The 288,358-nt window shown below is 42.9% G+C and overlaps 2 protein-coding genes and 1 long non-coding RNA gene across 10 annotated transcripts; 1 reads left to right on the top strand and 2 right to left on the bottom strand.

Moving 5' to 3' along the window:
• Positions 1 to 28,392: 28,392 nt before the first annotated feature.
• On the bottom strand, positions 28,393 to 33,252 carry LOC144617120 (uncharacterized). The gene is made up of 3 exons (XM_078450849.2): positions 32,455 to 33,252; positions 31,190 to 31,225; positions 28,393 to 29,416 (listed from the first exon to the last, which is right to left on the bottom strand). The coding sequence occupies exons 1-3, from the start codon at positions 33,250 to 33,252 to the stop codon at positions 29,393 to 29,395; spliced, it is 858 nt and encodes a 285-aa protein (XP_078306975.2). The 3' UTR covers positions 28,393 to 29,392.
• Positions 32,982 to 183,571, top strand: EPHA4 (EPH receptor A4). Of its 8 annotated transcripts, XM_060623802.3 has the most exons (19): positions 32,982 to 33,063; positions 33,840 to 33,963; positions 37,028 to 37,095; positions 41,391 to 42,054; positions 102,957 to 103,112; positions 119,662 to 120,000; positions 147,248 to 147,372; positions 148,643 to 148,802; positions 149,995 to 150,106; positions 158,680 to 158,738; positions 160,534 to 160,647; positions 160,909 to 161,094; positions 165,476 to 165,537; positions 165,994 to 166,203; positions 168,076 to 168,225; positions 171,661 to 171,854; positions 175,450 to 175,605; positions 175,950 to 176,879; positions 181,068 to 183,571. In XM_060623802.3, the coding sequence occupies exons 2-18, from the start codon at positions 33,873 to 33,875 to the stop codon at positions 176,062 to 176,064; spliced, it is 2,961 nt and encodes a 986-aa protein (XP_060479785.1). In that variant the 5' UTR covers positions 32,982 to 33,063; positions 33,840 to 33,872; the 3' UTR covers positions 176,065 to 176,879; positions 181,068 to 183,571. The 8 variants fall into 8 exon arrangements, with proteins under 8 accessions (XP_060479785.1, XP_060479784.1, XP_060479786.1 ...); XM_060623801.3 differs by lacking the exon at positions 32,982 to 33,063 and having other exon boundaries at positions 33,856 to 33,963; XM_060623803.3 differs by lacking the exons at positions 32,982 to 33,063; positions 175,950 to 176,879 and having other exon boundaries at positions 33,856 to 33,963.
• Positions 183,572 to 282,150: 98,579 nt separating this feature from the next.
• LOC132673591 (uncharacterized) lies at positions 282,151 to 285,229 on the bottom strand. Its single transcript, XR_009608119.3, has 2 exons — positions 285,110 to 285,229; positions 282,151 to 284,447 (listed from the first exon to the last, which is right to left on the bottom strand). It is a non-coding gene; the product is annotated as an uncharacterized LOC132673591 (long non-coding RNA).
• Positions 285,230 to 288,358: the final 3,129 nt, after the last annotated feature.

Below are 288,358 nucleotides of genomic sequence, written 5' to 3' on the forward strand. Positions count from 1 at the left end.
CCAGCGTGTCGTGTTGCCTAGCCACGCAGCTCGTGACTCGGTGCTCTGGATGTGGCAAGAGGGAAGTGGGCCCCTTTGGCAGGGTCCCACAAGGCTAGGGAAGCCAGGAACTCACTCACATGCCATCCTTTTCCCCCACAGAAGAAATCAAGGCTCTCTTGTCATCAAGCTATCCTTCTCTGGGGGAGGAGGGATGCAGGAAAGTTAAACATTTCCTCTCTCCCTCTCCAAGGCATCCGATCTTATTATTTTTCTTTTCTACAATGGTATGCTAGAACTTTTGTGCTGGGCTCTGGGACTTCCACAAAGCCTCTCTCCTCTGTGAGTGATTATCTCCAGGGAGTGTCAGACCATGGTTGGGAGGGGCGGGAGCCAGTCTTTGGGGCACTTTGGGTCCACAACCAAGACTGAAGTCTATATGCCTATTACCTGATGCATAGGTGGGTGAGAGTTCTCCCAGGTCCCTTGATGTATGGCTGCTGACAGAACTAAAGTAACATGGGGCTGTAGTCAAGTCCTTGGAGGTACAGAACTGTTTGCTGGTCTAGTGCTGGGACCATGGTTGACAAGTCAGCTACCTAAGTGCAGATCTGTCTTCTAAAAACAGCTCTCCTCATTTGTCGACTACACCGGGTTTCCCAGTCTCCTATCTGGATCCCTCAGCTCCCGCAAAAACACTTTTGCCCATGGATCAATGCCAAATTGTTGCTGTTGAGGGCAAGACATGAATGAGGGATATCTTATTTGGCCCATGCCACTCTCTGGAAACTTTAAAAGTTGTCAAAAATGTACAGCCCAGTTGAAAACTGTCAGCCTGAATTCCATGATAAAACTTCCTTTACCTTTGGTTAAGCTTCATCTGTGTAGATTTTTACACTCCAACGGTTAACTAATCTACCTTCCATACCAGTTTGGCCTAAACTACGTCCTCCAAATTCTAATGTCGAAATCTTAATCCCAAGTACCTTAGAATGTGACTATATTTAGAGATAAGATCTCTAAAGGTGTCATTAAGTTAAAATGAGGTCACTAAGGTGGGCTCTAATCAGACATGACTTGTATCCTCATAACAAGAAGAGAAGGACACAGATACACATAGAGGGGAGACGACATAAAGACACACAGAGAAGATGGCCAGCTACAAGCCAAGGAGGGAAGCCTCTAGATAAAAAACAAAACAAAACAAAACAAAACAAAACCAACTCTGCTGTGCTGATCCCTTGATCTCTGGAATTGGGAGAAAACAAATTCTTGTGGTTTAAGCCACTTAGTCCATGGTAGTTATTACAGGAGCCCTTTTAAACGAATACAACACCCTCCTATACACTGTCAGTGGTTTGCAAATGACATGGCCCTAAGTGACAATTTAAATACGTCTAACTTTGTTTCTATGTGAATATTTTGTGCAAACTCTTAATCCATTAGGGAAACACTTTTGAAATGCTTTCTCTGTTGAGGACTGCTACCTAGAAGGGATATCAAGTGCTTTTCAGATCCCATTTTTATAATTTTAAAGACACACACTAGAGGTACCTACCTGAGAAATCTTTCTAATTTCTAAATTCAGGGATTAGAGATCTGTCAATTCTGGCAGTGGCAGAGACTGCTATCATTCTTTCTCCCCTTCTTCCACTATGATAGTGGCTTTAGAGAGGCAAAGCCAGCACCAAAGTAAGAGTGTATATCCCAGTAAGGAAGGTTTGGCCATAGAGCTAAGATCTGGCTAATGAGATGTGACTTGAAGTATATATCCTTTGAGACATATCAAGAGAGTAGAAAGAAAACATGCCCTTCTTTTCCTTCCTTTTACCCTTGAGTCCAAGTGGAGAAATGGTGATGAGTGGAAATGATGACTACCTTGGGGACAAAAGCAATGCCTACAGGATCGCAGATATTGAGATGGAAGAAATTTGGTCCCCAACACAACTGAGCTACTCAACATCCCGAGCTGTTCAGACTGCTACGTGAGAAAGATATAATTTCTACCACCTTTAAGCCACTGCATTTTGGAATTCTTATTATGGTAAACTAGATTGTATCTTGACTAATACTCGAGAACTGTGAAAGAAGAAAGCAGGTAAAGATCTGGAAAAAAGTGCAAGTTCCTCACGTATGTGACTTATCCCTGCATTAATAGTTAAAATCCATACTTTTCTACAAATCAATAAGGAAAAGACAGATGACCAGGTAGGAAAAAGGAGCAAGTTACTTGAAAAGGCGCTTCCCAAAGAAGCTATCCATATGGACCACAAACATGTGCAAGGGTGTTCCGTCTCATTAGTTATGAAAAACAATACTACCTCGCAACCTCTGGAATGGCTAAAATCAAAACCATTGGTGACACCAGGTGTTGGTGAAGATGTGAAGAAACTGGAACTTCCTATGTTGTTTGCTGATGGGAGGGTAAATGGAACAGTCACTCTGAAAACCATTTGGCAGGTGTTTACCGCCAAGAGTTGATCGCGTCCCACCACTTATAACACCTAAAGAAATGTGTACGTGTATTTCCCAAAAGATATCTAGTAGAATGTTCATAACAGCATTGTTCATCCCGGCCCCAAATTGGAAACCTGCGAATGTCTCCCAGTAATAGAGTAGATGAATAAATCATGGAATATGCATACAATGGAATAGCATACGGAAATCATACCAGACAAACCACTGCTACACAAAGCAATATGGATAAATATTGCAAATGCGATGTTGAGTCACAGGAGCCCGTACACACAAGTAGAGAAACTCTCTGACCTAGGGCTTCCGGCCAATGAGAATCCTGGGTTCTAGTAAATCCTGGCCCGTTCTTCTCCGTTTGCTTCCTGATTCCTTCGTGACATCAACACACAAACACAACTTGAATGAGGATATTCAGGACTTAAACAAAGACATATTCTTCTTCCTAATCTAGGCTAGCCAATTAAAATAGAAGGAAAGGCTAACTGATACATGATCATAAAAGGGTAAAACTTCAGAAGTAGGAATTTATAAGACGGGAACGCATGAGTTTTAGATTACAAAGCAAAGGGCATAAATTTCCAGTATCTGAGTGCATTACTTGAAGCTGAGATTCATCAAGGAAGGGTTGTAATTGACTGACAAGAGATGAGATGGGCAGAGAAAAGCGTTGGTAATAGGAATAGAGAAGAAAGCCCTTATTAAAAAGTCATCTGAGGGGCACCTGGGTGGATCAGTCAGTTGAGCATCCGACTTCAGCTCAGGTCATGATCACATGGTTTGTGAGTTTGAGCCCTGCATCTGGCTCGTTGTTGTCAGCACAGAGCCCACTTTGGATCTTCTCTCCCCCGCCCCCCCAATCTCTCTGCCTCTTCCCTGCTTGTTCTCTCTCTCTCTCTCTCTCTCTCAAAAATAAATCTTTTTTTTAAAAAAAGAAGTAATCTGAATATGGAGTACCTGGGTGGCTCAGTCAGCTAAGCGTCCAGCTTCAACTGAGGTCATAATTTCATGGTTCCTGAGTTCAAGCCCCACATCAGGCTCTCTGCCATCAGCACAGAGCATGCTTGGGATCCTCTGTTGCCCTCTCTTACTGTCTCTCCCCTGCTGGCACATGCTTTCTCTCTCTCTCTCTCTCTCTCTCTCTGTCTCAAAAATAAATAAACATTAAAAAAGAAAAGAGATGTAATCTGAATATATGGCAGAAAGAGGCTGTGTTTAGAAAACTAGGCTTTGGAGCCAGACAGCTCTAGGTTCAAATCAGAGCAATTTCCTATGCGTGTAACTTTGGGCAAATTAGCTCTCTAAGCCCCCATTTGCAAAATGGGAGAATGTTTGTTTCCACCTTCCAGTGATTTGGGGAGGATTAATGACTCCACAGAGCACCTGGCATGTACATAATGCTCTGTTAACTTAAGGTCTAATTATTTCTATAATTACTGAAATTTTACTATTATTATTAACACATGCACAGTTTAGGAGGGATATCGTCATTAAACTATATGATTCTTCATAATTCTGGCTTACATGGTTTATAAAGTGCTCCTATGCTCAATATCACTGAACCTTGGGAAGACTTCATATTTAGAAGATTTACTAACCGAGAGTCGTTGTCCTTAAAACATTTTCACAGGCCATATTCTGATTGTCCTTGTCTACACATACGTTGTGAGTGCCCTTTACAGGTCCCCAGTCTTAATATGCAAATATAAAACTGAAAAATGCCATTTAGCCTTTGTTTATCATATCATATGGTTGTTTGAGGCTCCTTATGTCTCTGTGACTCTATGCCACACACACTAATTGAAAAGAAAAGCAAGGATAGTTATCCGCATCATTCAAAGAGCAAACATTTGCTGGAAATAATTAAAAGAAAAACTTTCTTGAATTACGTTTTCTATGATACAGCTCACCAAGGAGCTGTTCAACTTAGCAATTTCTTCTATTCGTGCCCCTTTTCTATGCCTTCTAATTCTGCCTTTACTTGCTTTCATAAAATGATATTTAGCGTTTGCATAAATGGGCCTCTAAAATATGGAAATCTTGTTTATAGACATGGCCTTGTAGAGAAATACCTGAGATAATGCTCCCAGTCAACTGTTATTAGGAACAAAGAACTCTCTGGCTTGCTACAAATTGGAATTCCTAATCTTACCCCCAAAGAAAGGTGTACGTTCTTTATGGCAGTCTGAATTTATAGACTGTTTTGGATTCTCACATTTGTATAGTCATTTGCATAGAACAGAAAACATATTACATAACAAGTCAGTCAAGCTAAATTATAGGCAGTTCTTTTCAATCAGGCCACTGCAGTTCTGCGTTGCTCAGTTCAGCTCCCGTCTCCCACTGTTCAAATGTTGCCATGGTGACCAATTTTTGTCATGTATATTCCCAGATCCCGTGCGGCCTCCTTATTCATAGCACTTTGCCATCGCTACAGCGACCGCTAGCTGCTGTCTTATTATCTAATCTCCCCTTAGTAATACATATCACCTTTAACTACCTGGGTGAATTCTTGAAACCTGAGTATAAATGATATGTTACAGAAACCAGAAAATAAATTCACATTAGATAACGTTATAATGATAATAACAAATAAATAAGACTCCTTAAGCCAGCCATAAGCAGGGGCTTTGTGAATTCACTCCCTTACCATTGCCTCGCTATGTCACCGTCCATGTCACTGGAGGACCCATCTGATTCTTTCACGACAAATGGAATAACAAGATTGCAGAACTGTTGAGCTGAATTTGATCAACCGTGTTGCAATTCGTCTGACTCTTGAGCTTTTTGCTGTTATGACAGCTGAAAAACACAAATTATCAGCATATTGGAAGAAGAAGCCGAGAGGTGCAGAGAGAGTCTAATTTATCCACATGCCTAAAAAGACAAGGTCGTCTGGCTAAACCAAATGTCACCCCTTTTTCCTTTTTAAATATTGTAGGCTGACTGTCTTTCGAGTAAAAACACAACCTTAAAAAGAATCACAAGAAACCAGATCAAAGACATAAATAGAACAAAATATGCACAAGAGATCTCCTCCAAGATCAAAGATGTGAACGGAATTGCCATGAATAAGAAGTGTAGAGCTCACCAGAACAGAATGTCTTCAGCATACATAGAATTCTACCAAAAAGAGAAAGAAGAAGAAGAAGAAGGAGAAGAAGAAGAGGAGGAGGAGGGGAAGGGAGAAAAAAAGTCTCTGGGAAATCAGGCCCTCTGCAAAGCAAGTAAGATGTCTTTATTTTTCCCTTTGCAGTAAGCAAAATTTCTATGTCGTTTCACTGAAATGACCGAATACAGAGCAGTATAATCTGAAGGAAGGAAGCATAAGAGACCCTTTCCTTTCTGGGGGCTAAGCATCTTTCATGTTTTTTTTTTCTTTTTTCTGTCAAAATCCACTCCCAAAACTTCAATCTTTAAATGTGTTTCACTGTAAATCAACCCGGTACAGAGAGTTTTCAAGGGTGTGAAATATTGAGGTAGTAACATTCGAGAGAGCAGCTTTGCTTGTGAAAATGAAGTAATTAATTTAATGCATATGGGAAAAAAGAAAAAAAAAAGTAAAGGGAGTTCCCTTTATTAAATATTTATCACTGGAGCCCTGGTGGATGCCACTCAGAAAAGCAATCATTAGAGATGGGACATTGATTGAAGTGAATATTAAGTAGCACTCTACACTAAATAACGGTTGCTGATTTCTTGGAAGAAAAGTTCTTGGGCTTCTTAGCTACTTCTCTTTGAGTGTCTTACAGCATGTGCTTAATTTTAAGTAATTCAGTCTTTTAAAAACGTGTCTCTGTCCCTGACCTTATAGAACTTTCATCTCATTCAAGTCAATGAACCCAACTCTTTTCTACCCTCTGTAGGCACAGGGTGCAGGAGAAAGAGGGACAGGGAGCTTGAAACAGTGAGGGAGAGCGGCTAGTTATCAGAATGCAAACTCATGCCTGCAGAAGGAGGAAAAATAACAAATTAATAATCCATGATTCTATTTAGCCTACTAGGGGGAGGACAAATTTATGATTCAAGGTAAACTTTGATCAGATATGTTAGCGCTGAAGGTAAATTTTCTGAACTCGATTCTTTAAAGCAAAAAAAATTCACGAGGCAATATATTTCCTAATGATATTTAGTCTTAAATATGTACATTAACATATACATTCTTTTTTACCCTTAGAAGATAAATATAATAATTGCAAATATATTTTTTAAGTAGGCTTTCCACTCAACATGGGGCTTGAACTCACGACCCTGAGATCAAGAGCCACATGCTTTACTGATGGAGCCAGCCCGGTGCCCCCCTTTTTAAAAAACTCATGCGATTTTGGAGCAATCTCTTTCTATGAGGCTCCTGTCCCCAACAAATGTGCCTGAATTCATGTTGAGACAATTTCTTATACTGTAGTATCATTGCAAAGAGCAGGATTTTCATATTATTCTAGATCCTGAGTATCATCGGACTTCTATTCTGACTAAAGTCTTTACATGCTTTGTACTCCTGAAGAAGTAATTCTCTTCCTGCAGTATCTGGAATTTCTTTTTTTTTATTTTATTTAAAAAAAAATTTTTTTTTTAATGTTTATTTACTTTTGAGACAGAGAGAGACAGAGGATGAACGGGGGAGGGTCAGAGAGAGAGAGGGAGACACAGAATCTGAAACAGGCTCCAGGCTCTGAGCTGTCAGCACAGAGCCCGACGCGGGGCTCGAACTCACGAGCCGTGAGATCATGACCTGAGCCGAAGTCGGATGCTTAACCGACTGAGCCACCCAGGCGCCCCAAGGAATTTCTAAGAGAACTCCTTCCTCCCTCCATCTATGCACGTTAACGTGACTATGGGCAGGCTGCTTTGGAGGAATTTGACTCCATGGGCAGGGACGTTAGACATGCCAGGATAAGGTTTTTAAAAAAAATGGACGTTGTCTCGCAGCCAAAAAGTACAATGTTATATTGACAGTTTGGGCCCCTTTTCTTCACAAGCAGCGAAGTGGTCTGGTAAAATGGAATAGCATTCCTTTGAGTGATGCTCACTTTAGAGTAGTGGTTCTTAACCAGAGGCAATCTTCCCTCCCTCGCCAGGGGATACCTGGCAATGCTTGGAAGCATTTTTGATTGTCACAATAGGGTAAGGTGCTCTGGTGGCATCACGGAGGTGGAGACCAGAGACAACGCTTAACGCCCCGCAATGCAGTTCCCATGACTTATCCTTGGATTTCATGGGAACATTTTTACCAAGAGATGAAGTTTATGCTTTCCTTAAGGGCAACCAAATCACAATTTTTCTCAGGTAACCATCATGTATTCATGATCCATTTACAGCAACGGCGCTTATGATGCTTCCAATTCATGTATTGAAATTTTAAACTTTTATTAATATTCAGCTTGAGGTTTGAATTCATAATTTAGCACCCTGGCTTAAGCCTATACGTTTTGTTGGAATGAAGTGATTCTCCACCCTGTTGTTTCTCTTTCGCATCCCTCTCGCGATTAGGGTCTGACGCCCAGAAATGGCTTGGCAGCTTTACAGACAACACTTCCACGCTTTTCCATGCATGGGAACTTTTGGGACATGATACGTGATTGCCTTGGAAATTATTTGATGTTGACGAATTAGGTCCTTTCCAAAAAAGAGAAGTGATTTTCAGCCACCTTGAGACGCCATTTTCTCCTGGTACACAAAGCTAGACTTCTGGCGATCTTCTCAGAAAGCTCAGATAGTTTTCTTGAATGAGGGACTCGCTATGGTGGGGATTCCCGAAAAAAATAATACGCTCTTTTCTAGCCTTTTTGACTCATAGAGTCCTGCTGGTTCAAGTCAGAATTCTAGATGATTTGAAGTTGATAAAGGAGGCTTAGAGCTTATCTGTGCAGCCATTCCGTTAGAATGCAGCACCTTCTTGTAGATGTTTCATACTTCGGTGGAGGAAATGGCCCTGGACGCCATTATGGTGCCAGAAACCAGCACTGATCCACACATTGTGGCCGGATCTGCAGCACAGTAGGTCACCAAGTCGTTTGGTGACGTGCAACGTATTCGTCACTGGTCATTGATTTCTAAGAATTCTAATGAAGAAGTATCAAGCAAGTTGGTTATTTGAAAACTTCCTTTTACCAATTGTGAGGCTGCCCTTGAGCTTTAGGCTACCTTCCTTTAGCAATGTTCTATAATCTCCGGTTTTCATACAATTAGTCAAAGATATGTGTTGGGTATCCACCGCCACATATATATGTAAAGTCTATATTTTTGCTAGGCTTATCTCTGGTTGTCGAAGTATTCTCTTGAAAAGCAAAACGACAAAAAAAACTACACAACTTTTTACTTTTCTCGAAGTCAGTGCTTTCCAAAATGTCCTCAGCATAAAAATGATGTGAATTGCTTATTAAAAGAAAAGACACTTCGTTCCACCCAGACCTCTCTGGGAAGACCCTAAAAATCTATATTTCTGAATAGCACCCAGGGAGCCATATGATTTGGTAATTTGGGAGACAGTGCCATAGGAGAACGCACATATTTGGAAACCACAAAAGACACCATATTAAATTATAAATGGATTGAGTAGCTGCCCTTCAAAAGGTTGTGTGATGCATATGCAATACTTCGGCAAGTGTCTGTATCATTTCACAAGGTGAGCCTTCCAAAGCCATTAGCCCTTTCAGCCACTTGTATTTAGTATATCCTTTCATCTTTTTACTTCGGTGTTTGACCACATTCCTGTCTCTTTTTCACTAACTCTCCTATTTTGGTTCCTTTCTTCCCTCTCCTTTTAACTGAGTGTGCCTCCTGATACTGACTTTCCCAAGAGTCCTTTAATTCTTTATCTGTGCACACAGGAGCCCTTCCTGGGAATTCTAGCATTCCGTTGATAACTATCAAGGTACGCTCCTTGATCCTACTCTCTAGACCCAATTAACCTGGAACCTGGAGCCTGAGACTGATGATTTAAAATTTATCTACAATTTCCAGGCATCCGTGTGGCTTTCACCCTCCAGAACTAATGTCACTTCAATCCACAAATATTTAAATGCCAGTTTGGAGTGTTCCATTTGAGTGGTCTAAACCACCCACACGTTGCACCTGCCGTGGGGGATATGTTGAACCTGAGAGCACCCAGATGACATATTGACTTCTTTCTACGATTCAGAAGGAATCCCTGTGCTCATTCGCTGGCTTATCCATAACTACAGCTTGTATTCTCTTTTATAGAATGCTTGGAACAATTGTAAGAAAAGAACAGGAAAGACTGTGTGCATAACCAATCTGTTCCTTTCTACATTACTCATCCTCGCAGACTCTCTTAAGTAAAAAAAAAAATATTTGCTGCATCAATGAGACATGCAGTCTATGTCATTGAGCTAAAGAAAGAAAGAAGAAGCTATTACTCTGGACTCTATCAACTCATGTACGTTTCACTTCTGCATCTAATATGAATACTGTTGGGCTGAATTTTGCACTGAGAGATCACTCCACCTTTTGTCGGGAGTTCATGCGTGTATACAGATGGCTTTACGCACAAAGAGAATATGTTTGTCTCTCAAACGAAGACGCGAATTCTGAAGTGTGTATTTTGTCTACCGAGTCTCTCCGTCTAGACCTTAATGAGTTCTATCCGCGGCACCTCTGGAAATTCCGAAATGGCCACAGTCGCTACCAGTCCTCTGGTGTTAACAGAGGTCAAAGTGCCCAAAGACATCATTTCAAGTCTTAATTGAATGCTAGCAACTGAACCATGAGCAGGATCCCTGAAGAATGGTCAAGTCCTCTGTGGGCTTCACACAATGGGAATGTGTGGGTAGATGCCATCTGTAGCTCCGGGGTGGGGAAACAAAAGGGCATTTGAGGAAGAGGGGATTGCTTACAGATATGATATAATGGGAAAGATCTGAAAGTCATCCATCATGCCCGTGACACACATCACACCCAACAACAGCCAAAAGCCACGAGATGTCACACACCGCCTGCAGAGTGTCAGGCCTTCTGGCATCAGCACTTTTGTGCACCCTGCCACCTGCCCTCTCTGGCTGCGCTGCGTGGGGAGGCCCAAGAATGCCTCTGCCCGCCCCCCACCCCAACGTTTGCTAACGCGGCTTTAGCCTCACCGGCACCTCCCCCCCCCCCCCCCCCCCAGGCTCTCAGGACACATTCATCCCGTGACAGGGAGTGACAATCAGAGCCGAACAGGGATGCCAACGCTACCAGATGTTGCCGAAGCTCCTAAATTGGGTTAGCCCAACCACGCTGCTCTGAGACGGTCAGAACAAGGTGGCCCAGGCGGGGACACAGGGCCGCTCGGAAGCTCCCATGCGGACAGCAGCTCAGAGGCACGGAGATTAGGCCGAAGCTTCCCTCCGCTTCTTTCCGTTTTCCGTACAGGGCTTGCTTGAAAGTAATCATCTCGGAATATCAAATGCAGATTGGGTTAAGATGAGCAAGAAAAATATATAAGCTATGTTTTCGCATCACTGTGTGACAGCAACCTGTCACATCCAAGGGTTGTTCTTTAATTTTAAAGGAACACATGGCATGCACACACACACACACACACACACGCACACAAAACATCAGAACGAGTTGTAATTAAATTTGTATTATGTTCTCTGGTTTTCACTTCTGTGGACTCTTTTTATCTCATCTTCCCAATGAAATGGCAGGGTCTCCAAGTGCAGGGGCCGTGGGTAATGGTGCCCTTTGGCCCTCACGGGGCCTAAGTCAATATTAAACACACACTAGTTGCTCGATGACTAATCAGTCGGTTTCAAACGGGTTTGTTGTGGCTTTTGTTTGTAATATTTCCAAAGGGTAAAGAAGAACACTGAAGACAGCATGCAGCGTGAAAAAAAAAAAAACAACAAGGTGGGAAATTATTAGCTGGGACCAGGTTAAAGAAATATAAAGCCAAGCAGTTAAATTTTATCACTTGAATGGAGGATATTAGTAGCCTGAAATTCCTAGGCTTGTTCACAATGATTTTACAGGCTAATATCCTAAATATTGTGCCGACATTTCACGTTCTAGGCTTGTTTATGCCCCAGTATAAATAGCCCACTTGCGGTGCATTTAGGTGTCTCTGTTACTAATTCATAGTGACCCATAAAAACTACAATAAAGGACAGTTCTCCAGAGCAATAACTTGTTGGGGTGCAAAATAATTGGGACACTGGGACTCTTGCTGACTGAATGAGTTGTAGTGTTTGGAAACAACCCTAGGAAAATAGCAACCATACCCTGAAGCCAGCCCTTCAACTTTATCTGGGAAAATCCATATAATTTGGGCATCGCGTACTGTTTTCACCCCTATTCCAATATCCTTTGAATATGTCCAGATCTTTCTAGATCTTATCTAATCGTGTTTCTTCTAACATCTTGTGAATCTTTACCATACATGCAAGGAGAGTTCATTTATATTGAGGTCAGGTAATTGTATCCATTCCTTGAATATATTCTCTTGTTTGAGTTCCAGAACTTGGTACCATTTCAATGTTGTATTGCATCCAAAACAACTTATATTTTGGGCACTGATGCGATAAAAATATTGCATATTTATCATGTGTAGTCGTTGTCAAGAGGACCTGATGGCAATGACAGATTCTTACTCTGTTTGATGGCAACTTTCCATTGAGCTCCAATTTATAAATTGTGGACGAAAATGTGGGGTGGGAGAAGTAACAGAACTAAATCAAGCACGTGATTGTCAGTAATTCTTACGAACAAGTTGATGTGTTGAACACACTGAAGGTAGCGTGTCTGACCCAATTCTTAAACTACAGGTCAAACCAAAAATATGAACCTGAGCACAGAAAGGATTTCCTTAATGTATATTTCCTATAAATAATGTTTCCTTGTTAGAGTTAATCTATAATTGAAGTAACTAGATTCACTGTAAACAAGAGGTTGTGGTAAAAGGAATTAATCAGTATTTTAAATATCTGTGCCTTTCTTGTTGGGATGAGCACTGGGTGTTGTATGTGAGCCAATTTGACAATAAATTATATTTAAAAAAAAATCTGTGCCTTTTTGATCAGGCACCTGGAGACTGACATTCCAGGTTTTCTGCATAGAGAAAATGAATAGATTCATATATATATATATATATATATATATGAATATATATATATGAATATATATAATGAATATATATATGAATATATATAATGAATATATATATATGAATATATATATATAATGAATATATATATATATATTCATTACGCATACAACGAGAAGATATTCCATCTAGGCATGTATCATCTAGGCATGTATCACCTTATCTGAATGGCCTTCCCTGATATCTTATTCCTGTAGCAGCCATGGTTCCCCACTTCTGGCTGCGACTCCCCTTATCATTTATGACGTTACGTGATTTGCGCATTTGCCTTGTTCTCCCTCTCCCCCCCACTGGTTTACCTCTAGGGCGACAGAGACTTTGCTACTTTGGTCCCTACAGGATTCCTAGCACTGCACAGTGTCAGTACCTGACCCTCAAAAAGTACGTGCAAACATTTGAATATGTATGAAATACACGTGTTCTTTTAGAAGCAGATGAATGAAGGACACCAAGACGGCTACGCGTGTGTGTAATTAGGATCTTAGAGTGTCAGTTGTAATATAAAATATTTCATTCAAATTGAGCGCTTCACCCAGAATGCTTTAGTAGGCATCGCACAAATAATCTTTTTCAGTAAATCATTTTCAATAAGTGCTTTTTTGGAGAGCAAATGAAAAGGGAGTGTGAAAGAAGGTTAGAGACAAAACATAGCAAAGCTTTATGATTAACATTTCTGAGATCCTTAAGGTAGTAATCCATAACTCAAGAAATGAAGGCCCATAAAATCAGTTAAATGAAACCAAGTTCGGTATGTCGTATTCGATACTTAGATTTTCTGAATTTTAATGTTTATTTATTTTTTGAGAGAGACACAGAGCACAAGTGGGGGAGGGACAGAGAGAGAAGGAGACACAGAATCCGAAGCAGGCTCCAGTCTCCCAGCTGTCAGCACAGAGCCTGATGCGGGGCTTGAACTCATAAGCTGTGAGATCATGACCTGAGCCGAAGTCAGGCACTCAACCGACTGAGCCACCCAGGCGCCCCGATTTTCTGAATTTTATATAATGTTTATGTTTGCCAGAAAGGATGCATTGTTTATGCTTATGTTAGGTGTGCTGATGGTAAGTAACTACAGTGATGAATGGGGAGATTTTCCTAATCACAGAGAGTAGCATATAAACTGTTTTAAAAGTTTCCAAGAATGTGCATAATTTTAGAATAATTTATAATAAATTAAAAACAATGGACAAATCTTGTATGCGGCAAGCACCTTTAATTCTTGTTAGCTCTAAATGTGTGGATAGATGGAAATGTTAATAAAAAAAAGGAAGTAAGTTCCATAATAAAAGATTTAGGCTGTTGAAAAGTTTTTCTTCTAGGAGACTTGAGATGATACTTGGGACAAACTTAACAAAAATGGGGGGGATTCCAAGAACTTAAGAATTTACACTTCTTGCCAATTGTCTAAGATATTTCCCTTCAGCTTATTACTAACCACCATGGGTGCCTGACTTCAAAAACCAAATAACTCAGACATTTGGCAGGAGGCCAAATTTATCAGTACCATACCCAAGGATAATGTGTTTTGAACATTGTGTACAATGTAATTCTAGAATTCTCTCCTTGAGAGAAGACCAAAAAAGCATGATATTTATATTCTAGCTCTTGCCTTTCTGTGAGGAAAATTATTTATTTGTTTTTTGCAAAAATTAATAGACATTTACATGAGTCAAACAGCAAAAAGTCCCAAAGGTATGTTGCCAATAACCCCCTTCCCTTACAAAGTTTTTTGGAGTTGGTTCCCCAGTTTCACCAAGAAGCAAATTTGTATTGTTTTTCATTTTACATCTTGGTCTTGGGAGTTTCGAGGAACAGGTGTTTATAGGCCAATGTTCATCCCAGAAGTTAAGGATCAAACTAAGGCCCCTGATTTTTTCCCCCAATACGTTGACCTTTCCATTGTATTCAATGGCACCTGCCTGCCTGGCTGATGGAAAACTTTTCTCTATGATTTCGTATCTGAAAAAAGGAAATTCTTTCATCAATCTCGCCCTTCTCCCCCACCCCAGGTACATTGGTTCTCCTGTAGTCATCAGCACCAAAGCTCTTTAAAGACTAAGCCAGATTCATCACCACTATCTCTTCTACGCACTCTTTGATTTTGTGAAATCCCATTTCTACACCACGACCATCACCCCCCATACACATACACACACACACACACACACACACAAATTTCAGTGTAATTTCTCTTTCCAGAATCACTGTGACCCGCACGACATCCTAATCAACAGTGTCTAACACGCTGGCAGCTCCCCAGGCTCTCCCTCCCTCCCCCCCCGCCCCCTCCCCCCCCCCCCCCCCCCCCCCGGCCCCCGCCTCCAAGCAGCTAAGCAGCTCCTTCCTTGGGGATTCTCTTCTTGCTCAACCTGGCTTCCTTCTCCTGGCCTTAAGATACTCCTTGTTCCCTTCATTGGTATTCTTTCTTCTTTCCTTTCTTGTTTATTCCAGAGCCTCTGCCTTTTATTTTATTTTGCATGTCTGTCTGCCTGTATTATGTATGTATTGTCTCTTTGTTTTAAACCTTCTCTTCAGATATCCTGTCCACTGTTGCTTCTTTGCAAGATAATACAAACCATCTTCCCTTTGGGCTCTTATCTCTCCCTGGAATTTCAATTAAGGCACTCCCCAGGGCTCCTGGGTATTTTACCTGATTGTCCCACCACTACCTCAAAGTCCACTAACCTCCCGTTCTGTTTCCTAAATCAGTGCAGCTTCCGAACGGAGGGTGATTTCGCTTGCTGCCTCCTTTCTCCCCCAGAACACTGCAGGCAACATTTAGCAATGTCTGCAATCATTGCCACACTGAGCAGGGGTGCTGCGGGCCTCTAAGTGGGTAGAGACCAAGGGTGATGCTAAACATCCTGCAGGGCACAGGACAGTGCCACAGCAAAGAATTTTCTGGCCCCAAAGATGAATAGCATCCAGGCTGAAACTCTGTCCTCATTTATCACAGAAAGGAGGACTTTTCTGTCACCTACTCGCTTTGGCAGAATGAACTGGATTTAATCCTGGGTTGTCCTTCTTTTCTGCTTTCTTCATGCTACTCACTCCATTTAATATCCAGAGTCTCACTTGGGTTTTTTCCTTGGACACTTCTGTCCAGTGATTATTTCCTTGATTCCTACTACTGCTGTCCTTACATGTGTGCACTTGGGTAAAAATATATACGCTTCACTGGTCTCAGTAGCTCAAGTTTCTTCTCCCTCCCATCCTGACATGCTGCTGCTAAATTAAATGCCTTCAGATACTGTTTTCCTCACATCAGCCATGTTCAATGGCACCTTTCTGGAGCCTCGCTCTTTTAGGATTCTTTGGCAGTTGGACCCTTACCACACCTCCCTCCTATAGGCCATATGCGAACCTTCCATTCTGGCCAAGTTGGCCTACCCATTTCATTTCTGTCCTAAATGTCATAACCAAGTCAGTAATTCCACTACGTTAGTAGTTCTTTTCGATAACAAAATAGTTGATTAGTTACCCTCATTAATGAAAATTGGTTTATTGTTTTGAAGTTTCCATGGCAGACATCTTGGAATATATCTAAGGCTTCTGGAACCAAGCTAACTGGGAATCAGGTCTTGTCTCTGTCGCTTGCGAGGTTGGGCCAGTAACCACATTTCCTCACCCGTAAAATGGGCTAGCAAGAATGCCTGGCACATAGGGTTGCTGCATAATTTAGAATAGTCCCCAGTATCTAATAAGCACTAGATAATTATTCACTCTTATTCCAAAAGAAAAGTGTTATATTATTTCCTTCATAAACCCACATTTGAAGACTAAGCTAGACTCATCACCACTATCTCTTCACCACCATTTACCCACTCTGATTTTGTGAAATCTCATTGCTACACCACGACCATCACCCCGCGCGCGCACACACACACACACACACACACTTCAGTGTAATTTCTCTTTCCATCATATTACTGATGCAGCGTGTTAATAATATTGTTGTCACTACTGGTGTGATAGCTAAAGCCACGCACCCTCCAATGCACTAAATTGTTTGATCGGTTGTGGAGAATTTTCCAGAAATACCATCCACCAGATATTTAAGTGTCTTGTTTTTCTGAGAGGCCCTGAAAGATTCTGGAAACATGAAAACGGCTACCAGATGCAAAACCTCAATATACTCACTATTCCCACATCCGAGACGTTCTCCTTGTTGCCAGGGTTATCGAGTTTCTGAAGTTCAGTATTCAACTTGTTCACTATTAATTAATATGGGGCTCTGATCTACTTGGGGAAACTGTAAAAAGCAATTAAGAGCAAACCAGACCCAAGAATAAAGCATCGGCTTTCTTTCTCCTTTTTATCTTTTCCCAGAGTTTCAATGTTTTTCGGGGTAGCTCCCCCTGGGTGGGTTGGGAGGCAGAACAATTCGTAAGAATTTATTTTGAAATGGGTGGGGCTGACGGAATCTGCGTTCCTCCCTAAACCCTGTGCCTGCCTTGTAAAGTTGCTGTTGTCAATCCCGTTCTTTCCTCTCCTTCCCCTGGGTGGTCTCTCTCCCCTGAGTGATGGTAGGAAGCGGGGAAAGCCAAACAAATGGGGCAACGTGGATGTGTAACCACACGACATTATTGCCTGGTGTAGAGGCTCCCGATAGCCATTCTCTTTTGCAACTAGACTCCTTCCCTCTTGCGATCCCTTCCATGCAGTCCCAGGCTCTCCCCAACTCCTCTCTCAACCACCACCCCCTTAAGTGGAGCTCGCAGAACAAGTGAGGATCTGCCTGTAATTACTGCTTAATTCATTTGCATGTGGATGTTCTCATTATAATGTCATTAGCATGGGGAGGGAGTCTGGTTGCCAGAGCAACCAGGAGTGGGGCAGGTGCAGTTCAGCCTCAAATGGATTCTCGGTTCTGTTCGGTCAAACTCCACCTGTATTCCTGGCTCTTATCGCTCTGGTGGTTGCCAGAATGAAAACATTCCACAGCTTTCCCCTCTTTATTTTGGCTGTGTCTCTGGAATTTCTTGGTAACCTGTTCTGCCTGGTTTTTACTGAGAACTCCCTTCATTTTAACTAGCCATGCTCCGGGACTTAAGCTCCTAGTCTTTGCTGCCCCGGGCGGTAGCCGTTCCGCATATAGTTTTGAACCCTTCAAACTGGATCAATCAGAACTGAGGCGTGCTGTAGGCGTCGTATATACAAAGGTCGTCAAAGACAATACAAAAAAAAAAAAAAAGAGTGTAAATTAGCCCCATACATTTCTTAATTTTGAGTACCTGTTGAAATGGAAAGATTTCAGATACGTGGGGTTACATTAAAAATATATATAATTAAAGTTCATTTTACCTAGCTCTTTTTATTTTAAAAGTTCAGCGCCAAAACATTTCAGGTAACAGAGGTGTCTCATATATATGGTCTATATTATATTTGTATGAGCAGCCCTGTCCTTGATCATAGATTCCTCTTCCAGGTCTTTGACAAATACTGCCTCCTTGATCTTTACATAATTTACAATAGCAGTCATCCCATGCAAAACTTCCAGCCCGAATTCTTTCTGGAAGGCCAAGCAATTTGTTTATTTTAGCTATCATTTCACGAATGCTCTTAGAGGTGAAGGAATTCTATTTTCTCAGCAGGATTTTCCTCTTCAAGCCACGCTGATAAATGGTTAACCGGGTTCTGCAGGAGTCTTTCCTTGCAGGTCACTGCTTCACAGAACATCAGATAGAGAAAAACCCCAGTTGTAAGAAAGTTTCCTTTCTCACATTGACAAGAAATCTGTTTCCTTGTAAAAGCTACCCGCTGATCTCATTTCTGCCCTTGGAACAAAATAGAGTAAAGGTTCTCCTCTTCCACATGACAGCCCTCCATTTCCTTGAAGACAGCTGTCATGGTCTGCTAAGCTAAGCTTCTCTTTGTTAAACATGACCCACTCTCCTCAACAATTTCTCACTAGTCATGGCCTCAAGGCTCAAGCATCCTTGCTGCCCTCCTCCGGATTTTGGTCATTTGTCAACGTCCCTGTAAAAATGTGGAATCCAAGAAAGGACAACCAGCTCCAGATGTGGTACACGCTACGTAGAAGACAGTAGGACTGTAGCTTCCATCGCTTCATCTGGACGCGGGAACTTGGTTTATTTAGCCCCAAGATTGCGTTTGTTTTATCACCGCTTCTCCTTCATGGCGGACACGTGTTGAGCTTTCCATCCCCCATACCTAACAGATCTTTTCTTCACATCAACTGGTATGAAGTCATAATTTTTTTTTTATCACAGACTTATAGAATTGATTTTTAAAAATCTAAACCCAAGGCTTCATGTTGATCTCAGTAAATTTCACGTTGGGGCTTTCTTCCACTGTTTCAGTAGACCGAGATCATTTAAAACCCAATTCCTGCTCCGTAAATTAGCTGTTCTCACTTGTGTACCCAAGACATGGTAAGCTGGCTTCCGATTTCATCTTAATCACTGATAAATGTGTTAAATTGGACAGAGCCACTTTGTCCATTACGATATGAGAAATCCTGTGAACTATCTTTCTAAAATAAAGATACGCTGTGGTGTTATCTGATCAAACTATTCCACCAGAAAAGAAGAGTCGTCAACACAATTTATTGTGTACCTACTATGTGCCAGAAGTTTGTGAGGCACTGAGGTGTGACTTGAGTTTAGTGAAACAATTCTAGTTTTTAAAAGTTTTTAAAAGTTACTTATTTAGAGGGGGTGGAAGGGGAGAGAGGGAACCTCAGGCAGGCTCCACACTCTCAGTGCTGAGCCAGATGTGGGGATCAAACTCACTAACTGTGAGATCACGACCTTAGCCGAAATCAAGAGTTGGTTACAAGTCTGTTACAAGAGTTGGATGCTCATCCGACTGAGACACCCAGGCACCCCTAATGAAACAATTCTAATGCCTAGCGATCCTCCCTTCCATCCCTATATGTTCCCAAGCTGTATTTTTAACAACTTGTTAGAACTGTTAGGACATTTTGCCAGAGATCATTGTTAATCTTACTGGTTTTTCATTTTTGTAGTCTAGCCTTTTCACTCTGCAAATAGCAGAATGCCATAGGTCGCTTGCCACTTTTTTCATATCCCATTCATTCTCAGGGTGTCTTAAAGATGATCAACCATGACTCCACAATCATACCTGTAAGTTATTTTGTTTTTCAGGGGAAGGACTGAATGGCACTTGAAGATTTATAGTTACTTGAAGTTGCTCTCTCTTTTCTTTTCCCCCCGTCCTGGGGAGGCTATCTGCTTTCATTATCACTGTAGCCGAGCACCTAACACAAGGCTTAATTGTTGGCTGCTTAAATTTTCAATCTTTGTTCCTTCCTTTTCCATTTTGAAAGCCTATCTCTTCATTTCAGCGAAAAAGAAGGAAAATTAAGCTAACTAGGTCTTTTGTCTTCTCTTTTGTTATGAATATTAAAACATCTTTCCTCAGGCATGACCAACAAATCTGTCTCTTATTCATTTTCCAAAGGCAAAAGGTACACTTCTTCTATTTTTAATGTTTATTTATTTATTTTTGAGAGAGAGAGAGAGAGAGAGAGAGAGTACGTACGTGCGTGTGAGTGGGGGAGGGGCAGAGAGAGAGGGAGACAGAATTCCAAGCAGACTCCTCGCTGTCAGGGCAAAGCCGGACGTGGGCCTGAAACCCAGGCACCTTGAGATCATGACCTGAGATGAAGTCTGACGCTCAAGGACTGAGCCACCCAGACGCCCCACCTCTTTTTTTTTTTTTTTTTTAATGTGGAATTTTCGTGAAGATAATGATGCTAGATTCCAAGAGGCTCTCTTGGTTTCTATTCCTGGGTTTACTAGTGGATCATCCAGAGGTTTTGTAAACTTCTTTTCCCCTTTTGTACTATGTTGCTAACTTACAAAGTTGTGAAAATGTGGTCAATGAAAATGAACCCTTTGTCAAAATCATCAGATTTCTACAGAAACAAATTTCCGATTTAGGGCTGATCCTTTATTTTTTTGTGTTTGTAGCTTCTGAAGATGCTTACAAGCTCTTGACATTAACACACTTTATTGAATGGACCGATAAAATCTAATTAAACTCATGCACTTAATTCCAAGCTCAATGTTTACATCATTACCTGTATTTTGTATATTGTACATGCCGCAGCGGTTGGCAAAAGTTGTATGGCGAGAATGGTCTAATGTCACACGTGGAACTCTTGTAGAGTGACGCTACAGGGTCCCAGAGGAAAAGTTCTAACATAGATGCTTTTGGAGAAGAGGATGATAACTTGTTACTATCTATGTTGCCAAAAGGTAAGTGATTATGTATAATTGGATGAATCTTGAAAGGTACTGTAACCTATGAGTTCAGTGTTCTGCATCTATAAATGTTACATCCACACTTAGATTGTATCTACTCCCGTAATGAGAAGGCAAAGTCTGAAAGAGTAATTTGATTAATTCAGTCAAAATTATCATATCAATCATTGGGGTATTTTAGAAGAAAGTTTTAAGTGCCCGAATTATGGAAATAATTACTTTATTTCTCCATTCCCTTTTACTTTGTGCATATGAAAAGATAATCTGATAGACTACTTTTTTTTTTTTTTCTTTTCTCCTTAGAAAAAGACAGCATTTAAAATTAGGAACCACCCAATATAATCTCTGAAAACCTGGCACAATTTTGCATCTGGCTTCTTTTGATAAAGATTATCTTCTCATTTTTGTAGTAAGTTTTCCAAAGCAGAGAGCATCTTTTTCCACAATTATTTGTCAGTATAATGCAGATTAAAAACTGAAGCATAATATTGTAGATTCTTTCCTTCTAGCATTGCAAAAACGGCCTTGAATTGAATTGGATTATACTGGCTTGCTTAACTCTGTTAAAATCAGTAAACATAAAAGAAACTAGATACTGATGTTAATTTTACTCATGTCTCAGGTTGACAATAACCTCAAATTATTTTGTTTGATTTGTTTCTCCACCAATAATTTAGTTTAATTTATCACTATACAAAATCTGAATAGGTTATCAAAGTATTGAAATATATAGTTCTCTCAGGAAACCTGTGATTCTGAGATTGTCCTTGTTTTTGTACTCAGTGGAAGATTTTGTACAACCTGCAAGAAAATTTTCTAACCAAAAGATAGCAATGGATTGACTAATTAAAAATGCATCCATCTGTTGCCTTGCTTTTTGAAACATGCAGATCTAAGTGGGCTGTTTTATTTATGAAGACCCTCTAACTCTGAGAGTTATGAATTCATAAGTTTGCATTCATAAACACAATAAAAGGTTAACACGATAACAGAAGTTAATTACATGGAACATTTCATATATTTCTCTCACACGCTTGAGTTTTTAAATGTGTCTTTTTGGAAAACGGAGCTTTTTAATGTAAAATCCAAAATAGGTTTTAAGTATTCTCCTTACAGAATTTGTACAGAAATTAAAAGGATTTACACACAGAAACATCAAGTTTCATACAACCCACTCGATGTTTGCTTTGTTCATGAATAGTAGATAATTGTTTGGAAGTGATTGAATATGAAGCTTTATTCTTCCCCAAGGAAAAAGTGTGGAAGTTGCTAGAACTGAGATCATATTATTTTAGAGTTGAAAGGAACCATCTTGATGATCTAGATTGGAAACCGAGGCTCACAGGGAGGCAACACTTCTCCAACATCCAACAGTCCAGGACTTTTGCTTTCTAATATGGCATTCCTTTTATTGTTTGACATGTGTTTGCAGCCCCTTTAGCTAAATCGCTTGATTTCCATACTCTGCTTTTTTATATCATAAACAGAATCCACATTCCACGAATTAAGAGTTGGTCATCTGTGTTTGAGAAAGAGCCGTTTTGACTGATATCTGTATTTCCATGTAAATTTCAGGTCTAGGAGAAAAAGTTATGGCTCATACTTTGTGTCAGTCGGGCAAAAAAGCAGTTTGCACATGTGCACACACATTCTGCAATAGAAGAAGCCTAATGTATGGATTATCTAAATCTAAAAACAGATTAATATCTACAAGAGATGGGGCATGGGAGGAAGGCAATCCATTATGGACCACCAGTGAGTCCAATTCTGAATTTAAGACTAGTAACAAATCAAAATATAATCATCGGCAGAGAAATAGTTGTCAGGCTCTTTAAAAACATCTCCTAAGGGTGCCTGGGTGGCTTAGTCAGTTGAGCGTCCAACTTCGGCTCAGATCATGATCTTAAGGTTCATAGGTTCGAGCCCCATGTCAGGCTCTCTACTGACAGCTCCGAGCCTGGAGCCTGCTTTAGATTCTGTGTCTCCCTCTCTCTCTGCTCCCCCCCCCCCCCCCCCCCCGCTCATGCTCTCTCTTTCTCTCTCAGAAATAATAAACATTAAAAAAATATAAAAAAATCCTCTGGACAATTAAATTGTAAAATATAGTGGAATTAAAAAAAAAATGGTTTACCACAATTATTTAGCCCCTCACTCACTGAACACCAAATTAAGATACAATACTATTAACAAAAACAATTATTTTGTGCTTGGTCCTCTGTTTATGGCAGTAGGTGGAGTATCTCACTTATTTCCCTATAACGATCCTGAAGTAGGCACAATTATTAACCCCATTTTACAGATTAAGAAACTGAGACTCTCACTAGGGCATGTATTTCTCTACTAGAATGTGGAAAATGTAGACAGAATGATTGTGTTTGAGATGAAGAGCAGAAAACATGAGAGCTGAGATGAGGTTGAATGCCAGATGGACAGTTAGTGTCCTTTAAGTAAATGGCACCTTCTCTTGCTTTAACTATAAAGTGCATCATTTAAATTTGAGTCTCAGTGATGTTAGAAATCACATGCCATTGTCAATCAAATGGTCAAAAACTCCCATGTCTAGCCTGTATATGGCTCTGCTACACCATACCATGAAGAAATAGATTTTTGTGCAATGCCTAATTCTGACAATATTTTCAAAAGGTCAATGAATTCTAAGTTAACTTTGACTTCAGGAAAAAAGTGAGAACAAGGGGAAATGATTTTAAAGCATCAGTTTCTCTAAATCTCATCTTAATCAGCAATTCGAATCTTCTAAACCATCTAACTTTTAAGCGTACTTGCTAACACATAGCTAAGCTATTTGCGTTTGTTTGGGGTTTTATTCCTCTCTTTGTTGAGGGCAAATAATCAGCTAGCAAAAAAGGCAATGTCAGTGGCTTTTGGGGACAATCTTCAAGCTCCTAAAATCAAAAGTTGACTGAGGAGACAATGGGGAATGTAATTAGATACTCTGTTTACAGAAGTGGGCACATTTGTCCAATATGGTACAACATAAGGCCATTCATTTTGGTGTGGCAACAAGCAAGTAATTGTGTGAAAATCTACATTTATTCCCCAAATGGCCATAATGAATGGGCCTCATAAGGAGAGTCAATGCAAATCTCACGTGGTCACACAAAAGAAGCAAACCTTCAAAAGTTTTGGGGAAGTTTTTACCATCAGCTAGCTCAATTTTATTTCATAGATTAATTATACCCTGATTTAATTATGAATACACATATAGGAAAACACCCCTCCATGCACAGTATGACTACCTACTGAAATTCATCTTTTATGGTTATTGCTTCCAAATTAAATACACTGAACATAAAAGGAAAAATGTATGCTTTTCTATGGTGAAGAAAGAATTAAGGAGAAATTCAATATTAGGGACTTAAAAGAGAAAATCAATAACTTATTTTGAGGTTTAAAGAAGCAATTTTATACAGATGCCGATTTTTAAGGAGTTTATTTTTTTCCTTAACAATCCACCGTCCTTCCCCCCTTCCCCATATAAATTGCTTTTATTTTGAGTTAGAAGGTGAGATAGGATTACACGAAGGTCTGTTCTTTAGGGATAATGACCTTAGTGGAGTACCAAGAGTATTTCTGGGTTTGTGTGAGTTTGTGCACACACATGTATGTGTGTGTGTGTGTGTGTGTGTGTGTGTGTGATATTTGTACAGATAACCTCCTGGTACGCTTCATACTGAAATATACCAAATCAACCCAAACTGAATTCTAAAGACCAATATTATTTTGGGCATCATCTTACTAAGAAGACAATTTACTAAAAGCTTTCTTTCTACCTGCAACCAAGTGTAATTTATTGGGGGTTTCCAGAGCTTTAAAATATTAATTCCCAGTATTACTTCATTTGTTCTCACCGATTTCATCATTTTGAAACTTGATCAACCGTCAAAAAAGTTGAACTCTAAGTGATATTACATTTAAATTATGCATGTGTATTTTATCAGAACATGAAGAGCAAAACACATTACAGAATGATATACAGGTAAATTATCCTTGAAAAAGATCTATGTAAACTGAGAACAATCAATAATAAGGCTTTGATTTTAAAAGTTAAAGGCTGCTCTCTTTGCCACTCTTCTGCTGTGTGTGTATATAATTTCCCAGAATTCTTTACATTTAAACTGGTTTTATTTTTTATACTAAGTACCAGAGAGTCTCTGATTTTGAAGATTAACTGTGTTCAGGCAAAAAAGGAAGAAAAGAAAAGAAAAAAGAAAAATCACAAAATTGTTTTCTTGGTAATTATTGGCTTTACACTTGATAGGTTTAAGGCACTGGTGAATCAAACATTTGCCGAACATTCCCCATGGATTTGCCAAGCATCTGTGTTAACATCCCAAATAAACTCCAGGGTTATAAAGTTATTGACTCAGGTTTATTGGTTATACTCTTGCCTCTGAACAACTGCGGCTTATCTTCTGCCTGCTAGAAGACAAACCCAAATGTTACAAGCAGCAATGCTCCCAGACAGCAAAACAATTTATATGTAGGATGGGAAATTATAATATTCAAATTTATATCATCACACTTTTTAGTTTTATATCTTCTTACCTCCAATAAAACAAAAATAAGAACGCATTAAAAGTAGAACTTGAATGTAGCTAGTACAAAAAGTAAAATGTAATACATGACGATGTTGTACGATGTTACAGTGTATAAAATATTTTGGAAGACATACACCTTAGTGGAAACAGAGGCAACTATATTTCATTTCCCGAGACAAGGTGAAAATTAATCTGTTTACTTTTAGAGAATATCAGGGCTCCCAGTGATTTTAACATAAACCTGGAACATTTTGTTTAAAGATCCTGCAACTTCAGCAGATTGAGAAAATGATGTCAAATTTAAGAGACTCTTATAACCAGAATGCCGATGGCACCAAATAAAAACAGAGTAATTAAAATAAGGCCCACATCTTAATTCAGGCTCTCTTTCTAGAGATCAAAATTTGAATTTGCGCTAATGACCTATCTGGCTTTTCAGGGAAGTAATCTGCTGTACAAATAGAAATGTCTCCAAAGTGTGGCTTCGTATTATAGGATGCGACCTCCTCCCAATATTAAGACGTTAAACGGTGCAGGATGCAATCCACACGAAGCCATATGCAGAACGTTCCTCCAGCTACTCTCCAATTAGCAAAAATAAATATACCCAGGCAATTTTTATGCAGAGATGTTAGTACTTACAAGTCGGCTAAGAATCGGTCAATCCAAGACGGGGAAGCTAGACACATGTGATCAGTCACACTAGGAGAGAAACTAGGTCTATTCTTGGATTCTGACCCCTGGTAAAATTCAGCAAGGGTGCTTTATTCTTTGCATCAACAAGCCTTGGAATGCTTGCCCTCCCAGGGTGCTTTCACATCACGTTGGTGCTGGGCTACAGATGTGGGGGTTTCGTATATGTGTTTGCATTTTTGCGTGTGTTTGAGAAAGCCTTTTCTGAAGGGCTGTGGGCCAAAACTCCCCCACTGGTACTTTCCCACCCCCAGTTTTCCAAGAAGAATTGGTTATATCCCCCCCCCCCCAACCCTTTTCTATCTAAATGTGGTGCTGGGCCTCAGGAGGCCTTGGTGCACAAAGCTTCCATCGAAGACTGTCACTTGACTGACAGCAAAAAGGTTGCAGGAAGATGGACAGCTGGGTGTAGGTGGACATGGGAAAAAAAAGACAACCGAACAGATTAAATCAGAACACAGCAAGAGGAAGGTTCTAAATCACAGACCTGTCCAGACAGAGAAGGCTTTAGGAGTTTTAAAACCAGCTAATCTTATTTTTAATCGAAGTCAGGTTTTTGAAACAGCACCCAAGTTTATAAATAAATCTGCAACACATAAATACATATTGTAAAGGGGCACAAGAAGTAAATTGCTGAAGACAGCTGGAAGTGGAGAGGCCCAAAGCCTCCTAAATTGTCCTATTACTTTTGCAGCGGTTTCTGCAATGCAAATTTAGATTCGTGTGTCGCTTCACCAGGGTGGCCTGCTAAGCGGTGTGGATACAAGGAGGCATTTATCAAAGTATTTTAAACGATAACAATCCGAGGGAAAACTGTAAAAGTTTCAGATTAGAGCATAATGAGAGGAAATGGGGCCCAGCTTTACTGAGCTGCAGTCAATTGATCATTTGATGCAAGAGACTTGATTGATTTCCTGCCAATGTTCAATGACCTCTATAAGTGTCCAATGTAATATAAATAGGCCGGTTGAAATTGCAGAGAGAGGACCTCACTCTTAAAGTTAAAATATGTTGGAATCTCCCTCATAACCACCTGTGCATGTTTTGATTAAAAAAAAAATTCTAATGTTTATTTATTTTTGAGAGCGAGAGAGAGAGAGAAAAGAGGGAATAAGCACATGAGTGGAGGACGGGAAGAGAGAGGGAGACAAAATCTGGAAGCGGGCTCCAGACTCTGAGCTGTCAGCACAGAGCCCAAGGCGGGCCTTGAACTCCCAAGCCGCGAGATCATAACCTGAGCTGAAGTCGGTGCTTCACCAACTGAGCCACCCAGGGGCTCCTGAATTGACATACTTTAGATGTCACTTTGAGTCAAATGATCCACTACTAACTGAATTCTTTTTACCCCCCTGCTTCAAATAAAACTCATTTTTTGTCTGAATTTACCCCAGTCTATTTGTGCAGATAGAGTCAAGGTCTAAGAAAAGGTGGTCCTACCTATAACTTAGGGGCAGAGGGCTGCTTAGTACGTTTAAAATTGTGTGATGCAGGTTTATGCATACACTCCTGAGCTGGCATTTATTTTATAGACGTTCTTCATTGTTTTCAACATTAGACATCCAGAATGCCCCCAAATAACGCTACCTGAACCGAACCCTGTTCATGAATCTCACCCTTGTATTTCTTTATATAGGGAATGTATTTGTGTTCAATTGATTTTAATAAGGTTTCATTAATTTACAGTGGAACTCCCATAGTATGTGATGCAGAAAAGAGCATATGCTATGTTTTCTCGGAGTTTTGACTGAGTTTCCTCTTAGCCCCTTTGCATAAACAGTCAAGAGGCCTAATCTTTTTTAAAGAAAAGACTTTCCCTATTTACGGTTTGGCATAAATGATTGGGTTACAAAAATGATACATAAATATAATTTCAAAAGTAACATTTCCTCTATAAATACACTTTTAAGTTTCCATTATCTAAGCAAGCATTTACAGGATTTATGTTGTACATAAGGGAATGCATTATGTGTCATTTTAGACGTTGTCAGAATATTCGGAGATCTTTGGAAATTATAAACCAAATGTTTGGGACATAAAATACTCTGTAAATGCTTTAGACTATCACGGGGAAAAGAAAAGTTAGGTTTCCAAACTTACATTCTCATTATGCAGTAAATCATAAAGTATGTTCATGGTTATGTTCTTTTTCCTACAACATTTCATTGCAATTACACATTGTTTTTCAGGAGGGGAAAAAAAGAGGGCTATTACAGGACTTCCATAAATTGGTTGTCTAACTAGATAATTATTTCTCTGGTAAAAATGGCTTTAAAAAATTGTACCAGTTTCTGTTATCCACGTATATATTATCATTAATATTTCATCATAAAACAACTATAATTTCAAGTTTTTAAATGATCATAAATCAATATAACTATTAAATATCGAAGTATTTAATCACTGTAACTTGAAGCCTTATGTTGGCATTTTGAGTTACACTGAGTGGACACCATTTCATAGGTGTTCTTTGAAGGTTTCCAAGTAAACAGCATTTTCTGTTTCTTTGCGAGCAAGGATTTCATGCAAAATACAAAGTAAAATAGTTTCAATGTTTAACTCCTGTTCCCAATGCAGCCAAAACCCGATGCAAATGATCTCCTCCAAATTCTCTTGAACAAAGGTTCATTTTCTCCACAAAATGTTCAGTTCTTGGGATCGAGAGCTGTCCCAGGACTGAACTGAGTGTCTTTCTCTCTCTCCTACCACCCTTTTAGGAGTCCTGAGGATGACAGAATGTTCCTGATGGTATCCGCTCAGCCCCCACATCCCCATGTGGTAGGTATCACGCATCATCAGGGCTGAGAAGAAACCTCTGTTGACAAATGTTTGTTAAAGCTGAATTAGACTTCGGGTCCAGTGCCAAAGTTTCAGAAAAGCCTTCTTCCTGGAGAACTCCTTGTCTGTTTCCTTCTCAGTGACTCAGAAAGGCCTTTTTCTGTGTCCTGCCCTCACTCTTCTGACTGGTCAGGACCTGAGCTCTGGGGCCATTTTTCTCACTCAGGTGTTAAGGGCTCACAAGAGTCCTGCCTTCTTCTTTGCATCAGAGTTAACATCAAAGTCTCGGTATCAAAGGATGAAATCTCCAAAAGGGTTTTCTGGGAGCTTTAGGAGGCCCACCAAATGTTGTTTCAGGATACCTTATTTCAGGCGGTAGCTTGTGGTCAGGAGTGCCTTCTTGGCTATGTCATCAGACAGAGCATCGGTTATTCATGATCGCAGATATTTTGATTTGGTGGTGGGCGTTGGGTTCCCCACACCTGTTTCACTTAATTGTTTTTGAAACTATTAAATTTGGAGATAAGTGTAATCCTTAGGCTCAAATCCAACTGTACCATCTAGGAATGTGGGTTGAATGTGAGCTGTAACAAATCAACAAGGAAAGAAAGGAAGAATTGAGAAGTTATTCCCCTCCCGACTCCAGGAGGGGTTGAAATACAACACTCCCCTCTCAGGGAGCCTAAGATGTAAATCACAATGCCTACTTTCCTCACGGAAGGGGAGCTTCAAGCTGAATAAATGATTGCCCACTTAACAACATTAAATTATTAATATTAAATTGATGATATAACATGATTCATATTAAGTTATTAACTATGAAAAAGTTATTAGTAAAATATTATTTGAGAGTAATAATAACTGTCTACCGCACGTGAGAGACCACACCGGGTACTCTACAAAATTCACTCAATTTTTAGAAGAATCACATAACCTAGATGCAATTCACACACGAGAAAACCATGTCTCAGAGAGGTTAAATGCCTTACCCGAAGACACACAGCTACTAACAGATCAGCTAGAGGTCTGTCTTGAAAACCCTGCTTCTGGCAATGACAGGGAGTCATTGCAGTACTGGTGGGGGGGTCACTGGATAAAAAGACTGATGCCCAGGGGCGACTGGGTGGCTCACTCAATTAAGCATCAACTCCTGATTTCAGCTCGGATCATGGTCTCAGGGATCATGAGCGAAGCCCCGTGTCGGGCTCTACGCTGACAGCTCAGAGCCTGCTTGGGATTTTCTCTCTCCCTCTCTCTTTGCCCCTATCCCCCTTGTGCGCTTCCTCTCTCTTTCTCTCTCTCTCTCTCCCTCCCTCTCTCAAAAATAAATAAATAAACATTAAAAAAAAAGTGATATCCAAGGAGGTCCAACAAAACTAGCTTTAAAGAAATCTGGCAGTGTTCAGTAAAAGGCCGAGTGGGTTCATCTTCTTGGTGTTATCCTCTCTCTAGCGTTTATGTATTTTTGTCTTTGCTTACTTGTCCAGAGGTCAAAGGTCCTTTTGTTACCACTTTGGTGAAATCCACCCCTCCACTTAGAGGTGGAAACTCTGGGATACTTGGCACTTTTTTAAAAGGTCTTTGCAAATTAAAAAGTAGCTCAAGTCTTTGTGGTATAGGCACTGAACAGGAGGGAAAAAATGTATCCAAATTTTTGAAATACTGGATCACTCTATTCATTACGCTTATAAGCACATATATTTTGACATGTCTTTTAATGGGTTCAAAATACTCTTGAATTCTTTTTTTTTTTTTTTAGATTTTTTTTTTTTTTTTTAATTTTAGAGACAGCATGAGTGGGGAAGAGGGGCAGAGGGGGAGAGAGAGAGAGAGAGAGAGAGAGAGAATCTTAAACAGGTTCCATACTCAGCACTGAGCCCCATGCGAGGCTTAATCCCCCCCACCCTGGGATCACGACCTGGGCCAAAATCAAGAGTCAGATGCCGAATTGACTGAGCCACCCAGACACCCCAATACTCTTGAATTCTTACAGCATTTAGGAGGCTTGTTTTATTCTAAAGCCTAGCGAATTTATTTTAAAAGATGGTGGTTTTAGGTACTTTTTGAGATTATGGTATTCTATTGTATGCTCCTGACCCCAGTGGATTATTGATTTGTTGAAAATTTTTGTGTCTTCCAGTAAAGTGGTTCCAGGCTGACGACAGACTGGACCATCATCTTTTATTCTGCTTTTGCCCGATTTGGGGGCAGGAATCATGCCTCTTAGGTTAGAGACCTTTTCCTCTCTCTAAGTAGAGGCAGTGAACAGACTCTTCCGCGGTTCATTTCTGATATTCATGCCAGAAATTCTTTACAGAGGAAGGTACAGTTCAGTTTTCCAAGATAGCATTTCCCACCTCTTGGTCTTCCAGGTTACTGGGTTGCTTTGGGGTCTGAAAAAGGAAAATGAGAAGAAAAAAAGGGGGAGTCACTGAATGTACCCCAGCAAACGGAGCCTCGCTTTCAGGCAGTCGGGGCTGGAAAGACCATGTTCCAAAATTCTGCCCACGTATCCCAGGAGGCGAAAAACGGTGCGTGTTCTAGAAATGTTACTGTTTTTAGGAAGGCAGGCAGTCCATTCTCCATTCCAACCACAGGTACACGCAAAACGAAAAGTAACTAAAATTTAAACTCTTGCGGGGAGGCAACCGGCAACTATTGTTTCAAAACGTTAATCGCTCTTTCCTCTTTCCAGTGGCTGTGCCAAATGGCCGGGACCAAATTCACCTTTCTTTTTTCTATAAAACCCAGGGAAACACAACAAAGCATCTAGAAGTGAATCCCTTAAAGGGACTCCGTGTAGTTGTTTAAATAATTGATACATACACATAAGGGTACATCCTCCCGTCTGCATTCCGCCCCCCCCCCCCCTTCTTACTTGCGTGAAAACAGTAGCTACAATAACTGACATCCACGTCCTCAGACTGTGACATTGCGGGTCTTTCACCGAGAAGCCAAAATACCTGGGGCCCGTGCAAGCTGTCCCTCTAGGCCACCCACCCGCACAGCTGAGGCCCTCGGCCTCGCCCGGCGTGCTCGAATAAAACTTGCCCATCTCATCAGCCCGCTGCGGAGTTTGCAAGGGTGCAGCTCTCCAGCCACCGAGGAGACGCGATGCGCTGCGGTGGCCGACGACCCGAAACCGCAGCCGGGACCCCCTCGTTCCTCCACACCGCCCTACCCTCCCCGCCTTGTTTGTTCTAGGATTCCTTTTTATGTTTTTCAGGGACAGAAGCGACTCCAGCAACCTTGGGGGTGTTGGTTATGAGTTTCTCCTTGAAACGCGTTCTGATTCCATTTTCCGTAACCCAGCTGGCGAGAAGCACGGCCCCTGGGTTCTCGGCACCCCGGCCGGCCACCACACCGCAGGAGCGGTCGGGGTGCGCGGGACGTGGGCGGGCGGTTGAAAAGACACCCCGCGGACACACCTCCACCCCGCGGGTTGCAGGTTGCGGGTCTTTGTCCGCTCGCCTTTCCGCGGGGGCCGCGCACTCCCGCGCCTGGCCGGCAGGTGGCGCGGTTGCCTCATGATGAGCCGCTGCCTGCGCCGGGAAAGGCCCGCCACCTCCCCGCGGTCGCCCACCCGCTGGGACCCAGGCTCCGGAGAAAATCCCGGTCCTACCCTGGAGGTTGACAGAGGAGGCGCGGCCTGGGGGAGGGAAGAAGGAGGCTTCAACGGGAACCGGGGTCCCTTTAAAGGTCCGGAGGAACGCACCGAGTCGCGTCGGGGGGCCCGTCCCGGGGCCGCCCGCTGCGTTACAGTCGCCGGGCGGCGCTCGGATGGTTGCGCCCGCAGCCGGGACATCTGGGAACAGACCGAGGCCCAAGTGGGGCCTGCGTTCCCCCAAAGGTCGACAGTGACACTGGCGGGCCGGGGCAGGGGCAGCTGCGAGGATTTGCGCCGCCTCTGCAGCCCTCCACCGGCCCCCGGGCGCGGAGAGCGGTGCGGAGCAGCGGCCGGCAGCCGTCGGAGCGCAGAGCTGCAGCGGCCGCGCCAGGCAGCCTCCGCGTCCCCACCTGCGTGGTCTGGGCAGCGGCAGGCACCCCCGCTCCCGCTTGAAGCCCTTCGCTTGTGCCCCGGCGCTCCGGACTGACCAGGCCTGGTCCCAGGGACGACCCTCGGGTAACACGCAGTCGGTTCCCTGCAGCTCAGGCCAGGCCCTCCCCGGGCGTCCTGCGGCGATGGGAAGTCCCATCCCGGCCAGGGCGAGACCCGCTGCGTGAACGCCAGGTGCAACCAGAGGGCTCTTCTCCGTTGCTCAGAAGTCACTGGTTCCGTCTCTGGAGACGGTGACTGAGCCTTGCCTCCGGCCGGGAGCTGCCCTGGACGTTGGGGACCGATCGGGTCTCTGCTGTCCAGGCAGCTGGGGAACCAGGGAAGAGAGAGATAATCAAGCCACAGAACTCCCCCAAAGAGCATTCATCTGGAGACGCGCCGTAAAGACACAAACGGGGCAGGGTAGCAGAGGGTGCCAGGGGCGGTGCGCCAGCCCGGGCGCTCGAGACGCGAACGCTCCGACCCTCAGAAAAAAGCGACAGCAAAGCGGCAGGGTCAACTTTATACTTATTTTATTGCAGTAAAAGAACCTTTTCCTCCATCTCAAACCGCCCGTGGCGGGGGGAGAGGGGGTTGCCAATCTTCATCGGATCCCCCCCACCGCGCCCCCCACCCCCAGTCGATTCAGTCTTCGGAGCTCCTTCCACTGTTCAGGGGCTGGACCCCTGAGGCGACGTCCAGGGACCAGGCCGTCTCCCTCCGGCGGGGGCGCGAACCTGGCAGAGCTGGGGCCCCGAGGCCCCGGGAGACAGCGCGCCCCGCGGAGCCCGGAGGGGGCGGGGCCTCGGGGCGGGCTCTGCTCAGTGGGGCGGGGCCGGGCCGCCCCGTCTGCGCCACTATTGGCCGCGGGCCCCGGACTGGCGGCTGAACGTCACGGGCTGGGCCCACCCCCTTGGCAATGTCTTCAGCCTGCTGCACTCCTAACTTAAGCATTTATTCCACTGGGATAGAAGCGGCAGGAGCAGCGTTGGCACCGGCGAACCATGGCTGGGATTTTCTATTTCGTCCTCTTTTCGTTTCTCTTTGGGATTTGCGACGCTGTCACCGGTTCCAGGGTGTACCCCGCGAATGAAGGTAAGAGCGAGGCGGTCCTTCTGCGGTCCCGGGCAGAGAGGTGGATCTGCGGGCGAATGATCCCCGGGAGCGCGAGGCCGGAGGGGGTGAGGGGATCCTGGCGTGAGTGGCGCACCCCCACTTCGGAGAAGGGGACCAGGACGAGGGGATCCGCGAGGAGGAGGGGGGAAGCTGCCGGGCAGCCTGCCCCGGGAGGTGACCGTGCATTCGGCGGAGCTACCCAAGTTTGTAGCGAAAGGACAAAGTTTATCAGCATCCGCCAGCGAGGCGAGCTCCAGGCGCCCCAGGGGATACACGGGAGCTAACGCCAGGATTAAAAAAAAAAAAAAAAAAATGGACCTACCACCGTTCCCAACCCAGCCCCGGTCAAGAGGGGACGCAAGCCTGGAACCAAGTGAGTGCTTGGTGCTCCAGGGTTCTTGCGAAAGCCTTGGAGCTCAGGTTTCTGCAAAGTTTCCCGAGCCCTGGGCTTCCCAGGACCCGGCTGCTGGGCCTCAGCTGCACAGCGGTCGTGGCGCCGCTCGCAGGTCGCCAGTGACCTGATTTCTGTAGCGCCCGGCGTCAGACACCTTTCTCCCCGCTGGGCCGCGCGCTCCGGGTGCGCGATCGCTGGCCTAAGGGCGCCCATGCTCTTCAGATAACCCCGCAGACCCCGGGAGCCCGCTGGCAAGTTGAACGTACTAGTTTTCGGGTTTTGCCCCCAGAACTATACACTGGGTTAGTTTGGATGGAATGTGCGAGACCGACCGGACCCGTCTGGGTGTATTTTCCGCGCGTCTCTTCGGACGTGCTGGAAAGATTGTATCCGTGTAGGAGAGGTGGAGGTTGATCATTTAGTTTCTGATGATCTCAGAGAAAGGCGAATTGAATGCGTGTGTGTGTGTGTGTGTGTGTGTGTGTTTGCGCGCGCGCACAAATGCGTGTGTGTGGGTGCGCGGGTGCCCGCGTGGACGCGGACGATTGTGTGTGCCTATGCGTGAGTGTCCTGATTGTGTGCGCCTGTGTTCGGTGCTGCTTGTGTTCAAGTCAGCGTGCATCTAGCCTTGCACCCGTCTTGTCGACTCTTGCACACACACCCCCGCCCCCCGCTGCCTCCCCCAGCCATCTATCCATCCATCCATCCATCCATCCATCTATTCATCCGTCCATCTCTCCAGAATCCGTCCACGCGTCCCTGCGCAATCTATCATTTTTCCTGTTCCGAAGGAGGGAGCCAAAAACCAACTTAGCCTTGGCTGGGCATCCGGTACCCAGGAGCTCGCCAGACGGAGGCGAGATTCGGAGAGATTCGCACACCTGCCGGCAGACACTGTTTGGAGGAAAGGGGCGCCCTCCCACCCTCTCGATCTCCTCCCTTCTTCCTTACTGGCTTCTGGTGCCATCGTGGTCGCTGAGGCCCCTCCATCCCCAGGGTCATTCCTTTTAGGGGAAGCATGGATCTCGCTTTCTCTTGACTACTTCGCACACTTGTTAGGACGTCCCTCAAGACCTCTCTGGCACCAGACGTAACAGAGATTTTTTTTTCTTTTTTCTTTCCTCTTTTTTTTCTTTTTCTTTACCCTTTTCTTGTTTTTTCTTTTGGAGGCAAAACTTGGGAGCGCTAGACAAAAACGGTGTTGATGGAGCTGTAGACTGATGTAGAACGAAGGGGGGTGGTATCTCCCCTCCCCCCTCCGGCCGCTCCTCCCCCTTAAAAATTAATTCATTTTGTTGCTTTTTATTCCCATCACGTTTCCTTTTCTCCCTTTTACCCTCCCTTTCTACTCCCTCCCTTTTTTTGTAAATTGGGTCTTATTGTTCCCTTTGTGTCCCTAATCCACCTTACATAAATCCAAATGGATGTAGCGGGCTTTTCTCTAGGGACCCAGAAGAGGGAATGAGGAGGGGGGGCGCAACTCCGGGCGGGAGCGACCCAGGGTAGGGCTCTACATTTTAAAATAATTAAGAGACCCTAGGAATTCTGGCTCCTCGGGAAAACCGGGAGAAAGCGCTGATTTGAAGCCCTTTGACTTGGGGATGGAACAGGGAAGGTGGGCAGAATTCAGGGGCCTGGCGGTGAGATGGTGAATCGGAGTGCCCAGGAGCAAGGTTGCGGGCTCCCTATTCCCACCCCTCCCCCAGCCTAAAGAGCCAGTCTCACTGATCAAATTAATAACCCAGGGGTTCCTTTGAGATGGGCCTTTCGACCCCCAGGCCTGCAGATCTCGGTGGGAAAGGGAATGTGGAGAGGTTAAGAATCCATTGTGTCCTTTTCAGTGTCCTCGGTGCCTAGGACAGTTCCAGCCTGGGTGGGGTGTAGCAGCTCTGTGGCCTTCCCACCCCCGCATCCCCCACCCTCTTAGGTGCAGCACAAGGACACTAAATCTGTTAGACAGCACTCCCTCACCTAAAATTCAAACCAGTGATGTCCTTCTAGGCTGAGGGGAAGTCTCTGCTTGTCCTCCAAAAGACCTGGGGAAGAGAATATTCCAGTGTGTTTGCATTTTAATTCTACAGGTCTGCCATTACCCCTCTCTGAAACTTCCATATTTAAAAAAAAAAGGAGCGGATACCACATCCGGGGCCTCTGTCTTTGGTGGGGGAGGGAGAAGAGAAATGATAGAGCCTTTTCATGACCCTTTGAGTACTCTCTGTTAGAATTCACTTGACGATGAGTTATGTGGTCATCTGAAACTTGCAAAAACAAATAACTCTAGTTGATACCAGACAGAGATGAATGCAGGTTTTGCTCTGGAGTGTAACTGCCCTACATAGATATATTTATTTTTTGAATTGTACTTGAGATTCTCTATTCATCCTTTTTCGAAAATGAATCAACTCAGTCCCGGGATGGAATTTTAAATGCTAAGCAAGTTAAATAAATAAGAACGTGCAGATTTAAAGAGGGGAGAAGATCAAGTAAGTAATGATTATTTACATAAGTGAGACCAAGTTTAGGTTTTGATCAGAGTTGGATATGCACACCCTCAGCACATATGGAAACGCTCAGGCAAATGGTTTTTGTAGTATTGGGTTTTTTTGCCATTGGAAATTAATCCATTTTTTTTTCTTTGTTTTCTTGCAGTTACCTTATTGGATTCCAGGTCTGTTCAGGGAGAACTTGGGTGGATAGCGAGCCCTCTGGAAGGAGGGGTAAGTTCCGAGTTGCTCTCTGATCCAAAGGGTAAAAAGGAGTGATTAGCAACTTTCTGAGAGTCCTAATGGCTTGATTCTTGTTGATTGTGGTGAGGGGGTCAGATTTCCACCATGGCCTATGAAGTGAATTACGCTTTGTTGGAGAAATCCTATACTCCCTTTGGATGGCTCTGTCATAGAAGAAGTAGAAACCAAAAGGGCAGAAAGGGGTTTCAAAATTAGGAGATTGGTGGAGGCATAGACTTAGATGCCTATTTAAAACTAAAATACCCTCAAGAAATACAATCCAGGGACCAAATTAGAATTCGTGCCTATTAATGTGATGGCCGTGAAGTCCTGACAGGGTTCATTTTAGAGCAATTGTTCTGTTTCCAGATGAGGAAAATGCATAAGTAAAGATACCAGGGAGAAAACATTTTCTGATTGCAGCAGGTACAGGTTTAGTTCTATGTGTAAGCAACAGGGCGGGGGTGGGGGTGGGGGGTGATGGGGATGGTCCTTACCTTGCTATCTGCAGCTCTCTTGCACACAAAGAGAAAGACCTATGAACTTGTGCCAGAGGCACAATATATGCAGAAACAAACAAACAAATGAACGAACCAAAACAACAACAACAACAACAAGCTTTTGAATTGTTGGTGCTGAATGTGGAAAGTTTAAATATTTGGAATCTTGAATCTTTGGGAAAGGGGAAGCTAGAAGATAAAGTATGAGAGAGTTCATCACTGTTCATTTCTTCTCAAATTTGCCATCCCTGCCTCCTGAAGATTTAAGACCACAGTTAGGTCAATGGCCACATCTTCCCCCCTCCGCCCTTCAGAACAGGTCAGAATGCATCAGCTTTGGAAAGAAATCCATTTAGCATGTTAACTCTGGCTTCTGCCAAATTTAAAGTAATTCTCAACTCCTTTAAAAATTAAGTAGATCATTCTACTTTTATATGCTTGATAATCTATGACAGAGTCAGTTGATTAAAAACAATGGAGGTGAAAGAGGGAGTCTTTAGCAGGCGAAAGCCCTAAGGCCAGCTCCCGGTATGGTACCTCACACCACCTGTCCATTGAATCAACAATAAAGGATGAAAAAAGTAAAGATTCACAGAAACTTGTAAAAGGCGGGCTTCAAAAATAAGGCAAGAAAGTAGTAACGCAAATGGAGACTCTTAGGCGGTCTTTTTCCAAAAGAGGTCGTGTAATCCACATGAAATAAACCGGAGGTCGCCTTGCCTTCCTGTTTATCCGCCTGAACTTGACTGCACTTGGTTGGATCTCTGCTGAAAAATTCTAGTCGGGCCTCAAAACCATTTTTTTAAAGGGAGGGAGAGTGATTGGCAGGCCTCTGGCAGTGTAGACAGGCTGTATTCACTGCTGATTGCAGGCAATTGCCCTCATCCTTTGAATGCGAAGAAAGGTACAGCTTTATCTTGTGAGAGTCAGCCTCTTGTTAATCCTATACCCTGGAAAGGTCACTGATTCAGGGAGGCTTTCCCATGCTGTACCAGGAGGATAGCTCTGTAGGTTGACTGTATTAGAACAAAATTGAGGATGGAACGCATCAGTACTTTGAAAATTTAATGAGCCTTATTTTCTTATTGGCCACTCTCAAGTTTGAAGGGAGAAGGCATCGAATATGATTTTGGACCTGCCTTGCTACACTAAATATACATGTGATCTGTTTAAAAGCAAGGAATGACACATTTCTGAGTACAGCCTATGGTCTATCTAGTTTCTGGAAAGCTTTTACCGCAACTTAATATGCTGTAGACATCCCACATCCTGCACCCACCCCCCAACTGCTGAAAGGACACCTGCTCACTTTTTCTAAACACAAAACTTCTTTCGGTCGTCTTGAAGTCTCTTAAAATAATACTGTGTGTATATAGCTGATTGTGTACAACCCAGAACTTTTTATGGACCTAATGTGGACTTCTGAATGCAGAATGTAGTTGTTTTTTTTTTTTCCTCTCCTTAAGTATTAGGGGTGTAACATTGTAGATATTATTGCAAGGGGCTGGAAATGACATTTTGTTTATGTATAATAGAATTAGTCATTCCAAAATATATAGTAGCCATTGAGAAATTGTGTGCCGAATTATAAAGTCTCATTAATCTGTAGATCTTGTAATTTAAGAAGACTTTTTCAGGCTTAGAATGAAGGTATGAATTGGATTATCTACCAAGTATGGATGGATTGGCTTTAAAAAGTTCTTTCTAGCTAAACATAAAAGCACATTTGTATCTTTTGGTTATTCTGAAATTTCTACCTGTAGGGAGAACGGCTTATATCTTTCTTGGCTGGAAACTCGGGATCACGGTTTGGTCAATAAGTGTTGTCCTTTATTTGTTGTTACTGTTATTTTTAAAGAGGAAGGGAAAACTTAACAATACCACAAAGTCAGATATGAAATACAGTCGGAGACAACTCCCTGTTCTCTTTTTTTCTGTAAGAACAACTAAGCAGAACATAGAATAATTGAAAGGAATGGCTCCTGATGGCAACATTGTAGCAAAAACCTAATTTCTTGGCAGCGGCCCTTTAAAGGAGTATATTGAGTTTCTGATACTGATTGTAAAATACAAAACTAAGGCCGAGATTTGTCATTGTTCTGGTGAATTGATCAATGTGTTTAGACAATTAAGGTCAGGCGGGAAAATTCACATTAGACCCAAACTATCCTGTATGAACTCTATGGAGATATCCCTGTGTGCTTTCATTTACATTGATAAATGCGTTTTTCCATATTCCCTTTGTTCTGAGATGAGAAGCATGCTGAGTAGGGTTTTTTTGAAGGTGGAGATCTATTTTTGGATTTACATGAATTTCCCCAAATAAGTAAATTACTGGTGATTTATTGCTTAGCGGATAAAAAGAAATTTTAATCACCACAGGGCACTTATCCCTCCCCGTTCCAACTTTCATAATGGTCGCAGATGAAAGGGATACAGAATTTTATGCAGTGTGGCCCTTCACAGAGTAACATTTCCATCCATTAATAGTTTTCCAATGCACAGATGGAAAACCCGTTAAAAGATACATTATGGTTGTACGTACTTCATTGGATTGAATGGAGCTTTAAGTGGGGCTATTATGGAATATGAATTTTTTTTAAACTATCTTTTTTTTCTTCTAATTATATTCATGTGTTAGATACTTAAGCTGATTTATACCAGATCTATATAAATGCATCAGTGTAGATATTAGGGGAGAATTGGAGGCTTCCTGCTAGCCCTCTAGGAGCCCCCAAACAATCTTGTTGCTCTTAGGATTATTTTTAAAAGCTGTGGCAAGAGTGCAATTACGACTCTAGTCACAGTGAGTTCAGACTGTCCCCCCAGTAGAATCTTTATGTGAGGAAGTCGATTGCAAAGAAAACCCTAAAAGCCTTCTTTAATTTTCTTGGGCTTTCAATCATAGATACCACCTACTATTTTATTTTCAATGTCCACAGAATATTTGGAAGAGGCATATGTGCGTTCTTGTTTCCTTACGGGTATGTGTTTTAAAAATAGGAATATGTATATAAAAATCAGAATATACATAATTCATTGAATCCATTGCTCTGGAAAGGTGTCTCATTGTTATGAATGACAGTGGATTTGAGAAATCCAACCATAAAGTTTGCTCTCTGTCTTCCCAGGATTACCAAAACCAGAAGAGTGAGATTTTCTTTACCTCTTTAAAGAATAGGGATGGTGCCAAAAAAAAAAAAAAAAAAAAAAAAAAAAAAATCGACTGACATTTTTTTTTTAGGTATTAGAGAGCAAAGTTCTGACAGGAGCACCACTAATTAACTGATAATTGTCTTCCTTTGGCAAGCTTCTTTCTTCCTGCTCTTAATTTGCAGGTCTCTGCTCAGTTGTTGAAACAATACACATACTAGTTTTTCATTTATGAGTAAATTTGAACTGTTGCCACTTGAAATTGTAGCTGTTGTAATAGGTGAATTTGAGGTTGTTGGACCACCACAAGGAACTGCTAGTGAACTCATAAGCAATAAATCTACCAATGCCTCTGGATTTTAGGCAAAAGAATGAAACAACCACAAACACACACACACACACACACACACACACACACACACGCAAACCAGAAACAAAAAATAAAAAAAATACTTCCCCAATAAAATGTTGTCTTGTCTCCCATAAGACGTTTCATTAGTGAGGGTTGATGCTCAGGAGTTTGCTTCCTCACTGGAACAAAAATCATCACTGTCCTGCGAGGGTAAAACGGAATTGACAAATCACCGTATGATGACATTTTGTAATTGATACATTTCCTCTGGATCTTTGCAGTGGGAGGAAGTGAGTATAATGGATGAAAAAAATACACCAATCCGAACCTACCAAGTGTGCAATGTGATGGAACCCAGTCAGAATAACTGGCTACGAACTGATTGGATCACCCGAGAAGGGGCTCAGAGGGTGTACATTGAGATCAAGTTCACCTTGAGAGACTGCAACAGTCTTCCGGGTGTCATGGGGACTTGCAAGGAGACGTTTAACCTGTACTACTATGAATCGGACAATGACAAAGAGCGTTTCATCCGAGAGAGCCAGTTTGCCAAGATTGACACCATTGCGGCCGACGAGAGCTTCACCCAAGTGGACATTGGTGACAGAATCATGAAGCTGAACACTGAGATCCGGGATGTAGGGCCACTGAGCAAAAAGGGGTTTTACCTGGCTTTTCAGGATGTGGGGGCCTGCATTGCCCTGGTGTCGGTCCGCGTGTTCTATAAGAAGTGTCCGCTCACCGTTCGCAACCTGGCCCAATTTCCAGACACCATCACAGGGGCTGATACGTCTTCCCTGGTGGAAGTTCGAGGCTCCTGTGTCAACAACTCAGAAGAAAAGGATGTGCCAAAAATGTACTGTGGGGCAGATGGTGAGTGGCTGGTACCCATTGGCAACTGCCTATGCAATGCTGGGCATGAAGAGTGGAATGGAGAATGCCAAGGTAAGGAGAGCCATATTGTACTTTTCATTAGGGCTTAGTGCACGTAATTAAATCAGAGATGAGACTAAATGGAGTAAAGCCAGTAATTAGCAGCCCCTGTGGGATGTGGTGGGACAGAGGGGTCTAATGAGTAAGTGCTATAGCTCCAGGTGGCAAGGCTAAGACATTTCTAATACTGACAAAATAAATGATGCTGTGTAATCAGCAGAAGGCCAAACACATTTGCTAACAGGCACTTAGATCTGAACTGGCTTGATGTGCCCTCTGAAATGTAAATGAACAAGTGGAAGAAACAGACTCGATTGATCCTTACTTTAAGCAGGCAGACACGTTTTCAAGCCATAGTTTTGCTGTCTACAGACCTGGGGAAATGGCAGCAATGGTTAAATATCTCTCGTCGCGTATGTATGTACAGGAACGACTTAACGGTGACATTAGGATTGCATTCTTGCAATTCCCTCCCACTGATTAAAATCGAGCTGTGTGAAGAAAGTCCAGTTTTTCCTGTCTCATGGGCCAGTGTAGACGAGTGGAGTGGAGTATAGACAAAATGGAGTGACAAGGTTTCAAGTACACTCTGTTCCACCGAGCACCCATTGATAGGGTCTGCAAGTGACATTAATCTTGATGAAAGACCTCTTGATTTCCCCGAGGAGGTGATAAAGAGCTAATGAGAGTCTTACTTGATCTGTATGGTCGGAAGCCATAGTAAATTGTGATCCATTTTGGTTATTGAGTTTTTGAAGAAATCGAGACTTTTTTCTATCACGTTAATTACTACTTATCATATTACCAAGACGATTTTCTTTGCTGAAGTTTAGTGTATGCAATTCTTCCTTCCCTTATTTCTCCTTCCTGGGGTGTTTTTGTAAAAGAGTTTTCTTTGCAGCGGCTTTGTTTCTGAGCAGGGGGATGAAAAAAGTTCATATTTAGATGGATTGCTCATGTTGTGTGTGGATTAAGGCTTAAAAAACTCAGTCATGCCTACCGTTGTTATTTTTGCTTGATGTTTTATTTTTAGTGGTTATCAATAGTCTGCTGCCACCAATCTTATGGTTACTGCTAAACAGTGTAACTCTGGTCCCGACTACGGAACGGATCCGATTAATCTTTTCTCAGGGTGACTGTTGAGCTGTAGACTGATTGCCACATGGTTCATCTGATTTGGTGATTAAAGACCCCGCAATAACTGACTGCCAAACAATTTGTCTGGCATTTCAACCATCTTAATGACAGGGTGGGATTAGCCATGGAACAATCCACTTGACTGACTGGAAATCAACAGTTATAACCTCAAGAAAGTTGCATTTTTGGTAATTTGATGTCATAGGTTATGCATTTTTCCCCTTTATACTTTTTGCTGTTTTAAAGTGGCACTCCTGATTTGCTAGTTATTTCTAGGAGCAGCTAACAAGGAATGTCGTAAATCCATCGTAAATAAAACAATGAAGGCTGGCTACCTTTTCTATTGACCCAGAGTGAAAAGGTAAACTTGTAAATTTGAAAACTTTTAGGTTGGTTGTTAAAGTTGTTTGTTTGTTTGTTTACAACGATTAATTTCTCGGTCACTGTGTTGGCTCTTGACTTAGCAGCTACTAGATCGGCTCTACCAAATTGAAACCCTGAAGTATATTCTGGTAGGAGTATTAGAACATATATGAGAGCATTGTTATTGGCACCTAGATTGCAATCATCATAGCAGGAACAGTGACGTGAACAGGACAATGACACCGCATCACATCTAGAGTAAATTATTCTGCCTCTTCGATTTTTGTAACACAGGACTTGCATGTCTTCCCATGTCAAGATTCTTATATATATTTAAAAGAAAAAAAAAAACACCATTGTCTTCCATTTCCTGCTCTGGCATTAGGAATCTCTGTATCTAATGTCATTGATTTTCAATTGTCACACCGCCCAGTAACTCATACATTGCTACCCTGTGAAAGTCCTTGACAGTTTTACAGCCCAAATTAGAAGAAGAAGAGAAAAAGATGGAGGGGGAAGTGAATGTAAAGGCAATTGAACATTTTAGTGGTTTGCTTTATGGAAATAATCTTGGGAATCCAGTTAATCATATGGTTCATGGAAAGGGTGGGGCTCGGTGTTTTAGGTCCAGTCCATTTCTAAGCAAACTGTTCCTAACACAAGGCCAGATATTTAATGGAAGGGGAGGTGGAGGCCTTTTTTTTTTTTTTTTTTTTTTTCCTTTTGAATCTTTATTGTTCTCACTCTGGTATTTTCTTTGCTGCTCATAAAATGATTAACTCTTTCAAGAAGACATTTTTGACCAAAATCTTGCGCGTTGTTTGTTTGTTTGTTTGTTTTTAATACCACCAGGGAGGACTTGCTGATGAATTTAGGGAGGAAGGAAAAACTTGAATGGCAAGATTCTTCAGATCCAAACTTGAGTGAAACTTTTTAAAGATGACTCAAGCCCGTAAAAATCTTAACAGTAATAAAAATAGTCGTCTCCATCCTTGACGTCATTACTGGGATGCATCCAGGTAGAGCAGAAAGAGCACTGAGACAAAGAAATGTGTCTCAGTGTGGTCACTTAACGGTGTGACCTTGAGCCCGTTTCTTAAGCCCTCTGAGCTTTGTTTCTTCATCTGTAAAATGGGTTGACGATAACTCTACTTAGCTTGTAGTCCTCGACAAGGACACAGTGATGTAGGAGTAGTAAAAGTCACCTTTTAGACCATAAAGCATTAAGCCCATGTTAATGCTAGCAAGTTTTTGATCACTTGCTCTTCCCAAAGCTGTGGACGTTTAAGGGTATTGAGTTGGAAAAGTAAAAGAGAAAAACTCAATCTCCCAGCCACTCGGGGACGTCAAGGCTAAAGATAGGAAGGAAGCAGGGCCCTTGCCTTAACCAACAATAATGTCTATTTTCACACTTCATGTTGAAAATGATATCTGGAGGGTGTCATTTGATCTCTCCCCTGCAGGAAAGAGAGCTGTCCTTTGAGAGGAAAGTGATTTGGGGGCGGGACAAGAAAGACCAGGGTTGCAAAGAAAGCTTTAGGAGGGATATAAAGGGGGAACTGGCAGTCTTCAGAACTCTGGCAACAGGTTCCTCCCCAATTGTCTTTCCAGTGGGCCTACTGTTGCAGGCCCACTAAAGCAGGTGAAAGGTCACCCGCTTCCTCATCCATCTTCCCTGGGGTCCGGGGGGTCAGAGTGAAGACGGATTCAGGTCTTACATGTTTGACAAAGGATGCTTGGACAAAAATGGCCGGGGGGGGGGGGGTGCCCGGGGGGTGCTGTTGTTTGAATCTAAGCCTCGTCATCTGCCGGAGTCCTCAAGGGACTTTGGGGACAGAACGACACTTCCTCTTGGCGTTCTTACCCCCAAGCAGTCCATGCTCATGGAGTCCTCCAGGGACGCTGGGGACAGTTGGGGACAGAACGACACTTCCTTCTCCGGGAGAACCTACCCCTGGCTGGCTTCAGCAGTGGTGTGAACTTGCCTCGTGATTGGCCGCAGAGGACAAGTAAGTTCTAGTTTGTCTGGTGGCCGGGTCTCCTCAGGCTGTTGGAAGAAGGAAAAGAAAATATACACCTTGGACCACCCCCCACCTCCCCGCAGAGCCCCACATGTACCCCCCATTGAGGAAATGGTCCAGATGTTTTATACCTTTGTCTGCATTCCTTCAGGAACATTAAGCAGAGGAAGAGAGGAGAGGATTCTTTATTAATATAGTCTTTGCTTAATTAAAAAGCTGAAAAATGAAAGGAAAGTCACAGATTTACTCTTTGTGAAATATTAATGAGAGATATTTTAGAGAGTATATATAAAAATAATACTAATAAAAAAAGTCTTTTTTTTTTTTTTTCCTGGAGTCACTCTTAAAGTCAAAGAATCACAACTGTGACAAAGTTAAACTACATAGGAATCAAGCCTTGCTGAAATACACGGTTTTGCTGTAGGTTGTTTGGGTTCATAGATATCTAACTAGGACCTCTATTATCTGTTATTAAAATGCGATGCCTTCGTATCAGCAAAAAGGATCATTAAAAGCTCTTCTGAGAGACAGCAAGATAGAAACGCTTTGATGGCCCTAACAGAAATATTTCAGATTTGTGCTCTGAAAAGTGGGAGAGAGTTATGTTAAAAAAAAAAAAAAAAAAGACAACGAAGAAGAAATTACTTTGCTTTCTTACTATGCTGTAGAAAGAGTTTAGGAGAAAGAGGTATGGGAAAGGAAGCATTACGAATATAGTTCAGAGAAATGTTGCTCCATATCCTTTCCACCTTTGAAATTTTTCTTCTACCTTTGAATCAGGTCTTTAAGAATCAATTACTTGAATCACATGGTTGCTTTTATCTTCAGCTTTGAAGCCCGGCTGTGATCACTGAAAGACGCAATTCTTTATATAAAAGAGCAGGGTTTAATTATTGTCCTCTTTCTGTGATACTTTTTCTTAAATCGTCCCTTCTTCGTGTGACCAGGGTTCTTTTGTAAGTGTGAAATCATGGAGTGGTCTCTATTTTGGGCTCACCGGAGCATCACATAGGAAATTATCTCAGTTAGGGACTTTTGAATCTGCTATTTCAGAGTTGATGACTTATTTTAGCCTCACCGAGCTTTCTCGTACCTTTCAAAAAAATGAATTAAGACATCGTTATTCTGTTAAGACTTGAGTCTTTGGAAAAAAAAGACTGTGCAAATGGCTTTTCAGTTACTACTGTGTAAAACAGAGGTGGTCCTGAGAGAAGTTTGACTTTCTTATCATTGAACTTTACTACTCGGGGTTTTGGGTTTGCTTTTTCGTTTTGTCATTTAATTGAAGAATGTAACATTACCAAAGAACTATATGCCTCAAACTCTTCAACTTTTTATGAGTGACCACTCTTTATAATTTGGCAGGCAGCCTGAATGTCATCTATCTTCATGTATTTACAAAATTAACAGAAATAGAATCATCCCCTCAATTATCATCTTGTTTTTTACGACGCTTGACTATTTATCATGGACATTACTCCGTGTTAGAGGATATGACTTCTCTTCATCCTTCATGATGGATAATTAACATTCTGAAGTATGAACATCCGACATTATATGTAGTTTTTCCCTTGTTGATAGATATTTGGGATTTGAGTTTTTCCCGGTAATATTTTTGTGGCATAACCAGACAAGTGACACCAGTAATGAATACGGAACATAGTGGGATCTCATTAAATGTTCATTGAATGAATGAGTTCCTTAGTTCCACCCAAGGAACTGTGGCCTGCTTCATATTAAATGCTTAGTTGGTGGAGTAATGTTTCATGGGGTCAGCATGCTATATCAAAATCTTTGCATGTGACTAAATGTATTAATGAGGTCCTTGTTCATAATACCTACTTCAGTTGGGTCTTCTCTTTTCATCGTGTTTATGAATCGTCTCTATGCCTGAACATTCACAAATCTCTGCAGCTCATGGGTTAACATAATTCTTAGTATAAAATGGCTAAGACCTGGTTTTGGAGTTTGAGACTTGGGTTTAGTTTCTAATGGTGCTACTTAACCAGTTGTGTGATCACGGGCACTAACTTGACCTCCAGTTCACGTTTGCAAATTGGCGGCAACGGTATGTTACTATGTAAGATACGCACCCGTAAGCATGTTTGGAGAAAAGGGTTTCATGCAGCGTCTAGAATCATTAAGCACTTGGTCAGGGGAAGCTGTTACTGTTAATTTTATTGTTGTTAGATACAAATAGGTTGAAGGGATGGGTTATTTGACCAGTGTCTGTCCAACACTGAAAGCAATTCATTTAGGTTCCAGAGTAGAAGTTTGTTTTTGTTTCTCTTTGGCGGGGGAGGATGTCACATAAGCAAGGGTAGGAGGTGACATGAAATGATGCATCTTACGTGCATTGATTTAGATCCTCTGTTCCTCCCATCATTGTACCAGGGTAGTGGTTCTCAAAGTATGTTCTAGCTGGATTCCCCAAGACCCTTTCTTGTGATCTGCAGGCTCAAAACTTTCTTAATTAATACTGAACTATCATTTGCCTTTTACCTCTTTTTCTTTCATGAGTGGAGTTTTCTAGAGGCTTTTCTATATGTGATAGATATTGAATTGAATGCAGTGGCAAATATGAGAGTCCAGCTGTCCACATTAAAGAAATTTGCAAAACAAACAAACAAATAAATAAATGTAAAACAGTGTCACTCTCATCACTAATTTCGTTTTGGGGAAATATAGTTACTTTTTCATTAACATGTAATTTGCGTAAACATGGTTGAAAAACCATTTTCTTTAACTTTTTTTTTTTAATGCTTATTTATTCTTCTTGAGAGAGAGGGGGACAGAGCACAAGTGAGGGAGGGGCAGAGAAAGAGGGAAACACAGAATCCTAAACAGGCTCCAGGCTCTGAGCTATCAGCACAGAGCCTGACCAGGGCTCGAACTCACCAACCGGGAGATCGTGACTGGAGCCGAAGTCAGAAGCCCAAATGACTGAGCCACCCAGGCGCCCCGGTTTTTAGAATGGATTAAGAAATAATTTTCAAGTCCCTCAATTTCAATTTCTATCGATAGCTTTAAGTCGTGCAAACAAGAGCATTTTGGCATCCTCAATATTTTTAGAAGTGTGAAGGGGTCGTGAGACGATCAGCCGTTTAGTTTCCCTGACGGTATGTAGAAGGCACCCTTCTGCCTTGCTGCAGACACGTTGAAAATGAAAAGGAAATAGGAAAGTTCTGAAAGCTTCCAGAATCTGCGAGATGAAGGTAGCTTAGAAGAATGGCCTTTTATTTATTCAACCCTTTAGATGTTTCTATCAACTTAGACAGCAATTTGTAGCTTTTAGCCCTTTAAAGCTGCTTATCTGTGTCCAATAAGGTGGCTCAGCGCTCTTTAGTTTTATTGTCCTTGTGAGGAGGCACGATTAATGAAGGCCTCAGCTGTCCCCTGGACCCGGAGAGACTGTGGGGCATAAAACCTCTCTCATTGTGGGCCTTACAGCTGGTACCTCTGAGCTGTTTTGGGGGGAGGAGAGCAGGTGAGGTCACCCAGTTCCATGATCTGACGGGTAATTAATAGTCCCATGACTAAATGGACATTTTGTGAATATTCAGGGTCTGTTTCGGCTTCTTGGGAAACAATCCTGTCGGAACCGCTTACAACTCCCTTTGGAGCCGCCGAGGGTTTTGTGGGTGAATGCGGGTCGTCAGCTGTCGGCCCCGGGGTTGCTTTTCCAGGCTGCCCAGTCTTCATTTGCATTTTCTGTATGCGCCCTCATGCAAAACAGCACACCCATTTCCCCCCTCTCACAAAGGCGGTGAGGGCTTCCTTTGGAAACTCCAGCCGAAATCTCCTTCTGTTTATGCAGAACCCACTGATTTAGACACCATGCAAATGAATTCGGTTTTGATTTGAATGCTTCCAGAGATTGGGGGCGGGGGCAGAGAGTGCACTGTTTGCACTGGGCTCTTTCTATGCTCCCCCCCCCTCCCCCCGCCCCCAGGGTGGCTGCTTCTCACTCCCCGGCCCCTTGCCCCTTGCAAAACAACCCGGCTCCTGCTGCTCATTTTTTTTTTTTCTGACCTTTGGAAAGTAACCTAGTGTTGGTGAAGCCTTTAGCTTGTCTGTGTAGTGACAGCTTCAGCTGGAATCTTGCCGTTCTTTCTGAGTGCACAATTCAGATTATGCTAGGAATGTTTAGAAGTGTCCCAACAAAGGGCTGGAAAAAAAATTGTAAAGTAAAAAGATAAAATTCTTTGAAAAGCAATTGTCAGATCTCAGGAAGTTCCAGAAATAGGCGTTAGGTCACTGGTGGGCTGTAATCCATTCATTCCTTCAACAAATAGACACTGAAGGCATATAACTTGCAGACCACTGTTGGTATTTTCATGTTTCTACATAGATGAATGAGTCCATCAGGCTTTGTACCTAGAGTCGCAATTAAAATCCCATGTCCGATTTTATCTTCAACTTGTCCCAGATAAGTTTCCTTACAAGGTGTATTGACTGTGTTCTGTTCCGTATTTCATACGTGCATTCACGGGGGGTTGAATGTCGCCTGTCCAATTCCTGTCTTCCCATCCCACCCAGTGTCTCCAAACTGACTTAACCTTTGCTTTATTCTCCTAGAAGGGCAATGCAAGCACCCTGCGTGTATGACCCAACGAGCTTCACCCTGCTTGAAAGCAGCACTATCTTCCGTAGGCTGTGATCATATGCATCCTATAAAGTAGAAGAAGAGGACTTTGCATGAAATGTTTTTGAAGCTCAATTAGTTGTGAGTTCGAGCTAATTTCACAGGGCAGAAAACGGGCATAGCCAGACTTCGCAGTGCAATTAAGTGGAGGCAGGGTCAGCTAAAACAACATCGAAATATGGAAGAGCTTTGGTTGAGCTCCACATGGTCTGACAAAGTTTGATGATGCTGTTCAAAGTCCATTTGGGATGGATTATTAGGATTAAAGAACAGCAGAAGGCTCTGTACTTCGTGTGTTCTCTGGTGTCATTAGTGGATGAGAAAATTCAGCTGCTTATCTGGCTCTTGTTTCTAAGGATGGATTTAAACAGACCCACACTTCTTAAAGGTGATCTTACTAACCTCTTCTTAATAAGTTACAGATCCCAAATTGCTCAAAATCCTTAAAATACCATTTGAAGTGAGTTGATTGATAATTATCATTTCCCCTACGTGTACAGATATTTTCCGCAGCAGTACAAAGCTAAAGTACAGTTTCTTAATTACCCAGATAATCCTGTTTGCTTGTATTTTTAAACTATGAAGTGCTGGGTAATTATTCAATTCTTAATAGAAGGCAAATGGCAATGTAAACAATAATTAGGATGTTAGACAGACTAATGCGCTTCAAAGCAAATTGGATTTTTTTCATACTGTTCAGCATGATGTCCCATAAAGCTAACAATTTAGAAGCAAGACAGAAAAGGTTCCATTTTGTTCATATTTTATGGCGTTATCTCTTCACGGCTTGTTTTTGTGAATAGCAGTTTGCCCCAATGAAGCTGGCTGTGCCCACGCCAAATGTTTCCGTAACAATCGCTTCCCTGCTGTTTGACATTTGGCTGTGTTCTCCCAGGGCTCCAGATTGGTCCTTTGTCTGCTTCAGATCCCAGGGGTCAGAGGTTAACAGAATACTGATTTCCTCCCATAATACCATGGCAGGTAAATATGGGCCAACCTCATGATCAGTTAAGACACAGCTCAGTGAGGAATGCTTTTCTCATGGGCTTTTGTCCTGAAGAACTTCCCTGATTTAAGACGCCAAGTTTCCCAGCTATCGTTTTCCACAGCGGATCCTTCATCAGGAGCACCGCCGCCTTTTATGTGGCATTTTCCATTGATAACCATTCACAACTCAACAATGTATCCCCAGAAATACCTGACCTGGAAACTATGAGCAAATCATCGCGTTCAATGAATTAATTTCACAAACTTAATATGGTAACACTTTGCGGTCGTGTCTTGTCGTCTTATCTGCACTGCATGTTTCATTGATGAAATAATGAACTGATAACAAAGACTGTAGCCAAAGATACTTTAATAACGGTGCTATTATTCCCTCCGCCTTTTTCTTGTCTGGCCCTAATGGGGTGTCACCGGTTAGAGGTGTAATTAAATGAACGATCAATTTTATTTTCCATTTTTATCATGTATGGAGACATCCAAGCATTCACCAATATAATGTTATTAATGTTTTACATCAGTTTAATGATAAAAATCCTATTTCTTTTTCTCCCAAGGATTCATGCGGGCTATACGATAGACTACTTCTTAACTGGTTGTGATGCACACACAGGCTTTAGAAGTTTAAAATCTGTTTTTAAACTTCCAAACTTTTTGTTACCATCAATGAGTTTTAGACCACCTTTCCATATATGACTTATCCCATTTCTTTTTTTTTTTTTTAATGTTTACTTATTTTTGACAGAGGGAGACAGAGCATGAGCGGGGGAGGGGCAGAGAAAGAGGGGAGACACAGAACCCGAAGCAGGCTCGAAGCTCTGAGCGGTCAGCACAGAGCCCGACACGGGGCTCGAACTCACAGACCGCAAGATCATGACCTGAGCAGAAGTCAGACGCTCAACTGACTGAGCCACCCATACGCCCCTGACCTATCCCATTTCTAATTGGCCAGCCTCCTTCATGTTGCACTGTGAACTTGAGGCTTGGGCTCATTTGTTTTCAGTTCTAAATGTCTGAAAAAGACATCTCCACTTTGAGAAAACGGTTTCCTTTTGAAGGGTCCAGCTTGGCAATGACTGTAGCAGCCCCCAGGCAAATTAGCATGTTAAAAGAATGGATCAATACCTTTCTGGCTCCTCCACCCTTACTCTCCTCCAAGGGGGAAGAGTTTTGAAGAACCCTGGGAGGCCCTTGACAGATATGCCAGGAGATTTCAAGAGGATCGTTCATTGCTGAGTTGGGAACATTGACAGCTTGATCTAGTGCCCAGACTGATTCTTCGCCGGTCGTTTGAAAACGGATGCAGGAGGAATTGACAGCTTCGGGAAAGCTGTAGCAGTTCATGTAATTATGGAGAGGATTAGAAGAGAAGTGTTGGGAGAAATGAGAGAGAAGTAAGGGCACTAGTTGACCGGACTCCCCTTTGGCCAACCGTTAGAGCACTGCCTTTTGTAACATTTAGCCTGCGTGTAGAGGAGCCATTTATATAGATTTGTTTTCTTTTTTTAAGGGTTGTGCAAATCTATGCGTACAAAAAAAAAAAAAAAAAAGCGACTGATTTTTGAGAGTGGACTGGTAGGTAATTAACAGCACAATGCTTCCAGTACTTAAGGTGCAAAGGTGGCTAATTAACTAATGGGAGAAATTGAGATGTCATTACTCTGTTTTCTAAGGAGGTGCCAACAGAGAGGTACAGCCTAAAGTAAAACTTTGAACGTTCAAGTTTCCATTTGCAAAGTTGTCTTTGGGAACTCCCGGTCTGTATCCTAGACTTTTTGTCTTTGTTTTTCATTTGTATGTTATTTTATTTGCTTATTTATTTATTTTAACATACGGTGTTTTATTAGTTTCAGGTTTACGGCGCAGTAATTCAGCAGTTCTGTATCCTAGGGTTTTAAATTAATGGTGATGCAAGACTGTAAACCAATATAAAAGTGTGGTTTTATGTGAAAGGAACTCATGTTGATGGGAAAATGAGAACGTTATCTTTGCATGAATGAAAAGAAGCATTAAAAAAAAAAAAAAAAGGTTGGAAACACGCCGCCAGACAGTCACAAACGGTCTTACATTCTGGAAGTTCTCCACAGGGCGGAAAGGGCTACTGTACTTAGCTAAAATAAACCAAGTACATAATTTTTCCTAATCTTTATGACGGACTCTGGGACTCTCATTCACAAAACATTGTAGCTATGACTATGTCAGTAATGTGTAAATGGGTACTTGATAAGGTAAGAATCTTGCACTACGATTTCAGATTTCAGCAGTTGTTCTGGAATTGTTTTGGTTCTGCTTTGTTGTTTTTTTTTTTTAAGTTCATTGTTAGATCTTTTCTTTTTCTTCTCCTAGGGAGACGTAAAGTCATTTCTTTTGCAACTTTAAAAAATAGGTATCCTCAAAAGGAAGCCCTCCCTGAGGAAAGGGTTGTTGACTTCTGCTACGGATAATGACTGAGAAACACAAACCTATTGAGTTTTTCCAATATTTTCCATTAGGTCTTCTTGCTGGTTATCACTGATCTACAGGAAAGCTATTGATTTTTGTATGTTTATCTTCCATCCAATCTTTTTATTGAACTGTCTTGTGAATACTAATAGGTTTTCAGTTAATTCTCTAGAGTTTTCTAGAGAACTAATAGTTTTGACTGCGTGAAATTATATAGTTTTTCTTTCTTTCTAAACATAAAACCCCTTATTTCTGACTTTTATCTTATGACATCGGTCAGAATTTTCAGGCCAGTAATAAATGATAGTATCAGTTGTGGCTGTCTTTATTTTATGCCCAATTTCAGTGAGCATCATTTACGAATGCTATGGGATATTTTTTTTCTTAATATCCTATTCCCAATATCGAAACACTTCTTAAAAAGAAGGAATTTTAAATGTGGTTAAATTACTTCAAGTATCACTTTTAGTTATGTGGCTTTTTTGACTTGTTGTGTTTATAAGATTAACTATATTCAGCTTTTCTGAAAATGGTCCATAAATTCTCTTTGCATTTGTGGGGGGAAAAAACCTACTAGGTGGCAGTAAATTTTGATAAAAAGCTTTTTGAATTCCATTTTTTAATTGAAAATGGTGGATAAGAGCCAAAGCTTTGGAATAAGAATTTAATTTTAATCTCAGATTTTTTGGGGGCGCCTGGGTGGCTCAGTCGGTTGAGCGTCCAACTTCGGCTCATGTCATGATCTCGCCGTCTCTGAGTTCGAGCCCCGCCTCAGGCTCTGTGCTGATGGCTCCGAGCCCGGAGCCTGCTTTAGATGCTGTGTCTCCCTCTCTCTCTGCCCCTCCCCTGCTCATGCTCTGTCCCTCTCTGTCTCAAAAATAAATAAACATTAAAAAAAATTAGTCTCAGCTTTTTCACTTACAATGTGACTATGGGCTAGTTACTTTAGCTTCCATTTTCTCCTCTGTTGTATGGGGATGATGATACCTACCCCACGGGTATACTTAGGATTAAATAATATGCATAACGTGTGGGACAATGTACATAAGTTTCACTTGGGAGATGGTATCTATTCAGTGGTCAATAAAATGTGGAAAGTTTTATTATTAGTTTATCTTGAATCTTTAGGAAATATCCAACTGCTATTAGCCTATATATTCTCTCTCCTTGTTTCTCTCTCTTTCCAACTGTATGTCATTCTTTCTCTCTCTCATCTTATTCTTTTTCATTGTTATTTTTTTTTTAAGTTTTATTTATTTATTTTGAGAGAGAGAAAGCACAAGCAGGGGAGGGGCAGAGAAAGGGGGAGAGGGAGAATCCCAAGCAGGCTCCACATTGTTAGCGTGGAGCCAGACTCAGGGCTCGAACTCACGAACTGTGACATCATGACTTGAGCTGAAACCAAGAGTCAGATGCTTAAACTGAATGAGCCGCCCAGGCGCCCCTCTCTCTTATTTTATCCTTAGCAGGTTTTGGTATTATAGTCGATTCATAAAGTTAATTTTGATAGTTTTCCATTTTTTATTGGCATCGCAGAAAGTTAATGTGTGTGAGAATTAGCTTTTCTCTGCGAGTTTGAAACCTTTCACCATTAAAGCTGGCTCTCGACTGTGCTCTTATGATTTGGGCACTTTTCTGTATATTTGCTAGAATTCAATAAAAAGTGCGACAACCCCATAAAGGAAGCCGGCTCTGGGACTTTGTTCGATTGTCTTTCAAATCACATGGATGGCTTTTCAACCCTAACAGAATAGACATCCTCTTTGACTTTGATTCGGGCCTTTCCCAGCCTCCGTTGACTTTAGGAAGAAAGCAAAGACGTCACGTTGCTCTCATCCCTAATTTCATTATTGAGCTTTTGTGTTACTTGTGCAGATCTTAAATGTATAAGGTGAAGAGAACGGGATCGTTAAACCTAGAGTTAGTGCAGTGGCATGGTTGAGCCACTCATTAATCGGGAGCCTGGCTGTTAAGGAGAATCTAGCTGAGAAAATATTTAATATCCCATTGGGGAAAGCTGCATTTCACTGCGGGTCAATGTGGATGCGGCCCCTCTGAGCTGTGGTACTTTGCTCCCCTTTTTTATCGAGAGAGAAAGACAGAACGTGAAATGACAGACCCACTGTTACAGGAACATCCGGTGTCCCTCAGAGCCACAACTTTGACATAATCATTTGTAAATATTTTCTATCGGTTTTGAGGAAGGGCAAGTTTCATTTTTCATGTAACCAAGCAGACAAATTATTTTGTAGGCTGCAACAGGCAGAACGAAGGCCAGAGGACAGATGTTGCCTCGATAGAAGGAAGGACTATCTAGTATTTTGAACTAGGCAGGAGTGGAGTACGATGCCTTTGGAGGCGATGAGCTCCCTATCTTCGGACGTGTTCGCACCGGCTTGATGACCCCAAGGCATCTAACAAGTTAGAGACTGGAGACCCTGTGTTTCTCAGAAGGGACACCGTTGTCCTTCTGGGCAGGACAGTTTCTTCCTTGAGTACTCCGTCAAGCGTTGCAGTCTGTCCTGTGCCCACTGGGCAAGCATGTTACACAGCATTTGGTATCCTGAGTCGTCCCCAGGCACGAAATGCCTGTGGCGTCCTCTGTCACTGTGACAGGCCCAAACCTCCCCTCATATTTCCAAATACCCTGAGCATGCATACTAATCTCAGTTGGAAACTTCTGGACCAGACTAGAAGATCTAAGATTCTAAGACGTTTGGACATTTGGTACCCTGCTTTAAATATTTCCTCTAGGGTAAGTAACCGGGGTCTAGGATCTCGTAGCGGAAAGATGGAAAAGCTTTTCAAAGAATACTTGCTATTAACCTCTCTACTTTAATTTTTCTTCAGTTTAACTGAACACCATAACGTCTTAAAATCACTATAACGTTTTCCCAGTAGGCACCAATTAAAAGAGGTGGGGAATGTCTTTCGGAAGAAATTACTAACACTTTATAAAAGCATCCATAGCAATGACCAGCAACCAAGTGCTCTACTAGGTTTAATTTATTAAGTCCCAGAACAGCCTTAAAAGGCTATTTGTTATTGTTATTATGCCCATTTTACAGCTGGGAAAGCTGAGGCATGGGAAGGTGCCTGAGGTCACGTAGACTACCCTCACGATTTGAAATCAGACAGACTGGCTGTAGCCTCCACACTTGCCAACTCTCCACCATACTTTCCCTACGTAAGGACTGTTAGAAAGAAGGGAAACTATCCCCAAGTTAACAGTATGGGATCACCTTCTATTCTAACAAGGTAAGAAGAATATTTAAAATGCCTGGGTTATAGACTTACGTAAACAGTGCCCTGTGTTTACTCCCAAGATTTGTCAAACATTCATCTGCCAATGGGTGGCCTTTGTGTTATTCGAATGGCCCTACAAAGAGCAAATTGTGACTTTGCAATTATTAAGGCTGAAGACCTTGCCACAGAGTGTGTTACTGAGCAAATTATTCTTATTTTGACTCTATCACAGCAGAGAGGAGAGTTATAAGTATAGACTCAAGTTTACACAAGACAGAGCATCATCTCATCCTAACAGGAGCACAGCCCATGCAAATGAGAGCTTTTTGATTTCTGAAATGCTGTATAATAAATCCAGGGAGATTTACAAGGAAAATCAACCTGCAAAGGAGGGTGAACTTTTAATTATATAGATGTTGGGCATGTGCATGTCAGCTGATGTAGGTAGAGTATTTACTTGCGAATGTGTGCAGGAAAAAAATGGCAATGAAACCATGCAGGAGGCAATACCTTTCTATAAGAAAGGGGAGAGAGAAAAAAAAAGATGGGGAAACAATTGCAAATGGTGGTATAGTGTTTCCCCCCCTCAACATACCTTATCTTGGACACATTCCAAGACCCCCCGTGGATGCCTGAAACAGCAGATAGTACCAAACCCTATATATACTATGCTTTTTTTCCCCTATACATACCTACCTATGACAAAGTTTAATTTATAAATTAGACTCGGCAAGAGATTAACAACATAACTAATAATAAAACAGAACAATTATAACAATATGCCGTAATGAAAGTTGGGGGAATGTGGTCAGTCTCTCAAAAATCTTAATGCACTCTACTCAGCCTTCGTCGAGTGATGGTGTGAGATGATCAATGCCTACACAACGAGATGAAATGAGGCGAGTGATGTAGGCACTGTGATGCAGCGTTAGGCTGCTACTGACCTTCTTCTTATGACAGAAGGGAAATCGTTGGCTTCTGGACTGTGGTTGACTATGGGTAACTGAAACCACAGCAAGTGAACCGGGGGTAAGGGGGACTCCTGGGGGACTCCTGTATTTGTCAATTCCTTTAGCCACCCCCCCCCCCCCCCCCCCCCGCAACATCCACTGACCCCCTACTGTGCTGCTACCTTGTGCTTTCAGTGGAAATGGCTCACCTTTCAGCACCTAAAAGCAGTTACATCCTGAATTGTTATGTAACTCACAAAAAATCTTGTTTCTTTTTCCCTTTCTTTCTTTGTTTCTTTCTCTCTTTCTCTCTCTTTCTTTCTCTCTCTCTCTCTTTCTTTTTTAGATCAAGCCATTTAGAATCAGGTGTTCTCTTGCTTGCAACGCAGCCCTAATTAGTAAAGGAGGTCATTACTTTAGCATGGCGATTACTTTAACATACTAGTTTTCTCTGCACAAACATCCCACGTAGAAAACATAATGTGTTTGCCCAGGCTGAGTAGTTGCCTACCCAAAAGCTTTCTTTATAGTCCTTTAAGCAACAGAAACATCTTGGATGGCTCGTGGTCCTCCCTTCTTATCCTGATGGCATGATGCACTAGGTTGGATTCTGTTGCTGAGAGAGACAAAGAGAAACCATGTTCCATACAGTTGCTTAATGAAGTGGGACATCTGTCTTCCTAAGAGTGGAGAACGTTCGGGGCTCCTGGGTGGCTCAGTTGGTTAAGCATCTGACTCTTGATTTCGGCTCAGGTCATGATCTTGCGGTTTGTGAAATCCAGCCCCACCTTGGGGGCAGCGCGGAGCCTGCTTGGGATTCTTTCTTTCCCTCTCTTTCTGCCCCTCACCCACCTCCCCCCCAGATAATTAAATAAATATTAAAAAAAAAGGAGTGGGGAATGTTCAAGCTGTAAAGACCTTAGGAATCTCATTTTTAGATCATGCTTCTCATTTTACAGATGAAGAAACTGAGGCTCAAATTAATAAAGTATATAATAGATGAATAAGGACAGGCTCCTGAAGTCTGACATTGTAGAGTCCTGCCTTTTTGTCCCGCTAAAGGGAGTATAAAACTCAGAAAAGACGGGAGCCACCAAAGCTACTCCTCCGTTTCGAGAAAAGATCAAACTTCGTCCTGGATTGCATTCATTGGGGTTTCAGCAAACTGTTTCCCCCCATATAAAGTTGGCCTCCTTGGATATACTATTCCTCTCTCTGTCCACGTCAGGACATACTGAACTCTCCATGCTTTCTACGCACTGCTTCCTTCACGAAAGAGTTCACAGTCTGAGGGAGCAGGCGGCTGTGTAAAACTGTTTATAATCTTTGATAAGTGAAAAAAGCCCGGTGAGGTCCTGGAGGAGGGAAGGCTGAATATCATTGCAGATGAGGTGTGAAGGAATGTTTTTGGAAAATTAAACAGAGTATTGAGCAGCAGAGGATTTCAACTGCAAACATTTCTTAAGCATCTACTGGGGCCAGGCAATGGGAGGCGAAAATTCATATGGCATGAAAACCCTCATGGATACAGCGACCAGTGAGAGGAGTTTTGTGAAAGGGAACATTTTGAGTAACTTCTAAGTTTTAGGCTTGGTCCTTCAGTGCATGGTGATTTCATTCTGGGATTAAAAAAAAAAAAAAAATCCTAGAGGATGTGGTTATGGTTTTAAAGATTTTTTTAAGTTTAGTTCTTTATTTTGAGAAAGAGAGAACGAAGGCATAAGGGGGGGAGGGGCAGATAGAGAGGAAGAGAGAGAATCCCAAGCAGGCCCCGCACTGCCGGCTCAGAGCCCAACGTGGGGCTGGAACTCACAACCGTGGGTGAGATGGTGAGATCATGCCCTGAGCCAAACTCAAGAGTCAGACGCTTAACCGACTGAGCCACCCAGGCGCCCCAGGGATGTGGTAATTTTTAAGGGAGGGTGGCTTGGTGTGGCAGGATGAAGGCTTAGTTTATACTCGTGAAGGGATGGATGGATGAAAGTGTTGGTCCAAGAGAGGAGGACAATCACATTTTTCTTTGCTTTTCAATTCTGAATTTGACTTTGTAGAAAAACAGCTTTTCGGAGGCTTTTGTTTCATACCCTTTGGGAAATACCTTAGGCTGCTTGGGTTGCCGTGAGAGAATACCATCAACAAGGAGGCTTAAACAACAGAAATGGATTTTCTTACAGTACTAGAGGCCAGAAGTCCGAGATGAAGGTACCGTCAGGGTTGATTCTCTTCCTGGCTGTAGACAGTCGCCTTTTCTTTGTGTCCTCACATGGCCTTTGTGTGTGTGTGTGTGTGTGTGTGTGTGTGTTGGGCAAGAGATTCTCTTAAAGGATACCAGTCCTGTGGGATTAGGGCCTCGCCCTTATGACCTCATTTAACCTTAATTATCTCCCTAAAGGACCTATCTCCAAATATAGTCACGCTAGGGGTTCGGGCTTCCACATATGAATCCTTAGAGGACACTTTTCATTCCATCACAGGAGATGAAACATGTCTCCGGCCTGTTCTGTAAAACACATGTGACCATGTGGCAGTCTGTTACAATGTTTCTGTCACCTTGTCTCAGAGTTTATTTTCTATATCCATCTATGCCTATGTGGATTTCTCCGGAAAACAATGCAGCTTGGTGGCCTAGAACTAGGGACCTAGTGACCAGGGTTCTATGGTTACAAATCAAGTAATCTCTCCAAGCCCTTGTATTCCTCATCCATGAAATGGAAATACTGTTACTTTGAATTTTGCAGTGTAATTCATATGATCCATATAGAGTATGTGTTACATTTATTATACATGTATTATGTCTTTGGTTAAAGAATAGAGTGGGGCGCCTGGGTGGCGCAGTCGGTTAAGCGTCCGACTTCAGCCAGGTCACGATCTCGCGGTCCGTGAGTTCGAGCCCCGCGTCGGGCTCTGGGCCGATGGCTCGGAGCCTGGAGCCTGCTTCCGATTCTGTGTCTCCCTCTCTCTCTGACCCTCCCCCGTTCATGCTATGTCTCTCTCTGTCCCAAAAATAAATTAAAAAAAAAAAAAAAAAAAAAAAAAAAAAAAAAAACGTTGAAAAAAAAAGAATAGAGTAATTTTTAAAATTTTGGCTGATTGGTACTTCACCAGACTCTGACATAGCTTTCTCATGAATTGCGTGCTGGCTTTATTACGTGCATAGCTGTCAGGTATAGCATAGAAAACACCACTTACTGGGGTGTCTAAATATGGTTTTAAGCCATGTTCAAGGGAACGGATGAATCACAGGTTATCAAATTCGGGAAAAAAAAATCGCAAGAAATCCACAAGTTGTAAAAAAGCAGTAACATAAGCAAGTAAAAAAAAAAAAAAAAAAAAAGACTGGCAACATCGTCTATAGTGTCGCCACATAACGAGAATCATGCTTTTAGCGTTTTGGTTCCGATGCTTTCAGACTATTTTCTTTTGATATCTACAACATACACACACACTAAGATTTAGTGATCATGTAGCATGGCCATTAAATCCTTCCAGATCAAGAAAGAAGAGTTTTCTCTTGCGTGGACATAGGACAGTTTCTTCAGCCAGCCGCCTACTTGAGTTGGACATGTGTTGCTTTCTGTTTGGTGCTTTTGGATGCTATCGCCCTGAATATCATCACAGCAAAATCTCAAAATCGAGCCTGAATTATTTTCTCATAATCGTTGGTTGGAAACACTGTGCAGTTGTAAGGGTTTTGACACCTCGTGAAAAAGGCTCAGATTTGAGATGCTGCTTACCTGAGCTTGAAACAAACAGTGAGGAATGGGGCACCTCTAGGGACATTATATGTTAATTTCCAAGCAAAACTCATTATCGGAAGTGGGAGATAGCTTTACTTATTCCACTTGCCGGTGAGAAAACTTTTTTTTTTTTTTTTTGCTTACAAAGCCTTTCTTTTCATGCTAAAAATCAATTACTTCTGCTTGTTTTAAACAAATGTGGGATTCTTTGTCTACCTGTGACAGCTGTTGGCAGTTACCGTTTAATGTAAAGGATAACCTTTCATATAAAGGATTATATAGTTTAGTCACCAGATGCAAATTATTGCCTATAAATCTACTGTAAGTTTTTTCTTCTCCTCGCTAAGGAGCATCATTGCTCTTAAAACCCAGAGAAATGCTGCCTTTCAAGAAGACATTGTTAAAGAGAGCTTGATGGGGCTGATTGTCTTTATGTAATCGCTTAGACAATGTTGCGTTACAGTTTTACAGAATGCCTTCAGGGTTTCACCGGCTGGAAAGGAAAAAGACTTCATGGACAGTGCGTGGACTTTAAAATACACACGTAGAAACCAGGAGTTCAAATCCCTGTAGGACTGGCTGATTTCCCCTTCTTTAGCAGTTAAATGCATTGATTGCTGTGTAATCAATTGTTTCTGTGACCTTAAAATTCATCTTATTACACTTCGGAGCTTGAACACCTTTAAACTAGGTCATCCAAGAGCCTCTGTTAGCATTCCTGCAGTTATCTCCGGGGACCCACTTTTTCACTATGAAATATTAATTATCCAGTTCAATTTTGCACCTTCCCCATTTTGAAACAAACGAAGCACCTTGCAAGTTATTTTTCCAGTTGCGTGGACGGAATATGGAAACTGTTTCATCGGTTCTTTCCCACCTTCTCCTAATCCTCTTGGCCTTCTCTTTCTCAGTGAGAGGATCCTACACATGTTGGCCCTAATCTGGAGGGACTTGCCGTTTGGAAATAGCGCTGAGTCTCCACGGACAATGAAACCATGAATGCGTTTCTTCGGACCTAACACATTCATTCTGCTTCCTGCAGCTACCCTCTTAGCAATATGAAATATAGAGCCATGTTCCTATTGTTTTTTCTACTGAATGAATTAGCACATCTTATTCACGAAACCATTACTGTTCATTGTAGAGCGTTTCGAAAATGCAGAGCTACATTTTCACACGCCGGGTAAACTTGAAGTCCTATTCGGGAATATCCTGGTATCTGTCCTCCCTGGCTTCACGCTGGACATGTCTAAAGACAGAATGATTTTATTCTGCTTACGTGGTGGGACTTGTCTTTTCCTCTCACCTGGCAGGGCAGACCAAGGAAGTGGTTCATTGCTGACCTCAGAATCACCTACTTGCCGGGTGGGGATTCATTTTGCTGCTGCAGACTGCATTCCTGTCTTGCTTGGGGTGAATATTGGCATCGGCATGCCTGTGGTGTTACGGCTTCCCACACACTTTATTGGCCCAGAAACTGTAACTACTCCTGTCTCTTTCCAGCTCAGCATTCCAGGCCCCTACTGGGACCGGCACCTTTGGCTGTAATCCCGAAATCCTCTATGAATGAGTCGGCCGTTCCCTTCCCCTAGGCTGCTGCCACCCTGTTTCCCAATCTCACAGAACCTTACTCTGAATCATCAGGAGCTTGAATGTGGATCGCCTACCTGACTTCCAATATGATACCTTCTTGGCTCCCCCCGCCCCCCGCCCCCGCCGCCCCCAGCTGCTTCTGTTCTCGACCCTCTGGATCAGAGTCCTGAGAGTTTGACCTTGTCCCAAATCAAGACTTGGCTTCCGCAAGATTTGGGACACTAATTTGGCCCTACATCTGTTTCTATACACTTAGTGCCTCTGGATTCCAGTTACCCCCTATCTCCCTCTGCCTATGTCGGTGAGGTTTCTACAAGCCTGGACAGCCAACCCATCAAAGATAAGCCGTTAAGCCCTCTGCCCCAGAAAGTGTTTAAGCCGAAACTAGAGGGAGTCTTTAGGAAGAGGAGCTTCAGCGAGTATCCTTCGCTGCAAAGGAAGACTGGAATAATGAACTCTGGTCCCTTATAATTTTAAGGTTATTATAATTCAACAGGACTTGCCCCTCCCACTCACAGATTCAACAAAAACTCTCTCGCTATTTCCCCCATCCTGTGCGGACCAGGACCAGTTGGTACACAGTTGGTGTTATGCCCACCGACTAGAAGACCAAGTTTTAAAAAGGTCAGATCAACACAAAAAGAGGAAGAATAATAAGGTGACCAAACGTAACCTGTTTGGTAACTTCAGTTGCGTTGGGCAAATTCAACCACGGGTCACCTTCTGTCAGATGTGAAGACAACTGTGGAAAATGACTCTGTTCACTGACTACAGGTATCACTAGTTGGATGTGTATTTGCTTTGTCTTGCACGCAGAAACTTAAGTAATCCCAAGAGCGGGAGCTGGATGTTTTGCTGTGAACAGAGAGAATTTATGGAACTAATTAAGAAAAGTGTCTTGTAAAAATAGACAAGTGCTAATAAATGAGGTAGTTTTGGGGCGTGATGACAAATCTGTCCTCCTCTACCTGCTCCCCTCCTCCGGACCTACCCGGCCTTCGTTATAGACGCTGGATATACAATTACGGTAGGAGATGGATATACCGGAATTGTAAATCTTACTAAACGTGAGAGCTGATCACAGATACTCGTACTTTGAAACAACTGGTCCTCACCTATGGCCCTTTAGGGAAAGGTGGTCCGAGCTCTTTCTAAACGGTTCCTCCACTGCATTCAGCTGCTGGGATGTTTCACGGTTCAACCTGCCCCGCATCCTGCCTGTCTCAGTGGAACACATTCCTCAAGGCACTGTCGAAGAAGCGCTTTCTTCTCCCTTGGAACTGTCTTTCGGAACACCAAAACACGTCGGTGGGTGTTTTGAGTACATTACGTCATGTGACTTATGTTTTCTATCTACACGTTCTGACTTTTCAGGGCACAGCGTACGACTTAGTAGATGAGCTCCCTGCACCTTATTAACGGTTTGACTTCAGGCAAGTCCATTTGTTGCTCTGTGCTTAGTTCACTCGCCTGTGAAACGTAGATCGTAACGATACCTATCCTTTCACGTTGTTGTGGAGACTGCACATGTAAACACTCTCAGAGCACCCGAATCATGCCTGGAACATGTAGTCACTCAAACATAACATTAGCTATTACTACTATTTATTACTCCTGGGTTGTTGTGGCCCTGTGTTCGGGGAACAACTCATATAGCTACATATAGCTGTATACCGTTCAGTGCCAGAATCTTCGTTCTTCCAGGATAAATCTATATTCCATTTATCTTTGTGTCTTCTCTAGTGCCTGAAACAGTGTAGGTATGTAGGGGGTCCTATTTTGTCCAGGCACTCTGTATGTGAGTTTTGAGATGAATGAATAAATACATGTGGAAAGGAAAAAAAAAAATGTCATTGTGATTTTGTTTATTTATAAACAGTCCATTGATTTTTTGAAGCACAGTCAGAGCATGCATCCTGCGTTTTCAGTAACAAACCAGTATTTGTCGCCGTCTTGTTACGATCCTGGAGATGTCGTCAATTTAAAGAGTGTAATTGAGGCTGAATTTTCTGTGGGTTTATTTACTAGATCAATGAGTGACTTCAACTTTCAGGACTTATTTTATTTGCCAGCATAAACTCATGGGTTCCGTCAAGCGCCAAGAAAAGAAGTTAATCATCTGAATTATGTGGATTCTGGCAAATCACTCTTTCTTTCTTGGGGGGGGGGTGGGGGGGGGGAGGCTTTGAGCCTTTATCTCCCTTCAGCAAATCCAACTGATTTTATAATAGTCAGAATAAAACTCTCGTAATTAATCTGATAGCTCCAGGCTGCTAATCATTCCGGAAAAGTGACATTCCCCAGAATATACTGGTTACCCTTATTCCGTGTCGTTGATATATAATTCAATTGATTTTCACACTTTTTACATTCCAAAATGAAATACAGCTTTTCTCATGTCACCAGGTTGGAATTCTTTGACAAGGCATTAACATGCCAAAAATAATATTACACACAAGAATAATGCAGAGATAAATTATAGGTAGAGCTGTATCCCTAAGGAGATTTTCATTTGTGTCTTAGAACAGAAGACTTACAACCTTACCACACATCTATTTCATGCCAGTATGTTTTAGGCTCTGGTTCAATTCAATAAATAACTAATTTCGTGCTTGCCGTATGCCCAGTACTCAGTTTCACTGAGCAGAATGCTTGCACAAAAGTCTGTGTGAGTCTGGAATGCAATTTTTTTTTTTTTAAGAGCAAATACAGAGTCTTTCATGCAAACGAATCCCTGAAAGTGGTCACCTTGATGGTTTTCTAGAATCTTTACAGTGCCACCACGACTTTGGAACCTTTTTGGAACTGCCTTTTTCAAATGGTCTAATGCCTTCTTTTCAAACGTGCTTAGCATTGGGCAATTTTGCTTTTGAAGGTGGATTTAATTTTTGGAAATCGTAGACAGGGTTGTCGATCAGTGAAAAGATCAAGCGTGCCGTGTAATTTTTGCTTTCTTTCGAATCAAGAACGAGGCATGATTGCAAAGTAACAAACTCTTTTCGAGAGTAACTTTTGACTTGCTTTGAACGTGGCTTCCAAAGAAGTATATTTGGAAAGTTGGTGGCATCAGTGGAATCAAGATGTGGTAGGTCTGTGGCATTTTTAGATTTATCTGTCAACCACAATGCAATGTGCGTGAAGGCGGGGCCTCCTTGGTTCCCACCGAATCCTCCCGGCCTAGAGCTGAGCCTGACGCGTCGTTGCTATTGAAATGAATGACCCAGTGAATGAAAGCGTGCATGAGTGTTCACAGCAGTTCACAAATGCGTGCAAAGGTTCGTGGCGTATAGTGGTCTATCTTTTTTTACTTTCTGGCATTAATTCAAATCATTTGTTGGGCTGCCTGGGTGGCTTCATCGATTAAGCGTCCGACTTTGGCTCAGGTCATGATCTCATGGTTCGTGGGTTCAAGCCCCGCGTGGGGCTCTGTGCTGACTGCTCAGAGTCTGGAGCCTCCTTCGGATTCTGTGTCTCCCTGTCTCTCTGCCCCTCCCCCACTCATGCTCTGTCTCTCTCTCAAAAACAAATAAACGTTAAAAAAAAATTTTAATTAAAAAAAAAGAAAGTCAAAGCTCTACTGTAAACCCTCTTACGGAAAGTACTCTGATGGTCAGACGTCAATAAAAGCGTAAGCACTAGAACATTTATTAAAAACAATTTCTCATCTGAAGTCCAAGCTCCTAGAAGGCTTACGCTCTGCCTGAGAAAGAGTCCTGCAGTGTGAAAAGACGTTGAGTTTCTAATTTGTTCTGAAAATATCCAGTTATCTGACCGTGGATAAATTCCTTAGCTTTCTCACATCAGTTTCCCCGTCAAGAAAATAATTAGCTGGGATAAGTCGTCTGCAAAATACCTTTTAGCTCTTCAGTGTCCAAACGTGTGAGAGGATAGTAAATCTTGTTTCCTTAGAGATTGGAAGGAACCATCCATGTTGACTGGAGTTATCTGGGAAGGCTTCCAAGCAAGAGAGGAACTCAATAAAATGTGGGTAAATAAAGAGGACGGAAGAGGAATGGGCGTCCCTGAGCCGGGAACAGTGCTGTCTTCCTCAGAGGCTGAGGAGACTGGATTTGGGGAAGACTTTGAAGGGGAGCGGAGGGGTTTGTTCTCTGGCTCTGGCTCATTCCTCAAATACTCATTGATTGCCTGCTCTCTTCTGGCTATTGAGAGCCATTGATCTCGGTAGAGTCTAAATATTTCATCCAACTGAAGGGAAGGTGCCACCGATAGCAAGATTTGTAATGTTTACCAAAATCTTTGTTCTGCCACTTTAGGTATGCAGAAGAAAGATAAGGAAAGCCTCAGAGTAAAGTTGACCTGAAGGTTATGGCGTCATTTAAGCAAAAGGGGAAAATAACAAATCAGCTGTTGGAAAAATAAAAAAAAAAAAAAAAAAAATGCTCTCGGTTTGGTGTGATTGATGCTTTATTACCTTGTAGATGGGTAGTTCAGGGCACTAAGCAAATGATGATGTTTATTTAGATTTGGAATTTGGAACTGTCCTAGAAGGTTGGCCCATGGTTGTTACTTTGCATAGTTGTAAGAAGGGCATAATGCTCTGTGGAGGATGATGGCTTTTTGGGCTTTCCCCCTGATGATGAACCCCGAGGGTTCTCAAAACGAACCCTTGTTTTGTACGTTAGAATCATTTGGGGTGTTTGCTATAAATACACATTTTTTTTTTTAGTTTTTTCTTTTAATGCTTTTATGTATTTTTGAGACAGAGAGAGACAGAGCATGAGCAGGGGAGGGGTAGAGAGAGAGGGAGACACAGAATCCAAAGCAGGCTCCAGGCTCTGAGCTGTCAGCACCGAGAGAGCCCGACGCGGGGCTCGAACTCACGGACTGTGAGTTCATGACCTGAGCCGAAGTCGGACGCTTAACCGACCGAGCCACCCAGGCGCCCCTATAAATACACATTTTTAAGGACTCAACACAAGAGTTTTGAGTTTGTGACCTGAATTTTTAACAAGCCCCCAGGTGGTTCTGGTAGGTGGAAGAATAGAATTTGGACTCCACTGTGAGCCCCTCCGCTCCCCACACCGAGAAGCCTGGTTGACACGGAGGTGAAAGTGAGTTGCTGGCCCCCTTGCCACCAAGTACAAGATTGAAGGGAGGTAATCGTGTTGCTTGTTTCTGTTTCACTTGGTAGGAATAGAAAGGCCTGTGGATCCAAGAGAGTGCAGGGCCAGCACCCATCTAGGCCAATCAGATCAATCCCAGACAGGTAGAATTCAGCCGGTTCCACATATGTTTCGATTGGGTGCTCTGAATAACGTTCTTTCCAGTTAATTAAAAAACAAATAAAAATAAAACTCAGGTAGATGCTTAAGGGAGAAGCAGTTCTGTCTGCTGGAGCGACACGAGTGCTTCTTTTCTAAAAATTTGTTTTAATGTTTATTTAGTTTTAAGAGACAGAGAGCAAGCGGGAGAGGGGCAGAGAGAGAGGGAGACACACAATCCGAAGCGGGCTCCAGGCTCTGAGCTGTCAGCACAGAGTCCGAGGTGGTTCTCGAACTCACAGACCGAGAGATCAGACAGAAGTAAGACGGGGACGCTTAACTGTCTGATCCACCCAGGCGCCCCAGGGCTTCTTTTCTATGGAAACTGTTTCTGGAGGGGAGGAGGAGTAATCTGTACAGCTCCACAGAAGTAAAAGGCTATCCACTTGGGTTATAGGCATAAAATTATTGCAAATCAACTAAACAGTTATCAACTAAATAGCAGAAAAAAGAAGACCCAGGCAAATTATCAACTACTAAGACTTTCAGAGCGAACGCGGGGACTAGGGATTCTAGGGGGAATCACAGCTTGCGGGTTGTTTGTTCTCTTCTCTCTAAAAACTAGGGAAATCCCTCCCCCCGCCACCCCCCACACACTGTTGCCAAACCGGGGAGGAAGGTCGTTTCAGGCCCTCAGGCACCTGCAAGACGTAAATGTTCCAGGAGGGAGGTCCTTCCCAGTGTTAGAATTCAGAGCTTTTGTAGATAAAAGGTATCAGAATTTTCTTGAGTTAAGCAAGCATTTGGTTAAAAAGAAACCTTGTTGGGAGCAGGGCTGGATGTAGATTATTAGCCAAGAAGACCAATAAATGGAAGTAGAATCCAGGCCAGCATCAGAGCTGGGAACGGAGCAATTTCCCAATTCTCTTGTGGGTGGCTGGATCCCCGGTGATGTGTTTATTTCTTGGAAGTCTGTTTTGCATAAATTCATTCTGTGGTAAGCGGGATGCAGGCTCGTCTCCTTGTGGGCCATTCTCAAATCTTCCTTTTAGTTATCCTTGTAAAGAAATTAGGTAAAATGGGGTCTGCTGCTATCCTTCAAGGGAAGCATTTGGACTGACGTTTGCCGTCGAGTCTCCGCTTTCCGGATTAGACAGACTGAATAGTCAGCAGTAGAGAGCAGTGGGTGCCCTCCTTAGGACTCTTGTGAACGTACATTTTACTCACTTAGGGCGGAAACACATGTGGTGACACAGAGGTGTGGGAAAAGGCGGTCCCACCGAGGGGCTTTTGCCCTAACACCTCTGGGGTGGCTCTCACGTTGGCAGAGTCTGGAAAGTGATAGCCCTGTGGAAGGCTGTTCTGATTTTCGTAGAGGAGAGAGTGTCCCTCCCGACACCTACCTCAAAGGCATGATTTTGACGTGGCTGTCACAAAACTAATTGCCAGGATGTGTTTGAAATCATACTGATTTTTTTTTTTTGGAAGGGACACGGCCCCAGGTGCCATCGTTATTGCATATATTTTGAAACGCCATAACCTGGAACTCGTTCAGTGTGCTTTCCTCTGTGTCTGGAAGCTGTGTTGACTTTAGGAGTCACAGATGGGTGTAGACCGGGGTTTCAACATTTTTCTCTCAGGGACACACCTTTGGATTTATGCTCTGAACACAGTGTCTTCCTCCCTCAACCATCAACTCCCTTCGTCATGCGCACATCTGTATTCTTCACCGATACAGATGTGGGGGCAGGGAAAGGATTACCTCCATTTCCCCATTCCAGCGTTCTAACAAGCAGGAAAGGAGAAACCAAGTCAAAGGCAGACCAGACCAGGCTCATGATTGGTGGTAACCCATTTCGAGCGCAAAGATGCCAGTATTTGGAGATGTAGAGGGTTGGATCAGTAATGGGTTTATTATAATGCGTGCACATTGTTGAATGTAACTTTGTCATGGGTCCTATGCCAAGGTTGTTTGTGTGGCTCAGAGACATTTGACAACTTTGACATGACTACTTTGAGTGTTTGCTTATCCCCTGGAACCTTACAAAATGGCTCAAAATGGTTCCTGGAGCAGGAACTGGAAATTAATATTCTACCCTTATAATAATGAGGGATTTTAGTTCATTCATGCGCCTACTTAGCAAATTAAAGTGGCCAATAACTAGATTGTTAAATCTTTTTTTTTTTTAATTTTTTTTTAACGTTTATTTATTTTTGAGACAGGGAGAGACAGAGCATGAATGGGGGAGGGTCAGAGAGAGAGGGAGACACAGAATCTGAAACAGGCTCCAGGCTCTGAGCTGTCAGCACAGAGCCCGACGAGGGGCTCAAACTCATGACCTGAGCCGACCGACTGAGCCACCCAGGCACCCCAAGATTGTTAAATCTTAACTGTTCAGCTTTTCTTATCTTGCAATAGGATAAATAAATAAATAAGATACTTCGTATATTATAATAAATAATCAAATAATTAATTTTTTTTGGAGAGAAACAGAGCACATGTTGGGGGGAGGGGCGGGAGAGAGAGAGAGAGAGAGAGAGAGAGAGAGAGAGAGAGAGAGAGAGAATCCTTACTAAGCATGGATCCAGACTCAGGGCTCCATCCCTAGAGTTTGAGCTCCTAAGAGCTCCAATCAAGAGTCTGAAGATCAACCTACTAAGCCACCCAGGTGCCCCACAATAGGATAAATTTAAATATCTTTGTGACAGTTGATCCATGGTTGAAATTAACTTTGCAAACATCCCAGTGTATTTGCTTTGTCTCAGTCAGCCCCCTTCGAAAGAGCACCGGCCACTCCCTTGATGAGGGAAAAGGGTCAGTGATGCATTTAGAATTTCTCACTGCTGACGCATTTTCATTGGGAAATTCAGCACGTGGTATCTCTTCATTCATTTCTCCGTTCTTTCAAGCAAACATTTGTATTTGAAGTCTCTGAAAATCCAGCCATGACCTTTACCCAAAGAAAAATTCTGACTGGGTTTGAGTAGCTGTAATGTAAAAAATAAAATAGACATTTAGATAAAATATTTTTGTCTGTATCTAGAAACACAGCAATTGTTTAGCCCAGGTTTGGCATGATACAGATAGATGGATGTAACTTATCCTATTTATGTTACCTTTGTTCTTAAAACAAAACAAAAATCGCTTTTCGTGCACATCAAAGAAGGAAAGGGATATCATCCAGAATCAGCCCTGAGTTGGAAGGCAAAAGGACTTATTTGTATAGGAAGTAAATTTGCATATTTTTCCTTTCTTTCATGATTCAGTCTTGAATTAGAATTGTTTTTCTACTTCCATTTGTGATTGCTATGAAATCCTTGCCTGAGGAGTGCCAGGAATTTTGTAAAAATTATAGATGGCAAAAGTTAGTCGAAAGAGGGTTTTGAGTCCCAGGCAAGCTGACTCTCAGCTCAAAAAGTACGTATGGCTTCTGCAAGCAGAAACAGGTCTAATGCTTTGAAGAATGTGAGAAATGATCAGTATTTTGGAGGCATTGAAGTGGTTAATCTATTAATCTATACTGGAGTAATAAATCTGCCCGTGTAAACATTTTCCAACTGGATTTTCGTGTTTAGTTGATTTCAGAGAGGAAGTTTAAAAGTGTTTCTAATTTTGCAGTTTCAATACTAAGCATGGTCAGAAGCCCTTCTTGGACTTTTCTGGTAATTCTTCTTGCCTGACCTTGCTTTCTCGAGTGGTCTTAGGACATTGATTTGCTGCAATTGAAATAGTAGTATTCTTTTCTCTTTTTCTTAAATGCTTCTTTTTATTGTGGTATAAGTGACAACATTACATTAGTTTCAGGTATACAAAATAGTGGTTCGATATTTGAATTTTTTTTCCTAATGTTTATTTATTACTGAGAGACAGAGAGAGACAGAGCGTGAGCAGGGGAGGGGCAGAGGGAGGAGGAGACACAGAATTGGAAGCCGGCTCCAGGCTCTGCGCTGTGAGCACAGAGCCCGACGTGGGGCTCGAACTCGTCACCTGCGAGATCATGACCTGAGTCGAAGTCGGATGCTCAACCAAGTGTTGCAAAATGTGTTGCAAAATGATCACCACAATGAGTCCAGTTAACATCCGATTCTTTTCTCAACCTGACTCTAGCTGGGTGCACTGGGATGAACGAGTGACTGTAAATTAGCCTTAGTAAATTAATTCCCAGGCCCTTGAGGTGTCAACTGTGTCTTCAGCCACTTCCAGCCGGTATTTGAAGGACTTCCAGGGTACTTGGCATTGGGGGGCAGTGCTTAAAGAATCAGATTTACCCACCATACAGGGGAGTCGTGGAATCTGGGCAGAGGGGAGGATGTGCTGCCTTTTTTTCAAGTTCATTTATTTATTTTGAGACAGAGAGCGAGCAGGCGGGAGAGGGGCAGAGAGAGAACCCCAGGCAGGCTCTGCACTGACAGGTATGGGGCTCGAACCCACGAAACGTGGGATCATGACCTGAGCCCAAGTCAAGAGTGGACGCCTAACCGACTGAGCCACCCAGGCGCCCCAGGACGTGCTGCTTTTTGACAACAAAAGGAACTGCCTTCCTGCAGACCGCAATGTCCTGCGGTAATTCTTCCCTTCCTGGCTCCACGGGGCTGTGGACACACCCAGTGGGGCTGGAAAACAGAATTCCCTGTGTGTCCCATTCCCGCATCATACACACCAAGCCGTCAGCCCACATATTCAAGGATTCCTAGCATAGCAGCCTTTTCTGCTGGTGGCAGAATCACTCTAGTGCCATACCGGGCACAGGTAGGTGCCCAAACCTGAGTTTGCGAGCCCACCGTGGTAACCTGCTGTTACATTGTTCCATTCTAGAATTTGCTTCCCGATGGGCTCAAACGCTTCACGTTAGGACGTTAGGGAATGTCGACTGCCATCTCTTCTGTAATGGACAATGTTAAGACGAAGGCGGTTGAAAGTAACAGTGTGATCACATCCTTTCTCTTCCTGTTCTGATGGGTGAGTCAGTCTCCTGGCCTTCGTGTTTACACAGATCCTCAGTAACAAATAACAGCTGATGGCAACTTGCTGTGGCATGTACAATAAGGAAAGGAATTAAATTACGTCTTAAAAGACATGGCCTTGGTCCCAATTTTTTTTTTTAAAGAGGAAGAAGGAAAGGAGGGAGGTAGTGAGGGCCTTGTGCTAATAACCAGTTTGGGCAACACTGGTCCCTCTTTCAAGCCTAATGAGGTCCCATTCCCCCAAGGATTTTGATTTATTACCTGTTCCTTCTGGCCTGTGTGCCTTTGGTGTTTATTATTTTGATATTCAGTTAGCATAACACTGGACATCATTTCACTTCCTGAATCCGTTTTTCTCCCCTTTCACGAGCTTGGTTTTGCGGTAGGTCGGATTTCCTCGTGTGAAAACAACACTCACATTAAAACACCTTTTCTGTTTCCAGTGCTCTGTCTTCACGTTGAGGAAAATATACTTGACGGTTTGCCCAACTGAAGGAAAAAAAAAAAGAAAAAAAGGGCGCTCGATTTGGGTGTCAAAGCTCCAAGTGTCGTGCCTACAAACCTTTACCCTTCATGCCACATTCAGGGACGTTACCGCAGAGCTACGAAACATTAAAATTTGCTCTAAGACTAGGCTTAAAGGTAGCGTGTGATGATCTTGGAGATGAATTTGAGTCAGAGATTTGATACCGGGTGGGGGGGATCTCCGAGCGTTAGGTCAAAAAAATTAGCTCTGCCTACAGGATACTCAACTCATCCCAGATCCAGACCGTCTGCAAACTTGTCTTAGAAGATAGGCATTCTCTGGTTGGCACAAGTCAGGGTGTTCAGAGGCGGAAAGGATTGCCGGCCCTCAGGGAGGGGTGGCTGTTTCCCAGAAGTCACGGTCCCCGTGTGGAGAGAGGGAGCCTTCTGGTCAGTTTCCCCTGTGCTCTGTGGATGGTGGTGACCGCCTTCACCCCCAGCTCCCCGTGGCTCCCTTGTACCCGGCAAAAGTGACCCTCGGTGACCACTGTCCCTTTCTGTCCTTCCTCAAGAGACTCCTCATTTTAGTGTTTTCTTTGCTTAGAGATTTTTTAGATAATTTTCTCCTGCCAAAGCAGCGTAATATATACTAATTGCAGAAAATTTAGAAAGCATAAAGAAAGTGCTGGAGTGGAGTGAACAAAATGACCCATGAGCCTATCACTCAGACAGAACCACTGTTAATATACTGTGTATATTCTTGAGGTATCTCTTTTTCTTTTCTTTCTTTTTCTTTTTTTTTTTTTTTGGCAAATGAATAGAATTTTTTTAAACTCTTTTTTTGTTTTTTGCTTTTTAAAAAAATTTTTTTTAATGTTTATTCATTTTTGAGAGACAGAGCGTGAGTGGGGGAGGAGCAGAGAGAGAGGGAGACACAGAATCCGATGCAGGCTCCAGGCTCTGAGCTGTCAGCAAGGAGCCCGACACGGGGCTCAAACTCACGGACCGTGAGATCTTGACCTGAGTTGAAGTCAGATGGATACTTAACCGACTGAGCCACCCAGGTACCCCTGTTTGTGTTTTTGCTTTTTTAAAGAGAAAAGAGGGAGTGTGAGAGCTGGGGAGAGGAGCAGAGAGGGAGGGAGAGACAGAATCCCAAGCAGGCTTTATGTTCAGCACAGAGCCCCACTCGGGGCTCGATCTCTTGACCCTGGGATCATGACCTGAGCCGAAATCAAGAGTTGGACGCTCAGCTGACCGGGCCACCCGGGCACCCCTGTACTCTCTGCTTTTAATTTATTTGAAACTGCATGTTCTTCTTTATTATTGATTTATTGATTTATCTGTGTGTGAGAGAGAGCATGTGCATGAGTGGGGTGTGCAGAGAGGGTCAGAGGGGGAGAGAGAGAGAGAGAGAGAGAGAGAGAGAGAGAGAGAGAGAATCTTATTCTTATGCAGGCTCCATGCTCGGCATGGATCCCAACACGGGCTCGATCCCACGACTCTGGGATCATGACCTGAGCCGAAATCGAGAGCTGGACGCTCAACCGACTGAGCCACCCAGGCGTCCCCGAGACTGGACATTCTAATTTGATTCTCTGTTTGTTTCGGAGGGCTGTATCTGACAGAGGCTAAGAGCATGCCTTTAGTTACACGACTGCTTAAAACTATTTTAAATTCCGGGGTCTAGCACATATGGGGAAGGCACCAAAGAGCATAGGAGCAGCAAGCTAGATAGAAAAGGAAAGCCGTGAGAGGTGTGGCCGCCACCTCGGAGGGGGTGACACAGGAGCAGCAGTGGATTTCTTCTAATCAGATCAGGTTCCTGCTCTGCTGGCTGGACAACCTCGCTGAAGCTGTTTCCTAATCCAGGAAATGGGAGAACTCCTACTTTTCTGCGTTGTGTTGACGATTCAGTTTATTAAATGAGGTGCTGTTTATGAAAGTGATCTGTCGATCAGCCCTGCAAGAAGCAGCTTAATAACATTATAATTGAAAAAGGTGTTCAGGCTTGACCTTGTGGGCTCGGGGGGAATATGGACAGAGTGAGCAAAGGTGGCTGGAAGCTGCAGATGGGCAGGCAGGTAAAAACAAAGATTGTCTGTTTGATTTTTGTTGTTGCTGTTAATGCATCCGTGTAGTTGATGCGTGCTTTCTGTTAAGGTGGTCATCCAGCCTGAAATTGGGATTATTTTATTTGCTATTTCATGCCGGGCGCTCTCTCTTCTTTAGCCTGTTTATTTTTAACTGGATGGGTACATTCTCCTCTAAAGCTAATATGTTTACTCTCTCACCTAAGAGACTCTTATCAGACATTTACTAGGGATTACAGGCTTCTATATCAGGAATCTTGCTGGATTTACACAAGAGTGAACAGGACAGGCATAGCTCTGTGTTTTAAACAACAGATAAGGTTTTGGAGAAGGGAGGGGAGGAGAAATGGGGAGTCCTGTTGGGTGGAGATGAGGCCTGGGCAAGATACATAAACAACTTTAATATGCGAAAGAATTTCTTTGTCTCTGCTCATGAGCCTCAGAAGCGGGAGGACTATTAAAAGGAAGGGTTGGGGCTCCTGGGTGGCTCGGTCGGTTAAGCGTCCGACTTCGGTTCAAGTCACGATCTCGCAGTCCGTGAGTTCGAGCCCCACGTCGGGCTCTGTGCTGACTGCTCAGAGCCTGGAGTCTGTTTCAGATTCTGTGTCTCCCTCTCTCTCTGCCCCTCCCCTGTTCATGCTCTGTCTCTCTGTCTCAAAAATAAATAAACGTTAAAAAAAAATAAAAAAAAATAAAAGGAAGGGTTGGCAGGGCAGCACCGAGAACTCTGAAGTCGGACAGCCTCAGTGTAAACCCTGCCATACCCATTCCTTAGCCAGATGCCGGGCACCTCAACTTCACCTTTTTTGTGCTCCCATTTCCTCTTTGGTAAAAAGGTAATGAAAATAGTACCTCATAGGGCCGTTGTGGGGGAAATATAAGCCATTAATATCTGCGGGACTGGGGCACCGGGGTGGTGCAGTCAGGTAAGCGTCCGACTCCTGATCTTGGCTCAAGGGTTCGAGCCCCCAGTCGGGCTCTGCGCTGATGGTATGGAGCCTGCTTGGGATCCTGTCTCTCCTTTTCTCTGCCCCTTCCCTGCTTGTATGTGCATGCGCACGCACTCTCTCTCTCCAAATAAATAAATACACTTAAAAAAACCATCTGCAGGACTGACCCGTGCCTACTTTGAGCGGAATCCTTATGTAGGGTTTGTGAAGGTGGTCCTGCGAAAGAATGGGCTTCTAGATATTACGACTCTGAGCAGACCCATGAGGATCTCTTGTCTGGGCTGGGGGCCACCACACCTGGCTGTAAATATCTAGGTGGGAATGAGGGTGGAGTGATACGGCTTCACATCATGCTATGACCCCTCCATCCCATGGGGCTGAGTCATTGTTCTAAATCTGGAGATTGTGAAGGTCTGTCCAGGGCAACTTTGGCAGAATGTGTCTATTCATTTCCGCTACCTCTTTCCAGGGTCATGTTTTGCATTTCTCCCTTTCTCTCTCTGTTTTCCCATGAGGCACTGGGCAGGTGCACATGGACGTTAGTCAGAGATGCTTGTCATGGAGGAATAGAACATATTTATTAATATAAATCCTTTGAACCAAGAGTAGTGAGCGGTGGTGAATTTACTGGACTTCCACACCGTTCTAGTTTATGCTTTTGTGTTGTTCTAAGACAGATTAGTAGACTGGACTTGAAGACCGCTTCTCAATTTAAACACGTGTGTGTGTGTGTGTGTGTGTGTGTGTGTGAATTTTTCTTGACCGTGGACCCTAGTCCCTGAGCACCTAGAGGAAAGACAGATACTCGGGAGGCATGCTTGCGTTTTACGCCCTGGTTCTGGAATTATACTGCTTTGTCCAGACACTGATTCCAAAACCCAGTAGCCATGTGCTCTCAACCAGCTGATTGACCCTTCTTGCCTCAGTTTCCTTAGTTTAAAATAGAGGTAATGTATTTCCTCATTTGTAAGGTCATCTGAAGTATTTATAAGATAATGTTAAGCGCTGAGCTATAGCCATCCGATAAACATTAGCTGTAATTATTTTTGGAATGTGGTAAAGCTCACTTTGCCTCCTGCTTTGGCCATTTAACTGGTTGGCACCTTCGCTGGACCTTTGTTTTGTCGTGGTGAAAATCAAATAGGAAAAAGCAGGGTCTAATTCAGAGTTGCAGATGGGATCGTAGGCAATAGCCCGCCCTACTGGGGACACGGAGCCTGAAACTACTCAATAGGATTTTTCTTCCTTGCCCACCCCGAGCCTCTTTTCTTGGCAACACCTTTTCAGGGGAATCCTTATTTCAGGAGGAACCCGTTCTATGTGGAGGGTATAGGATCCACATTTACATTTCCCGGGGAGGACCTCAGGGCCACCTAATGGCAGTACATTTTGAGTGCTAGGCCAAGTCCTGTGTGGCCCGTCTCTCATTGGTCTTCACATAACGTCCCCATTTCCCCGAGGAGACACAACTGAGGGTTAAGTCCCCCACGTCACTGTACAGGGCAGCTCCCTCGTGCCATTCCAGCCTGACGTCGGCCGCTGGCCTCACCGCCCCCGATGGAAGGCGGCTCAGGTGTCCCCAGTGAGCATCCCCATAGCTGGAACTAATGGAACTACACAGAAGACATATCCCTTCCTCCCCCCTTCCCCCCCCCCCCCCCCCCCGGGGTCTTGTTTCACTTGAAAGCTCATTTAGTGAGCATATGATGATTCGTTTTCCTTCACAGCTCTAATATCCAGACCACGAGTCAGAAAATTAACCTTTTAACTTAATATATACGTGGTACATTGAGGCCGGTGCCGGTTTGCATGCGCCTAAGTGGTAAGTTTCAGGGGGCTTAATGGACGTCAAGGGGAGGGGGACCGATGGCGGCAAGCTTTGCCCTGAGGCCTTGGTGAATGCCGCCTCGCTTGACCGATCGGTCTAGTTGCCATCATCAATGTTTATCACATTCTTTTATGAGATAGAAATTTCTATCATGGGCATGTAATTTGGTGACTATTGAAAGTCGTCAACTCTTTCAGAAGGTTATAAAATTATATATTTATGGATGTAGGAAATTTGCCCTCCTTTTTTTTTTTTTTTTTTTTCCCCTCTCCCTAGCATTTATCCCAGGTAAATGAGACAAGAGATAAGCACCCTTTGGGGAACTTAAAGCGTTATAAAAATACATAAGGTTGTTATTTTAAAAACGACATTCTCAATCTCTGACTTGAGCCAACACCTACCTTAAATATGAGCGTGTTTATTTTTAATTTATTGGCGGTAGCCATAAAATGCGATCTCATCAAATCTGGATTTTTGGATGCGAGTGAAGATCTCTTATGTGGTGACTGATCCAGGTGGTAGTAATCTGAATTGATACTTGAGATGTTGCAAGTATTCAGAAGTTTAAGTACAGATTTCTTTTTTTTTTTTAATGTTTAAAGTTTATTTATTTATTTTGAGAAAGAGAGAGAGAGAGAGAGTGCAGGCAGAGAGAGAGGGAGAGGAAGAATCCCAAGCAGACTCTACACCATCAGTACAGCGCTGGATCAGGGGCTCGAATCCCCATGCTGTGAGATCATGATCTGAACTGAAATCAAGAGTCAGACGCTTAACCCCGTGAGCCACCCAGACACCCCACAAGTTTCTTATATGTTGTGCCTTCTTGTCTTAAGTCAAGCCATCAGGATATACAGCTGGTCTTAAGCCAAATGGTTTTGAATTGCGTGGGTCCACTGACACGTGGAGTTTTTTCAATAAATACAGTACAGTGCTGTAAATATGTTTTCTCTTCCTTACGATTTTCTTAATTTATTTTTAATTTTTCAAAAATTTTAAATTTAGTTTGGAGAGAGAGAATGCATATGCGAGCAGGGGACTGGTGGAGGGTGAGGGAGAGAGAATCTTGAGCAGACTTCACGCCCAGCATGGAGCCCAACATGAGGCTTGATCCCACGACCCTGGGATTATCATGTGAGCTGAAATCAAGCCACCCAGGAGCTCCCCTTGTGATTTTCTTAATAACATTTTCTTCTCTCTAGCTTCTTTTATTGTAAGAATGCATAATACATATAACATACACCATATGTGTTAATTGACCTTTATGTTATTGGTAAGGTTACCAGTCAACAGTAGGATATCAGCAGTTACATTTTTAGGGGAGGGGGAGCGGTGCCCCCCCCCCCAACCCTCACGTTGTTCAAGGGTCAACTGTATTTAAAGTTTATGTAGATAATTGAGCCTTTGGGAAATTCTGAAAGGTCAGCATCTAGGACCGTATTTCCTTATCTTTTCTAGTTTTCCTTTCCATTTAACACAGGTAATGACAATTGTACTTCCCAGGTAATGTTCGTTCTCATATAAGGCTGGTTATAAGCCTAACGTGGTGGGTCATAATGACTTCTAGATATATATACCATGAGTCAGCATGGACTAAACATTGCCCCGCATTTTCATTCTCGATTTGGCAAAAATACCTGCAAAGGTAGGGAGGAAAGATCATTTAATTTACCACTTGCCTTATTGAGTATAGTGCATAGGTGATCATACTTTTTCTAGTTTCTCAAGGTTTGCTTTTCTTTCTTTTAGCCAGAAGCCTACCGTTGAAGTCCACTCGGGCAGAATCTGATGGGTTTCATGCTCCCCTGTGGATTGTGGAGTATGGATACTAAGGAGTGAGGGTGGTAACTGTCAAGGGGCAGAACACAGGAATGTCCAGAAGCCTCTTGCTCTAGAGTCATTCTCTTTGCCTCTGGCCTCCAGTCTGCCACATAGTAAACATTTCACTGCCCTCTACAAGCCAAGCATTGTTTGGGTGTCTCATTTTTCTCAATTGAAATACATCTTATTTTTTATTGCTCCTTCAAAACACTTCTAACCACCTACCATTGTTTACATACTTCGAGTATTTCATTTTATTTTATTTTATTGTATGTATGTCTGTGTTATTCTCTTTCCCCACCAAATTGACAAGGAATTTTTATTTATTCCTAGCAACGTAGAACACTCACTGATACATGCTAGATGTGTAAAAGTATTTATTCAGTAAGTTGGTTAATCCGTAAATTCACTGATTTAACTCACACTTCTTAGAGTTTGACCTCTCAAACTCTAAGTTAAAGTAGCAAAAGTGTGTTTCCGAGCCCCAGGAACTTTGCTGCTCATATTACTCAGGCTATTAACCAGGTTCTCAAATTCTAGATGGTCCTAGACAGTTTTTTTAAAAAAATAATGGTTAGGATTTAATTTTTATTATCACTTTTAATTTATAGCAAGGGGGGTAGTGGCTTCTAAGTAAAGATATTAAGAATGCGATTGAACTCTCAGAAGGGAAGATGCGAGGAAAATGGAACACGAGTAAATGAAGTGGGGAAAGACCCTGTTTGAACCATGTTCTTGGGTGGGTGTTTATTGGATATTTTGGGGGGGCGGGGTTAATTCCAGTAGCTTCCCTGAGCTTTATTGTAATAGCAATCTGTCGTCTTTATATAATTTCTAGGTTAGTCATTGCCTAGGGGTTGTCAGCTAACTTTTTGATTCCTTGTGGTTGATCAGCTGAACCATTCCTGCAGTTAAGCTTCTACCCACGCCACGTGTTCTCAAAGGTTACAAACACCTCTGACGTTGACAATCCCAGCCTCTTGCTAGAACTCATCCTCCCTGACACCTTCCTTGACTGTTTGAAATTCTAATTTTTTACTTCCTTCATGTTTCCTCCACGATGAATATATATAGCATTTGACCTGTGGCACTGGACACTGAAATTCTCAGGTGATTTGCATGCACGGTGGGTACAACTGACAGTGGCCGTGTCGAGAGCACACGGGGAGGGTTAAATGAGGTCCCATGTTTAAAGGGCAAGTTGGAGGTGAAGTTGGCTGCTTGAAGTTAGGCAAGTTTCTGGTGGTGCTCAGGAAATTCTAGTGTCCTTCTGACTCTTTGGTCTCCTGTATGCCTTGCCTTTGCAATTCCTTTTTCTCCAATTGCCTTTGAAATCTGGCATTTCTAATTCTTTCCTGAACTCTTTCTGAACCTGCAGCTCTTCCACTCCTGTGAGTTTTGTGTGCTTCCTAGATGTTTGTCACATCTCTGTCTCCAGTCGCACTGACCTCCACACCTGTCTTTCCAGTTGCTTCCTCGACATCTCAACGCAAACATCTCAGAGTCAGTGACCGCCTAACTGACTCCACGCCCTTCCTTCCAAACCTGACTCCTCTTCCCTAGGCCCTGTTTTGGTTATAAATATCTCTACTCTCTCAGGCATTTGGCTTAGAGACCTTCAAACCAATTTCAGTCCAATTTTTGTATATTCTGAGACATCTAATGGGAAGGGAGATACTGCTGTTGGTTTGGTGTTGGAGAGGACTTTTTTCCTTTCCTCATTCAAGGGCAAGTTGGAGGTGAAGTTGGCTGCTTGAAGTTAGGCAATAGCTGCTTGATTGACATTCACAGTAGGAGGTCACGGTCTGAGGGGATGAGAATAGGGAAGGAATTATTGCAAGATGTCCCTGGGTTAACACTGGGGACCAAGCCACACCTCACTGTGTGTGGAATAACCAGACTCTCACAATCTCTACTTTTCAACCACCTGCAGATACCATTAGGGCTGGTAAAATGCAAATAGATTTTAAAGAGTCATTGAATACGTAGTAACCTTTTTCATTGTATAATATGTCAGATAATGCATACTGAAAGTGCAACTCTCAGAATGTTAGGATGTCATATTATGAAACGTGGATGCAAGGGTGATTGGCTTTCTTCCCTTCGTTAGGGCACCAGCACATAGGAAAAAAAAAAAAATCAGAGCTTACAGGAACTTTCAAATGTAAGATTTGGGGGAAAGAAATTGAAATTGGAAACCTTGAAGGGCGCCTGGGTGGCTCAGTCGGTTGGGCGTCTGACTTCGGCTCAGGTCATGATTTCACGGTTCGTGGGTTCGAGCCCCGTGTCGGGCTCTGTGCTGCCAGCTCGGAGCCTGGAGCTTGCTTCGGATTCTGTGTCTCCCTCTCTCTCTGCCCCTCCCCCACTCATGCTCTGTCTCTCTCTCTCTCTCTCTCTCTCTCTCTCTCTCAAAAATGAATAATAAACATTAAAAAATTAAAAAAAAAAAGAAACTGAAAACCTTGAAACACTTGAAAAGTCAGTTTCGGATTCATACTTCCTGAAAACACATCTGTTATATTCAGGATAAGATACTAAGCTGTGTGTGTGTGTGTGTGTGTGTGTGTGTGTGTGTGTGTGATGTGACTATGTCTAGGATAAGTCTTATCCTCTGAGTTTATCAGTTGCTTGCTGGATCATAAGGGAAATAAATGTGCAAATCCGCATAAAGGTGCTGTGTATGCAAAATTAAACTGGAGTTCTGATTCCTGAAAGCAGCAATGCTTGATAGAAGAGGCGATGGTTGGTTTTAGGCTTTGAAGAGAGGTTAAGATTTTCTTATTTGTAAGTGAGTGGGACTGCGTGGACCATTCAAGTAACATCAGACGGTCCGCAGTCTGGTTTGATTGCGTGTAGGATATTTGAGGGACAAATTAGGGCAGGATGTTGGGGCTCTTGGGTTTCTGTACTCTTCTGTTTGACTTTCACGGTATATACAACGGGGCGCGTGAAAGATTTTAAACAGGCTTGTCACCATGAGCGTGAACATTATGTTTTAGTTATTATGTGAAAGGAGTATTGAAAAATTAGCCTTGGGGTGCCTGGGTTGCTCGGTTGAGCGTCCGACTCTTGATGTCCACTTAGGTCATGATCGCATGGGTCGTGGGTTCGAGCCCCACTGTCGGTCTGCATGCTGACAGTGCAGAACCTGCTTAGGATTCTCTCTCTCCCTCTGTCTCTCTGCCCCTTCCCCATGCCCTCCCTCCCTCTCTCTCTCTCTCTTTCAAAATAAATAAACTTAAAAAAATCTATAAAAATTAAGTCAAATTAATGGCGAGTAAAGGCAAGGGAGACGAAACAAAAGAGGTGAGGATAGAGAGAAAAACTGAGAAACGACAGAGGAAGAAACATAATCCTCCAAGAAATGGAAAAGGCATGACTGGGACTCTAGATTGTGCTGGAGGTAACCTGCTTTTGTTTATTCGGACTGTGAGTTTAAAATGTTCCCTTTGCCTTACATTTGAGAGGTTGATTTGGTGGTTCCCCCACTTCGCACAGGTCTTTCAATGTTCCGTTAGCCATAAAACTTGACAAGGCTCCCTTCCTAAGGGACAGTTGTAGGACTAGCTTTGAGTGCCAGCAGGGGTAATACCTTCGGGGACCAGAGTCTCCTGGGGAGGATGCGTTTATAGCCGAACAGAAGAGAGAAGTTCTTTCGGATTAGCCTGAAGAACTGCAGAAAAGGGAATGAGTTTTCTCCATGTCAATTGTCCCTTCCTCTTCTCCTCTTCTCTCTTTCCCTCAGTCTTGCTTTCAGCCACCAGCTGTTTTCCACCTTATAGTGCTCTGGGATTAACTTCAGCTCTGCTGCCCATGACTCAAGGTCCAAACACCCCTTTCCAGAAACAATGCCTTACTTACAGTTACAGTGAGGAAATCTGTGTTACCTTTGTGGCCACAGGACCCGGATAATCTTAGTATTTACTAGTCTCAAAGCACAGATCTTGTTTTGTTATTTTCTACCCCTTTGATGCCTTCACAAATTTATGTAAAACTACATTTACAGGCACCCTAGCTGTTATACTGCACTATGATTTGTTGAAAACATGTGGCTGCTTTGTTAGTAAAGGAACCTTTGCCAAGAGCATTGTGTGTGGGAGAGTGTGACTAACTAGGCAAAGGGACTTATCTCTTATCCTATCTGTCTCAGCTCTCCGGGCTGCCTTTGATATGACTTATTTCTTCTCCCACCAGCCCCAACCCCTCCAGCCTTTCCTGCTATCATTCCTCCCCAAGTTATTCATATCTAAATATTTTCGCTTTTCAGAACTAATCTGTTCTCTGGAGTCATTTTCTGTTGGGTGATCTGAACCACGCTTTTCCTACTTCCCTGAGTGACGGGTACTCACAAACAGAGAGCATTAAAATCCTGCCTCCCCTGCTCCTCTGCCCTCTAAACATTAGCAGCAGCCCTTCTTGCCTTCTCGTGTTAGGATCGTCTTGTTCCCCTTTTGGCAACTTTTCAACGGAGCCTGTAATGCTGCGAGGCTGTTTGAGGGGAAATCTCAATCCCAATGGCCAAGAAACACAGAAACAGGAAAGCGAACCCGAAAGGAGCTCTGTAAAGTCACGGCCAAGAGTTAGTTGGACTGGGCTACCTTCTGGGTCCAAACTTCTAGAGGTGGTCATCAAAGTTCAGATGCTAAAGAAGCCATTTATTCATCCATCTATTCACTCTATAAACATATACCGAGCTGCTAACATTACAAGCTACTGTCCTCAGTATCAGAGCTCTCATAGTAAACAGGATGGGCATAGTGGCTGCCGTTGAGCTCCAGGGGAAGATGTGTTCTATGGGGGAAATGGACAGTAAACCTCTAAATACACAGTTCATTACTTAATTACAGTTGTGCCGAAGGAGGGGGTATAAAGAGGGTCTGTAAGAGAGAGACATTCTCATGGGAAGTTTCCTCATTTCTTTTTTTTTTTTAACTTTTTTAATTTTATTTTTGAGACAGAGAGAGACAGAGCATGAACGGGGGAGGGGCAGAGAGGGAGACACAGAATCTGAAACAGGCTCCAGGCTCTGAGCTGTCAGCACAGAGCCCGACGCGGGGCTCGAACTCACCGACCGCGAGATCATGACCTGAGCCGAAGTTGGCCGCTTAACCGACTGAGCCACCCAGGCACCCCATCCTCATTTCTTACAAGCTGAAGATACGGACCATTTTACACTGAAGAATAAGGACTGAGTTCCATGACCGTAGGGGCAATCAAGGGAAATGGGCATGAATCGTACTGGATCTGAACAAATCTACTTTGATTTTTCAGCCTTCCTGGTAACCAGCCAGCTAGTCTCCCAATTAGGTCACCAGCAGTTCTGTGCGGAAACAGGAAAGCGAGGTCCTCACTTGCAAAACACCAGCTCACGGCCCACACCAAGAGCTACCGAATGTCAGCTGGGAACCTCATAAACTTCATCTACTTCTGCTGCTGTTGACAGGGTCTTGTCAGCTGCACTCTTGCTTCCGGTTTGAATCACGCTCAGGAATCTGGCCCCTAGGCCGGCGGCTGTCAGTGGGTGCGGTCCTGTGGCCGCCGTCGGGGTGTGGCTTGCCGTAAGCCGCCTGAACCCCGGGCCTGGTGACCAGCTCCTAAAGGCTGTTGTGTTAGCAAATGCACGAGGTGCTTGGTAATGAACGGTGGAAGTGATGGCCCGGTCTGCTCAGGTGGACCTAGACATGACTCATATGGAAGGACGGAGCCAAGGGGAAACTCCAAAGTTCCTCCTTAGGTCATTTGTTTGGTGTCTTAAGTCCACTGCAAGGAACACCTTGTGACCGTGGGGAGAGCGAACTGAGCACCTCCGTGGCTTACTCGGAACCCAGCTATGAAGCCCAGCTCCACTGTCTCCCCCTCCCCTAGGTGACCATCACGTCTCTCGGGCCCCAGTAGCCTCCCTCTGGTCCCTGTTCCACCAGCAGTCAAACGATCTTTTGAACGTTTGCAGCAAACCACGTTGCCGTGTTGAGAACAACCTTGAAACTGTGCGCTGAGTTTACGTCTTATAGTGCGGACCCCCCTGGACTCGGAACTTGGTCTCAGCGCTCTTGAAGCGTTGCCCAGAGACGGTGCTAGTCTTTCCATCCCTCTAATACCCACTCAGCACAGGGCCACCGCAACGTTTTCTTTTTCCTTGAATGCTTCTCCATGTAAAGTTTCACATGCGTTGACGCCCGTTTAGCTCAGCGCCCAACTCACTGGTCCCCTGTGAAGGGCGGTTCCTCAACACCTGTTCTCAGTCCCTCCCCACCTCACGCTTCCACATCACACGTGTCGTTCTCCTGTTAAGTGACACCCTGCCACTCGAATGTCCGCAGCTGAAAGCACAGACCTTCTCAGTCCTCCTCCTGAGCCAGGCGCGTGTAAGTGATCGACAATATATGGAGACTGAGTGAACCCTGACACCAGAAAGAAAAGACATTTCTTTCCTCCATTCTCTTTTCTTTGACTTTAATAAGTGGCGAAAAGAACACAAGAGACACTCAGAAATCTCTGCCAAGACAGGTAAAGAGAAAGTTCGCTAAAGAGTTGAGAGTTAGGGGGCGCCCGGGTGGCTCAGTCGATCGAGCATGCGATTCTTGACTTTGGCTCAGGTCGTGATCTCCAGGGGCGTGAGATCGAGCCCCGTGTTGGGCTCCACGCTGGGCTTCGAGCCTGCTTGGGATTTTCTCTCTCTCTCTCTCCCCCTGTGCCGATCTCCTCTGTGCTCTCTCTCTCTCTAAAACGAAACGAAATGAAACAAAACAAAACAAAACAAAAATTAATGAAAAAAAAAGTTCAATGTTATGAATTTATTGGAGGGAGAAAAAAGGTTGTGTGAGGCAGTAAATCAGACCCTTGCTCCTGGTTCTGCAGCTGGTAAGTGGCAGAGCTTAGATCCGGAGTTCCATGGATGAGCCTGCACCAGTCCCAGAAGGGAGAAGTCTGGTGTCCTTACAGGAAACCAAGGCCCGGGGGTGCCTGGGTGGCTCAGTCGGTTGAGCGTCCAACTTCGGCTCAGGTCATGATCTCGCGGTTCGTGAGTTCGAGCCCCGCGTTGGGTCCTGGGCTGACGGCTCAGAGCCTGGAGCCCGTTTCGGATTCTGTGTCTCCCTCTCTCTCTGCCCCTCCCCCGCTCATGCTCTGTCTCTCTCGCTCCCAAAAATGAATAAGTGTTAAAAATAAATAAATTTTAAGAAACCGAGGCCCGGAGATCTTAAGCTGGTAAATGTTGGGACCGGGATCCGGGTCTGCTGTCTCCAGAGCCTGGCCTCCTGGCAGGTGTGCTGTCTGCATTCATTTCCTGCACTTCTAGGTAAGCGTGGAGTGGATTCTTGGTTGTGTTTTTGACATACCATGTGTAACCTTGACATAGCCTTGAGGAAAAAGAGCTTCATTTTGTTCATGCAAATGATCATTCACCTGCCAATTTTTTTTAATGCCTTCCTCCTTCCCCCCCCTCCCCCGCCAGGCTGGGGAAGTATTTATGACTTCATCATTCTTTCTTTCTTTTTCTTTTTCTTTTTTTTTTTTTTTTTCACCTCCCTTCGAATCCAAGCCTCCTTCAGGATGATTCAGCCTCAGGGCTAGGAAAAAAGTGTTTCATATCCAAATGCGTAAAATGCAGGTCCTCTCTTGGTCACAGCTTTCTAGACACAAAAGTGATCTACTTTTGATGGCTGCTTGGAAGGACTTGCTAATGATTTTTCATTGCTTTGTGCTATATAGGAAGGAAGAGTTATTAGCAAAGAGATTAAACCATTTTCGTATACCTAGATGGAGGTCTTGTCAATCGAATCCTAGAAAAAGTTTTCAATTTCCTATGCTGTACGTAGTCATGTTTGAAGGTTGGTCTAGAAGTTTGTTTTGGATGAGTAAAGGTTTTTGTACATCTGAGATGAGTTTAGTTTATGTTAGTGACAGACGTGGTTCTTTCGTGTTTGATAATCAGCGTGATTTGTCCTCCATATTTCTTCAAATGGGTCACCATTCACTTTCTTCCCATCTGTATTTTACAAAGGAGGGGAAGTTCTACTTTTTCTTCCTTCATGACCCAACCCTGTGGGAACATGTCAGCATCATGGTCTCATTTTTGTTTGTATTAATTGTATTAATATCAATTTTCATCACGGTTGCTCACGTTTGATATCTGGGAGGAGACACAGACGCACGAGCAGATTATGACTTGGTATTTCCCCTGACATCCCTCTTTGTGATTTATAATTTATAACTGGGAAAGATTTACCGACCAAACTGATAATCCTTCCCAGCAAAAGATAAACACACTTGTTAAATCATCAGTGGAAGTCAGATGCACTTGAAAGGGACGAAGAATTCACCTGCAAGCACTTTTGGCATCTTGCTCTTTCCCACGGATCCAGACTGATGACAGAGAAGGCTGAGGCTGCCAAAGCACTTTCCCCGGGAGCACCTCCCAGAGCCCCTGGGGGGTGGGACCAGCCCGACCTGCCCTGCCATCCTGAGGATCTAGAGATCAGCCCTTTGTGCTTTACCACAGGAGATCGAATGAAGGCACGGATGTGTGTGTCCTAGTGCTGTGGATCTTTGGAGTCCAGATCCGTGAATGCCCAGGTCCCCTGACCCCATCTTGTTCATGTGGTTCTTTAGGAAGCTCACCTGTAAGCCCCCAACAAGGTACCAGGCCATCCTTGTCCAGGCAGGTGCACGTGGGCTCTCCATGTCACCCTGCACATTCCTGCTAGCAATTGAAACTGATTTCTCAGGACGCGGGTCTGTCGACCGGATGTCTTCAGAAGGCATTGAATAGATGATCAAATGCTCCCCGCCTGCATGAGTGTAACTGAGTCAGTGGGAGAGAATGCGTGGGTTATACACTATTTTGTATAGTAGCAAACGCATCACTGTTATCTCATGTCTGGTTCTCCGGTTCTTGCTCTCATCTCTTAGATTGCTACTATACTGCACCAAAAACAGACGGTGCAGATTCCCCATAAATTTCACTTGGTCTAGACTAGCACTCTTCTGGGAGCTCCTTGGGAATTTTTATTTTGTTCTCCTCAGACATAAGCAGTGTCGGAATGGTCAAACACATAGAATATTAAATGTTGGCCGATAGTTCTGAGAAATCATTAATCCACTACCTGCAGTGCCAAAAGCAGACGTTTAACCTGATCGTATCCGTTAGACATGAATCACTCTCTTTTTATTAGGAGTACTCAGAATTTGAAAATTCTCTTTCAAAAATTCCCAATCATGTTCAAAAGGCAAACAGCACAGGAACTCACGATCAAAACCCTCAGCAGAGCATCGTGAATGCGTTGCTAATAACTGACATGGGGGAAGTCAGTCTTTTAAAGCTATTTTTTGTGTTGCTGGTTTTGAGATCCTCAGGCCCCATCAACATAACAAAAAGGAAGAAGGGGCGCCAAGCAGTTATTACTGTGCTGTTATCCCCGCGGCGTAAATCATGATTTGTGACAACCCGGGCTGTAAAGTCGTTGCGGTGACAATGACAAGCAACGCTGCTGGAGTTAATCAAATAATTATTTAACACGTGTTTCTCTTGATCTGGCCCTGCCTTCAGACCATATTTCATTCTTTCCCAGTCTTCTTTACCACCTTGACTTTTAAAGGCAGCAAATGAGCACGTATAGGATGTACGTGGAGTTAATGAGGAAACCACTTCTGTCTCCAGTCGGGCCGTGAGCTCCCTAAAAAGAGAGTCCTTGTCGCAGTCAGCTTACTGGATGCCGGGAGCACCCGCTGCGGTTGGCAGTCACTGTCCTTTCTGGGGTAGCTTCCTGGCTTAAACTCTTTCGGAGTATTCCACACAGGGGTCGCTTACTCTTTCAGATGCCATTTTTCTACTCCATTCCTTCCACAAGCAGATGGCCCGGGTTAGGTGCATAGGGAAGGACCCCATAGTAGTCTGCAGGCACTTCTGCTAGAGAACATTCCTTAAGATGTGAGGGTGAGCAGGGGCGCCTGGGCGGCTCAGTCGGTTGAGCGAACGACTTTGGCTCAGGTCGTGATCTCACGGTCGGTGGGTTCGAGCCCCGCGTCGGGCTCTGTGCTGGCAGCTCAGAGCCTGGAGCCTGTTTCCAGTTCTGTGTCTCCCCCTCTCTCTGCCCCTCCCCCATGCACACTCTGTCTCTCTCTGTCTCTTGAAAATAAATAAATGTTAAAAAAAAAAAAAAGATGTGAGGGTGAGCAGTGGTCAGTTCTGTTCCTGAAGGCAACAGCTTCACATTTCTCTCAACTTTTATTTTTTATTTTTTATGAAATACATCTTATTTTCTTTTATTTGTGCTTTAGTATTTTTTTTTTTTTACTTTTTCTTTATTTTTGAGAGAGAGAGAACGAGAGAAAAACAGCACGAGTGGGGGAGAGGCAGAGAAATAGGGAGGCACAGAATCTGAAGCAGGCTCCAGGCTCTGAGAGCCCGACGCGGGCTCGAACTCACAGACCGCGAGATCATGACCTGAGCCGAAGTCAGACGCTTGACTGACGGAGCCACCCAGGTGCCCCTTCTGTCACCTTTTAGAGCCTAGTACGTGTTCCATAAATATTCACTATCGTTATTACAGTTACTGTTACTCTGTAAAGGTTTAATAAATGTTTGCTAAAACATGAGTGGCCAAGTGAACAAATAAATACACATGCCTCCTAGTGGGGTAGCTTTCTACATGCCGATGCTAATCACACAGACTCAGTATTAAATTCAGATGCGGTAGTGTTAGGTGTGGAAGATAAGACAGCTGCTTCCTTTATTCAGTGCCTTGACCTGGTATTTGTAATCAGTGGATATGTAATGAGCCACCACCAGTCTTTATGGACCCAAATATCAAAGGGTGAAAGAGACAATAGCAACTCATCAAAAAACCTGGCCCTCTCTGAAATGTCACGGGTAATCAAGTTCCATGTTAATGGCTTTAGATATGGATAGTACATCACTCTGAGTGATGTACTATCCACGGTGAGGATTGATAGTTTATATGGCAGGACTTAATCGAAATCTTTCCAAAGTATTCCCTTCAATTTTCAGTAATTTATGTTCAAATTCAAGGCAGAGATTAGGTGTTTTTAAAAACATGATTAAACGCTTTTTGCCTTTAGCTCATCTTAAAGTATTGTTTGTTCTTGATCGTCTTTCTTTATAGGGTGGTCATTTGTGTTTTTAGTAACCATCTGTTTCCTTTCTTCATACAGATTTTAACATATTAGAAAAGCCGATAAGCTTACATTTTGTCATAATCTTAAAATATTTTTAAGTCATTCAATTAAGTTCTGCTCCATATACGTGAACATTATGTCTTCAAATAGAATAGATAAATCGAAAACAAATATCAAATTAACATTTCTTCAATCTCGAAGTTTACTTACGAAAGTCATGGTCGTGGATATGTGAAATTTAGGTATGAGATAAAGGGAAAAAATACAAAATTTGGAGAGTTTAGGGATTAGATTGTTTCCCTGAGTTAATTGTTTTTCAAGTCAATGTTAAAATCCCTTACTTTTTTTTTCACATAGAAAATTTTCAGTGCCCCATGCGGAAGAAGAAGAACAAGGCTTAGAGTAAGTGTAGGGAATCTTTTATCTAACAAACTACACATTAAAAAAGAAATTATTCGGGGTGCCTGGGTAGCTCAGTTGGTTAAGCATCCGACTTCAGCTCAGGTCATGATCTCATGGTTGGTGGGTTCAAGCCCCGCGTTGGGCTTTGTGCTGAGCCTGGAGCCTGGAACCTGCTTCGGATTCTGTGTGTGTCTCTCTCTCTCTCACCTCTCTCTGCCCCTCCCCCACTCATGCTCTGTTTCTGTCTCAAAAATAAATAAACATTAAAAAAAGAAATTATTGCAATTCCAGTAATAATCACAAATAGTAATTTGCTGTGCTGCTTTCTACTTTGAAATTGTCATCCCTTATCAAGCCGATGTAATTTGTTTCTAACAGTGCTCTATCGTGATCCATTACAAATTCATAGTAACTCTATCTTAGAATTGTCCTGATTCAATAAATAAAAGTTTCTAACGGCACTGTAATCAAACCTGGTAGCAACCTCGGGGTTTTTAGAACAAACGGAATAGATTATGTCTTTTTCAAAAGTCCCAAAGCCGCCCTTCACTTTATCTATCAGTCAAGTAACTTACATCTGTATTTGGAAGCCTGATTGCCTTTGTTGGAGCCTTTAAAAATTCCCCCACGAGGGAGAGCCCCAGGCGTACCAGCCGAAAGTTGCAGGTACAGAGATGACAGCCAGAAATCTTCATTCCCATCACTAACTTTACACAATAAGGAGGAGGGTTGTGTAGAGTTTCTGACAATGCAATGAGGTCTTGTCAACGTGCGGAGTCTGCTAATTAATTCCATGTTTAATTGAACTGTGTCTACTTCGGACCTTCTGTTGTTCAAGTTGACTCCCTCCAAATTCACCAAAAGAGAAATAGCTCCTTCCATAATTAGATTGTCTGTTTCCCAGGCAAGCAGGGAAAATAATAAGTTATTTCTCCACTGCATTCTTCTTGTTTGTGTTCAATAATTTTTTATGGAGTTAATTTAAATTGAGCAAGCTTTATGTGAACTTCCTTCCAGAGGATTTACTGCATCTTACGCGAAACCCGTCTACATCTGACATTTTAGAATTACCCACCTATTTATGAGATTATACTGCATTCTCTTCTTGAAAGAGCAACTCAATTTTCAGCATAGATTTTTCGTTCATTGTTTTTTCCCTCCATCTGTTTTTATGAAAGCTAGCTCCCAAGTCAGAGTGGAAACAATAGAAGGAGATGGAATGGAGAGAATGGGACAGGATTGTGGCTAGCTAGAAGAGAAGGTCTGGATCATAAACTATCAGTGGAAAGAAGAAACCTTGAATCCCCTCCCCCACCCCCACCCCCCACCCCCCACCAGTAATCTATTTCATTCTAAAAATATGTTTACGTATTTTTAATACAAAAGAAATTTTTACCTGATACCTGCGGTCACTAAATGAGCTGCAGGTGCTATGAACTGGAACTCACTCTAAAGTTTTCTATATCACGTTAGCAGGGGAAATGAAACAATTACGAGTAAGTTATCTTGCGATGATTTAGAAATTGTGTCCAGGACTATGTAAAATACGTGGGTCATCCACACTCTCCTCAGTTGCAGGCCAGCCACATAACGCTGCAGCCCTAACAAATCACCCTTTTAATGAGTAGCTAATACAGGCCAGACACCAAACTTCACCCCTATCCGTTGTCTCATTTCATCATGACATCAGCCCCGCGCAGGAGAAAGTCGAAGTCCGAGGACTTAGTCTGTTCTAGTTCACGTATCAAATAGATGGCAGGACTAAGAAGCAAATACGGGTCTAGAGGACTCTAGACCGAAGTGCTGGCCTTTCTCATTCTGTCCCCTGCTGCCCCTGCTGCAGACTCTTTTGGGGTCTAAAAAGAAGTCAGACAATGAGTAGAAATGTTAGAGAAAAAAGTAACCAGTGATTTGTTTCTGTACTACTTTTTGCTTTGGTCATTCTTTACTTTTACTTAACAATCTTTTTGTTGATGATTATGAAGCATCTCTGCCCTAAATATCTTAAGTTCCTGAAACGGATGTCCAGTCTATTCCTTTATAAACTTGATTGAGATAACCAAAATGAAATATTTTCCTTTTATCTGAAACTTTCTGTTTTCACCACCTCCCCTAAAGCCATTTCAAAATAATACCCTGGGGGTAGTGAGGACCCAAAGTCACTAAAATCAGGTCAGAGCCTTTACGATTCGTACAGCTTTTATGTATTATTCAGGTGCTCAGTACAGGCTTGTACCTCGGCATGGATGGGACAAACTTGATTCCCATCTGGCCTTTCAGAACGAGAACCGCTGTCTTTCAGAAAGTATTTTCTCCAGTATATATTAAAAAAATCTCTATATAATTGTTCCATTATCTAATCACTTAAAAAACAAAACACAACACTTGGTTTTGCCATCCTGAATGTAGTATCCAGATAACAGAAGAGTGTTCTGAAATCAAATAAACAGGAATTAAACATGCCATTTAATAGTTTTGAAGCACAATGTCAAAAGAAAGGGGCAATTCATAGTACAGGTATTAGGGGACAATTACTTATTGGAGACAGTGCTAGTTTAGTAAGTGTCCTTTAGATTTTTGGATTAATCCATTTTTTTTTAAAGATTTAAAAAAAATTTTAAGTAATCGCTACACCCAGCGTGGGGCTGGCACTCACCACCCTGAGATCAAGAGTCCCATGCTCTACTGACTGAGCCATCCAGGCGTGTCGGATTAATCCATTTTTTATGAAAACATTCTACAACAGGATCTGTTCTATAATGTTGGGGTTTATTACACAGTGCAATTATACTGGTTTGAAGAATAATTTCGATTTCCTATGGAAGTCTTTCATTCTTTCAGTTTCAAAAAATGTCACATTTCTGGCACGTTCTCTCCCACCCCCCAAACCCAATTCCTGTCCCCCTGATAATAATGAGGCCCAGTTGTCATTCCCTGTAGCGTTTGGGTCCTAGAAAAAGGATGAGATGGTTTTACCTAATTTGAGATGAACTGACTGTCCTTTGACATTGTTACTGAGAGATGGGTTGTTTGTTTACTGTTGGGCAGTGGTTTTCTTTTTTTCCTTTTTTAATTTTTTTTAATGTTTATTTATTTTTGAGACAGAGAGAGACACAGCATGAGCAGGGAAGGGGCAGAGAGAGAGGGAGACACAGAATGTGAAGCAGGCTCCAGGCTCCGAGCCGTCAGCACAGAGCCCGACGCGGGGCTCGAACTCACGAACTGTGAGATCGTGACCTGAGCCGAAGTCGGACGCTTAACCGACTGAGCCACCCAGGCGCCCCTGGGCAGTGGTTTTCAAAGTGTGGTGCCCGGACCACAGTGTCATCAACCTGGAAATTTGTAGGAAATGCAAATTCTCGGGCCCCATCAAACAATCCAAAACTTGGACTGGAGTCCAGCAATTAATCTTTATGCGAGACCTGCAAATCATTCTGGTAGATGTTAAAGTCTGAGAGTGACCGCTCCCGGGAATAGAAGCTAGGCATCCTTGCCAAATTTGGCCTACTTTAGTTTTATTTGTGCTATGATTTTAGCGGCATGAAGAGCAAAGGCGAGTGCCATTCTTTTATTGTGTAGAGGAAAACAATTTGAGCTCAGGATTCCCAGGAAATAAAACCTGAAAACAATAGAAAGTGAAAGTCAATCAGAATGTCTAATTGCAAAAATGTATAGCATCTAAGAGATACTGTCCCCCAAATCAGGTTAAACGTCATTTAACCAAGGGAATCATTTTATTTTTATTTTTTTTTAATTTTTTTTTCAATATATGAAATTTATTGTCAAATTGGTTTCCATGCAACACCCAGTGCTCATCCCAAAAGGTGCCCTCCTCAATACCCCCCTCCCTTTCACCCCCCTCCCTCCTCCCACCCCCCATCAACCCTCAGTTTGTTCTCTGTTTTTAACAGTCTCTTATGCTTTGGCTCTCTCCCACTCTAACCTCTTTTTTTTTTTTTATCAAGGGAATCATTTTAAAAGTGGATTTAGTTAATACTACTACTGAGTCAGGTCAGTCTTCCAGGAAGGTGGTTGATGGAAAGATTATTCTTCTTCTGCAGCAATAGTAACAAAGGGTTTTTTATTAAGCTTCACCATTCAGAACTAACGGAGGCCCTGTAGGGTAACAGAGACCACAGAACCTTGGATTCCAGACCTAGTCCTGGAATGCTCTAGAAGGAACTACCATCGAAGATGAGTATGTTGGACTAGATCAAGTGTCAGCAAAGCAGTGCCCTCAGGCCTACCACCTGTTTTTGTATGGTCTGAGAGCCAAAAATGTTTTTTACAGATGACATTTGCAATCAATTCCATAATAGGGGACACTCTCTTTGATACCTAAGTAAGTGAAATGTTATCTTTCCAGATAAGAATTTCATTCTTGGGACGCCTGGGTGGCTCAGGCCGTTACGCATCCCACTTTGGCTCAGGTCACGATCTTAGAGTTCATGAGTTCGAGCCCCGCATCGGGCTCTATACGGACAGCTCAGAGCCTGGAGCCTGCTTCTGATTCTCTGTCTTCTTCTCTCTCTGCTTCTAGCCTGCTCACCCTCTATCGCTCTCTCAAAAAGAAACCTTAAAAAAAAAGAATTTCATCCTTACCAACAGTAAATCTGTATTTTTTTAAAAATGACTTAATTATTACTATTTTATTTTGAATCCCATTAATAAAAAAATAAAGAAAATGTGTTAGAATTTTATCTTGCAATAGAAATACCTTCTTAATATTCTTTTTTTTTTTTAAACGTTTTTTAATTTATTTTTGAGACAGGGAGAGACAGAGCATGAACAGGGGAGGGTCAGAGAGAGGGAGACACAGAATCGGAAACAGGCTCCAGGCTCTGAGCCATCAGCACAGAGCCCGACGCGGGGCTCGAACTCACGGACCGCGAGATCATGACCTGAGCCGGAGTCAGCCGCTTAACCGACTGAGCCACCCAGGCGCCCCACCTTCTTAATATTCTTAATCTTCCCCTTGGCCTGCAAAACCTAAATTATGTGCTGTTTGGCTCTTTACAGAAATGTTTGCCAATCCCTGGACCAGTTGATTTTTAAGGTTCCTTCAAAAAACTCAAATGTTCAGTTACTCTCAGTGCGTATCAGTAAAACCAGTGTTGAGCCGTGTTTTCCTCTTCGGGAGTGAAATCTGATCAGATGGGCCCCCAAACAGAGCCCCATTTCTCTCGCCGTCCTCCCCCATGAGCGCAGTAATTCAGTCCACACCGCCTAGGTTAGAAAATCAACCCTGCTTGGGACAAATCCTTACCTTTGTTTGCCTCAGTTTTCCCATCTATGCAGTGGGAAAACAGTTCATGCTCAGGGCTTTCCCGAAGATGGCTGGGGCTTGCGTTGTTATAAACACCGCAAAGCGGAAACCTTATTTGACAGATTGTTTTCCTTTCCCATCAATTTTTCTTACATCGTTCATATAATAGTCTAGCAAGTAAACGGTTAATCAGAGAACTGAGTTTGATAATGCCCTTTAAAAGTGACTCTGATATTTCTCAGGTAGATTTCCTAAACCCACCAGACCTACTGTGGAGCCAGTCAGTACGCCGAGGGCAGTGTCCCCATAGAACCTATTTGGAAGTGTGTGCAGAATAGCATGCCTACACGAAGAGGCTGGAGGGACCCATGGGCTCTCCCCAGCGCCATCAGTTCCCTGGAGACTAGTTTGCATATAAGGTTCAAGTTTCCTGGGCGCCTTGGTGGCTCAGTGGGCTGGCTCGGGTCCTGATCTCGCTGTTAGTTAAGTTCCAGCCCTTGGTGAGTTCGCCTCTGCCTTGGGCTCTCAGTGCAGAACCCACTGGGGATCCCCTTTCTCCCTCTCTCTCTCTCCCTCTCACTCTCCCTCTCTCTCTCTCCGTCTCTGTCTCTCTCCCAAAAATGAATAAACTTCAAACAAAACAAGACAAAACAAAACAAAACAAAAAGCCAAGGTTCAAATTTCCCCCAGAGAGCCACTGCTAAAAGTTCAGCCTTGACCTTCAGGACACTCTGTATTAAAATGCAAATTTGTTACCTAGGAAGGTAATTTTTAACCCTTTTGTGCCTATTTATGAGTACTTGAGCCAAAATTAGGTTTTTCAAATTAGCTAGGTGCCTGAGAGCAGCGCTTAAATAGAAACTGACCCGATTCTCTGATTCTCTGAGGTGGGCTTAGGCTAAGCCTCGTAAAGGTGCTGGGGTGACTGTGACGCGTGCCCCAGCACTTTCTGCGCTCAGCCTTTACGAGAGTCCCTGTGCGCATGCGTGCAGCCACAGGCGCCTTACTATGAGGGACTTTGAGAGTAGCACTGTCCAACAGAAACAGATTGCAAGCCTCTCAGATCATTTCAAGTTTAGTAGCCACATGAAAAAAAAAAAAAAAAAAAAGGTGAGATCCACCATGCGAAATTAATTTTAATGGTACATTTTTCTGACTTGCTATATCCCCCTGCATTATTGCTTCAATATGTAATCAATATAAAAACTATTCATAAGAGACTTTGCTTTTGCGGCCCTAAGCCTTTGGAATCCAGAGTGTATTTTACGCTTAGAGCCTGCTTTGGACCAGATCAGTAGCTGCCTACGGCCTAAAGCCGTCGTACCGGCCAGTGCAGCTCTGAGAGCCTTTAGAAACTGCTTCGCAGGTTGCAGAGCATAGCACTGGTTGTGAAAACAACCCCACGATGGGCTGGGGGCACAAGTGGAAGCTGGGACCATCCTCAGTTATTCTGTAGTCTGTTTCATCTGTGTCGGATTTTTGCTGACGGTCAGTGTTCACCCTGTGTAACTGCATAACGACTTTCATCAGCACACGAGCCGGGGTTAGATACTGACTTCCACTTAATTGTGTGACCTCAGGCAAGTTACTTGCAACCCTCAGTTTCTTCACTTGCAAAACGCGGATAGTGATAAAGTCTCAAGCTCAAGGGATCCTTGTGAAGATGAAATGAAACGATGCCTATGAACACCTTAAGTGCTTGATATATCATCACAGGTGCTGTTATCGTTAGATATTCTTACAACCAGAATGGTTTCAAAATGAACTGTAAAGACAGTCTTTATTTCTCTGAGAAGGGGGAAAACGACCACCCCATCTATATACAATGTTTTTAAAGGGTGGGTTTAACTAGCTCCTTGAATTTGGCATTGCACCTCGTGGCAATCATCTGTGCCCCGAGAAATCCTGAAGTAACCCCGGCTACTACATCATCTTAAGAACATTTTGGTTTTGTGTTTCACCGGAAATTATGATGTGTAAGTATTCCACAGGGAAACTTCTGTAGAAGACTATCCTTAAAATGCAACCTGTTATGGCACTGGGTGAGCCAATGAAAGAAAAGAAGAGAGTTTTGCTTTCTCTTCTTGTCCTCACTTGTCTTCTCCTTTTGTTTAGAGTCAGCAGAAAGAGCTCATTACAGCAAAACTAAAGGAAGTGAATTCAGAGTTTTCACTGCACACGTGAACTCATCCTCCCACAATGACGTATCTGAAAGGCCAAATAAGGCGCTCCTTCCTAACTGTACTCCAGCGAGGGGGCAGAAGGAATTACACACGCTCTTGGGTGTAGAGTGTACAATTTGACTCACTCCTAACTTGCTTCCCAAGCCCCGGCCATAAAAAAAATACAGTGGAATAGTTCTCACCTCTGGGAGAATGAAGGAAAATCACAACACATGTCAATGCTTGTTAGACCACATACACCTTTCGTGGGGATTTTGTTTGGAATGAAAGATGCAGTGACATTTTTAAAATGCAAATAGGTGAATAAATATGGGATCTACTTCCACATTCATGCACCAAATGCTAGACGACTGTGAACCACAAGAGCAAAGAAACGTACCTAACCATCAATTTACTAGGTCATTTTGAACGTAGGCAGCACAATGGCCGCGTGCATGAAAAACCACTCCTGTATTTTGAGAGAGCCTTTCTAAGAATGCTGAAATATTAATAACATGGTCTTAATGTAGTTGAAGACAAAGGAATGTGTTAAGGGCGGCAAGGGTGGCCGAGAATAGCACAATGACAATGTGGTATTTTTCCTTGCGCTTGTAAAAGCAAGAGGAAAAGAGAGTAAAAATAGTCAGTGCGTTTAAAAAACAACAGCCCTCAATTTTCCAAATGGGTATAAAACTCCGTATTCCACAAATGAATTCACATACACCTAACTCTTGCCAACACATTCCTACCAGCTTCAAGGAAACGTAGACAAAGTATAAACTTGCGATCTCATTTTTCCCTGAAATTACCATAAATATACAACTAATTTTTGAACTTTAGGAAATTCAAGACATCCTCTCATTTGACTTCTGTGAACTCTGAATTTAATTTTTTAACTGGAAGTAGTCTGATCAGAATAGAAGTTGACGAAATAGCAATAGTCTGTTTTTCTCTTCCTTACAACTTTCTCGACGTGCTCTGTTTTCGTGTTGCGGTGAATAAATCACAGGCCAATTTTTCTTGTCACTCTTCCACTTCCATTGTGAGTTTTTAGGTGTTGCTGCCTGATGAAGTGGAGGTGCATAAGGATCATCAAGAACATGGAGAATTAAAAAAAAATTTTTTTTTAATGTTTATTTAGTTTTGGGAGAGAGAGAGGGAGAAAGAGAGAGAGAGAGACAGAGACAGAGACAGAGAGAAAACAACCAGGGGAGGGGCAGAGAGAGTGGGAGACAGAGAATCAGAAACAGGCTCCAGGCTCTGAAGCTGTCAGCACAGAACCTGATGCAGGGCTTGAACTCACGAAACCACGAGATCACGACCCGAGCCCAAGTCCCACCCTTAACTGACGGAGCCACCCAGGCGCGCCAGGAACACGGAAGATTTCAATCCACTCTCCAGATGTGGAAAAATAAAGCAATTTATGCCTTCTCCTCAGTCCTAGCTCTACCAAGCCTGGCACCACGTTTCCACAACTTGCCTTTGTTGGCTGTGACTCAGTAACCCCCAGGACCCAGTGGATTTGTTTCTGAGTTCCAGGACTCGCTGTGTTTGATGTGGGAAGGACAAGCTTGACCCTCAGTGCATCTTTCTCCCCAAGCTGGTGTTTCTGATTTTAGTCGAAACCCTAGGGCCATCTTAAGCATGACCAAAAAGCACCTTGCATGTTGAACCATCCCTAATTATGTGATGGGTATAGACTTGAGACACATAAATCTCAGTCATCGGAGCAACCTGTTTTTCTAAGATTCTCCGGTCCAGTGAGAGACGAAAGCAAATAAGGGAGAGATTGATCTCCTAGTGCTTTTTATTGTCGGTGCTCCACACATCATAAAGTTTTGGCTCGTTAAAGGAAATTCCATAAACAACTTCAGTTAATAATAGTGAAATAACCGTGTGCCTTTCTGGAGCTTCTGCTAAACTCCCTTTCCGCTTGCCATTACCAGAGCATGATTAAGAAAATACCAACAGGCTGTTCAAAGGGGAGGAATAGACTCCAACTGGGAGCCGTACAGATGCTTGAGGGATGAGTAATGAGACAAGGGAACGTGGCCATATCTCCTCAGAGAATCACGCAGTTTTGCGGATCTCTTTTTTTTTTTGTCTCCTCATTTGAGTGAAACCCGCTGGGTTTCTGGCGTGGTTGGTCTCCTTTCGTGGCCAGGCTGATGGCAAATGCCTAACGGGTTCTTCTCCCAGCTGGTATTTTTGATAGTTTAGGAACATCTTAAGGACGAGATAAATGGACAACATTGAAAGTGAATCGTACTGGAAAGGTGGTGGGTATCTGTCACCTTTTTTTTTTTAAACCTCTGGTTGCCCGAAACAACTTTATTTTTCATGGCTTTGTCGCTGTGGGTTTACAACTGATAGTGTTGGTCAATTTTTATTCCAAGTGGAGACAGATTTGGGAGGTGATGGTGAAGGGCAGAGGGGAGAAACAGAGGCGGGGGGGAGCAAGGCCCTATTAATTATTTTTTATTGTGAGGTTTCCCAGAATTATTGAGATTTTCCACATTAGGAAAAGCTGCCATCGGTGTCAGTGTGATGTTTGCGAAGATGAAGTCATGGAAAGCATGTCAGGTGCATAAAGAGCTATATGGCCCATGTTCTCTGCAGCAGCCACTTAGGGTGTGTGAGCATAGGGAGGCAGGGGGGTGTTGAAAAAATAGAGAGAGGGAAAAACAAGAGGGTTTTATTAACCTGAAAATGAACATAAAATATCGGCTGATCTTAAAAAAAAAAAAAAAAAAATCTTAGTATGTTATAGTCCAGAATCTACGGTCGGTACTTTATATTACTTCCCCTTGAAATCGTGACCCATGTCTTACCAACTCTTTTCTTTTATGCCTCGTTGCCTTTGTTGGCCTTTTGCTTTGGTGCCCTCTGTACCGGTAATTAGGAAATCATCACCGATAATTTTTCTGTGAGTGTTTGGATACGCTTCCGACTGTTGGTTCAAGACCACGCTCTCAGATTCCGTAGCATGTAGCCAAGAGCGTAGGTTTGGGGGAGAGAACACTTGCGTCCAAGCTGGTCCCTGACCTTTACCTGACGCGTGGTCTGCCACCAAGAATGGACTTTTCAAAGCCAGCATCCCAAATTTCCAAGGGAGGGCTGATAACAGTACGTGTGTGCAAGCTGTTCATCGGGATTGGACGCCATCCTGCATGTAAGCAGCATACCTGCACGCAAGAAGCCCTCGGGAAACATACCTGCAATCTGACGGATACCGCTGGTTTTAAGAAAATGTCTCCCGTCGGGCTCCTTGCCACCTGGCCGGGAATGTAATGACCTTTGAAGAATGACTGTAACCGATTAATGTTTTTCGTTGCTTTACCTGCGTCTCCAGCCAGGTGATCACTAGCGATTCACAGAAACGTCCCCCTCCTGCTGGGTCAAGGAGGTGACGTTTCGCTCTGCTCTGTTAGTGGTGGCTTATATTGGTGTGTGTTTCCTTCTTTCCCGTAGCCTGCAAAATTGGCTATTACAAGGCCCTCTCCACGGATGCCACCTGTGCCAAGTGCCCGCCCCACAGCTACTCTGTCTGGGAAGGAGCCACATCGTGCACCTGTGACCGAGGCTTTTTCAGAGCCGACAACGACGCGGCCTCTATGCCCTGCACCCGTAAGTTGCGTGCTTCTGTCTCGTTTCTTCGATGCCAACGGCTGCCGTTCCTGCCTGGCTGGGTCTTCTCCCAAGATGACCAGGCAGGGGGCAGGTTAGATGGACTGTGAAATCTTTTGTTACTCAAAGCAGGAGGAATGCTTATGAAAAGGAAGGATCCGTCTCGCTGTCCGGGTCGCCTTCAAAACGCACAGCTGACCACAGGCCACTTTCTGGAGCAGTGATGGAGCTCTCAGGGGTTGTCCGGCAGTGCGATTAGAGCTGAGATTGGAATTTATACATGGCTCTACTGTCTCCTTCGGGAGTCCTGGGGAAGCCTGACAGCTGCGGGGGAGACAGGTCCCGGGCAGGGTTCCGGGGACGGGATCACGTGTGGGCTGTGGTTTCAGTTTGGGCACTGAGGTCATGGCTTGCGTTGTCATTACCCTTCTTCCCTCTTTCCTCATAGTTTTGTGTTCATAACATTTAGGCCCGGGTCCTAATAAATGCCTGTTTAATGATAGGCACTCAATACATGCCGGGCTAATGAATGGATGGGGTTGGCCCCTTGGTATGCAGAGGAACAGAGGAGTCTGTTCTCCCACTTTCTGTGGACCGAGCTGCTAGTGTTGCCATTGCTTCCACCAGCACCGTGGGCTGCCACAGACCCTGCTGTGGCTGTGACCTTGACCAGAATAGGCAGCGGGGGGGGGGGGGGGGGGGGCGGGGCGGGGCGGGCAAGCGTTCCACTCATGGTGCTTCCATCGCGTGAGTCAGTGTGTCGAGGGACAGAGCCAGGCACGCAGGGTTCGCACATGTTCTGTCTTTGTTTCCAACATCCCTCCCTCCCCACAGTTAAGAGCAGGTTGACAGTTTAGTCTCCTAAGTTTCGTCTCCGGTTCCTCATCTGTAGAATGGAGTTAAAAATAGTACCTCCGTCATCGTTGTTGGTATTTAGCACCGTCCTGTGGGCCATGTTAGCATAGAAATGCAAAAAGTGACGCTACTCAGTATATTTTAGCTTTTACTGTGTTTATGGCTGTTACTGTTTTGTTCACTATTACAAATTCCATCTTGGCTGGCCTGGAGCCAACATCCCTCCAGATAGAAGTATTTTCTGGCTGTGAGGCCATTGTCTGGTTAAGTCAAGTATCAGCCTTAAAAGGAGTGGGAAGAGATTCCAGATCCATCCTAAATTTGGACTGAGATTACCGGACCCTCCAGAGTTTCTTTTATAAACGACGACAGCAGTAAGAACCATTTCACAGAGGCGCCTGAGTGGCTCAGTCAGTTGAACGTCTGACTTGCTTTCGGCTTAGGTCATGATCCAGTGTCGGGCTCTGGGCTGAACGTGGAGCCTGCCTGAGATTCTATCTCTCCTTCTCCCTCTGCCCCTCCCCTGCTCACACACGTGAGCTTCCTCTCTCTATCTCTCTGTCTCTCAAAAAAAAAAAAAAAATAACAAGAAGAACGGGGTGCCTGGGTGGTTCAGTCGGTTAAGCATCTGACTCTGGATTTCAGCTCTGGTTATGATCTTATGGTTCTGTGAGTTCAAGCCCTGCACTGAGCTCTGCGCTGGCAGTGTGGAGCCTCCTTGGGGTTCTGTCTCTCTTTCCCACCTCTCTCTGCCCCTCCCCAGCTTGCCCTCTCTTCTCTCTCTCAAAGTAAATAAATAAACTTAAAAAACAAAACAAAACAAAAAAAACAAGAAGAATCATTTTATGATACCCAGGTAATGTATCAGACACTTTCAATACACCTCATCACAGGGCTCATAGTAAACCAAATCTATAAAATAGGCATTATTTTCAGTTTATGCACGACGTAATTGCCAGCTCAGAGATGTTAAGAAGGAGCCCAGGACCCCACCCCAGCTTGGTGCACAACCAGAAGACTGACATTTTTCTTATCACAGGCAGGCTCTCTTGCCCACTCCCCCCCGGATCCAACTCAAACTCCCTCCTGAGGGAAGGAGAATACGAGGGCCAGCCTTGGGTGTAAGCGTAAATGGGCAAAGACTTCCTCGTTTTCTTTTTGTGTTCCTTCCCTAGACTAAGTACTTTCTCTAGATGGCCATGATGTTTGATAAGCTCAAGTCCCAGGCTTTTTCTTTTTCCAACCTGAGTATCCTCATCCCGTGTTCCACTCTGTGGGATTAGGTAAACACTCCTCCTCTGACCACACCGGCTGCCAACAGTTCCCTGGGTGTGGGATTTTAGGGCACCAGTACACTCAAAGGGCAGTATTGGGGCCAGACCGTGTGATGGCTGCCTTCATGCAGTCTATCTTTCCATACAGATAGAGCCTTCCCCAGCCTGCAGCCCGACTGTGTTAAGAACCTCATAAAATTCATCTTTGATGGCAAGATGGTCTGGCTCTTGCCTCCAGGCATTTTCAGTCTCATGATTCCGATCTGTCACCAGCATTCTAGGACCATGGGCCCATCACGTAACTACTGCAGCTTGCTACATGGGAGCAGCTTAGGGAGACCCCAGAGGTCACCACCTGCCTGGGTTACTGGAATGCTTTGCCGTGTGTGTAAGTGTGGTAGCCGAGCCCTTGGAATTTTATGTTTGCGTAGGCATAAATTGTTGGCTGTATCTTGAGGATCCAAATGAGAAAAAGAAAATACGGGTTTTAGCAATTGGGGGGCATCAAAAAGTTTCAGAGCTAAAGTAACTTTTGCATTTGTCGGCGATTGCTTTCAATAACGTGAACAAAGGAACACTGGCAGCTTTTTGTGTCACTGATAAAAGATCCATGAAAATACCGACGCAATATGTGATCTTTTTCCCTCCGGTCCATCCTCTTAGTACTCCGCCTACACTTTACTGACTCAAGCTCTTTGTGTTATTCTAAGTTTATTGCGTCCCTCTGACTCGAGCTAGGAGGAAGCACGGTGCTGTTAACACCACAAAGTTCTGTGGTTGTTCAACCCCTCGACGCCGCTTACCCATCGGTCAGCTGGGATTCTCATGATCTGCCTGTCGGGTTGTTTTGAGAATTAAACAAGAAAATATTTGTAAAGGTCTGGCACATGGTAGGGATCTAACAAATGTTTGGTCCCTTCTTGGGTCCCCAGCTGGTCACTTCCTCCCCCAAACCACGTCCAAACCACACTGCCAGCGCGTCTGACTGCCTCTCTATGGTGCTTTTTTCACTTGACCGTGCAATTGAATTGCCCAGTGGCTGCACTAGACTCCAGAATCTCTGGGGATAAGATTCAGGCATCAGCATTTTCAAAAGCTGCCCCCGTAATTGCATTGTAAACACAAAGTTGAGCCCACTTCTCTACAGAGTTTATTTTTAAGTGGTTTTTTTTTTTTTTTTTTAATTTAATAAACATTAACTACATAAGACTCTGAAGACCTCCTTGGAGACAAGGATAATTGGAGGGGGGGGTGACCATATTTTGCTAATAGGTTTACTAGTAAATTAAGCAGCAGAATTATAGTCTCTTCTACTTTACAGCTCACGTTAGATTTTTCCCTTCCTGCACTGTCCCATACTGTAGCCACTAGGCACATATGACTCTTTAAATTTAAAATTCAGTTTCCAATTTATGCTGTGCCATATTTCAAGGGCTCCCTAGCCGCATGGGGCCAGTGGTGACCATACTGGACAGCTCCTCTGTGGAGTATTTTTGCCATCGCAGAAAGTCCTGGATGGCACTTAGCAGGCATTTCAATAGAGAAGACAGTGGGAGTTTCTCAAAGAACCTCCTGTTCAAATAACCCACAGAATGAAGCCCTTCCCCCTTGCCTTGCCCCCCCCCCCCCCAGCTTTATCGGATTCTTTTGACAAGATGTGGGGGAGAGAAAGGAACATAAACATCAGGGATCCTTTCAAACCGACTCCAGCCTTTAATCAGTTCTTACCAGTTGGTTAAGCCAGGTGACAAAGCCAATTCCCTTGTGCTGACAGCCATGATAATCAGGCACCTTCTTTGTTCATTATGCTATCTTTAACTCCAGCATTCTCATGCAGCCCTGCATTTAGTGATCGCTCACTGTGACGGCACGCTAATGAAGAAATAAAACACACTATCTGAGCCTCATTCTTCTAGCCAAAGAGAGACTCTGCTCCACTGGTTTGTAAAATCAGGTTTTTGTTCACTCGGGGAACGATTAGACCAGGTGAACACAAGCAGCATCGGCTAATTTAGAAGGAAACACCTAAGAAGGTCTTCATACCATGCATGCTGCTTGAGAACTTCAAAGGATTAAATGGCCAATGAACACTATCTTTAGGAGTGCCTCTCTTGGCGCTTCTGGTTAAGGTTAGCATAAATGGCCGCCTGTGGGATAGGCTGTATTTCCGTGGAAGCATCACGAATATTTCCGAGAAAATAATCCGCACCCCGGTTAGAACAGAGAGTTAGAAGAAATGCTTCTTAAATATCAATGCACGTAGGAAGCACCCGGAAGTCACTAGGGGTTAGCAGGAGAAGTCGGGCCTGATAGGCTGCATTTGTGACAAATTCCCAGCTATTGCTGATTCTGCTTGTCGGTGGACCATCTTCGGGTGGTAAGGATTTAGATCCTTCCTGATGGATGGCAGGAGACAGGAGGCCCTCTTTTCCGTGGCTGTAACTGTCAGGCCTATTCTTCAGCTCAGTGGTGACTCTAGGAAGTTAATTTCAAGGGTGGGGGACATTCTCCCTTGATGGAAATTGAATCCTTCCTTTGTCTCCCAGAAGAAAACCCAACCTGGTTTGGAGTTACATCATCAAATACACTCACCATGGAGCTTTGTTTGTTTGTTTGTTTGTTTGTATTTTCTTCCACGGTCCCCACCAGGTTACTGCCTCAGAGTGGAAATGTCAATGTTCACCTCAGACACGGGTATCAGTCAAGAAAGGTGACAGGGTTTTTGTGACTGCCAGCAACACAGACTCCCATACCTGTCTACACACAAGGATGCTGTTCAAGCTGATGAAGAAATTTTGATCTCGTGAATCATTTCTTAGAGGGAATTTGAATGTGATTTTTATTAAAGAGATACATGTCATTTAACTCTACTGATAACCAGCCCCTCCCCTCCAGATCTCTTTCACCTCCCTCTTACCTTTCTCTGTAGTCAGGAATGTGGTCTGACAGTCAGCAGTGGTGGGAGAAGGCAACTACATGCCTGTGCAGGAAGACTTTTGATTACCTTAGTTATTTAGTTGCTTGTTCAGTGATGATAGTGAGAAAGGTCTTTCCCTCCCCGGGAGACCGAACCTATATCATATTTAAGGCGACTTGCCAACCCCTTACTGTGTTGCAAAATGTACTAGACAAAAATGCCTTCTAGAAGAAGTGAATTGGCTTCGGATATCTGGGAAGGAAAAGCTGATTTGTTATTTTGCCACCTTGACTTCTGAACACCATTACCAGAATGGTTTCCTGTACGTTTCAGTTGGAAATCTGTCCTTGTGCTTTGGGGTGCTCTTTGTTTCACTTGTTGGATGAAACTTATTAGAGCCTCCTGATTGGAGCACTCTGTGAAATAAGAGATTATGATTTTGGATTGCCAACTTGAGGGGTCTTCACAAATCTGTCTCCAAGTCAACGGCCTTGAATGATTCAGTCAGCTGTGCCAAACAAACAAAGAGTGATTGATTGATCCTCAGAGGATCAATCCTCTGGCCTAAAATACTCCAAATTTGCAGCTTTTGAGACAATTTATACTGGAGGAGCTTAGAGCTAATGAGGGCAAATTTCCCAAGGTCTATGACGAAAGGTCCTGATTTGAAAACGCTGGTCTGCAGGCTTAGGTTATTGAGAAACTGAAATAGCTTAGCCCCAAACAGCGAACATCACTCACTTTGTTTCTACATTTGCCTTTTCTAATTGAATGTAGTGCACCACTGTATTTCCTCCAGAAAGTGTATTGTTTTAAAATTACCATTTCAGGTCTATTACTCAAAGCCCTCACTTCTAATGCCTTCTGACAGTTATCAACATAATGAACCATAATGAAATGATGAGCAATTTTCAGTGGAAACCCAATGTGGATCCCAGTGGTGCTGTGTGACTGTGTTGTTAAAACTTGAATGCAAATTAAAATAACATCGTCCTTACTTGTTTCCAAGGTCAAGAGAAGAGAGACCCTTTTTTTTTCTTTTTTAAGCGCTTTAATTTTGGAAATCTCACATCCATTTTCAAACAAGCCCTTGAAGGTGCCACTGATGTTCGGTTCAGTTCTCTGCCCCAAAGATTTACATGCTTAACAGTCTGGCTAAGGGATTTGGGGAGGGATGTCTAGCATGAGTCTTTGATGTATAAACCATAGCATAAAAGGCAGCCTTCGGTTTTAAGTAAGCTACATTTTTTTCCCCCACCCAAAAGCATATATCTTTTTGCTCTAGGGCTTCCAATAACTAACAATATAATGGTGGAAGGCAGGACATTCTATGAAATTGATCAATGAGAGTGTAGTCAGCGGTCGTGAAAGACCCGTTGGTTGTAGGAGTGAAAACAAAAGCCAAAGATTCCTACAGTTTCGTTAATAAGTGTTGCAGGAGATCCGTTCGTTGATCTCTGACCATATCCCAGTTTATCGGCCATGTAATCAATCATTTTTGTGAAGCTATTTTTACGGAAATTCTTGGATCTGAAATTTACAGGGGAATTTGTTGCTTCATGTCATTTATCGAATTTGTGAAATGAGAGTACAATTTCATGCTACATTCCGTTTGTCGCGGGATAAAAACTCAGATTGAGATACCAACTCTCCCGCTGCCAGATTCTGTGACAGGGACTTTAGTTCGCAACATATGGTCATGCCGCCCGGTAATCAGTTGTTAAGCCAATTAATATGCCTGTCCTCGGACCATACCCAACAGATAAGAACAATCAAAGAAATTGTGATGATTCGGATGCAGTCTTCAACAGGTAAATGAACCTGTTGGCTTATTTGGGTAGATCTCAGTGGTTCAGAGTCTGGTATCGGTAGTGAGTAACCCACATCCTTGCCTCTCCCTTTCTGATTGCCTTTCGGCATTTTGACTACCAGTAGAGAAAAAAAGCACCTCTGGAGAGGCCAAGAGTGTGATTCTTGTCCAAAGACGATTAGGGCTACGGGGGAAAGATCACCAAGTAGTGCTTATTGGAAGAGGATGGATGCATCCCAGTCTGACCACTTGCCATTGGGCTGTTTATAAAATTTGAAAAAGCTTCAGGATATTTAATAAGGATCAAGTGTCCTCTCCTCGAACTGTGTGTTTTAAAACAATGCTGTTTTAGCCTTCTCTTTCCCCTCCCGCCTACTTCTCATTTTATACAGATCAACAGTCCAATGTGGACATTGTAGAGGGATTACTAGTACAACGTGGATTCAACTGGAACGTGCATAGGTTTGAGGAACACTGATGTGATATATGCCCAAGTGAAAGACTTGAATAATCTCTGCCAATGCCATTTAGCCAACTTATTGCAATTTTTCCACCACCATGAATGAGTAAGAGTGGCTTGTTATCAATCGAGCCCTGTCATTTCTGGATCGCATTGTTGACACTAGTCATGGAAGTCATACAGTGGTTGTGCCCAGCATGCTTCTATGAAACAGGGTCAGTTATACACTGTGCTGAGGTCCCCTGGGGTGAGAACTGGATACCTTCTTTGCTCTCAGTATTTTGATTTTCCTCCCATAGTTGACTCTTATTCTACACGTGATCTACAGCTCGACAGAGGATGAACTCAGAGAAGAGTTTCATTGCATCGATCTGATTGCCCCCCGCCCCTCGTGTGACCTTCTCCCTGCGCCCCCGCCCCCCTCACCCCAGGGAAAAAGCCTTTAACAGAAACTCCTAATTGCCCTCTTGAGTGGAAGTTAGGACCAGAGAGAGAGGTTAACTCAACGAAGACAAGAGCACCATCTAGGAAGTATGGCAGCACATTTCAGCCTTAAGGACAGGCAACTAGAAGAAACGTGATTCTGGGAGGAAGTGAGAAAGTGAGGAATGGTCCACAAAAAGCTCAGAGTTGTGCTTTTTTTTCTTTTCTTTTTCTTCCCCCCCCCCCCTTTGGATTGCTTGTATCTTTGTGACAGGGGCCATTATAGCCCCAGAATCAGACTTTCTGATCACAGTACCTTTGCGCATTTGGATCGTATTCATTTGGGCGACTTGCGAAACTTTTCTTATCTTCGGTTTGGTCATCAGATTGCCGAGGCTGATCGATGCCCTTTGTCAGATTTTATTATGAGGATGAAATAAGATAAAGTATGAAAAACCAGCTTGCAAGAAATGTAAATTAATTCACAGCCTGGCTACTTTTATTTATTTATTTATTTATTTATTTATTTATCTATTTAAAAAAAAATTTTTAACGTTTATTTATTTTTGAGACAGAGACAGAGCATGAACAGGGGAGGGGCAGAGAGAGAGGGAGACACAGAATCGGAAGCAGGCTCCAGGCTCTGAGCCATCAGCCCAGAGCCCGACGCGGGGCTCGAACTCACGAACCGTGAGATCGTGACCTGAGCTGAAGTTGGACGCTTAACTGACTGAGCCACCCAGGTGCCCCTAGCCTGGCTACTTTTAAAGCGAACTGCTCAAAATTTTGAAGAAATGGAACAAAGCGCCTTGCTCTGTCTTTTCCACTGTGGCCTCCTCATGACTAATGGAGAGTTTCCTTTTAAAGCACTTGAGCCATAAACTAGTCGTCCTCAAATAAATAAACCGAAACCTCCGTGAGCCCAGTAAAGACGAAGGTGTCTGGAGAGGACGATGTGAGAATAGATACACCAGAAAAAGAGGCAGGGGCAGAACTGCAGCAAGAAGTTACCTTGACAGGAAGCCAAGAATGTTTCACGGAGCAACAAGTGGTTGGTGCATCCAAATGGTTCTATTTGTTAATGACGGGCAGTTACGCTTTGGCTCTACTCATCGTTGAAACACAGAAACTGCACTGTTCATCTATCTCAGAAGAGGTGTCCCCGAACAGCAGTCTTTATGTAAACTGACCCACAGCCGCAGGGACTGAGAGAAAGCGATTAACAGTGGCAACATATACAACAGTCGGGGGGAGGAAGCCTGGGCTTCGTTTCAGGCAAAACTTACATACACCCCAACTGTTGACTCTGTGTTCTAGCCTGTCTTTCAGCCGGAGAGAGATTAACACGGGCTTATCTGAAGGGGTGGAAGGTTTTACGGCTAAGGCACTGAAGTATCATTGACAGTCCAAAAGTTGGACATGATTAATGAAGCCTTATGAAGTGGAACTCGAGACCCACGGCCCCTCTTCCTCAGAAGAGACGTCTTGTACTTGTTGCCTTGGCATTTTTGTAGGGTGACAGTCGCAGCGTTTGAAGACATTGATCATTTAAGAGTCAGGCTTCTGCCCATGCTCCCAGGGGATGTTTCTTTCCATGTCCAGAATTAATTCCGTGGCTCAGGCATGGAATTTTAAAATGGTGATTAAAAATCCGTTAAGTATTAGATGTCTGTGAGGGTTCTGGAAACCACTCTTGACGTGAGCCCAGCTACTTTGTTCTCCTATCGGCTATCTCATTGCTTTGGTTGCAGGCTTGCATTTTTTCAAACTTCTAGCCTGTGATTGCCTTTTTTTTTTTTTTTGGAATATCCTATTTTATTTTATTTATTTTAAGCAATGTGGTATTTTATTTATTTTTTTAATTTTTTTTTTTTTTTTATAGAGAAAGTGAGAGCAGAGGAGGAGGGCGGAGGGAGAGAGAGAATCTTAAATAGACTTCACGCTCAGTGCAGAGGGTGATGTGGGCTCGATCCCCGGACCCTGGGATCGTGACCTGAGCCTAAATCAAGAGTCAGACACTCAACTGACTGAGCCAACCAAGTGCCCCTATTTTTTTTTTTTTTTTAATTTTAGAGGGGAAGGGTGAGAAATGCAGAAGGAGAAAGAGAATTTTAAGCAGGCTCCACACTCAGTGCAGAGCCCAATGTGGGGCTCGATCCCACACCGTGGGATCATGACCTGAACGAAAATCAAGAGTCGACGCTCAACCAACGGAGCCATCCATACACCCCTGGAATATGCTTTTGCAACATACACCAGTGCTGTAGTGGTGACACCTTTGATGAGTGAGCTGGACTGGGTTCAGGAACCGTCATTAATTCGTTTATTTATTCAGTAGATACTTAATGAATATCTATTAATAAATTTGGCACCTTCCTAAGGGCCGGGGATACTCTCATGAACCAGAAAAAAATATTTCTGTTCTAATTGGAATATGAATAATAAATAGGATGATCAAAAATTCTCACAAGAAGGAAAAAGATGATGTGATAGAGTGCAGTGGAGGAAACGGAAGCGTTTCATTTTGCGTGGAGGGAGAAGGGAGGAGGGAGGACCTGAGCTGGGACCCCCTGAGGGGTAAGGAGGCAGCTATTGGAAAAGCCAGGGGAGAGAATTGCAGGTGGAACTGCCAAGTCTAAAACATATGAGCTGCGTGTCTCGAGTTGTGCTAATAATGGGAATTTTCAACTTGACTTTTTCCCCCTAGCCTTACAATCTGTTAGCATTTTAACAATTGTTATAAGACATTGCGGATTTGGGGTTTATATAGCATATTATACCTTGCATCCATATGGATTTATAAACCTTCGGCAGAACCCACTTCTAGCTGCAGTGATGACAGTATCCGTCTTTTTGGTTTCCAACTTTTTCTGACGTTCCAATTGCTACCTCTAACATTGAAAAAAAAAAAAGCATTTTATCTGGCTTGTGGGTTGGGGTGGGGTACGTAGAGAGCACTTAGCTTGACATTGACTTTCCTTGGGATGGTTTACACCAAGCTCCTCCTTCGCATCGGAGGCATTTATGACTTTAGGTTCAGTGTTGGCCGATCCCTTTTCAATGACTTATTAATAAGTAAGGCTCATACAGATTTCATGTGGGTATGTTAACATTGGCTTCTCCTACATGGGGCTACTTTAAATCCTGACGTAAGCCAGTGTGTTCTCTAAACTACTCGGGAATTATACTTTTGCCTAATGCACAGGAGAGAAGAACTAAGATTTGTAGAGTTACTAGAATGTTCTTTTATACTTGGAATGTTGCCCTTCTTAAATGTCACATTCACTTAACTTCTCTAGATAGAGTATGCTTTATTTCTGGAAGGTTGTCTTTTCCCAGAAGAGAGTACATGATGGGTTAAGGGAGATCAAGATTCCTTTTATGATATAATATGATATGATATTTTATTATATGGTATGATAGTCCTTTGCTTTTGCTATAATTTGGCTAAGGTTTCTTTGGGACTTCATATTGTCAAACTCCTGTCAACCAAATGCAACCTGACATCCCACTAGAAAATAATAATTACCCATTGTAGCACCTTTCACAAGTACCTGCTGTGCAATCGAGAAAGTATTTCACACCAGCGAAGCAAATGGATGTTCATTCAATTTATTCACAGTGGCAGGAAGTACGGTGGCCATTGCTTTCAGAGCACCGAGAAACTCAAGAAATAGGCCATAATATTGCACATATTTTATTTCTTCCTGAGTCCGTGAAGGTAGATGTAACTTCAACCTTAGAAGCCAGGGCTGTAGGAAGATATAAATCAGGGGTTCTTGGACTGAGCTCCCTAGATAGTTTCAGGGTATGCTTGAAGTCCCTAGAATTAATGTGCCAAATTGTGAGGATTCCAACGAGCATCTTTTTGAAGGGAGGGTGCACTTCTCCCAACAATTTCTTTGTAGCCGGGGCTGGTAAACTACGGCCCGAAGGCCGAATTCACCTGCCCCGGTTTTTGAAAATAAAATTTTCTCGAGATGCAGTCACATCCATTTGTTTAGGTGATGTCTATGGCTGTTTTCGAGGTACAGTGAAAACTTGAGTAGTAGCTACAGAGAACGAGTGGCCCATAAAATCTGAAATACTGACTAGCTATCTGGTCCTTTACAGAGAAAGTTTTGTTGAATAGTGTTGTAATGGATTTGTAAGTTAAAGATTATTGCATTTGACCTTTGGTCCTGGCAGCAGAGTTATTATCTATGCCACTAACCTATATTTCAAACACGAAGGACATTCTAAACATGAGACGTTTAAAAGAGTTTAACATTCTAGCTCCATTCGTGGAGGGACTTATATACATGAATTCCAAAGAAGTTAAAAAAAAATGTAAAGGAAGTACATTTATTTCCCCTTACCGACACTCCAGCATTTGATTTGTATTTAAAAATGTCTTAATGTTGACGGTAAACATAAAATGTACAGGAAACTGTGGTTCTACAAAGGCTACTAAGGAAAATGCCAGCCTACCTTTGAAAATGTAAAACTTAACTTTCTTCAGGTATAAAATTGCCCACGGCTTCTGAACCAAATAAACCATCGGCTGGAACCAAGATGGAGAAAGAAAGTCGTAATAACCAGTCCTAAATGAACAAAACTTTGATTGAGGGAGCTCACATATTTTTTTTTTTCATTTATCTTTTTAAGATTTTGTTTTTAAGTGATCTCTACACTCAACGTGGGGTTCGAACTTACAACCCCTGAGATCAAGAGTTGCATGATCTACCGGGCCAGCCAGGCACCCCATGGAGTCCACATTTCAAGCTCCCGGCCATGCTGGGCTGGTAATGGAGATATAAAAAATGAGAGTGAGTCCAGGGCCTGCACTATACCTCCTCCTGCTCACATCATCCGTATTTAGCTTCCTTTAGTCTTTTCCTTCCCCCTGATTTCCTGCCCTTTCCTTCTTCAGGTATCCAGGAAAGCATCAAAATGAGTCTGATTTGTCTTTCCCTTTGTCTTCTAGAGCAGGCAACAAACAATAAGCATGTGAATGAGTCCACAATCCCTCCCAACGGAAGTAATCACTAAGATATGATATACAGCCCAACTTCCTTTTTGCAAAGTATTTTTAAAGTGTAGAACGGGGGGACTTGAATTAAACGAGGTATATTGAGATACCCCTCTCCAGGGCTTACTGCTAATGAGTCGTCTGTGTGTAAGAACTGACTCCCAGCTTTAGCTCAGGGAGGGCTGTATTAATTCACACACTGTAGGTAGGGGGCCTCAGGTGCATTGCAGGACTTTGTTAGTTTGCCATCCAGCCATTCATTTGTCAACTCCTCAAACGTTTACTGTGCTTATTCTGAAGTGGGAATCAGGGTAGACACTGGGAAATGATGACGACATCAGCTCTCTTGGGGAGTACATAGACCGGTGATAGAAACAGATAACGCAGCGTATGTCTGAACAGCAAGACCCCATCACATGGTCCAAAGTTAGACAGAGAAATAAATGTGACCTGTACGGTGGGACGATGCCATAAACAAGATTGCTGCCAGTACTACATAAAGGCTAGTAGTGGGTAGTTTTGGAAAGGATTAAAGGACAAGACCCTGTAACGTATAATGACCTATAAGCTACCTGAGGCTAGGTACTTAGTAGGTGCGATCTCAATATGGAGACTAGAAAATTTAAACAAAGAGTATGATTACCGTGTTTTGTTACAGATCTCATATTTGTAATTGGAGACTTGCTTGCAAGTTGACCTGTTTCTGGTGAGACAGGCAAAATCCCTTGTCAGAAACTTAATGGTTCCCAAATATCCAGATACACTACTTACTTTACGTAAACAGAAGACAAGATCATCTGAGTTACGTGTTTTTTTTTTTTCCCCTCCTGGATGCCTTGTATTTACTGAGACAGCCCATGTTACTCAGAACGCTATTTTCTTTTCATTATAGCCATCTCTACAGGTAATTGTGTTAAGGTGCTGCTATTAACATTAGGTATTACTGTTGGATCTGGATGGACTTTTGGGTTGTATGAAAGCGTATACTTTCTTGTCTTGAGAATACTTTCTTTTCTGAGGAAAAGAGGGCACCTCCTTATAAATGGAAATACACTTACCATCTTTCAATGGACATGAGTTTAAAAAAAAAAAGAAAGAAAGAAAACCACGATCCTGCAAACAAAATACAACCACCGTTATGATTTTAATTTATAAAGCATGCACTCTTTCCCAGGCCTTTGCAGAACACCGTGATTATCGTACTGGGTGGGCATTTTTCTATCTGCTACCCCCCCCCCCCCAGAAAAACCCACAAAATAAAACTCTACCATAGTCCAATTTTTAAGCCCATATAACATCACTCCCTACGGCAGCAAAACAAAACATATGCAGTACAATTCACCAAACCATTCATGGAGGCATCATTGAACTTGAACTTGCCTAGTCCTCTGTCTTCCCGTTACCATCCACCGCAGGGTCTTCTTTAAGAATCGTTGCCCAAAGAAGCCTGTTCCAGGCCACCACTTCTTTGGGGCCCAGCCCTCCATTTTGAAATCCTACAGCATCTTTTTTTTTTTTTGTTTTTTCTTTCTTTCCCATGGGGCAGTGTTATATCTCTGAGTCCTGTGACCATTTAGTTTTCTGCTCCATTTCTTCTCTGTTTAGACACTGCCATGCCCCGTCCTACATACTAATTACTGACTTTTTGCTTCTGCATTGCTTGATTCATTGTGTCACATTTTCCCACGTGAAAGTGGATCAGGAACCTTGGCAAGGGGGTTAATGGATTTAAGAGTCCCTCGTATTTAACCCTGGAAGTCATAGCAAAATAAGAACCGGTGGCTGACCCATTTTATAAACCAAGCTGTGGTAAGTTTTAGCTGCAGACTACTAGTGGATTTCACCATGGTGGCAAGCATCCATAAAATTTGAACAGGATAGAAGATACACCCTCCCTTTTTACCTTTACCTCTTAAACTTTGGCCGAAACTACTGCTTTTGTTGTTATTACACCTCTGTGGGGAGCCACATAACGGAGTGGAAATAACCCCGGAGTGGGAGTTAGGACTTTTGGATTTTAGTCCGACTCTGTCACTAATGAAATTGCACGGAATTTCAGTGTTGTCAGGTCCACATACTGGATCTCAATTCCCTCGTCTTTTTAAAATGAGGTTATTTGTTTGGCGAAATCATCTTTAACTTCCTGTCTGTCTCTGTTCACGTATTCAGAAACCACTTATTTACCTTTATTATATTCCAGTCACGAAGCTAAGGACCATAGCTATAAATATGAAACCTAAGCAAGAAAGAAATTCGTATTTTCCTTCTGCAGACTTCTGTGGGGGTACTCTTACTTTTAGGAACAAATTTTACGACACTGGACGGGGCCTAGATCTCAAAAATTAAGAGAGGCTGTTGATAATTAGTCTCGAGGGGAGATTGGGAAGCCCTGGATTAACCCTTTTTCAGCATTACCACCAAGATCCTTTAGCAATCCAACAGCATGAGCTGAGTAATAAATATTGGGTATGACTCCTTATTAGTAGGTTGCCTTGTTCGATTTTGTCCCCGTGGTTACTTTGGAACAACGCAGTCCATTGTGGTTGACTAGATAAAGCTTCTAACTGGTTCACACAGGCCTCCAGTTAACTTCCTTTTCCTGAGGAACATGGTCACATTTCCCTTAAAGCAGTTCATCGCAAATACATTAGAATAGATAGAGTGAGCCAGAAACCTGAAATTTCCGTTAAAACTCCCTCTGGTTCTTTTCCCCAAAATGGGGAAGAGAAAGGAAGAGAGGACTTTCCACACGTCCCTTTGAGGAGGTGTTTTGCATCAGAGTGGGGCAGATATCTTTCCAGCCTTTGGTACTGGCTCAGTCCAGGAATATCCCCTCCCTTCTCCCACCCAGATTCTTCTCCTTGAAGGCAGTTTGCGTTGCAACTCTTTGGCACGTAAAGACTAATCTCCGGCAAGAAACAAGAGGGTTCGTCATGGCTCGCTAGTCTTATTATTATTATTACTATTTTTTATTGCTATCTTTAAAACCAACCACTATGTTGTTTGCGGTCAGTTGTTCTGTTTCCAAACAGCCGCCACCACCGTTCATGTTTCACAAACTCTTTGATGTCAGTGGGAATGAGTCAGCTCAAAAGGGCCTGGTCCAGCCTTGGCTAGCTGAAGGGCAGGACGTGGGGCCTGAGAGCCTTTGCACGATCCCTGCCGCAAGCTGGGATCTCCCAACGACTCTGCCTTTGACATCGCTGCAACCAGGTTACACGAGTTCCTTCTAATTACCTATGACGAGCTTAACTCCCAACTGCCGTGCTGGGCTGGAGAGGCGTGTCTATACGATTCGGTTAATTTTATTCCGCATGGAGGATGCGCTGTACTTAGGAATCCCGATTTCTCTTCAGAAGTGGCACATACCTCTTACTCTACCAGGGTCCCACACTAGCCCTGGGAACTTGAATCACGCTCATATGTGCCTGTTTGCAGATGGTGAGATAAAAACCAGATAAGTTCTATCTTCTTTTTCTGCTGCTTCAAAGAGAAGCCTGGACTTGGAGCGTGTTTGATGTCGATGTCGAGATGCACGCCGTCTCAGGATAGCAGTCGGTGTTACCAATGTAGCAGCTTTCTTTCACGGCGTGCTTTTTTTTTTAAAGATTTTTCTTTTTTTTTTTTTTTTCCTCGCTGGCTTGATTGCCTTTCTGCTTTCTTTGCCACATGGGCCCACCTTACTCCCCATCGCTGCAGAGAATAATAGAAACTCGCAGAGATTCCAAAAGGATAGTTTAAGTTCTTGGTGTGATAATGTATGTGTGTGTGTGTGTGTTTTTTTTTTTTCCTTCTCCAGGCCCACCATCCGCTCCCCTCAACTTGATCTCAAACGTCAATGAGACATCCGTGAACTTGGAATGGAGCAGCCCTCAGAACACGGGTGGTCGCCAGGACATCTCCTACAATGTGGTGTGCAAGAGATGTGGGGCTGGTGATTCCAGCAAGTGCCGACCCTGTGGAAGTGGGGTCCACTATACCCCCCAGCAGAACGGCCTGAAGACCACCAAAGTTTCCATCACTGACCTCCTGGCTCACACCAATTACACATTCGAAATCTGGGCCGTGAATGGGGTGTCCAAGTATAACCCCAGCCCGGACCAGTCGGTGTCTGTCACCGTGACAACCAACCAAGCAGGTAGGAATCCGATCTACTTTATGGTATGATATAAATAGAGAGAGGGGGCGCTCGGCTGGCTCGGTCGGTTGAGGGTCTGACTTTGGCTCGGGTTGTGATATCGTCGTCCGTGGGTTCGAGCCCCGCGTCGGGCTCTGTGCTGACACCTCAGAGCCTGGAGCCTGCTTCCGATTCTGTGTCTCCCTCTCTCTCTGCCCGTCCCCCATTCTCTCTCTCTCCCTCTCTCTCACAAATAAAAAAAATTTCAAAAGTTTAAAAAATAAAAAATAAATAAATGTACAGAGATAAAGGGCTTATGGAGGTATCCATGAATTAACTTAGACTTAATTCTACAATTAAACTGGAACCCCATGGATCTGATTATAAACCTGCGAGCTGCCTTGTAATACAAAAGATTCTTAGAAGAATGATCATTCGTTCCACCAATACTGTTTTGGACACCCAACTGCATAGCATGCCCTATGCTAAGTGGTGACGATCACATGAGATTAAAAGACGCTGTCTGAAAGGGGATGACAGTCAGTGAGATGGGTCACTCCATGCTGGACTTCTCTTGTCAGGGATTCATATCAGCCATTTTGATCACAAGGCCCATGGTTGGACATCAGAGCATTTAACAGATTATTTTGGCTTATAAAATTGCTTTTTACCAATGCAGAGCACCATAGTGGCATGTGCTGTCTTTTCCAACAAAAGCATCAGTGGCTATGTTTTGATCTTGTTTGAATTTAAAAAAAAAAAAAATGTATACCGACCTCTACTAGAGTCATCAGGTAAATCTGTGGATGGTGAAGAGATTAATGGGCAGCTCTCTCTGTGTGGTTTGGCAGAATTTTCCTCAAAACACATAGTAGGTTTGCAGCCCCTTTGCTAGGTGAATCCATAATTGACACGTGGGGGGAGAGTGCATTTACCCCATTTTGGGCATCACTTTCCTCTTCTAATTCAGCCGACTTGAAGACATTCTGTGTTCATGAAGAGTTTCTGCTGAGTTCATTGCAGAACTGTTACAAAGTCTCGAATATCTATAAAATGTTTCAAAGAGCAAAGCCGAATCTGGGTTTGTAAATTGCAGCTCCTGACCCACTGGTTCCCGCTCATCCCTTGCAAACGTTTTCACGCTTTCTCCAGCTAATTTTCCATCCTGGGTCTCTGCCACCTGCTTCACATTGCTGGCTCCCTGTTATTTATTTCTGGCGAGTTAAAGGGGAATAGGAAAAAAAAAAAAAGAAAAAAAGAGCGATAGCTTATCCTTTCATGAGGCCCTTAAGAACAACAAACTTCGCCCGAAAAGGATTGTAAATTGCCAAGCAGTCCTATCACCTCTTACTGTACTTCCCTCTCAAATGAATGTTTCAGTAAGTGCACTCAATAGTTAAGTAAAATATATCTGTATTAATTGATCCTGTAGTGAAAAGTATTCCAGGGTCCCACTCCAAAGCCATTATTTTTCCCCTTGCCCTGAACTCTCTAGAATAAATACAAAGTTACGACTCGGGTGGGGGTTTTAAACCGGGGCTCGAATGGCGAATCTTACCGGAAAGTAGCTTCAAGTGTACAGATGTGACCCGTCTTGTAAAATACGTGGTGTGAACAGATCGTCTGGTTTTGCTCTGGTCTTTTATTTCTGCGCTTTCGGGTGTTGAACACTGTTAGTGGTGATCCGCTTTATTTTTCTACAAAGACTGGTGTGATTTAGGAGGTTTTGATAGCATCGCAAGTACTCTGTCTTTGCCAGCTTTTTATTGGTTCTTTTTTGGAAATATTGCCCGTGGATCCTGGGGAACATATTGGTGCTACTGCTGTCTCTGAGTTAGACGGGGCCAGCCTCTCTGCGCCCGCTGGGGAATCTGGTTTATGATTCAATCAATATTCTTATGTTCGGCCAGACATCCGTATCCTCAGACATGTCGCTACTTTGTGTTCTTAACTGATTTAAAAGTAAGAAGGGACTTTTTGAGGCCTCTTTGTATTCTTAACTGATTTAAAAGTAGGAAGGGACTTTTTGAGGCCTCAGCTGTACAAGGTGAAGTCATTCTCTTTGGCCGAGAATAGCCATTGGGAGACATGCTGAGGACAGGCTTGGCTCCCACAGATTTTGTGGGGGGACCCCTATGACTCTCTGTATACGTAAGAATGCGGGCCAAGGGATTATGTCAGCTCCTACCAGGCCAGAAGGCCCAAGGAGTGCAAAGAAGGCAGGCTAAAAAGCCTCCGAAAGAAGAAAACGTGCAAAAACAATACGAGAGAGGGAGGGGAAGAAAGTCTAACTTTTATTAAAAATGTAGGTGTAATTCTTTTCGATCTAGCAGAAGGGGGGGGGGGTGGGGAACGGAGGATTCCTCTGACACAGTGAGGTTTTCTCTGCCGTGGTGAGCAGACCCGCCGGGCGGTTTGCTGAACAGGACAAACTTCCAGCTCCCTCTTTTAATTTTCATGAAGGGTAATGCTGGGAAGCTGTTCAAAATTAAAAATAAATCTTTCAATAAGGAGACCTCCTATGTGGCCAGCCAGAAAGCTTTCGCTTAGCAGAGAGTTGTGTATGTGCGAAGCACTGCCTCATTACAGGATCTGGAGTTCCCTAATTCGATATCAGCGGAATAGTTTATCTTTGATTAACAAACCCTTTCTTCATAGTAGGGCAAATTAATAACGCAGGCCAAAATTCTGGGTGAATGTGGCAACCGTAGACTCTATCAAACCTCCCCTAAGCGTATTTACGTACACACAATTATATTGTAATTGCAGTCATTCCTATCATTTCATTAAACTCAATTCCTTAGGGACCCCTGTAGGCAATGATGGCTCATTCTGTAAGGAATCCATAGAATAAATGCATATTAGCATTTACCACCTGAGAGCCCCGGTTTAGGGGCTTGCCTGTTCTGCCTTGTTTTCACAGGGTTCTTTCTCTCATCAGTCCCTTATTCAACAAACACTACGGGCCTTCCTTAGATACCTGGTTTTGTCACCAGGACCTCTGAGACGCTCAGAGCTGAACAGGTTCAGGAAGGTGGCCTGACTCACCCGAGGTAACGTCAGGGCCGGTACCTGAAACCAGCGAGCACCCTCCCTGCTCCTGAAAGGACAAAGTTGCTTTCTTTTACCATTATTGGATAATTAATAGCATCCCTGTATTCAGCCTGGCATTCTCCCCTTTTAGGTGACCAGTATCTGGGCACCAGAAAGGTAGGTCTGACCGGCCTTTGATCCTTTAGTTGTGGAATGTGGTGTGAATGGGCTGGTGTTCTCACATGGTTATTTAAGTCATTCTCACCCAGGTCCTATTGTTGGGGTCTTAAGAAGTAACTAACAAGATGCTCTTCCTCCCCTCCTGAATTCAAACCCAATTGACACTGGGGACCAGACCCCGGGAGCTCAGGATGTCAGCTTTATTGCCGACCATCTGATTGAAGGATGTGAGCTTTATTTCCGGGGCCAAAAGGGCTGGCTCCTAAAGACACTTGCCCAGTGTCACCCAGAGACGGTCTGGCTCAGCTGGCTGACGGCAGGCTCCCTGAAGGATCAAGCCTGTGCCCCCGAGGTTGTCCACTCTGTGCAGGTGGGAGGGTGTCAGACAGCAGATTTCCGTGAGAGAATTCATCCCCACCCCCACCCCATGCCAAGAGTGGGAAGGAGAAGCTGGGAAGAGGGTGAGGGTGGGAAGCTCCCTCGGAAGTCCCCCGGTAGGAGAAGAACAGACCAGGAAAAGGCAACTCCTCCCTCCCGACACTTCCCTGCATTACAGTCCAAAAGGAACAAAGTGAGATTCCTCGGGAAAACTGAACCTGTCCCTTCCTCCGTCAAACATCCTGTGGCAACTGTTACGTGTTTTGTTTAGGAGAAGATGGTTCTGGTGTTTATGAAAAGGGAATACGGAGACGGCCGGGTGATTTGTTTTCTAAATGGCTTTCCTTTGGTTTACTTTTACTCAAGTGGACCATCTCGGGCAAATGAATACAGGATGTGTCGCCAGGAGAGAGAGAGGCTGTATAAAGGAAACAAGGGTTTTTCCTTTTCCTGGCCAAGCAACCGAGCTGTGAACCTTTTTGCAAAAAAACATGCTGAAATGGCAGCCAGCAGTAGATCTGAAGATCTCAGAGTCAGCTTGCACCGTTTCACCCCCCCCCCCCCCCGAAGCCCCCCACCCTTGTCTTTCAGTTCTGCGGCCAAATGGTACTCAAGGTTGTTTCGTCTGTTTTACATCGTTACGAACTGCTATGGGTAATATTCATTCCCTCCTAACCCCCAGTTGCACCTGGGACAGCGAGCTGGGGCACGTTTATTTATTTGATTGTTTCTTTGTTTCTTTAAGTAAACTCTACACCCAACACGGGGCTCAAACTCACGACGCCCCGACCGAGGTCAAGAGTCTTTATGCTCTACAGACTGAGCTGGCCAGGCGCCCCAGTGATCACACCTCTGATTTTTCCTTTGCATGAGATACTCTTCTAAATCCTTGACGATGAAATGACATCTGGTAACCTCTTGTCAGCACAGCTGCAGTGTCCCTGTGACAAACATCTTTAACACACTGAGTTTGGAGGAGTTCAGATATTTGGTGGATTGCATAATTATTTGAACCTAGCTGGTCTCTAAGATCTTTTCTAATTCCAAAAGTCTGTGATTCCGAGAATATAGCCATGAGTTATGGGCATGAAGAAGTCGGGCTCATTCCCACAGGATGTTCGGGAATGGGCTCCCAAGGCAATTCCAAGGATGGGGGAAATTCCAAAAAATGCTTCCGCAGAATCAGCAGGGTGCACCTGAATCCTGCCTTCTCTCTACCCCTCCAAACTCACACCTACCAAGGTATTTCCTTGGAAGGGCAACACAGTAAGCTAGCTGCCTCTCGAGTATGGTTCTTCCATACGCCGCCCTGGACATTTGGCAATGCCTGGAGATCTTTCTGGCTGTCACGGGTGGGAGCGCCATTACAGTTCGTGGGTGAAAGCCGGGGATGCTGCTAAGCACCCCATCATGCGTAGGACCGCCCCCACGATGAAGAATTATCTAGTTCGAAATGCCCATGGTGCCAAGACGGAGAAACGCTAGTGATATACATTTGAAAAGGAAATTTCATGACTTCATAGAAATTCCGACTTTCCAAGGGTTCCATCGCCAGCCTGTCTCTGCTTGGTTCCACTGCTCCATGCCAGGAACATAATCCTTCCAACGCTGCTCTTAGAGGGTTGTAAACAGCCCTTTGGGGGCCCTTGTGAAAGAATCCCAGTTGCCTTGCCATTGCATGAACTGGTGCTCCTTGTCATACTAGCCTTGTTCCCTAGGATGGACAATCAAGAAGACCGAAAAGGCAAAACAGAAACAAAAACAAAACCCACCACATCACCAATAAAACGACAGGACACCTCGACGTTAATGCCACCGCACAGTCCATAGCAGATACTCAAGTCCTGTTTGTCACTTAACACGTTTATTTATCGCCAAAAACAATCAATGCGTTCTTTCTCGAGTAGTGATAAATTTAATAAAACCAAAATAATGAGTAGAGAAAAGAAAATAACTGAGTACAAGAGGCATACTGTGTCTTTTATGACTCAACTGGCAAGTTCCCATTCTTTCTTTCTCTGTCATCTTTTAATTAGACAGATTATGTTATTTGAGTAGGATAATGGAGAACAGTGGGAATTCTCATCCCCACTGGGTATAATTGCTACCTGTCTTCTACATGGTAAGGGGAAGGCTTCAAGGAGACGGTGGGAGAAACAGGAACATCTTAGAGCAATTGAGCTAGGAAATGTGCTCCAGGAATGGTGGCGCCAGACTTTGTGGGGTCTGAGGCTTAGACAATTTTTGTGCGATTTCAAGCATATCCTACAAAAGTGCAAATATCAAATGAAGGACAGAGCTTTGGAAAGGACCTGTGCAAACTTCTTTCGCTTCAGTGTGTATACTTCTGCCCCCGACTAGGGTGACATGAACACAGATGTCAGGTAATGGGGCCATTGTGGGATGGCAACCAAGGGTAGGAAGGAATAGGAAGAAGGGAGAGAGATCAGGAAGGCCAGTTTGGCCCGGTGCGAAAAGGCCTTGGAGAGCAAAGTCGTTCTGGAATGGTGCTGGCCACAGTTAGGCGTGAAGGGCAGCATGGGAGTGGCCTCAAGTGTGGTTCGCAATCAAAGTAACAGGCAGAAAGTACACCCCTGGCGACTTGGAGAATGGTGATGGAATATTAAGCCAAATAGGACGTGACCAGAATTGATGCTTTTCTGTAAGTTTGAGAAGTGAGAGGAGCAAGGGGGAAGTTCTGTTGATATTTTTGAAGCACAGATGTCTGACTTTTCTGTTAGTGCCCTTGAGGTTGGCAAACCAAAACCCAGGGGCCAAATCTCCATCGTCTCCCAGGTGGTGTATATAACCCACTAAAAATGGTTTTTCTATTTCAAAAGGGTTGAAAATAACCAAAAGAAGAAGAATATTTTGCAACACTGGGAAATTATATAAAATTCAATTTTCTGTGTTCGTAAAGAAGTTTTGCAGGGACGAAGCCCCACTCATTCGTTGGCGGACTGCCTGAGACGGCTTTCACGGGGCAAGAGCAGAGCTGGGTAGTTTCAAGAGAAGGAGTGGCCCATACCGCGTGTATAGTAACCATCTCACTCTTTGTGGGAAAAGGTTTGCCGATCCCTGCTCTGGAGTACTAAATCGAGAAAGAGGACCAGTCGGGAAGGAGGTTGAGAAGGTGTTGACATGCTGGTGTCATTTGTCAGAAACCACCCTGGTCAAGGTTGTGGTGGATTAACATTGAGATTAATCTCACATTCGAGACAATTTTCCTAATTGGCAAGACCCCTTCCATTGCAGAGGTTTGGGCTCCATAAACAAGATCTCAGGGAATCAGGTAGAATTTCAAGCATACCTTCACTCTCCTGTACCACAGACCTTTTTCCCAGTGACCCTCAGGTTTAAATGTATAATGTAGAACCTGCTTGAGTGTTCTGATCAGGCGATGTTCAGTTTTCTCGAAAAAATGCATTCCGAGCACTGTTGGGTTGCTAGATGCTGACAGCGATTTCCTTCTTAAATAGTCATAGATGCTCTCTTATACCTTGGCCCTTCGTGGAGATGATCTCTCATTTGCCTTTGATCTCTTGTAAATCATGTTCTATTTTTCTTACTCCTAAGAAAGTTAGAGGAAAAACACGCAATGAAACTAGTTGAATGTTAAGTCGGAAATCTTTCTCAAGACCCATTTTTAAAATTCTTTAAACAAGCTGTAGAGCAATTCTGTTGAGAGATTTTGCTGGGAAGTTGTTTGCGAGTCCTCAGTGGTTGGTATGTAATCCTTAGGACTTCTGAGTGGAAGCTGGTTAGAGTCCTTTCTGTGCATGAGTAATTACAGGCCCGAACCAGGCACACAATGGGCTTCAGAGAAGCCAGGCTATGGTTTTCTCATTAACAGCCCGGATCCTCCTATGGGCTCCTGGTTTACATCACAATGCCTAGGAAATGTACATTTTATTTTTTTATTAAAAAAAAAAATTTTTTTTAATGCTTATTTGTTTTTGAGACAGAGAGGGACAGAGCATGAACGGGGGAAGGTCAGAGAGAGGGAGACACAGAATCTGAAACAGGCTCCAGGCTCTGAGCTGTCAGCACAGAGCCCGACGCGGGGCTCGAACTCACGGACTGTGAGATCATGACTTGAGCCGAAGTGGGATGCTTAACTGACTGAGCCACCCAGGCGCCCAGGAAATGTACATTTTAAAACATGCAGCACATTTTTATTTTTTTTTAAGAAAGGGAACAGTCGCTTGATTCTAATGTTATACATAAAATAATTTCATGTCTATTGAATATTGTTGCCGCCTTTATAATTATTAAACATACTCACTAATTGTGATCATAATTAACAATAAAACAAACTTGGGGCGCCTGGGTGGCTCAGTCCGTTGGGCATCCGGCTTCGGCTCAGGTCATGATCTCACGGTTCGTGAGTTCAAGCCCCGTGTCGGGCTCTGTGCTGACAGCTCAGAGCCTGGAGCCTGCTTCGGATCTGTGTCTCCCTTTCTCTCTCGTACCTCTGTCTCTGTCTCTTAAAAAATGAATAAATGTTAAAAAAAATTTAAAGAGAGGATAAAACAAACCAGGAGATGTATAGTGGTACACAGCTTCTTTTGTGTGGCACCAGGGTCCATGAATTTATACTCAGGGTGGGTGCCACAAGTCCTGATGGGGAGAAAGAAAAATAAAAGAACCTACTAAATTATCCAGCTTCAAGGCTGACTGAACAGCATAGACAAATAGTGTGTATTGAGCCTACTAGTAATTACTGTATATATAAAAATTGCATTGCATTTTAAAAAAGGTGTTGGTACAGTTGACCCTCAAACACTGCAGGGGTGAAGGACATCAACCCCTATACTGTCAAACGTCCACATACAACTTTTGACTCCCCAGAAGTTGACTACTAATAGCCTACTGGTGGCCAGAAGCCTTCCAATAACATAAACAAGCGATTAACACTTATTTTGTCTGTTATGTATCTTACATGCTATACTCTTACGATAAAGTAAGCTAGGGAAAAGTAAATGTTATTAAGGAATTCACAAGGAAGGGAAGATACATTTATAGGACAGTCTTGTATGGAAAACAATCCACATGTAAGTGAACCTTCTCAGTTCAAACCCATGCTGTTCAACAGTCGACTGGTTTCCCTCTAAGAAAATGAAAGTTTTATTTACACCCAAGACTGAGGACACCTTTTTTCCCCACTCCCATCCCTTCACTCTTACATAAATGTCCATATTCACATACACGTGTTTGTGTGTGTGTGTGTGTGTGTGTGTGTGTGTGTGTGTGTGTGAAGGGAAATCCATTCTCCGGCATTCACCCTAAACACTTGACGTCCTCATTCTGATTCGTTTTTCATTTCTCAGTGCTGTGCTTATTACTTCGAACACGAACACCGCCTTTGCACCCTCTGGAGAAGCCATCAAGAGATTTGAAAAATAAGTGCCTGGCTGAGATGAGAAATGAACAGCGCAGGACTAGCCAAGGTTTTAGGTGGGCTTCTACATTGATGAGGTATCACTCCAACTGGCTCAATTAATGACTACCTCCTCCGAGGAGCTAGGAGAGACCCTAGAGTCTAGTTTGCATTGAACATTAATAAAAAGATCCAGAGAAACTTTATCAAACCTCCCATTAGCCCCCTACTAATATCTTTAAAGGGTTTTTTCCTTTAAACACCAGGAAAACCAAGAGCTGTGCTGCAGGACTAATCTTGCATGGAAAGATCTTAAATCTACAGGGACTCATTAAAATGTGTGTCCAGATTACCCCCGCCGTACAGAGCCTTCTCCGCACATCAGTGTCTGCATGCTGTTTTCACGTGGGTGTACAGCAAGAGAGTATTCCAGATGTTGTCTTCAGGTGAAGACTTGGGAAGATTTTCTTTTTCTTTCTTTCTTTTTTTAGGTTTTACATTTTAATCTGTCAAGATAAGCAAGCCTTAACGCTATCCATCAGTGTTAAAAATAGCTTTAAAAAAAATTCATTTATTTTGAGAGAGAGACAGAGAGAGCACAAGTGGGGAACGGGCAGAGTGAGAGAATCCCGAGCAGGCTCTGCATTGCCAGCACCAAGCCCGAAGTGGGGCTCAAACCCATGAAGCTGTGAGATCGTGACCCGGGCCGAAACCGAGAGTCAGACGCTTAACTGTCTGAGCCACCCGGGTGCCCTAAAAATAGCTCTTTTTAAAAAGGTCTTCCCCCAGCATCCACCTTTTGCGCCCAACACGCACAGGCGTACTTCTTCCTCCTTGGCCTGTGCCGGAAGAATGAAAAAGATTCCATGGGCTGCCCCAGAACCACAGTGACAGAAAAGAGAGGTGTGTCACACATCAGTGTGGCCACTTCCCTAGGGACCGCCCTGGCTTCGTTGGAAAATGTCACTAATGATTGGATCTCACGTGTGAAGACTGGTACCCAGAGCGCTGTGGGAATTTGGCTGATCGGTCAGCAAAATGGCCATCAATACAGGCACAGAACTGAAGAAACAGAACCTTGCATTAAATTCCTTCTTCCTCTATTCTGATAAGTTGGTCAGCTCGTGCTAAAGGAACTCTTTGTGGCTCTCCTGAACCATCTGGGGTTTTTTTTTGCTTTTTGTTTTTGTGTTTTTGTTTTTTGTTTTTGTTTTTGTTTTTGTTTTTTAATTACAAGGCACGAGGACTACCTTTCTAAAACCCAATCTACCCAAAATATCTTCTGGGCAAATGACAATGATTTGAAATATCCGTTTTATTTTGTGATCCCTCTTGGAAGGAGAGGGAGAGGGAGGAAGGAGAGGGTGGGCCACTTCTTTTTGCCTGGCATCTTCCAAATGATAAGCTCTGTGTATGAATTTCTCAGGCAGTGTGATGCTCCCTGTCAAAAAAAAAAAAAAAAGCCTCTTTAGTGAAGGCTCTGGGGTGGATGATTTTTAAAAACTTCTTATCTAGGAACCTTTTGATGGTGATGTGTGCATCCCAACAAGACAAAAATGTGACTGCGACTTCTCAGTGGGTATTAAATAGGGACTGCCACCAATGAGCTCACTTGGGTGAGATCCATCGATTAGCACAAGCACTGAATGGGGCAAGCTCACGATGGCTCCCCGGAGGGTTGCTATTTTCTAGATAACGTACTGCAAGCTGTCAATCTGCCTCTTGAATCAACCCTAATTTATTTTTTTAGCATACTGAGGGTGTATTTTGAGCATAGAAAGTGTCCAGGTGGGCAGAGAGCACAGCTTCTTCCACATTCCTGCATCAAAGCCAGAGGCACACATACAAACAGGCTAGAGATTTTGAATATGCAACTAGCTGAAAGCTTATTCAAGTGTTCCCTCCACTTTCCAAGATGATCAACGACCATTTTTTTTTTTTTTCCATCTGAAAAATTGAGATGATCTGAAGAGTTGTTGGTGTAGCCCTTATTTGCACGGAAACTCACTGAATCCTACAGGGCTCTAGCAGAGCCCGATTTGGGGAATCTTCCCAGGAGGATGCTTTAGGAGACTTGAGAATTCGCGAAACTAACATCAGCTCGTTTCTCCCCATTTTAACATCGGGGTGGTGATTATCATTACAGTATGTAATTGGGATTCTTGTTGCTTTGTTTTCCACCGAAAGCAGGGAGTACAAACATGGCAGAATAGCAGCCTGTGAAAATTAGTGTCATGGAACTTAAAAAGCATAAATTGTGTTCGCAGCCCTCATCGCAGACACCAATGGCGAGTAGCCATCTAATTCAGGTGTGGCTCGAAGAGGCTGGTGACATATTTAAAGAATCTTTGTGTAATATAAGAGGGTATTGTCTGGGGAAGAATGACAGACGAGAAGCCCTTTAAATCTCACTGTAAACTCTTCAAGAGTATAACCTTCATTGTACGCGTGCTTCGGATGATGGCTTTTTCTCTTTCTCTCCATCCTCTCTCTTCCCTTCCTGTTTCAGAAGGACATGAAATAGTTTCGGGAAAGTGCCTGTAGTGTGCTGGTGCCCTGCTCCACTGTCTTTCTTGGAGACCATGCTGTGGGACTCTTTCTAGGTGATGTGTTGTTCTAATGAGGTCCTTTTGGGATTTACAGATTGACTCCTGGGTGGGGCCAGTAATACTGAATTTCACACCTCAGCAAGTTCTGTTAAAGAGGGGTCCCGGTGAGATGCTGTGAAACCTCCTAGTTAAAAAAGAAAAAGGGAAGAAAGAAAACAAAATTCAAGCCCTGAAACAATGAGAGATTTCCTAATTCATTCTTTGTTATTCTTTAAGACCACAAAAGTTATCTTGAATTCTCAGACACAGATCCAGTTGGAGACATCTATTGGCCTTAATCACATTTTAAAATTTAATAGGTCCGCTGTTTCAGCTTTGGTCTTATAATGCCTGTAGGAGTTTAAACTATCTGGCACATACAATTTAGTTTCTGGCTGATACCCCAATATTAAAAAAAACATTAATTCTATGGTTGCAAATTCCCAAGCTTAAAATTCCTTCTCATAAATTATGCTCCTTTCTCTAACCTCGATCATAGCTTTTATGACAATTGCCAAAAAGATAGGGTTTCAAATATGAGGGCTGTAAGAATATCATTTCGTGGCCCTAGTTTTGAGAGCATAGCATGTGGTGACCATTTGTGTATGAAGCATTTTCCAAATGTGCTGGTTGTAATTTAACCCAAAGGTCTCTGTCGCTTCTCTCCACTTACCAGTCACTTTGTGCTTGTCTCTGTAGCGACCGAGAAACTGGGCAGGAAAGATCTGGCTACAAGGAAACAAAGCTTTCCCTAAGTAGTACTAAAAACCAGCTCCTCAGCATTCATTCTATGGCTTATGGATATTGGCCCCTGAATATTTGATTTCCCCGTATTCAGACCTTTCCCAGACTTCCGTGTATGAAGCCAACTGGGAATAAAATGGAGAGTCAGGGTTGGATTTCTTCCCGTTTCTCTCTCCCTCCCTCCCTCTCAATCTCTGTCTCTCAATCTCTCTCTCTCTGTCTCTTCCACCTGCAACACTCTACTTTATCATCCATGGCCATCATTTCTCATCATTTAGCCCTCGTTGTTTAAGCCAAGCAACATTTGGACTTGGAAAAATTCCAAGTAGCACAGAACACATAGGTTCGCGACCAAAATTGTATTGAAATGTACCCTCTGCCTATCTATTCTACCCTGTCAGTGATAATCTGTAGCTTATAATTTCATGCTCCACTTTATTCTTTGTCAAATATTTTTCATCTGTGTGTGTGTGTGTGTTTGTGTGTGTGTGTGTGTGTTCCTGCTCTGTCCATGTGTTTTGAACTGCAATTAGAGAAAAGGACATTGAGTTATTACCCAGTAGTTTTGGATTTTAAAATGACCATGGTTGGTGAGGATGCTTACTATTTAAGGAGCTAATATCCTCAATTTTAGGTTACCATAGCTTGCTTTTTTTTTTTTTTTTTTTTTTTAGCAGCTCATGTGGTCTTTTTAAATGACCATTAGGAAAAATAGGTATCCTATTCCAATTGTATATGTGCTGGGGAATTGGATGGCTCAGGAGATGACTAATGGGACTCTAGACCTTTCCGTCTTTAGGTCACCTCCTTGAATCTGGACTACATCATAAGTGGTCCAAGTCCTGACCATCTGGCAGCCATTGAGTGGCTGTGGTAATGAAATTGGTCTCAGTCCAGGTCTTAGTCGACAGGTGTTCACATCGTAAGTGACACTAATTGACTTCCTACTCTTTCAATTTGGAAGACGGTGGACTGTCACTGAGCCGGTGATGGGGAAGGAGTTATTCATGATATATTCAGAGTCCAGCGAAAGCCAAGGAATTCAGGGCCTTGAGCTGGCACCAACCTGGCACCTCACAAATATTGTACTTGTCTCTTATGGGTTCCATTAGCCTCAGAAATTAAAAAAAAAAAAAGTAGCAATCTAATTTCAAAAGATATACAATAACTCAGAATGGCTAATGCTGCTTTTCTGTAGGTCTAGGAACCTCGTGTGTTGAGGTTTTTCTCTTCCTCTCGTATTATGGTGATTGGATGCCTCCTATGAAGATTCCATGTAAGGAAGAAAGAAAGAAAATTGCATTCTGGGCCTCTATGATAATATCAGGCAGACTCTTTGTTTCTATTCTTTCAATTTTTTCTTTGTTTTGGGGTTGATCACCAGGTCACCCAGTCGTAACACATGCTATGGAGAATGTGGTAAGTCTGTCTTCAACGCTCTTGTGAAATGAAGACCAAGGTGGAGAAGTAACTTTGAGACCTTTTATTAACAATAAATTTCAGTACACAGGGTTCCGAGGCTTCATCCAGCACATACTCTTTCCATTGTTCCAGGTGTCTGAGTCCAGAATAAGCTACCGTTTGTTCACTCTCACTCGGGGCCTTGACCTGAGGGTAATTTGGCCTGACTTGGAGGCCAGGTATTATTCGTATTATTAGGAGCACTAGCATGACTAGTAGCGATGCTAATTAGTACTGGTAGTACTAGGAGTAGTAAAATTTTATTCCCTGAAGTTTATCGAATAACTCTTTTTTTTTTTTTTTTAACTACACACATTATTTGGATGTCCCCGTAGCAAGGGGCAAAGAAAGCCACACTCCTGAATCAGTTATCGCACTTACAAAGTCAAGATGACAACAGTCACAGTGGATCTGTTTATTGAAACAGACGACTCTTTTAGCGGAATGATCAATGTCTTACCTCTTTCTGAAAGGCTTTCCAGGGGTAGGAAATCATCGGGCATCTGATATAAAGTAATGAACAAGGCCTTCTATTGGTCAGTTTCTGGAGCAGGCTTTTAAGCATGTCTGCCTGTAAATGTAGAAACCTGAGTGTGGAAAGTAAAAGGCGAGAGCAAAAGATTTACTGGGCGCATCTATCTTCCTGGCTTTTAGAGTCTTTGTGATTAATACATCTTTAATAGGGGACTGATCTAGATGCTTCGCATGTCAGAAAGCTAAATGTTACAGCATTGTCTCCTTGGTTCCAAACACAGCAGGACGATTAGCAGCTGTCTGAGTAACAAAGACAACCTGAAGCCCACAGCACAGCTTTTATTTTCCAGATTTGGAAGGCTCGAAGCTCTCCAAGAGCCGAGTTGACAGCTCGAGGAACAGAAGCCTCGATTCAGAGCAGCTAACCCTTTGCTACTCTCTATGCTGTATTTCTGCTCAGCAGAACAGAACCTTTCCTTTCCACCATCCTCCGGATTCCAGAATAAGTTTGGCAGACGTTGTTGGGCATGGAGGGGCTCACGTTGCCCAAGGCTCGTCCTCCTGTCTCATCAAGACACATCCAGACTCATTGCAACTAAGAGCTTTTCCTTGATACTTTTCAACCTCCTGAGAAGCAGTGAGAAGGTTCATCTTCCTAGCGGCATTCAGAGAAAACAAAATATCGAATTTTTTACTCTTGCTAAACTTTGCCCATTCCCTTATCTTAAAACGGTTGCCTTGCTCAGGCAAATTCTTACAAATTGCCTTCCAGTAGAAAGACTTGTTTTTCTATTTGCCTCAAACTGGCATTCGTACTTAACAGGAAATACACACTGAGTCCTGCCATGTTTCTGTTGGCAAATGTTGGGCTACCCTTATTGGAACCTGCCAACAAGTTTCTTAGTAAGCAAATAGAAAGTAAAACAAGCCGCTGTCAGAGGAAACAGAATACACACTTGAACTACAGCAGAGACACTCGGTGCCCCTAAGCCATCCCGTTATTCTGGGGGATACGTGCCTTGGTTCCAAGTTGAGCTTTTACTCACTTGTGATTCTACAACTAGTGGTATGGCTATACAGGTAGTAATGCTAATTTAAGATGGTAATTTTTATTTTATTTTATTTTTTATGTTTTTAATGTTTATTTCCTTTTGAGGGGGAGAGAGAGCGCGAGCAGGAGAGGGGAAGACAGAGAGGGAGACACAGAATCCGAAGCAGCCTCCAGGCTCTAAGCTGTCAGCGCAGGGCCCGACCCGGGGCTCGAACTTGGGAACCAAAAGATCAGGCGCCCCTAAGATAATAATTTTTAAAAAGTAAGGGGTGCCTGGGTGGCTCAGTCGGTTAGGCATCCGACTTCAGCTCAGGTCATGATCCCGTGGTTTGTGAGTTCCAGGCTCACGTCGGGCTCTGTGCTGACAGCTGATCTTCTGTCTCCCTCTCTCTCTGCCCCTCGCGCACGTGCAGGCAAGCTTTCTCTCTCTCTCTCTCAAAAATAAATAAACCTTAAAAAATAGTAAAACAAGCATTTAATTAATACATTTTCTTTACTATAGAGAGCAGGGATTGCTGTACGGCTCAAATATGAAACAGAACGATTAACTCGTTACAAAAGTCCTAAGTTGCAAAAACTTAGATCTTTCATGACACCTCTAGACCTTTACCCAAAAGATTAACTAAACATTTTGGATGGGTCTAGTATTAATTTTCGTATTTCATCCCTAATACCCTTAGTTAACGCTTTTCTTTGTCTTTTATAGCCTTTTGATTATGAAATATACACACATACAAAAGAGTGGATGAGACATAAACATATAGTCAATGAACTATCCCAAAGCGAACACCTGTGCCGCCATAAACCAGGGCAAAGAATAGAACATCACCAACCTTCCACAGGCTTGCCCCGTACTCCCTCCACCTTCCCTAGCTTCACATACTGTTGTTTTATTTTGCAATTGAATTTTTCCATTTTAGACAATTCTTCCCTTAGCCCTCTAAGTAGTTCTCTTATGAGGTGATCCATCTGTAAAAGCTTTAAGCTTTGTCTAGACACAGAGGTCATGTCTAAATTACCTCTGGATTTCTGGCAAGCAGGAATGCACATAGGTGGCCCTGTACCTGACTGACGTAGAGCAGACCTAAGATTTGCTCTGTTGCTGACGCTGCTGCAGGAGAGCAAGCCATTTAACGTTCAGATCTCTCATTTCTTACCAGTGCAAGGAGGGGAGAGATCAGAGGCCTTTGGTGGCTCAGGGGTTGAAAACTGTGGGCTCCGGGACCAGGCTTGTGAATTCACCGTTTATATGCTGTCACTCGGGGCAAGCTCTTCAAACCCTCTGTGCCTTCGTTTCCTGATCTGTAAAAGGAGAACAATAATAATACCTGCCTCATAGGGTTTTCGTGAGGGTGATAGGATTAACTTATTCAAGGCCTTTGAGACAGTGCTGGGCACGTAGTAGTTACTCAATAAATGCTCACTTGTTGAGCGTGTGTTTACAGGCGCGTGATATGGTAGGAGGACTGTATGCTTTTGAGGCAGGCACTCTTGGGCTTAAAAATTTCATTTTATAGCGCTGGTCCGATCCCCGAACTTCCATGTATTACCTAAGTTTGCAGATATGCATTCAAAGGGGATAATTATAAGCGCTTCCGAGGAGATGCAAGGATGAAGCCATGTTACCGTTGTGCCCAAGGGCCTCACCGAGGAGACCAGTATTTGCTCATTTGCCCATTCTTCTCTGTTTTCCTCCAATTCACGTGGCCCAGGCCACGCCAGCTGGTCACTAGGCAATGGAGAGGAACCCTTTTCTGCAAAGAAAACTCAACCGAGCCATCTGGAGAACACCACTGTCTTTCCCCGTTTAACGTTAAGACGAGCTCAGCGGAATCTTTGAGCCCAGGAATGTGGGACTCTGCTGAATCCACTCACGGGTAAAAGACCCGTGGCTGATCGTGTCCCTGCAAACCTGCATCTTCTATTCCGGGCAGGGCCGACCTCAGGGCGCGCTCGCCAGAGGAGTGCGTCGATATCTGCTCACGGTGCATGCTCATAGGTGCATCCCCAAGAGGGGACCTGAAGGCCATTCAGGCAGCTTTAGACCACCGCTCAATCTTCTGTAGCCAGAATACACTACGCTTTAGTTAGTTATTATATGAAAACGGTATTCGAAAAATGCCTTTTTTTTTCTTTTTGCCAAATGGCTACACTTTACCTGAATGAATATCTGCTGTAACCCCAAATGTCAGTGAGTAGGTTAACTGACATTTAAAATTATTTCTTAGGGGCGCCTGGGTGGCTCTGTCGGTTAAGCGTCCGACTTCGGCTCAGGTCATGATCTCCCGGTCCCTGAGTTTGGGCCCCGCGTCGGGCTCTGTGCTGACAGCTCGCAGCCTGGAGCCTGCTTTTCGATTCTGTGTCTCCCTCTCTCTCTGACCCTCCCCCATTCATGCTCTGTCCCTGTCTCAACAATAAATAAACATTAAAATTATTTCTTGCCCAAGTTACATCCAGCGGGTGGTGATGAGGGAGGGGTTGGTGGGAGAGCTTTGAAGACGGACGTGGGCATCAACATCCAGCGGGCAGACTGTAAGTTAGAGAGGATGGAGGGACCCAAAGACGCGGGCCTAGAAGAGGAATAGTCACTTAAACCCACATTCCCTTGCTGAAATTCAGTCACGTGAACCATCTGACATGTAAGGGAAATGTAGTCCCTGTCTGAGCAGCTCCATCCCAGAACAGTTATTTATTCTTTTTTTAAAAGTTTTTGAAGTTTATTTATTTTGAGAGCCAGGGAGAGTGAGCAGGGGAAGGAGAGAGAGAGAGAGAGAGAGAGGGAGGGAGGGAGGGAGAGAGAATCCCAACCAGGCACTATCAGTGCAGAGCCTGATGCAGGGGTTGAACTCACGAACCGTGAGATCATGACCTGAGCTGAAACCAAGAGTCGGACGCTTAACCGACTGAGCCCCCCAGGCGCCCCCAGAAACAGTTATTTAGGGGAGGGGGGCTCTCATCTTTTGGGCAGTTAGCCACAGAGGTTAATCCCAACACCTTCACCTTTCTTCTGCAGATACTTAACAGAAAGGGAAGAAGATCACATTCCATCATTTAAAATATGGTTAATAGCTCCCTATAAAAGGTTTTTCTAAGATCACCTGCCACCCATTCCTCTGGAAAACTAAGTAAAGTAAGAGTCTGAGCTTAATGTTTTGTAAAGTCTTACTCTTGGATCACTTAGTGAAAGCACCAGGAGTCTCCCAAAATGAGATTCTGAAAATCGTTGTAAGCATGGGTCTGTTGTATCTTTTGGTAAGTGTTATGGTGCCCTGCTTTACTTCATACAGTATTTGTTTAAAATAGACTCTTTGTACTGACCTTGGAAAGAAATCACCTTCTGGAAAAAAAATGCACCCCTCATATATTTTAAGTGTATGCTTAATTAATATTAATACATCCATATTTAAAGATAAATGAGCTTCATTTAATCCAGAGTCTTCTAAAGGCTTCAATAGAGAATTTGGTTCTAGATCTTTTGCTGAATAGGAAAATAATTCAGTATCGATTTTGGAATCATCAACTTTTTCGGTACCTTTTTTCTTTTTAATTTCTTTGATATTTATTTATTTCTGAGACAGAGAGAGACAGAGCATGAGCGGGGGAGGCGCAGAGAGAGAGGGAGACACAGAATCCGAAGCAGGCTCCAGGCTCTGAGCTGTCAGCACAGAGCCCGACGCGGGGCTCGAACTCACAAACCATGAGATCGTGACCTGAAACGAAGTCGGTCGCTCAACCGACTGAGCCACCCAGGCGCCCCTCGGTACCTTTAAAAAAAAAAACAATTTTACAGATTTATTTCTTGACTATGATAGAATGTGCTTAGGTGCTTATTAATGGCACAGCAGCTAAAAGCTGTGGGGTGCAGAGTGGCGTTCTTACATTGGTGATGTATCGAGGAGGGTGGACAGGAATGCAGTCTTAATGACTTTTACCTAAAAAATAACGGACGGCTAACCCAGCTGGTTGAGTGTATTGCAAACGAAATCATGTGTATATGAAAACACTGCGGGAGCCTGGGTGGCTCAGGGCCATTCCATTCTTGCATGATCTCAAGTTCCTGAGCTCGAGCCCCACATAGGGCTGTGCGCTGAGGGCACTGGATTCTGAGTCTCCTCTCTGCTCCTCCCCGGCTTGTGCTCTCTCTCTCTCTATCTCTTTCAAAGGAAATGAATAAACTTAAAAAAAATAAAATAAAATGAAACACGGCACACTGTTGAGTACTCTAAAAGACCGCAGTGATAATAGTAAAAAAAACAAAACAAAACAAAATTACAGTGTTGTTCAATGCCATTGGTCGTACAAAGCTTAGAGGAGAAATCCTTCCCTCCCTTTGGTGGGATGTGAAGAAAGCAATTAATATTAGCACGAGAGTTCTTAGCATTGCTGTGACGACAAAACCCTTAATCACAAGGATATCATTAGTGTTCTGGAGCATTTAATTTTGATGCCTGACAGCGTTTTAAAATGCACAAACCTTTGATAAAGAGCAAATCAGAGCTGCAGTGTTGAAATGAGAAAGAAAGGGGGGAACAAAAACCACCTTAAGCTCCAAGTAATTAAATTTAAGTATGCCATTTGCATTAAGCAGAGATATGTATAAACTTCGGGTTTATTTTTCCTATCCGTGAAAGACCCCTTGAGTAAACATCATCCCTTTACATTCAGATCCTGGGGAGGGGGAACCCCGCTGTGGTTAAGAAGTCCTTTTCCCTCTAAGCACTGGGCATTGTTGTACCACTGACATCCTTGGCTTTTGGTTTCTTGACTTTCATAAAAGGCTGTTTTTACTCTTCCTTGCCTGCAGGCTGGAGACCTTTCACTGCATCTGTTTATTTCCTGCCTTCCTCCCTCCGCCCTCCTAATTTGGGCCAGTAGTGAAATGCAGTCGATCTGTTTCAGTGCTTTCACCCTCCCCCCCCACACTCCAAGTCCTCAGAACTGTTTTTAATTCATCTCTCCTGATACTGGACCCAAGCAAACAGTTTGATGGCCCGCGGTGATTCACAGCAACTCCTTCCTGCCTTTCTTTGCTCCTTATCTTTTTTTTTTTTTCTCCTCTCCATCCTATTTGGGTGTCAGAAGTACCAAACTGCTGCAGTAAAATGACTTGTAGGTGTTTAATGGCAAGTCATTGAGGAAGCGAATAAAAGAAAATTGTAGCATTCGCGTCGGTGGGGAGCAAGGAGAACTGCTGAGCTTTGAACCAAAGAAAGTTAAATTTACCATTTGCTTAAAAGGAGCCTCCTCTGTTTGACATCAAAGCATCTCCTGTAATTCTTCCTTGTGAAATGTACCACCGTTAGAGAGTCATGATAGAGCCCCCGAATCTGTGCTGTTTCTGTCTATCAAAAACACACAAGGAGATAAAACCCACATGTGCTTTCTGCGTACATGGGGCCAGGTCTCCCACCAAGTGTAACCACAGGTACATAGCAAATGGGGATTCTATTCAGAAAGCATTCTCAGTTTCCCAGGGATGTGTGGAATTCTGAATACAGAATTATTTGAAGGGGGGGGGGGGTGATAATTTATGTTGGCTTTCTAGTAGAAAGCTCAGATCATTCAACCTTCAAGCTTTGGTGAGTTTTTTTTTTTTCTTTCATCCTCAATGGTTTTTGGTCCATCTTTAAAAAAATGATATTTTACTACCATTTTACTTGTTTTCCATTTTACTTGTTTTCAATGAGTGTGAGGAAAGATATCTGTTCCACATGCTTAATGTTGCTGCCCTTAACCTGATTACATAGGGTTCTGTACTCTATTACCCTGACACTTCATCAGTGATGTCCTTTTGGTGGGATTTCGGGGATCCACGTAGTACCTAATGGCTTCTTCTGGCAAGGATGGACTTTGTTTACATTAGCGCATCTTTGGAGATAACTCTGGTCTTACAAAACAAGAGAGATGCTTAGGGCCCTTTCTGGATTCAGGATTATGACTTGGTGGGAGAGATTTCACCACCACGGTACCTTTGTGGTTAGGAGAACTATTTACATACCCTCCGGATATAGAGGTGAAATCCAGAGAGGACTGTCAACACCTCCGTCAACCAAAAGAACAAATCCCTCAAAATGCTGTCTGTAACAGGTGCAGTGAAAACTAGTTTTAATGTCAACTCACATTTGAATGACATTTTACAACCTGTGTGCTTGAAAGAAGTTCAGAAGCATCTCATATCTCTTAGAAAACAGAGACCCCATTTATAATTAGAATTGTCCTTTGCTTTAGTCCTAATTGTCAATAGCTTAGTTAACTTAAATAGCAGAACCAGACCCACAAAAGGTCGTCTGAAACAGGTGCAGATAAAAAGTTGTTTTAGGAATGACTTACTTCTGGTACTTTATATTTAGAAAACATTTCAGTGTCTACAAAGATTTTTTTAAGCTCTGTTTTCACATTTAGTTCACTTTTATTCGTTTGATAAATTTATAGAGCACTCACTGTGTGCCAGACACGGTCTTGAATAGTTTGGATATAGATATGAACAAGGGAAAGCTCTACTTTTGTGGAGTGTACATTCTCGTAACTCACATGCTTGTATCTGAGAGGAAGGTGGCTCAGAAATGGGAGAATGGAGTGAAGGAAGTTTGAGCGACTTGCCCAAGACGGCAGCTGGTAAATTTCAAACCCAGAATTTTGCCCCCAATCCTTCTAGAAGTCATTGGTCTTCCCACCAAATTAGTAAAGCAAAGAATACTTGTAAGTATATGAATCAAATATATTTTCATCTTTATCTCATTTCACATGTCCTAGATGAGCCCTCCGTGCTCACAGAGTCAGAGTGCTAAGTGTTTTCTTGAAATTTCCAGTCATATTTGGAGCAGGTACACCTCTATTCAGCCATCTTTCACCTTTCTGCCTCTTGTTTGTCCTTCCGAATCTTGACCGTGTTTCACCAACCTTACTCCAAATCCTTCCAGAGTTCTTTCTGCAATTTGCAATGCCCTCCTGCCTACTCTGGCTTCTCATCTCAGCCACTATCTTTATTTAGCCAGATAGCGCTTAACTGTCTAAACATAAATGCCTCCTTAGCTCTTTGGATTTTAAGTTCTTCGAGCAGAGGCTTAAAGGGCATTTGTCGAATGACTGAACGGTTATGTCAGCGCGATTTGTAAGCGAAAAGGAAAGGAAATAGAGAATATGGTTTGGATTAAAAACTACTGAATACCCTTGAGATTAATAGGATGTGGTCTCAGATGACAGACAGCATCTCAGGACAGGAAAGTGGACATCTGTCGGTCATTGGAAATACTGCTCCTAACACTTGAAAATTAAGGACTTAATTGAATTAAGTCACAAACCTTTCTTTCAAACTACCCCAGAGTAGTTCTTGCCTTTGTGATGTTCACATCCATCAGTCATCTTTCTCAACCATGTTACTGTTGATTAGCATGACCAGCTGTCCTAGTTGTGTGTTATTCCAAAATTCTAGCCACGGAAGAATTCTTCCTCATGTCCGGGGGCACAAAACTTTCCTTAAAGCAAACATCTGTTTTATGAGGGAAGTCTGTGGGTAGGTAGGACTGCTTCCAACCTAAGACGTGTCTTTTTCTTCAACTGAGGATACTTTCATCAGCCTTCCGCTTCCTCCCGACTTTTCCTCTGACTCTTCAGCAGGTGTATTGCGTGTCTAAAGCCACAGTGGGATAAGGAAGCGCCCACCTCACCTCGTACTTCTCTCTGTCACTATGGGAGAATCTGGAAAAGAAGAGGTTACCAGGAACTGTCTCCTCTTGAGTTCTAGAAAATGGGTGTCTTCTCTGTGAGACTATCATAAAAATTTCCTTTGGCTCCTGGGTGGCTCAGTCAGCTGGGCGTCAGTCTTCGGCTCAGGTCATGATCTGCGGTCCGTGAGTTCGAGCCCCGCACCGGGCTCTGTGCTGACAGCTCAGAGCCTGGAGCCTGCTTCGGATTCTGGGTCTTCCTGTCTCTCTGCCCCTCCCGCTCGCGCTCTCTCTCTCTCTCTCTCTCTCTCTCTCTCAAAATAAATAAAGTTAAAAAACAAGCTGATGGATAAGATGGGTCTTAATTTGATACCAAGGACTGGATTTTATTCCGATTTGTCTGCCCCTTCCTAGCTTTTCCTTGTTCTCTTGGTGCTCACTAAGTATGTGCTTAGTGGATGAGTTAGTCAGTACTGAGGAAAAACTATGTGTCCACAGTTTTCAGAATGTAAGCCAGAGAACTGAGAGGCAAGCAGGACCTTTTTTCTGCTTGGTGTTTTATTTTATTTTTTTAAGTTTATTATTTTTTTTTAATTTATTTTAAGAGAGAAAGAGAAAGAATGAGGGAGGGAGGGGGAGAGAGAGAGAGAGAGAGAGAGAGAGAGAGAGAGACAATCCCAATCAGGCTCTGCACTGACAGCACGGAGCCTGACATGGAGCTCAAACGGACGAACCTTGAGATCGTGACCCGACCTGACACCAACAGTGGACACTCAACTGACTTGAGTCACCCAGCCACCCCCTGCTTGGTGATTTTATGTTGACCCAAATTTCCCCTATGGTGAGGGGCCCTCTTTGGAACTAAGGCACCGATTTGTTATCTTTGAGGGAGGAGAGTGTTCAATCTGTTATTCTATTGGGAGATCGTCTTGCAAATTTGTTAGCAGAGGACAGAGCCCTGGGGTGTCTGGACCCGGGATCCGAAACCTTTCTAATTGAGAAGGACTCGACAGGATTTACCAAAATGTGGAAACATCCCAATGGTGGCGTCAGAGATCATGTTAGTGAAAGTCCACGTGGACCATTCTGTAATACTGAGTTGCCCTGTGTGAAAGTTTGTTTCTTCCCAGTCCTCTCTCAGTGACTCCAGTTACTCTAAGGCCAGAATCTCAAGCTGGTGCGGGGATTATCCTTAATGCGTCTCTCACCCGGGGCTAATCTCTATTTTTGGTAAGGCACGGAGAGGAGGCAAGAATGTCCAGCCAACCTTCATAGCATTGTTTATTTCCATATTCATTTTTATGGCTACCCGCTATTAACTGCCAGTGATAACAAGATTTCATGTATATCAGGAATGGGGCTTTCTTTTTAAGTACATCTCGAGTCAGTAGAGGGTGTTGGCTCAAGAAAAATATCGCCGAAAGCACAGTACCCGTTGCAGAGGGATGCGGCAGCAGCTACGTGGACGGCATGAGAAAACGAGCTCGGGGACCATTGGGGTAGGAGAACGATCGAGAAGTGCCATTGCCAACTGCCTCATCTGGGGAAGCGAGCTGCAGCCGGGCCCACGTGGCAGGCGATGGCTTCCAGATGTGGAGTTGGAGGCTGGATTGGAGGCAGGGTAGGAAGGGCGAGGGAAGAACCCCCTACGTGGCTTACCATGTGGCGTGGCTCCAGATTGCCTCTTTCCTCCAGAGCGGCAGTGCGGTGAAGCCCAGAGTTTTCCAGACTGGCGTTCTTTGTGCCAGCGAAGGTAAGACGCTCTCCTCCGGGGAAGGAAGGGCTGCCCTGTTAGACTGCTGTGCGGTTGCACGTTTTAGTTGGTATATTCCCTCAATCTCACTTGGCGACGGAACGCCTTTGTCGCTGCGGCCTGGGACACAGGCTTTCCTGAACACGCCCGTTCAGGAAGACTGCAGACATGACAGCCACACGGCATCATGCCTTTCGGGAATTAGAAGGACGCTGCATTTCTCTTTCTGTCTCGTTTTCTCCCGTTTTTACGACAGCCGAGTCAGAGCGCGCACTGTTGGTGTATTTGCACATTTGTGCGCACGGATTCTCCGCCTCGAGCCGCATTAGGGATATTCTATTAGTGCACGTGATTGCGTTGTGAACTCCCTGCCTGCGCTATGGTGAGCACTTCGGTTGCGTGCGTATTCCCCTTCAGAAACCCTGCCGCCCCAGCTTCTAAAATGGGAATCAGGTTCATGGCCCACGTGCAGCAGTTGAGCGGTAACCCAACCAGAGAGAAACCCAGCTCAGTTCGTCAGTGCGCCCCAAGGGCAGCCGGGCAATGCTTTCCCGAGGAATCTGCCACTTATCAGGATCTGACCCAGGCCATTTCTGAGAGAAAGTCCATTTTATAACTTTATGATCCCCCCCCCCCCCCCCCCCCCCCCGCTTTCTTTCTAAAGTCCTTGCTTTTCTGTTTCACTTTCCAATCCCGAACAGCGGAGCTTAAAGAGCCCCTTTTTATGGAGTGTATGCTAAAGTGCTCTGTTAGGCAATGTATTTATTACCTGGAGTGAAATAGCTTTTCACAGCCGGGCAGCTTTCTTAGCCTTCTTGCCATCTCCGTATTTCAGAGAGTCACTCCTGGCATTTTGCGGGACAATGGTTCCGTGTCAACCGGGAAGGAGCAAGAGAGAGAGAGAGAGAGAGAGAGAGAGAGAGGGGAAACGTGCGTGTGCGTCTGTGTGTGTTGGGGGAGGGAAGCCTAATGCCGCTAATGAGCACATTTCCGGTTTTCATTTTCTTCAGATGTTCAGTGGCTTCCATATGGCTGCGTCACACAGCTCTCTGTTCATCCACTTGGGTATTGTTACTAACCTTGGGGTTGCCTTTGATGGAGGACATGTGTATCCACTGTATCTCTCACTTGTGTTTGTGCCTGAGATTCAGTCTGGAATAGCTTCGGGGGAGAAGGAGAGGGAGAGAGAAATAGGGCAGGGTGGGTGCGTGTGCCCGCGCGCGTGGGGACGCACACGCGCCCTCTTGAAGCACCCCTGGGGGAGATGCCAGGCTGCCCAATCCAGGCCTCCGGAGAGGTGCTCCCTGCTGGATTAACTTGAGCTGGAAGGTTCCCTTGTGGGATGATGGCATCTCTGGTTGCTTTCCTTTCCATCAAGATACCTGTCAGATATGGTCAAGCGTGTTTGTTTGAAGTTAGCCCCAGTTCATTTTTAGTGACAATTTATTTTCACTTGTTCTCTTGTTTCCTCTGAGTTAGGGTTTGGCAGTCGTGTGTGTGCTGGGAAAGAGCAGGACACTATGATGTTGTTCCCCAGGGGCCATTGTTTGATGTCTGTTTTCGCGTTTTCTCCCGATTTGGTAACAAACAAGAATATGCATTCAATTTAGGAAGACCCCCCCCTAATCTCTGGTTGTACAGACCAGCTTTGTTAGGTAAGATTACAGATTTCATGAATGCCCCTCTTCTCCCTGTAATGGCACATTTGTGTCATTGTCAGTCACAGCAGAGCTTGACAACAGCGGGCTGGAGATGTGACCGTCACAAGGAAGAAGAGGGCAGCCTGGTTTTAAAGATCTCAAAATACCCACCCCCCACCCCCCGACAACACACCCGGTAGAGGACCGTTTTTGTGTCTGTTTTCGGGGAATGAAGAAAGTTTGCTACTCGACAGGCAAAAGCAAGATCTCAGCTTCTGTAAAAATAGCTGCAAAACGTCACACATGTGCAGAGAAAACATCGTCGCTTTATTTGGGTTCATCATAATTTGCATCATCGTGCCACACTGCAAACGTAGCTACAATGGAGCAGTACTTTTATCTATGTTGGAAAGGATATAGATTCTTTGCGTGTCCTACAGTACTCCGGGAAGAGTTGCAAATTCTCCTGCTGGTATAAAATTAAAGATCTGTAAGATGACTCTGGAGGTGGGATGAGGTGCAGTTTTACTCAGCTCAAGAGGAGCTCTTCCAGTGCCTTTCCTGGCTTGCCAAAATAAAGAAGCAGGAGGCGTTCTCTGTACCTCCAGCCTTTTGTGAGACATGGCTGCAAGCTCTGCGGAGGTGACGCCACAGGCCTGTGGACCGACCAGCCTCTTACTTCAGAGGTTATCTTTCTAAGACAAACCATATGCCACAGTATTGAAGAGAACCATACGACTGGTACGCCTTTGTCCTGGGAAGGAGTGAAATGGGGACGGCGGGGGAGGGGGGGGGACGACAAGACAATCCTTGACACTCTTCTTAAGTAAAATGAGATTATTGATTGAGACCGCCATTTTCTTCCCCGTTAAAGCAAGAAGTCTTTTGTTTTCGCTTGTTTGTTTGTTTGTTTTCCCAATAGCACCATCGTCCATTGCTTTGGTCCAGGCTAAAGAAGTTACAAGGTACAGTGTTGCTCTGGCTTGGCTGGAACCAGATAGACCCAACGGGGTGATCTTGGAGTATGAAGTCAAGTATTACGAGAAGGTATTACTTGGATGAGCAAGCTTCCTTCCTTCCTTCTTTCTGTTCCTTCCCTCCCTCCCTCCCTCCCTCCCTTCCTCCCTTTCTCCCTTCCCTCCTTTCTTCCTTTGTCTCTCTAGTTTTTAGCCAGTTGTAAATGCTGAGTACCAGTGAATTTCAAGACCAAATGCATTTTGTTCCCCAATCGAATCCAATTATGAATTTTATATATTAAATCCGTTATCTTGAAAAATAGGAAAAATACATTGTGTTCTAATATAACCATTTTTTTTTCTTTCGAGTAATGGGAATCAAGATAGCGAAGAAGTTCTTATATATAAGCCTTCTATCAGTGAGAGTGACTCATAAAAGTCGAAATAATGATCTGTTTAAGTAGATCACTGCTATTCAGAATCAAGGTGTGGGTTTTGATGACTTTTAATAGAAAATCGGGGAAGGAAAATTACATTTTTCAGCCTCTTAAAGTTATAGAAAGACATTATTTTTACAAATAACTTGTCTCTCATAAAGGACAGGATTCTGAAGAGAGCTATTTGCATTCACGATTGTCTAGAAAATGAACAATTGACTTCTCTTTCTTTTTAAAGATAATCACTTATTGGCTTCCTTATTAAAAGCAGAAAAGGGACAGGATTTATTTTTCACTGAAACCAGATTACAACATTTTTGACATTTTCTAGACAGAAAATAGAAAAAGACAAGAGAACTTCTTACAGCTATTTCTCTTAAATTGTCAACTGTGGAGTGAGAAAAGCCACCAACCATCGTCTGATGTTCTTTTCAAAAAAGATTATAAGTAAAGGTCTGGATATGGTCAGCGTCAATGGTGATCATACCTGAACTCCACGTGTCTTTCCACATCCAGCATGTAACAGTGGTACTTCCCACATCAAAGAGAATATAAGGTTTAGAGAGTTTATCAATCTCTACTTTCAACTTCTGAGTGCCCTGGCCTGGTTCCTTTAAAATTGGGCCTAGAGGGGCGCCTGGGTGGCGCAGTCGGTTAAGCGTCCGACTTCAGCCAGGTCACGATCTCGCGGTCCGTGCGTTCGAGCCCCGCGTCGGGCTCTGGGCTGATGGCTCGGAGCCTGGAGCCTATTTCAGATTCTGTGTCTCCCTCTCTCTCTGCCCCTCCCCCGTTCATGCTCTGTCTCTCTCTGTCCCAAAAATAAATAAAAAACGTTGAGAAAAAAAAAAAAAATTTAAATTGGGCCTAGAATAGGTGAGGGATTTATTTAGCACCTTCCCCAATTTTATCGTCCCCATGATGCAGGATCAGAATGAGCGAAGCTACCGGATCGTCCGGACGGCTGCCAGAAACACGGATATCAAAGGCCTGAATCCTCTGACTTCCTACGTGTTCCATGTGCGAGCCAGGACAGCAGCCGGCTATGGAGACTTCAGTGAGCCCCTAGAGGTCACGACCAACACAGGTATCAGCTGCTGAGGCCCTTTTTTACAGTCTAGGTGAAATCACATTACAGTGAAATCCAAGGAGCTGTACCTCATTTTTGGTCAGGCAAACATTCTGTTGCAACGAACACTGCGTGGAAATAAGATGTCTGTAACTTGGAAAATCCCATGCTATTTAGAAAAGAGCATTTTTCGTATTATCTAACCTGTCTTTTTGTATGATTGAAAATGTTTTCTTCTTCTTCTTTATTTTTTTATTTTTTTATTTTGAGTCTTCTATAAATGATGAAAGAGGGGGCTGCTAAGTAGACCGATTGAGCCTTGCATAGCTCTCTTACATTAAGATAGGAAGTTTTCTCCCTGGGAAGAGTAAAGAAGGGGCCCTTTCCCCCCACCCCTTTTATTTCTTTCTAGGAATCTGTTTTAACCAAGTCAGGTCGGTTTTTTTTAAAAGCCTCTTTGGACCAATATATCAAATCTTTCAACATTGTGAGTTGGACCAACTAATTGATTGAATGGAAAATGTTAACAAAGGACATGCCCGATGAATAAGCAGTTTCCATAAGATGGCTCCCCCTATGTAATTAACCAACCAAAGTTGAGCTTACTTGAGAAGGAGACGGTAGAGAAGAATTTTCAACGTCAGTTCTCGAAAGTAATTTTATTCACAAGTTGTGAAATAAAATATGAATATAAAAACAGAAGAGGAAGTACTCTAGAATTGAATCTGAAGGGGTTTGACATTTTGGGGGGATATTCCTGGAAGGCTTCAAAGAGGACGTGGCTTTTGAGCTGGGCAATAGTAAGCAGGGTTTTGATAGATTTGGGGTGAGGGCTGGGTAAGTATTCAAAACTGCTTGTCGTTTTTGAAATTTCCAAGTGTGCTTCTCACAAGGAACGCATCAGATCATTAAATAAGTGTTAGGGCTGAAACTAGAAACGGAAAGAAGAAAAAACAACGGGCGGTAATGTTTACCAGGGGATTTAAGAAGAATCTTCCGGTTGAAGTTCTTCATGCAGTTATACAGAGAACGTCTTCATCCCATTAAAGCTCTCTTAGAAATCCCATTGTGTAAGCACTTACCGAAGGGCAAGAGAGGCTCTGAGCGGTCCACATGGCTTCAGCACTTTGGAACTCGTGCCCCAAGCAGACAGACGTTCTAGCTCCTTGAACCTTCCCAGAGGTGATTGTTGTGTCACTGTCTTTGCCAGTGCCCTCCCGGATCATCGGAGATGGGGCTAACTCCACAGTCCTCCTGGTCTCTGTCTCAGGCAGTGTGGTGCTGGTGGTCATTCTCATTGCGGCTTTTGTCATCAGCAGGAGGTAAGCACTTAAGCCACTCACTGCCCACCCCCCCCCCCCATCTCGGGTTTTTATGAGGGAGCTTTTTGTCTCCTCCCCACAAAGCCGAGGCTTTTGATTAACATCATAAACAGGGCATGTACGGTGGCCAGCTCCTTGCTCTTGGCTTTGATCTCCCCACGTCCCTGCTGGAGCTGTTGGCTGTGACTGGTGGCAGCTGAGAGTCCTGGAAAGACCCAGCTAATTCCTGGAAACCCAGCCGAGAAGCAAGCCAATGAGAGATTTCTAGATACTCTGAGCTGTAAGGTGTTACATTTATACCTCTCTTAAGCTCGGACTTACTGCCAAAGGCAAAAAAGAAGCCGTATAAAACGTGGGTCCAAAATTTTAGCCCTACCATTGGTCAGCTCTATTACTTAAACTCTTTCCGTCTTTTTTTCCCCTTTTATAAAGTAGGGCTAGAGGATCTTAGAAGATCTGCCCGTAAGAGTTACTGACAGAATTTTGATGGGTAAAGTAGAGAAGTCAGCACACAGTAGGTGCTTCAACGTGAGTTCGGTGAATAATAATTGCAACCAAAGCAAATAATTGGGCTCCACGCGCAATCTTCTTTCAGGAAAGGCCATCAACAAGGAGAACCGTTAAGCATGCTGTGGGCATCGCACTGTTTTTGGAGATGAATCTGAAACAGCAGATTACTTATTCTTCTGTGAAAGTCTACAGACTAACTTGATACTTGAAAAACAGTCTAGAAAAGAGAGGGAGAAATGAAAACGACCAGGCAGCCGATGTTTTTGATTATTGCGCTCCCCAGAGGCTCCCGAGGGATGCGGGGGGGGGGGGGGGGGGGAGGGACGGCCACTTAGCTCCAATATGTGCCCACTTCTAGGCTTCTCCAACCTTCACTCCCCTATGCTGTCCACTATTTCACAAGGTGGAGCTTTTGGCAAAACAAATTTAAAAAATTAAAAAAAAAGAAGCAGAACCTGGGGATGTCAAAAACGATCATCTTAAACATAACCGCTTTCATGTAATAGAAGAGGAAAATGATCTCAGAAAGGCGCAGTACTGGTCTAGGATCATTGCGTTGCCTTAATAGGAGACCCACTGTTGGCTTACCCAGCAGCCATGCTCGGCTCCCTGGCTAGGGTCTGTTGTATCCTGTCTCTCTCTGCCTCTGCTGTTGGTGAACTAACCTGGTGATATCACGACAATGCCTCTGGCCGTTGCCACTGGCCTGAGCAAGCCATGGTGCTTTTTCCTCACTTTGTGATACTTTATAATTAGGGTGATGACTGTATATCCTAATTTGCCCGGATGGTCTCAGTTGTCACATGTATTTATTAATATCATGCCTCCTCTCCCACTGTCCCGAATGTCCGGTATTGTAGAAATGAATCACGGTCACTCTCCTACAGTATGGAACAAGAACTCATCGTGAGCAGGCACCACCTACATTTGTCATTGTGTTTGTTCTTTTCGGTGCAAAGTCCATAGCAGCATGTTTGATTAGAGCCGTGAGTTCCATCCCGAAGAACCACAAACCACTTATTCCTTTTGCTCTGTTACACACATGAAACATACATAGACGTGCCTGTCGCACCCACATATTGCTATATCTCAGTCTTTGGAAACTTCAGTTTGGCCTAAACAGAATTTGACTTTTTTTCTCTAAGATTTTTTTAAAAAATGTTTATTTTTGAGAGAGAGAGAGCATGCAAGCAGGGGAAGGGGGATCTGAAGCAGGCTCTGCACTGGGCAGCAGCCAGTCCAACGCGGGGCTCTAACTCACAGACCGCGCGATCATGACCTGAGCCAAAGTCGGACGCTCAACCGACTGAGCCACCCGGGTGCCCCCAGAATTTGAATTCCAGATGGACTTACCTTTTCTGGCATTTGATTGTGGAAGTCAATCAGGATGAACCTCTTGCTTGTCCATTGCCTTTGGGTCTTGCGTATGTCCACATGGCGGGCACACAAACACACGGGCAACTGTGTGCAATAGTCTATATCCATTTCTGATGGTGGGATGGGGGGGTTTATGAAAATCACATGGGCTCTTGCTTTCATTATCACACATTTCCGCCTCTGAAAATTTGACGGTGCATCGCAATAATTTTTAGCAGAAAGGAAGACATTTAAAAGTCTCAAACTACGAAAAAAATTCTTAATTTCCTCCACCTCAAAATAACATTTGGCTAAAACTCAGCACCATGTGATGCTCAGAACCATCTGAGAGGATACTCGTTTGCAGAAAGTGGGTCTCGTCTTGTGTCTCAACCTCCTCTTTGATGTTGATGGGAGCCTTCGTCTATGCGACCAGTGTTTCTTTAGCGTTACCTTTGTCTTTTCAAGTTACCTTAACGATACCAATGCAACGGGAATATTTAGGAAGAAGTCACCCCATCTTAAGTTTCTTCCGGATGTTCTGCTTTGACGAAAAGAAAGGAAAAGCGCATGAAAATGTCATGCAGGAAGACAGGCTTATTAAAAGCTTGGAGCTATAGAACATAGAATCGCAAACTTGATGACTTGATTTCCGTGCTGCCTTTATTGATCACTTTATTCTTTAGGACAGAATGGATAGGAGGATGCATCGGATTTCCAATTATGAGTCCCCACCTTCGAGAATTGAACCTGTCGAGTTACCCAGCGATGATTCTTGTCCCTTCTCCCCCATTAAAAAAAAAATGTCACTTCCCAAGGCTGATAAACACTGCTTGGTGATTGGTCCTCAATGGATCACTTTTTAGAAAATGAAATGTCAACCCCTTGCCCTCCTATTGATTCTTCTTTAGTGTCGGCCATAAAGCTGTCACGGGAAAGCCGCCTGGAGCCAGGTAGCTGACAGGCTTTGCACCCGCTGATGCACACTCAGCTGCTTGTCCTCCGCACGCAAGCTGTGTGTTCTGTCACGCCGCAGTACAGATGTTTCAATGCGACAAGAACAGGTGAAGAGGGAGGAGACGGGTAGTGCGGACAGAAGTCTGGTCCGTGCTTTCAGTGCGAAAGGTGGTAAGCGGCACCCCCAAATGATCTCGCCGACCAGTCTGGAAACCAACCCATGGAATATCCTGGCTGGGAAATGATAGGGCCGCTGCTTAACGTTTTAGAGCCACAGAATGTTGATGGCGGAGTCAGTGCCAGAGACAGAGAGACCCCCTTTTAAGGTGATCCCCCTCCAACGGAGGCCCACATGATGCCATGTGAGATTTTTTTTTTTTTAAGAAGTAGAGGGCTAGGACCCACACAGCGAGAAAACTTTCAGCCCTTCTGATCACCTCAAAGAAAAATCTGTCTGGTGCTAATTTGTCATTGAGGAAAGAGGAAACGGCCTCAGGCTCACAGCTGGTATCTTGCTAGAATTTTTTTTTTTTTTTTTCTTGATAGCAATTGTTTCATTTACTATATTTCCTTTCTACTGAGAAGCCTGAGCTGTAGGCGAGCCAGGGTAATCTCCATTTCTTTCTCAATGAGAAGATCCCCTTTTTCCTTTCGGCCAACTTGCGTGTATAAACCATTCAGGGAGCTCAGGGAAAGCATCAAACTCCCACATTTATAAACTTTATTTACGTATTTGAAATGATACGCCGAGTATGTTGGCTTAAGACGTATTGTATGTTTTTACCACCCACGTGATCTTAAGCTAATTACCTTACATTTTTTTAGAAGCGTCTACGGTCCGTGTACCCTTCGGCCCTTGAGTTGTAATTAGAAGACTGTGTCAGCTTTGTGGGCACACGCTGTCCTTGCTGCGGGGCCGTTTGCGTGCCGTTCGCCTTGTATCTATGCGATGCTGTCCCTAGAAAGTTTATCCCAAACCACGCGTGTGCGTTCTCTCAGAAGCATGACACCGTGTCCCCATACTGCCACAGGTATTTATTTGTGGTCTCCGCAGTGGAACCACTTTATTGCTAGCTAAAGTGATTTTTGAAAGGACTGTTAACAATGACATCATAAAATGCAGCGAGAAGGTCATAACCTCCGGGACTGATGATGGAATGTGTTACGTTTCTCTGATCCCTGCTCCTTTATTCGTGACTTCATCAGGTTATCCCAAATACTATTAATCTGGGTTGCTTTAGGCCAGTGTGCCCTTCCCCCAAATAATATTTGATTATTCAAGAAAAAACTTCTAAGAAGAGACTAGAATACAAGATGAGTCTCTCCTTTCTCTTTTGGTGATCAGAGGCAAGTATTGCCTGATAACCAGGCATGGAGGTTTTTATACTGACTTTCTAATGATGGCTGGTTCTACTGGGTTATTGTTATGTCCATTCATATTGGGGTATACTGACTGTCCCCTTTTTAATAGAATTAAAGAAAAAAACAAGTGAATTGATTTTAAGAAAATAAATGAGGTGGTTGCAGCAAGATTTCTGAAAACATACATACCCATGGCTCTGGTACAGGAAACTACTTAATTCTAACACTGGCATCTTCTGTATTAGGATCTCGAGGCCTGGCGAGGAGGTTAAACAATTAACTAAACCAAGGTCCCACAGCTACTTAGTCGCCTGATCAGGACAGGAATCCATCTTCCCTGGCTTCCAATACTGGCATAGATTATTTTCATGTCCTCTGAACTGAAAAAAACTGACCCACGTCAAAAGCCCACGCGGACGGTCCGAGCGGACCCCGATTTCAGGAGTCTCGGGGCTGATGGGAGCAGTCGCAGTCTGTGAAGTAATGTGCACGCCTAACGCACACCGTAAAGTCAGACTTGGCACGTTGATTTTGTCTTCGAATGAAGGCTGCGATTTTCCACTTTGGAGCTAACTGTTCGCGTGATGCTGAGCCAGTTCCCATTCCGTCTGTATCTATCTCGCCTGGTGTCCTAATTGGAATATTATGATCACATAAGAATGAATGCACTCAAATGTTAGCCTCAATTGGCTCTGATGGAGTCATGTAAATTCATACAATGAGGGGGCAGATGGTACTCTGGGAACATTTCTAAACAACTTGCGTGCAATTGTACGGTTCAATTCCAACCATTTCAAAATGTTGCTCATGAAGAACATTTAGACGTCATTTGGTGCAAGAACAATGACAGCTTAAGGAAGGGGAAAAAGAAGGATGGCCTCTATGAATCTTCATGGGTGATGCCATTAAATGCTGCAAAGGGTCCTCCTGGAGCCGTGCTGGTTATTACATTGCTTTATCTTCTTTAATCTGCACTTTAGCTGAATAAATTACTTACCTTTTACTAATTAGTTTTGGAACAGTGAACCACATCAATCAAATCCATCCACTTGATCAGGGAAGTTAGTATTTTAATAAAAGCAGGGTTTTCCTGTGCTGGGCCCCTGCCACGCTCCCCCTCCAAGGTTTTGTTTGTTTTATTGAATAGTCAAGGTGCCAGAAGGACACATTGGTTGGGAGGGCAGTGCTTGGGGCTCACGCTGTTCCTCAACAATGCCTGCTAATACCCTGATTCCGCCCCCCTTTTGACAGAGGGCTGGGGAGGGCTCAGCTCTGCCTCCCAGCTCCACCTGAAGGGGAGGCTTTCCTCTCCCTCCTGCAGATGAAAGGTCCCGGCTTCCTTCTGGAGCATTCACTAAAACCCCTCCCCCCCCCCCACCCTACCCTGTTACAATCAGATTGCCCAAATCCCAGGAATTAGAAAATCTTCAGCAACAAAGGATTCCTTCTGCCATTCAGGTGATCGGCCTTGGATGTCAGTTTAGAGTTAGCACTTCTTTAGGCTGTGTGGTTTCCTCCAGCCTGGCCAACCCAACTTCAGCGGGCTTTCCTGGAACACTAACGTACACTTTGTCCATCCCTGAGCCAAGGAAGAAGAGTCATCAGGTGACAAAGATGGATCCTGACTTGGGCATTTCCGTTTCCAGTGTATCATGGAAAAGCTAATCAGGCTACCATTCGTCTTTGAACAGTAATTTCTTGTGTTTCTTTCCCAGCATTTTCTGGACTCCTCGGGGGTTCTCTCCTCCAAGGAACACTGCAAGTCAAGAAGTTTCTTTAAAACTACACCTTCCCCTCTAATTTACTTCCTCCTTCTATGTTTAGAAGTCTGAGGAAGGGGTGGGCGTGGCCACCTTATAATTAATGACCCCTGCCATTTTGCATTTCCTCTGGCTTTGCACATATTTAATGGAGGTGCTTGATGTAAAACAGATAACTGCACTCCTGGACAGCTGGAGGCCGTTGTTTCTATTGGGATATTTCAGGGTCTTTTTGACTGACTCGCTGGCCATTTAAAGTTGGTACCAAAGCTCTCCTCTGCTCTATGCATTGTTTTGCTTCTTTAAAGGAAAGACATTCAAATCAGTATTGGAAATCTTAAGTGGTTCGAGAGATATACTTGTAATTTTAGATCATGCTTTTAGGGACGCTGATAAGATACAATCGCACAGACTGGCAGGACCCTATCACACCCGTGGGACCTCGCCACGCGTTTCCCTGACATAAAATCTTGTTTTCATAGTCCCTGACCTAACACTTCTATTTCCTTTAAAAGGGGAAAGGGGTGGGGAGGGGCCGAGGGGACTACATCTCCCATCCAGACGCTTGGTTTCGGGACATTTCGACGTGTTGTGTTTCCTTGATGAAGCAATGGCTTTTCAAAGCAGTGGAATCCAACTTAAGTGGATATACTGATATAAAATACAGTATTACTTACAATAACTCTCATCAGATATCTTGATATAACTTCATCTCCACTACGAGGGGCATGTGAGATAGTGAGCGGATCAGGGGAGACGCACTCCTGTCCTTGCTAAGAGGGTCGTGGGTGAATCACTTGCCCCATGTGCTGTGGAACTGAGCATGTCTGTCTGGCTTCCTACTTCCATGGGGTTGTCGTGAAGATAGGATTCAATAATAGACACGATGGCTCTTTAAAAAGTTGAAAGCAAAGTAAAAATGCAAGAATTCTACACGCTTGGCAGTTAACTCTAGTGACTGAGGTCTCTGTTTACCAAGCTGCTTCCTGCTTTGTAAACAGTTAGGGGAGGGGATGATAATGTGTCCGGAACACTCTGAAAAGTGAAATGCGGTGTACAAGTGGAAGGTGGTATTACTTGCAGGGAAATGACAACACACAGAGAGACATCTGCAGGCCCTGAGGGCCCGATCACAGAGCTGGATCCCGCACCAAGGACAATCAGGAGCTGATGGGGGACCGTGATGGGACTGCATCTCCGGTTGTCCAGTTCGGCCCCGTTAGGTTGTCTGCTGTTATCTCTTTTACACGATCATCCCACCCTTCTCTACTTGCTCAAAGTTCAGGGGTTCAGGGGTCCAGACTCTGATAGGACCACACTGCCGAGATGCTTTATGGCCTCAGTTTCCTCACTGTAAGAAATCTGGACTTACCTTGTCTGTAAAGGTCCTAGAAACTAGGAGATGATTATAAACTCCAGTGAACTCCAGTGTACTTTACATTTGGGACAGAAACACAAATGCACACATCTTATTCGCTTATTTGACCTCATCGTCCCCCAAACTTTAGAAATCCGTTGTACCAACTGAGTTGAGCTTTTGATTCATTTCAGCGATATACACACACACACATATATATATACACACACGCATGCATATATAACGTATCAAAATTATTGATTTAAGATTTATACGTATTCAAGATTTCTGACTCCCAAGACTTTTGTAACACCCAAAGCTCATTTCTTTAGGACATTTAGAGCAGAATACCAAATGTGAGACCGTACGCCATTATTTTGGAAAGAGATTTCAGCTACAAATGGAAACTTCTCGTTTTTACTCTTTCAAGTTTCCTACAAACTCTTAAGGAACGTGATCAAGTAGAAAGCGCAAATATTTACCTTTTAAATTTTCATTAAAAATTTAGGAGTTTGTAAGCAGCAGCTGAAACCAATAACCACAAAAGTATTGTTTTAAGAATATCATATAATATGATAATGAGGTTTTTGTCAACCACAAAACTATTGTTTTAAGAATATCATATAATATAATGAGTTTTTTTTCTGGTAGTGGTTTTTGTGGTTGTAGCAACAGGACTTACTATTACTTAGCACATACTGAACATTATCGCCATTTGATTTGTGCATAATTCACCCATGGAAACTTATTTTACTTTGGAATATGTATGGGAAAACTAGCCAATAAACTTATCATCTATCTTCAATAAGAGAAATTGATTCTGGAGATTTGAAATTATATTATAAAATATTTGTTTTATCACCTTAGTTTCTAACATTGTGGGTAAGAGCAGAGACTCTGGGGGCACCTGTTTAGTGCAGTTGGTTAAACGTCCAGCTCTTGATTTTGGTTCAGGTCATGATCTCACATTGGTGACATCAAGTTCTGCTGAGGGCTCCACGGCCCTCAGCTTAAGATTGTCTCTCTCCCCTCCCCCACTAATGATTTCTCTCTCTCTCTCAAAAAAAAAGACAGAGACACAATCAGTTCTGATTGTGTTTGAAACCATTATTCACCAGCAAACTTTCCATAAACCTCGGTTTACTTGCCTGTGAAATGTGCACAGCATTTTTATCTGCCTGACTTATATATAGTATGGTAGCAAAGAACTTATCTTGTGGCTTACTACTTTTGAAAATATTGGTGTGTGTGTTTTTTTTTATTTTTAATAGACGGAGTAAATACAGTAAAGCTAAACAAGAAGCAGATGAAGAGAAACATTTGAATCAAGGTACAAAAACTGGATTAAGAATACATTTTATTTTTAGACTCTGTCTCGTGTTTTCAGTTTAGAAATGCCTGCATTAAATTCATGTGGCTATCAGTATTATAGTTCTTTCATAGAATTATCTAAGTAACGTAGTTATTTTCCCCTGAAATAAGTGATTTGGGATTGTTTCGAGTGAGGTTAAAGATGGGGGTTGGGGAAATTTCCTTTCGATTCTTCTTATTCCTTATTTTACTGTCTACCCTGAAAAAGTATCGGTCTTGCTGGTCATTTGTGTAGCTGGGTGACAAGGCTTAACAGGTGACAATTTTTCTCATCTTTGTAAGATACAGTTTTTGGAGAGGAAAAGAACAAGGAACGAACAGTAATCGCTCTACCCCCAACAATATGTGCTGTGGCATTCAGGACTACTAATATCTCTTTAGTGGGTTCTGCTTATTCGGGGGTGGAAGAATAAATTCAGAGAACTGGCCCTAGAATGACTTGACGAGGTAGAAGATTCCTAAGATCCAATAGAACGTTTTGAGATGATGGCGTTGTCCTCTACCTGCCCTGTCCAACGCATTAGCCAGTAGCCACGTGCACTATTGAATACTTGAAAAGTAGCAAATGTGAATGAGGAAGCACATTTTTAATTTCTTTGATTTTAAGTGATTTACATGTAAATAGCAAGGTGTGGCTAATAAGTGCCCTATTGGACAGCAGCACAGGGAGGTGGAAAGAAGAGACAAACTAGGGGTAGGAAGAATCATCTTGAGAAAGATTTTCTTGGCTACAGCATATAAAGCAATAAAGGCTATGGAATGTCTGACAACCTTCCATTTAGTCACCTTATTTTCTTTCTAAAACCGTATTTTTAAAATTTGCATGTGGTATATATATTTTTAAAAACAAAACATGACTTTTTTTTTTTTTTTTTAATTTAAATGAGATGATGAGGACAAGACTGATAGTTCTGGAAAATCAAGGAGATTAGGCCAACCAGTGCCCTACACCCTTTCTGTGCCCCAAAGCCCTAGGAGCTCTGGCAGGGAAAGGAGAGGTCCCAGTAATTACTGATGCTTCTTGTCCCAGCAGCCCTGAATTTCGGCTGCGAGTTGTCTGTGGGGTTTGGCTGAATGACACTTCCTGATATTCTAACCATTCACAACTAGGCTATAACGTTTTCTCCAACTGCAGCTTTCGGATGACCTTCAGTGTCTTTACTTATAACACCTTCTTCCCAAAGCAGAATAAATGTGGAAGCCCAATACAGAGTGTATATTCTCCAGTCAGCTGGCTAGCATTGTCCCTCTTGTCTATTTTAACCTAGCTTTCATCTTCCTTTGTTAATTATCGGTCACGTGCTTAATTGGTCCAGATATCGGGCACCGTGTAAACATGGCCGATTAAGAAAGGAAGTTCCCATTATCTTCCCTGAGCAAATGTAGCTGCAGATGGTGGGTGGGACACGAGCAACCGATTTGCACAAAGGTATTCAGCTAACACATTCCAAATTTTCTTGTAGAGACTCTCTTTTCCTCCATGGGATGGGTTGTTTTTAAAATTTCCTCCTTGAAGGGTGAAGACATTCCAGGAAGTCAGTAGAGCTGTGGCCTCTTAAGTAGCTAACAATTCTTTGTTTACCCACTAATGAAAACCAGAGCAAGAGTTTAAACATCTCTGTATGTCTATTGCTAAGTATGTTTGTCATGCTAAGAAAACTTCCTCTGCGAAATATTTTTAGACGCGGACAACTTAAGTTCGTTAGCGGTTTCTGAGAAGTATTCTGCCAACCTGTCACGTGTTTCTTACTTAGGTGTTAGAACTTACGTGGACCCCTTTACCTATGAAGATCCCAACCAAGCAGTTCGAGAATTTGCCAAAGAAATCGACGCATCCTGCATTAAGATTGAAAAAGTCATAGGAGTTGGTAGGTGTTTGAGTGTCTCTCTAATAAGCAAGCCTATTTTCTTTGTGGATATTAAATATACCTATGCGGATTATACAAACGTGTACGAACATATCGCGCGTACAGGTATATATGTAAATAGCTGTGTACGTGAAATTCCCTTGATCTATGTAAAACAGTAGCAGAGTGCCTGGCATGTAAGTAGCACGCAACAAATGTTAGCTCTTACTTTCATCTTGAATGTGTTTCTGGCCCATCGTTGATTCGTTTTCTCTCCCAAAGGTGAATTTGGTGAAGTATGCAGTGGGCGTCTCAAAGTGCCTGGCAAGAGAGAGATCTGTGTGGCCATCAAGACCCTGAAAGCTGGTTATACAGATAAACAGAGGAGAGACTTCCTGAGTGAGGCCAGCATCATGGGACAGTTTGACCACCCGAATATAATTCACTTGGAAGGCGTTGTCACCAAATGTACGTGGGGCGCTCCTTTCACAAAGCCAAGTTAGAAGTTCCTGGCAAATTAAACACACATTTTCTTTCCAGGGAAATGACAGATGGAGCAGACCCACTGATTGCTAATGGGAGGAAATCAGTGCAGGACAAGTCATTAATCTTGCAGTCAGCTCTCAATGGGTCTATGGTTTAGGCTGATACCCTATTTCCAAGGCAGCTTGTGTGAGATTTTAGGGAAATTAATATTGCAGATTTTTGGTCTGCCTCGCCATCTTTCAAACCTTTGCTAGACCAAACTGATTGTCACAGGGTAGGCGCAAGCAGATGGTAAGCAAAATAAAATGTAAGTACTTTTCGTATGAAACACAACAAAAGCTCGCCACGCCTCGTGCTCGAACCTTCAGTCCCAGATGCAGGGAGTGAATCTTGGAAGTCTATTTACAGCAACACCTGGTTGAACCTTCCTTTTTTAGCCCATTAGCATTCGCGGAGCCTGCGAACCACGCTTCAGTTAAAATACGACCCAGCGCGACAGATGCGTTTTGTGAAGCAAACCCTGAATACATCTGTAAGGCTGGCTAAGACCCATTTTTAAGGCACCACATGGACAGTGAGCTGAAGCGGTTACTACTGAAGGGTGGCTCTGTTCTAGGAGCCGCAGTACCTCCTATTTCATTACACAGCAAAGATCTTATAAGCCCCGGGGCCGTGTCTCCAGGAAGGCCAAGGTTCCTCTCACTTGATTCAAGGTGCCTGTGAGAAGCACCCTCAGTGAACACGTGCAGAGTGGGTAAAAGGGAGCCATGGGGAGAGAAGAGTAGGTTAAAAGAGTGAAACTTTGGCCATTAGCTCTGGGGTAGAGCAGAAAGTAAGACCCAAGAGCACATCATCTTTTAAGAAGAGACAATAAGGAGGTTCCTAAAAAGTGAGAGAAAGTGTGCCTTCATTCAGAGGTCCTCCTCAAGCTTAAACGTCCATCAGAATTCTGGAAAACGTGTTCAAACAGTTTCCCGGAGCAGGTTTTATTCCTCAGGTGGGGTGGGGCCCATGCGTTCACATTTCTAAAGATCTGGAAGGTGAGGCAAAGGCTTCAGGGCACCGGACTTGGAGGCTGCCGTGTCCACGCCACTGCTAGGAAAGCATGTGGTCGTGACCAGTTAGTTGCTCAAGATTGCAGTTTCCTCATCTACAAAATAGAGATAGAAAATAGAACTTGCCAAAGAAGGTTATTTTGGATGAAAGACCTCCCGTGTTTACCATAATGCTTGGCAAATTTAAACAACAGAAAACTTCCCTCAGTGTTAAATGGTAACGCTATGTCTTAAGAAGTACACCTTTCCCCATCATCAGAATCCCTCAAAAACGGAACCTTGGTGCCAAGGGTATGTGATTTCCCACCGAAGGCGAAGGCTATGATTAGCACAGAATACCTCTCTTTGCTTTTTAAGATTAGTTTTACAGACAGGATATTTTTCTGTTGCCCGTTGGCCTTCGGAGCTGCCCAGAGCCCTTCACTACCTTAATTGAAAGATAACATTCTGTTTAAATACTTCTGCAGGGGTCCAGTTTCTCAAAAGGAGGCTCTGTTCAGCTTGGGGTGTTTTTCCGGCTGCAGACAGTGATTTTCGTAGCACCTCTGCAGAAGAGAGGAGAACCAGGGGATCCCTGTATTAAAGTCCCACCGCGCCTCTAAAACCCATAGCTATTACAGCTGTAACTGTTATAAACGACTGGATGCATTTGCATAATGCAGTTGTCACTGAGTGAAAATGATTTAAAATTTCCACCAGAGGAATTGGCCCCTTCCCCCACTCCACCCCCCTACCCCCCCCCCCCACCACGTCCCTGCCTGTTTCAGGGGAGGAACCACCGTCCCTCCGTGAGCCCAGCTGAGCCCCATTTTATAAGCCCCTCTGCTTACGGAGACATTCATCTTTATTTCTCTTGGAGAGCTCATAAAGATTCTGACAAATGGATACTAAATGTAGAAAAATCGTGAAGACCTGCCAACAGTCAGAGGAGGGAGGCGCGAGGGCACAAAGGTGATGTGGGAGCGTGTGAATTCATTACCAGCAGTTACTTGAAGAACTTTTTAAGCTGATGGGGAGATGATACATTCCCTCCACCACCCCTCCCCCCGCAACTCTCTTCTGGGGCTTCTACTCTCTTGTCCACACCTCCAGAGGGATCTGGTGAGGTAGAAGTAGGTGTTAATGCAAGAGAGTCCATCTCACTCATTGGTTGACGAAGTATCTTTTGATTGAGTTGGGTTCATTACCACTCACTTGGATGCATTTGGTCTGTCCGTGGCCGCAGATGTAGAGGGTAAATGAATCTAAGACAGAGAGCTTCGGGGCACCTGGGTGGCTCAGTGGGTTAAGCATCGACTCTTGGTTTCGGCTCAGGTCATGACCTCAGGGTTTGTGGGATCAAGTCCCCCACCGGGCTCAAGCACCGAGCCTGCCTAGGAGTCTCTCTGCCTCTCCCCACACCCTCTATTTTCTCTCTCTCTCTCTGTCAGAATAAATTAATAAAATTAACTTATTACACATTTGTTTAATAATTTATAAAATAAGTAAAGCAAAGAGCTTCCTATTTATTATATTGAGGGAGGACAGAAAAGGTGTTCAGAGACGACTCCCTCCAGCTGAGGGGAAAGACCGGAAGTGGTTTTCCTCACCCTTTGATCGAAGCCACGACTTGCCCTTTTTCTGCCGGATTTTTTTCATTCATCACTGAAAATAAACTCTCCATGGTATCATTTCCTCATCCAAAAGTTTTACCTCGGAAAGATTGCTTAGACATGATACCAAAAACACAATAAAAAAAAAAATGATTGGGGTTCCTGGATGGCTCAATTTCATCTCAGGTCATGATCTCAGGGTTGGTGAGTTTGAGCCTCCCGTCAGGCTCTATACTGTCTGTGAGGAGCCTGCTTGGGATTCTCTGTCTCCCTCTCACCCTGCCCCTCCTCCCTTCTCTCTCTTATAAGTTTAATAAGTAAATAAACTTTAAGGTAAAAACATTAAAAATAAGTGATTTTAAAAAATGATAACTTGGACTGTTAGGAGATTGAAAATTTCTGTTCTTCCTAATTTTTGCCTCTGAAATAAAGACATTTCCCCCCTCCGCACATCAGAACAGAGTGTATTCTGGGTGGCAAAGGTATTAAGTTAGGATGGTTACAGGAACTTTCCAGCAGTGACCTACCCCAGTCCATTTTCCCTGACTGAATGTCTAAGTCCAAACCGTCCACAAGTATAGCAATGAAAGTGAATATTTTTGATTTATCAAACGAGCATTTTATTTTCCTCCCGGGAAATCTTTTATGTTCTCTTTGCTTTAACCTTTCCTTTAGTACAATATTGAGGATTTACATCCCCACCCCAATTCCCTCCCACAAACACTATTTAAAAAGGAGTTTCAGATCTTGAGTCCATTGCCAGCCATGAAGAAACTAAAGAATGATTCCTATTTCCTAAGTTCCTCAGAAAGAAAACTAAAGTAAAATAAAAGTATTGTCCCCCCCCCACTTCTCCCAAACCTTAAATTCATTTTATTCTCTTTGCTAAAAACAAACACACACACACACACACACACACACACACACACACACACAAACAGGTGAAGGGGAAGCAAGGATATTCTAGTGCTGAATTAACTTGTCTCCGTTGAAATAATTTCCTGCAGCTCTTCTCGATTTTTGTTTTTTTTGTTGTTGTTGTTGCTGTTGTTGCTGCTGCTGCTGAAGTTGTCCGCTTAAAGGACCAAATAGGATAACCTTTTTTATAGATAGGAAAGGGAAAAGAAAGGAGATATCTCCCGATCTGAGTAAGGTGGCGTTGGGGGGGGGGGGTGGGGTGGGGAGGAGAGGGGTTAATATTGTGCATGCTTGAGCTTTAAGATGTGTCTGAGTAATGAAGTATCCTGTGTAGTTACTGCTCTTAGAAACTTGAGTTTCTCTAAATAAGTAAAAAAGTTTCTCTGTCCATTGATTCCTTTGGCATCACACAAGTGGCTCTTCTGGGGACAAAATAAATTAATTATCCTAAAGATTTTTTTCGCCTTTAAACAGGCCGGCCCATTTATCTTCTTCCCCTTTTGCTCGAGAGAGCAATTATCCATTCATGTGCTCCCTGGATACCGGAGGCCACTTTAGTTAAAGACCTTGTCAACAGGCCACCCAAAGGGTTAACCTTCCAGATGGAATTTAAACCTACCCGTCCTTTTAATATTTCATTCCTAGCTCCCCACAGCTGAGGCATAAGCTTGGCTTGTTTTAATTAAATTAGATCGCACAAGACAGGTGTCTTGGCAGTAAAATTGTGCACAGCCCATTTTTATCTCATTAACTGCAGTGCTCATCAAGGGTTTGTGTTTTTCTTTCTGAAAACTCTAGGTAAACCAGTAATGATCATAACAGAGTACATGGAGAATGGCTCCTTGGATGCATTCCTCAGGGTACGTGACTACTTTATATTAAACCCAAGAATGTCGGTATTTAGAAAACTCTAACAGACTCCTTGTGTCCATTCTGTTTAGTTGTATTCATGGAATTTTTTAATGGGGCAAGGGAAGAAGAGGAGAAATAGAGAATGATGTGATTTTTAAAGGCTATTAAATAATCCATGTTCAATGAGGGTGGTATTTGATTTATTCTTGCATTGTGGGGCTATGTGAGCCGTAGATTCATTACAGTTGGATAATTTCCATCTACCACAGGAAGCAAACCCAGTCCTTAGGATACACTCTACTAGTGAATTAGTGACTTCGGTCAGAAAGGTCCGGAAATAGTGTGGCATTTCACTGCATGCTTGATACAGAAATCAAAAAAGATCTAAGTAATAATAAATGCTTTGGTGAAAATTAATTTGGCCTAATGCTAATGAGATTTTTCCTCATTCCTTTCCTGTGCAGAAGAATGATGGCAGATTTACTGTCATTCAGCTGGTGGGCATGCTTCGTGGCATTGGGTCCGGGATGAAGTATTTATCGGATATGAGCTACGTGCATCGAGATCTGGCTGCCCGGAATATTCTGGTAAATAGCAACTTGGTCTGCAAAGTGTCTGATTTTGGCATGTCCCGAGTACTTGAGGATGATCCGGAAGCAGCTTACACCACCAGGGTAAGGAGGATTTGCGACCTCTGGGTTTTGACTCTGATGAAACTGTTCCTCTTTTCTCACTTTGATGTTTTGTTTAAGCCCTTTGTGATTTTGTAAGTTTCCTCATCCTTCAGAGCCTCTTCATATCCAGGCATTCATTTTCAAGCTGTATTTCTGAGAGGGATTTTGAAACCGCCTTAAGATGTGTGACTGCTTTAAAAACTGCAAACTAGAGCTTTGAGTAATTATTGTATTTATTACACTTAATTTTTCTTCTTTTCCTCCCTTCCTTCCTTCCTTCTTGTTTTCGATTTTCCATTTGATTCTTTTCTATTATTAAAAAGTCTTCTTATTTTAAACAAGGTAGAGCAGTGTTTCTAGTTGGTTGGCCACTGAGTCTGAGGATGTGTATACAGCATTTATAAATCATTTACACTGTGCAAGGAGTTTTCAACTTTAATGGCCTTTGTTTTACTCCTGGTAGATAGGCCGGATTAGGGCACGGTTAAGAGTTATCAGTATACAGTTAATGGCTATCCTCTCTTAGCTGGACAATCTGAATATAAGATACTAATGGAAGAAACGGAATCCTAAAAGTGTTTGGCCATTAGGGCTGGGCACTGCTGAAATCAACGGAAAGCAGACATTTTCCTCCTTTGATGCTCACTTTGCATTTACAATCCTAAGCATTGTTTTTGTTTGGTTGGTTGGTGGGTGGGTGGGTTTCTTTTTTTTCCCTGGTAGTGTTCTATGGCCGTGGCTCTAGCTTTGAATCTTACACATATATCCACTTTTGAATTCTAAGTCCATTCATGTAAGAAAGAATGCATCTTTGTGAATACTGAAGATCTTGTATTTTTACCAGTTAGTTGGAGAGGAAGATTAAAGGAGGCTTTGAGAATGATACATTTACGTAGATTAAACCTTAGCCAACTAGTTAAGGAAGGTGGAAGGCAGCACAAGCGTCCTTCTGTATAGAACAAGTAGAAATGTAACACGCTGGGTTTTCAGTGTTTCAGTCACACTGCAGTGAATCAATGTAATTTCTAGTACTGTTTAGTGTCTTGTTTAGTAGCCTCAGTAAAGCAAGCTTTCAAATGATGCTCTCTGGAACCACTGGAGTCTCAAGTTAAGTTGTATTAATTTCCCCAGATGGAACCTTAGGCAATTTGAAACTTGATTAAAAACACCTTTCACCTAAGTGTAATAACCAAACAATAGACATTTGGGGCAAAGAAAAAAAAAATCAAGCACCAATTTTAAACTTTTTCTGGGTAATAGTCAGTTCCTTTGCCACGTTTGCAGGTGCCCTCCCTCCATTAAAGTCAGTAATGACATTAGCATCTGCTCCTTGTCTTCCTCTAAGAGCCTGTGTAATGTATTATCTTCTAACCACGTTAAGCATCTTTCTCATGCTATATAAAAGTAGGACGGCAGCGTGGAGGATAGAAAATTTCATATTTAACTTCCTTAGTTCGTGACTCCAGAAGCAATGTTAACTATCGCCATTGTGCTGCTGGGTGAGAGAATTCAGCAAGAAGTCAAAGTGAGCGTCAGCTACGCATCCACTGATATACCGTAATAACATATGCATGTTGTAAATCCTGCGATTTCCTTTCTCCTACAATATCGCCTGAAGCAGAACTCAAATAGGTAGGCTCTTTAAAAAATAATTAAACAGATTACTTGTTCACTGCCCTGTGACCAAAGAAAACACATGAGAAGTGTCTCGACTTAGAAGACTAGTTAAAATAAACAAGTCTCTTATTATTGTTTGGAGAGCTATCTCAGGAATGCTGTCGTCCTGCTTGGCAAACAGTAAGAACATTCAGGGACTAAAATGGCACATCAGTGATGCACTTAGGGAATAACTTATGGCTCGAACGTTCACAGGGTGGCAAGATTCCTATCCGGTGGACCGCGCCAGAAGCAATTGCCTATCGTAAATTCACATCGGCGAGTGACGTATGGAGCTATGGAATCGTTATGTGGGAAGTTATGTCATATGGAGAGAGACCCTACTGGGATATGTCCAATCAAGACGTGAGTCTTTATGTTCTGAAATATATGTCTCTGCATTGAGATTCAGGAAGGATCACATCAGTGTATGATGGAGTAGGCTTGAGCTTGAAATGATACATGAAACTCAAGATTCTCAATACAAATGTGTGTAATAATCTAGTTAAACCTCACAGTCATGGATTTCAAGGGCCAAAATTACGTCGCCTAAATGGGGGTAGCATGAGAGACCAACTCAGTAGATCTATATTTTTATCTCTAAATTTATAGATTTATATTCGAGAGCTTTATCTTTTACGTGATTAGTGCTCCGATCCACAGTGGCATACAATTCAACTTTGATTTCCAGGAAAATACAAGGATATATGAAAAACGCAAATTTCACATGGGAAAAAATGGACACCAAGGGTTTATCTGAAGAGAACTAGTGAATATTTTAAAGCTGGCATAGTTGTAATTAGAGCTTGCCCCTTGAGGACTCTAAAATAAAGCTTCACTAAATGACCCTTTGTAAATTATGCACATCCCTTTGGATGTACCATCTGGACTACTTCGTAAGGGAGTATCCACAATGCCTGCAATTTCAGAAAAGCATTCAATAATGACACTAATAAGATTCCAGAGTAATAGAATTTAATTACAAACATCTCCAGTGAAAAAGAAGGAAAAAAACAGAAAAGCAAAAAACTTGGACCGAGGGGTCTTCCCAGAACACTTGTTAGTTATACGTGTGAAGTAAAATATTAGCACACAGGGCTGACAAAGGCGTGGCCTTCAATTTCTCAGTAAAAATTACAGCTTAGAAAAAAATCTCCTTTTCAAAAATTTTCTCTGATGTGGAATGCTACCTGACCATCTGCTTTGTCTTGAAACAACAAGAAGTTGCACAGCCTTGGCTATTAGGTGAAGAACTCGAGAAATCGGATGCTGGTTGCCTTATCGATAAAATAATGGTCAGAGCAGTAGAGAAACTAACGCACTCCACGGCGAGGGGCGCAAAAAGAACTCGCTAGCCAGATTAAGAGGAATGATGGTGTTGACATTGTGTTATCTGTTAAGTTATACAGAAAAGTTCATAGCAGATAGGAAGAAGGCCAGCAGCTAGCATAACTAGTAGGTAACTGCAGGCTGGAAAAAACTACAGAAGTGAGGGGTGTGTAATGCGTTGTTTGATGTGATTGTGCTACAGACACCTTCCAGTACCTACCTTGTAACAACATTTGTTTTCGGATTAGAGACTTGACGGAAGGACAAAAACAACCTAAATGAGCAAGTAATGCATACCTTGACTCCTTTAACGATGTGATACTTAAACTCTCTTTCAGTTGGCGGTCGTGACCAAATGCTCAGAAGAGCAGCGACTCTCAAGATCCTGTCCGTTTCCCTGCCCTGAATATTTTCAGACCCACGGTTTTGGCAGTTTCTATATTACGTTAAAATAATTTTTATCGTTTTAAACTTTGCAGTTGTCTGGTTTTCTCCGCGAGGAGCATTTGAAGCCATTTCTCTCCCGCAGATCATGTCGACCTGTCGTTCCCGCGTGTTTGTCTCCATTGGGTTCTGCGTAGGACAGGAATCGATAGGAAATGTAACCGGGAAATCACTTTCATGAGTAGAATTCATTTGGCATATGGTGAATGGACTCAAAATAACTGTCGCAAATATGGCAAACTTACCAAGTTTTTTGTTTGTTTTACTCTTCAGCCCCCCCAAAAGCATTCAGCAGTAAACTGAGAAAATATGCTTTGTTAACCCACAAGCCATCTTCCAAGCTGGCAGTGGAGAGGGAGCTAATGAAAGAGTATTAAGCAGTCTGAGGGTTCATAACAAATTGTGTTATCCTGGCGTTAGCCCAATATTTCTCTCCTTCTCATCAATTCAATGTAAAATGTTGTCATCAAGTCTAGAGTCAACACCATGCACCTGGGAAGATAAAAGGAAGTCAGAAGATCAAACTGACTTCACGTAATTGCCAGAAATAAAGAGACTAATGTTTAGTAAGATAGCATGTAGAAGTCTACTCTAGGAGGAGTAGTAAATAATACGAATACAACAGGATGTTGGCAAAAATACGCGGGAGAAAAAGGATCAGGGGGCTTAATAAATCACAAGAGGACTGTCAAACCGTGTGCCAGCTGAAAAGACAATAATCATACTGATACATAGAAACTGGACCCAGCTGAATTAACTGTTTGCTGTGGAAGGCCAGTTGTTGAACAGGAAATATAAACCCCACTGCGGGGTGAATCCAGCGTGGCCACTGAGATGGCTAGAGCTCTGGGTGTTTCATTAGCAGCTACCCATTTTGATAGAAACCAAACGAAACTGATTTAAAATGAATAAAACCTTTTAAAAAATCTCCAGACCAAAAAAAAAAAAAAAAAAAGACTTTTAGAATTTCATCGGATTCCCATAAATGATGCTAATGTGTAGCCAAGAAATTATGAAATACTCCCCCTCCTTAAATTTGGCATGAGTCCTATGATATTCCATTACTGGGATTCATACCCTAAAGATGGGGGGCTTTGCAAAAGGCCGATAAGAAAACTACTGTAATACCTGTGAAGACAGATGCAAAAATTTTGAACTAGAAGAAAGACTGTTAGAGAGTTAACTCACGTCTTATTAAGCAGGGAGAACTCTGGGCAACGAGACAATTACCGTCTACCATTATAACTTCTTTCCTTAGATGTGGAGAGGTCCCCTTCAGAATGTGAATGCTCGAAAAGAATTTTTTTCTTTTTTAATTTTCTTTGCTACTACTTTTTTTTTTTTTAATCCACTTACTAACACCTTTTAACTGAGACCCAAGAATGTGATGTAACGTTGGTATATTGGTGTATTTTGGTTTTCCAAAAGGAAAAATGGTTGGCCATGTGGAGGGTTTGAGGAGAGTGCTATTTTAGAGAGAGGGAGTGTCTTCTGGATTGGGAGGTCTGGAAGGAGGGCTCCTGTACTGACCCATGAGCTGTCTGTGCAAGAGGATACAGGCTTAAAATGATACAACGAGACGTTCATCTTGGACGCAACTGTGAATGCTTCTGAAGGAAGATCTGTAAGGCGAGGCTAGAGTGTCTTTCGTTACGAGGGCTCAGAGGATGCTGGATAGCAGGAGGAGGAGGGCGGTCACCATGTGATCTCCGAGAGCCAGCCCAACACCAGGCTGTTGATCTGATTGTGTTCTAACCACTTCGGAACACTGATGCGTTCTTCACTTGAGAATTTCAGATTGGCATTGCCTGTCATCTGAGAACAGCTCATGGCAACAGCTGGCTTCCCTGTCCCGTTGCCAGCAACACTCAGGTCCAGCTTTGGCTTCTGCCAAGAAATTGGTGCTGTTCCCATGCTCGAGCTTGCCGGCAGCTGAACGTCCAGGGGAACTTGCGGGTCAGGAGGGTGGACCTCTGACAGCAGCTTCCCCTGGCCGCTTAATATATAGCGTTCTGTTTTCTCTGATAGGTGATTAAAGCCATCGAGGAAGGCTACCGGCTACCTCCTCCAATGGACTGCCCCATTGCACTCCATCAACTGATGCTAGACTGCTGGCAGAAGGAGAGGAGTGATAGGCCGAAATTTGGGCAGATTGTCAACATGTTGGACAAACTCATCCGCAACCCCAACAGCTTGAAGAGGACGGGGACCGAGAGCTCCAGGTCGGCCATGCCTTCTTAATAGTGATGTATGATATAATACATTAGAGGTGGCAGGCGAGCGGTGGCTCACTTTTAATTTCTGCCTTTTAGTCAGAGGCCACTGCACAGCTCTCTGCAGCCTGGGTGGCTTCTGTCTCAGTTAATGGAGTATTTATGGTAGTTTTGTTCACCATTTCGCAGAGCCTAACACCTGTCGGGCCTCAAAAAGTAGTACAAAAACAAACATAAAAAAAATTAAAAAACCCAGCAACAAATAGCTAAAGTGCTTACTTTATTATGCTGGACCTGAACATTTAGGAAGAAAGATAAAATGTACTTTGAGAAGACATTCAGGTCACTAGATGCTATACTTGGGGAAGGGAAAGGAACACTGGATTAGCAAAAAATGGGGAGTAGAGGACAACTCTTCATGCACTGTTTTTAAATTTTTTGTTTAACATTTATTTATTTTTGAGAGACAGAGAGAGATAGAGCATGAGCGGGGGAGGGGCAGAGAGAGAGAAGGAGACACAGAATCTGAAGCAGGCTCCAGGCTCCGAGCTGTCAGCACAGAGCCCGATGCGGGGCTCGAACCCACAAACTGGGGGATCGTGACCTGAGCCGAAGTCGGATGCTCAACCGATTGAGCCACCCAGGCGCCCCTCTTTAGGCACTGTTTTAGGTTGACTTCTAAAGGGTTATAGGCGCATACAAGCTTACAAAGCACAAAATTCATTCGGTTTCAGTTCCTAACATTTCTCTTTACTGAGTCTTTCAAGAGTAGAAGGAAGCAGGACCAAAATAGAAACTGATCAAGTTGCAAAGCATATGGCTGAATGTTTGAGAAGGGTTTTAAAAATGAATATAATTGAACCATCTGTAAAATAGGTAGTTGTTCCATTGGAAAGGGCAAAAGGAAGAAGCATGATCAGTCCAGAAAGAAGATCCCAGATACTCCCGAGTGCTCTTAATTCAATAGGAACTTTTCAACCTGAAGACGGAGCCTCTCTGGTGTTAAGATTCCGGATACCTCGATAGCGGTCCCACCCCAAAGAGTATAGACCGCCCTTGGTAGTTAAATGATTTAAATGAAGACTAGCATAAGATAATCAGCTGCTTCAAGCCTGCAAGAAGTAAGGTATCTACTCACCTCCAAATCTGCAATTCTCCAAGGCTCCTCTTTCATCATGACGCTGAGTTAAAAATTGGAGGATTTTTTTTTTCCCACAATGTCCAAGACCTTCCAGTCTCGGTCAGTGCAGGGAGCTCCCCCTCCAGTCTTCTGCAGACTTAGCCTAATGGTTGCGGAAGAGAAGGTATATACGCCGATTTTTTCAATGCACGAAGAATCTGGAACAAGCAGCAGAGACACCCTCTGTTCTCTTCTGGGCTTTCAGATCCCTTGGCATTTGCCACAGCCCAAGAGTTTAATGATCAAGCTCTTCTGAAAGAACACTTAGGATGGTCTAAGTTCACATCTTATTTCTGCCACTTGATAGCCAAGTGACCTAAAAAAAAAAAAAAAAATTTTTTTTCCCCTAGCATCTCCAGGCTACTTTTTGTTCTTCAATTCTCCGATATCCAGATCAATTCTGGCCTCTTCTATTCCAAGGTGAATTTCCTCCAGCTTTTAGGTCTCCAGCTCCGGATCCCATGAATTTTGTCTGAAGGTCCTAAGGCTGGTTCATTGGTATTTGGTGCTTCTCCTGCTGGCATAAACTCTTCGGCCACTGATATTGCATAATGTGTGCTTTGTACAATTATGCAGAACAAATTGAGAACAGAGTTATTGGATATACTTTTTAGAATTCTAAATTCTTCTCGCTGATGGTACTTCGGTAGCTTTGATGCTGATTACTGCTTGCTGATAATGGGATGTAGTATAACATTGTATGTGATTCAGCACAAAATTAGGCAGATGTCATGGTGTTCCACAGAGAGCACAAAGACTTCCAGAGCAAGCTTGCAAATAATCCTTAGAGTTCATTGATAGTGAATGAGGTTATTTTCATCCTAAGGTCATTTTGACCTTGTCGGGTACCTAGAGCCTACATGTTGCCCTATTCATGCCCTTGGCTTAAAGTTAGAAACGCAAACTATTGGTCTTGTCTAATGATGAATATTATTGATAAACATGAACACTAATGTCTAAAATTCTACGTGATGTTACTTGTTATTGGGGGAAGAGTTAAATCTTGATTATTCTTGTCATAAAAATTCACACAATTTTACTCAGAAAATTAGACTTAATTGAAATAACGGACATAAAAATTCACAGTGGCAAGCTACGATTTGGACACAAAACTGATTGATAAAACAAGTCTTGTTTAAAATAGTTACATAAGAAAGAATTTGTGCAAACCAAAATAACAGGTAAAAATTATAAAATAAACAATGGAATTAGATTAATTTTGTCATGCAGAAAATTAATCAAGGCATTATACCGACTCAATTTTGTTTTCACAAGAGAATATATTCTTTTTGGCTAAAAATTCAGTAATGATGATATTCCTATTCAAACATTTCTATTTAAGCAACGCAGCCTCAGGAGGAAAATTAGGTCAGAATGTGAAGATCAACCCCATTCTATAATTTCTAGGGAAACGGGAGCTCCAGGAAATATAATAAACAAGTAGCCGTGTTGCGCTACAGGTGATTAAAGGTGGTATAAAATACCTGGTGAAGGTCTACCCAATAATTATTAAGTAGTTTGATGATAAAGAGGACTATGTTTCTCTTGACAGTAATTATTGTATTATCAGTATCACGAGGAATGGCAAAATTCCCGCCTTGAACTGTAGTCACTCTTGACAATGACCTAACGTAAGACACCTGGCCTGAGAAATGCGTAGACTAAGAAATAAGTTCATAAAAAGTGCCTAGAGTTCATTGAAATGATTATTTAAGAGCCCCAGCAAGGGAAGACGAGAAGCGCATTCCGTAATCCACGCGGTGATCAAAGTGGCCATTCTTCCTTCCCGTCTTGGCACACGTGGTGGTCAGGCATGGGCTGATTAAAGAGGGCATTAACTCCCTGCTGTCCCCAAGTTTGTTTGAATGCACTGAGCCTGCCTTGCAGACCTGGCTGGGCGCACGCTGGACTTGAACTCTTGCTGTTTTCTCCGCTTCATCAAGTCTGGCGAGTTGCAAGCTCACAGTGTTTTGTTGTTTTGTTTTTTTGTTTTTTTGTTTTACTCCTACTTCACTAGGGTTTCCATAGCTGCTGTCCTGAGGTATGTAATAGTGCTGGCAGGAATTTCCCTCTTCCTGCAAAGACTCAACGGGTATCAGCCACAAGGTCTCCCCCAATCTTTCCCCCCAGGCTGAGATGTGAAAAGACTGGGATGATCCTTAGTATCCCAAGAGGTCCCCATGAAACAAATGTGGGAAGTGGAATCAAGGGCAGAGAGGGCGATTGATACATGTTTTAATGACTTTGTGAGATGAGGGGCAAAAAAAAAAAAACCAAACATCACACGATGACATTTGACAACAGGCCGTCCTCTAAAAAGCCCGTCCTTGGCATTTCAATGCCTATCTTAGGCAATCTGACTTCTGAGTCTTGCTGTCTCGCTGATGGTTCTCGTCTGTCCACACTTTCTCGTTCCACCGCCAGACCTAACACCGCCTTGTTGGATCCGAGCTCTTCCGAATTCTCCGCCGTGGTATCCGTTGGCGACTGGCTCCAGGCCATTAAAATGGACCGGTATAAGGATAACTTCACGGCTGCCGGCTATACCACACTAGAGGCTGTAGTACACATGAACCAGGAGTAAGTACTCAGCGATGTAGCACCAAAGGGTAAATCTAGATTTAATAGTATTTGCCGTTCTTGCTTTGAGCTGCATTATCATCCTACTCATTAAAAAAAAAAAAAAAAAGAAAGAAAGAAAAAAACTGGAATGCCTTTCATTTTGATCGCGTGTAATTTTTGCACAGCCTCTCGAGCACCTACATTGTTGCATTAAATCGCTTAATTAGACATTAGAACATACCTGCCTTGTTGTGCCGTATGAGCTGTGGCTGATTCCAGTGTGTGTCTGCATGAAGCCCCGAAACGAGATTCTCGGCCCTCATGCCTTTTTCTCTCCCTCTCACTTCTCCCCCTACATCCAGTGACCTGGCAAGAATCGGCATCACAGCCGTCACACATCAGAATAAGATTCTGAGCAGCGTCCAGGCGATGAGAACCCAAATGCAGCAGATACACGGCCGAATGGTTCCTGTCTGAGCCAGCGCTGTCGAATAAACTCAGAACTCTTGAAATTAGTTTACCTCATCCATGCACTTTAATTGAAGAACTGCACTTTTTTTAACTCCGTCTTCGCCCTCTGAAATGAAAGAAAAAGTGAAATACCTGCAGCGTCGCCCGGTGTACAGATTTTGCTGAGATCGCGGGGCTTACGGAAATGACAGACCGTCGCTTGAATCGAGACCTGGAACCCATTGTGTCTCAGAAGTACTCCGTCCGTCACCAGTTTGTAAAATACACGTACCTGTATAAATAGAACACCACCTCCGGGTTTTGATGAGTCTTTGCTGACAGACACTGAGCTTCTCTGAGACATCCTTGATCCTCTCTCCATTTGGAATTACAACTACAGTATTTTGTTTGTGGTGTAAATGACCGTCCTCTTGCTCTCACCGGAATGAATACCATGCCCAGGAACATTTGGGAAGGACTCAGTCGTAGCTTCTAAGGCTTGGTTCTTACCACGGAAAACAACCTAGGTGAAGACCGCGTAGCTCATCGGGCCACCTGGTGGCTTATGGTGACCTGAAAGTCATCATAAGGGGCTGGAAAGAAAAGGAAAGTGGATTTTTAAAAATAAAAATAATAAGAATGATAATAATAAAACCCAAACACCTCCCCGTCACTGGACAAACAAGGTCTGTTTCTTTGGGCCTGAGGCTGTGCCATATAAAGTCGTATTTTGGGACTCTACAAACTTCTTGTAACTACCTTATGGATAGTGGACCGTGACAATCTTGAATAGGGAACTTTCACACTTCCCTCCTTTAAAGAAGCAAACCCAGACCTACAAGGTAAGGCAAAAGAATCCGCAATGGATCTTTCTCCAGTGAAAACTCTTTTTTTTTTTTTTTTTCTTTTTAACTCGATCCAACTTGAAACACCAACCAATAAATATTCTTTCATGACTGTCAGGCAGTTAGGGGTTCTTTCAGGATGTTAGTCCTCTCTTGACTGTGGGAGTAGAGACCGGTATGGAAGCCAGTAGGTTCTTCCCCGTTGTTCCTTCGGGAAGAAGTGAAATAGGAACCATATGAAGTCAGGTTTCGGAACATGGCACCTAGACCCCCGCTGGCTCTCTCTCACACTGAGTTCCTTTTACCCTTTGGTGCCCGTCATTCAGGCCACAAATACTTCCTATCTTTGGGGTGCCAAGTAATCACCTCTAATCTGGGATCATGCCTCGTTCTTTGGAGACTTTGCTGCAGTTGAGAAATCCTGGAAGGTCCGTCCATTATTCTTATTTTCTGCCCTGCTCCTGTAGCCCCGGCACCAGACAGGGTCAGCCAGGGAGGATTTACCTCGAAGTCAGGAGTGAGACTTGGAACTTACCTTGATGTCCTCGCTATTAGAATGTGACCTACCGGAAAACATGGCTTCTCATCCGTAAAGGCCGTGAGCCTTAGATCCTTCTATTTTAATCCCGGAATTTTCCTCGTGAAACGTGAATTAAATGGCTTTGTTTATTGTCAGAAACAAACGACCTAACTCTTTTTGCCTGGACAGATTTTAACTTCTTAAATGCTTCCATTTGCACTACTTTTAAACAAAAACTTGGTTGATTTTAACGACCTTCCTCCCCCCGCCCCCCCACCCTTGGTTTTATGCTGAAAGCTATTTCTTATAGAGCAAAAGGCATGTTCAATCTGATGCTGTCAAATCATGACAGTTTAGTAAAAACCTTTTTGCGACGCTGGTTGTAAAAGCTTTTCTCTTCAGAAGGAATGTGAAATTTCTTTCTTTCTTTTTTTTTTTTTTTAAACTACTCCAACAATTTCTGTTTTATCACCACTTTTGCTGAACCCTGAGAGTTCTGGATATTCATGTTCAAAGTTGACAATGTAGGTGGGGTTTTTTGCTTGCTGTAAAAAAAATAAAAAATGTATATGTTTATTTTTTTCCTTCAGGGAATCTGTGGAGTGTTTTGTTTTCAATCTCCACGGTGCAATTCAAATAAGGTGGCATTATGACATTATCTTGTAAGTCAAAAGAGTGTTTCCTTGCATACACTGAATAATTAGAAGTCTTGCTTTCTTCAAGGCGGCAGCTTAAGACTTGAGCTATTTTTTCTAAACGCTGAACATACTCAAAGCAGAACGTTTCTAAAGAGAGAACGTGTCAGCTCTAAGATACCCTAACGAGTTAATGCTGGACACTGTGCGGCCGTCGTCGCATTGTTTTCTCAGCACGTATCTGTGTACGTGAACTCATCAGGCAAGGATTGCAAGGTGGCACGTGAAATCTTACGACGTTCAAAGGTTGCCTTCTGAATCTTCATTTTAACATGGCGTAGGAGGTAGAGTCCAGGCCAGGGGAAAGGCCAACAGAGGGCTTTCCGAGTGCCCACAATATCCGGTAGCTGTAAAAGTGAAACCTCACTGCTTCTGCGAAGTTACACATTCTAGAAGAGAAACAGGAGGACAGTGGGAAGGTTGCATTGTTTCCCAGGGCACGGAGCCAGGCTCTGGCGTCCAGACAGCTACGGATTTGAAAGCCAGCTGAGATGTTGACACTGGGAAATTCGCTCCATGTTTCTTTATAACTCAGGTCCTCCACCTGTAAATTAGAGATGATGATACTTCAACAATAACACCTTTCCTAACACACGGCGTTGTCGTAAGCGTACGTGACACGCTCTTATGTAGAACGCGCTGGGCTTCACGGAAGGAAGGTGCACTCTGCCTCCTCCAAGGTTTTCCGAGTGCTACTCATCCCTCTTTCACTCGGGAACCCAAATGTTGCATTGCGACATGCTGGAGTGAGGTGAAATGAAGTTCAATGGTAGGAGCCGTGCCCGTGAAGCCGCTTCACCTTAAGTGGATTCGTGAGGATGTGATTTAAACGTGCGTCTGTACAAAAGGTACACCTACCTTTGTAGACCTACCAAGTACTCCTTTGTCGCTTAGCCTTGGAATTCGTGACATTGTGTTATAATTGAAAAAAAAAATGAAACGCACAAGTCAGATCCCGTTGTAACGAATGGAACCGGATGGTAAAGACACTTCGATGCCTTCGTAATGGATTCAGAGGAACAATGCTTTGTTTATTTAGATGCAGTGAAAGTCACATCTTTCCCTCATGATGCCACATAGACCACATGCTTTGGTCTTTGTCCAAACACTTCCCCATGATAAAGAGGTTGTCTCCATTCAAAGGAGCTAACGTTTATTTTTCTCCACCCTAGAATATTCTGGCATCAGCTAGATACAATCCTTCATATTTCCTACCCTTGTCACTTCAAACATCCAACCCTTTTCACATACACAGTGAGTCCCCAAATAGCCCACTTCCTATTACAAACTATTTTCATAACATGTATTTATATCCAGGCATTTAGTGAAGAAGAGGGTTGGGGAACTGAAAGGGAACAAAAGTGTTTTGGGACTCCTTTTTCTCCTCTAAGAGTGGAATTTCTAGCAGTACAACAAAATCACCTTCCAAAAGTGTGCCTAACCATATGGCGTTGGTTGTGTTCCAACAGTCTTAAGGTCATACTCCTGTTCTCCTTGTCCTGCATGTAAATACATGCTTGCCTGATTAAGTCTCTGCACAGTCAGGTTTCAGGAACTACATTTGATAGACGTACTAATTTCCAGAGAAGACACAGTTGGAAAAGTAGATCCAAATCCTTCTCTTTCTTTCTCCCCCCCCCCCCCCATAATTGTCAAAATGAATGATGTTGACAAGAGGCTTCTTGCAGGGAGGGCTTGCTAGTTATAACCGTACCCACATGTATAATTTTAAGTTGCTTAAGAAGTAATCTCTCTCTGAGTATTTTATAAGAAAACTTTATTTCTCTCTCTCCAAATAGACTAAAGTGTTCTCTACAAGACCAAATCATGGCTATTGACCTCAAAGAAACTAACCTGGATTTATATCTCACACACGACAAACACGCATAGGTACAAAACCAGCATGTAAATGATTGGTTTAATAAAACGAGCTAAACTGTCTTTGAAGATACGTTCCGGCCTTAATCCTTGCTCTCTCGATACCTGAGGTCATTCGCTGCCAAACATGGCCGTTGTGGTGGAAGACACAGTCCCCAAAGCTACCTTGATTGTCAGTTGTCACAAAAGAAAGAAGAGGAACTGCGTATTCGGGTTTGCGTTGATAACTGTGGGGACAGTGGAGAGCCACGATGATTCCATTGCATCGTGCTGATCTGCCCAGTGCTAGACTGATGGGGCAGTCGTGACTGATTAGTTCTCGGTGGGCTTGAGCCCCCAAAACCTTTCTCACTGGCACACCAAATGTTTCCCTGTGCCACGCCCAAAGGGTCCCTCTCTGTGCCCGGTCCATGCAACTCGTATGAATCCTTTACCAGATACTCTCCTTCATTAGAAGTTCCTTTGTAAGAAAAACGTTCAGTGATTTTTATTTCGTTTGCATTTTTGCCAATCATGTCGTTGAATAATGGCGGATCGTGGTGTTTCCAGATCTGTTGCCACGACACACAGTTTCCCTCTTTGGAAATACTGGGAGCTAGTATCCGGGGCTTTACCTGTAGCACAGTTTGCCTTTCACGTCATTTTACCTTTCTCCTCTTACACAAATGAATCATCACAAGTCAGAATTTTCATCTCGCAGAGGCTGTTTGCACAGTGGATAAGGCATGGCTATAGACTCAGACTGTGTGGGTTCGAATCCCCGCTTTGCTCCTTCACCATGTGTGACGTGACCATGAGCAGATTGCTCGGCTCTGCTGCGATTCAACGGCCTCATCCGTGTGATAGGAGGAAGACTAGTCCCTTCCCCCAGTTGTTAAAATTGAGCTACTAATAAACACTTTTGTTATTGTTGTTACTATAGTGGTCCTGTTTCAGAGGAGGAAAGCAGGAATTCATGCTCTCCCTCCTGAGCTGCTTCTTACTGAGCCACACCGACCCTTACGTGCTTTGTTCTTGCCCGTAACGTTGGCTGACAAGCGGCTGGCCGTATTGGTTGATGTTTTGTCTAAAACCTTGCTCCTTTCTCTACAGGGAGTAGATTCTGCTATCTTGGCCTCACAGCCCTTCCTGTCGATCACAAAGCCCACAGAAGAAAACAGAACACACCCTCCTCAGTCCCTTCGAGATGTGTTTCTTCTGCTTCCCCTCTGCCAGTTCTGGAGCAAAGACCCTGAGGAAACAACACCCGTACCTGAAAAGAACAAACGGCTGACGTTCCGATCTCCTCTCCCAGTGAAAGAAACAGCAAACGTGCGAGGCTCAGCACCTGTTCTCCCGTTGCACTGAGGAACGGACTGCCTCGCAGCACCAACTCCGCAGAGCCCTTGTTCCTAAACTCCTTGTGGTTTTATTTATATGTATTTCCGTATCTCATTCCTGTGCGTCACTGCTGCATTGGTGCGGCAGCAAGTGACCCAAGGCTACAGGTCTTACGACGGACACCAGGTTGGGTGCCACTACGCAAAACAAAGCCAGTTCCCATGAGCTGCCTATGATATGCATTGCTGAAGTCACATTTTACCCAGGGTGTGCCATTGCAGTGATATAAATATATTTTTTTCCTAGACTAAATATGAGCTGACTATCTCTTTTGATGTGTGTACATAGGTGTGAGTGTGCGTGTGCGCGGGTGTGTGTGCACGCGTGAGCGTCTGACCTCATGCTTAGACCTGCCTGCGAATGTTGTGGAATGCTACACCCGGAGAGTGCTGGCTTTTCCACCAGTCCTGAGATTCCGAGCCACGTGCGACAGTGGGCCTGGAGACCGCACCCGTCCCCTTAGAAAGACAGCCCGGAAGTGTTCAATGCCCTGTATCTAGAAGTGTGTTTCGTAACTGCCACACTAACCTTAATAAGTAATTCGACAGCTTTGGATGGAGGCATTTTCACCTTAGCAGGGGGGTAATTTGAGAATATAAATCCATGCGGGTGACCACCCATCGTCGAGATCATTAATGCGGACTGAACTTCCCATCTGAATCACCAATTTCTTGATGGAGAGAGAGAGAAGGGGATGGAATTTGTCTGGTGACCTCAAGTGGAATAGAAGTAGCCTTTGTTTTCCTGCATAAATGGACTCGTTGAATGCGAACAAATATATGCAACCCATGCGCTTTCGGAGACGAACGTAGACGCGTGTGTCAGCTTTGAGATGATGTGTCCCGGATTAATACTTTGTCTCTCAATGTCACAGAAAAATACATGCCAGTGACTCTCGAGGTTGGCATAGTTGGGATTAAATGTCCTCAAGTGATTTCGGGTTCCCAGTTTAGAGGATGAGTTCTACAATTAATTCATATGCAGCTAACTCCTATGGCCCTTAGCCTTCTGGAATCTGAGGTCCAGTGTGTGAAGATTCAGTTCTGATAGGACACGTGTACCAAACTCCAGCCAACATACTGCCATTTTTTCATAATCTGAGTGGCTGCCTTGCGTATTCTCAGCTACGGTTGCAGAAACTGTGGCCATTTACATAAGCTATAACATCAAATCAGGGAAAAATGGGAAAAAAAAAAAAAAAAAGATTCCGAACCCTATGCTATTGAAGAAGTAGAGAAAATCATCAATAAGTATTTATTACATTCTGACAGGGTGTGTGGCATTGTATTCGCATAGCTATGCCAGAGTGACAAAGTGAATTCACCCCTTTTCGGGGACTTTACTATATTTTTAAAGGGATGTGCCTATGCATTGATGCCTGAAAAATATGTATAAAGAAATGAGGTTGAATCTCTGAGCTGGTCATCTTTCCCCAGAGGTCAGGGCAGGAGGCCAACTTCAGGGACTGGATTAGCCCCATAAGTGAGTGCTGGCCTAGTGAGTTCAGATGCTGAATCTTGCTCAGATCTTCCATTAGGGCAGCATTAAGCTGTTCCCCTGCACCAAATCGAGTAGCTTCACCATGTGTCTGCCGGCCCCAAATTATTTTTAACAGTCATGGATGAAACGTTCTGGTGTGTTCAAAGAGTTATTTTGGAGACAGGTTGTGTTCACGACACTACTGGTGTGTATGTTTTGAGAACTCTTGTATTCGATCTGTGAAGGATATGTGTATTAATCCATACACGCTTGTAGCCTCAATGTTGGTCCGAAGACATGCAAATTCTGACCAGTCAAGGAAAGTTCTAGAAGCAATATTTTCACTTAACATTCTCCAAACATCAAGCGTTGATACACACTGAAGAGTGCATTTATTTTTTGTATCACTCCAAGTATGTTGGAATATGCAAGGACTGTGGTTAAAATTAGAATGTATAAGGCCTATTATAATTTAGTTCATACCATAAAGGAAATTAACAGAACATTGCTTGGTTCATACATGTTCCAAAATTTGAGCGCTCTCTTGAGTTAGACATAGATTTTTCTATTTTGTTTTATTTTGTCAAGGTATTTTTCTTCCCTTCATGAACTTTAGGTACACATAACTTATGTCATTTATTTATGGTCTTTTATACCTAGTTTGTAAAATTGTAAAATAGCAAACTAAATGCAAAGAGTTTGCATTTGAAAATAATAAAGTAGTTGCCGTATACAGACCTGGAATCTAGTTGTCTCTTTTCAATAATTTGCCAACATGCATGCTGTTTCTAAATCCATGAATTCTTGGCTGTCCTTTGGTTAGCCCACAAGATCTTAAATTCCAGTTGAGTGTGCTTAGAGGATAAAAAACGTTGACTTCCAAATGGCCCTGACCCTTGAGAACTACGCATTAGCAAATCGGACTTAGGTTCTATGAGTTTTGCACCTATCCCAATGTAGTTAAGACAATGAACTTTGGTTGGAATTTAGTGTCCCCTCCTACCGTGCAATCTAGGGTGAATTTCTTAACTTCCTGGGCCTATTTTCTTGTTTGTAGAGTAGCAATTATAATATCACAAACTTTTATAAAGACTAAATATATTAGAACGTTAGCACAGTGTCTAACCAGATGATCTAGCCAGAGCTCAGCAAATGGTAATTACAGTAGTCCTCCTTTCATCTGTGGTCTCAGTGACCAACGGTCCACCATGGCCTGGGCACAGATGACCCAACTTCTGGTGTAGCATCAGGAGGTCAATAGTAACTTAATATTATGTCAGTGCCTGTGTCATTCAGCTCACTTCGTCACCTAGGTATTTTATAATCTCAACATCATCACAAGAAGAAGGGTGAGTATACTACAGTAAGATACTTCGAGAGAGGGCGCCTGGGTGGCTCAGCCGATTGAGCGGCTGACTTCGGCTCAGATCACGATCTCACAGTTCGTGGGTTCGAGCCCCGCGTCGGGCTCTGTGCTGACAGCTCGGAGCCTGGAGCCTGCTTCGGATTCTGTGTCTCCCTCTCTCTCTGCCCCTCCCCCGCTCATGTTCTGTCTCTCTGTCTCCCCAAAATAAATAAACACTAAAAGAAAAATTTTTATTAGAAAACAAGATATTTTGAGAGAATGAGAGACCATATCCATATAACTCTTGTTACTGTATATATAATGTCATTCTATTTTAGTATTAGTTATTGTTAATATCTTACTGTGCCTTATTTATAAATTAAACTTTTAGGGACACCTGGGTGGCTCAGTCAGTTGAGCGTCCAACTTTTGATGTCAGCTGAGGTCATGATCTCACGGTTGGTGAGATTGAGCCTCTTGTTAGGCTCTGCGCTGACAGCATGAAGCCTGCTAGGGATTCTCTCGCTCTCTCACTCTCTCCCTCCCTCTCCCTCTGTCTCTCCCCCGCTTGTTCGTGTTCCCTCTCTCTCCAAATAAATAAATAAACATTTAAAAAACTTTCTCATAGGCCTGTATGCATCAGAAAGAAAAACATCATAGATATGGAGTTTGATGTTATCTGTGGTTTCAGATGTCCACTGGGGGTTCTCAGAATGTATCTCCCGTGGATAAGAGGGGACTACAGTAGTCTCAAGAGCATTTTTAGTGATATAACCTGTCTTCTGTAACATCCTCCGTTCTATACCCTCTCTAACGTCTTTGCTACTGATCCAAGTGACCAGCTACCCATCCTTACCACAAGCTTTTATTCCTGGATCCTTGAGAGTGCATTGGGGTCCAAGAGTATCCCTAAAAGATGGTACCAATGTTAATAGTGACATGTCTATGTGTGTTTTCATGGGGAGAAAGCCCATCAATTTCATCAACTCCTACGTGAATGTGGCATACAAAGATAATAAGGGCCATGGTTTTAAGGGTGAATGCTCTCCTCATTACACCATTTCATTAAACAAACTATCAATTGGCTGAGCCCCTGTTAATTGAAAATCAGTCCCAAGACTTATTACAATGTATTAATGAAAGCCCTTAAGCGCAGCTGGCTTCAGAGAACGAGAGCATGCTGTTCAGTGTTATCAGAGACATTTTAAAACAGATCTTGAAATAAAAAGAATCTGGGGTATGTAAAACAGGTTATTTTGTGTTTCTTTCTCAGTTAAGTATCTCTCGAGATTCAGCTATATTAACATGTAGTCAATAAGATATTTGTGAGACTGACTGGGCTTGGTATTTTCTGTCCCACTTGTTTAACAAGACAGAAAGTCAACTGTATTGGAAATATATCTATATCTATAAATATATGGAGAGAGACGTCTTACGGGGACTCGGCTCATGGATTTATGAAAAGCTGAGAAGTTCCATGATCTGCAAACTGGAGACCCAGGGAATTCAGTGGGGTAGTTCCGTTCAACTCCAACAGCCTAAGCACCAGCCACACCAAAGGCGTAAATCCCAATCTGTGGGCAGGAAAAGATGAGATGTTCTATCTCAGAGAGTTAAGGCAGAAAACAAGAGGGGAATGCTGCCTTTCTCTGCCTATCATTCTATCCAGGCCCTCAACATACTGGATGATGCCCACCCACACCGGACAGGGCATTCTATTGAATCTACCAATTTTAAGTGCTATTCTCAACCAGAAACACCCTCACAGACACATCCAGAAATAATGTTTAATTTGGACCCCCCCCCGACCCCGCCCATGACCAGTCAGGTTGACACGTAATTAGCCATCTCAGCGACCAATATTCTCCCCTAGGTTTTCTAGAATGAGCTGGCAGAATGGTATCAAAATTGCCACATGTCACCTGAAAAATAATTTTGAGCTTGATTTCAGTGTAGTGGCATATGAGACGTTTGTATTATTTAGGGTCATGAAGGCTAGCTTCTGTAATAAATGGCCCCAGATTTTCAGGGCTTAACACGCTCCAGTGTTGTTTCTAGCAAACGTCATCATAGCCTGATGAGGATCCAGAGGATCTTTCTGGCAACTTTGCAAACAGTGACGTGGATCCAAGCTCCTTTCCTGCTGTGAGGCTGCCATTTCAATCTGTGGCATCTAAGGACACCACCTAAGAGAATGTAGATGATTGTTTTATGGCCAGGCTTGGAAAGGGCTTGTATTTCTACTTCTCTTATCTTATTGGCCAAAACATCACATGGGCCTAAGCTACTGTTTGGAGGCCGGAAATAAGAATCTTGTGTGCACAGGAAGAGGAATTAAATCAGCTGAGCAGCTAGCCAGTCTCTACCACAAGTACAAAGGAGCACCGTGCACCAACGGGAGGTCAGGGAAGGCTTCCTGGGGAGGTCAAGTGCATCTATAAGCATTGTTTGATTTTCTCCCATAAATGTGTCTAATGCTCATTTCCCCAGAAATGCAGAGAAGCGTGAGCAATGTTCAGACTTGCCATCACATTTGCATTCTTGTCCTCGTCTACCCAGATACTTCAGCGATAACATTTTTCTTTCTATAACACAGATCGCTATGCTTTCTCCAGTCACAGCTTTCTGTTTATATACAAAAGTTTCTTCCTTTTCAGGTTTTTAATTGCCTTAGCCACTCAGTGCTCCTAGGAGGAGGCAAGGGAGTGGGGAACATAGAAAAACCCCTAATCCTGGGCAAGCGATTTGCAGCATTATTTTTCCTCTGAATAACGATACAACTAGATACAACTAGAATGTGTAAAACCATAACACCTGAACCCCTGGACATTGATCGGATGGGCAAGACCTTAATTAAAGTCCTTCCCGAAGCATCCTAAGAACTGGCACTAAAGCTCAGGCTTACAGGGTTCCATCCCCTTTCGTATTTTTGAACACTTACCTACATGCCAGACATGGATTACGCTCTGTTTGTTTCAATGCAACTGCCTGTGTCTGAGATGTAAGGCCTCATGCGTTCATTTCATGGTCGAAAAATACTAACGTCCAGATCGGTCAGACAATTAGTTCAAGGCCACCTTGCTGATAGGGCTGGAATTTGGGATTTAAACACAAGTAGTTGGACTCCAGCAATTTGCTTGTAACTTCTACATCACCCTGACCCATGTATGATAAACTCAATCCGATTGAGCAGCTTTCCAGGCGGGTATGTTCCAGCTTGATATTGATGCCACAAGCCATTGTTAGCAGGTAAGCGTGCCTTCTTCTTTTAAAATATTTATTTATTTTGAGAGAGGGAGAGAGAGTGAGAGAGAGAGAGAGATAATGCAAGTAGAAGAGGGGCAGAGAGAGGGGGGAAGACAATCCCGAGCAGGCTTCACGCTGTTAGCACAGAGCCTGACCCAGAGCTCGAACTCACAAACCATGAAATCATGACCTGAGCTGAAACCAAGCGTCCGGTGCTTAACCGACTGAGCCACTCAGGCGCCCCCCCTTGGTGCCAGTACATTCTTTCTTAAGCACTGTTTTCCCCTTCTGTTGCCAGGTGACTTATTTTTGATCGGTTTGTCATGTTGATTTTTTTTTTTTCTTTTGGTAAGCTCTAGTTGAAAGAAACTGTAACTGAAATACAGTGTTCACCTTACGCACTGTGTTTTGTAAGAATTGATCTCCAAAGTCTACTGTTCACTTAAAAGCAGAGTGTCGTCTATTATCACTAAAATACGACTAGCTGAAACGGAGTGGGGGAGGAAGTAGTGATTTTCTGTAATAATCACGTTTGTGTTCCAGGCATAAAAATCATGGACGGTGGCACTTCTCAAGAGCCATTCTTCACTTTGATGACAGTGTGTGACAGAGAGGCTGACCATTAACCAAATAGAAACAAAAGACGGCCCCACGCACAAGAGAAAAATGAACGAAAGTGGAGCCTGAGCAGCACGTAATCACAAAGTACGCAGATTTAACGTGAGCTCCACCTTGGCTGCCCACTCCCTCTGGCGACCTTGAGCAAATCACTTCATCTCCCCGAAACTAAGTTTACTCACCTTTGAAACGAGAGGAAGAATTCTCTACTTGGTCAGGGTCTTGCAAGAATTCAGTGTCATCAATTCTGTAAGAAGCAGGAGCTGCAAACATGGGTGTCTACGCAAGCCAGCTAGGTCATGTGAATGTCGGTGCGGTCCAAATGTACCACGAGAGTATATGTTTTTTTTTTTTTTAATTTTTTAATGTGTGTGTATTTTTGAGCAAGAAAGAGAGCCAGAGCACGAGCCGGGGAGGGGCAGAGAGAAAGGGAGACACAGAATGCGAAGCAGGCTCCAGGTTCCGAGCGGTCAGCACAGAGCCCAATGCGGGGCTCGAACTCATGAACCGTGAGATCATGACCTGAGCCGAAATGGGACGCTTTACCCACCGAGCCACCCAGGTGCCCTGAGAAAAACGCATATTTTGATAAAACATTAGACGGGTAAGACGTTCATGAATATTATTCAGTGGATGGTACAGGTTGGGGCAAGAAGGGTTCTACAGCCAATTAAGATGGGGAAACCGTGATGCATCCCATCACCCTCTTTTGGAGATTCGTAAAGCACATTGGCACATTGAGGGCTTTGAGAAGTCCTGCTGTGAAGAAAACTGCTTTTGCCAATTTAACGTAGCATTTTCCAAACACATTTGAAAACGAAACCCTCTTCATGTCTCGATGGAACGAAGTCCTCTGTCTATCCTTTGGGATTTCAGATGAGGACTGAAGGAGAGAAAAGCAAAGGGATGCACCCCCTGAAGTACAGATTTTAGCTCAAGTTTCCTGATCCCCAACACACCACGCATTCTACCTTCACCACCCAAGGCATACTCCAAGAAGTACGTACTTGCACTGGACTCATGACCAGGGCTAAGATGTCTGACTTCTTCTATTCCTAGTAAAGAACCAAAGAGATTTTGGCAAAGCAAAAATGCACGACACGCTTCAGTCACCAACCTAAGACGTGTAGCTACACCGTGGGCTCTGGCCTCAGTTAGTTCACCCTTCCCTTTGGAGGAAGTGCCTTCAGCCATGGACGGCTCCCCGTTGAATGGGTAATAGACCCCTGACATATCTTGTTTCTGGCGATCGGCCCGAACATAATTCTTTGTTTACAGTGCTGTCGTAGAAAACTTGATGAATACTTAGGAGAAAATAGAATTAGGACCTAAGGACCCAGTTAAAATCAACTTAGTAGAACATAGTCATTGCTTTGTGTAGAGCTGGAAAAGATAGCCATGAGAGAAAGTGGCTTAAACATACACCAGAGAAACTATATATTATACACATAATATGTAAGAGGCAATTATGGCCTAGTAATCTGCAGTATGTCACTACCTAGCAATCAGATTGACGGATTCTAATGAGACCCATGTTGTTTGTAATCAGACTGGCATTGCTTATTCAGAGCTCTATTCCGTAAGATGCACTTTTAAATGGCTCAGATTGCACCAGATGCTATAAGAAATAGCGTTCCGTTTTATTCCATTACCAGCATTTTTCCCTCTTCCAATTAGCATAATTTAAAATCAGCCCGAGGCAAAATGTGCCGGGCTGAAAAGTTGCGAAGAAGTTCAAGAAATACTTGAAAAGAAAAAGGCAAAAAGACACACATGCACAACAATTTTTTTTTTTTTTTTAATTTGGGCAAAAGAACATTACAATGAATAGACCTCTTATTCTTTCAATTGCTCAGAATTTATTTCTGTGACTTATGGAAATACTAGAATCTCTCAGGGGGCTAATTGCCCTGGAGGTCGCTCTTGCTTATGCATTATCTTGTGGATGACAGAATCACCACCTCATTTACCATTCAGTCAAGGTTTAATTGAGTTCATTTTGTTTTTCCCCTCCTCAAAATGGCCAGGAACTTAGAGAATCAAAACAAATTTTCATTTGCAAAATGAGAAGATCCTTGGAAATTGCCTCTTTATAAGTTAGGTCCCGACTGTTTATAAAATATATGAAGTTAAAACTTAGGCTAACGTACTACACAATTTTCCCTGATGTCATCTGCCGCGATAGTAAAAGCAGAGCTAGCTTGTTAAATAAGGATAGGCATCTGATGTTAAAAGACTCATTTTTCAATGATTTGCCTCCCCGGGGGCAACTTCCTCATAATGAGGTATAAACTCCCCAGGTATAAACTCTGGTAGCTCGCATGGCATTCCCTCCCCCTGGGGTCTCCTCCTGATAGCACCTAACAGATATCTGTTGAGGATCCGGGTTTTCTCTTGGTGTCATTAGGGTGGGACTGACCTATCCCTAGCTATATTATCCTCATGGGTCTGAACCAGAGTAAACCTCTGAACCAATGGCTGCTCCAGAGAGGTCCATTCAGGGTGAAACTTGAGACTTCTTACCCATAGTATGGGAAGCAATCCTTCTTGAACTCCCACCCCCCGCCGCCCCCCCCCCCCCACGTGAACAAAAAAAGGGCAACTTTTGCTCTGGCAGCCATTTTGGAATCATGAGATCTCCAGCTAATGGAGACACATAGATGAAGAGAATCTCAAAGAAACAGAGCCGTATCCAATTGGTGTACTGGAGCCAGTTTGTACCGACCAGCTCCCGAGAGCTGGTTGTTAAAGTTGTAGGATGCGTGTGAGGCGCCTGGCCGGCTCAGTCAGTAGAGCATGTGAGCTCAAGCCTCCCGTTGGGCATAGAGCTTGCAACTGGCCACTGTGGTAGTGTTTACACCATAATCATGGGCAAACACTGGAAGTGAGGGCTGCTGTTTCTTTTTCTCCTTCTCTCTTTCCTCCTCTTTCTTCCTCCTCCTCCTCCTTCCTTTCTCCCCGCCCCGAGAGCTGGTTGTCAAACATTTCCCAGCTTTCCACTAGCTGTGCCTCTGACTGAACCGTGCCTGAGGCTTGGCCTGCTTCTGCGCTTTTCCAATCGGAAGCCCAGAAATCTCCTCCATTGTTTACCGTCAGTTTGACCCAGAGGATTTCTGTGACTGTTAACCCAAACCGTAACCCACCATTGTCTGCAACCTTCTCCGTAACAAAAGCTCACATTAATGAAGACTTTGCCAAGGACCAAGAACTCTGCTGTGAATCTGCTTCGCTCAAACAAACCATCCGCTTGCACAGAGAAGAAACCTTGATGGTTTCTAACACACCCGTGAAGAGACTAAACCTTGGAGTACAGGTGTCACTTATCCAAGTTTCAAAGAGACCTATTTACAATTTTCCAGATACACCAAGGCTTGCCACACTTCAGTGCCTTACCTATGCTGTTTCCTCTCCTTATATACCTTGTCGACCTAGTTAATGCCTACTCGTTTTTCAGGATCCTGAGTCAGCGCCTAATGGAGTACTTTTTTATCCTATGAGTCTGAGTCACTAAGTCACTTCTCCTATCACCCCTTGCCTACCTTGTCTAGAGTGCTTTTAGCAATGCAGAGTGCTTATTGATTTTCTTGTCGGTTCCCCTACTAGACTATACGATCCACAGAATCTTGGAAATAATAGAAAAAAATCTTTAATTTTCTTGTCTATATCTTCATGCATTAGGCATGCCTGCCACATTATAGGTTCTCAATCACTGCCGGCCGGGTTACTTGCATGGATGAATTAACAAAGCCTCATGATTTGTTTTTACTGCATTGAAATTCAAGGAAAGAAGAAATACTCTGTCATTACCCTTAGTACATATCCTCACGCTAAATATGTGAATCATCCAAAAGCTATTAAAACTCCTTGACCTCTTGGTTTTCTTCATTTTTTCTCATCTTGAGTATCGCCACCTTTATCACCATGAATCGTCTGCCCGGGTGTCGGGCAAATGGAAGAGCGTGTTGAGGGCTATTAGAAAGATCATTGGGTTTTGTATCAAATAGACAGGATACGAATTCCAGTTCCGCTCTTTACTGCCTAAGTCTTAAGCAAATTACATGCTTTCCTCATATGTAAAATAGGAATGGTCTAACATTTAAGGTTGCCACGTGGACGTAAATCATTGGTACATGGCCAGGTGCATGGTAATAGGCACTTAAGAAATGGTAGCTCTTTACCTTCATGTCCTACAAGCTTAGCCATAATTTGCTTTATTTTTTTCCTAAGAACTATCACTTGAGATTTAGTATCTGATGTCCGTTTACTTCGTTTGGATGTTTCAAACTAGCGTTTCATCCTACTAATCCAACTGTGATTAACAATAGCCACAAACACTGCTCTACACCCCCATGAGGACTGGAGGCAAAAACAGTTTTTTCAAGCTGAAACCCTATCACTTACAGGTTTCTAAGAAGTTTCTTATTTTCAGGGTCAGGCTATGATTTGTCTTTGGATCCCTTCAATTTGTTTCCCTTTTTATTAGATCCATGCACACCCCCCCGCACACACACACACAGAGCACCGAAACTTGCTCACAGGAAATCAGAACGTGAGGCCAGACCATGACAGAAATGATATACAAATTGCCGTATTTTCGTGTTTTAATTTGGAAGACATACTTTGGGGAAAGAAAAAAAAAAACTGGGCTAGTCTTAGCAACTGGGAGTGAGTGACTCTTGTCCTACATGTGGTGTTGAAATTGAATATGCCAGACTTTGGGAAATATCCTTTGGACTCTCGTGAATGCCACGTCTGAACTATGACACCAGGTCACATGCATCGGATGGCAACTTTGCCCTGGATGGAAGGTTGATCACTGTCAGTCCTCCTGAAAGGAGGAAGTTCCAGGGCTGGACAGAAGCTGCCCCTGGGACTAGCAGAGAGGACATTTTCTTCCTTAAGGCCTTAAGTGGTGAAATAAAGTTGAGCCATGGGAGTGTTTAGAGTATTTGAGTGGTGAGAAGGATTGGGTCGCTGCACAAAGAAACAAGCTGGAGACAGGCAGAGTGTTGACCGAATTAAGGAGATCTAATGAGAAATCTGGGAACGGGGATGGTTGCGGTTGGGAGTTATTCCCTGTCACCCTAAACTTCAATTCATTTGGGGTAAACCACATCTTCCCTAATCCTTTTCCAACTGTGATATGGGGAATTGGGTGAGCCGTAAGTTCACTGTTAGACCAGGGAGGAGGCAGTAGGGTTTGTTGTGAAAAGTACCTGCCCAGAAGAGGTGTGCTATCATGAGTATTTCAGCAGCACAGGAAAACCAAAAGGAACCTGGAAGATTTGTTCTGGATGACACGGGAGACAGGATGCTGGGAAACACTTAGAAAACTTCGAGAAGGCTATTAGCCAGGAGTCGGCTGGGAAGAGATGAGATCCACCTGCCTCCAAAGATGATGCTCTTCCTAAAATACTATCGTGCTTCTTGAAGAACAGAGCTGGAGAGGGATGCGGTTCACTGGTTGACTTCCTACAGCATGTCCACAAAGCAGACCTGTGAAAACATTGCCTTTTCTTCGTTTCCGAGCTCTTTTGGTATAAGATGCCCATCGTTATTGTTATCTGTCCAACCGCCTTGATGGAGGAGTGGGACGTAAGGGAAATTTGTGTTTTCATGAGAACCAGTAACATTTCACACCTTAAGTAAGACTTTTAACTCTCTGATCGATGACCTGAAATTGATTTCCCCCCAGCTATTCACCAACATGATAGGAAATCTACTTAGTGTAATAGGTACTCTCTGCTTGATGTTGTTGGAAAATAATACCGTGCAGTTTAGAAGATACTAGATCTAGCCTGAACTCTGCTACAAAGAGCTATGTAAGTGGGAATATGTCACTCCTGACTCTTTGTTCTAAAACCAGGACTTGGACTTCCCAATCTTTACTATCTTCCAGCTCAAAAAGGCAGTATATGTTTTAAATGTCTTGGTTCCTAGATGTGAGTTTCTGAAGGCAAGAGTGTTTATATACAGTCACAGAAAAGAAGGGCAGCACTGATATTTAGCAGATTCCCTGGTACTGTTATAGCAGCTGTTATGATATTTGAGTACTTTCAGGTTATCTGGTGCATGGTTCGTGTTCTAAGACACCCTGACTGGTCCCTGTTGCCTGAGCTGTCCCAATTATCACCCATGCAGCCCTGCAATCACTGAATGCATGTATTTCATAGAAATTTATTTTTTGAAAGGTTTAAAAATATCTTCACACATATAAAGCAATAAAAATTCTGAATAGAGACTTGGGCCATAAAAAACAAAACAAAACAAACAAACAAACAAATCACTGATGATAGAAAGAGAGAGAGCAAGACAGAGAGAGAAAAGAAAGATCACCACCCAACCAACCCAAAGGTTGACCAGAAAAACTTAACGCCATACTAGTCATGGACGGTCTCTTACGTCATTCTGTGTCTTTTCTTTCTTTTTTCTCCCTCCTTCCTTTTTCCTTCTTCTTCTTTTTTTTCATCGGAGAGTTCAAGGGAAGAAATTTCTATTTTTAGATTTTTCCTGAACCTGTTACCTAGGATTGTCAATAGAACAGAGCTTTGACTAGTTAGATATCTTTTATCAAGAAATTAGATTTCCAGTACTTTGAGAATGGAAACACACAGAAAGAAGAAAAACATTTCTTGTGCCATTAAGTGAACACAAAGTGCTTCTTTTATTCTTTCCTCTATGCTAAAATGAGCAAAATATTCTGTGGTATTTTGGATGGGAGAGAGAGTGGGACACTCACAATGCAAGGTATTTTACTGATCCGCAGCCAGTGCTCCTTGCAAAAGGTAATCTAATAATCCTCTATTCCATTTAAGGCCTATAGGAGCTCGTACCTTTCTAGACATTTTAAATGATTTGTCCAATGACCCTGCAAGACCTTCTGATCCAAGCACTGTTATCACTCGTGCTCGATGGAAATTTCGGTGGGCCGACGTCGACGGAGATCTCGGATGCTGACATATGCCCTGCTGGTGTGTGATTTTCTTTTTTATCTGCCAGCCACCTTGTCCAAAGGGGTCCCCCCAAGTCGCAAGCCCATGTCTGGGAGGGTTTGTTCTTCCGATTGACGCAAGTAACTTTCAGAAAGCTCTCGGAGGTTCTTTGAGGATCTATTGCTATTCTCGACAGAGTTTTGTAGTTGATTGCTTTGAAGCCCACTTATCTTGCCTAGCTGATTGAAGATGTTGCTGATGTGCTTTTTTAATTAGTTCGTGAAGTGGGTGGAGTTGGAGCAAAGTCAATTTCATCTTGCTAAAATCCAATCAATGCTAGTTGACTGAATGACTTTAGTTTATTTAGCTGATTGACCCCGGACTTCTTCAGAAGTTGTTTTCTCTTATTTTCAATTTTGATGATTAAAAAAATGATTTAATTACAGAAGTCACTTCTATGTCACTTAATATGTTGGCATGGAATTTACCCCCCCTTCCACCTTACGTATAACTCATAAGGCGCACCGTAAAGTCCTGCCGAATTCCATAATATTTGCTGTTCCCCACTGTAAAAGAAACGACACGCTTTCGTCTGTGGATTTTTCATTTCTTTACTGTGCAGACAACTATTTATTGAAGGAAAAGATTGCTCAGTCCCTTGCAAAATATTTACAATGTGCTCACTTTTGTTGAGATTCACTTTAGGGTTTTTTTGTAAGGCCGTGTTTTGCAAATCCTTTCACTGGTTAAACTTTTTCTTCTTGAAGGAATGAATAGAAAAACAGGGGTTCCCATTTATTTGGAGAAGAATTATTGTGACTGCCTGCCTGGGCATCAAGCTGAAACGCTTACAAAACCACTTCACATCCCAGACAACAACCAACCAAATTTTGTTTCTGTCAAAATAATAGAAACAAATGGTTCCAAAGCAGAGATGCTGCTTGTAAACATTTTCATCAGAATCAAGCACTGTGGCTGTTAAAATTCATCTAAATTAAATGTGTGTTTCTGAAACAAATGCCTTCTTTGTGAAAGATTTGCCAGCAAAGATACCTCTAACCCTGCAGGGTGAGGTCACATATATGAAAATCCTATGATTCATGAGAGCCTAATTAAACAGAGAAAACTCTAGTAAACTTCTCTCTATAGGAAAGGTGCTTTTTTAAGGTGGTAGTGAAAAGTTGTTCTGAAGTTTTAAATCCAAATGTTATTTTAAAGCAATTCTACAAGCTGACTCACAAAGAACAAAGACAGCTAAGTATCAAATGTACCAAGATACCTGACTTGAGTCCCAAACTGGACTTAGGTCCTTCTTTCATTTTGATTACTTTGGTCCTGGAGTGTCTGAAGGGGACAGAGCGTGTGCCAAAACATTGGAAGGGACAGATTAGTGTCTACCCACCCCCCTGGCACCCCTGAGAGACTAACTTTCAGATCACAGAAGAAGTTATAAACTGGCTGTTGCCACATAAGATCTGCATACGTGCCACTCTAAAATGCCACTCACATTTCAAGCTTCCGTGTATGTCATACACACTAACATCCTTTTAACAAAAACACGTTACATGACTGAGCTCAAGAGCCAGAGGTAGGGAAGTACCTTCCATCCACCATGAGGTCAAAGCAAGCCACATGGCGGAGACGAACATCAATGGGTGGGGGGCATATTCTCCTGTCATGAGGGAGGGGGAAGTGCGTAAATATTTCCTGAGCAGTATTGTCATCTACCACAGGTGGTAAAGCCAGAAAGTAAAAGACACGTGTTCATGAAATATTTATGAGTTTCAGGGTCCAAACAGTGCCATAGATCATCGTGCGGCTTTGGTACTCCTAGCGTTTAGAGAAGCCATCAGTGGAGACCTGATGTGTGGTGAAGCAGTATTTCTCTTGGGGCCTCTTGCCTACAGTCAGGGACCAGTTACCTCGGTACAATGCTGGAGCAGGGGAGCAGGAGAGCACTTAATGCTGAGGACACATGAGATGTTACTACCCCTGGGGAATCCGAAAAACACCTGGGTAGGGGAGAGTTTCAGGGGTGCTCAGTGCCTGAACAAGCAGGATAATTGGTACAGATTAATTTGTATTCATTGCCTTTGAACGGTGTGTTCCATAGATCACGTGGGAGATTGGATCCATTTTCTAGGTAGTTCTAAAATAGAGCCCCACAGAAGTCATATCCATATTGTGAAGATGAAAAGAACATGTTTGGCCTGAAACGACATGTTTAGATCTAAGACAGACTAGAAAGCTTATTTTTAGACACATAATGAAATGGGTATGTGCATCCACTGGGGGTTTTAGTCAACAAACAATTGAACAATTTTAAACAACGGAAGCAGTTTGAAAGTATGCAATATAGTTTTGTCGTCTTATCCTAAAAAGATACACAGCTTCTATTTGTAAAAGGAACTCATGATCCTACCTGCTCCTTCACCTGCCATCCTCTGCCTACGAACACATAACATATGCACATTGTCGCATCACAGTATGTAAAAATATGAACATGGAATCTTTGCTATTCTCCCTTCAAAAGGTGGAGTATAATTTTCCTCCTTTTCAGTGTACAATGGGGTTAATGACTTGTTTTCTAACAATATAGTAGAAATAGCGGTGTGTGTCTTCTGAGACTCAGTCATAAAAGGTATTGCGGCTTCCTCTTCTTCTCACCATTGGATTCTTTCCTTTGGACCAAGTCAGTTGCCCTTGGTGAAGACAGACAGCATATGAAGAGGTCCACGTGGTGAGGAACTGAAGACTCTTGCCGGCAGCCATGTGGTTGAGCCAACTTAGAAGCAGATCCTATAGCCCCAGTCAAGCCTTCAGATGACCATGGTCTTGACTACAGTTTCATCAGAGACTCTGAGGCAGAAATACCCACCTCTCTCTGATTGTGATCCATAGAACCTGTGTGATCCACAGAATCTAACTGGGTAAAAAAGAATGTAAGCCCATTAGAGGGACTGATAGGTGTGTTAAAGTCAATAGAGTGGAAGTCCCAATAAAGATCAAAGAATTGTTGGAATGGGAAGGTGTTAGAATATGTGAATTAGAAAGACAGAGCAGATGTTCAGAGAGTACAATGCTTCAAGTCAAGATAGTGGAAGTAATATAATTTTGGATATGGAGATTATGAGATCTAGGTTGTTAAGATCATGAGAGTTGATGGCTAAGGTGAAGTGAAGGAAAGATTGTTGGAAATGAGAAGCTGAAGTGATGAATGGATTATCTCGTTAGAGGTTGAAGCTGCCAAGAGTGATGACAGGGGCAGGATTAATTTTGGCAAGAAAGGCAGTGAGCTGGGTGCTAATATTTTCAATATATGTGGAGGCCTAATTGAATACTTATTACACGAGTAAAACAAGGAGGGTTAGTTGATGGTGCTACCTGATAGATGTGGCTCAAAGGAGTCTGTGTATTTGAAGAAGAAGGGATGAGAAATTATGTGGAAATAACCAAGAGAAGCAAGTAAAATAACACCACATGTCCAGGCCCTAGGGTAGTAGGGAGCCATAGAAAAACATTGTTGTTGGTAGTGAGGGCTGTTGGAGAAGTAGTGCTATTAGACAATGGCCAGATTCCATTAGAGAGAGAAGGAAAAAGAACCTCTGCCCTTGGAGTAAATGTTGTGATGAAGGGAATTTGGCTCATAACAGCCTCTAAGTTCCAGATGTAAGAGTGGAAGGGTTTGAGAGGCAGAGAAGTGGTGGCAGACTGGGTCAGATGAGGAGATTGTGAGGCTACAGAGACATAAAAGCCCAAGTAATGATGGAATCCAGAAGTCCTAACCTTCTGGAAGTGGCTGAGGTAAGCAGAAATTTAAAGCATGATTGGATGAGCTGTGGTGGCTTTTTCTATGAAGGTGATTAACAAACTCTGCTCGTAGCCTTTTCTTAGAATTGTTCTTGGTCAAGATGGACTTAACAGATATATTCAGAACATTTCACCCTGAAGCAGCAAAATATACATTCTCTCCAGTCCACATGGAAGGTTCTCCAGAATCGATCACATACTGGGACACAAATCAGCCCTCAACGAGTACAAAAAGATTGAGATCACACTGTGCATATTTTCAGACAACAGCACTATGAAACTCGAAATCAACAACAAGAAAAGATTTGGAAAGATAACAAACACTTGGAGACTAAAGAACACCCTACTAAAGAATGAATGAGCTAACCAAGAAGTTAAAGCGGAAATGAAAAAGTGCAGGGAAGCCAAGGAAACTCTGGAACAGAGCAAAGGCAGTCATAAGAGGGAAGTTATAACAATCCAGGCCTTCCTAAAGAAGGAAGGAAGGTCTCAGATACACAACCTAACCTTACGCCTTGAAGAGCTAGAAAAAGAACAGCAAATAAAACCCCAAACAAGCAGAAGACAGGAAATAATAAATATCAGAGCAGAAATCAATGCTATCAAAACAAACAAACAACAACAACAACAAAACCACAATAGAACAGATCGATGAAACCAGAAGCTGGTTCTTTGAAAGAATTAACAAAATTGATAAAGCACTAGCCAGTTTGATCAAAAAGAAAAAGGAAAGGACCCACATAAATAAAATCAAGAATGAAAGAGGAGAGATCACAACCAACACAGCAGAAACAAAAACAATAATAAGAGAGGAGTATGAGCAATTATACACCAATAAAATGGGCAATCTGGGAAAAATGGACAAATTCCTAGAAATATATAAACTACCAAAACTGAAACAGGAAGAAATAGAAAATTTGAACAGACCCATAACCAGTAGAGAAATTGAATTAATAATTAAAAAACTCCCCCAAAACAAGAGTCCAGGACCAGATGGCTTTCCAGGGGAATTCTACCAAACATTTAAGGAAGAATTAACACCTATCCTCTTGAAGCTGTTCCAAAAAATGGAAATGGAAGGAAAACTTCCAAACTCTTTCTATGAAGCCATTACCTTGGTTCTAAAACCAGACCAAGACCCCACTGAAAAAGAGAACTATAGACCAATTTCCCTGATGATTATGGATACAAAAATCCTCAGCAAGATATTAGCCAACCGGATCCAACAATACATTAAAAAAATTATTCACCATGACCAAGTGGGATTTATACCTGGGATGCAGGGGCTGGTTCAATATCCGCAAAACAATCAATGTGATTCATCACATCAATAAAAGAAAGGACAAGAACCACATGATCCTCTCAAGAGATGTAGAGAAAGCATTTGACAAAATACAGCATACTTTCTTGATAAAATCCCTCAAGGAAGTAGGGGTAGAAGGAGCATACCTCAAGATCATAAAAACCACATATGAATGACCCGACGCTAATATCATCCTCAATGGGGAAAAACTGAGAGCTTTCCCCCTAAGGTCAGGAACAAGACAGGGATGTCCACTCTCACCACTGTTATTCAATATAGTATTGGAAGTCTTAACCTCAGCAATCAGACAACACAAAGAAATAAAAGGTATCCAAATTGGCCAAGAGGAGGTCAAACTTTCACTCTTCGCAGATGACATGATACTGTATAGGGAAAACCCAAAAGATTCCACCAAAAAACGTCTAGAACTGATTCATGGATTCAGCAGTAGCAGGATATAAAGTCAATGCACAGAAATTGGCTGCATTCTTATACACCAATAATGAAGCAACAGAAAGAGAAATCAAGGAATCAATCTCATTTACAATTGCACCAAAAGCCATAAAATGCCCAAGAATAAATCTAACCAAAGAGGTGAAAAATCTATACACTGAAAGCTATAGAAAGCTTATGAAACAAATTGAAGAAGACACACACACACAAAAATGGAAAAAGATTCCATGCTCCTGGATAGGAAGAACAAATATTGTTAAAATGTCGATACTACCCAAAGCAATCTACGTATTCAATGCAACCCGTATCAAAAACCACCAGCATTCTTCACAGAACTAGAAAAAACAATCCTACAATTTGTATGGAAACATAAAAGACCCTAAATAGCCAAAGCAATCTTGAAAAAGAAAACCAAAGCAGGAGGCATCACAATCCAGGACTTCAAGTTGTATTGCAAAGCCGTAATCATCAAGACTGTATGGTACTGGCACAAGAACAGACACTCAGATCAATGGAACAGAATAGAGAACCCAGAAATGGACCCACAAACATATGGCCAACTAATCTTTGACAAAGCAGGAAACAATATCCAATGGAATAAAGACAGTCTCTTCAGCAAGTGGTGCCAGGAAAACTGCACAGCAACATGTAGAAAAATGAACCTGGACCACTTTCTTACACCACAGACAAAAATAAACTCAAAATGGATGAAAGACCTCAATGTAAGACAAGAAGCCATCGAAATCCACGAGGAGAAAGCAGGCAAGAACCTGCTTGACCTCGGCCGCAGCAACTTCTTACCAACATGTTTCCGGAGGCAAGGGAAACAAAAGCAAAAATGAAGTATTGGGACCTCATCAAAATAAAAAGCTTCTGCACAGCTAAAGAAACAGTCAGCAAAACTAAAAGGCAACCAACAGAATGGGAGAAGATATTTGCAAACGACATATCAGATAAAGGATTAGTATCCAAAATCTATAAAGAACTTGCCAAACTCAACACCCAAAAAACAAATAATCCAGGGAAGAAATGGGCAAAAGACATGAATAGACACTTCTCCAAAGGAGACCTTCGGATGGCCAACCGACACATGAAAAACTGCTCAACGCCATTCATCATCAGGGAAATACAAATCAAAACCACAATCAGATGCCACCTCACACCTGTCAGAATGGCTAACATGAAAAACTCAGGCAACAACAGATGTTGGAGAGGATGCGGAGAAAGAGGATCCCTTTTGCACTGTTGGTGGCAATGCAAGCTGGTGCAGCCACTCTGGAAAATAGTATGGAGGTTCCTCAAAAAACTAAAAATAGAACTAGCCTCCAACCCCGCAACTGCACTGCTAGGCATTTACCCAAGGGATACAGGTGTGCTGTTTCGAAGGGGCACATTCACCCCAATGTTTATAGCAGCACTACCGACAATAGCCAAAGTATGGAAAGAGCCCCAATGTCCATTGATGGATGAATGGATAAAGAAGATGTGATATATCTATATCTATATATCTATCTATCTATCTCTCTCTCTCTGTCTCTGTCTCTCTCTCTCTCTCTCTCTCTCTCTCTCTCTATATATATATATATATATATGCATAATGGAATATTACTCGGCAAGCAAAAAGAATGAAATCTTGCCATTTGCAACTATGTGGATGGAACTAGAGGGTATTATGCTAAGAAAATTAGTCAGAGAAAGACAAATATCATACGACTTCACTCATACGAGGACTTTAAGAGACAAAACAGAGGAACATAAGGGAAGGGAAGCAAAAATAATATAAAAACAGGGAGGGGGGACAAACCATAAGAGACTCTGAAATATAGAGAAAAAACAGAGGGTTCCTGGAGGGGTTGTTGGGGGGGGGGGTGGGAAGGGGGAGGGGCTAAATGGATCAGGGGCACTAAGGAATCTATTCCTAAAATTAGTGTTGCACTATTTGCTAACTAACTTGGATGTTAATTAAAGAAACAAATTAAATAGAAATTTAAGAAAAAAGTGCTTGGTCAGTTTGTAGGAGGTGGATGGTGGTATGTTTGCAGGAGAGGCCATCTTACTAGGAGCACGTGGAGCTTCATGGGCCTCCCTGAGTCCTGCTTAGAGTGGTGCAAGGGGTTACAGAAGACACTCTAGAGGAATGGGTGATGCCACAGCCCAGATGACAGGACATCCATCCACTTTTGGAGCTGTCCAGAACACTCTGGACGTCCTGCTGAAATTCTAGCTTGCTGAGTACTAACTCCCTGCCCTGTTGATAGATCAAAATGCCACCTATCCTCAGGGCTCAAAATAGCAGACGCCATAAAATCTTGCTTCACCCCTGCTCACTACTTGATAAGGAAAGAAAAACTGAGTCAAAGCTCAAGATTTTATATATAACTCCTTCTTTTCCCTCATAATTAGTTTCCTTTTAAATTAATTTTGGGATGCCTAGGTGGTTCAGTCAGTTGATCGTCCAACTCAGGTCATGATCCCAGGGTCAGGGGATCGAGGCCCACGTCGGGCTCCGTGCGGAGCACATAGTCTGCTTGAGATTCTTCCTGTCTCCCTCTTCCCCTCCTCTCCGCTTGCACACACGCTCTCAGAGAAAGAAATTAAAAATAAACAAAAACCAATGGGTTTCAAAAGCTAAAGTCGTTTTCCTACAAGCCTTCAATTATGATGACGCACAGTGAGTGGATTCAATGTTTGAATGGCTTCTGGAGGCCAGACTGCGCTTTTTCACCTGTGGTTGAAAAGGCTGGTGGAGGGGCCTTGGGGATCTGAGCACAGGAGTGGGAATCATGAGGCAGTCACCCTCACTGTCTCTGAAGTGTCCCGTAGGCCTGGCATGGCGCTCGCTCTTCCTCTGCATGTTTCCTAGTTTATCATCTCTCTGGAGTGCCTTGCGGAATAAATAATTCATGGTTGCAAAGCATGAAACCTAAAGTGCTATGGAAACAGAAAAGCAGCAGAAAGGGACTCTCCTTGTTGGTTGCTCAACTCCTGTACTTGGCAGAGCAGTTCTTGAAACATGACCCCACGCAGGCTGGAAGTGAGCTAAACTACCCCAGTGCCTAGCATTAGGCTTGACCCTTCACCTAACTCCCTGACACCCACCCAGCCTCCCTTCCCTTTCCCCATCCAGCCAAGAGAAAAATAGCTCTGATTCAGCGGGATCATGTTGATGTGGTTTAATTTCATGCACTTCATTCTTTCATTTACCCATTTGACATTTATCGTACACCTGCTCTGTCTGCGCTCTATACTTAACCTAAGCTGGTTACAAAGGTGGAGGGGTCCCAGTCTGAGGCTAAGCTGAATGATTGGCCTGGCGCCCACATATCCGAGCACCTGGGAGAACGAGTGGGGCAGGAGACTTTGCCAAAAAAAGCCCAAGAAACCTTGGAAGTGGAGGAAGACCAGGAGAAGGACAAGCCTGACCTAGAAACAAAGGTTTTGACCTCTGTCTCCAGCTTAGACTTTGTTGCATCTGGTCTAGATTTTAGTAATATCGTACATCCAGTATGATAGGTTTCAGTAATATGTGTGCTCAGTAACATGATCTCTCTTTCTGTTCTGTAATGTGGATTTCTGGTTTTCAGTAATATCTGAAAGATCATTCTTTGTAAAATATCATGGCCTGGGCAGCACAACTTTTTATGACATCCCCAACATATCTGATACCTGGAGCGCATTACTTCTTTGTTCTCCCCGGTTCAAAAAAATATCTTCTGTAATAATGAACGCGTCATTTTCTTGATTTGTTCTTTTTGCTTGAAAAACAATTGAAAAAGAAACGTCACCTTAGTGCTAATATTAAAATTCGACAAATTATTTAATATGCGAACTAAAATTTGTACCCACGAGGCAAAGCTTGCTATTTGCACTATATTTCATCACTTTTAGGTACCAGACACAAAAAAATCCAAGGGATCACATAGAATGACAGCGTTGAAGCAGCTCAAATTCTATCTCTGCATCTTTCCAAGCACGATGTGGTCATTAATTTGAGCCTACTGGTTAAATGCAGACATATTTAGTATTTAGGAAATCGCAGACACAAACCGCACCCAACGTGAACTGGACCGATTTCAAAGGATTCTCAGCTCTTCAAATGAAATTGTACGGTTGAGTGTGTGTTTTTGGAGGGCGATTTTACAGCTGGGAGTTCTCTGAATTAACTTTCATGTAGACTACCATGTTTATTAAAATATAAGTAACAGCACTTGCTAATTTTTAAGCCTATGTGATTATTGCTCTTGTGGCCGAATCTCGATTTAGGCTCCGGTCATGATCTCGTGGTTGTGAGACTGAGCCCCGCCTCGGGGTTTGTGCTGATAGTATGGAGCCTGCTTGGGACTCTCTCTCCCTCTCTGTCTGTCTCTCACCCACTCTCTCTCTTTCTCTAGCTTTTTTTCTCTCTCTAAAAGTAAATAAATAATCTTAAAAAAAAAAAAAAAAAGAACTGCCAGGGCACAGTGATAATAAAGTACAGATCGACCTTTTAGATAGCTTTATTTTTAATTCTCCACAGGCAATGCATCCCCGTACTGCCTTTACCTAAGGTGAACAACTGCCATTTCCTACCATTCCTGCCCCACTACTATTCTGGAATATTTTAGGACATGGCAAAATGCAGACAGAGAGAGGAAGATTCCCATTTGTTCACAGGCAACTCCTTAGATGCTGCTTAGATGACTCCAGCAGGTGCCTGACAGGTGGTGACTGTGGTGGACAGAGGAGGTGGTACCCAGAGGGAGGGCCGGGTTGTCCACAGACATTAGTAGGGCCATGGTGCTTGCCAGAAAGAGTGACATTGGTAGTGATTCACAGAGGTGCTTTGCATGCACCAGAGGGAGTGGTTTGCAGAGGTAAGAGTCTATGCCAGCAGATTAGGGCAAGAGTCAGCACTCAGATACACCCGCGGGTGGGCAAGAGAGAAAGATGATGTGCCTTCAACGACCACGCAGTCTTGTAGGGCAAAAATCTAGTTCTAGTCGTACCCTATCTAGTATGATAGCATACATCATAATACAGAATAATATAGTTTTCTTTAATACGGTGTATAATCTGATAAGCAGAACGCTAGACAAATGAGTATGGTATGTTTGCGAAAGTTTCCTGGGAGAAAGAAAGAAAGAAAGAAACAAACAAACAAACACCTGAACTGATTGTTGAAATAGGAGGAGGGGTTAGTGACCTCTAAGACTAAATTTGTCCTGTCAGGACTTCAGATGTGACTCTTGGGCAGGTAAGATATTTGGGAGTGGGTGTGCTCCCAAGGGTCTCCTTAAATTAAGCAGCCTCGCAACGCTCAAGATTTGTTGAACATTCACAACGTGCCAAGTACAATACTCACCGAGTTCTACTCATTACCTATTTGTACCCTCAATGCAGTCCCAAGGTGTGGGTGCTGTCACCATTCCCATTCTACCAAGGGGGGTGACTGAGGCTTTTGGCAGCCAAGTAACTTGCCAAAGGTCATAAACCAAGTTACAGAGATAGGATTTGAACACAAACAGTCTGACCTCAGAGTCTAGGATTGAATTTTTCTTTTTTTTTCTTTATTTTTAATTTTTGTTTGTTTGTTTATTACTTTTGAGAGAGAGAGAAAGAGAGAGAGAGAGAGGAAGGTAGGGGCAGAGAGAGGAAGACACAGAATCCCCAGCAGGCTCCAGGCTCTGAGCTGTCAGCGCAGAGCCCGGCATGGGGCTCGAACTCACAAACCGCAAGATCACGAGCTGAGCTGAAGTCGGACGCTTAACTGAGCCACCCTGGCGCCCTAGGATTTAATTTCTCAATTGCCCCCTGCGGGCATTCAGCTGAGCGGCGGTTGGCAAAGACGAGGGTGATCGTCGGCGAGCACCCCTCTGGGTAAGATTCAGGCTCTGTGTGTGAATTCCATCTCTGCCGCTTCTTGACGGTACGATCTTGGCTAAGTCGTTTGTCCTTTCCGAGCCCAGCTTTCTCCTCCATAACATGGGGCGGTTAAGACCTAGGTCTCAGAATTGTTCGGAAGAAGTCAGCACGTAGGTGAAACAGCAGGTGAAACATAGTAGGCATTTCACCTGCTAGCCTGATACGTGTCAACTGAGTTAAGGAAGCAGGGCACCCCACAACTTGTTGCCGAAGAAAACTTGGCATCCGATTTTCTTCTTCTACAGTGGCATATTTTGAATCCTAAGTAAAAGACCCCAGGATCACTATTCATTTTAAACAACAAACACCTGTCATTGCCCAAATTAGAAACACTTGCAGAATCGTGCTGCAAAATATTTATAAATTCATAAGTGTGTTTTCATTGGTGCTAAGTAAAATGAATTCAGCTGTAGTTTTTCACTTTAAGGGAAAGATGTCTTCATTCTTTTCTCCCTAATTGTAACGGCTGAATATTGGATTTGTGAAAGCAAATGTACAGGATTTGTGATAAAGGGAAGTTTGGGGGTGAGAAGGCAAGGCAGGTCGAGGTGTGGGGGAGAGATGGCTTAATGTTAGGCTTTTCACATTTCAGATGAAACTGAGACAAAGACAATGTATCTTTATTTTCCCTTGTAACTCCTACCCGCAGTGGGACACTCACTATCTACTTTGTGAGGTGTGTTTTCCTCTTAATTTGATAATATAAGTCTGAAGGTATTCCACGCACTTACTCATCATGCTTTTTTTTTTTTTTTTTTCTTCTAGAGTCTGAGGGAAAATCACGGCATAACGACAGTTTTATCTAAAAAAATAAATAATACCGTTCTACTTCCACTAGTTCTGGCTTTTTAAAAATTGTATCCCTGACCCAATTTCCTACCAGACTTAATTTTTTTATGTTTATTTATTTATTTATTTATTTAAAAAAATTTTTTTAAATGTTTATTTATTTTTGAGACAGAGAGAGACAGAGCATGAACGGGGGAGGGTCAGAGAGAGAGGGAGACACAGAATCTGAAGCAGGCTCCAGGCTCCAAGCTGTCAGCACAGAGCCCGACGCGGGGCTTGAACTCACGGACCGTGAGATCATGACCTGAGCCGAAGTCGGACGCTTAACCGACTGAGCCACCCAGGCGCCCCTATGTTTATTTATTTTTGAAAGAGAGACAGAGTGAGGGTGGGGAAGGGACGGAGAGGGAGGGAGACACAGAATGTGAAGCAGGCTCCAGGCTCTGAGCTGTCAGCACAGAGCCCGACATGGGGCTCGGACTCACAAACCGTGAGATCATGACCTGAGCCCACGTCAGACGCTGAACCGACTGAGCCACCCAGGAGCCCCAGTTTCCTACCAGACTTTTAAACATTACGGCTTTGAGTGCTATTTCCATCTAATCTAGCAAAATTTCTTAGTGGGAGCGTTGTAAACCAACAACAGTCAGGTCGACTTCAACCTGTAAACGTTTTGCTCGGTGTTTAAAAACTTTCAAGAAAATATATATTTTTTTAAACTGGAATATTTCACATAAAATCTGGATTTTTGTGTTTTCCTGACAAAAACGGAACACGAGGCCAACTGGTCTTGCTGTACCCGGGGCAGGGTTCTCAGTTCTGGCTTGCCACCCACCCCGTTGTGGAAATAATGTACGGACACATACTCACTTGCCCCTGACCTCCTAGGGGATAATATCCTAGCCAGTTCCTAGGGCCAGCCAGCTTCATGAGTGGGTGACCTGTGCAGTCACATGGTCCGACTCTCAGGACAGGCTTGAGTTGGGATGAATGCTTTGCTATTGTGTCTTGAAATTGGTCATAATTTGGGGCGCCTGGGTGGCTCAGTGGGTTAAGCGTCCGACTTTGGCTCAGGTCATGATCTCGCGGTTTGTGAATTCAAGCCCCGCGTCGGGCTCTGTGCTGACAGCTCGGAGGCTGGAGCCTGCTTCACATTCTGTGTCTCCCTCTCTCTCTGCCCCTTCCCTGCTCATTCTGTGTCTCTCTCTGTCTCAAAAATGAATAAACATTAAAAAAAAAAGAAATTGGTCATAATTTTACCTTTGAATTTGTGCTTTGTAAGTGAATGCAATTGGGCGTGTGGGTGAGCATAGTGAGAAGGGCCATGTGACCTCACAGGTCACGCACCCATGTGTGTGAGCAGAGGAAATACACCAGTTGGGGGCATGTATGGGCTCAGGTGGATGGGCGGGGAAGGGTAGCAGGTGACACGCATGCTGAGCAGTTGGCTTGGCCACCCGGTGCACACGTGCACGCCTGGGACAGTCCAGGGCACCATGGGTCCCCAAGGAGGCAACAGAATGCGTCAACAGCCAACTTGATTATATATAACCAGCACAGGACTACTGGCATGCATTCAGCCAACTTCGTCAGTAAATTAAGACAAAATAAAAATAAGAGCACATGCGTGGACATTGCAATAAAGCGTATCAAGGAGTTATTCTTAAAAGAGTTTAGAACCTGTGGGTTTGAAAAACCGCTGTGCCATTGCAAAGCAAATAGCCACAGGCTTAGAAACTGAAATTAAACTTAAAAACTATCACCTTCGATAAAAAAAGAGCACTCTTTTCATATGAAGCTTTGGATTAACCAAAGAAAACAATTTCAAGATGAGTATTTCCTTGTAATTGAAGATACAGTGATATAATGCATAAATAGGCACTTGAATTACATACAAACCATGAAGCCGCTCTGGGTTTCTCATATGACCTCTGCACGTTATGTAAAATGACAGAGGAAACATCAGAATGCCTTTGTATAAATTCACACTTACAGCTAAATTTAAACTTACGTAAAACCTATTTGTATGAAGTTACATCTTTTTAGAAAAATTGTTTCTCAAGAATCATTAGCTCTAAATGTACAAAAATTTGTATTTCAAAATAACTTATCAAAAATTTCGCCCAATATTGTCACAGCCTATAAAATGATGCCCTTAATAGTTATTGGTGACACATCACCGGAAGATCCTCCTCAGGGTTAAAAATGATCAAAAATCAGTTGCTGTCTTTCATCTGGCAAGACTGATTACTTTCAATTATATTGACTGAAAGTGAATTTGCTAAAAGTATAAATTTGACTGATCTAATAAAGTGAATCAATGAAGACAGCCAGAAAAATTTTTAGGATCACTCCAGATATCATGTTAACATTTGATAAAGTTTTGACTTTTTTCGGATTATTATTTATTATATAAAATATGATACCAATTATTTTGCATTTTGCAAATTGATATTGTTATTCATGTATTAATACTACCACTCATTATGTTTCATAGGAGTAAAATAGTTTTAAAGATAAAAACCTAATTGTTGTCCTCTCTTAAACAGCATTTCCCCTCCTGCTTTATGAACAAGAGCCCCGCATTTTCATTTTGCACAGGTCCCAGAAATAATGTAGTTGGTCTTGCCCGTGACATTTGACGTACCGCCCTCAGGAGTAGTAACGAAACAAGCACAACAACAAGGAAAAACAGTCGGAAGACCCAGTTTCAGAGCCCAGCTCTGGGACATTCTGTAAGACATATTGTTTGTGTTTTCAATATACCGAAGGCAAAAACGGTGGCGAGGCTGTTACAGAATAAAGAAGACTAACGCTAACACGACAAACAGAAGTAACACAGAAACACGGATTGAATCTTGGATGGGAAGAAAAGTCTAACGAAAATTTGGGGAACGAACTTGCATATGGACTTGACGATAGGTGATGTCACTTCACTGACATGTCATTTATTGTGATAATGGTATTGTGGCCATTCGGGGGATGTCCTGCCATTGGGGAATACATCGATTTTTAGGAGTCAGGTGTTATGACGATTCTCAAATGGTTAAGTGGATCTAGCTAAGCGACGTGCTTGTGTGTTTTGTCTTATTTCATTTTTTTTCTGAAGGTTTGAAGTTTTTCACGTAGAAAAAAAACTGGAGAAAATAAACAAATGCCAGAGCACAAAAGAGCCTTCTAGGAAGTCGGGAATGTCATATATTTCGACATGGGGGATTGTTGCAAAGATGTCTTTAATTTCTAAGATTCCGCCCAGCTCTTCACTTATAATCTCTGTACCCTTTGGTATGTATGCCGTTTGTCAGTTCAAATGATTTAAAACGCTGCTTTATAATTGAGCAAGAAAACACCCAAATGTGATGCATTGGGTGTGAAACACCCAAATATACTGCAGAGTGAACATATGCCAGTGCTCAGGGTGTTTTGAGGGTGAGGGTTTTGCCAATTAATCAGATGATCAGTTGCCTTTTGTTTGTTTTGCACGTCAGTTTCCAAACTTTGCGTTCACATTTTACATCAAAAGCTCAGTAGGGAAGAGGAGCAGGAATTCTGGGAGGAAAATTAATCAGAGACAACGTCAGCAGGGTGGAGCCGGGTGTCGTGCCGCTTGACGGTGATACAATTCTGAGCGTCTTCCCTGAGGAGAAGAATGCAAAGTTAGGCCTGAAAATAGATGATTGAGGAAGGGTCTAGGAAGCGAGGGCTCAGGAATTGAGCTTCTTGGTCTTCATGAGAAACCCGCTTCTGTTTTTTCTCATTATTTTAAGTTGCGACAAAGGAAAGACTCAGTCTTGATTATTCCTGTTTCAAGGATTGCTGTATTTACTATACTTGCGTTGCTTCTCCAGGGCACCTCCAATGACAGGTCTTATTTTTTTCATGACTCATGGAGTAAGTTTGCTTGATATTCTAAACAATAGCGGGGCGCCTGGGTGGCTCAGTCGGTTGGGCGACCGACTTCGGCTCAGGTCATGATCTTGCAGTCCGTGAGTTCGAGCCCCGCATCGGGCTCTGTGCTGACAGCTCAGAGCCTGGAGCCTGTTTCGGATTCTGTGTCTCCCTCTCTCTCCGACCCTTCCCCGTCCATGCTCTCTCTCTGTCTCAAAAATAAATAAATGTAAAAAAAAAATTAAAAAAAAAATAAACAACAGCTAGAAGAGAAGCACTAATCTATAGACTAGTATGGAAAAGAAAGGATTAGTAGAGTCTCTGACATGCTCCTCCCTGAAATGACATAAAACAATACACACTCCGTTATCGTTGCCAAATTCAGAGCCTAATACATGTGCCAGATATCCCGGAGTAGCTCACAAGTAACCCAACTGAGCTTCGTTCAGTCTTCCCAATGCCTCCTGAGATGGGAGTTACTACGCCCATTTTGTAGCTAAAAACATGTTCCCTGAGTTCAACCAGACAGAAGCGCCTGAGCCAGAATTTACATTAGGGTTTTGTGGGGTGGCGCCTGGGTGGTTTAGTCATTTAAGCGTCTGACTTTGGCTCAGGTCATGATCCCACGGTGCGTGATTTCGAGCCTGGCGTCGGGCTCTATGCTGACAACTCAGAGCCTGGAGCCTGCTTGGGCTTCTGCGTCTCCCTCTCTCTCCGCTCCTCCCCCGCTTGCGCTCTGTCTCTCTCTGTCTCTCAAAAATGAATACACGTTAAAAAAAAAAAAAAATCAGGATTTTGTGCTTCTGAGGCCTACGCACTAACCATCATACTGTACTGGCCAACTGGTGCAACTCATTTCACAAGAAGGGACAGACACATGATTGCTGTCTTAAGTTCAGAGGTCTGGTGTCAGGGTCTCATGCCTCTCGTAAGAGACGAAAGACAGAATAGTTGAATTTCAAAGCAGAGAACGTAGAGCAGCGAGGCAAAAAAAATAAGCTCAACCCAGCTACAGGACTGAGGTTCCTACGGGACTGAGGCTCCCACTCCTACCAAGGTCAGTCTTCCCACTCAGCTCCTGTAACTCTCCAAAACGCCCAAACAAGAAAATGGTATATTTCATGAATAGGAAAAATGCATCTGGCTGATGCACATTTGGGTTTGTTTTTTTTCTTACCTTCATTTTCATACTTGAGTCATGAAATTCATGCCATTTCTTAGTTCCTTTTCCTAATTAAATTATTTTTCTCTTACTCCGGCCAACCAGGACAGTTTAGCGACAGAAACATTTTGGCTTTTGGAAACAGCACGTTTCGCTCCGTTTTAGAGAGTCTCTGCGAAATTCATGTTGCAAAGGCAATCAGCTTCTCTCCCTTTCTTTTCAAAGAACTGACAAACATGCATAACTAAATAAAAAAAAAATCTCAAGACGTCGCTTATAAATTAACATATCCAGGGTCAGATGTTTTTCTGTAAAAAAAAAAAAAAAAAAAATCATATGGAAAGCGTATGCACTCTTCCTGCTTTGTATAAACTCCAAATCAGCATCAATCAGCCTGTCTTGATTTGGTATCAGTCCCCAGGATTGTGGCTGGCAAAGCTGAGACAAGTTTCAAGACCAGTTAAAAAGGGAAAATCACTGGTAGATTTAAAAAAAAAAAAAAAAAAAAAAAAGTTCCTCTTTTGAAGGCAACAGCTGAGAGCATTTGGTACAGTCAACCCTCCCATGGCCAAGGGCCTTGATATTCATTAGGCCTCTCTTTGTGGCATGAAAACCTTCTGCCTTCATTTAGCGACACTGTCCATGGACCGGTTTTCTGCGGTACACAAAACAGATATGTTTTTCTTACAGGTCTGGGAAAACAAGTCTTGTCTTTCATTATAAAGACAAGTTTATTGATGTTGAGACAAATGGAGTCTACTTCCACCTGTGTTTGAATTCCTAGCTTGGGGCTGAGGCTATCTGGGCAGAAGTGTGGATTCACTATTGGCTGCTAGTTCAGACCTGATTCTTTGGAGTTAAGACTTCTAATGACTCAAAGCATAGAGCAAATAAGAAGTCCTTCCATTTTTGGTAAACGGTTTTCAAATTTCGAGAGGAGTGGGTGGAGGGCAGCTATTCAGTCACCAATTGAAAAAAAAAATGTAGTGTTGGAAATACACGTAGTATTTATTCTCTCTCCCACTCTCTCCTTTTGGGAGGATTCCAGCTCCGTGTTTGGTGAGAGTAGAGAACAAAATCCTTTTGGATTACCACTTTGAGCCACATTATGACGGGCAGAAATGAAGTTTCTTGAGAATCATCCTTCCCTGTGCCTCTCGGGGGATACCTTAACCAACCTATTCTTGGGAACCTGGACAAGGCACTCCCCCATCCAGGATGCAGCCAAGATGCCTCACAGGCCAGGCAAGAGTTCTTTGGAGGGGGGGTGGGGTGGGATGTGTGTCTTGTCCCAGGATAGAAATCTTTTGAGGGTCAATTTCACAGGTTTCTCTCAGGTTTATGAAGGCCCGTTGCAGATGCCAAGGTAAAAGGGCCCGGCGATTCAGTAGTCATTCGCTGCAGCTGATGGAAAAAGAACTCTGTAATACTGTGTTATCTTTCTTTACAACTATTATGCCAATGCAACGGTAGTGACTAACATAAACACAGAAAATTTACACTCCATTTAGTAGAAACCACGGCCTCAACATGAGCCTATGGTTTCTCCCTAACCAAATCCAGTCATTATTCCACAAATATTTGTTCGATGTGCCAACGTGAAGAAAAGTGACTTAAAGTTTGGCTAGAAACTTTGCCCCCGTGACCGACCGGCTTCATCAGAGGTAACGATGAGCCGTGATAGATGCTAAACATTGAGTACAAGAAGCAGATGTTGGGAGCAGAGAGGACCGACGCTTACAAATAAACAGTGACTAATTAACCCTCGGTGATTTAGAGTAGGCCACCTGGCTAGTTTCAAGGTTATGAAATGGAGGCAGAGGGGGACGTAAAAGCATGAGTTCAACAATCTGAAAGAGCTAAGCACAGGATTTCATCGGGGGAGCCATCTTACGGTTGACAAACGAGGCTTGGAAATGATGCAGAGACACCAGGGGCTGGCGCGTAAGCGTAAAAATGGTGCCATGAAGCTGTGCGTGTCGCTGTCTTGGCTTGTCTGCTGCGCAGGTAAACGATTACAGGTAATTAATTACCAGTCAGTAATTATTACCAATTAAAGGGTAGTCATTACCAATCGGTCGACCACAGAAAGAGACCTGTCTTTGGAGTTTCAGAAGAGAGCTGGCGGAAGGAGCCTTGAAGACCCCATCGTAGAACTCTCACCCACCCACCTCCACATTTATAGATAGAAACTGGGATTCAGGAAGTATTTGCCTAAAGTCACTCAGAATCCTTGTCTGTTTAATTCTTCTTTTAGAATCTGATAATACAGACCTACTACAACTTGGCACGAATGAAAAGGGGAAACGTCTGTGCGCAAAGCCTCCGGCACAAATCCCATAAATATTTGTGGAAGTGTACTTATCCTGGATTTTCCCAGGGTTATATTTGGTAATCTTTTTGATAGATTATATTCAGGTATACAATTATATGACATAAATGGGATAAAGAAACAGGGGAAATGCACGGGGGAGTAGTTCTTTGCAACGCTTCTAAAATCTCCAACTCAGATTCTGACCACGGAAATGTAAGAGAAACGCTCCTGCAGAAGTTTTTAACAATGTGGCCAATTAAAAACACACTCCCTAGTAAGTAGGAAAACTAGACACCATTTACCGATGTGGGTTGTTCGGGGCAGTATGGTAGCGGATTAGGTTATCGTGTAGGAATGCCGGCATATGATATCCGCCCCAGATAGAGAGATGAACCGCGGATCTAGTTCACTCATCTTACGTAATTTTATTACAAAAATAATAATAAAGAAGGTATAGAAAAGCAAAGCCTCTTACCTCCAAAATGAGATTAGGTCTAATTCCACATATTTTCTAAAGACCATGCCAACACCTTTCTTCCCGGATGTTAATACATTGATTTATGTTTTCCGGTTTTCAATCAGTTAGATGGACAGATTCATTCAGAAAAATGTAGAAGGATTAAGTCATGGATTGAAGGAATCGTCGAACGGGTGAAGGTTAGTGCTTACAGCCAAGTAATACTTACAGAGTAGCATTAACATTATCTGACTTTCCAGTAGTTTTATTTAATGAACTGTTGACCAAGTGTATGTAATTAAGGATGGTCTAATGAAGATAGGCTGATCCAAGATTTGTTCCCAAATGTGTCTTTCTGATGTATTGCCTCTAGCTACTGAGAGGTGGAAAATACGAGTGAATGAATAACTGACAGTGGCAGCCTATCAGAAGACTTTCTAATGGAAAATTTCCCTCTGAACTTTAAATCAAAGTACATTTCATTGTGTATCACCAAACTTCACACCCGGGAATTGTATACACATATCATAAAGTGCGTCATCATCTGGGTCCATGACAGTTGTGTCTCCACAAGCCAAGAGTTTTATAATAATTTTAAATTTGTACATGTAGTCGGTTAGTATTTTTCTCTTTCAGAAACCTTTCCCTCTAATTACTCGTATCACCAGGAAGAAATAGAGCAAAGTGTTACATCAAATAAAGTGGTGAGATCCAATTCAATTAAGTACACATTAAGTAACGACTATGTACAAGGCCCTGTGCCAAGTTTCCAAATGTACCAGGAATTTTGAGTCTGGTCGTTTTCATGGACTTTGTTTATACAGCTCTTGGGATCCTGATCCTGGGAATGTCCAAGTCTAGTCCAGCTTTCTCTCTTAAAATTCATCAAGAAAAAAGTAGCCCTGGGGCGCCTGGGTGGCTCAGTCGGTTGAGTGTCCGACTTCGGCTCAGGTCATGATCTCGCGGTTTGTGGGTTCGAGCCCCGTGTCAGGCTCTGTGCTGACAGCTCGGAGCCTGGAGCCTGCTTCGGATTCTGTGTCTCCCCCTCTCTCTGCCCTTCCACTTGTCATGCTCTGTCTCTGTCTCTGTCTCTCTCTCAAAAATAAACATAAAAAAATTTAAAAAAGAAAGAGAGAAAGAAAGAAAGAAAGAAAGAAAGAAAGAAAGAAAGAGTACACACAGAGAACGGTGTGTAGTGTATTCCAAGGATTCTGGGGGACCTGCAGGGAATCAAGGCAGCATCAGCAGCCTGCTGCCCCAGTAGACAGGAGTGGTTGAAGAGCTTGGCAGACACACGTCACACTGAACTTGAATCTCTCTTTTACTAGGAAACAACAAAGTATAAAACAAAAAGTTTACACTCAAGATCCTGAGAAAACTTTTTAAGCCACTGCCCCTTCACCATCTAAATGTAATCCATATGTATGCTGTCTACGTGAGATAATTGTTCCAAACATTCTCCAGGAGACAATAACAGACGAAATATGGAACCATTAGTAACCAAGATTGAAGCATCATGGTGCTAGGTGAGGTGGGATTGATGTGAATATAAAAGAAGAGAATAGAGAGGAATTTGACACTGACGGGAGAGCAGAGAAAAAGCAGAGTCTCTATTATAAAGAGTTTGGGACCAAGGTTATTTTAAGAGTCTCCCAGCTAGTTTCCTTTCGTTCTGTTTTATGCTCTCCAAGCCATCCTAGCTGTCGAGTTGTCCCTCTCTGAAACTATTTTTTAATTGTGTGTTATTTGCAGGCTTGACAACCTCCAACGGGTGCAGTGAACACACTTTCTCTACAACACCCCACGTGTGTCCTCATCACCAAACTTCTGCAAAGCTCACCTCTTCCCCAGGGCTCTTGGTCCATTTCTAAGGCTACCCCAAGCCCACTTTAAAAGACTGCATAACCAAGGAACTGGATCCAGAACCAGGTTTAGTTACTTCCTGGCTTGTCCCTCAGCCCCACCCTTCTCATAACTCTAGTCCCCTCCACCCTCTCTACCTTGGCAGTTTTCACAACGAATCCTTGCACTGAAATCCCCAATTATACCCTCTTGCCATTTCCATTGATTATTAGCCTACAAGGGTTCAGTCCCCAAATCAGATATTGCAAAGGCAAGTTTGACCTTCTAGTGCTTAGCTATTTTTGTAATCCTATCATAGGGTACATTGTCAACAAGTATGGAGATGTATTTGTTAGGAATCTCCTTCGGATGGCAAGCCTGGGTATATATGATAATTCGTAGGTGAATTACCTTACTGGGACAATCCAGTTCTGCTTCTTAAAAAAATACTATACACACACCTGAATCAACATGGCCAATCCCTGGCCAATAGGGTGTTGCTCCAAAGTAGGTGATTCATTGTCTATTAACCACTTACTTACTACTCCTTCGGAAATAGGAATTGCATCTACACTCAGCTTGGAACCACCAAGAATGGCAAAAAGGAAAGACAGATGCCGAAGGAATGGGTGTAATTTTCCTTATAGCATAGACTCTTTAGCACTAGAACAAAACAGAGAGTCAGAAGACATAGTTTGTAGTAAGAGTAGAAAATAGAAACCCAAAAAGAGAAAACAATTTTTGTTAAAGGAGGATGATGAGACACTGTTACATACCAATTAGAATGACTAAGCACAAACAAACAAAAATACTAAAAAGAACAGATGCTGGTGAGGTTGAGGAACAACAGGAACTCTCCTATTGTGAGAAAATGCAAAATGGTACAGCCACCTTGGAAAGCGGCTTTTTAAAAAAGCCACTTAAAAAAAAAAAAGTGGTAAGAAGATGGGCGGAAAGGCATATCTAGCACAAACTACTCTTTGTTTAGAGCTCAAGCATAATTTTTACGAATAAAGATAACTTTATTTATCTGTGATAAAGTTAAAGATACACTTACCGTATCCATTGGCATCCCATTCTTAGGTATTTACCTAAGGGAAGTTAAAACTTAGGTTCACACAAGAACCTGCACGTGAGCAGAGCTATAGAGCTATAGAGCTCTACTCATCATCATCAAAACCTGGGAAAAACCCAAATGTCTTTCAATGGGTGAATAAATGATCCATGGTGCATCAAAATAATGGAAAACTAGTTGGCAATAAAACAGAATGACCTACTGCTTCATGAGGCAGCGTGGCTGGATCTCGATAGCATTATGCTACGTGAAAGAAGGCGATTTCAAAAGATTATGTGAAAAGTCGCAAAAAAACAAAACTGTCATGGCAGAAGACAGATCAGAGGTTGCCAGGAAAGAGAGATGGAGAAAGAAGTGATCAGTCAGGGACAGTAGGAGGGGATTTGGGGCTTGCTGGAACTGTTCAGTGTTTACATAAATCTATAGAGGTGTTAAAATTCATAGAATTCTACATCCAAGTCAACTCTACTGTATGTTGATTAAAAATTATTTATTTTATTTTATTATTTTTTTTAAGCTTACTTATTTTGAGAGAGAGAGAGAGAGAGCACAAGCTGAGGAGGGGCAGAGAGAAAGAGAGACGGAATCCCAAGCAAGCTCTGTGCGCATCAGCACAAAGCCCGATGTGGGGCTTGAACTCACAGACCATGAGATCACGACGTGAGCTGAGATCAAGAGTCAGACGCTTAACTGTGTCACCCAGGCGCCCCTAAAAATTAAAGCTTTAAAAAAGTGGCAAGAAGATGCGCAGGAAAGAGTATCTAACACAAACCACTCTTTGTTTAAAACTCAAGCGTAATTTTTACAAAAGAAACCAGCGCAAAAGGATTTTTCATAGCTGCACAAAGAAGCCACAGAAACTACTGAATGCCTACCAGATGAGCTAGCAGGAATTTACTGTTTTATTTTTCAAGTTTGAATAATCTGATCTGCAGAACAGAGAATTACATGAGGAATTTATGTTTATATTATGATAGAAACCACAGAGAAGCCACATTTCCCCCCTTGCATATTTATTGTTTGGAAAAGAGGTTTTACGAAAATGTGGGCCTATAAAAAATATTTTCTGAGGAAAGTTGAAAGTTTAAATCAACATGTTATCTTTAGAAATGACATTTGCTGATGAAGAACCATTGGCTTCCTTTAATAGGTGACTCTCCCTACCTTTTATGACATTGAGCATGGTTGTCATGGACAGACACCAGAGCAAAGTGAGGCAAATTCTTTTTATTTTGCTTCTCTCTTTGGCCTAAGCCGTTCATGCCTATCATTCCCGAGAGTTCATGGGCTTAATAAGCAATCAAGGGACAGTTTTGTTGCTTATATGATGGGATGGGATTTTGTGAACTAGGCATTTCAAATATTCATCGGTCTACATAATAAGGTAATTCCTTTATCATTTTTGTATGGCATCACCTTTTTTCTCTGTGTGTATGGATGTGCTTTTACAATTAGGTCACAGAGGTGCCTGGGTGGACTCCGTTGGAGAAGCATCTGACTCTTGATTTCCGCTCTGGTCACGATCTCACAGTATGTGAGATTGAGCCCCGCATTGGGCTTTGTGTTGACAGAGTGTTAAAAAGCTTGTGTCTCAAAAATAAATAAAAATAAACTTAAAAAATTATAATTAGGCTACAAATGTACCAGATCTGTATTTTAACTTAATACCAAGAGTCTGCGCTTTGTGATTTTTTTTTTCTTGACACAGAGGAGTAATTTATTTACTAAAATAGCTTCATTTGTTGTTTATTTAGCAATCTAATGCTCTCGTACAGAGCTGGCATTTCAGTTCTAAGGCTGTGCTCTCATTTTCTGAAATCTGTTGTTGCTTCTGTATTCGTGCGTCACTTCTAAAACCAGGTACCATTGTTATGAACGTGACATAACAAAACAAAGATATCTGTGGAAGCATATAAAGACCTAGAATAGGAGGCAACCAACTAGGGCCTGTGGGCTGGCTGCCTGTTTGTATCAATAAAGTTTTATTGGAACAGAGCCACACCTATTTGTTTATATATTATCATTGTGTAATTCGTGGTTCAATGGCAGAGTTGAGTGGAGACCAGATGGCACACAAAGCCAAAAATATTTACCAATCTGTTTTTTTTTTTTTTTTTTACAGAAAAATATGTGTGGTGCCCCAGACAGAACTATCTCAGCCAGTGCTTCATTGATGTTATGACAAATTTGATCTAAAACACTGAAAAATCTCAAGTTATATTTAAATGAAACCCCGGCTTATCGTTTTTTGAAAACACCTCGGGAGGGCATTAAATGGAATTTGAAATGAAGCCAGGGACAAATCCACTGAGATAGTGCTTATCAACGCCCGAATGTGGAAAAGGCAGGGCTGAGTCCCCACAATGAAATCCACAGGTAGTACTCACAGAACTGTTAAACATCGACGCTCCCTGCTATGCCCAGCCTTGCTGAAGTGATGGGAAAAGCATAACCAGAAGGATGAGCATTGAGTAATGAGCGTCCTAGGTACCACCTAATCCGGAAGATACATAGATTTTTTAAATCTTAAATCCTAGTTTATCTTTAAAAGCAAAACACAGCCTTCTATCTCGGAGGCGTAAATTGGAGACTATTAACGAAAGGAATTTCGGGCCTTTAAAATAGCCACTCAGAGTTGAGTCTTCAGGATTTCCTTCGTTGAGTGGATTTGTATAACAGGCAACGGGGGAAAAAAAAAACCAACAAAAAAACAAACAGAAACAAAAACAAAACAATACAAATGGAACCAGTTTACCCACGCTTCTCTATTTGGGATTCTGAATGCCTTACATTGACTTTAATATCCAGTTTTCATTGGTTATAAAACCTCACCTGATTGATGTCGAGAGACATAGCATATTTAAGCATCTCGTTCCCTTAACATTTCTGAGGTCTCCTAAGTTTGCCCGTAAAGTCTGTACATCAACCCTGGGCATTGCTGCCCCAGCAAGCTGCAATATTCAGCCCCAGTTCCCTGCACCCCAACATGGACGATGCTATGAATTTGTCTCACTGAGGCAAGACTTACCTTCTCTTATCGTGTTGCTGCTGCCATTGTTATATGGGATGTTTGGGAGACCCAGAGAATCTTCCTCCGGCCCCCATCCCGGGTAGCTGCCAGGGTGACTGCACCAGGCTGGGCTCTCAGACCACCTGCACACTGTATCGAGAACATTTCTTTGTTTTCTTCCCATGATCCTCAGGCCTTCGTGTTGTATCTGGCAGATGTATCCCCTCCTGCCCTTGCATTGAGGTTACTCCTGGGGCCTCTCTTTTCTTTCCTATAATCTGGTGCCAGTCTGGGTTATTCTATGAACTCAGAGATGCCTGTTTGAATCTGTCATGAGAACAGATGTTGCCTTATGGAACATAGACATAGGAAAAAACTTCCGATATTTGGAGTGCTTGGTGTTCACCATCTGAGATGTTGGAAAAATTAACGTAAAATTTTCTTCCCCTTCCCTCAGTTTTCACTGGACTGTTGTCCTGATAGAGCATTGCTCACTCGTGTATTGAAAAATGTAAATTTATATTCATAAATATATATCAGAAATCTTTAAATGTATAAGACTTATCCCATGAATCAATTGCCTGCCAAAGGACAACTATAAGGTTGATAGTCTATCTGCTATATTCTGTTATACTATTTCATCCTTAATTGGTTTTTTTCTCATTCTTAATTGTTTTTTGATGGCTTTTCTTCCCATCACTGACACACATCGCCCTCTTTCTCTTTTTCTTCCTTTTCTCTGGCTCTTTCCATCTGCCTCTCCTTCCTTTTCCTCACTTGTCTCTCTTGCATAGCTTTGTGCCTGAAACTAGGTCATGCGACTGTCAAGATGTCAGCTGCAAATTTAGTTCTCAATTCCCTGTCTTTAAACCACTTTATACTTTGGGGATGATTTGCTCTTCTTTGTGGTGAGATGGAACAATTTGAATACCCTTTGCACATGAGTTTTTCTTTGTCTCTACCTGCTTACAGGGCTTCTTATCAGTCATTAAGAACTGCTTACGTTGGCATTACACCAGCTTGCATTGGTATTCACACATAACAAGATCTGGGTTGGCTTGAAAACCTCCAGGTTTTGATATATATATATTTTTAAAGACGGAGAGAAAAACACCTTACGAAAGGAACATGAAGTTAATTTTTGTCACCGCATTTATGAAATCGTTCCACTAACCAAATAGAGCCTACTTCTTACAAATGCAATTATGGTTATGCCTCGTTGAGGGAAAAGATTTTTAAATATTAAAAATAAAATGAGCCACAGAAAACTCAAACGTCCTCCCTTAGGAACAAATAGTAAAATCTGGTGTTCATTAAAATACTTGAATGTTAATGGAAGAGAAAAATGTAAGCCCCGTGTCTCTATGTCTTTGGACCAAGACAGTGTGGTTTCTCAGTTTTCTCAAGGCCTGGCCAATTTAGGATATGGTGAGACTCTTTGGAGACAGGAAATGTGAGGTTAGATGAAGAGTAAAAATGGGTGAAATGGCTTGGGGTTTTCTTGCCAGGTATATCTCCTTGACCTTCCCCATGAGGGGTACTGTCAGGCACAAGGAGCCAAAAACCCTTGCTTGTTTCCCCTCTGATGCTGGAGATCTCACTGCCACCAAAGTGAGGGAAAAGGTCTACAAAAACAAGCAAACAAAAAGACAAAACAAGACAAGACCAAATGCGGAGACTTTAGAGGACCCACGGATCTCAAAAGGTAGACAAGTCAAGAGCATCATAAAGAAAGTGACCCTTCTTCTCTCCACCCCCCGACATCTTTCCCAGTTCTTTTGTGTTCTTGCTCTCACTTCTAGCTAGACCCTCAGCCAGAGCAGGACAGTCCAGAGATCTTTGCTGGATGTTTTTTCCCACTTCAATTGGCCATAACATTTCACCAATGAGAGTCATTTTTGCTTCAGGGTTCCCTCCTTTTATACATCTTGGTTTTATTTTGGATGCAGATGACTCCTGGAAGATCAAAAGTATGTCAGCTGTTACTTCTCCAGAAGAAACTGACTCAGATTGCCTCCCCAGAAGTCCTAGGTAAGACCAGCTGTGCTAAAGAAATGAGACCACCAGCCGGAGGGGATTTGTTGGAGAGGACTCTGGTGGAGGGAGACAAGGTAGGACAGCAGGATCTAAGTAGGTAACAGAATCTAGGGCTTAGGGCAGCTTGCTGGCTCTGGGTATCTAGAGGGGTCTAGAGAGAGAGAGAGAGGAAAAAAAAAAAAAAAGGCAGGTGGGAAGCTGTCAATGTCAGGTTTGGATGGGTTATTTGACACGTTTGCCCCTGGCCATGAAAAGGAGGAAAATTCCCAGCCTGATGGCCTGAAGGAAAAAAAACTGGAAGAGTTTTCTGAAAGGCAGTCAGCATCCATCCAAATTTCTGACTTGCTAATTAGGTGTGAGCCAATGATCACTTCATTTTGTGTTTGTTGAAGTATTTGTTGCCAGTTCTCTACCCTTTTAAACTGATGTATGTGTGTGCAGCCTCTGGCACATATTATGTGCTAAGTAAATGATAGGCATCATTATTACTAGTACACATTTTTTAAAAAATCAGAAATGATCTCTTATTAATGTATATAAAAAGTAATTATTATTTTTTTCAGTATGGAGCATATGAGGAGAGTATCCAATGTCAAGAATTAATTGGGAGATAAGATATACATAAGTAAAATGACTACTCTTTTTTAATGTTAACTTATTTTTGAGAGAGAGAGAGAGAGAGCTCCGAGCACAAGCGAGGGAGGAGCAGAGAGAGAGGGAGACACAGAATCAGAAGCAGGCTCCAGCCACAGATCCCCACACAGGCTCAAACTCATGAACTGTGAGATCATGACCTGACCCAAATTCAAATGCTTACCAACTGAGCCACCCAGGCACCCCTTGATTACTCTTTTATTATAGAAATAGCAATAGACAGAAATATAGCTGTTAATAATACAAGTTTTCCAAAAAGGGAGTCATCCTAAGCTGATATGTTCTATTCTCTCTCTCTTTTTAAATTTTACGAAATACATACTGGAGATAGTTCAATGTCGTTAAATAGACATACATTACTTTTAATGGCTGAAACATTTTGTTTTATAAAGTTACACATTTAATCAATTTTTGATATATTCTTAGGACATTTCTAGGTTTTTTTTTTTTTTAATTAGTTATAAACATGCTGTAATAAACTTCTAAGTTCTATATTTTTGATCTAAAGACCTGGTAATGGGCAAGACTTTTACAAATATTATGCCAAAGGCCAAATCATGAAGAAAAAGTCTAAATTTCTTTACCAAAACCAATAAACAAACAAACAGAATCATACTACTGAAAAAAGGATGGAAACAGACTCAATCTTGTATAGAAATTTAAAAGATAAATGACAGACTGGAGCTGTTTCAACATTAGTAAAAGTCTATATCCTCAAGGTACAGGGAACATTCATGAAGCACAGATAGGACCATCCTAATGGAAATACAGGAAAAGGCAGGTAGTAAAAAATCAAGTGGCCAATGATGAGATGCCTTCTTTTTGCCAAAGATCAAACTGATTGTTATCCTAAAAATAATTTTTAGGGTCACTGAAGGGAAATGAATGCTTTTAACACGTTGCCCTTTTGTCTTTCTACAGGTTTTCCATATGATTGCAGCTCTCTTCGTCTTTAAACATCACCTACATTCCAACTACTCCCAATTATGTACATATTTTCTCGGGCTTCAGATTCATACACACCCCTCCCTACTTGAGTTCTTCACTTCATTATCTGAAAAACACCTCAAAATTTACATATCCACAGAGCCCTTTTAATCGTCTTTTCAGGCCTGGTCCTTTCCCGGTCTTTATTCATCCCGGTCTCAGAGTAGAATTATTCTTGATCCCTTCCTTTTCCCTCCCCACCCTCGGTATCACCAAGTGCTCTCAGCACCCGCTCCGAGTACATCTTTAGTCCAACCACTCCTCTCCAGTCCCATCGGGACAGGATGGCTGTCATCCAACTCACCATCCACTCCTTCCTGAGTTACAGCAGGAGTTTCCTAATTGCTCCTTTCAACTTTTTCTCCCCCTCCCCACTGATTTTCCACTTTTCAAATGGTAATAGATACTTTTCAAATGTAAATAGATCACTCTTCTTCCGAGCGCTCGAAACTCTTGAATGGCTTTTCATTACTTTTCTATGAAGTTCAAACACACGGTGCCCAGGAGCGCACACAGTAGGCACACACTATATGCAGATATATGGAATGATTAGTAAGGTCCTCTATGGTGTGACCACTACCCATTGCTGGAAACTTACTTTGGGGCAGTCTTTTGCCTTCTGCCTCTCTCCTCTTCCACCTCCCCTCAGGGTCCTCGAATGTGCCAAGTTCTTGCCCGGGTCAGGAACATGGGACCTCCAGTTCCCCTCTTCCTGGAATGCTCTTGCCCCATTCACAGGGCCGCCTCCTCCTTGTCATTTAGGACACAGGCTATGGGCACTACCTCCTTGTACGTCTTTTCCTGAATACCTTGTCTAAAGTAGATTCACCCCGTGATTCTCTCTCATACTGCCCCGCATTGTTTTCCTCCGCGTGACTTCTCAGAGTTGGTATTTTTGTGTCTAATTGTGAAGTGATTTGATCACGAGGCCTTCAGGCAGTGATCACGACCGTATTTGGTTCACGACTGCATTTTTCATGGTTCCGTAATAGTTCAGATTATAAGCCAAGAAAGAAGGAGGGACAGACTTTGGGGGAAGAGGGCAGAGTAGGAGGACCCTAAGCGTACCTCTGGCCTCACGGATACAACTAGACAACGTTCCCATCAGTGGTAAATAACGCGGAAAATGGCCCAAAGACTGGCAGGGCAGACTGTCCACAACGAAATGTAGAAGAGAGGCCACATGGGAGAGGGTAGGAAGGGCAGAGATGCAGTAGAAAACCAAACCCCTTGGGGCTGGCTGCTGGAGGGAGGGAGCCACAGGGGCAGAAGGGAGAGAAACAGACTATGACACCAGGGGACCTGCCCAAGAAAGACAAATCTCCATAGTATTTGGGTTTGAAAGCCGGAGCTCTAAATTTTGTGAGTTCTTACAAGGAGTAGGACTTACAATCTGGAACTTTAAAAATCACACACCTTGGCACTGAGGGAGCTGGGAGGGCAGGAGGAAACTGAGCACCTCCCACCCCCACTTAAAGAGACAGCACAACAAACATCCCCTCAGACACACAGCATAGCAGCAGCAGTCTGCAGAACACCTGGGGGGGCATAGGGGAGGGAGATTGGTCTACTCATCTCAGAGCATGTACTGGAGGGGCAGGGATCCTTGGGAGACTTCTCCAGAAACGAGGCAGCTGGCATTTTCCTCTTCCACCCTGCCAGTCTAAACACATAGAACCAGGGCAGTGCTCACACTCCCTGCCTAACTTCCTAACAAGATGCCCTGCCCTCGGAGCTCCCCTTCAGACACACCCCCTCCAGCCAGGCCCTCTTCCAGGTCCCCTCCCACAGCCAATGGTCACAAACCCTACAAAGACACTGCCAGCCCCACCCCTAAGGGGAGTCTTACTCCAAAGTGACTCCTGCCCCGGGGAGAGGGGAAGGTAACCACACACACCAGTCTGACTGCAAGCTCAGCAGTGGGCTGGGGGCAGACAGCTGGTCTGACCGCAGGCCCCACCCATCAACAAAACCTTCTCAGGGACACGCCTTGCATTTTGGTGCTGCTTCGTCTCTGGCAAATGGCTGGTCTGGCACGATTCAAGCCCAGGGTGGCCCCCCGACTGGCCCACTAACGACACAGGGGCCAAACCCCGCCCACCGCAGGCAGAGAGGAAAACAGCAGCTCAGCCAACCACAGTAGGCCGCACACAACACGCACAGGAGACACCCTGGAAGGGCCAGCTTCTGGCGAGCAGGGGACACTGCACGGCAGGGCGTTACAGGGCCTCTCCTTCAGAAGGCCACTACTTTCAAGAGCAGGAGACACAACTGACTTTCCTAACGCAGAAACAGGCACAGAGTGTGAGGCACAAGGAGGAGATGGAAGGATCCGTCTCAAATGAAAGAACAGGACGAAATCACAGCAAGAAACTTAAGTGACGTGGAGACAAGTAATAGGCCTGCGGGAGAATTCAAGGCAGTGATTATAAAGATAGTCACAAGACTTGAGAAAAGGGTGGAGGACCTCAGTGAGACCCTTTCCAAAGAGATAGAAGCCATTAAAAAAAAAAAAAACAAAAACAGTCAGAGGTAAAGAACGTAATAAATCAAATTAAAAATACACCGGATAAAATGAATAGCAGACCAGAAGAAGTGGAAGAACAGATCATTAATCTGGAGGACACAGTAATGGAAAGCAATCAAGCTGAACAGGTGAGAGAAAAAATAATGCCAAATGAAACACAGACTTGGGAAACTGAGTGACACTGTTAAACATAATACCATTTGCATTACAGGGATCCCAGAGAGGAGAAGAGAGAGAAAAGGGGGCAGAATATTTATTTGAAGAAATAATAGCTGAAAACTTCCCAAATCTGAGGAAGGAGACAGAAATCTACAAACAGGAGGCACAGAGAGCCCTCCCGAAAAATTAACCCAAGGAGATCCACACCAAGGCACAGAGTAATTAACATGGCAAAAAGTAGAGATAAAGAGAGAATTTCAAAAGCAACAAGAGAAAAAGAAACCGGTTTCACGCAAGGAAAATCCCATAAAGCAATCAGCTGATTTATCAGCAGAATCTTTGCAGGCCAGAAGGGAGGGGCATAATATATTCAAAGTACTGAAAGGGAAAAAACCCGCAGCAAAGAATATTCAGCAAGGGTATCATTCAGAATAGAAGGAGAGATAAAGAATTTCCTAGACAGCTAAAAGTTAAAGGAATTTGTGGTCGCCACACCAGCCCTACAAGAAATGTTAAAGGACTCTTTGAGTGGAAAGGAAAGCCTATGAGTAGGAGTAAGAAAAATATGGAGCGTAAAAACAGTGAAAATAAGCGTACATATAAAAATCAGCCAAGAGACTCATAAAATGAAAGGATGTAAAGCATAACATCATATATCTAAAACATGGAGGGGGGAGAGGATTAAAGAATGGGTTCAAACTTAAGCAATCATCAAACTAATACAGACTGATATATACAGAGGCTGCTATATACAAGCTGAATGCTAATCACAAATCAAAAACCAGCAACAGGTATGCAAAACATAAAGAGTAAGCAATCTAAATATATCACGAAGACACCCAAACAATCCATGAAAGAGAGCAAGAGAAGAAAGGATCAGAGTGAAACTACAAAACAACCACAAAACAAGTAACAAAATGGCAATAATATATATCTACTTTGAATGTATATAGACTAAATGCTGCAATCGAAAGACGTAGGGTGATGGAGGGAGATAAAAGAGAAGGCCCATCTATGTGCTGTCTACAAGAAACTCCTTTCAGGCCTAAAGACACCTGTAGATTGAAAGCGAGAGGAGAGAAACATTTATCATGCAAAGAGATGTCAAAAGACAACCAAGGCAACAATACTTATATCAGACAAAATAGACTTAAAAAAAAAAAAAAGACTACAGCAAGAGACAAAGAAGGACACTATACGGTGATAAAGGGGGCAATCCAACAAGAAGATGTAACAATTATAAATATTTGTGCACCTAATGTGGAGACACCCAAATACAGAAGCAGCTAATAACAAACATAAAGGAAGTAATCAATAATAGTGCAATGACAGTAGGGGACTTGAATACCCCACTTACATTACTGGATAAATCGTCCAAGTGGGAAATCAATACGGAAACAGTCACTTTGAATGAGACGTTGCACCCGATAAATCTAACAGATACACTCAGAACGTTCCATCCTAAAACATCAGAATACATATTCTTTTCATGTGCACATGGAACGTTCTCCAGAATAGATCACATATTAGGCCACAAAACAAGTCTTACTAAATTCAAAAAGATTGAGGTCATACCATATATCTTTTCTGACCACAATACTGTGAAACTAAAAATCAACCACGAGAAAAAAATCTGAAAAGAGCACACATACAAGGAGGTTAAATCACATGTTACTAAAGGGCATGGAATGGATCCACCAAGAAATCAAAGAGGAAATAAAAAATGCATGGAGACAAATGAAAATGATAACACAATGGTCCAGAATCTTTAGGATGTAGCAAGAGTGGTTCAAAGAGGGAAGTATATAGCAATACAAGCCTACATAAAAAGTCAAGAAAAATCTCAAATAAACAACCTAACTTTCCATGTAAAGGATCTAGACAAAGAAAAACAAACCAAACCCAAGTCCAGGAGAAGAAAGGAAATAATAAAAGTTTAGAGCAGAAATAAACAGAATAGAAACAAACAAACAAAAAAAACCCAATAGATCAATGAAACCAGGAGCTAGTTCTTTGAAAAGATCGACAAAATTGATAAGCCTTTAGCCAGATTCATGAGAGAGAGAGAGAGAGAGAGAGAACTTGAATAAACAAAGTCAGAAATGAAAGAGGAGAAATAACAACTGCTACCACAGAAATACAAAGGATTGTAAGAGAATATTATGAAAAATTATATGCCAACAAATTGGACAACCTAGAAGAAATGGATAAATTCCTGGAAACATATAACTTCCCAAAACTGAATCAGGAAGAAATTGAAAATTTAAACAGAGGAGCAGCAATGAAATTGAATCAGTAATCAAAAAACTCCCAACAAACAAAGGTCCAAGAACAGATGGCTTCACAGGTGAATTCTACCTAACATTTAAGGAAGAGTTAATACCTATTCTTTTCAAACTATTCCAAAAAAATAAAAGAGGAAGGAAAGCTTCCAAATTCATTCTATGAGGCCAGAATTATCTTTATGCCCTAACAAGATATAGACACTACAAAAAAAAAAAAAAAGAGAACTACAGGTGAATATCCCTGATAAACATAGTTGCAAAAATCCTCAATAAAAGACTAGCAAACAGAATCAATAATACATTAAAGAAATCACTCAGCACAATCAAGTGTAATTTATTTTGGGGATCCAAGAGTGGTTCAATATTCACAAATAATTCGTGTGACACATCACATCAACAAGAGGAAGGATAAAAACTATATGATCATTTCAATAAATGCAGAGAAAGCATTTGACAAAGTACAACATCCATTCATGATAAAAAAAAAAAACCCCTCAACAAAGTAGGTGTAGAGGGAGCGTATCTTAATATAATAAAGTCCATTTATGAAAAACCTACAGCTAACATCATCCTCAATGGTAAAAACCTGAGAGCTTTTCTCCTAAGGTCAGGAACAAGACAGGGATGCCCACCATAACCACTTTTATTCAACATAGTACTAGAAGTCCTGGCCATAGTAACCAGACAAGAAAAAGAAATAAAAGGCATCCAAATTGGTAGGAAAAAGCAAAACTTCCACTATTTGGAGAAGACATGCTATTGTATACAGAAAACCCTAAACACTCCACCAAAAGGCTACTATAACTGACAAATGAATTCAGTAAGATCGCAGAATACACAATCAATATAAGAAATCCATTGCATTTCTATATACTAATAGTGAAGCAGCAGAATGAGAAATTAAGAAAACAGTCCCATATAGAATTGCACCAAAAATAATAAAATGCCTCGGAATAAACTTAACCAAGGAGGTGAAAGATCTGAAGGCTGAAAACTATAAAACAGTGAGGAGAGAAATTAAAGATGATACAGACAAATGGCAAGAGACTCCATGCTCATGGATTGGAAGAAGCAATATTGTTAAAATGGCCATGCTACCCAAAGCATTGAATCTACAGATTTAATTCAATCCTTATCAAAGTACCAACAGCATATTTTACAGAACTAGAACAAACAAACAAACAAACAAAAAACCCTTAAAATCCATATGGAACCATAAAAGACCCCCAATAGCCAGAGCAATCTTGAAAAAGAAAAACAAAACTGGAGGTGTCACAATCCCAGATTTCAAGTTGTATTACAAAGTTGTAGTAATCAAAATAGTATGGTACTGGCACAAAAATAGACACCTCGATCAACAGAACAGAATACAGAGCCCAGAAATAAACCCATGATTATATGGTCAATCAATCTTTGACAAAGGAGGCAAGAATATGCAGTGGGAAAAAGACAGTCTCTTCAACAAATGGTGTTGGGAAAACTGGGCAACTACATGCAGAAGAATGAAATTGGACCACTGTCTTACACCATATAGAAAAAGAAACTCAAAATGGATTAAAGACATAAATATGAGGCCTGAAACCATAAAAATCCTAGAAAAGGGAGACAAAAGAAAAAACAAACTATTAAGACGACACTCAAAAAAAAAAAAAAAGGTTCTGCACGCAAAGGTAACAATCAACAAAACTGAGAGATAATTTTATTGAATGGGAGAAGATATTTGAAAATGATACAGCCGATAAAGGGCCAGTATTCAGAATATATAAAGAACTTACAGGGGCACCTAGGTGGCTCAGTCGGTTGAGCATCCAACTGTTGATTTTGGCTCAGGTCATGATCCTAGGGTCATGGGATTGAGCCTTGCACTGGGCTCTGTGCAGCTTAGGATTCTCTCTCTCTCTCTCTCTCTCTCTCTGCCCCTCTCCCCAGCTCATGTGCTCTCTCTCTGTCTGTCTCTAAAATCAAAAAAAAAAAAAAAAAAAAAGAACTTATACAACTCAACACTAAAAAAAACCAAAAAACAAATAATGCAATTAAAAATGTGTAGAAGACATGAATAGGCATTTCTCCAAAGACCTACAGATGGTCCACAGACACATGAAAAATTGCTCAACATTACTTATCATCAGGAAAAGGCAGATACAAACCACAATGAGATATTAGTTCACACCTGTCAGAATGGCTAAAATAAAAACACGGGAAAGAAACAAGTGTTGATGAGGATGTGGAGGAAAAAAGCACTGTTGGTGGGAATGCAAACTGGTGCAGCCACTCTGGAAAACAGTATGGAGGTTCCTCAAAAAATTAAAAATAGAACTACCCTACGACCCAGCAATTGCACTGCTAGGTATTTATCCGAAGAATATGAAAACGCTAATTCAAATAGATATATGCACTCCTATGTTTATTGCAACATTACTTACAAAAGCCAAAATATCGAAGCGCCCAACTGTCCACTGAGAGATGAATGATAAGGGAGTGTGTACGTGTGTGTGACCGAATATTATTTGGCCATAAAAAAGAATGAAATCTTGTCATTTGTAACAACGTGGGTGGAGCTAGAGAGTATAATGCTAAGTAAACTAAGTCAGAGAAAGACAAATACCATATGATTCTACTCATATGTGGAATTTAAGATATAAAACAAATGAACAAAGAAAAGAATAGAGATAAACCAAAAAATAGACTCTTAACCGTGGAGACTCTTAACTGTTGATCACCGGAGGGGAGGGGGGTTGGGGGGCAGGGGTGAAATAGGTGAAAGGGATTAAGAGTACACTTATTCCTGGGGCGCCTGGGTGGCTCAGTCGGTTAAGCGTCCAACTTCCACTCAGGTCATGATCTCATGGTCCGTGAGTTCGAGCCCCACGTCAGGCTCTGTGCTGACAGCTCAGAGCCTGGAGCCTGCTTTGGATTCTGTGTCTCCCTCTCTCCCTGACCCTCCCCCATTCATGCTCTGTCTCTCTCTGTCTCAAAAATAAATAAACATTAAAAAAAAAAAAAAGAGTACACTTATCCTCACCAGCACTGAGTATCATATAGGAGTGTTGAATCACTATATTGCACGCCTGGAATTCACATAACACTGCGTGGTAACTATACTGGATTTAAAATCAAATTTAAAAATAGAATAAAAAAAAAGAAAGAAGGACCCAAATCATACAAGCTATCCAGTTTGCTGGCACCGTTTTACTTTTCCTCCGGTTGTAGAATTAGTTTTTAATAGATTTTTGAAATGCTTATTTATTTTCGAGAGACAGAGCGTGCGAGCAGGGGAGGCGCAGAGAGAGAGGCAGAATCCCAAGCAGGCTCCAGACTCCGAGCTGTCAGCACAGAGCCCGAGGGACGGTGGGGCTCGAACCCACGAACAGTGCGATCACGACCTGAGCGGAGGTTTGGACGCAGAGCCGACTGAGCCACCCCGGTACTCCCGGTGGTAAAATTATTAATAGCACGTGTCCCTGTGCGGATGACAGATCACGTGGTCACTCACATCTGTCCGGCCTGGCTGGTAGCAGTTTGCTGGCCTCCACTCCCCCCCTTTCCTCCTCATTTAGTGCCAGCGACTCGCTCTCTGCGCTGTAATAACTAGGTTCTCCCCTAAGGTAGCTGACTCCCGCCGGTTCCCCAATCATCTGCTCGGGTGAATCCACTTTTGAGCCGGGTGAGAGCCCAGCCGCGGTAGGAGAGAACTGGGGGGTGCCAGGACTCAGGGCTCAGTATCCGTGGCCCTGCGTTACTGGGACACAGCCGCCCCTTGGCCCCTGCGCTCACGGAGAGGAGGGCTCATCACCGTTTCCGGCAGCCGCTCGGATCCTGATTCTCTTTCGTCTGGGCTCTTCCACAGTTGACTAGCCTCGGAGATGCTTCTGAAACCTCAGGCTGAGCAAATGCACTCCCCACTCCCTTGCCCGTGGGAGCTGCTGTGTGTCTTCAATGGGGCTGATTTATTTCACTCTGTCAAGCCCTTACAGGGAGGGCACGTGTCCTTGAGCTGCCCCTCGGCTTCCTGCCTTCCCTGCCCCCCCCCCCACCCCTCACCCCCTCCCCCTGCTCAGTTTGTGGTTTTGAAATGATAATGAGCTGTTGGTTTTCTTCCCCGGTTTGTAGATTCTTGTTTCTAAAGGGGTGAATAGTGGGTCTCCTGATTCATCATCTTAGAAAGATGAATGCTGGGTGTCCTTAGGATACAACATCATCTCGCCTGCCTCCTTGCTCCAACATAACCATCAGCGGATAGAAGCTGGGCAGCCTGGATTTATTATTCGCTGCATTCAATCAGGCACAGAACAGCATGTAGAGAACGTCAGTGCGGCGCAGCTCAAGGTGAATTTCTTTCTCCTCAAGGCAATGACACGAAAGGTCCCTAGGGGCAGCCCCTCGCAGCCCCGCTTGATTGTATTTTTTTTTTCATAAATGAGCTTTCAGGGGAGCCTCGGGCTCCGTTGGGATAGAGAGTCTGGACTAGTGATGGGGCTGGATACTGTCACCCCCGTGCTCTCTTCCCCGGACAGCCCTGGCCTGAATGCATTATTTACAGCAAGTGCAACCCAGAAACAGTGCAGTGCTTGACTTTTGGGCTTATCCTTCAAAAGAGGGGAGCTGAAGGCAGTTCCCTTTCCAAAGGTGGGGAGTGAGACCTGCATATTCAGCTCACAGTCTGTGCTAGGTGGACTTCCTTTTGCTTAAGGTTCCATCCAGCTGCCTCCATCCACGACGCTAAGCGCGGGCACTTGCCAAGATGGCTGCCTTCTGTGGTTGGGGGGCTGGCCAGAGGGGTGAGAGGGAGCAGGCCCAGGCCCAGCGGGCAGTGGTGGTTTGGAACTGGCACTCAGAGGAAACTGGAGGTTTTCTGGGAGGTCAGCAGAGCTGCCCGAAAAAGAATTTCGGAATGTCTGATGTTTCACTTTTCTAGCCATGCCAGTCTCTTGTTTGTTGTTGTTTCTTTTATCGCTGACCGGCCGTGCCAGTGGAATGATCTCCTAAGTCTTAGGTTAACTAAAGTATAAGAGGGGCCCAGACCTTCATAAATCAATTTGAAAAGAAGAAACCTTTGCAATGTGGATGCATGGTATTTTAAGTGGAAGCGATGTGTACTATCGAGGGCCATTCGTAGAAAAAACTTAGATTCCTGAAGTAACCCTTGACAATATGGTAGAACTAGGAACTGAGGGGTCTCGCCCCCCTGCGTAAGGCTTTGGCTCCCTAGACCACCTCTTTCCCTCACCCCCTCACCTGGGAAAGCCTTTGTGGCAGAAAGAGCTCCCCGGAGCACGGCTACTGGCCTCACGGCCCTACCGCATCTGTGACCAGGTGGTGGGGGAGGCCAAGTCGGATGGGGCAGGAGGAAAAGGATGACACAGGACCAGACGCTCCACGCCTTTCTTTCTCTCCTCCATTTCCATCCCCGTTCCTTGACTCGAGTCACCCCCTGGAATTCTCTTTGGGATCAGGCAGAGCAGTGACATGAATGACGGAAATGAAGAGGGCCCAGGACCCCCCTGCTCTGCCCTTCACGAAGGGGTGGCTTCTGCTGGGCAAGAGAAGGCTCTGAGTGTTGCAATCCAGCTCATCTAGAAATCATGAGGAAGAAGGGCTCTCCACACTTCTTTTGAGGCTCCTTCCTTTAGACACCATCGTGGCTTTGTCTTGGCTGAAATTCAAAGAAATCTCCAAACTGAAGTAGGAAGCACTTTAAATCACTTTGCAACCCACAGCTTGTCTCTCCTGGTTATATAAGTTTATTGTATTATTTTTAGAATGTTTGCTTAAACAGTGTGCAGAGCCGGCCTAGGAAGCTAGCTGAAACTTTTATTAGAACATATCTATGTCTTCTATCACTGGGGTCCACTGGCAGGAGGCTAAAAATAGCCCACCCAGCCCTTTCCTCCACCAGAGGGATCATTTATTTGCCAGAAGAAGAGAGAAAACAGAAACTCCCCCCTTCACCCTGGATTCCTTCTGGAACTGAGTGAACGCTTTGCTTCGGAAATAAGAATTCTTTGCCTCTAAATGGGGGGGCCAGTGAGTAGTTGGCAACTTCAGTCGTCTCTGTGCAGCTGAAGTTGGCATGAACGTTCCCATCAGGCCACACAATTGCTCGAAAATTTTAGCATCTTACCATCGCTTGTATGGCGTGGCTGGAACGTCCCACATTTGGTATTTGAGTTTCTTTTTAATAAGTTCCCCTCCCTGCCCCTCCGGTGGCATCATGTGCCACTGTTCCAGAACTTTCAGCCCCAGACTCATCTCTTCAGTGCCCCACAGCATCCCTGGTGTTTGTCCGTCGTTTTGATCATATTCCTCTTTCTGCTAAAATGTCTGACTCTTGCCATAGACCAGTCTGGTCCTGCTCATCATCCAAGAGCCCGCCACCACACTCCCCTCCCCTACCCTCCCTGCTGAGGCTCCCACCACCTTTCCATGCTCCTGCAATGCTCTCAGTCCACACAGCTCTTTCCGACACTTGGCAAATAAGAGTCTCACACCGTTATTTATCTTTTTATGTGAGCAAATTTTTATTTTCTTCGTATCTTGAAAAAGAATAGTGAGAGGAGCTTTCAGTCTCTGTATCTGCTACCACCATGGACACGTAGCAGGGACTTTGTTCGTGTTTAATGATTGATTTAGGGATCCCTGCTCTAGTCCCACGGGGTGAGTTCACCATTCTTACCACCTCTACTGGGACCATCCAACCCAGAGGCAGAGTTCTCTAGGGTTTCTGTAAAGTATTGTTTGATAAGCATTTTGCTAAAATGCTTGCAGGGGGAGGTAGTGGGTATTGTGAAGAGGAAGGTCACCTTTGTGGTTTGAAAAAAAAAGAAGTTGCCTTGTACAATGTCCCTCCTGAGTCACAAGACCCTTGAACATAGGAAACGTGTTGAAAAATCCTACAATAAAGAAAACTTTTGTTTTGTTGAACTTACCATGTACTAAATTTATTTTACCATGAAACTCTTTCATCCCTTCCTCCTTTTCTCCTTCCTCCCTCCCTCCCCCATTCCTTCTTTCCTTCCTTCCTTCCTTCCTTCTTTCCTTCCTTCCTTCCTTCCTTCTTCCTTCCTTCCCCCTCTCTCTCTTCCTTCCTTTCTCTCTCTCTTCTTCCTTTTCTTTCTCCCTCCCTTCCTCCCTTTCTTTCTCCCTTCCTCCCTTCCTTTCTCCCTCCCTCCCTTTCTCTCTCTTCCTTCCTTCATTCCTTTCCTTTCCTTTCCTTTTCTCTCTCCCTCCATCTTTCTCTCTCCCTTCCTTCCTCCCTTCTTCCCTCCTTTCCTTCCTTCCTCTCTCTCTCTCCCTTTCCCTCTCTCTCCTTCCCTCTCCCTCTCCCTCTATTTCTCTTTCTTTCTTTCTTTCTTTCTTTCTTTCTTCCCCTTAGAAGTAATAACATTTAGCATCCAGACACGCTTGATGTCTTAGTCAGCTCTGGCTTCTGTAACAAGGTATAGACCAGGTGGCTCAAACAACATTTATTTCTCACAACTCTGGAGTCTGCAAGCCTGAGATTGGTGCACCAACATGGTTGGGTTTGGGGTGAGGGTCCTCTTCCTGGCGTGTAGACAGCTAACTTCTCATTATGTCCTCACATGGCACAGAGACAGAAGGGCAGCCCTGGCCTTTCTTCCTCTTCCTTTAAAGACACTAATTCCACCCTCATGACCTCACCGAAACCTAATCACTGCCCAGAGGCCCCTCCTCCAAATACCATCACCCGAAGGGTTAGGGCTTCCACATGTGAATTTGTGGGGGGCACAGACATTCCGTCTGTAGCACAAAATGTCTGTTGAACACAGTTTGAGAGTGACTTCTTCCTACCTGGCTTCCCAGATACGCTCTCTCTAAGACACTGGCGGTGCCTTATTTTCGTCTCTGACTCTGGTACGATCTCTCGGGTACAGGGATTCTGATACACTCCCAAGTATTTATTCTTTTGGATAATTTTCAAAATTTCAAAGTAAAAAATCAACTGCTGTTCTGTTTTGTATTCTTTTCGGTTCGTTCAAATGAGGAACAGGAAAATTAATATTTCCGGTTAACTTGGTAAGTACAAGACCGAACTATCGAGGTATTTTCTTGTGCCTCAGCCACGAGTTATGTGAACATTTTAGAGATTTTCTAGTGTAACCAGATTTTTTTTTTTTTTAATACACGAACTAACTAAAGACTTGGAAAGTAAGCAATGTCTACACAAGCCAGGAGTGAAGTTCTAACTAAATCTGGGTCTTCTGGCTTCCCGGTCAGTGGACTTCTCTGTACACCTCTCTGACTCCTCAGAAGAGCGGGATCTCCTGGGTCCTAGATTTTCTGTAATGTCTTGAAGTCCCCTGAGAGCAACCCACCCAGAAAAGATGATTCTATCGCCATTTCTTGACTTTTCTGGGTTGCATATAACCGGACTCTTCAATTCTCCCTTTCTTGTCTGGTATGCTTTCCATTAACTTCTCCACTCGAGTCACCCTCCTCTGGGTGCTTTCAAGACATGTCCTTTGAAAAATGTGGCACCTGAGACAAAACCCAGTTCTTCAGATGCAGGCTGATTTGACAAAGCGCAGTGGGGCTCTCTTGCCCCCTTTATCCAGGCACACGTCTTCTCTTGCAGCAGAAGAAGGGTGTTAGGATTCTCAGCGGTCCTGGGTATTCGTTTGATCAAGCCCTTGCCTGTCTCCAGACCTGGTCACAACCCTTCTGTCTGGGCTTTTAAGCCCTCCCACCATTCAGTTCCTCTCTAGGTTAATTCATCTCATCTCTGGTTACACTCAGGCTTTTGTCTTCCCGTCCGACAAACCTGCAGTGCATTTCCCTACACCTGCTTCTGCTTTGCTTTTTCAGATTCCTGACCTCTGGGCCGTTCTGGGCACTTCTTTCAAATCATCGTTTCCTGTTTCTGTCCACAAAATGGTGGCTCTCTCCTTCTTCAGGTCTTTGTTCGAGTGTCATTTTCTCTCTGAGAAGCTTCTAGACCAAGCGCTTCCAGCTCCTACCCCTCCTCGAAGGTGTGCTGTCTTCCCTGTTTTCTCTGTGAATGGTTAGCGCTTGGGGAGTATCCTTTGTAATGTCCAGTGTAGGTTTCTACCACTGGTCTCCATCTTTATGTCTCTCTCATAGCGGTAATGACGGACATGTCACAAAGCAGTTCATATACACTCGTGCTGCTTGTCCAGCAGCAGGCAAGCATCAGCACCGCCCCATTTTCAGATGAGGACGAGTCTCAGCCAGGTTTCGTGACATGCTCAAGGTCTAATAAACAATGCCATAGAGGGTTCCGATTCAGGCATATTCTCCTTCAGACTTTCCCATCGGCTGCTAAGTTAAAGATTGTATGAGCAGAGAACAAGATAAAAAAATCCCCAATCTTATGCAATAACCTTTTGATTTTGAAATTCACAGAGAGAGGCATCCTTTCCAGCTCCTCTTTGGTGATCTGGGTGAGGAGGATTTGCTCATCGGAAAGTACTCATATTTCGGGTCTTTTTGTTCTTGTCATCCCTCTTTCCTTTTGTCACATTTGTGTATTTTTAAATCCAATGCTTCTTCGCTTGAGAAGTAGGTTACTATTGTGTATAAGAATCAAAGTTTTAGAAATCACGCGTGAGACAGTCATTGAAAGTGAGAACAATATCACACTGCCCACGTTCTAGCATTTTCTATCACTGAGCAGAGCCAGTTAAGGTTTAGCTGATGTCTACTAGGAGGGAGGCAAAATAATTGGAGCATAAAGTGAAGCTGATTGATAATGTTTGGTAAAAAAAAAACAAAACAATAAGCATGAAGCCACTCCACCTTGCCTCACTCTGTGACAGTGGACAGGCAGGACAAATTGAACAAATGCTTCTGAGGCCTTCCTCTGTGTCAGGGTCATTCTAGGACTGGACAGAAAGGAGTAAACAGTGGAGGCAAGATTCCTGATCCACGGAGCTAGATTCTAAATGTGAAGACAGACAGTACAAATAAATAAACAGATGATATATTTCAGATAGTAATAAATATTAGAAGAAAGCCACCCAGTAAGATGTGATGGGACGTAGCTTGAGGACAGGGCGCTGTAGAGTGTGGTAACAAAGGTCTCCCTGAGGGGTGGCCCTTGAGTTGAGATTTGAATATTAAGACAGTCACCCGGTTGGAAGAACAAGAAGACCTGGGGGCCGGGGCAGGGGCGGGGCGGAGGGGGAGGAAGCCATGCTTGGGGCTTAGAAAGAAGGCCAGTGAGGCTAGCCTTTCCCTCACAAGTGAGGAAAACAAGGACAGGGAACTACAAATTTACTTCAGGGCCTTGTAGATCAAGGGAGCCATTGGAAGTTTTCACCAGGAGGGATGAGGCAATGCGATCTACATTTTAGAAGCATCGCACTAGTCCCTCTGTGTAGGAAGGGGATTATTGGCAAGCAGTCATGGAAGCAGTGAGGTTATGCCATTTATGTTAATCCGGGTGACAGCTGATGGTAGATTGCGCCAGGTATGAAAGGTGGTAGAAATATAGAGAGATGTAGATTATATTTTAGAAATGAAAATGATCTGACAGGCTAATGGCTTTGCCAAGGAGGCGACAAAAACACGGAATACAAGATGACTTCTAGTTGCTGATGCTAGACATATTTACTAGTCCTGTGGAGAGTAGCTAGGCAGAGTTTGAGGCGATCACTGACTGGGGTCATGGCTGTCGCATGTACCGCCCAGGATATTCCTGCTGATAAGCTCCACACGTGGGAATGCCTCGGACATTTTGAATACATACTTTATACGTCTTCCTTGTGATGAGGATTATGTTATTTTCTTGCAAATTTAAACCAGGAGAAATCTAGGCAAACACAATTTTTGTTTAACTTTTTTAAGTTTATTTACTCTGAGAGAGACAGGGACAGCGTGAGTCGGGGAGGGTCAGAGAGAGAGGGAGAGAGAAAGAGAGAGAGAGAGAATCTCAAGCAGGCTCTTCACTTTCAGCACAGAGCCCAAGATGGGGCTCCAACCCATGAAGCTGTAAGCCAAAACCAAGAGTTGCCCTAGATTCTTCTACTTTTCAACTAAGATTATGAGGGGCATCGGGGTGGCTCAGTTGTTGAGTGTCTGGTTCTTGGTTTCCGCTCAGGTCATGATCTCACAGTTCCTGAGTTTGAGCCCTGTGTGGGGATCTGTGGTGACAGGGTGGAGGGAGCCTGCTTGGGATTCTCTCTCTCTCCCTCTTCTCTGCCCCTGTCCTGCGCACGTTCTCTCTCTCTCAGAATGGATAAACTTTAAAAGTAAGCAGAGGAACCTGTTAATGATTGAAATAAACGATATTCAACGTATAGAATGAGTCCTACGCAATGCATCAAAATGCACAATGAGTTGCCTGTCACTAGTGGGGCTCACCCAGGGGCAGGATATGCAGTCGATTCCCCTGGTGGGGAGGTTAAGCTTCTTGGCATTGAAACAGAGGGATAGTCCAGTTCTAACACGATTGGGGAGGGAGCTTGTCTGATGTCAGGGCCCCCCTATGAGTGGTTAGAGGATAACCAACCGGTCGGTGGTATGACTTAGAATATTAGAAAGACACAACCTTTCAGTGAGCGTCTGACCTTGAGTGTTTCAGACTCTTGTTTTGACATGACTTTGAGGCTTTCTCATCATGGGTTGGCAAGTGTCATGATGCCTTAAGAATTGAAGAGGAGGAATTTCTTCCAGGGAATGTATTAAGGAGAACAGTCCTCAGACTCCCTGTCTTATTGTACATATCGGTCAGAATCCTTGGGGAAAATGCTCAGCACACTGAGCTGGGAGTTTTGAAGACTTTCAGTAAAGGGACTGTTGACAGAAGAACCAACCGGTGACGCTGAACCACTCAGAGTCCTGCAGTGGTGGTAAGATCTTCTGAGTCTATGCAGCAAGGGATGGCAAAAATTACTGCCAAGCTTGAATGAGAACAGAAAAGTTAAAGAAGCGCTATTCAATAGAACCTATAGAGGCCATGGCCACTCCAGAGCTGAACTTCAGCAGGGAGGGAACAGATAAGAAATGTCCCCACCTTTTTCCTCCTGCGCTCTGATGGTCTGCTGGAGTGTTTCACTGGCTGATCCCCAAAAAGAAGTAAGTCAGAGGATCAAGGATCCAGGTTCACTCTCTTGGGGCAGAGGGCAGGGCAGAGAAGGGTACAGAATAGATTCGGGGTTGAAGCCACGTTTGTTCTTCTAAAGTCACTTTTCGTGCTATGATTTCACGTTCAATATTCACTCTTTTTCTATTGTTTTATGTACTGCCTTTCCCGCCCTGAGCACACCTGGACGAATAGTTGTAATCACTATAGAGAGAGTAGTTGACTGATGATTCGGAGGGGCTCGGAGCTATCCACTTACCATAAAAGCACAACACTTTTCTTCTCAATGCACAGATGGAAAGAAAAACGGTAACAACAACAACAACAACAAAGCAGATTCCATTCCAAACCACATTGCCAGAAGATTTTGAGCAAAGCTAATGGGCAGTTGATGTTGATGATACATACAGGGAAGGTGTGGGACCGGCCACTATTTCTCATGCTTATTCTTTGGCTCTAGAGAAACGTGTCAGGGATCGGATGAGCAAGGACCTGGTGCTGGCCACGACCCGGAATAAATGGAACTTGGCCCAGGTCAAGAATTAGGAATTTCCCCGTGGGGCTTCATCGTCTCCACGTAGCTAGTGGATGCAGCCTAAACCCTCCCAGCCCCTTCCCTCTTATCTGAACTGTATTGTGGTTTATTAAACAAATGGTGGGTCTATACCACATCCTCCCTAATACGTTGAAAACTGCGCAATACGAGGCTTAATGAAGGTGGCATGCCTCACAGTGACTTAGAACTGAAAATAGGACTACATCAAAAGTCTTTAGAAGGCAAGATTTTAATGGTGGAATAATATGCTGGAACAGAGGAGTAATTTCTTCTCGAATGCTAGGATGAATTATTTATGCTTTGACAACATTATGTGTCTCTAAAGCAGCTTTTAGGTATTCGCCACTTCTGGGCTACAGCTGATCCCGCTGCCTGTTCTTGTAATTACATTAACCTCTTGACTTTACATGACAAGCTTTTCCTGTGCGCTGCGATCAATAGCCTATCACTATACCTCTTTAATAGGGCCATAGTTACACTTCAGTTCATATACAATTAACTTGGTCTCCTCTTTTCTTTCTGGTGGGGCGTGGAATGGCATTTCTTACTCCACCTCCGAAACAAAGGAAATCATTCTGAAGGAAAAGACACACGTCAAAATACGTAGATCGTATGGGAAGAAATGATTGCCATGATAAAAAGACCAGGTGAAAATCCCTTTCTGCCAACACAGGGGATTAGAAATGCTGGCAGAAGCAGTGGATCTCAGTGGATTTCAGAGCCCTAAATTTGTGTGGTGGCTTTTAAATCTCTGCTGTGAGAAGCACGGTGGACCACCTACTTTCCTACTTAAGCCGCAGCAATTAATTATGGCGTGTATACGTAAACAGAGAAAGTATAATGTTAAATGTTGAAATGAGGTCAGCTAGTTAAATCCTCCTCTTTGACAGAGAGAAATTGAGAAAGGTAAACAGCAGTGGCGTGGTAGGAGCCCCTCAGCTCGGGGAAACAGATTGTGTTCAGTCACAGTGGCTAGTTTTCATTCAGCCGTCGTGGGGGCATTTACACCATGGAAATTGGCAAACGTTATAAACCAGAGCTTTTCCCCCCACAAAGAAGTACTTAAACATGTAATTGCATATCACTGGATATATGTGTGTGTGTGTGTGTGTGTGTGTGTGTGTGTATACGTGCACATGAATGTGTATGTATATGTGTCACACATATATATGTTATTATGTGCTATATTATGTAGGCATTCCATCGCTATTTTTCATCAGAAGTAGTCTCATAAAACGTTTCCGGGTATTTTTGTGATTACATTTTTTTCCCTTCCTTTATAATACATTAACAAACACAAACACAGAGACCCACAACAGGTAATCACACAGGCCTGCAGGGACTTTTATTTTATTTTAATTGTATTTTTTAAAAGTTCATTTATTTATTTGGAAAGAGGGAGAGGAGAAGCACATATGGGGGAAAGGCAGAGGGGGAGAGAATCCCATGGGGGTTATGGGGTTATAACATATATATGTGTGACACATATACATACACATTCATGTGCATGTATACACACACACACACACACACACACACACACACACATATCCAGTGATATGCAATTACATGGGGCTGGATCTCATGAACTGTGAGATCATGACCCTAGCCAAAATCAAGAGTGGGACACTTAACCGATTGAGCCACCCAGGCACCCTCTGGGTCTTGTATTTTAGATTAGCCTTCAGATTGCACAAACTTCTGAGCCTGGGGGTCACTTGGGAAAACTCAAAGGAAGGGTCAGGAGAACCAGCTCTACAAAATGGGCACAGTGGTGAAGGCTGTGACCAGACACGTTTGGAACACCACTGGTTTTGGATGTAAACCGAATTAGTGTTCCTTTTACTTCTGTAGCACCATAAAGGAACAAATTTTGTTGACTGTCTCCTGCACTATATTATCAGATCCATATATCTTAGAAATAATAAAATAAAACTATCCATTACCAAGAGCAATAATTTAGGACCCGTCCAAAGTTCCCTGTAGATAATGCATCTGGTTTAAAATCACCTTAAGAAATAGCTGGTGGCTGCTTAAATTCTGTCAGACCACTCTAATTTTCTTTTATGACGATGTCAGACTTGCTATATTGGAGGAAAGTGATCTACATAATATACATGCTCGATGCCTACACGTATTACATAATCAGCAAGTTTAATGTGAAAAAATAATATCGCGAGTGGGTGCAGAATCAGCAGAAGGGAATTACAGTGTATCTACCACCAAGGGAAACTAAGAATAGAGAATTTATAATGTCCTAGGGCTCGAGCAGCCTCTGTTCCAATGGGGGAAGGAGAGTCCATGCAGCGACATGTCCTGGAGGGTCCACTGAATATTCAAATATCTGGACCCCAGTCCTTGACCCACTGAGTTGAATGTAAGTGACTCTCATTCACACTTTATCTTGGGAATTATTGCTACGGGCTGTATATCCCAAATGGGGACAATCCAAGAAATGGGGAACTTTCAGCATGCGCTGAGTTAAAACAGAACATATTTTACTTTGTGGTAGAGAGGAAGGCATGAGAAACACCAAGGTCCTCTGAAGTACGAGGGAGGCACCTCCTCCTCTTCCTCGTGCCCCTTAGACACCTCCTTCCCTCAGGTGTGCCAGGGCTCCAGTTACCATGAAGACTGGAAGTTTCAGATATGATTGCGAGGCTGTGGAAAGGGATGGAAAAAGCCTTGGTCTGAGAGACGTGAAACCGCATGGAAGATCCCATTATTTTGTGTGGCATTGGATAAATTATCGATTTCTTGGGGACTTCAGTTGCCTCGCTGGCTATATGGAGATGATTATTTTGGTTCTTTATATATCATTGAGTTGTTCTGAGAACTAGGGAGACATAGGGTGTAAAAAGTTAGCCCCAAGGTGTGGGGTACAGGGTCATGTCAAGTTTCCCGCGACTGAGCTCTGGGACTGTCACTTGCTCTGAAATGTTTCTTGTTTTTGTTGTTGCGGTTTGTTTGCTTGTTTGTTTTTGTGCTAAGTAGGCGCCACACCCAGCATGGAGCCCAATGCAGGGCTTGAACTCACGACCCTGAGATCAAGACTTGGGCTGAGATCAAGAGTTGGACACTCAACCGACTGAGCCACCCAGGCGCCCCAAAATGGGTTTTATAGGGTAACTCTATTTTGTGGTCAAGGATCTAAGTCTGAGTGAGAGGCATCTGAACCGGGGGGGGGGTAGAGGGAGACACAATGAGTGATGGTAGTTTTATAAACACACACACGTAATTAGAGCTAACACATTTTGATCCCTTATCACAGGAAGCACTTTACATAAATAATCTCATTTGTTCCCTAAAACATGTTTAATCGGACATGTACATACAACTCTAACCACCATTTTCTGATGAAGAAATGGAACCATCGACTGTGTGACTTGCCCAAAGTCACATGACTTGCAAATGGGAGTCTGGTTTGACCCCAGAGCTTCAACCATCCAAAGTCGCAGGGGAGTGGTCAGCTTAGCCAATGGGCTTAGATTAACCCAATAGCTGCTCTTGTAGCCAATGTCTTGAGCTGTGAGATCAGATAGCCTTAAAGGTCAGGAAAGAGGGGAAGCGAGCCATAGAAATACTTCTCTTGCTTTCTGGAATACCTCAGAAACCACAGTAGAGAGAATTTCCTTCTCATTGAGGGTTTGTAAGAACTATATCGGACAACGATGATAATTTCAGAACTGCCTCTCTAGGTTTTAAAAGGTTTTGTTGGTTAGAGTTATAAATATAATCTGTTCCAAAGGTGAGGAGAGAGATGTGATAGATCATGTCCTTGGGTCCTTCCGAGTCACTGAAGTTCTTTTCGTTTAGCTCAGTGGAGAATATTCAATTTTGGGGAGGGTGTAGCTAATAAAGTAGTAAAAGTTTATACTCTGCATTAAACTCTAGGGATGGTCTCTCTCTCTCTCTCTCTCTCTCTCTTTTCTTTTATGGGTGGTCTATAGGAGCCAGGAAAACATCAGAATCATCAGAATGGAGCACACACGTTGCAAAAAGCATTTTCCTTTTCCAATGGGTTTAAATCATATACAAACAAAATCTGGACCCTTTCATGTAGATGGGGCTGAAGGGTCTGATATCAGTCTACAAAATAGCACTTTGCCAAAAGGATCCAGATTCTTTCAGATCCAATACAAATTCTCCCAAAACATCTGGATCCGTTTCTAGATGAAAAACTTGCGGGCTAATGAAATTGCCAGATGTGACTACTTGACAAAATATTGAGACGCTTTTGTTCGCGAGTCCCTACTTTAGGGGTGGACATGATAGGAACTGAATTATCATTCTGATCTTATCCTTCTAAACAAATTAACATTTTCAAGCTTTGCAGGCAGATGACACTATTCGAACAATTTACACCCAAGAGGGGTTCTCTGCCTCATGGATAGGGGAGATAAAACCCTGACTTCAAAGCACCTTTTTTGCCTTCAGGATCAATTACCTCCTGTTATTCTACAGAAATTATTATGCCATTTCCAACCCACTCTGAGCCCCAATGCACCTCTTGATCATTACTGTGTGAATCAAAAGAAAAATCTACTTGCGATATCTCAATTCAGAGCTGTCGAGTTTTAATCTTGCTTCTATACCTTAGTTTCGACAGTGATCATTATGAAACAATCCCTTTCTGCTAAGCGGAGGCAAATATTTCCTTCCTGAAGGGTGAATCACTCAGAAAATAATGAATCCTACCCTGGTGCCCTTGTTCAATGATACAAGTCCTTCCTTAATGGGGATATCTGACCCCCATAACCCCTCTTCCCGTTCTGAAAGTACAACCTCAAACCCAAATAAATAACTTCTCCCATCAAAGAGTTCAGAAACAAAATGCTTTGGGGGAAACAATGGACACAGTGCCTTCAGACCGACTGTCCCAAATAAATTCAACACGGTCCCTTTAAAGCCGAGCAAGATGTGAAGACGGTGATGCAGATTGGCAGCACTGGACTCTAAAAGCGAGTTCCTTAAAAGATCTAAAACTGTCTTGAATGGACATAGAGAAGGCTGAACAACAGATGCTCTTTCAAGGAACCAGGAAAATTCTCGATTTTCAGGTCCAGTAAGAAAAAAGAAAGGATGTAGCAGATAATGATAGACGATGACCCTGTCTGCCCTAAGAGAGGTTTGTCTGTCCTGGAAACCAGAGCGGACCACTTTCCTGGGGTGGGAGGCGTGTCCCTTCTTGGTCACAAAAGGCGGGAGGTTTGCCATGGCTTTGACGCAAATATGCCCAGTCGGTTAGATGAGCTCCTGCAGTTTCAGGGATAGGAGTCGCTCTTTGGATGAAGTTGGTATCAGTACATTAAGCGACACTGGAATGAAACCAGGAAGGGCCTGTTATTCAGGAAAGAGAAGCTGGAAGGCTGTGTCCCAGCCGAAGCTGGGCCGTCTTGACCTAAGGGCCCAGATGATTTGTGGTTTGCCGTGCAACAGAGCTCTACAAAGGTTGAGTCTCTTGTAATGCAGAAAACCCCTGCCAGAGAGTCAGGAAACCTGTGTTCTGCACCCTTGGATGCGGGTTTCCCCCTGAAAATTCTTATATTTGGAGTTGGGGGGTCTTAAATTCATTTCTCTTACTCTTTATTCCATGCATTTTCTTTGAGCTTTTTTGACAGGTGGTGTTTCTTTTCCCTTTCCTTTACCTTTCCATCTCTCATGTGCTTTCCTCTTTTGTTGTGTTGTAGCTTCTTGTGCTGGTTTGGGTTGGAGGTTGATTAGAAGTGTATCTTTCAGATGAAATCTCTAGTGGCAGTGCTCTTTGCTACGTTGCATCATGCAGTTTCCTGGCATGTAAAAAGCAGGGCAGTATGTGAATTTTCCTGTACTTGGGATACTTTAAACCTCTCCAGGATAGATCTCCCGGAAAGAAAAAAATACATGTCGATAGGGTTAATCACTTAGCCTAATACCTAGTTGATTCTACTCAATCATTAATTTTAGCTTAAATTGGAGGACCGAATATTTCTTCAGTCTCCAGTCTGGCATTCGCGTAAGAAGGTACCCTCTTCCATTGATCTACAGTACTTGGAGATCTTCCGACAAAAGTAATTCGAGACTAAATACACTACATTTTCCTCCCTTATCTCAGATCAAAGCAGCATATGCTTCCATTGTTTTTTCTCTCTTTTCGCATGGACGCTTCTTACAGACTTCAAAAATTGAAGTTTGGTCTTTTCATATTCTTAAAATGTTAAATGCCCCTTGGAGGACTTCATCTAAAGAACAAATTGTCTTTCTTTAGAAACGTGGACGATCATTTTCTATTCAGACAGCCGTCTCCAAAGACTTTGCTGTTACATACCTTGTAAGTTGAAGAAATAACATTTCTGTGAAAATAAATGACCAAAGCCACTTCAGAAAGCAGCAAACTTCAAACAACTTGGTAATTTGTAGACCCCTCTGACATCCCAAGTGCATAATGGATTTGCAGAGACATCGAAGATTAAGTAAATTGACCATGATGTCACAACTCTATTTTAACATTTTTCCTTTAACATCTTTATTTTTGGGGAAAATATATTTGCTGATAAATATTCCCTAAGAAGCCTCTGTGGTTTTCATCTCTGTCCCAGGTAACCCATCTGTCCAAAAGATGCACTTGATAAAATCTACAGGCTGAAGGCCAAACTTAGCCCCTGTGGGTCATCGAGTGCTATGAAAAAACAACTTCAGATAATCTGGGAGTTTCTTTGGAATAACATCCGGAAAGGGTATTTTCTGCTTGTGTTATAGGCATTGGAACAAAAAAAAAATCTGTGTCATATCCAAAAGTGAACCATTTGAGGTTTCTGTTCCGGTGATGGGGCTGTTTTATTGAGTACCATCACCCACACTGGATTTATGGGCACTGGCAGAGTGCCGGGGACCGTAAATTCTGAGGTCTGCTTATTAGAACCCGAGAGCATTTGACAATGCACATAATTAATGATCATTTGCTAAAAGTATTTTGGGGAATTTTATTCAAACAAAGTAAAAAAGAAACACATTAAATATTAGTCCTGTTATGTATTATGGGACATTATATCCATTTGTGTGCCCATAAATCATTTAGCTATGAATACTTGAGAAGAGCAAGAAAGCGATACCCTATGTACACTCTGAGATAATATTGTCTTAGTATTTGATTACAGGCACGGTGTCCTTAATGGACAGATTCATGCTCCATATCCAGTGTCCGGCTGGAGCAAAGACACTAAGAAATGGCAACGGGAGGCCATGAGGCCAGGATCAACCAGAGTTCAGGAGTGTGAAGTTAGGGATGAAATAAGACTTTTGCTGGCCTTGTCAGAAGATTCTCTGTGTGTTTTACTGCATTGTTTCTTGTGATTGTCTTGTGATTGTCTTGTGTGTTTCTTGGATTCTTCTTTGTTGTCCCAGTGTGGGTATTGATGTTTGCGTGCATGGGTGTCTGCATATACTCTTTTATTTTGGGGGGGAGGTGGGGTGGGGAAGGTATTAAAAATATTTCGTCTGGCTTAACCATCTTTTTTTATTGGGTTCAAGAAAAGAGGAGGTCAGTGGCTGCTTCTGCGAGGACTGGAGGAATAAACCTGACAGTAGAAACCAATAGAAGATTTATTCTTTTTAAACAGCTACAAAAAGTCATTGCAATTTGAGTTAAACCAGAGCCACATCTTTGTCTTCATACACAGGGCAAAGTAGAAAATCAAAAAAAAAAAAAAAAAAAAAAAAGGAAGGAGGAGGAGGACGAGGAGGAGGAGGGGGAGGGCGGGGGAGGGAGAGAAGGAGGAGGAGGAGGAAACAGAATGAAGTATGCCCAGGAAATGGAAATACCCAGTGCAGGCCTTGTGACGAGATGAGTGGAATCCAAAGATTGCTTCATGCGCTGACTGCCACGGACATGTCATGTGATTTGGGACAAACCACTTAAACTTTCTGGCCTCCGTGTACAATTCTAAAAAATGAAGGAAAATCATTACACTCACTAAGGCTTCCTAAGGCTTCCTAATTGCAAATATTTATAATTCCAAATTGACATTTTCGGGAAACACACAATCACGCATACACACAAAATGTGGACTTTTTTTTGTCCCCATGATCCATATAATTTTTTTTTTTCGGTCCTAGTTCAGTAGACACAGGCATGCTATGTCTAGCTGCCACTATATGTCATTTCTAGGTGCTAAGTCGAAGCATTTATTGCTTGCCTGGGAAGGAAAAAGGGTCTAAAAGAAAATTATTTAAGGTCATGCAAGCAAACTGTGGGAAAGCTTTAAAAATACATTTAAAAAATTGAATTGAATGCAAATCTTTAAAGTTTGGCTGAAGTAGGCAAAGGACTTCAAATATTTGTGGAGACAAGTTGGAGCATATGACCTTGATAAACACATTGACTTCTTTGAGGACTGTTGTTGATATTTCTTGTTAGTTTCTGGGTGCCGACAGTGAGGAATTTGGAAGTCAGGACTGCCAACCCAAATGTTAATTGTATCTACCACAGTTCCTTAATTTATGGTGATTTAGATACAATAGTCACAATGAAAGCTATGAGAATTAAGCTGTACCATTTTAAAAATTTAAATGTAGTAACAAGAAGTAGGTCACCTTGTACAGTTTCATATCAGTTATTTGAAGAGAATCTATCTACCTACCTATCTACCTATCTATTTCAATTTCTCTCTCTCTCTCTTTCTCTCTCTCTCTCTCTCTCTCATCTATCTACCTATTATCTATCTATCTATCTATCTATCTATCTATCATCTATCTATCTACCTATCTATCTATCATCTATGTATCATCTATCTATCTATCTATCTACCTATCTATCTATTATCTGCCAAGGTTCTTCCCTAGATCTTCAGCCTCTCCCAGTGGTGTTAGTTAAGGAGTGAGTTAAGGGGTTGACCAACTAGAGTATTTTTTTCATTTTTGTTTCTGAAATTTAGGCCATCTTTGGTTTAGAAAAATTCCAAACCACTTTTCATGGCTGCCCAGAATCCACGTTAAATACAACGTGAAAGAAGATGAAAAAGGTATTTCAAACCAACACATACCCATGATTATGAGACCCTGAATCCACTTTACCTTCTAAATTAAAACTTTCACTATTGAACTTAGATGAAAAAATTCACTTCCCTAGAAAATGGCACCTCTGAAAAGAATATTCTCACAACATGTCTTTTTCACGTTCAGCCAAGCTGAAGAAAAAAGAAATGGGCCAATCACACATTGCGCTTTGAGTTACAAAGGATGCTTTGGGGGTGGAGGTTGAGCAGATGGCACTTACTTGCATCGGAAGTTGGCAGATGAACCAACAGCTGAGCCTTTTCTTCTCCAGAGAAGCATTAAAGTCTTATTCGCAATTGTACCTGCATGCAAGCCAAGGAATGGGGTGCAGGGGGTGGGAAGGCACAGTGCGTTTTAATAATGCAGCCCAAGCCATTTGGGGCAGTTAGAGATTTGTAACAGAGAAAGCTGGAAAATTTCTCTGTTGGCATGGTTGGAAAAAAGCCACTTGCCAATTTTTTTAAGTCAATTTACAACTCTTAGCCACCAAAGACACACTAAGAGGAAGAAACTTGATATACTGGCTAGAACAGGGGAAAATGTTAACATCAGTCAAATCTGGCTGGTGGGTATATGGCTGTTTGTTATTTTGATCTCTGTGTCTTTCTGAATGTCTGAGAATTTTCAAAATTAAATAAAATCTGTATGTGTTTGGAATTAGGCCTTGTGTTTCAAATCCCCACCACCTTATTTTCTAGCTCTTCTGAAGTTTGAGTAGTTATTTAACTTCTCAGCTCCTCAGCTCCTTCATTATCACTATATGGATAGAAATACCCACCATGTGGGTTGATCTGAGGATCCCAGATAATGTAGACGGTGCCTGACATGTGGTTGGTTTTTCTACTGGTAGTGGTTAGCATCCAATTTTAAACCGAAACTCAGCTGAGAGAAACAATCTCCAGGGAAAATTTCTTAGAACTTACGCACTGCATCTGTTCTTCCGGATTTTATATTGACTTCTGGATTAAGTCAGATCACTAAAGATCTGTTTGTCTGAACCGTATCGCTCTTATCGGGGGCCCACCAGGATATTTACCCTTCATTGTCTTTGGGAAAGATGTCATGGGCTTTCTGTGGAGAACACTGTTCAAACACTTCTACAAAACTTCCATACACGCTCTGTAAGGGTGCTTTGTGGATGTGGTTCACTCCATGACTCAAGACCCTGCAGTAGCTCCCATAAGAGACTTTCCTACCTGATGTTAACATTTCAAATAATAGTTTCTTCAGAGTAACTTCTTCTTCTTCTTCTTTTTTTTTTTTTTCTTAAAATACGATGCATTGTTAAAATGATTGAGTTTACCTTTTGGGGCTGGTGCCTAGGAAATTGCAAGCCGAATCTGTAACCTACCCGGAGCAGGCATGTGGGTCCTTATGGTATGAAGCTTTGCATTTGCTTTATTCCAAACACATTTTATTTCTGTACCCTTGTTTTTCTGACTTTTTTTTTTCACTCATTTTATTTTGATCTTTTTAAGTTTATTTATTTACTTTTTGAGAGAGATGGAGAGAACAAAAGTGAGCGGGGGAAGGGCAGGGAGCGAGAATCCCAAGCAGGCTCTGCACTGTCAGCGCAGTGCCCATCGTGGGGCTCCGTCCCACGAACTACAAGATCGTGATCTGAGCCGAGATCGAATTGGATGCCTAACTGACTGAGCCACCCAGGCACACCTTTTTTCACTTATTATAAATTGATGTCATATTGTTGTGTTTCGGGTGTTCTTATAACTCATCTTAAGTTCTTTGGCAGAACGGATAACCAGGGTGGCATATACATAAATTAACAAACACATACTATATCACAATCATTACTATTGATGATAATAGTAGAAATACGAGGTGCAGCTAGAAAGAGAGAAGGACGAAGGCAGTAAATATTTCGGAAGATGATTGATATCACAGCAAGGCTGAATATTCTAAAATGGATACAAACAATTCATTTCGTATAATGGGTTCATCAACAAAAGTAGTTAATTCAAAAAATATTTCCGGAGACGTGATATGTGCCAGACATGGCTATTGTTATCGCGATAAGACCATGGTGATAATTTCAGAATACCTGGCATCGTACAGGAAATTGGTTTTAGAAATTGGACTTTGAGAGTAGGTATGACAGAGGGTCATGGATATGGAGACTGAGAGAGAGGCGCTGTTGGACTGTTATGTTGTTTTGTAAGGGAAAGGGAATAATGACAACACAAATTGAAAAAAAAAAAGACGGAAGTTGTGTCGCTGCATGGCGGCGGCATAGTGCTGGGCTGGACTGAGTAACGAATGACTAAGCCATAGGCTGTGTCTGCAATGTGGCCAGAGTTGCTCGGCTAAAGGTGGTGGTCTCTGTGATGCAATCTTGGGGAGGGATCTGGGAAGCTAGCTGAAGGCCAGAATCTTGGCTAAGAATGGATATCTGCCGATCCCAATGTTGAATCCCTTTTCATGGACACGTAGGACATGGCAGCCACTTTAGAGCAGAAGCGATGCGCAAGACCCAAGAGGTAGTGATATCCGGAGTTTTCTCTACTACTTTTTTAGCACTTACATGGGAGCTGGAGAACTATTACAAGGGCCTTGATATAGCTTTTACCATGCAAACTCTGAGTGGTTTATGGTGTTTCTTAGCCTAAAGTTGTTGTCTCAAACATCTTCTACATACTTCTGAGAAGATTTATTTTTATTCTAGATCTTGGTTGATCTCTGAAAGCTTTGCTGATGACCTGGGACAATTTAGGAGTACACTGGGTCTCAGGAAAAGATCACAGGAGAAGCTGGGAAAAATCCCCATGTTTTATAGAGAATGTTATTATTTACAAAACTCATTTACTCTTTTTTTAAATGTAATTGGTTATCAAATTGGTTTCCATACAACACCCACTGCTCATCCCAACGAGTGCCCTCCTCAAAGCCCATTACCCACTTTCCCCTCCCTCCCACCTCCCATCAACCCTCAGTTTGTTCTCCATATCCAAGAGTCTCTTAAAACTCATTTACTCTTATAAACAGTGTGGGCTTCTGTCCCAGCTCAAGGTATAAATATAGTCACCTCTCTTCGTTTTAAAATAATTACTTATTCAAATTAATCGCATGAAATGTAGTATGTTCCTTATGGGATCTTCTACCTGAAAATTGTCCAAGAACACTAGGATATATTTAGTCAAAAGAGATCTGGCACTTTTTATGGTGCTCAAGATGGTAGGAAGCAGAGGAGGAGGAAGAGGAGAAAGAATTAGAGGAGGGGAAGAGGGGTTGACAATAGGATCAGGTCAACCACTATTATTGTTTGTTGCAATGTCAGAACTTCCCTTCAAGGCCAGTCATGCACATCCAAAGATAAGGCTTGCTTGCTGCTGCTGCTGCTGCTGCAAAACCCTTGCTCCCTTTGTCCTTTCCCAGACACAGTGGTGACCCTTTTTTGGTGCAGGTTGGGAGCTCCTTCACTCATACTTCCTTGCTTTACCGCTGTGCCCAAAGCCTACCATTATACTAGCTTGACATTCCCACGCTTCCCTGATGCTGACTCCTGAATGTTTCCTCAGCCCATCCCAACAGTGTCTCTGCGACATGGTATTAGTGAGACATGCTCTTGGATTTTCCTCTCCCAAAGACCCTGGAATTTTTATGCAAATTGCTCTGTACCTCCACAGTGACCAGCTTTTCATATCACAGGTCTCAAGGAAGGGCAGTCTTCACTGAATCATGCAAGATTTTGTTACACCTTTTATCCCAGACAATGGGAATCTATTCACCCTGTGTTGATCCAACTTCAAGTCAGACATTTAAGAGATTTTTCCTTGAATACAGAAGGTTTGCTCCAAAGTGATTTGGTCTGTATCTCTAGACATAAGAGGGGCTTGCAGAATTTCCGGTATCTCTCTTGGTATCCGCATCTTGTACACATAACCCAGAGAGGCAGCTGGTGCCATTCATGTCCATCTCATGGATGTGGAAACTGAGATTCAGGAAGCTTATGTAAGTTGTTCAAAGTCACACACTGATAATTCGACGTCTCAATACAGTGGCATTAGCTAAGGGATAGAGGGCTCAGCAGTGCCGGAATTGTACAGCATATAAACCTTATGGAGTAATAGAGAATGCATGCTGATTAGATACTTTTGTATTAATGGAATATGTAATGAATATTAATATGGATATGTTTTTATAGAAATATGTTTTGCAGTAGTAGAATACAAAAAAAAAAAAAAAACGAAGGGAGGATTTGTTTTGGAAACATTCTTTAAACAAGATCTTGCTCTTTCTAGTAAAAACAATGAGAAATTACAAGAAACCAGTGGAATTTTCTAGAGTCCTTTGAGTCAGCCTTTGCAGGTAGAAATATTAAGAGGAGAAGGATCTCAGAGGCTTTCTGGATAGTGTAACATTCAGTCTGTGTGACATGAACTATAGCAGAAACCCCTGCTAGAAATATTAGTCTCCTTCCCAATCTCCTAATTATTGATGGGTTAATACTTAGCTTTTACAGCAGAATTTTAGTTTTTCTCTGGGAACCAATGAAACCAAAACCTTATGTAAGTGAGGGGGAATTCTGCAGACAATGCTTAAGTCACCTTTTGAGATTAGGTGATGGGAGGCAGGGCTTGGCCATACCAAAACAAGCCGAAGCTGCCTGCAAAGTCAACACACTGGGAGTGTGTTGGGAAGAGGGTAGGGAAGAGTGGAGAGAGAGGCGGAGATGTGGGAGGTCTTAGGGATGTACCAAAGTAGACTGTATATTCTTTTTTTTAGGTTTAAAGTAGTCACATCTGAGATATAAAAGAGCAAGGTCTATATCCAAGTGAATCGATCTAACTGTTCAGGAAGTCAACAAAAGCAAGGACAGAAGTCCAGCTTAGAAGAGAATGGCCAGAGATGTAATAAGAATCAGATGAATTGAAGTCTGAGTAAGAACTCAGCAGGTACTTAGCACATTATTCTTATCAGCTGCTTGGTGATTCTCTTGGAACTAAGACCATGGTCTTAACAGGACAAAATGATGGTCGTAGTCTATGACTCAGGTTGAATTCTTTTGCTCTGTCCTTTTTATCCTCCCAGAGGCCAGAGAACCCTCATCAACTCTCCAATCATGAGAACTGCCACAAAGTTAAGAATAAATTAGAAAAGTATACAGATGGAACATCAAAGAGCATTCAACCTTTAACTCTCTTCAGAAAAATTTCTAGCAGTTGCTGAGCCAAATGGTGCACTACACTATGGAGGAAAGTTTATTCAATTGAAATATATTTATTGAGCGTCTAGTATGTGCCAGGCACTGTGCTCAACATTTTGTACACTAAGGAACAAAACAGACAAAATCCTACTAATTAGAGCTTATAATCTAGAGGAAAATTTCACACATGAAATGAATAAAGCTATTAGGTTGTAATAAATGTTATGAAAGAAAAGACCAGGCTGTTCTGAGAGAATAATCAGGACATAAATTTGTTTGAAGTGATCTTACAAGGAGTATTTTTACAAGTGAAGCTTGAACCTGACAGGGAGGGAGAAAGAGGAGTTACCCAGGTCAAGAAAGGATAGTCCAACCAGAGAAAACAGACCAGGGAAAGATCCTGGGATAGGAAAATACATGGTGTGTCTGAGAAGCTCAAAGGAGTCCTCTTTGGCTGGAGGTCAGGAAAATGGCATGAGATAAAGTTCTAGAAATCCCTGGAGCAAGGTCATGTGGGGCTTGTACGTCCACTTGGAATGGTTTTAAGAAGGGGAGTGAAGTGATTTTACTTGCATTTTACAAAGATCACTGTTGAATGGAGAAAAAAAAGAACAGAAGCCATTAGACCAATTGTGAAACTATTATGATGCCAGAGATGATGGCAGCTTGCGCTACTCTGAGTGCCATAGAGATGGAAAGAATTGACTTGACCTGAGATACATCTTTCAGTTAGAATCTACATGATCCACTCAGATGGCTGAATTTAGAGGACAAGGAGAAAAGGAAGAGATAATGAAGGAGACGGGAATACCAGTCAGAGACATAGGAGGAAAGTCAAGAGATGGGTGCAGTAGATACTGTAAGAAAATGTTTCAAGAATAAGGAATGATCAGAAATCCGGGGTGGGGGGGGGGGGGCGGAAGAAGAAATGTAGAAAGATGATATTCTTTAAAAATTGTAAATATTTATTTATTTATTTATTTATTTATATTTTAGAGAGAGAGAGAACATGTGAATGGGAGAGAGGGGTAGAAGGAGAGAGAGATAGAGATAGACAAAGAGATAGAGATAGATAGATAGATAGAATCTCAAGCAAGGTCCATCCTCAGTGCAGAGGCCGATGTGGGGCTCGATCCCACAACCCTGGGATCATGACCCAAGCCGAAATCAAGAGTGGGACACTCAACCAATTGAGACACCAAGGTGCTCCAGAAAGATGATATTTAAAAACCTCTTTGGGATGTTTAGAATTAGAGACCATCTGTGACCTTTGAAAGAGCAGGTTTGTGCAGGAGGTCATGGTAGAGGACAGCTGTTTAACCGGAGTAATGGAAATGGCAAGAGAGAAAGTGAAGATCAGAGGTAAGAGCTTATGCCAAGTTCCCTTTAGAGATACGAGTTCATCATTTGCTGTCTAGAGGGTTGAAGTGATGTGTTCCAGATCACCACATTGAGCAAAAGGAGATCAAAGTGGACATCCTCCAATCTCAGAGTCTCTAGCCCATTGAAGAGGGCTATCCTTGGCTTGACCAAAGAATATTACACTGTCCAATACAGTAGTCACTAGCCACATGCATCTATTTAAATTAATTAAAATGAAATAAAATATTACAGTTTAGTTGTTTAATTGCACTAGCTGTATTTCATGTGTTCAAGAGCCATACATTTCCAGTAGGTACCATATTGAAGAGCACAGATATAGAACATTTCCACGAGAACAGAAAGTGTTACTGAACAACACTCGTGTAATTTATCACTCCCACTTGGGCATTTTGAAAGTGAGTGATTCATAATCCTACCAGGACAACAGGCTTGAATCATGACAGTCTTGGGAAAACCAGGACATATGGACACCTCAGCTAGATTGACCATGTTAGGAACTTTGTTTCACAAGACACGAGTAAAGCAAACGGTCTCAACATCTGAAGCCTTTAGGTAGGTGTATGGATGGCCTCTAAGTTCCTCTGATGAGTCTCATTTTCTGATATTCATGCCCTTGTGTAATTATTACACCTTGAGTGTGGGCTGGGCCTATTGACTTGCTTCTAACAAATAGAATATGGCAGAAGTGATAGGATGTCATTTCCTAGATTAGGTTACACAGAGACCATAACTCTCATCTTACACATTCTTGCTTGCTTGCTGGCTTGCTCTGAAAGAAGCCAGCTGCTATGCTGTGATATAGCTCATGGAGAGACCCATAGGACAATGAACTGAGGTAGATCTCTGGCCAAGGAACTGAGGCCCTCAGTCCAACAATTCGCAAGGAACTGAGGACTGTCAACAACTGTGTGAATAGTGCGGTAGAAAACTCTCCCCCAGTCAAGTCTTAGATAAGACTGATTCAACAGACAATGGTTTGCAACCTCTGGAGAGATTTTGAGCCAGAGGAACCTAGATAAACCACCCCTGGATTCCTGACATTCAGGAGCTAGGAGGTAATGAATGTTTGCTGTTTCACATTACTACATTTTGGGGTAATTTGTTACACGGCAATAGATGACTAATATATCTGGACTACTCAAGGGGTCATTTTAACAAAATGTTAAGGACGTAGGTGTTGACATGCAAGCATTTTACCTCACTGCCCATCTTCCCCAGACTCAATTCTTCTTCCTCTTTTGTCTTTTTTCTTCTACAGTATTGGAAGGCCAGCATGTGGCTTGATTGAATGACGCTAAACCTTCAACGTACGTTTGCTGACAAAAAAAAAAAAAAAGAGAGAGAGTAAAAAGTAATATAAGGCAGGCAAAGTTTTCCTCCTTCCACCCACCTGCAGCAGATAGCTAGACTTGAGAGAAGAATACCTCCTCAGCATAAACAAAAAAAGTCCAGAGAACTCTCTGGAGAGGTGTTTAAACTGAAAGCAAGTGATTTTCTTGGGTTGTTTCTTTTCTTCTCTCTCTGACATCGATTCTGCTCTTCCTTCGCTCACCGCGGGTCTGTGTATACCGGTGGCCGTGGGCATGTTGCACTGTGAGCACAGGCCTTTTACTCTGGTTCTTTAGTGTTCACGAAATGAGAGTGTGACTGAACAAAGCCATCGGTTTGCGTCTCGGAGCATTCATCACCCATATTCACTCCGAAAACCTTGATGGAATTCTAGTTCAGCAGAGAGCATCTCCAGCAACGGTAGTACATGTGTCATCTCTCCCACGATGAGAGTAAGTCTGTGCTGTCTTAAATACCCCTTTGCCATAGTCGCGAAAGCCCAGAAGGTCTTGATGAAATCCATTCGAATAGACGCATAATTTCATTAACCCGAGGGGTGTTATTGGCAAAATTACTCCACACGACCAATTTTTTTTTTTTTTAAAGAAAAAAAGAGGTGGACAGTGTGAAAAGGAGTCTAGAAGCTAAAGACCGAAATGTTGAGAGGGTTGGAATTAACATTCGGTAAGTGAATGGTCACAGGCATCCCAGACCCATTCAATGTGACTATGACCAGGACTTAGGATAAAGGTAGGCTTTAAGTCCCATGGGATCAAAGATAAGTAGACATTCCAAGCAAGGAAAATAAAATGTACCAAGAGGAAGAAAAACATTTACGATTCTACTGAGAAAAATAATCAGCAGTCATCTGATGAGGTCAGGACAATGAACACCTAGTCTAACAATGATGGCCTGAATCACAGTGAAAATTAACCACCTACACCTATTACTTCAGGGACAGCACAATTACCATAGCTGGCATGATAAAAATAACATTTCAAACAGAGGCTCACGAAATGTTTTTTGTTAGGCATCCTCTTGGTTTCTCAATTAAAGTCCCTGAGCTACCTTCTGTTTTGTAAATGTAAGTGTCCTTTCGGTATGTTCCCTTTCTGCCCTGTATGGATGAGGAAACTCAACGACTTAGAAAAGCCCTGGGGGAATATGCATGGAAGTTCTCCAGTGATTCTAGAACCGTTTGGGGGAAAATGATTTTTTAAAAACTGAACAGTTTGAGACATGCCTTCGTGAAACTGGGTAAGATAATTTATATAAAGTATAGTAGTAGGATTCAAAAATGGTTTCATGGTTCTGATCAGTGTGTCGATTCAGGATGAGAGAGGTTATCAAAAGGATTGTAGGACCAAATGACACATCAATACTAATCTTGAGGTGGCCTAGTGAAGAAGGAGTTGGGAAATTCGCCCTACAGGGGAGAAAAGGGGGAAATCCGCGGATTTCTCTGGTTGACTGAAAGCTCTGGGTATTGAAAAAAAGGTTTGCTCTGCCACCCACTAAAACATTCCTATCCCATCCTGCTTTATCTTAACCTGGATTACTGGGCTAACCTTCTCTTTCTCCTCTCCTCCTTAAAGTATATTCTAATATTAACCTCTTTCTCAAGAGCAAACATTTTCCATGAATTCCAACCTCCCTCTTTTCTGCTTGTTCTAGATTCTCATGATCCTTGAGCTAAAATGGCTTTGTTGACTTAATGTACTTAAATGCGTAACTAACTTCCTCTTGGTATGGATGCCTACGTGTCTGCTTTTGGTCCTCGCTAAGCTGAACTGTAAGCTCCCAAGAGGGCAGGAAGTATGTTTTAAATTTTTGGTGCTTGCCTTCTACATCATTATCCTGTTTAAAGCTTCAGACACAGCAGGCACCATGACTATGACGGCTTATGCATTGATGGAGCTCCCCCTGGCAAAGTGAGTCCGTTCAGAGAGAATCTCAATGACAGTAAGGTTGGAGGAGAATATGTTTGAAATGAATGTGATTTATAGTTGTAGTTTAAGTTTTAGAGTGCAATAAACACAACCCTATTCTGAGCTGCTGGTTTGGAAATACTGAGAATATAGAGTCGCCTTTATGAGCACACAGTAGTTACGGGAGGAAATAGTGATGATTAATAGCTTACGATCACAGGATGCAATCCTGCAGAAGGACAAACCCTTAGATTGAATAAACATTGAGTGCTTACTATCTGCCAGGCGCCGCCACATTTCGTTCTCAGAGACATCCTGCCAGGACGTCATTAACCTTAGTTCACAGATGAGGAAGGGGAGCCTGGGTGGCTCAGTCTATTAAGTGTCCGACTTCAGCTCAGGTCATGATCTCGCGGTTCGTGGCGTTGGGCTCTGTGCTCACAGCTCAGAGCCTGGAGTCTTGCTTCAGATCCTGTGTCTCCCCCTCTCTCTTCCCCTCCCTCACTTTTGCTCTGTCTCTGTCTCTCAAAAGTGAATAAACATTAAAAAAAAAATGAGGAAGACGGGCTCTGAGCACAGTCCAGAGACGGTAGGTTGAAGAACCTGCATTGGAAAAGCAGGTCTCTTGACTTCAGCTGCATCAGGTGACAGTTCCACCCGGGGTGCTGATTTTTCCAAGAGAAATATTTCTTCCATGTTTTCAACTCGCAACAATAAAAAAGAGGTATCATTTTACCTCTAAGACCTTCTTTCTCATACACACCGATCATGAGTTGCACTGCTGACCCGAAACAAATATCGAAAGCTAACTACTGATGCGTTTAACACAAAGACACGTCGCCAATTCAAGAATTAAAGATAGCGTGCCTCGTCTATGTTCTTACTCAGCCAAATAAACAAATACATGTGAATATTATTTATGGTGAATAGAACCATTTGGGTGAATATTTCAAGGCTATTTCCAGTGGATACCTGCCTTTTTTTTTTTTTTTGGCTGGAGGGTTGCTCGGCGAAAGAACCCTCTTTCTGGTTTTGCCGTCTCTGCTCTATAGCTCTTGCTGGGAAGCTGGGTCACTCCTTTACTACTCAATGTACCCAATTCCTCCCCATCCCCCGGAGGCCAGACGGAGGAAAGGCAGGTCAACTAGGCTCAGCTGGTCTGACCCCCTCACCCAGGATTTTGAAGGTCGAGCGGGTGGATCACACACAAAGATGGTCCAGCCCAGCAGAAGCGTTGGACACCTCGGAGTCTGTATTCAGTGGTGGCAGAACGGTGCAGTGGCACTCGTGACAATGCTCATCCCAGGCCATTTTCCATCCCTACCCTCCGTGACCTCCATCCCGTTTTCTGATCCTGATCCTGTAGCCTCCGCTGTTGATTCCCTTAGCAGTTCCTCCTCGAAATCAGTAGAGCCCCAATTAACTTAAGCGGGAGTCTTGCGACCAGTAACATACGGATGTGATGGTACGTTCTGCCCTACACACCATAGTACTAAGGGAAATGACGAAGTTCATCTTCACGTCTCCGATTCTTACCGGGGACATGTGGATGGTTTTCAAAACACAGTGATTCACAGCCCAAACGGATTCTTCTAGGAGCTCAGTGTTAACGACCATTGTCAAAATGGATGGAATGAATACTTGCCGTCTGGGCTAACTGTTCGGCCTGGAGATGTTGGCTGTTTTCCTGGCAGTGGGGGGGGGGGGGGGGAGTGCACATCAGCACAAGGTGCACAAAATTGGGAGGCAGGGAGACGCCGTAAGAAGCGTATTAGCTTCGCAGTCGTGTCCGCCCGCCTCAACAGCTGTGCGATCCCTGCCATCATCCAGCTTCTCGAAGTTTTATTGTCCTCATGTGTTCACCGGGAGAAGCCCGTATACTCTTTTCGTTGTAATAAGAGTTCATGAGGTTAAAGCACCTGATAGAGACCGAAGAAACGTTGGCCAAGCCGTCTCCCCTTCTGTTACGACTTCTGTTAATTTCTGCGTGTGGTGGAAACCACCGTCTGGATGGAAGGGAAAATGGAGGGAAAGATCACTCAACGAGCTGCCCATCAGAACACCAGGGGAAACATTCCACACACATTATGTGTGTCTGTGTGCGCCTACTGGGATTCACGTAACCAGTATTTATAATTTTGATTATTTAAGCATGATCCCAGAGGTCCATGACATGAGGTGCTTCGTAGTTTTAATAAAGTATACAAATGTTCGAACTGTATCCTGCCAAGGTGGTGAGGGAGAGCAAATCACTTAGCTAGTGAACAAACCCAGCTGACTTTCCAGCATCAGCAATTCAGCCCATCTCTCTTGTTTTCTAGTAACTTCTCCTGTATATTGCAAATCTTAGGAGGTGATCGAATTACAGTTTCTTTCTGGGAAAAGACCTCCAGAAGAGAAGAGATACAGGTAATACAAGGCAAGACAGAGTGCAGAAGTGCAAGAAAAAACAAAACAAAACCCAAAAGCCAAAAAAACAACAGCCGCCTGAGTTTTCCAAAGAACAGATGCCTTAGAGTTGAATCGGACCTCAAGACGGCTTGGCTGGGAGTTGGTGAAGTTCCACGGTTATCCTCCATAGAAGGAGGGCTACATGAAAACATGTTAGCAATTGCTTCAGCCAGCTCAACCCTGTTCCTCAGGTGAGAGAATGTTGAAAGAGAGGTCAGTTAACATTTATATTCACATTTCATTGCAGTTTGTGTTTGGGATCGTTTTCTGTCATAGTACGAGGGAAATCGTTGGTTGGCAAAAGTTCATGAACAATGGATATACGTATTTTTTTTTTCTTTCCGTGGGTAGAATTTAATATAATGTTAAGGGGTCAGGGTTTTACAAGGGAAACAAAAGTGGGAATAATAATGAACTGGATTGGCTCCTCAAGGATTTCAAGAACAGTGTTTTCAAAGAGAATCATCAAATCACAAAGCCATGGAGCACCCCGACCTGTCTTCTCTAGTTATATCAGATGATAATTTTACCTGAAGATTCTAAGTTGTGTTTAAAATTCTGTCAATACTATACACGTGAATTTTAGGAAGGTAGGTATTATCAGATCAACAAACAACACATGAGCTGGAGGTAAGGGATCTGGGGTGGGCGGAGGTGAGGTGAGGTTACTTAGTTGATCTCCGCTTGAGGAAAGTCTTTGATTTGGAAAACATGGTTTCTTGGGACTGAGGGAGGTAATATAATGTGTCCCTTGCCTGTGCTTCTCCATTCCGGAAGCCTCAGGTCTATAAAGCAGGGGTAGACAGGAAAATAAAGCAAGAAGACCTATGAAGGCTAATCAGAAAACGTCTGTAACTCTTACCTTAGTGAATTTCAGTTTGAACGGATAGGAGCTGCTTGAAAGCGTAGCTTCGGTTCTTTACGTGGAATTTTGTGCGATATTGTGTTTTAAGGAATGCAACCATTATGCTGTCTCTTTTGATGGATGAAAAATGTTTCCTCCACAGTGTCTACAATTAACGTGATATTGCTTATTTCCTCTCTTGGAAGGACACATTCTTTTTTAAAGGTTATTTATTGCTCAGGTAGATCCTCTCTATGATTCCTTCCTCTGACGAGGTGACTCGGAATATTATCCTGCCGACAAGACATGCAGTAAAGCTCAGTAGCAGAGAAAATAACAGTGTCGTTAACCTCCTTAGCACTGAAGATAAATTAACACTAATAAGATAGGTACCAGGGTAGCAATTGACTTGACAGAATGAAATTCACCAGCCTAAGGAGGCGGTAGCCGGTGTCACTCTGCTATACTCCCCCGTGCTGTGTGGACGCCGTGGCTGGCGAGCGGCTCATTCCTGCCTTCCTGATGTTCAGGACGCTGCCTTGAAGAAACGTCCAGCTGACCCAAGGTTGGTCTCACCCTCCTCTGCCGCCCCTGCTGATGGAAACCAGCGCCACCGTTATTAATTTGAGTCTCCGTGGATCAAATAACTTTTCTCATCTCATTTCATGACAGGATATCATGACAACTTCACGGTAGATATACATGCCATGACCAGAGTGAGCTCTGCCTTTCTGGAAAGCATTTTGTCAAAATATTGAAATAATGTGCTGCGAGGGGAAATGGGCCACAGTGGGTGTTTTCGGAGAAGCAAGCTAGGAGGGGAGAAAGAAAAGAAAAAAAAAGAAAAAGAAAAGGAAAGGAAAGGAAAGAGAAGAAAAAGCAACAACGTAAAAGAAATAAGGACATAAAAGGACGCTAGTTATTCAGGGGTCCCCCGGGTCACCTTTGGCCAGCCGTGGAAATGCATTTTAAGTTTTCACTTGTTAATTGAACACTAAATGAATATGGTGATAATTAATATTTTTACTGCTTATTAATTAGGAACCTGTATCCAGCTACCTAGAAAGATGATCTATGAGGCATGACTAAGTTGCCCACTGTGAATTGATGGTGCCTCACACGTGGAAATATAAATGTGTTAGTCATTTTGCTTCACTATTACAGGAGCTTTTAATAAACTGACAGGTCTTCCAGTTCTTTCTTTGTCTGCTGGGAGGGACTGCAGTTACACAGGAGGGGGACTCTTTTTTTTTTTTTTTTTGCTGTTATTTACTGTTGCCGGCAGGCTGAGACAGCGTGCAGCCTACGGTTCACATCAGGTCTGCTTCTGAAGATCCTTTGTCCGTGGCATGTGGAGTTTTTCAGGTTTGTGCCTTCCTCCAGTTGCCAAAACATCTGGTTCGGTTTTGGGGAAATATTTGTAGTTATTTTTCCATCCGGAATTAATTACTGCCACTGGAACATTAATGGGTGCCCTGCTGGCTTAATTGATTTTATCTGTGCGCCCTCCTATCTGTGAAGTGTAACCGACAAATCGGAGCTCTGTTTTGTTGTGACTTTCATAAAACGGCCACAACCTGAAGAACTGAGGCTTGATGATTCAGAGGATGAACAGATAACAGATTTGTGAGACAGGGATTCTAATTTGCAAAGATGACTTTGTTACTTCAGTAATTTAACATTCATTGAGGAAATCATCGAATGTATTCCAAAACTCATACCTTCAGTAAACTAGGCTCATAGCAACCATAGGAGTATATGGGTTAATGTTAAAGCTATTGTGCTATTTCATGGGAATGTTTGCTTGTTTATTTGTGGGGTTTTTTTTGAATCTTTCAAACAACAGGTTGTGTAGAAAAGACGACGAAGAAGGAGTTACTATTTATTGTTCTCTATATAGCAGGTACTGTATTTAATGCTTTACATGTCTAGTAAAGCATAGTATGAGGTAGGTATTATGATGGCCCATGTTACATACAAGGAATTCAAGGCTCACTGCGACTGTAACTTGACCAAGGTCGTGCACTGAATAAGTGGAAGGAGGACTAGGTTTTGAACACAAGTATGTTGGACCTTGAGTTCACTCTTTTGACTATAATGAGAATAGTATACGTTTACCACCCTTTTATCAAACATCTTTTAAACACTTAAGTTCTGGGCAAGTACTTATGCTGGAGGCACAGAAGGGGAACAAGACGAGGTTTCTGGCACCTACCAGAGTGCCTGGCAGGCCACACAGGGTCTCTGTGGCATCATATAGAGGCTTGTAGCTTGGTTGTAATTCTGCAATGCTTTCTAAGGGCTTAAAGCTTCATCCCCCAGAAGGCCTATCCCGTTTTAACTAGAGCTGTGAATATTGTTGAAATAAATGAAATACATCTTTAAACCGCCTAGTATTCAGTGAGCAAGACAGCGTGACCCCTTTCAGGATGAACAGGATTTGCGTCTGCATCTCTGGTCATACCCTTCGGAAGTTATTCAAGCTTTTGGAGACCTACTTTCCCGTCGATAGAGTGGAGATAAACGCTGTCGCCTTCATTGGGTTCCTACGACCGCTGGACGACATAAGGGACTATCATTTGGCGTCGCGCTTAGCATATCGTTAAATCTTAGAACCATCACTGGTCTCGTTATTAGGAAAAGAGAAGAATATCGTAGGAACGCACCTCTTCTCCATGTGTTCACTCCAGCCAGGTGCGTCCCATATATTTCAATCTGTGAATGAGCTCTTCCCCAGAAGGGCATAAAAGCTCCAGGCGCGAGGAAGTATAGCTCAGTAGCTCACATCCGCTTGGCGTATCTCCCGGCTGGCTTGAGTTCTGTCTTTATCTTGCTCTATTTCTGCATATCCCTGGGTTGTTCATCTCCTCCTGAGGGTGGATCTCTGGATTCCTGATTTTTTTTTTTTTTTTTGCCTATCTTTTGGATATTATCCTTTACTCACCTCTTTCTTTGAAAGTATGCTACCATTGTGGATCTCCAACAGAGAACTTGGGCTTGTTCTATTCGGCTGTGGCTTGTGGCTGCCCCTGCCCGAAAAGATCAAGATACCAGGTTATGTGTGATTGGAGCAGGGGCATGTTTGAAAGTTGACAAGTTAGCCTTCACGGGTATTACCAACAGACAGGTCAGGTAGGATGAAAATGTTAATTTTTGGAGGAAATTTTAAAAAGTAAAGAACCCTCTCCCCCCCCCCCCACCCCCACGTGAAACACAACCAACCAAACACAAAATTTTTGGAGGAGACATGTTACTGTTTTGCTGGAAGAATGTTTTAAGTAGATTGTGCCAACGTAAAATAACCTGCACAAAAGACCTTGGGGTTAGAGCTACGGGGAATCCCCACAGAATTTCGAGGAAAAAAGTTTGCACGATGGGAAGAGAGCATGCGTATACAAGAGTGTGGGGATATACAGCAGGTCAGTTTGAAACGTGATTCTCAAGTGTCGGCTCTGTAACTCTGGGGAAATCACATTCTCTCTCTGAGGTTGTTTTATTTTATTTTATTTTTCCTATAAGAGGATTATATTACAATCCGTGTCACAGATTATTGTGTAGATTAAATAAAATAACACAAAATAGTTGCTCTATTGCGTCGTATGTGCTGGCGGTGATTACGCTTGCTGCATTCACACGGGTTTTGTTGCACAATAGTTGTGTACATGGGCCAGGTCCAGGGACTGTCAAGAATGAACTCTGGGACTCAGTGAAGGTCATTTTCACTTTGTTTTGCTATAAAGAGTTTGAGGAGTTCAACAGCCTACATGGAGGAACGGCTTCCGGGAGGAGTTAGTGGCGGAAGATTCTGCACCTTCTGTTCTGTCATGTAGTGCAAGGCTGTTTTATTTTTTTTAACGAGTAGACTTTATTTTTTAGAGCTGTCTGAGGTTTCTAGAAAAAGCGAGCAGGGAGTAGAGTTACCATATCTCTCTCCTCCTACATAGTTTTGTCTATTCTTATTTTTTTCATTCTAATGTTTATTTATTTTTGAGACAGACACAGGATTCTAGCTGAGCAAGGCAGAGAGAGGGAGACACATTATCCTAAGCAGGCTCGAGGCTCTGAGCTGTCAGCACAGAGCCCAACGCGGGGCTCGAACTCACGAACCATGAGATCATGACCTGAGCCGAAGTTGAACGCCCAACTGACTGAGCCACCCAAGCGCCCCCAGTTTCCCCTATTATTAACGTCTCCTTTTGTTATCATCTTAGTGTGGTATATTTGTTACAGTGGAAGAAAGGATACTAACACATTGTTATTAATTAAAGTCCATAGTTTACGTTAGGGTTCGCTCTTTGTGTTGTAGAGTTCAAAGGAGTTTGACAAATGAATAATGTCAGTTGTCATGGTGGATACGGCCACCACAACAGGATCATACAGAATAGTTTTGCTGCTCGAAAAGTTCCCTGGGTTCCATCTCTTCATCCTTCCCATCCTCCCTTTAAGTCCCTGGAAACCACTGATCGATCTTCTACTGTCACCATAGTTTTGCCTTTTCTGGAATGTCATATAGTTGGAATCATACGCTAAGTAGTCTTTTCAGATCGGTTTAGTTCACTTAGCGAAATGTATCTAAGATTCCTCTGTCAAGACTCAGCCCCCCAGGCGCCTCTAATTTGCATTTTCTTAATGACATGTGATATTGAATATCTTTCTCATAGACTTATTTGCTATCCGTGTATCTTCTTCAGTGAGCTGTCTGTCCAGCTCTTTTCTCCCTTTTAAATTAGGTTGTTTATTTTCTGGTTGTTGTTGAGTTTCAGGACTTCTTTGTATATTTCCGACAGCAGTTCTCTATCAGATAAGTGCTTTTCAAACGTCTCCTCCCAGTCTGTGACTTGCCTTTTCATTCTTTTAAGTGTCTCCTGCAAAGCAGAGGTTTTACATTTTAATGAAGTCCAATTTATCAATTTTCTCTTTCGTGGCACACACTTTTTTGGTGTTGTATCTAAAAAAATCGCCATCATATCCAGAGTCACCTAGATTTACTCCTGTTCTATTTTCTACACATTTTATAGTTTTGTGTTTTACGTTTAGGTCTGTGACCCATTGACAATTAATTTCTGCTTAGTTTTAAATTTTTAAATTTATTTTTTTATTTTGAGAGAGAGAGAGAGAGAGAGAGAGAGAGAACATAAGCAGGGGAGAAGGGCAGAGGGAGAGAGAGAGAATCTCTCAGGCAGGCTCAGCGCAGAGCCCGATGCAGCGCTCAATCCTACAGCCCTGGGATCATGACCTGAGCCAAACTCAGGAGTTAGATGCTTAACCAACGGAGACACCTAGGTGCCCCGATATTAAAAAATTTAAAGTAATGTTTACTACCGAGAGGGTTTGAGAATCATTGAGATAGAGGAGCTTGAGAACAGTGGTCTTAGATATGGGTAGTAAGTTCCATACTTTGAGTTGCTACTTTTTTTTTTCTCTTCTCCGTGAAGCTATATTTCAACACAAATGTGCAGTGTTTTCATTAGGGTCGCAAATGTTATCGGAAAAATAGAGTGAGAATGTTGAGATCTGTTACGTAACTCCAGTCCATTTTATGGTCAGTGAGGAATGGGTACCTCAACTCAGACTCACCTATAACTACCAGCATTACCTGTAATAATGTCTATAATTACCAGGATTATCAGAAAATGAGGATCAGGATTCCACTTAGTTTCTGTGAAACGGTTCTAGGCAGTTAGCATACTGCGTGTCTGCTAGAATCTCATGCCTCCGCAACCACGTAGTGACGTTAAAAGATGAGAACCGTGATGTGATTCCCCTTACACTCTCTGTGTCTACCCTGATGTAGAGCCCGGGGTTAATTTAGACAGCACAGACCCAAGGCCACTGGGGGCTTTGGAGGTGCACAGCTGATATGTAGCCCATATACCAGGGACTATGTAGCCTATTTTCAGGATTCAGAAAGTATGAGAAAGCCAGAACTTTCTACACAGTGCTTCCCAAACTCCATTGTGCATTTAAGTCACTTGGGGATTTTGTTATTAAAGTGTGGATTCTGATTTGGTAACTCTGGGGTGGAGCCTAAGAGTCTGGGCTTCTCACCAGGGCCAACTTGGCCATTGGATACTCTCGAAGGGGCCTCAGACAATGTTCTAATTTCTTTTAACATCTGAGGGAAAACAGTTGAACTTTTAGGTTGAAGGAAAAGGTTTTCTATATAACATTAATGTATCTGTCTTTATATTAGCATAATCATAAAAATATACTTCTCAATTTTCTTCTTGAGAGGGACCCATGAAGACAGACGCACCGATGGCCCAGTGAAGTCATGAGGAAACGCTGTTTCTAACTTCTAGGTGATAGCAGTGCAGCTGGCCCAGGGACCACACTTTGAGTAGCAAGCTTTTATCAGGGTCTCTTTCTTATAGGGGATGATGAGAAGAATATCTAAAGCCATGTAGCATTTCTGGGATTCTCTACTTATTAAATAAAGTCTACATGCACAGGTAAGATTCTCCCACTTGAACCTTTTAATAGAGAAGGCACTTTCCCCAGTTTTCATGGCGTTGACTTTCTTGACTCTCAGTGTATTTTCTTCCTTGAATGGACTCCTCAAAACTTTGGCCCCAGAGTATATAATCAACTAAATCTTTCGACTGCTATTGTTGGCTTTGGTAGGTTTCCTTCGACATGGGCATTCTCAATGTGATTGGGAAATATGTTCAAGGCAGTCTCTGAAATGTCTTTGCTATTTACTCAGGATTTCTTCTTTCTCCACCGAGAAAGCAAAAGCCATTTAACTCCCCCCCGCCCCGCCCCCCATTCCTGTCAGCCCTTGCCTTGTCCTAAATTAAACAAATATTTGTTAAGTATTTATTCTATGCCTTCACACGGTCCCTGCCTTTTGGTTGCTCTCTTAACTTCTTTTTATTTGAGTCCCAGAAACTTCTAAGTTAAGGAAAAAGAAGAAGCAAAACAAAATGCCAACTAACTTACCAACCAACACAACTAACCAAAAAAAAAAAAAAAAAATCCACCTAGAGAAAAGAGGAAAGCTCTTACCTGGATCACTTTTCCATTGTCTGTGACAATGGTTCCGAAAGTGTGGTCCCCAGACCAGCCACGTCAGCATCACTTGGAAAACTTGTTGGAAAATACAAACTCTAGGACCCACCCCAGACCTACTGAGTCAGAAACTGTAGGGGCGGGGCATCGAGCTGAGTTTTAACAAGCCCCAGGTGATTCTGATGCAAGTTCATGTTTGACAACCACAGCCCTAAAACATTCGTTCTTAACTAAGCTGCAAAATAAAATCACCTGGAGAGCTTTAAAACACACAGATGCCCGGGCTCCCGTCCAGACATTCTGATTCAATTAGTATGTAGTGGGGCCTGCCCATGGATATTTTTAAGGAGCTTCTCAGATGATTTGAATGTGTAGCCAGGGCTGAGAACTGCTGTGACATGTTTCTTTACATGAAATTCTTCCATGGCAGGTGTGTGAGTGTGTGTATCTGTGTGTGTCAACAACCCTGTGTGAGCGTGCATGAGCCCTGAGTCTGTCTAATTACACTCATTCTTAGAAAACTGCCTGTCACAGAGACGGTTCTAGAATAATCTAGACAGTGGTCAGCAAACTGTGTCCGTGGGTCACATCTAGTCCAGATGCTATCTTTGGACTAAGAATGAGTTTTTACATCTTTAAAGGGTTGTTAAGAAAAAGAAAAGTATGTGGCTGAGACCACATGTAGACTTTTACCCGTAACATGAAGCATGTTGTCCTTTACAGACTATTTTGCTGACCCTGCTAGAAAATGCAGCAGGAACATCTATAGAAGAGTTTGTAAGCTGGTCTTAAAAACCAGAGCAGCAAACCAAACAGCTGCAGTGTAGGACTGTAAGATCCTTAAATGACGTAACACAGGAGGGAGTTAGAACTCACCTCAACCTTTAAGCATTTGGATAGGTAGAAGGAAGAGAAAAGCCGTTTTGCCTAACACCTTCTGGAAGGGGTCAGTCAGACGTCAGGAAACTCAGCTTCAAACACTCCCCTTGAACTTAGAACACAGTGTTCATAACATTGTTGGGCTCCTTTATACGGAATACACATACAGAATCACAGGGCTTTGCAGCCACGGTTATACTTTATTTTAAAAGATGTATCAGGAGTATTTTTTATTTTAAAAAAAATATTTATTTATTGAAGAAATCTCTACACCCCGGGTGGGGCTCGAACTTGCAACCCTGAGGTCAAGAGTCACACGCTCTTCTGACTGAGCCAGCCAGGCACCCCTAGTTTTCATTTTTAAATTAATTAATTAATTAAGGTAAGCTCTGTGCCCATGATGGGGCTTGAAACAAATGTCTCTGACATCAGGAGTTGCATGCTTTACTGACTGAGCAAGCCAGGTGCCCCAGGAACATTTTTAAATAAATGTTTATTCAATCTTTGAGAGAGTGTGAGCAGGGGAGGGGCAGAGAGAGAGGGGACAGGGGATCCAAAACAGGTTCTGCACTGACAGCAGTGAGCCCATGGTGGGGCTCGAACTCAGGAACTGTGAGATCACAAACTGTGAGGTCATGACCTGTGAGATCATGACCTGAGCTGAAGTCGGACACTCAACCAACTGAGCCACCCAGGAGCACCCCCAAGGAGAATTTTTTTAATGAGAAGTTTTAAGTGTCCAGAAAATTGGGGAAATAGTACAGAGAGTTCCCATATACCTCCTTTCTCCCATGCTCACAGTTTCTGGGGTTGTTGACATCTTGCATTAACGTGGCATATGTTAGCGTCAATGAATCATTATCGATAACTTGTTATTAAGTAGACTCCATAGTTTACATTAGGGTTCCCTCTACTTGTCGTACAGAAAGTTTGGTGGTTTTGACAAATGTATAATGATGTGGAACTACCATTCTGGTGTCATACAGAATAGTTCGCTACCCTAACAATCATTTGGGCTCCCCCTATTCATTCTTCTCTCCCTTCCGCAAGCTTCTGGCAATGACTGATCATGTCACCGTCTTCATAGTTTTACCTTTTACAGAATGTAATCTCGCTGGAATTATACAGTATGTTGCCTTACACGCTGGCTTCTTTCACTGAGCAATATGTTTTAAACGTTCCTACAGGGGCGCCTGGGTGGCTCAGTCGGTTAAGCAGCCGACTTCAGCTCAGGTCACGATCTCGCGGTCCGTGAGTTTGAGCCCCGCGTCGGGCTCTGGGCTGATGGCTCAGAGCCTGGAGCCTGCTTCCAATTCTGTGTCTTCCTTTCTCTCTGCCCCTCCCTCGTTCATGCTCTGTCTCTCTCTGTCTCAAAAATAAATAAACGTTAAAAAAAAAAAAATTTAAACGTTCCTACATATCCTGATGTGGCATGATAGCTTCTTCCTTTCTTTCTCTTTCTTTCTTTCTTTCTTTCTTTCTTCTTTCTTTCTTTCTTTCTTCTTTCCTTTCTTCTTTCTTTTCTTTCTTTTCTTCTTTCTTTCTTTCTTTCTTTTCTTTCTTTTCTTCTTTCTTTCTTTTATTATTTATTTATTTTAAGAGAGAGCGTGAGCGGGGAGAGGCAGAGAGAGAGGAAGACAGAGAATCCCAAGCAGGCTCTGTGCCCATCAGCACAGAGCCTGATGTGGGGCTCACACTCACAAACCATGAGATCATGACCTGAGCCAAAATCAAGAGTCACTTAACCAGATTAGCACCCCCAGGCACCCCTTGTTTCTTTTTAGTGCTGAATAATATTTCATGCTATGGATGCCTTTTTTTTTTTTTTTTTTTTTTTTAGTTAGATTGTAGGGCAACCCATCCCAAAGCCTGTCTCATTCTCCTTAAAGTGACTTCTTGCGTTTTTATGGCCCACCTCTCCCTGCTGGAATGTAAGATCCATGAGTATAGGAACCTTGTCTATTTCATGCAATCCCACATCCCAGCACAGAGCACAGGGCTTGGTATAGAGTAGGCATCACACAGAATGTATCTCGAATGATGCTTCGTAACTGCTGTTTTTTACAAAAATGCAAGAAAACAAACAAGTTTGTAGGTCGAATGTGCTCGGGGACAGTTCCTTTTAACTGCAGGAATTATCAAAGTCCTTAATATGCTAAAGTTCTAGCTTGATAGGTAAATGTTACATGTATTATCATGTCAAGATTCCAAAATATTTCTAACCACTTGTATCAGATGCGGATGCTTATAAGGCAAAATCATAGATGAAAGTTTATAAGAAAATGGAGCCTGTGAATTCCTAATCACCAGAGGCGGCTGTATGTTGACAGGACTTGGTATTCTCTTCATTGATATCCCTGTAGTTCATACAATTGATTGTGCATAATATAATCATGGAGGTTTGTTATTGCTGCAGTCACCTGAATATTTTTACATTGTTTAAAATGAGACAGAGTCGGTCTTCTAAGAATTATTCTTATCCCTGATTAAAAGGCCTCCCAAAGTAGAGCCTAGTTTATGAAGCCAATCACTGAGGAAAAGTACCCAAGTTATCCTAATATGTAAAATGTAATAAGCCACGGTGGTTTGGAGTACTTTAACATCCTCCTCTCTATTCCGATGGGAAATGAGAGGTCCCCGGTGTCATTTCATTTGAGGAGAGCTATTCATCCCAGATAATCCTACAGTTATTCAATTAGCCAAACACCATCATTCTTACTTTTTAAATTAGTTGGAATTCTCTGGTGAAAATCAGTCCAGGTTGAAAACCCATCCAATCATCCGGCAAAAATTGGACTGCCCTCTGAGTTCAAGGTGCTGTGTCAGGTTCTATGATCAATAGAAGATATGTGAAAAATGGACTGGCTCCCCCAACACCTATAATCTAGCTGAAGAGTCAGCCACACCCCTAGTTTCCAAAGGGGCCTTGAAGCAAGAGACTTACTAGAAACACGGACAACAGAAAAATAATAACGTGGATGCTTATTATTAAAAAAAATAGGGAAAACCAGAAGGCATTTAATCATCTTTGTCCCACTAATAGAAATTTTTCTATATCACGAAGAAGAAACAGGTAAAACCCTGGGAAAGCTCTGAAAAGTGTTGTTAGAAAGCTTAATGAAAGGACATCCTCCATGTGCTTCCAGAAATGGCAAACGGTGCCCTATGCCTCACATTTTCCAGAAGCAGGTACAGAGAAATTGAACTTGCCCTGCATGAGAGTTTGGAAGCAATCATTCTCTGAGGATTTCAGTCTTCCTTCAGCTGTGATAATTGGCGATCGCTGAACAATCGAGAAGTCACATGGCTAATGAGATGACCAAAATCACTGTATTGATTGCTCCTGTTTGGTTTCTGTTATTTCAGCTATCAAAACAGAATCTAATCTATTTCGTAGTTGACGGCAATGACTACAGCCCAAATGTATTTGATAGGGAAGGTATTAAACACAGGTTAAGTGTTGAGCTCAGTGAATCTAGTCTGTTAATGGCAGCTCGCAATAGGAGATTGCAGCCCAGCTTAAAGCATCCCAACTTTGCAATTTTCAAGTATCTTCTAGTCCCCATTGGGAATGACAGGTGAATAGCCCTTATCTTTTCTTCACAGTTTGCCCATTTTTCTTTTTATTTTCCATGACTTAAAAAATTTTTTTAATGTTTGAGACAGAGAGAGACAGAGCATGAATGGGGAGGGTCAGAGAGAGGGAGATACAGAATCTGAAACCGGCTCCAGGCTCTGAGCTGTCAGCACAGAGCCCGACGCGGGGCTCGAACTCACGGACCGCGAGATCATGACCTGAGCCGAAGTCAGGCCGCTTAACCGACTGAGCCACCCAGGTGCCCCTTTCCATGACTTTTAAGTAATCTCTGCACCCAATGTGGGCTGGAAATTATAACCCTGAGATCAAGAGTTGCATGCTCTACTTGACTGAGCCAGCCAGGGCGTCTAATTTCCATGCCTTAAAAAAATTTTTTTTAATGTTTATTTACTTTTGAGAGAGAAGGAGAGAGAGGTAGAGTGTGAGTGGGGTAGGGGCAAAGAGTGGGAGACACAGAATCTGAAGCAGGCTCCAGGCTTTGAGCTGTCTGCACAGAGCCCGATGTGGGGCTTGAACTCACGAATACGCAAGATCATGACCTGAGCTGAGGTTGGTTGCCTAACCAACTGGGCCACCCAGGTACCCCCATGACTTTTTTTAAAATTATTTTTAAATTTTTAATGTTTATTTTATTTTTGAGAGAGAGAGAGAGAGAGAGAGAGAGAGAGAGAGAGAGACTGAGTGCAAGTGGGGGAGGGTCAGAGAGAGGGAGACACAGAATCTGAAACAGGCTCCAGGCTCTGAGCTGTCAGCACAGAGCCCGTGCGGGGCTCGAACTCACGAACCATGAGATCATGACCTGAGCCGAAGTCAGCACTCAACTGACTGAGCCACCCAGCGCCCTCCTGCCATGACTTTTAATAACAGAAATCTCTGCAAAGTGAACTTGAACCTCAAGAAGCATCACAGGTTTTCTTCTATTCGTATCCCTGATGATTTTCCCCATCCTTATTTCTATTGCTTACCCTTGAATTTAGGAAAAAAAAATACTAGAGTATATTAATCCTCTGTCAAGAAGACACCTGGTGGTACAGAATTCTCCATAGAAACCTACATATTTTCACTTGATTTTTCAAATTCTGAGAATGCCTTTGAAATGTTGAATCCTTAACTTCACCAAAAGTTCATCCTAGTTAATAGTCTGGTTACAACAAACAAGAGAAAGGATTCACCACCTGAAAATAATTTCAACAGGATGCAAACTGAGCACTGTTTTTCTTTACCTAAAGTGTGAGTCACTCCACCGTCCTGTTCTTTGCCTTGCTTTGGGGAGTTAATGTTTTACAGAAGTTCTAGGGATGGATTGATTTGCTTAGGTGTTGGTTTCGCTTTGATGTGCAATAGACAGATGCTGTCGGATGAAGTTGGTAAGACAAGGCAGCCTCGTCCGTTTCCTGGGGAGCCTCAGGACTCATTTCACAAGTCATCCATTAGAAAACCAAACCCATCTCAAAAGAGACCAACAACAGTACTCAGAGCTCTCCGAGGCAGAGGAGAGCAACCCTGTATCCCTGGGGGCAGATAAAACTCAACCTCTGAACCTCAAAGAAGGCTTTTGTGCTTGGAGGGAGCAAATTTATGACAGTTGATGAACCAAAGAAGCCATGGGCATTTGAAGGAAAAAAAGGTTAGCTGAACATTGTCTTTTTGTTGGGTATGGATTTGTTCTTTTTGTTCTTCCCCTTTTGAAGTATTTCTAAAGGGAAGAAAGTCTCCCGCTCAATCACATTTTTTTAAAATAATATACAGCATATTCTAAAGAGCACATTGGAGACCTCACACCCACGAGGTAAGAGTTCCAGGACTGTACTTGAGAAGGGGAACTATACTAGTTGAGCAGTAGATAGTCTTAGTGTGAGCCATGGTCAATGGTGGAAGATCCATGCTGATCCTTTGAAAGTTCAGGAAATCTATAGCCAAGGTCACAGCTTGATCTTAGCCAACTTCAAGCCTCTGCATGGAGACAGCAAGGAGCTTCTGTCTCGGTCAAGAAGGTGGTCAGAAATCTCCAGTCATCTGAACCCTGGGATTATTATTCAGAATCATCAGGGCCTCGAAAATACATTAATAGAAATATCGGTCCTCAGGGGTGCTTAGGTAAGGTGAACAACCTCTGATTTGCACTGCTGTTCAAAGAACCACCTGCTAAAGAATGATGATGCTTCTTACAGATAGAGTCTATGGAGAAGAATTGAGAGCATCTAAAAAGGCAACAGTAGCATAAAAAAGAAAAAAAGACAAAACTGACTGAAGTTCATCTGAGAGGCTAATTATTATTCAACCTTCATCTTGAATACCTAGATTTCTGACTTCCTGTATGTACTACGTGTTTCTTAACCCTAACCTTGCCTACTTTCAAGCTTGACTTTATTATGTCCTTACCTCTTCTTACGGCTCCCCCAGTATTGAAACGCTATTCTCCTCCCAGCTACCCCTGGTACTTCAGATTCCGCTGCCACCCAAGATGAGTCTGTTGTGACAGAAAGGAGGGCATTGTGGATTTACAAATAAGAAGGTTCAAAATCCACTTTATTCCAGCCTCTTTTCCCCCTTGTTCAAGTAACAAAAACACTGTCAGACATTCAGAAAGTTGACGTGTATAGACTAAGTGCACAGATAAACACTCAGGGTACGGTTTGTTTGTTTTATTTTAAATTTCTGATGAAACCCAAGAAGGTCAAGCCCAGGGACAGGGTTTTTATTACCTTAGAACAAGATTCCCGTGTCGTTAAAATAAGCAGGCACCCACCTGAGGTAATATTGGGTGTAGAAGTAGTACTTCGAGTCCACAGAGCATTTTTGCCACCGGCCAGCGTCACCCTGATTTCTGAGCTCTTTATTCTGAGCTGATCAATGCCACAGAGAGTTCTGATTCCTAGAGGCAGTTTCAGTGGGATAGGGCAGATGCTGTGTCAAGAAATGTCAGACTCTTGGTTTTCGGGGAAAGGGATCTAGTGGTCCAGGCAATGGAAGAGAATTGAACACTTACCAAGTTGAACTATCCGGACCCATCAAGGGTAATATCAGAATGAGAGTCCTCTAACATGAGCATGTTTCACCGTCCAAGCCTTCCAAGCCAGAGCATTTAAAAAGTTAGGTCATAAACCAGGTAGAAAGGTTGAGCCCTAAGGACTTTTAGAAAACAACGGTTACAGCATCAAAGAATCATCTGGCTGAAAAATTGCTCTGCCGGATTCTGGGCTTCTTTTGTCTTTTTTTTTTTTTTTTGTGAAATCTTCCAGACCTGTCTGCTCCCACAGATAGCATGATCTAGGGCAAAGAGTATGTGACTAGGAGTCTGCCCAATTTGGATACTGACTACCCTTCTGGAGCATTTATTCGGTGGTACTTTATATGCAATCTCCTTACCCTTCACTGTTTGCTTCTGTGCCGGGATTATTATCTTTATCACACAGGTGCAAACGCTGAGCCTCAGAGAGGTTCAGTAATTTTTCCGAAATCACAACGCGAGAACGTGGTATTTGAACGCATCAGTAATCAGTGGAAACTTAAATTGTGAAATGGGAGCTATAAAATGGGAGGTGGCTCTGATGATGGAGGGAAACACCGCATGACGAAGCATTGGAAGAGCATCCCAGCTCGGTGTAGATGTTCACCTCTTTTCAAGCCTGCCTCCCCTGCGCTCCAGCCGGAGCTGGAACTCGGCCCTGTGTCAGAGGAGCTTGTCCCATGCAGGGGATGGTGAATAACCGCCCCCCTCCCTGCCCCTGCAGGCTATGGCTAACTGGGGAATCCATAAGATATCATGGGAGGGTCGGGGGATGGGGGGCGCCTGTCTGGCTCAGTCTGTAGAGCGTGGGACTCTTGATCTCGGGGTTCTGAGTTCAAGCCCCATGTTGGGCTTGAAACCTACTTAAAAAAAAAGAATTATGAGAAGTCTAGACCTGTGTTGTCCGCTATGTAGGTGCCAGGCTTAGCTGGCCATTGAGCACTTGAAATACGGCTGGTCCAAACTGAGACATGCTGAAATTGTAAAGAACACACCAAATTTCAAAGATTTGGCCCAAAGAAAAAGAATGGAAAATACCTCAATAATAGTGTTTCTATTGATCCCATATTAAACTGATAATATTTTGAATATCCTGGGTTACATAAAAATGTTTTTAAATTAATTTCCCCTTTTCTTCTTTATTTTTTTTTCACACAGCTTTTAGAAAATATAAATTTAGGTACAGGGTGTGCGTGTATGGCTTGCATTATATTTCTATTGCACAGCAGTGGCCCCGCAACTTTGTGACTTGGTTTCCCTCTTTTAAAGAGTGTCTTTTTTAGATGAAATACACACATCTCGATCTATGGTCAAGAGTCCCGGTGCCCTTGGGATTAGCATTTCCCAGAAACAAACTAGTATGTTCCAGACAGCTATATACACTGCATTGTAAGTGATTAGCTTTGTTTAGTGTCAACTGTTCTTTAAAGTTAAAACGATAACATGGAGTTTGAAGGTGTCTTGAAGATGCAGGAATGTCCTGATGGGAAGGGGAAAAAGAGCTACGAAGCACAAAGAAGCTAGCCAGCATGCCGGCCATGACAGGGGACGCGGGGGGCGCTGGGTGAGTGGGAGCAAGATGTACCCAACTGAGGAGTAGCGTTCAGAAAAGAGACGCTACAGGCTTAGATTAATCTTGGCTTTTCTTCTAAGAGGTCTCCTGTCGCCATTAACCTTGAAGTTTTCATATTTTTTTCCAATCAGCTGTTTTTTTTTTTTTTTAGAAAAGGTTTAGTTTCACAGCAAAATTAAGTTGAAAGCATAGTTTCCTAGATAACCCCCGTCCCCACATATATACAACTTGCCGCACTATTAGCCTCCAGTCAGAGGGACATACTTGTTTCAGTCCATAAACATGCAGAGATGCATCATTATTACCTAAAGTCCATAGGAAGTTTCATGGGTTTTTTTTTGTCCTTTAGATACTTTTAATTTTCTGTATGTGTTTGTGATTATATATGTATATGCATATGCATATATATGTATATATACATGTGTATACATGTATATATACATGTATATATACACATGTATATACACATGTATATATACATGTACATGTATATACATGTGTATATATACATGTATATATACATGTATATATACATGTATATATACATGTATATATACATGTATATATACATGTATATATATACATGTATATATACATATGTATATGGTGTTGGCCCCCAGGTTTGTTGAAATCCAAAGCCAAGGTCTCCTCCACGGGTCAGGAAATGAATGAAAAATTTCAGAGCGTGAGATCCAGGGTCAATATATTTGTCGGGATGCAGAAAATTGCACAATCTCTGCCATTCAGTTTCCTCATCTGCAAAATGGGAGTGATACTATTAACCTCAGAGAGTTGACGTTTACATGAAAATGAGAGGCCACTGCATGTTTGGTCCAGAGCAAGCACTCCCTAAATGACAATGATTATGAATTCGCTAAATAACGCCCATTTCAAAGAACCTCTCTTTTGAACAATGAACGAGTCCTATCTGAATTGCTTGCCAGCTTCTACCCCAGGGCTTTGAATCACATTCTTGCTTGACGAACTTCCAATACACTTGTCTGGTTCTTGCACACAGCAGCTGCTTGGACACCGCCTTCCTAGAGCTTATGCTCCCTTGGTCTTGGAAAGGTCCAGCCTTAATCTTTAGTAAATCTAGCTTGAAAATTCTGTGGTCTTGGAATGTTTTACAAACCTTCACCACTCTCTAACTAACTGCTCTAATGAAGAGAAAAATGGTAATTGAAATGAGACTAATTAGATTGTCAATTACCTGCCTCCTCACATAGGTAATTGAAATCCCCCTAATTATGGTGTCTGTGTGTCTAGATGCTTTGTACTGAGGAATTATTAATGGAAAGCAGCTTTAGATGAAGTAACAGGAAATCTTGAAAAATGATTTAGAGAAAATTTGCTCTAAAGCGTTCGTTCTTTCAAAGCAAAGATGTTATATATCCAATCCAGCAATGAAGTCATCAAGGGGGAAAGAAAATCAGTCCAGTATTTTGCCTTGACTATAAAGTTCAGCTTTAAAGGCAATAAGATGATATTAAACCTTGTCCTTGACCTTAATTTCTATCTGCTATTTACCCCCTCCCCCTTTTTTTTAAACCTCCCTTTGGGTCCATGGAATTCTTTTTGCTTGGAAGGAATCAGCAGGTCCTTAGAGGACCTCAGGATAAATATAGAAAGTGGGATTTGCAGATGAGGCACAAAAATGTACACAATATTAACTATATACATCAAACAAATGACTTCCTCTGAGTGCCCACTAGGAAGAGCTTTTATTGAAGTAGCTTCAAGGGTGAGTAGGGAAGGCAGTTTTGATTCCGGAAAAAAAAAAAAAAAAAAGTCATAATGATGAAATCCTTAGAATTCTCACAGCTAGGAAGGTGGTTTCCAAAGTTAAGCCAAGTAAATTCTTAGAAACAAGGCCTCTTCCATACCCATTTCAATGTTTTCGTAGAAGAGTTTCCTTAGACAGAGTTGAAAGGTCACACTGATGATTGTATTTGTATCGGGATAATTTTTAAAGCTTTTTCCATCACTGTGACCACTGATAGCTCACCGGTTTTATAATAACCTGGAAGTTAGGCAGCAAAGATCTCATGATCTCCGTCTGAGATGTGGGGAAAACGCAACATGAAAAGCTGAAGTGACTTGACCAATGTGAATTATTGAAGACAATCGGGTAATTATCTTATCGAATAGAGTCTTACCGAATGGAGTCTTGCTCCTTCCCTGCTTGGCTTTCTGTGGCAAAGCAGGAGGCCTGGAGGGTCACCTGGCTGGCTCAGTGGGTGGAGCATACAATTCTTGATCTCAAGGTTGTGAATTCGAACCCCAAGTTGGGTGTAGAGATTACTCAAGAATAAAATCTTAAAAAAAAAAAAAAAGAGCAGGAAGCCTGGTTGAGTGAAATATCATTACTATTATTATTTTAATCAAGTGAAGTTGCAAAATAAAACGTGCCTTCCCTGCTTCCCGTTGGCAGGCTACCATTTTGTGATTTTGACCCATCTCCTTGTAGCTATGTAAATAGTAGGTACCTTGGAAGTTTTAATATTATTCTGGTTTTACACTCATCATGGAAAAGCTCCTGTGGGCCCCCAAGAGGGAATTGACCATGACAGCATGCTATTTAGATCAACCCCAGATCTAGAGGATTGTGAGGGAACGGCTCGTATTTTGGCCAGTGCGTGACTAAAGCCAGGCTCTTACTCCAGTGGCCCAACCCCGCACCCCCACCCTACCCCAGCATGGTGTTTATGCTTCAGAGATAATGCACTCAAGGGTTCTAACCATGGGAGTCCAGGAGTGAAGAAGCACTATGGTCTGTGACGTCTGGAAAATGGCAGATGGTGTCCTTGCACCATTGGGTTTACTCTCAGTAGCAACATCATGTGACACCAAGAGCTGAAAGTTGTGTCCCTCCCCGCGAAATGAAATGGTGGTGCAATAAAATCATTTTAGTGAGTAAAAACCGTATATTTTTGGAATAAAAATATGATGTAGTAGGAAATAGCAAGGTGCAAAGTACAAGTAAAACGAATGACTTTGAAAAAAAAAATGTTGAGAATCTCTGATGTGTAGATTTAGGGGAAAACCCAGTCCCCTCTCTAGAAGGTATTTAGAGGTAGGACTCTATATTGGACAGAGTAAGTAACCTTCTGATTCTTGCTTATTTTAGTAGCAAGTGGAGACCCATGCAGAGATACTGGCCTTCTGGGGGAATGAATGGGAAAATGAGAGTTGAATAAGTACATGTGACAGAAAAAAAAAAAAAAAAAGCAAAAAACCACATTGTCTTTGATCCTCAAGCTGGGGAGGTGGGGCATGCTGGTTATAATGACAATTAAATACCTTTGTTTCAGGAATTCCTAAAACTGCTGGGTGGCTTACATGGTTATATTCTAAAGTATGATAAGGAATCTCAAGTTTTCTAATCTTCATTGTGATGGGCTCAATCAATGAGGTGGGGAAATTTAGTTAATAATTTTCCTTCCTCCATCTGTTCACTCTCTCTGAATTACAAAAGCCCAATTAAGCACATTTCTATATAGTCAGAATAAAAAGAACTGAAATTAAAAAAAAAAAATAATTGCATACTCGTAATTTCTAGTATGTGTTGGGTTGGAGAGAGAGAAGGGAAGGAAAAAAAAAACCGTGAGCAAAAAGTGTCTTCGGGCTTTCTGGAAACTGCTAACTGGTTCGCCAGTTCACCTAGTAAGAATGATTCAAATTGTGCTGATGTTAATTTCTGTTTCAGATGTTAATATCTGTCTTCTTTTTGTTGCTTTGGGTGTAGGCCAGTGATGGTTTCTGATTGCACAGGAAACTGATGGCATAGCAACGCTGTGTCATGGTGGGATTTGATAGATGAGCTGTGAACTTTCCCATCAACTCCGAGTACCTCCCGTTGGCAGTTTCGGCCCTCAACCTGGTTTCCTTCCTATTGCATACTCCATTTCTCTCGAGCGTCTATGTTGTACTTTCTCTGGTTCCCAGCTCTATTCATCCATCGAATCACGGGTGCATCATTTATTAAAGTCCTGCTGTGTGCTGAGGGCACAAGGAAAGGAAAAGGAAATTATAAATACTCGCCTTCGGAAACTTACAGGCTTCTTAAGAATCTCCAGGCTCAATTCACTATGAGGAGCCTAAGGCACAAACTCCCTATCTGCTAACCCAACAGCTATTTTCAATGTCCTTCTCCCCCTACATCTTCCCACACAATCAGGGGTGATTGTGTCACTGTTCTGACCAATGAGGTATCAGAAGAACCCGATGAAGGGGAGGGGGTCCTAGCATCGGTACTTCCTGATAGAAGACAGGAAAGTGGGGGCACCTGGGTGGCTCAGTCGGTTAAGCGGCCGACTTCGGCTCAGGTCACGATCTCGCGGTCCGTGAGTTCGAGCCCCGCGTCGGGCTCTGGGCTGACAGCTCGGAGCCTGGAGCCTGTTTCAGATTCTGTGTCTCCCTCTCTCCGACCCTCCCCTGTTCATGCTCTATCTCTCCCTGTCTCAAAAATAAATAAAATGTTAAAAAAAAAAAAAAAAAAAAAAAAAAAAAAGAAGACAGGAAAGTGGCTGGCACTTCTCACGCTGTCTTTCTGTCTTGAACAAGTGGGGACACCTGGTGCCATCTTGAGATCATGAATCGTTAATCCGGAAGGAAAAGTCAAGAGAGTAACAGGTTCTGTCTCAACTAACACTATTACCCACCGTTTTGAGACTGTGTGTTATTTATTTAAGGCCCTCTAAGCCAGGTGAAGTTTGACGAACTCTATCTCATCATTGATCTGGCTGTACTTGACATTTTCATGGGTTTTTCCTTTCCTTCTATTCCAGTTCTAACCATTCCAGTTCTATTCCATTCTAACTGTGACCTAATCCTCTAGCAGGTTATATGATTATCATTTCTACTGGCTACCTGGAAACCTTGGGTCTTCCACACCTTTTTGGTATCATTTCTTTTTTCCCCTTTGTCACTATTTAAAAAAGAGTTTCACTGGGAAAGATAAAAGAAAAGCAAATCAAAACATTGAATTCCACAGCAACTTGGCTTTACATGAGATAGTATGTGATAAGTTCCTGACACATAGCAGGTGCTCATGGAACTTATGGCACTTATGGAAATCATGGTTTTTCTTCTCTTGGAGCTGAGGCTGCTCATCTTAAGCAGCTGAGGACTAGTCATGAGATCATGTGGGTGGCATAGGAGTTGAGGCAAAAGAATCTATTCATTTTCATTGATTTGGCCTCAAGAGCACTGTTCAAAACTTCCCTTTTCAATGTATGAGCATTTCCCCTCCACACACTCCTTTGTGTGGTGTTGTAGAAAGAACCCACGACCATGGATTAGGAGAACTGTGTCTTAGCCCTCCATCAGCTAAGGGCTCGTATACACCTGAGTAGTTCACATCAGTTTAGAGGCCCCATAGGTGCCCACCATGGATCAGTCTCTGCTGCAGCCTGAAACACAGAGATGAGCAAAGAACTATCGTTTCTGTCATTGAAAAACTTCAGTGTTCTTAGAAAGAAGAGCTATCTGAACAAATTATTCTGGATCAGTATTGTCTACGTGTTGATGGAGGTTCACACAGGACCAATGGGAACATAGAAAAGAATTGGGAACATAGCAAAGAACATAGCCCTGGAATTGGTCTTGGAGTTGGAGGAGATAATGCTGAAGGTGAGGACTGCCTCACTAGGTGAAAAGGGGGAGGGGGGCCATCCTAGGAGAGGAAATGGCATGAAAAAAACATTTTCTCCTATGTAAGTTGGAAGTTTTGGATGGGCGATTCACAGACCTCTCTTAGCTTCAGCGTGTCATTCGGTATTTGCTTGTCTTGTTTCTTTGGAAAATGCGTGAGTATTTATTTTCCCGAGAGCTATCAAAACCAAGAATAGAAAGAGAGTAGAAAGAAAGAGTCTGTGTCGGTAGAGCTGTCCACAGCCATTTCGGCATCTCTCGTTTTGGCTCTCAGGTTTTACGCAAGTCAACGGACACATCCACAATTTCATTCTCTTCTATGAATACAACTTTATCAACTATGTAAAGCGTTACAATGGGTTTGAAGTGGCTATTGCTATATTTTGGGGGTGGGGGGTGGACGGTGAACATTGTGCAGTATGAAGGGTCTATAAACTTAATTTAAGAAAAAAAGGGGCGCCTGGGTGGCGCAGTCGGTTAAGCGTCCGACTTCAGCCAGGTCACGATCTCACGGTCCATGAGTTCGAGCCCCGCGTCAGGCTCTGGGCTGATGGCTCGGAGCCTGGAGCCTGTTTCCGATTCTGTGTCTCCCTCTCTCTCTGCCCCTCCCCCGTTCATGCTATGTCTCTCTCTGTCCCAAAAATAAATAAAAAACGTTGAAAAAAAAATTAAAAAAAAAAAAAAAAAAGAAAAAAAGACTCCTCTAAAGTTAGAAACAAGGGGCACTGGAAGTTTCTGGGTTGTAACAGCTCATTCTACCTCTGACTAAGACAGGGTCTTGTAAATTATATCATTGGGCTAGTTAGGGAGGCTGGAATGTAATCTCCAGGAGAATAATGCCTTGTTCATGTTATATCCCTGATAACTAGAACCATGGTTAGTACATGTTGGGTGCTCAGTAAAAATCACTTAAATGAGTAGGTAGCTGGGATGATCTGTTTCTGTGATCAACTGCTTGGACCAAGCAGGTCCTATAGGTCCAGAAGGCAGTAACAATTCCCAACCTAAGCTTTACCTCACAGGATAAGGCAACTGGGGTGAGCTTTCCAATGTGCGGAGACCCCAAATTTCCCCAAACTCCCTTGCTGAGTAAGAGGCATTGAAGGGAATTTTTTGTTCGGTTTATAATCCATTGGAGTCTTCTTCCCACATACCTTTGGCTGATAGGTTGGCAAATTCAGGTTCAGTACAGCGAGAGAAAAGCAGCCTTGGTCAATCCTCAAAAGTATAAATCTAAAGATAGATCACCCTGTCGAAGCTGGTTGCTAACAGAAAGCCCATAATATATGTCTCATCAGGTGCAAGTCGGATCTGAAGTTTAAATGTTCAGATGCCATCTTGTTGACTGGCTGAGCTCTGGTTTAGGCAGGTGTTTTTATGCATGAACTTTGTGTGAACTTGGAGAGGCGAAAGAGTGATCTACTAGTGGGTGAGGGTTAAGGGAAGTGGCCTTGCCCGGGCCACTGTGGGTTCCCCAGGGACACTGGAGAAGGCCCTGCCTTACATTGTCTAATAAAGTCCCGTAAAAGGAAGAATTAGTCCTAGTGTGGTGTCAGCACAGCTATAAATTCTTATGCAATAATAAAATAATAGGACGCTATTAATTCAACCATTCTGGTTGCTTCTGAAATAGGATTAAAGTAATATCATTGATTCATATTTTCAACCGCTAATACATTATTTTCGAGAACTATTAACTGCTTTAAAACCAGCGTGCCATAATACGGTGGGACGAGTTAGTGAAATATTTCGACCGATTCCAGCAATTAACTTCATTTAAAGCTACTCGGCACATTTTGGAATTAAGAAGTATGCTCTGGAATGACTTAGAGATAAATGAAAATGAGACAATGAGTATTTTTGAACTTCATCAGTCTTGCAGGTGAAAGTTGGGTCGCATTTTCCTCCAAGAAAAGAAACTTCAGTAGACACTTAAAATGTCAATCTCTCATATATTTTGTACCTTTGAACCAGAGGGACAAGAAAAAGCGTAAGCATTTATTGAATTCCTACTTTGAACAGAACATTGTACTAAATACTTTCGCTCTATGGGCTCATTGAACCATGATCTGGATGAAGTTGAAAGAGGCTTGCTATGTTCTCCTGCTCGAGACCTACGGTCTTAACAAAAAAACGACATCCACACCAGGTTCTATGAGTAGGAAGGTGTGGTGGAGCTTGGGAGGTGGATAAATCCCTTCGTCAATGCTCTGGACTAGAAAACAATGCAGGTGTCTTGTGTATATGTGTTAAAAAGC

This window comes from Panthera onca, chromosome C1 (genome assembly GCF_046562875.1).
Source record: "Panthera onca isolate mPanOnc1 chromosome C1, mPanOnc1 haplotype 2, whole genome shotgun sequence".
NCBI classification, from domain to species: Eukaryota; Metazoa; Chordata; class Mammalia; order Carnivora; family Felidae; genus Panthera; species Panthera onca.

What these genes read in the sequence shown, in the direction of transcription:
- LOC144617120 (XM_078450849.2), bottom strand. Translation starts at nt 33,252, where the DNA reads ATGCTCTTTGGGGGAGTTCTGTGGCTTGATTATCTCTCTCTTCCCTGG. An exon ending in CTCCTCTGTCAACCTCCAGG is followed by an intron (nt 31,226 to 32,454) that starts GTAGGACCGGGA and finishes TTCCTTTTTCAG; the next exon opens with ACCCCAAAGCAACCCAGTAA. An exon ending in GTAACCTGGAAGACCAAGAG is followed by an intron (nt 29,417 to 31,189) that starts GTGGGAAATGCT and finishes GATTTGTTACAG; the next exon opens with CTCACATTCAACCCACATTC.
- EPHA4 (XM_060623802.3), top strand. Translation starts at nt 33,873, where the DNA reads ATGGCTGGGATTTTCTATTTCGTCCTCTTTTCGTTTCTCTTTGGGATT. An exon ending in AGAGAAACATTTGAATCAAG is followed by an intron (nt 158,739 to 160,533) that starts GTACAAAAACTG and finishes TTTCTTACTTAG; the next exon opens with GTGTTAGAACTTACGTGGAC. An exon ending in GTAGTACACATGAACCAGGA is followed by an intron (nt 175,606 to 175,949) that starts GTAAGTACTCAG and finishes CCCTACATCCAG; the next exon opens with TGACCTGGCAAGAATCGGCA.